At 39.7% G+C, this 278,467-nt stretch overlaps 1 protein-coding gene and 1 non-coding gene across 6 annotated transcripts; both read right to left on the reverse strand.

The window, feature by feature from the left end:
* Positions 1–25,114: 25,114 nt before the first annotated feature.
* On the reverse strand, positions 25,115–213,737 carry Tgfbr3 (transforming growth factor beta receptor 3). Of its 5 annotated transcripts, none has more exons than XM_026403096.2 (18): positions 213,443–213,737; positions 211,774–211,832; positions 191,825–192,001; positions 138,952–139,136; positions 100,525–100,662; positions 76,847–77,030; positions 72,237–72,405; positions 70,378–70,525; positions 65,073–65,262; positions 62,314–62,648; positions 61,775–61,927; positions 59,286–59,423; positions 58,955–59,113; positions 54,158–54,457; positions 51,652–51,769; positions 41,600–41,644; positions 38,933–39,040; positions 25,115–28,367 (listed from the first exon to the last, which is right to left on the reverse strand). In XM_026403096.2, the coding sequence occupies exons 3-18, from the start codon at positions 191,907–191,909 to the stop codon at positions 28,249–28,251; spliced, it is 2,574 nt and encodes an 857-aa protein (XP_026258881.1). In that variant the 5' UTR covers positions 191,910–192,001; positions 211,774–211,832; positions 213,443–213,737; the 3' UTR covers positions 25,115–28,248. The 5 variants fall into 5 exon arrangements, with proteins under 5 accessions (XP_026258881.1, XP_026258882.1, XP_026258883.1 ...); XM_026403097.2 differs by lacking the exon at positions 213,443–213,737 and adding an exon at positions 213,212–213,303; XM_026403098.2 differs by lacking the exon at positions 211,774–211,832.
* Positions 157,732–157,804, reverse strand: Trnae-cuc (transfer RNA glutamic acid (anticodon CUC)). The gene has a single exon. It is a non-coding gene; the product is annotated as a tRNA-Glu (tRNA).
* Positions 213,738–278,467: the final 64,730 nt, after the last annotated feature.

Below are 278,467 nucleotides of genomic sequence, written 5' to 3' on the forward strand. Positions count from 1 at the left end.
ATCACTGCTTGTGACTCTGATCCCTTTGAGTTGGGAACTGAATTTGTTTTTTAGACCTACTATTTCTTGCAGTATTTGACAGATAATAATGGTTTGAAGTAAGTGAATGAATGGATCAATGATAGATGAATGGATGCTTCAAATAGGCTTTCTCTGGGGTGAGGGTGGGAATCAGCCATAGATTAGGATTACAAAACCTCAAACTCAAAGAGAAAAGAAGAGTCCCTGCTATGAAAGGGTTTCTGTCGTCCCGTCCTCACCCAAACCTGTGTAAAACAGAGCCAAGACACTGGAGCAAAGAAGTTTGTCCAGAGCATTGCTATTGATTTCACTGACAGAAATGGAAGAAAAGATGTCACAGTAGCTATTGTGGAGTACTGAGCCAGAAAAGGGCAGAAGGGGGTGAGTGTGCCTAAAAATCATTACTACTAGTCTAAAGTTCAAAAGCTATGAAAACTTCCCAAAGAGCATTTAATACCAACTACAAGAAGCACTTGACTAATGCTTGCATCTTAGGTACTTCTGGAAGCTCTGTATATGTTTTAACTCATTTTACCTTCACAACATTCTTATGAGTTAGGTACTGATTCATATTTTATAGATGGAGAAACTGAAGCTCAGAAAACTTAGACCTAAGACCATTCAGCTAGAAGTGACAATGGCAGGATCTGAATCCAGGCAGTCTGAATCTAACACCCATGCTCTTAAACACACCAAAGCAAAAGTCCTGGTATTGAACTCAGGGTCCTTTAACCCTGAGCTACATCCTCAGACCTTTTCATTTTTCATTTTAAGACAGGGCCCTGCTAAGTTGTTGAGGATCTCATTAAATTGCTGGGGCCGACCTCAAACTTGAGATCCTCCTGCCTCAGCCTCCCATGTCACTGGTATTATAGACACATACCACCACACCTAGCATTTTATCTATTTTCTGATCTTGCCAACTCACCACCTACTCTAAGTTGATAAAAAGAAATTCACCCTTTTGGATGGAACAGCAATATTCCTGCCTTGGCAAGATTCCTGGCTGTATTCTGTCTCATATCCCGTGGACCACAAAAATCATACGAGGAAGAAAGTTGTGGGAGAGGAGTCCAGGGGCAGAGAGAGTGCTTATAATCTCTCCTTATCAAAATGCTGAGAAAGAATCAGTACAGAGGAAATCAGTATAGAGGCACAGTCAACTGTGCCTGGTACAGAGACTTAGTGGTCTACACTCAGATGCTGGGCCTTGGTTTACAGACCCAGGACGAAGGGGACAGTATGTGTCAGGAATCAAGTCAGAGCCAGTGACTCACCCCACGCGAGACCCAGAGGTTCAGGAATACATCACAAGATGCTGAGACATGTCTCAAACACTTGCCAGCGGAGCCCATCTGGAACATGAGTTCTGAGCATGAAAGAGCAAGAGACAGGGGAGGAGCCCAAAATGTGTGGGTCAGTGAGAGCTGACTCAGAGATCACTTCCAAGGCCAACCTGGGACGACTGGCCTTGTCTCTGACCAGTCCCATGGTGCTGCGAGAGGCCATGAGGGCGGCAGGGCTGAACCCAACACCAGTTTCCCAGGCAGGGAGGAGAGAGCTCCAGCTCGCCCAGCCTCTCCCAAGCCCTCCCTTAGGGTCTTACTCACGTCAGGGCTGTAATTCTCAGGACAGCCCGCCCCTCAGTGTGAGAGGCAGGAAAATGGGACCATCACTTATGTCCCCTTGTTGCAGTTCCTCTGAATCCTTTCAAAGGAGAGGAGCTTGTAATCTAGGCCACAAAATTGCTCCCACTTGACTGAAGCAGAATTTTCATGTTTGTAACTATTGAATTTGTGATGTGGAATTTTTGTGTTCCGTGTCTGTCTTTCCCACCAGGCAGAAAAATTCCATGGGGAAGGGGACCCCTTGTCTTGTTTACTGGTGTCTGTGAGGCTCCCTGGTATACAGTTGGTTCTCCATACCTATGTTAGGTGACAAACTGTGCATGAACTCTGTGTTCCAGCCCTTAATTAGGGATTAGCATGAACAAACCTTCTGCGTGCCCTTCTTTACGGACACCAGTCTGCAGATGCTCTGGTCCTCACCCCACTCCACCAGGGCCTTGTTTTGCCTTTGCAGAGCCAGCAATTAAAACCCCCAGCCTCAGACCCCCAAATAGCTCAGGTGTCAGGGGCTGAGTGAGCGTGGAGGTGGGGGTTGGGCTGCAAGGGCAGGATCTCCAGAATCATTTGGGGACTGAATTACTGAGATGAAGAATTTGAGAAGTTGGGGAATTCAGTCAGTTTTTGAGAGGAAATGTCAGTAACTCGGGGAAAAACAACTGGGATGCAGGGCCGAGCTCCTTGGCTGTGGGGAACTGTACTGGCTCCCAGTCAAACTGGCTGCCTTCCAAATTTTTTATTTCTGGTGTTTGGTGGTTAAATTAAAAAAAAAAAAAACTTATAAACTTAACTCCAGTTAGAAAAAAAAATACAACTATTTCAAATATTGATCCTGGATAATCCTTTCAAACCTGGCAGGGAGACCACCATGAGTTAAAGAAAGGGGAGGCCCAGCAGGTGGCAACTAGGGGAGGGCTGGGCCCCCAGCAGCTCTGGGGCTGTGTGATTTTCAAGAGCCCCTTCCCTCTCTGGGTTTTAAGGACCAAGGAACAACAGGCATGCAGGCTCAAGCAGTGATTCTCCACCCTTTCTCATAAACTGACATTTACCTTTGACATTTGGTGACTCTTCCTCTCTTGGCAGAAATAACACACGAATATTTATTTTTTTAAAAAAAGTGGAAATGAATTAAAAATAATTTTATCAGATCAACGAAATAGAGAAGCAAAAACATACAAATGGCTGGTCACTAGGGAAAACAAATGTCCGATAAACATTTGTAAAGATGTTCACCCCCAATAGTTGTCAAAGAAATGCAATTGAAACAATGACAACCATTTGGTATCTTTCAGATTAAAAAGCATGGGAAGAAAGAATGTCGTTTGTCAATTTTAACTATTGGAAAACTGAAATACTTAATAGAACTAGGATTGTAATCCAGTGAGAGTTGACAACATTCTTATCTAAAAAGCACTTAAGCTGGTGTGGTGGCAACACACTTGTAATCCCAGCCACTGGCTGAGGCAGGAGGATCTCAAGTTCAAGGGTAGCCTCAATGATTTTAGTGAGGCCTGTCTCAAAATAAAAAATTAAGTAAAGCATTTAGCAACACACATTGAGATACAGATATATTTCTTCCCTAATAATGAGCTACAAAATATAATGTAAAAGATCCCATGCACAGTAGGAACAACAGAACTAAGGATTCCTGAGAATTTATTTAACAAGAAATGAGTGAATTCTATGAAGAAAACATGTTATTGTGTGCTAGAGCTTGAACCCAGGGCCTTGTGCATGCTAAGCATGCTCTGTGTCACTAAACTACACCCACAGCCTCCCAAACATTCTTTATTCAGAGACAGTGAAAACATAAAAATGTTCAGATGAATTGAAATTTTAAATGTAAAATATGAAATCGTGAAAGTCCTAGAAGAAAAAATAAGTCATTGTATATAAGTCTGAGGTAAGGAAGATTTTCTGTGGATGTTCTCAAAGGCAGAAAGCATTAGCGAAAAGCTGGATAAATATGACTATATAAAATAATATTGCTAAACACCATAAATCAAAACTAAAAGGAAAAATAAAATAATAAAAATAAATAGTAAAAGAAATGTTAAAACATTGTTGGAGTTTTTGTTAGAAAACATTCATTAACAACTATTATAAGAAGTATTTTGGGGGGAAATATAAGATATAGCTTAAGTTCTTATTTCTAAGAAGCAGATAACCATGGGTTTTCATTAAGTTCCTCAAAAATATCAAGTCAAGTTTCTGGTCCCTAAATGAGACAAACACCAGGTAGGCAATCCTTAAAGACTACTACCTATGCTAGGCAAGCACTCTAACACTGAGATATATCCCCAGCCCATTTTATTTTTTATTATTTTTTTAATATTTATTTTTTAATTATAGGTAGACACAATATCTTTATCTAACTTAAACCCTACCTATAAGCCCAGCCCCCAAACCCCGAGGGACAAAAAACAAAGACATATAGTTCAACAAAGAAATTATTGAAAAGGAATTTATTTTTTTTTTCTCACATTCTTCACATTCAAAGGAGTACAATTGTTTGGTTTTATTTTATTGTTGGTACTGGGGATTGAACCCAGAGGTGCTTTACCACTGAGCCACATCCCCTGCCCTTTTTATTTTTTATTTTAAGACAGGGTCTTGCTAGGTTGCTTAAGGCCTTGCTAAGTTGCTGAGGCTGGCCTCAAACTTGTGACCCTCCTGCCTCAGCCTCCCAAGTCACTGGGATTAATGGCATGGGCCGCCATGCTCAGCTCATAGGAGTACAATTTGTAACTCCTACAGGATTTTGCATATATGCTCCTCTCTACCTATTCCTCCCACTCCATTAAGAATTTAGACTTACCAGGCATCCAGTACTAGGGATGCTGAGGCAGGAGTATTTCAAGTTTGGGGCCAGCTTTAGCAACTTAGAAAGACCTTGTCTCAAAGTAGGAGATGTTAAAAGGGACTGAGGGTGTAGCTTAGTGGTAGAGCACTTGCCTAGCATGTACAAGGCCCTGGGTTCTTTCCCCAGGTAGGTCCTCCCTCCGAAAGAAAGAAAGAAAGAAAAAAAGAAAGAAAGAAAGAAAGAAAGAAAGAAAGAAAGAAAGAAAGAAAGAAAGAAAGAAAGAAAATAAAAAGAACTTAGACCCATCTTAACTTTTCTTTTCCAATTTCTCCCATACCCTTCTCTCCCAACAACCCTCAAGCCCACTTTCAGTGCTTTCCCTTGTCTTTTCCAACTCCTCAATCTCCAACTCTGAAGCTCATGATATCAGATGATATACTAACAGCCCTCCTTGTCACAGCCTGGTCTCTACCCCTAATTCCTTGTAGATACCCTCCCCACCTCTCATTATTCCTGTGGTAGACCCTGGCTTTCTCACCTCCTCAGTCTTTTAACGTTGCCATGCTCTGGGGCTCAGTTTCTCTGACCCCTCCTTTATCTATACTTACTCCCCAGGCGACTCATCCCATCATGTGGCTGGTCCATACGTCCACAGGATAATAACACATGTATCACTCTTGCCTGGACCTCTCTGTTCGTCTCCAGATTCACACACAGCTGCCTATTCACATCTCTGTCTGGATGTCTAACAGACATCTCCCTCTTAATAGCAGAACACTTCATTTTCCCTGCCTTCCTTACAGTTCTCCCCTTCTTAGTAATGTACCTTCATTCTTCCTCTTGCTCAGCCCTAAAGCCTTAGAGGCATCCCAACTCTTCATTCTCTCACTTCAGCACATCTTGTCATTCCAGAATTTATCCACTTTCACCACTTCCCCCGTCCTCCAAACCTCAGTCTCATGGTGCCTGAATTTGTGCCAGAACCTCTGAGGTAGATACTCAGCATTTCTCTCCCCAGTGCATTAAACATCACTTTGGTAAGCAAAGTATCTTCTGGGCCATCTCAAAGAACAGAACTGTTGTGTTTTCCAGTCTCCCATCCTGTAGCCACTCCTACATGTCTACTGCTCTGAGCCTTTTGGTCCTTTCTTATACTATTGACCACAGCACTTTCCACTTTTACTTCATTAAATTTGGGCTATCACTTTCTCTGAGAAGCACATTAACGCTAGTCCCCAGGGATCTTGCCAAGGTGTTAAATGTTGCATCATAGGAGAATGCTCCCAAATCAATAAATTCTCTCTGTGATGAGACTCTAAGGTCACTCATGATTCTGCCTCCTATATTCGCACTCTATGTATTCCCTCCCCTTGAGTGTGACTGAGACATGTTCCAAAATACATGCGGTTATGTGTCTGTAGTTATGCTACATTAAGATTGGAACATCAGTCTTTAAGGAGACTCTGTCTTGATGGCTTTGAAGAAGGAAGCTGCCATGGTATGAACTTCGCTAAGAAAAGGCATATCTAACATAGTGCTGAGATGGCCTCTAGAAGTCAGCCAACAAAAAAGTGAGGCTCATTTTGATAGTCTGTGAGGAACTGAATCCTACCAACAACCAGGTAAGGTTGGAAGCGGCTCCTTCCCCACTTGAGCTTTCAGATAAGATCAGCCTGGGCTGACACCTTCATTGAATCCTTGCAGATGACCTAGTGAAGTTGTGCTGGAACTCCTGGCCCACAGGAACTGTGAGACAATACATGGGCATAATTTGAAGCCACTAAATTTATGATAGTAGTATTATTGCTCAGCAATAGATAATGAATACAATTTCTTTTAGCAAACCTTATGTTCTGCCACACCCTTGACATAGCACTCTTCAGATCCAGTCTCTTGCACCTTCTCCCAGACTCCCTCAGAACACATTGGCCAGGTTCTATGGTTCCTTCCTCCTCCTCATAAGCTCAGCTGGACAGTAATGTTACTTGACCCTAGTTATTGGTTTTGACAACTGCTACACTTTGCCAGAGGCTATGAGTACTTCTACTACTACGAGTGATGAGGTCTTCACAGCCGTCCTGCCAGTGAGTGATTCGATTCAAAATCCCACTACAGAGCTTGCTTCCAGCAACCACTTCCAATACCAACTGTCTTAGCTCAGGGACCCTGAGATACAGGTCTCAAGACTCTGAGATTTGTGTGTTTCTAATTTAATTTCATTGTGATCTAATAGAATGCAAGGTATTCTCTTTATTTATTTTTTTTTTTTTGTATTTGCTAAGAGTTGCTTTGTGGCCTATGATATGGTCTATTTTAGAGAAGGATCCATGTGCTTCTGAGAAGAAAGTGTACTCAGTCATTGATGGATGAAGTATTCTATATATGTCTGTTAAGTCTAAATAATTAATTTAACTTTTTAGTTCTATATCTACTTTATTTAGTTTTGGGGGTATCCATCCAACGATGAGAGAGGTGGGTTAAAGTCACCCTGTATTATTATATTGTTGTCTACTTGATTCCTGAAATTGAGAAGTGGGTTTTTTTGTTTGTTTGTTTTTATGTACATGGATTTTCTCTTGTTTGGGACATACATATTTACAATTGTTATGTCTTATTGATGTATAATTCCCTTAAGCAGTATGAAATGTCCTTCTTTGTCCCCTATGATTAACTTTGGCTTGAAACAAACTCTATCTGATATGAGATAGAAATCTCTGCTTGTTTACAAGATCCATGTGTATGATATGTTTTTACCCACCCTTTTACCTCCAGTCTCTGAAAACAACACACTTTTAGGTCTTGTTTTTAATCCAATCTGCCAGTCTATGTCTTTTTAAAAACATTTTTAAAATAATTTTTTAGTTGTAGATGGGTACAATACTTTTATTTTATTTGTTTTTATTTTTATATGGTGCCAGGGATCAAACCCAGTGCCTTACACATGCTAAGCAAGCACTGTACCACTGAGCCACAACCCCAGCCCCAGTCTATGTCTTTTGATTGATGAGTTTAGGCTATTTACATTTAATATTATTGGTGAGAAGTGATTCTTCTTCATTCCCTATCATTTTGATTTATTTCTGTTTTTTTTTTATTTAGTTTCTCCTTTGATTGACTATTCTTCTAGTGTAGTTCCTCCCTTTCCTGGTTTTCACTTTTATTTTTAATTTCTTCTTTATAAAATATTTATTGAGTATGTTTTGTAGAGCAGACTTTTTAATTGTGAATTCTTTTAACTTTTGTTTATCAAGGAAGGTTTTTATTTCATCATAAGTTCTGAAGCTTAATTTGCTAGATATAGTGTTGGTGGCTGGCATCCATTTTCTTTCAGAGCTTGATATATATTATTTTAAGACCTCCTACCTTTGAGTCTCAGCTGAGATCCAAATTAGTTTCCCTCTAAATGCAACCTGTCATTTTCCACTGGCAATCTTTAAAAATTCTATTCTTATTCTGTATGTTAGGCATTTTCATAATAATGTGCTTTGGTGTGGGTCTGTTGTAGTTTTTTTCTATTTGGGATCCTTTAAGTGTCCTGTATTTGATTTTTCATTTCATTCCTTAGGCTTGAGAAATTTTCTGATATTATTCATTGAAAAGATTATTCATTCCTTTGGTTTGTATTTCCAAACCTTTATTTATCTCAATAAATCTTAAATTGTATTTTTTCATGTTATCTCATATTTCTTGGAAATTCTGTTCATGGTCTCTTAACATCTTTTTTCCATGGCTAACTTATTTTCAATTTTATATATTTTGTCTTCATCACCTAAAACTCTGTTTTTCTGTTGTGGACTAGTCTGTTGGTGATGCTTTCCACTGAAGTTTTAATTTGGTTTATTGATTCCTTCATTTCAAGGATTTCTGATTGAGTTTTTTCCAGAATCTCTCTCTTTATTGAAGTAATCTTTTACTTCCTGTGTTTTCTCTCTAATTTTACTTCTTACATCATCCTTTACCTCACAGATTAGTTTAACTATGTACATTATAAAGTATCTTGGTTCGTTTGGTGTGATTTGTTCCCTTGCTTTTTTGTTGTTTGTGTGTCTGGCCATCTAACAATATAGATCTAAGGCTGTAGAGTTTCTACCCTGTAGATTTATAGTGTCCCTAAAGGTTTCCAGTATCTCACCATTTAGGGATAAACAAATAATAACAGCAATCAATGTAAATAATATACAGCATTAAACCAAATAGTTCCTGCTATGATGTCTACAATGTTGTCACAATCAAAAGAAATGATATGATAAGTTACTGCCTAAAATAAAAAGTTTGCAAAGGAGTTTACAATTTCAAATGGTGAACAGGGAGAGGACAGAAGTGATGTCAGATGTAAAAATTATGAAGAAGGAGGAGAGAAAATAGAAGTAAAAAATTAAAGTGTGAAAGAGAGAACAATAGAGATTGTTAGCAGAAAAAAAGAAAGAGAATTGAGAGAAACATAAGTGAGAGAAAAAATATATAGTAAAAAATTTAAAACTTAAAAATAACAATAAAAATAAAAGAAAGCAAAGCAAAACTGAAATATACTAACCAAACAACCTAGTCCTCAAAAATCTGATACATGAAAAATAGCTGGTTTTATAAATGCTAGAGATGAGAAAAAAATATGAATATGTATAAATGTCCATGAACCATTAAAGTCACAATTAAGCAGAGAAAAGAATAAAAAAATATTTCAATGACAAGTTAAAGATTATTTGTGTTGGAGTTCAAGAGATTCTCAGCTTCACTTCTCAGCAGTTTTAGGTGGGATTGTCTGGAGTATGATGCTTGCTTCATCCTCAGGGTGGGGTTGTTAGAGTGATAGAGATAATCCCATAGGTAGAATTCTTGGAGTCAGAGTTTATTCTTAGATGGGCTCCAGGTTCTTCACTGAATGCCAGCTGGTCTGGAGATTTTAAATCAGTGCATCTCCAGGGCCCAGCAATTGCTAGTCCTGGAAGACTGCACCCTATGGATCTCCCCTGGGTTCCACTCCTGTGGTGGAGGAGCCAATTTTACTTTACTATGTCACCTGCGGACTGCAAGTTTCCTGGTCTCAGGTTCAGTCTCCAAACTCAATCTCTCCCACCCACCTCTTTCAAATTTCTGGCCAGGTGCTTCTCTCCCAGCTGGTCCTACAAGTAGCTGGATTGAAGGGGAAGCTGGATTGAAGGGAGATGGAGAGCCAGGTGGGTTTCCATGACTAGTTGTCCCTGTATGAATCTCTCTCCACATTTGGTTTTCTCCTGGTCATTTAGGCACACTCTGTGTCGTTCCATGTGGGTTTGCCAGGCCTGTATTTTGGGGTGAACTCAGATTGGCTCCTTTAGCTGCCAGCCCTCATGCTGTGGCTGCAAAATTTTTCCTTCCTGTGTCCTCGGAACTCCTAGGAGAGATGTGGTTTCTTCCCTGTACAAGGATATTGTGCAGTGCATCTTTCAGTTTAGTCAGGCAGTGTCTTTGATCTCCAAACTTTCTGTACCCAGACATGCCTCAGTCCTCCTAAAAATGCGAGTTCCTTTAATTCCCTTATCCCTCCACTGTCCTTGTAGGACTGTTCAGGCTGACTCCAGCCGCACTAGCAGCTGTGGTGCTGGGGATTTCTTCTGTATTTTGTTATATCCAACCTCCTGAGTCCCTGATCTGCTTTGAGTGTTCACTATTAAATTCCAGTAAATTCCCCCCACCACCACCCATTTTTATTTTATTCACCCACCTTGCTGAGAAGCTGCCAGTCTGCCTTCTTGGTTTCGCACCACAGAGCAACCAACAAAGTGTCCTTATCTATTCCACCATCTTAAAAGGACCCCCTCAGCATCTTCTCTTGAAAAACTAGGAATGAGTGTGATAGTTCAAATAGAATTCTTCATTTCCTCTGCCAAATCTCAGCACCCACATTCCTACTGCCTCAGTTCCCATTACTACCAAAAATTGTACTGTTAGTTTTCTAGCTGTTTAGGCCAAATACCTAGTACTGTCCTTGATTTTGCTTTTTATTTATTTATTTTCTGCTGCTCACACCTCACACCCAATCCATCCGTATGTACTGTCAAATTTTCCTTTCAAATGTGTCCAGAATCTGACTCTTTCTTACTAACTCTGCTGCTACCTGGCCTAAACCACCATTGTCTCATATCAGTACTATTTATTCCATGAACCACTTCGTCGGTCTTCTTACTTTAGTTTCTTATCCACATATCCAGAGTATTGTTTTAAAATATAAAATCACGTCCTTCTTCAGTTCAACACTTTCCATCAGCTTCCTATCTAATTCAGAGTAAAATCCAGAGTCCTTGCGATGGCCTGCAAGACTACCTGACCTGGTGTTCCCCAACCTTTTACTCTCTTCTCTTACTCTTATATCTCACCTCTTCTTTATTTCTCTCTAACCATTGTGGCCTTCTTGGTCCTCAGCATCCCCAAAATGTTGCTCCCACTCCCGGCCTTTGCATTCCTTGTTTCCTTGTATGTATTTACATGGCTCCCCTCACCCTCTACTTTCTTTTGGTCTCTGCTCCAGTGTATTCTGTTCAGGTGCCCCCTTCTTATACACAAAAGGAAAGTCTCATCAGCCCCACTTAAAATGAACATCACCCACCCCATATTCTCTAAGAGCCTTGTCCTGCTCTATTTTTCTGTATATTCAAACGTCCTATGGAGGCAGATCTGCCGTTCACAGATGTGTCCCCAGAATCTGCAATACACCTGGAACACAGTGAGTGCTCAATAAGTATTTGTTACAAGAATAAATAAATGGACAAACAAATTTTCTTCCAGGTTCTTAGAAAGTTTTCTTTGAAAAGCCAGGGAGCAGGTAATAGCAGAAACTAGAATACCAGCTGCCTCCTTTTTTTCAGCCTAGGGATTTCCCATTCTACATTTGTTACTGTCTTATCATCTCATTCAAAATACAATTCTAAAACCTCATGGCTTCTACCCAGACCAACAGGGTTTATGACATGGTACAGGCAAACCCCTGCTTCCTTATTCATTTCCCAAACACACAGTCACATCCCCACCCACACTTAGCCTTGGCAAGCAAATTCCTCACAGAACACATTAAGCCAACCAAATATATAAAAATCTATATTTACAAAAAGGTTAGGAAGTGTTTATTCATTTCACAAAAGGATCCTCTGCTTTGGAAAAAGAGTCACCACAGGAATCCTTTCAATTACTAGTTCACCAAATCAATTTAAAATAGAACTTGGATTCAAGCATTTTCTCCCTGCGGAGAAAAGAAAGAACACTATAGTCAATGGATACCCTCATGTTCTAGTCACTGGCCTATACCATTGGCTATTATTTTATTTAATCCTGATACTATATGATTTAGTGAGTTACACCAGGATCTACCTAGTTATTACAAAAACTCCCAACAGTTTGTTTGCATCTTCTGAGTTTCTTTGAACTTCACAAATCATCCTATTCTTTCCAAGAGAAAATATAAAAAAATATATGGCTCACTGGCCCATTCAGTTTTGGGGAAAATAAATTTTACACACCTCGAAAGCACCCAAGCAGGCAACTTCCATTTCTTGTCATTGTGGATTAAGTAGTAACAGACTTGCCTTCCTGTTGTAAACAACTCTTAAATTGGAAAAAAAAATATGTAAAATAATTGTTTTCAGACTTGAGACAGGAGTGATTACTGAAAGAAGGAAAACAAATGAGATAAATTCTTCAACTTCCCTGGCTTTACCCTCTGTGGTACAGGGAGGGCTTGCTCAAAGGATGGCCTTCCCCCTGAGCTGAGAAGTTACAGCTTAGAGTCCACGGGTACTGAGGTGGCTAGAATTTGTGGGCAAGACACTGGAAGAAACTTGGCAGAGAAATAACTAGATGTCTGCTTAGAGTTCACCATGAGTCTTGGGAGGTGGGGGGGGCACTGTGCTACATTCCTTTTTTTTGTATTTTGATTCAGGGTCTCACTCTATGTTACTTAGGGTCTTGCTAATTTGCTCAGACTGGCCTTTTAACTTGCAATCCTCCTGTCTCAGCCTCTAAAGTCACTGGGGTTACAAGTGTGAGTCTTAAAGTGAAAAATAAGCTGTGATTTTGTAAGGCAAGACTCCATGAGTCTGGGCGAAGAGTAGCTATCAGGGAAAGAACGGTTATTAGAGTGGTGTAAGCTAGACAACTAATGAAACTCACACAGTTAGGAGACATTTAAGTTCTGACCATTCAGATAGAGAGCTCACTGAACGCTCTAGAAGGCCATATCTTAGAAGAGGGCTAAGCTTGCCTTAAAGTCAAGGTTATTCTAACCAAGTCTACTTTAACAAGTCTCAAGAACAACTCTTGGCTCTTCAAAGACCCAAGTTGATCCATAAGTTAACTGCCTGGTAGATTGAAACTCGATACTCTATTAAAGAGACAACAGCATTGAGAATTCAACAATGTAGGTTTACAATGTTCAGCAACCAATCGAAGATCTCTAGATATCCAAAGAAGGAGGAAAATATGACTCATTAGTGGTGAAATATCAATCAATAAAAACCAATGCTCCCAATATTTTTCTTATTGAAGTGGTACAATATTTGCTTTTAGGAATGAGAACTTCAGTTCCATAGGAAGAGAAGTGATATTCTGGTTATTTTGTTTAAAAACCAGAAAAGAATATGATATTTCATTGTTGTTGTTGTGACTAGGGATTGAACCACTGAGTTACATCCCCAGTACTTTTTTATTTTTTATTTTGAAATAAGTCATCATCAAGTTGCTGGAGGCCTCGTTAAGTTGCTGAGGCTAACCTTGAATTTGTGATCCTCTGCCTCTGCTCCAAAGTTGCTGGGATTACAGACATGAGCTTTATTTTCCATTTTGATTTCAGGGAACATGATAGCAAATGCTCACTGTAAAAGAATGTGAAAATTCCTAAGAAAAGAATGAAAGGGTTCATTAGTCACAGGACACACATGACATGCCTACTATGTGCCAGTCATTGTTTTAAGCACTGTGGCTAGAAATGGTGAGCAAGACTAACTCTGTTTCTTTAGAACTTACATTTTGGATAGGGAGAGACTAACCATAAACAAACTAAAATTAGTAAGAAAAAAAAATTAGTGAGTGTTACACAAAAAAATAAGTGCTATATAAAAGAATTGACCTGAATGATGTGCTCAAGGGAAACTGGGTGCTTGCTGTAGACTGAGTGATCAGGGAAGACCTTTCTTATGAAATACTTAAGCTGAGATCTGAATATAGCAGCATGGGGACCAGGTGAACAGCATTCTCAGGTAGAGGGACTGTAAATGCAATACCTTAAACAGCAGAGATGTCACAGAACATCCTGGCTGGAGGAGAGCAGGGCTCGGGAGAGTTGTACCAGCAGAAATTAGAGAGGAGGCACCATGCCTGACTTATGTTTTTATTCAAAACTTAAAAAAAATTAGTTAAAGACAGAAATGAACAAACAATTAAGGCCTTGAAAAAGAATCCTGAATTTATTCCAAGTGTGATAGAAAACTCACATAGAGTTTTAAACAAGAGATTGACAAGATCTAGCATACTGTAAAGAGGGCACAGTAGCAGCCAAGTGGGGATAGATTGCAGGGGGACCAAGAGGACACAGGGAGTCTGTTAGACGTGTTGGACTGTGTTACCGATGGCTTAGACCAGGATGGTGGTAGTACAGATGGTGGGAGGCTGGGCGTCAAATCAACAGAACTTGATGATGGATTGGTTAAGGGATGAAGGAAAATAACAGTTTTGTATCTTGAGCCAGAGGGTAGAAGATGGTGCTGCCAGAGCCCAGAAATTGGTAAAATCATGTACATCTGGGTATTGCCCAGATTGTGTGCAAAAGGTCGCCTATCAGCAGAGCTGTGAAGGACCGCGGAAAGAGGTGGTGAGAAGGTATCACAGATGAAGAGAGAACAGAGCAGGCAGAGGCCAGGAGCCAGGGACCAAATGGCAATTGAAGACTCTGCTCTGTGGGTGGTTGGGTCTCTCTCCTAACTGTTGCTTCAGTTTTTCTCCATTGTGGTTCAGTTCAGACCCACGGGCATGAAATGACTTGAAACCAAATCCTTCGTTTCCGATTACATGCTTTGCTTAACTGCTTCCTACACTGTGACTGGTTCCCTGTAGTCACTAAGGAATTCCTATCACATTATTAGTATTGTGAGAAATATACTCAAGGAAAAAAAATCAATCAAAATTGGGACATTTTCACCTTTTTCTTTGCTGGTATAACAATTAAATTATCCTCTTTTTTAATTTTTTTTTTAGTTGTAAGCAGACACAATATCTTTATTTATTTATTTTTATGTGGTGCTGAGGATCAAACCTGGTACCTCACCCATGCAAGGCAAGTACTCTACCACTGAGCCACAACCCCAGCCAAATGATCCTCTCTTAATTGCTTGCTTTAATGGAATGTCAAATAATGGTGGGTTTTCTTGGAGTGAAGGTTAGATGAGTACTCCTCCAGATGCTTCTCTTTTTAAGGTTAATTTGTGGGTTAATAAGTTTTTTATTTTCACCTCTTGTTTCCACTTAGGAAAAAGATTTGCAAATTAGACACCTCAATGGAAAGTGTCTTCTGGAGATGTTGTACTTACCTAAAAACTGTAGTGTTCCAGAAGTTTATGTTTCGATGAAGATTCTGGAAGCTCTGGTTTCTACTTTTGACGTTGGTTGTTACTGTCTGCATTGGATTTAAATAGAAACAAGGCCTTGCTAAACCTCCCCTCCACCAAAGAGAATCCGTGTGATTTTCCCCCTTTAAAATTAAGCAGTATTTCAGCGTTCTTGTCAAGTACACTGTGTTCATTGCAGGAACTATGTCATAGGCAGTTTATGAGCTGGGACGAGTAACAGAACAGCAAAACCTGCTCCACCCAAATCACTTATAAAGCCTTTCAGCTTTGAGTCTTTAGTCAAGTGAAAGGAACCAAGTTGGGTTTTAAAACTGAGAAATAAATCCTTATTCTCTTTGCCCATTCCCTCTTTACTTACACAGGTGATGTGCTATAATCTATAAAAAAAAAAATGATCAGTTCTGAGGCTTCTGAGCAGAAAGATTGAGAATATGTTAATAAATATTTAAACATTTTAATAAAAAACAAAGAGGAAAGTGGCTGAGATGTAAGTGTATATGTGTGTGCATGTGTGAGCACATGGTTTCAGAACAACTCTGTCCTAGTGTTCGAGGACTGGCTCCACAGTGCTGTGACACCCAAGAAAGTAAGGCAGATAGATCTAGGATTGCCCAGAGTGCAACTTACTGGGGACTTACCAACAGAAGTGTGGTTCTGGGCAGCAGAAAGACCAGTTGGATCCCTGAAATTTTGGTCAGAAAGAGGGCTGTATCTATGGGTTAGAACAAAAATGACCACCATCCTCGCTGGAATGTATCTGGTTCAGCTTAAGAAAATATTGAAGAGTGAGGGCATCCCTGGAGTCAGGGACTGATTGTAAAGCCCCATGTAACGCTCTAATGGTTTTATGTATTTATGGTTTGCTGAGAAACTATTCAGGAAAAACCAGTGGGAGGGGCTGGGGATGTGCTCAAGCGGTAGCGCGCTCGCCTGGCATGCGTGCGGCCCGGGTTCCATCCTCAGCACCACATACAAAAAAAGATGTTGTGTCCGCCAAAAACTAACAAATAAATATTAAAAATTCTCTCCCTCTCTCTCTCTCAAAAACAAAAACAAAACAAACAAAAAAACCAGTGGGAGTTATCAGGGGCAGTTGTGGTGGTTAGAACTTGAGATAGTTGAAGTCATGTCAAGCTGTATCCATACACTCCACCCCTTATAACCAGCACTTACAATCTCACATGCTCCCCTCTACTAGGATTCTAAGTCTGCCAGAGATACTAGCATTGTGTGGGTGACGTGCTACAAGGTCATTTGTCCAGCTGGTAAGCAGAGTCCACAGCAATAGTAGAGGCACATGCATGAAAACAGGCAAGGAACGTTTATGCAAATGTTAATAATCACTTTTCCTACCAGTATTTAAGACTTCTCCAAGGACTTTAATCCAACTCGCCAAGGTGTGTTTGCCCCTATCTGATGCTTTAATAAATGATTCTATCAACTTTACTGCCTGAGAGCTATATGGCAGAATGTTATGATATATCATGTGCTTGGGCCCAATCTTGGATAGCATGTCCTGTGAATTGGTTGCTTTAATCACTGTCAATTAGGTGTGGGTACCCATACATTATACGTAACTTCTCAAGAATTTTGATAAGAGTGACAGTTTGGTAGGTTCTCTTGCTAGGGAAAGATCAAATAAGGCCAGTAACATATTTATGCAGGTTAAAGCATATGTATATTTCTTTACTATTTGGCGAAGGGCCAATATATAATTAATCTTCCAGTCCCCAACATATCTGTCCCTGGGCATGGGTCAAGAAATAGGGTTATAAATTGGAGGACGCCTAATATTGAGTTGTGACCACCACCAAGTCACTATATTTTGGGGTCAATCCTGTCCCTTAACTGTCCTAATTTATCATGCTTACTTTACTATTTGTTTTCTTCTGTGGCTCTGGAGATTAAACCTAGGGCCTTGTACATGCTAGGAAAGAACTGAGCTGTATTCCAGTCCTTTTTTATTTTGAGACAAGGTCTTGCTCAGTTGCCCAGGTTGGCCTTGAATTTGTGATCCTCCTGCTTCCACCCCTCCAGTAGCTAGGATTACAGGCACGAACCACCATACCCAGCTATGCCCACTCTTTCTATGAACCTACACGTCTCCTTCCTAGGTCTGGGCTAGGGCCTATATCTTAGTCAAAGCATCCACCTTCATATTTGCAGGATTGGAGGTCTTAATGTGAGCAGGTACATGAAATAGTTAATTGTGCCCTGCTTTGTGTAGCTGTTCCCACACTTCATGGCTCTTCAGAGAGGCCTTCCTGGTATAGGCCATTTTTCTACCCTTCATTGTGCCATTCATAACATAGAGCCCTGGTACACTGGCCACTTGTTAGTACAAATAAGCAGTGGCTGTGGTTTATGAGTTGTTACCTGTTAAGGTTTTGATTTAGAATGTCCCCCAGAGTCTCATGTATACAGAGGTGGGGCTTTGTCTACGGCCATACCACCCTGAACGCGCCCGATCTCGTCTGATCTCGGAAGCTAAGCAGGGTCGGGCCTGGTTAGTACTTGGATGGGAGAGGTGGGGCTTTTAGGCAATGATTTGATCATGGGGCTCTGACCTCAGCAGACCTCATCTGACCTCATTGATAACTGAACGATCTACTGGGAGGTGGAAACTAGTTGGAGAAAGTAGGTTACTGGGGACGTGCCTGGAAGAGTTAATACTTGTCTATGGTCCTTTTTCATCTCTACCTCTGCTTTCCTGCCATGAGCTGAGAAGCTTTCCTCTACTGTACCCTTCCTCCATGTTGTTTCTGCCTTGGAGCCAGATGCCTATGGACTAAAACCTCTGAATCTGTGAGTCAAATGTAATTTTTCCTCCTCTAAGTCGTTTTCTCAGGTATTTGTCACAGTGATGCAAATATGACTAACACATTACCCCCATACTGTCTGGATTTTCTTCTGTTTCAAACTGAAGAGTATTAGTGGCAGGTGGTATCACAGTGGCATTTAGACACTTAGGCTCCTTCTGCTGGATCCATTTGCACACCAAGTATTTTGAGATATGGCATCCATCTTCTCCGGTACTTGTGAGGCTTGGTGAGAGGCTCCACCTGTGCTAGGGTATTGTACACTACTAGAAACTTCTGCTGTAAAGGGTGTGTCTCATTTTAGCTCCCTTCCCCATCTGTGACAAAAAAAAACCCTTCAAGTACATTTTGTCCTATTGTTCTTGACAGAGAGCCCAACACATGGTCACCTGCACTACAAGTGACATCAGACTGCACTGGCACACTTTGTAGGTGGTGATTGGATCAAGGGATGCTTTATCTTTGAGCAAATCCCAGCCTTTTCTTTTCTTTTCTTTCTTTCTTTTTTTTTGAGACAAGTTGCTGAGGCTGGCCTTGAACTTGTGATTGCCTGCCTCAGCCTTCTGAGTAACTGAAATTACAAGTGTGCACCCTGATTAAGAAGGCACACTAATTAATAAGGCCTGGCTATGGCTCCCTTCTAATCAATTCACATACTGGGCATAGGTACTGAGCTAGATGAGGAGTAAAAGTCACATATTTCCAAGACCCTGCACAAAAGCCTATATATCTTCACCATATGGGGGATGTGGAAGTTTTGCACTTTATCTGGCACCGTGCCTGGAATCAAATGGGTTTCATGTGATCAAATCACCTGTTGAAATTTTTCAGACAGATCAAGGCCTTGGATCTTATGGGGCTAACAGCCCATCCCTTTGTGCATAGGTAAACACACATTATCGAACTACCAAGTTCTATAATAGTATGATCTTTACCAGTTAGCATGATATCTTCAATATAATGGAACTAGATAGCATCACTGGGGAATGTCCATTGCCTTTTTACTTAAGTGAAGGTGAATTGGTTTTGCAAGCCTAGTTTTAAAGGAACATTGAAGAAAGCATTAGCTAAGTCCACAAGTCTTGCAAGAGCCAAGAAAGAATGTGATTATTTTCAGCGTCTGAGCAACGTTAGCATCGCAGAATAGATAGGAGGTATCACCTTACCCACTAGAGTCAGTGGTCATTCTCTAGGTTCCATATGGAGGGGTGGAATGTATGGATACAGCTTGACATGACTGCAACCATCTCAAGTTCTAACCACCACAATTGCCCCGATAACCCCCACTGGTTTTTCCTGAATAGTTTCCCAGCAAATATAAGTACATAAAACCATTAGAGTGTTACATGGGGCTTTACAATCAGTCCCTGGTTCCAGGGACGCACCTGACTCTTCAATATTATCTTAAGCTACCAGGTACCTTTCATCCAGGATGAAGTCATTTTGTGCTTACCAATAGATACAGCCCTCTTTCTGACCAAAATTGCAGGGATCCAACTGGTCTTTCTACCACCAGGACCATGCTTCTGTCAGTAAATCACCCAGTAAGCTGCACTCTGTTCAGTCCTGGATCTGTCTGCCTTTCTTTCTTGGGTGTCACAGCACTTTGGAGCCAGTCATCTTATACTAGGACAGAGTTGTTTTGGAACACACACTCATATCAAGTAGTGTTGTCTCAGTCATGTGGTTCCTCCTTTAATTTTTTTCTCTTTAATGAATTCTCAGTAGTGATAAATGGAGAAAGTCATTAAAAATCAATTCATGCTGTGACCTTCTGAGGAAGGGAAGGTGATGTCATATGACCTTTATTTTAAGTCTGAAATCAAATCTACGTAAAGTAGTTTTCACTTCCTCTAAAAAGGAAGGAAATTTACAAAGACATCAAATATGCTAAACTCAAACTTTGGATTATTAATGACATCTGTAAAAATTAATCCATCCATTTGTTCATTTTCAAACATGTCACATTGGAAAGAGCAGTTCTATATGTTTGACTTGCTGTGAAAAAAAAAGATGCTTATATTTTCTTTGAAAAGGCACTTCGTAATATTTCTTCATTTTACAGAATTATTACAGCATTCACAATAGCAGGAATGAAGGAATGCTTTACAAATGAGTTTTGCACATGCATTTATGGGGAAGGAGGAAGAGGAGAGGAGCAGTGCCAAATTATCAAGAATGGCTTATTGAACCAGGAGAAGTCTCGAATGGACCTGATATGAATCTGCTTTTTATTTACCTGACAACCTTTTCTCTAATTTTTGGAATAAAAGAAAAATAAATCAGATTTTTTTTTTTAATAATGAAAATCAGACAACACCAAACTCTTACGTAAGTCTTGGAATTATAGCCTTTTATGGGTCCTGGAATCATTTAAGAATTGAATGAAAACTATGACTTATTGTCATATGATAAAGTCCCAATAAGTTAGATCTATTTCTAGTTGTTCTACTTGTCTGTTTGACTAATCTATTTAACTATTCAAATGCTAATACCATGGTGTTTTATTACTTGATTTTACACTAAAATTCTAATATCTCTTAAGGCCAGACCACCCTCGCCATTCTTTTTAAAAATTCAAGGGTGGGTGGATGAACTTTTCAATAAGTCCTTCCAGTAGAACTGAATAATCATCTGGAAGAAAACAACACAACAAATCTTATCACACATTAAAGTATGGATTAAAGATCTAAATTTTTAAGATCAAATTAAAAGATATTTTAGAATGTATCTAGAGTTAGAGAACCCTAAGCAAGAGAGGAAAACTAGAGGTCAAAAGGAAAAGATAGACATATTCTACTACAAAAAAAAATAAATTTTTTTTTTGTTTTGCAATATCCATTATAAACAGAATGAAAAGAAAATGATATACTAGGAAAATATTTGTCCTACAGACATGTGACACAAAATTTCACCAGTGTAGAAATTATTTTATTTTATTTTATTTTTAAAGAAAGACTCTTTTTTTTAATATTTATTTTTTAGTTATCGGCGGACACAACATCTTTGTTGGTATGTGGTGCTGAGGATCGAACCCGGGCCGCACGCATGCCAGGCGAGCGCGCTACCGCTTGAGTCACATCCCCAGCCCAAAATTATTAAGAAAAACGCTTGTTCTTTAGAAAAATGGACAAAGGAAATGGAAATGCACAGAATGACCTGGGAAAGATCCATGATTATATAATAAGGATTTAAAATTCAATGTCAATGCAGATAATACCAATTCAAATAATGAGACAATCCTTCAACCACCAGATTGCCAAAACTGAAGGCATGTTAATGCTAGTAACACCAAGAGATGATTTTATTAATTCATCCTAAGAACTTTGTGTGAACATCTCATTTAATATTCACAACAATGCTAAGAAGTAGATTTTTTAAAAAAAATAAAACTAAGGAAATAGCTCAACAACAAATGGTAGAGCCAAGATTTAAACCAACACAATCTGATGCTTGGAGTCCAAGCTGTTTCAACATGCCGAGGAGATGGGCCTGGAGCAGCATGAATTGTGCAGACCTTCAGAGAAAGCAATATGGCCTTAAATATTAACGCCATCCCAGAAATAAAAAAGCCATCAGGATCTTGGCATTATCTATTCTTTGGCTACTTGGTAGAATTTACCTATAAAACTGTCTGGGATATAAAATTATATATATATATATATATATATATATATATATATATATATATATATATATTTTATATATAAATTTTTTTTTCCCCTAGAGACAGGGTCCTGCCAAGTTATCCAGGGTGCTCCAAACTCAGCAACTCATAATCCTAATGGTCTCAGCCTCCTGAGTACCTGGCATTACAAGCCTGCACCATTTAGTTTTAAATGTTGTGTTGTTTTGTTGTGAGTACATTTGAATTTTTAATAATTAAAATTTTATTTCCAATTTCAGTTGCTTCTTAAATTAGTTTTGGCAAATTATATCCCCTCTCCCACCCAGAATGTATCTGTGCCATTTACCAAGTTTTTGTCTCCCAGTTCCCAATCCACTCTCCCCTCCCCTCCCTTCCCCTCCCACCCTTCCTTTTCCCTTCCCCTCCCCTCCCCTCCCCCCCTCCTTGTCTTGCCTTTCCTATTTCTTCATTTTCAAGTGTTTAGCACCAACGGAAACACCGCACTCCTTCCAGGCCTACCAATCCAGATTTGTTAGAGTCTTTATTTCTAACTTTCCCTTGGAGTAGAGTGTTGGACTTAGGCATCTTTGCCAGTGCAGGCATTAGTCTAGCCTTCTATAAATGGTTATGAAGTTTCCACTGTTCTGGGCTTGCTGACTTTTTATTTTTGGCTTTGATTCTGATCCTTCCAACCCAACAGTTGCTCTTTCTCTGCCTGTTGATGCTGGAATGAGGACTCAGCAAACCACACTCAATTTAGTTTTGATAATCCCAACCCTAGGGATGCGATTTATTAACCTCGGTGTTCTCTCTTTACCTTTTCACCCCAAGGACACCTGCTTCACTGAGTCTGATTCAGTTCAGACTCTGAGTGACTACCCACATTGTCTGAGTTTTCTAGTTTATGCAAATGAAGTTGTTTATGGAATTTCTTATTTCTTAAAATCTCTGCAGTGTATGTTGTATCTTTTTTTTTCCACTCCTAATACATGTATTTATTTCAACTTAGTTTTTGTCGATCTCTAGTAGTCTTGCTATGTTGGGTACTCTTTTATTTCCAAACTTTTCCCCCAACACCAGCAATTTACAGCTATAGATTTCTCATAAATTAGTGATTTAGCTGCATGTTTGAGTATATATTTTTTTATTATTCTTCAAGCCTGTATACCTTCTGTTATGAGTTCTTCTGTGTTTCATATTTAAAAATTGTCCTTTTCATATCAATTTCTCAACTATTTGAATTGTGTTAAATCAGTATTAAGTTCTTTGATATTTGCTGAGAATTCCATTATGGTTCTAGCTGTGGTCAATTTTTATAAAGATTTCATATTTACAAAATATTCACATTTAGAGGCGCAGGATGTTATGTGTGCCCATTAGATCAAGCTTAATTACATTGTTTAAATCTTCCATATTCATAGCTTTTTGATTTATTAATTCCTAAGCATGATATATTAAAATCACCTATGATGATGAAATTGTCAGTTTCTTTGATGTTTTTGCTTTAAAGCACTAGACTGCAAAGGACATACACACACATATATGCATGCATATGGATATATAATAGATGTATATTAACAGCAACAGAGTATGTTGGCAGAAATCTAAAATTAACGCTTCTAAATGTCTCTTACTAGTGATTAGGCCATATTCATTACAGGAAATAGTATGTAGCCATCAAAAAGCATGGATTGTTCTGCATTTACTAATCTACAGGGAGTTTTGTGCTAAGTGAAAAAGGCAAGTTATAGAGCATGTGTACTGTGATCCTATTTTTTAGTAAACCAAACAGAAATCCCTTTATCTACAAATGTTTCAATATGTTTGAGTTTGAATAATAACTTTTAACACCAGTTTCCTCAGGGAAATGATTGAAGGGTTTGGGAAGGATAGCAGTAAAAAACATCTTTGTTCTCCTTCACCTCCTACAATAATAGTATCTTACTTAAGCAATTTAGGATAGGCCTAGGAAAAGAGATGTGATCAGCACTCATTTTAGGGGAACCAACAGGAAGATGCGGGCATGTGGAAAAAGACAAGTCACAAATGTTATGATCCCGTCTTTGTTATTAGAGTGGGATGTGCCTATTGATATGAACATAAGGAAATGTTTAGGAACATACACTTAATCAATATTTCTGTAATTAAGTAGAAGGCTTATTGAGGTTTTTTCACTGCTGCAAATACATGAATTGCTTACATTCATTTTACACATACATATTATGAGAAGTAGCCCCATGCATGCTACCTCTCCCATACAGTTCTGGACAATTCATAGACCTGCTAAAGCCCACTGGTTATCACCTGAGTCTCTTCTCCTCTAGAAACATGGAGACTTTAACAGAAATAGTAGCTCACCTGTCAGTTTCTCCCTCCTATTCTCCTAAAGGAGCTGGCTGCAGGGGACAATCTTAGTACTGAAAATTTGCAGGACTCACACCTGTGACGACTCCAACCTCACTTAATCAAAATGTGGCTTAAGTTTTTTATGCTGTTCCCACTCTGTGGGCAATGAGCTGTGGGGGGCGGGGGGCATGAGGGCTGGGCTAGTGGCCTTGCTTCCAAACCATCTAAGACACTAACTCTGAAGAGGGGAGGAGAAGATAGGGACATGGCAGTTTAGTCTGTAAAAACATATTCAACGTTAAAACATAATCCTTGATAGTGAAAGAAAACTGTTTGGGTAGTATAAATTTGTCTGGTGGGAGCACGCCAAACAGAACTGAGCTCCAGAGAGATGAGAGGGGTAGCTGGAAGGCAAGCAGATGACTCTCATCTGAACCATGCTTAGGAGTTTGAACTTTATCCCGAAGGCAAACCAGGGGAATTACTTAAAGGGTCCAAGTTGGGAAGTAACATGATTTGAGTGTTTTCAGGATTCGTTTGGCTGTGTGGTGGAGAAAGAACTGGAGAGAAGCAAGAGGGGGAGTTGGCATACTTGTTTGGAGGCTGTTGTGGCTAAATCAGCTCAGGAGGTAATGGCTCTTGGGCAGTTGGTAAAAGCAGGATTAAGTGGGAATAAGGCAATGGTTTGGAGAAAGGTATTCTAGAGGTAAGATGACTCTTAGACTTAGGAATCTGGGGATGGGGAAGGCAAAGAGGCTCCAGTTAGATTCCTAGATTTCTGTCTGGGGCAACTGGGAGAGGGTGTCTCCAAATTGAGACCAGAATGGTGGAATAGCATTGGAGTATTCAGGGGGATGAAAATGGAAGAGCCTAAATACACATTATTTCTCTTTCTTTGACTTTAGGCAATTGACAGAAGGCCCAGAGTGCTCTGCTTTGTCCACCCTCCCCTCTGCTCTCAGAGGTCTCTTTGCCTTTCTCCACCATCTTCCCCATCAATGTAGCAGACGATACAGGTAAGAGAAAGTCACAGAGAGAAAGCGGTGCATTCAGTCTGAGGGTGGAATTTAATGATGACCAAATCAGACACGTGTTAATAATTGATATATATCTTTTTTATTATGCACAGATAAAGGACTTAAAACTGTGGTTATCAAAACTATACATCTAAGCATGTTCACAAAATCGCTGACACACTGACAGAAAAAAAAGACAACAGGGGTGTTCAAACTGGCCACAGGGATTTTCGGGGTACTCTTTTTACCCTCATAGTTGATGAAAAACAGCAACAAAATCAGGCTCATTCAGGAAAAACCAGAAGAGAGAAGTATTGTATTTGGAAATTGATAATAGTCCTTTTTAGAAAAACATCTGTCAGTTTCATGAACAACCCCTAGATAAAACAAACAGGAAAAAAAAAGTCGCATACAGGACTCACCCAACAAAATGTGCTCTGTTAACACAACCAGCAGTACAGTCATCATTCAAACCATGAGGTAGTTACAGTACAAAAAGACTGGCACGCGTGTGCGCGCCCCACACACACTCAGTCATGCCCGCTGAGAACACACGCAGGAAATGGATTTACAATCTTATTACCACACAAGGGAAAGACCATTTTGTGTTTAGAAAATGCTATAGAAACAGCTTAGACAGAGAGATCTCTGACTTCAAAATTAATTTACAGAATTAACAGCTGGTGAACACCACATGGTGAGAAGCTATAGGATGTTACACAGACTTGGAGTTCAGAGCCTTTCAACAATAGCTTCAGCATCCACAAACAAAACAAAATGGCCTTTGCAAATTACGGGCGTAGCCTGCAGAAATAACACATGACTTGGCAGATAGAATTGAGTTCAACTGGAATATAAAAACAGTTTTAAAGAAACTTGCAGAACATGTTATAAAAGTAGAACTTGTACTTTGTATTAAAACTGTGAAGATGAAGCAATCAGAAATGCTGTAATAAGAAGCTGGGGAGAAAACACACTATTTTTTAATGTTCATTGTTTAGAAACATTTCAGAAATACCTAAGGACATTCACTCTCTGAAATGGGATCAGGTTTCATTTTTAGCACGGGATTTCTTGATCTTTAAATAATACTTCTGACAATGAGACCCAAACAAATAAAGGTGATTTTTTTTCCTTCTTTTCTCTCTAACTCTCTTTTTAAAATCTTTTGGTGTGCATCTATAAATTTGTAAATTAATTAAAATTATTTATAAAATCATTGGCAACATAGTATCTCTCTCAAAAATATACATTTAAATATATTACAGAAGTTTTTTTTTAACCCTGTCCATCTAAGAAATGAATTTTTTAATACCTCCTCATAGCTAATTTTGTTTTTAATAAGATGGAAAGGGTTTCTTTAAAAAGCAAAGAACTGATCGAAAGAATTCACAGTAACTGAAATTAAACATTTCATAGGGAGTAACTTAAATTTATCTAAAACACTTAAATATATCTTTATACACTTTTTTGTAGTAAAATATAGCTATAAGTGACTTAAAGACTCTAGTCTTCTTTGAAGACATCTTTAAATTTTTTTATACATAGAATATGCTAAAACAATACATTCTGCTGAAGGTTAGGCAAAGCGCATTATTTTCAAACACAGGTAGCGTAATTCAGGTCCTCCACTCTGATACCCTTATGTTAAAAAGAATAAACTAAAGGAAAACATTTCTCTAGTCTTGTGTTGTCTTCAATGCATACATGGAAATCTGAAAAAAGTTCAACTTATCAATGTAGGTAGCCTGGAAATCTCAGTGCTAAAGTAATCTGATTTGATTAAAATTATCTTGATTGAATGTCTACACCTATCCAATCAATCACTAGTACTCAATGACTGGATGATAGTGATTTCCATCTCCTCTTACTTGTATTACATGTAGATACTCCCTAAAGATTTGAGTTTCATCAGCATTTATTATTCCACTTGCAGAGGACCAGGCACAACTGCTTTATTTTTAAGGGCAGTAAGATTTGCTTATAAATATTTGGGGGTGGATCTATTTGTTTTATTTATGGAATCCTAACTCATTTGGGGGAAATTCTGGAAAAAGAAAACTATTTAACTTGCATTGAAGCTGTCTTCAGAAGAAAATGATCTGGCGTGGGAATCCTCTTCTGGCGTTCTTTTTAGCATAAAGGTATCGCTGAGCTTTATTTAGCTGCAAAGTGGCATCATATTATTCCATTTCATGACATTCACTTCAAATCCTTTTGTAGTTTGGGATATATTTAAGGCAAGAGAACTAAAGTAATCCAAATGAGTGCCTTTCACCCTATTGCAGCTCTGTCTTGGCAGAATTGGTGAGGCTCTTCAGATTACCTATAGGACTCCAACAGGATCTGCCAGGCATTTGTGTCTCATGGGGGCTTGGATTTTACAAAATGGCTTATTAGAAAGGTTGATATGTTTTGAGTAGAAATTCTCATTCTACCAAATATGACTTAAGAGTAAATTCCAACTCTGGAATCATAGAACATTTTCATAGGGGAATGAATTTTTCTCTTCTTCAACTGAGAAAATGACTGTGCCAGATGACATATTATACACTTCTACTTACATACATAGATCAACTTGCAAATTTCTCCTCAACTTTACAACTGACTCTTGCCCCAATTTAGACATTAATTTATCAGGGAAAAAAATGTAGGAGATGGACACAGATCAATAGTTCTTCCAGATTTTGGCTATCTTCAATTTCTATATGCCTATATGAAATATGAAGTTTGCATTAAGACATTTTTGTAGTTGGTGTAAGTGTGGGGAGACACAGGAAGCTGACAAGGCAGTCAGCACTGGTTTTGGCCCAAGACACAAGAAAGGAATGTTGCCTTGACATGTGGCAGGATGCAGTCCCCAAGGGCAGTCAACACCCAGCTAACCACACATCGGACCCCACAGGGCATGGCAGGTCAGAAGTGTGCATCCAAAGATGCCCATTAGACATGGAGGAGCGCTTAGAAAGCCTTAAAGCATTTCTTTTGTTTTATGTCTTGGTTCAGATATAAAAGAATCTTTGGCCACATCTCCTCATTGAATCTGCTGTCTAGCTGTTATCCTTTTACCACCGCCTTGAGTCTGGGTAAAAACTCAGGGTTCCAAATTATGGATGTTCTCACCTGGACAAAGCAGCATTTAAAAAACTGGCATGTGTTTCACATTGAAAACCCCCCAGCCTGTGAGGGGCTGGTGGAGAAGGCCACCATCTTAGCTTTTGCACATGAATTCTAGTGTGTTACAGAAGTCCAGGGGTCACGCTTACATTGGCCATGGTGAGGGGTGAATACAACAGGTGATCTTTACACTGAAATTCACTCTCCCTTTACAATGGAACCAAATTCAAGCCTTCTGAGTCTGGACGCACACCATCAGCTGTCGCGGGCCCAGCTGGGTCTGGCTAGGCTGTGCTGCTGCTGGAGCATGGTGTGCTCTGAGTGCTACCGATGCTGTGGGCTGCACTGCTGTTTTCAGAGGCTGGTGGGGAGGTGGGGACTTGCTGTCTTCCTGCTGTCTCCCCTGTAGTTAGTAAAGAATTAAAGCAAAAGAAGGTGCATGTTACATGTGTGGAAAAGAATCTTTCCCCCAGCTTTGCCATTTATCTATTCTTTTTCTCAGCCACAGGCAGAAGCAAGTAGCCCAGGTCCTGGATGGCTGGAAGACCTTACCTCGTAAGGTTTTTCTGCTTGTTGCTTTGCTTTGAAAGTCTCACGCACAGTGAAAAGAGGAGGGTTTTCCTGTTGGCTAATAGGCAATCTTAGTGGCTAAGACCTCTGACAGTTGATGACAAATGCTCTGGATTTCAGAGCCTACAGCCTTTGAATAAAAACCACACACATCTGGACTGTGTAGGACAAGTGACCAGTACCTACCTGAACTTAGGAAATGCTGTACCTTCTCTTATAAGATATTATACTTTGGAGGCTGAGACCTTTAAATTATAATAAGGAAAACTTGGCAGTTTGGGAGCCTTTTTATTTTTGGTGCTAGGGATTGAACCCAGGGGCTTGTACATGCAAAAACACATGCTCTTCCAATGGCTACACCTTAACTCCTGGAGGCCTTATTTTCTGAAAGCTCTTGTTTAAAACTGGGCTGGTGAAGTCTAGATTGTGCCCTAGCAACAGCAGAGAGTCTTGTGTGCCAAGCATACGACCTACCTAGGAAGTGAGAAGGGGAGGGAGGCTGCTATGGGAAAAACTTTTTGGGGAAGGGGCTTAGCTATTTGCACATAAAGACTGCAGTGGTTGCCAGCAAACACCCTCCTTCCAGGCTGAGGTTTGCTGCTGAGTGCAACGTGAGTATCTCCTAACACATTAAGCATCCCACTTTTCATTACACACTCCGCTGCATTTCAGCTAAACCCATTCTTTGTGCCAAATGTGCAGGGCTGTGGAGAGGGAGGAAACCTCGGGTCACACACATGGTTTGCATTTAACAGTGCAAAAGACCCTAGAATTAGTCTTCTCTTCAGCAAAACTGGCCTCAGTGCAACCCTCAAAAAATGGCTTTAGGTAGGGAAAATTGATCAGGGCTCTCCAAAGAAATGCACTGCATTTTCTTTAAAAACTCAGAGCACAAACTCCATAAACTTCTTGTAAGCATTCTCCCCCCTCCAATGTAGGAAGCCCCAGAGGGCCAGGTTTGTTTAGGAATGAGCCTGCTCTTTCCTGTCATGCTGAAATACACATCTATCAGCTGGAGATAAGCAACCCTCCCTTCTGCTTCATTAAAACAAAACACCCGAGCAAATGCTCTGCCCTCCAAATACAGGAACTCGAGCCCGTAACTTCCATTCCCTTTCGGGGGGGCCCCTCAAAAGCATCTGCCAAAAGAGCAGCTCTGCAAAATGTAGAACCAGCTTGTGCCCCTGGGTCTGGTTACAGTTCTTGCTGTCACCCGTTTTATGAACTAAGCTCCACACACGTTTGCATCGGCCTCAGAGCATTTATGTGCTTGCTGTATGGCTGGCCCTGTGTTTCCTCTAATTATCTTTTCTTCTGGGATTGGTGAGATGGAGGGAGAAGGGGGTCAATATTCCCAAGAAGCAGGGAAACTATATTTACTCTTCTTTTTTTGGAAAACTATATTTTAGACCTTCACCAGCATTGCCCCTTACCCTTCATGTGTAGTTGTAATTAAGGGTGGGAAATCTGCTTCAATGGCAGTAACTTTCTGCCAAAGATTTACTTTCCCCAGAGTGGGAGCTTATTTCTAGAAGAGGATCAAATCTCAATCTCAATCTCAATCAATCAATATCTCTCTCTCTCTCTCTCTCTCTCTCTCTCTCTCTCTCTCTCTCTCTCCCTCTCTCCCTCTCTCTCTCTCTCTCTGTGCTAGGGATTGAACCCAGGGCTTTATGTATGCTTGCCAAGTCCTCTACCACTGAGTTACACTCAAGCCCTGATATACACATCACACACCACACACACAGACACACAGACACCACACACACACACACACTCCAGAGAACTAAACAACTCTTGATAAATTTCAAGAATTCAGCCCCCTTTCTGGGTACAGTGGTGCATGCCTATAATCCCAGTGGCTTGGGAGGCTGAGGCAGGAGGATCAAGACTTCAAAACCAGCCTCAGCAACTTAACGAGACCATGTCTCTAAATAAAATATATATAATTTTTTTTAAGGGCTGGGATGTGGCTCAATGGTTATGAACCCCTGGATTAAATCTCTGGTACCAAAAAAGAAAAAGAAAGAAAGGAAAAAAAAATAGAATTCAGTTCCTTTATAATGTCCATGTTGATACACACTCAGCTGGATACTCATGTTATCAATTAGAAGGAATAATGTGGCTACACATGAGCCACATTTAAAAAATCTCTTTCCCATTTAAATAAAGAATACACCAGAAAAGCAGGAGGAAAGCCAGCCCCCTCCCTTTGGGCCCTCCAGGCTTCATTTACTCTGCCTCACAGAGGTTAAAACCGGATGGCCTTGCCTCCTCTGGCCACAGTGGACAAGTGCGTCTCTTCCAGAACATGACACGTGCTTGATTATTCAGATTCAGGAAAAGTGCCAGTACCATGCCCTGCCCAGGAAGTCCGAATATTTGCTTTCCGGTGTCTATTTGCCAAATATAATTTGTTGCCATGTCAGTTTATTTTAATCAGTGCCCATTAAAAAGAAATCTTTCAACTTTTAGAGTTTCAGAAACTCTTGGCCTTGGAAACACTGTTCAAAGTAAAACTCCAAACAACAAAACAAAGAAGCTCCTACCCTTGAGATTGCGGGGTCTTTCACCCAGGAGGACGAGTCATGTTAACGTAATGTTCTGTGGACTTTGATCCAGTAAGGTGTTACGGAGAATGTGTCTGAGCATCTGCTTGGAAATGTTTAAAACTCCTTCTATAGACAAACTATCCCTTCTACCTCTGGCTGTTTCCACAGGCAAAAGATTTCTCAAAATAACCAAATTAAAAAATTTATTTTTACCTTTTGGCAAAATTAAGAAAAAGATTTTTCATTGTCAGGTGGAAAAATTCATCATGGGGAAGAATGTTAAATGTGCCAAGAAAGTTCTTCTTGGATTCCACTTAGAATTCTGCTTAGAAAACCAACAGTTTCCTGGGAAATCTGTGATGGGTCCTTTAGTTTTCTGCTCTCTGTCACAGTGACACTGGCTTTTTGGAATACCCACTTTCTCCAAAATATCCCTTAGGTGTCAAATATAATCAGGGTACTTCTGGAGGAGATGCGTAGGGATGACCCTGTTGCTAAGCAACACATGGAAGAAGTTTGAAGAAGGCTCCTTGCTCATACTATCAAACTTGACCATCAGAGACAATGTGTTCAGAGTTTGTGTGTTGTTCCTAAAATTTAAAACCACATTGAGAGAAGAGAGATTGGAGGAGGAGGGAGAGTGAGTAGGGGAAAGAGGCATGTGGTGCCTGGAATACTCTGGAGGAGGAGGGTGTGCTGAAGGAGAGAATCTCATATCGGTCTGTGGATGAGCCTAAACAGTGCCAGAAAAGTTTAAAGAAACAGAAAAAAAAAATTTCTCAAGGGAAAATCTGTTTTGTTTCGTTTCAAGAGTACCTAGAATTTAACACAGGGGCACTCAACCATTGAGCCACATCCCCAGCCCTATTTTGTATTTTATTTAGAAACAGGGTCTCACTGAGTTGCTTAGTGTCTTGCTTTTGCTGAGGCTGGCTTTGAACTCACGATTCTCCGGCCTCACCCTCCTGAGCCACTGGGATTACAGGCGTGCCCCTGTTTTATTTCTTTAGCTTAGCCCAGTGTTGTCTAGATCTGATTTTGTGCAACCTCTTGACAACCTACTTTACAACTGGATTCTTATCTCTCAGCCTTTCACCACGCAGGTCCTAGGGAAGAAGTTCTCTCTGAGAGATGTGAATAACGTGGAAAGGCTATATGGGGAAACAGTAGTGGAAGAGTTTAAAAGAAAGATGAGAGGAATCTAGATTATTTAGCCCAAAGCAGACTGAGTGCAAATACTGCCCTTTAGGATGATTGCAAAGAGAAGGCTGTTCTTTATTTCCTTGGAGGGCAAAACATGAGGAAATGAGTTTAAATGGCAGACACAGGATACAAGTCAGAGAGAACTTGCTGGTTATGAGGATTGGTTGGTTACAGGGAGAATTTATGGAATCTTATTCTTGGGAGATAGTTAAGCAAAGGATTGAAAACCATATGCCTAGGTGATTTAGATTTAATATTCCTTGATTCTGTAAAGAACAATACTTTCCTCTAGGCCTATGTGCTGACTGTAATTTTGTAGCAATCAGTGTCAGTTTCTTGATATCCCAACTAATTCTCAGGCCAACTCCTGCAAGGAGAGGGAACTAAGCTACCTTTAGTTTAGAGGTCTTGAATCACTTTTTATCATTTCCAAAAATTGTTTCCGCATTGTCCAGGCTAAAAGAACTTTCTTTTGCATGCAAAATATCCAGGAAGGGTAGGTTAGATGTTGTTATAAGAGAAATAAATATAATTTTCCAAGGTGGGAATTAAAACCTTTCAAAATATCCTGCTTACTACTTCCTTCCTATATTCCTGCAGTGTGGCCAACCTGTTTGCACCTGCACTTTGGTTTTCTGTATCTTACTTTAACTTGATTAAGAGGATGCACTCAAAGTCTGACAACAAGAATGAGAGAAGGGGGAGAGAGAGGAAAAAGGAAAGAGAAAACTGGGTAGAGGAGGAAGGCCATCTTTATAACCTCTAGGTGTGACTATCATCATAAATGAGCTTGAAGCTCTAGATTGTTCAACTGCTAGTCCTGTTACCTGAGCCTGGTATATTTACCATATTCCCCTTTAGTATATGAAGAAGATCCCTACTTCACGAGTTCTTAGGGATGAGATGCTTAAACAATAAATGCATATGAAAAACTTTTTGAACCCCAAAGTCCTATAAAAATGTAAGATACTTGAGCCTGCTCAGACGTGTAAGCAGGGAAAAAAAAATCCAAGAGTGGAAGGAACACTGTGGTTCACAGAGCAAAAGAAATGTGGAAGTTTTGAATCAGGCATGCCCATCCCAATCCCTCAGACTTGGATTCAACAATCCTCCAGTGGATGCACCATGTGTTGTTCTTAAATCAGAAGTCTGAAGAAACCCATAGTTCAGAGAGTCAGTAAGACCTTTGAGTTAGGGGCATCTTTGGAGGCCCCAGTGTTTTTAGAGGTCCAAGGTTTCACCCAGGTCCTGAGCCTTGCTCTGATGAAAAGAGAAGGAACAGGAGGTTAGGCTGAGGTGAAGGGTGAGTGTCAAAAGAGGATATCCCAGGTACCAGCTGGACAGATGGGAACCCTCTGTGACTGTACAGAAGGCAGGACCCACTCTTCTTTTCCCCGGAATCTTCCATCCTTCTTTTATACAGTTAAACATAGAGAGTTAAGATACAAGTCTTAAGCTTTCCTGGTGTCTCTGTCCCTGTGTCTTTTGTCAAGGAGCAAAGCCCCCGCCAAACCTTCTGACCATTCAAATCCTTCCCCCTTCTTCTCAAGCTCCCCTCAGTTACTGTGAGAGTTTTGGAAAAAACTCAATTCTTAAAAACAACACTACTTCCTGTTCTGATGAGACTAGTCTTGCCAGTTCTCCATCTTTCTGACAAAATTCCCTAAGTTGTTGCTTTCCTAATGGTTGACATTTGTGTTCATATTTGGGTTTCTACCTGAATCACTGTTTATTGCCAGTCTGTCTGGTTATTCTCTTGCTTCTAAAATATGTAAGCTCCATAAGAGCAAGGCTCTGTAGCATTCACTGTTGTGCTGCCAGTGGCTAGAACAAACAGTGTTCAAACTGAAGGGCAGCTCAAAAAAGATTCACTGAGTGAAAGAATGAATAAATGAGTGAACAAACAAAACTTAGCGTATACTAAAAGGAGGCAAAAAGAATGATCAAAATACATGTGAATCCACCTGCTTTCTCCTACTGCTTTCACTCTGGTGGCATTTTTCATAGCTGGACACAAAGCCTGGCTATCCGATAGTAGGAGTGCTCTTCAAGTCTGTTATGTGCTGATTGACTGACTTGTGGTGAGAAAGCAATATCAAATACATCATTATTAAAAATTTTTAGAAATGTGAATCATAAGTTTATTCTCTGCTATGCAAGAGAAAGATGAAAGTATTATAACTACATGTCCTTTGAATATGTAACAATAGAACAGAAAGACTCCAAATCCAGAAAGTAGGTTCCAGGCCTGACTGCTATAACTATGTAACTCTGCATAGTTGCATCAGTTTGCTGGCTCTGTTCTTCCCTATGTGAAAAGGAGATTTTGAAGCAGATAGTAATTTCCTAAGAACCCCTCTAGAGCAGCTGATTTTTTAAACACCAAGGCAAGATTTAGTGTAGAGACTGTGTTCTGTATGCACACACAGACTGGCGTTCCCTCTGTAAATTTCACCAGAATGACAGTGAATAAATTTTCAAAAGGCATAACCCCATTAAAAACAAAGATAACAGGAGTGAAGACAACAGCAATAAAGTATTGGAGGCTGCTGAAAAAAATAGGAGAATAACTGACTTAAGAGAGCGGAAACCTAAGCCAACAGTGGGAAGGCTAAGGAACAACCAATCTGTGTCACAGAGTCCTCAGAAACTCGGGAAATGGCATCAGGAACAAGAGAGGGGGAATATAGGGCTAAAGGGGGATAGATGAGCTTCTGTGTAAGAAGCAGTAAGATTTTTCTATATCTCCAGATTCCACCAGGCTGGGACCCTGCCCTTCCTCACCAGGAGGAAGACTGGAAGTTTACTCTTTCAAGAGAGTGAAACTAAGAGTTCCAGGAATGTCAGCACCAGTACAGTGCAAGAACTGCACTCAGAAAGTGCTGGGTGAACATGCTTTGGGCTCTCTCGGGCACTGGCTGGCCTGACAGGAGCTAAAAGCAAGTGGCCTTGCTTCTTCCAGCACCAGTGAACAAGACTGTCTGTCTCCTCCAGAGCATAACTTAATTATCTACACTCAGGAAAAGGGCTGGTACCATACCCTATCCAGGAAGTCTGAATATTTGCTTTCCAGTGTCTATTTGCCAAATATCATTTGTTGCCATGTCAGGTTTTTGTTTTGTTTTGTTTTTGCTTTTGTTTTTGTTTTATGGTCCTAGAGATTTAATCCAGGGACACTTTACCATTGAGCTACCTTCCTAGCCCTTCCATTTTTTTTTTTTTTTTTGAGAAGGGGCTTGCTAAGTTGCCTAGGGCCTTGCTAAATTGCTGGGGCTGACCTCGAACTTGAAATCAATCTCCCTTAGCCTCCAGAGTTGCTGGGATTACAGGGCCACCGTGCCCAGCTCCATGTCAGTTTATTTTAATCAGTGCTCATTAAAAGATCTCCCAACGTACACCTTCTGGGTGGGAAACAAGACCTGTTTTATGGAAAACTTAATAAGTAATGACCCTGAGAGGATCACCAGGAGGTGATGTCAGGGGCTCAATAAAACAAACCTGCCAGATAATTCTAAAGAAGTTCACAGTTAATACCTCCTGCCTGCAAACTAGAACTTCCCCCATTCTGAAACAATTCCAGATTAATATTCTCAGATAGACTTTAAAAAAGAAAAAAAAATCCATAGGAAAAATTATTGGAAAAAAAAATCAGTGTATTAACAACTCAATAAATGACTGAAAGATAAAGATGAGGAAATCTCCCAGAAATAAAGAAAGGAAAAAGATGGAAAAACCAAAGAGAAAGGAAAATTCAAAGACCAGTGAAGAGGTTCCACTTTCAAATAAAATGGTTTCTAAAATAAGAGAATATATAAAACAGGAGTGAGGAAAAGAAGGAATTCTAATTAAGATCTTAGTATCAGCATTGAAGGACAGGGCTCAATCGGTGCTCAGTATCATGTATGAAAATATACCCTAAATCAAGGGATTCTACTATAGCATTTCTTTCAGAGAGAAAAATTAGGCCACAAACAAGGGAATCAAGAATCTGAATGACCTTGAACTTGCCAATAGCAATTCTCAGAGCTAGAGGACTATGAATGCTTTCAAAATTCAGAAGATTTACTGAAAAATAAAATGAATCAGTACAACACCTGATATGTCTGAAAGCATTAGAGGAGACTGAGATAACTGACAGAGTCGGCAGATGAATTCATGATAAATATATAGAAAACTAAACCAGAACTGGCAGGGAGACTTAACCCTAGAGGGAAATAAAAGCCTTTTTCATGCTTCTATGACACTGGGATTTCTTATGAACAGTCTGCAAAATGAACCAGAGGCTACAGCTTTGAATAAAAAGTGATCTTGAGGCTATATTGTAAGTGATGCCAACAGATTTTAAGCCCAAATGACAATGTCTATATACCCTTTACCTTCTGAATTGGCATAATTTTGCTGGAAAGCATCACAGGAAGCATTTCCGTTTTTCCTTTAATCTATTTACAAATCTATTTCTGTATGAGAAATACTTTCAAATCCTCTGGTTTTAGGGACAGGGTATTAGTAACAATAACCATCCAAGTTCAAGGAGCAACATAGGCTATCTCATTGCTACACTTTGCTTTTTACCAGGTTTGTGCATCTGGCTGTGGACAAGAGTCTAGGATCATGGGTGGGTGGGGGGGTGGGTTTCAGTGGGTCATGTTCTCATAGTGAGCACCATTTAATTGCCCTGTATTCTGCCTGGATCTGGCCTCCTGATCCACGATTAGATGTGAGGGTTTGAGGGTGAGCTATGACCAAGACTAGTTGGTGGTTGAGCAGGCACATGGAAAGCATCTGTGGGTGACTAGGCTGTATAAAATCCTCAGGGCTACACAGTCTTCTTGGAGTACTTTCAAGTGCATTCCCAAGAGACAACACAGACTGCCAACAGCCCAAGAACCTCTCAGCCACGCAGGAGGTTGGAAAAAGTTATGAAGAACTTTGTTTGAGATCTGAACATGTCAGTATTCCTGTGACAAAAATGATTTACTCTAAAATACTACTCAGTTAAAAGTCGTCCCTTCTGGTCCTTTTATAAACTGTTCATGAGAATGAATATCCCTAAATTGATTCATTGATGTTTATATAATACTTAGAATCATTACATTTAAGAGCCTTATTTTTTCTTTCTCTCACATGAAATATACTTCACTCAAAGGTTGCTAATGAAGACCAATAATTTGAGGACTCAGAGCCCTATTATTGTTTTTGCTGAGAGGTTGGCTTTGGGTTGGGTGAATTTCCCATGTGAAGCACAAAAAGGTTTGTTCCTTCCTTTCTAAAACATTTAGTCAGGGGGTGTAGTATTTGAAGCAAAAATTTGAATGAAAAAGAGTTTGAAATTTTAAGTCACAGGATGTCTGTGTCAAGAGAGTAAAAATGTAGTGTCTCAAAATGTCCTTTAGTAGTGCTTTGTGTTCCTTTAAATTGGTCATCCTTTTAGCTGGGCTGGTTGAATGGCCCAAGGTGAGGCAAAAGATCAGAACATTCAGTGGTCAACAGAGAATAAAGTTCTAAACACAGAGGCTGAGACTGCCTCTTGCCTCAAAATGATCCATCTAGCACTGTTGACACAGGTTCACAGTGTAAACAAGTACCCAAGAGCAAATAAGACCAGCTCCCTAGGCATGTCTCAAAATGCATGCCATTCCTTCCCATATTTGCAGGGAAACTAGGAAAGAAGCAAGAGAGCAGTCCAGGGCTCCTTCCCCACTGAAATAGAGATCCCCTTGCTAAGCTTGCATTCTGTTCTGGCATCAGAAAGGGTTTCTAGTTCAGGCCAATAGCTTTCATGCCTGGGACTTGGTTGGGAGCACACTGGAGTTTGAGGGGCTTGGGAAGCTAAGCTTAAAAACGAAGTGCTTTGTTTCATTATTTCTTTTTGATTCATGAAAAAAATTTTGAAAATGTAGCCTTTTATAGAAAGACATGAGAATTTTATGTTTATCAAAGAAGATAAACACAGCATACACACACAAAAAAAAAAGGTTGAAAAATTCTGGGTTAAGTCGTTGATTAGGTACTCCAGTGGACAGTGTTCAACACCTTGGCAGATGTGGTAGTAAACTCCTGGCTTCCTTTTTAACTCCCTGCACATTTATATGTCTATTCTGAAGTCTTTATCTTTGGAGGAACTGCTTATATTTCCAGTTTGTCTACATTAACTTCCTTTAAACTCTAAAGATAAAATAGCTTTATTAGAAGCCAAACTTCAGCAATGTCATGATTGTTATGAGCAGAAATAGTTTAAACATTCCTTTTCTATAACTGTAAAAACAAATTATATATATATTTGGGGAGGGTGGTACTGGAGATTTAACTCAGGGACACTTTACCACTGAGCCAAAATCCCAGTCCCCTGATCCTTTTTTAAAATTTTGAGACAGGCTCTCACTAAATTGCTGAGATTAGCCTTGAACTTATAATCCTCCTGCCTTAGCCTCATGATTTGCTGGGATTATAGGCATGGGCCAGTGCATCCAAGAGTAAATTATATTTTTATAAAATCCAATCTAGGTCAAATCCATAAACGTGAGAAGAGCGGAAATGAACCTTCTCTCACTTTCATTCATTCGTCCATCCAACAAAACACTGAGTGTCTACTGTGTGGCAGGCACAGGCTGTGTACCAACTGAGAGTCCATAGTCACACTAACCTGTGTGGGAATAGATGTACCACAAGGCCCCTGTCAGGAGTGCTCCGATCACAAATGCTGCAAACGCAATGCCCATCACGGTTAGGGTGTCCAGACCATGGAAAATTTCTATAAAAGAGGGAAACCAATACACAGGCCCTAAGTTAGTCTACATCATACATTGAATTTTATATTTGTTTTACAAGCACCATCATAAAGGTTGAGCACTGACTAATAAAATTTGAGAATGTAATAAGGATTCCAATAAAATATACTGTATTTTGTTACTTGCAACTTTTGGTCAATGGAAAATGAAATTATAAAGCTTCCAAATATTATCAGTTTGCAATTTATTTTGAACAACAATCTAATTTTAAAAATAAAATTTGTAAATTTTGTAAAATGTTAAGTCTGTGGTCTCATCATCCCCCTGAGGACTATTTGATGGAGAGTGTCTTGAAAATTCACAGGTTAAGATGCTTTGGAAAATAAGGTGAACTTTCATCATCAAAATCTGACTCAGGTTGGGGTTATAGCTCAGTGGTAGAGTGCTTGCCTTCCATGTGTGAGGCACTGGGTTTGATCCTCAGCACTACATAAAAATAAATAAATAAAATATTGTGTCCATCTATAACTAAAAAATATATTTAAAAAAAATCTGACTCATTGCTTATTATTCATCGAACACCTCCAATAGTGAGACACACTACACAGAAAATACATACTTAGATTGTTTTATAGTACTTTCATGAATATTTAAAAGTTTGAATGAAAAAAGGAAGAAAGAGGGTGAGAAGAAAGTACAGAACAAGAGTAAACTATGGCTGCGGATTATAACATTTCACCCACCTTATATTAAATCCTCAATCTTAAGAACTACGTATCATGTCATTTAAAGGAGCCTACTCTTTAACACATCTCCAGCCGTGATCTTTCTACAAGGGGAACATAAATACTTCTCTGTAGGGAGTGATGTCAGCTTCACAGTCAGCAAAACATAAATAGAACCAATTGTTCCTCCATTTGGCAAAGAATTTTATATTTGAAATTAATTCCAGGCCACAGAAATAGGATATTTCCTTTCTCTTAAGAAAACTATCCTCTTTGAGTCACTTATAAAAAGTTAAAATCAGTGTCCAAAGGAGAGAAGGTTTTGATAGACTAAAATTTTAAAGACCTCTTTTTTTTTAGTATAAATTAAAGATATAAGGTCTCTCCCCTCAATACTATCTCTACTTTTCACTCTAGTCAGAAGCAACTGATCTCTATATAAATTAAGTCTCTTTGCTTTTCAACTCACTTCATTGTTGAAGATTCAGTAGTAGTCAAATGTGACTCTCGAGCCCCAGCACTGAGAGAGCTCAGGGAAAGTTATGTCATGGTAGAGAACAGTCTGGAAGGATCCACACTCCCAAGTCTGGGCACTGCTCTTCTAGCATGTGCCCCTACGTGTGTTCATTTAAATTCTGAAAAATGAAGATAGCTTTGCCTACACAGAATGAATATGAGGGTTCCCTAGCAAGGACAAGAACTGGGAAGAGACCTACGGAGGTTCCTGTGAACGGAGCCATTTACCTATTTAGCTGAATCTAGTCCTTAGAACAGATATTAAAAGACAATTTGCCTTTTTATGCCTATGGAAGCAAAAATGAAATATAATTACAAGTTTTTAATGAAAACACCTACAAATTCCATGAAAATCAAACTAGGTAAGTATGAGAGATCGTGTCCAAATGGCTCACTCTTTCTTTCTTTCTTTTTTTTTTTTTAATATCTTCATTTTATTTATTTTTACGTGGTGCTGAGGATTGAACCCAGGGCCACATACATTTGAGGCGAGCACTCTATCACTGAGCCACAACCCCAGCACCTCCCCCAAATAGCTCACTCTTTGTAAGTCATGATATTGTTCCATAATCTTGGGGAACAGTTTATGACTTTGTACAAAGCACTCTCCTGACTGTCACATGTATGTTTTAGGGTCAGCCTTGGAGACTAATACTGGGAATCTTCACATACAGATTCTTCTTACAAGGCTGTATCATCTAGAACTCTCTGTGGGTTTCTGGGAAGCTGATTGCCTCAGTGCCAACGATAATCTTGGGTAACTTGCTAAAATATTTCTTGTTAATGTTTTCTTCCATACAAAATGTTGAAATTGGCTGACATAAATTTCAGCTCATCATTCCGTAGTAACTGCTCTATTATTTTCTTAAAGTTCTTTCTGGCCCCCTCTACCCCACCTCTTTGACTAGAGACAGTCTTGAACATGTAGCAACTAGTTCCCTGAGCAGGTAAACATTGTTGACCAACACTTAAAGCTAAGTACTCGCACAGCTGTACGTCAATGCTTTCAAATCATAACAGATATACGCATGCAAATCATTAGCTTATCTCTCTAAAGCTAAGTTACTGCCTTCTTGTTCAGGCCACACATGTTAAATAGGTCAACAAATTAATATTTTAATTAATATTTCTGCAAAGGCAGAAAGGATAGAAGAAAGAAGATGATGAAATAAGGACAGAGGAAAGGAAAAAATTATGGGGGAAAAAAAAGAGGAAAGGGGAAAGGAGGATGAGAACATAAATCTCCTTATCAAACTCCAAGTTTGGCAAATGTTCACTAACCAACTCATTCTTACAAAAGCCCAAGAGGCTTATTTCGAAATAGTTTGCAGAAAGACTTACGTGGAGGAACTGGATTTTGTTGTTCCTTAATGCTTGGAACTTTTTCTGAAACAAAAGCATAAGTCAAGTCACAATGGATTCCATGAAGAAGCCAGGATTTGAGCAGAGGGTTTTCAAAATCTCAGCAGAAACTGACACTTTTCCTATTAATACTTGGTGAACACTCTGTCAATGACCCTCTTCAGATATCAAAACTGTAACATGGGTGACACAGAAATTTTAAGCATTGTATTCTGCTAAGGGTCCATTATACAGGCACTCCAATTTGAAGAAAATTCAAAAGGCAAACACCTAAACTTAGGGAATTTAAATCTAATGGTATATGTGTCTTTGATTTACTTACAAAAAGATTCAATATATTTAAATATTGTGCTTATCCAAGTGTATTTACATTTTATCCCGTGTTTAAAATGTTCTTTTAATTTAATAATTTACACATTTTTGCATCTTTATTCTTCTTCCTTTAATGCTATTGTTTCTTTGAGTATATGTTCTGGTACTGGAGATTGAACCCTGGGTCTCATGCAAGCACCCTATCTCTGAGCTACACCCCCAGTCCTTTTGCATTTTATTTTGAGTCAGGGTCTCACTAAGTTGCCAGGCTGGCCTCAAACATGCAACCCTCTTGCCTCAGCCTCCCAAGTCACTGGTATCAAAGGTGTGTGCCATGTTGACTATAATACTACTGTCTTATGATTCATCACTCATCTGCATTGCCAAAGAAGTCTCTTTGTCTACCAAGACCTTCTGCAGCCACCAATACTACCTCCTTTACATTAGCCCCCAGAGTGAATTTTCCAGAGCCCAGAGATGATCATGTTATTGTCCTGATTAAGTTCTTTGATGACTCCTCTTTGATCATAGGAAAAAAAATTCAAGCTGTTTTTCCCTTAATGGGGGTCCTTCACCCATGCTGCCTTCTCACATTCAGTTATATAAGTTCCCCAAATTTCCCATGCTGCTCCATGTCATCGCACTTTGCAAGTCATCTCCTGAAATGCCTCCTCTCCTAGACCTGCTTGGTTGGAAATTTTGCTGGGAGGCCTTCCCTGACTCTCTCTAGTTCCACCCTGGCCCCCCAGCAGGGCTGGTCTCTTCCACATTGCTCATTTCATCCCTCTTCTTGGGCCACATCACACTCTAATTTGCTGGGGGGACAGAGATTCCTGCCATTTTTTCCTGCCCTGAAGACAAGGTCTAGTTCTTACTCATCTCTATTTCCTCATAGAGTTGGTCTTTCAGGACTGTTTCGCAAAAGTCGATTAAAATGTTGATGTACTTTTTGGAGATGGAGGAAACAAGGAATAAGACTCTTAAAATGTTTGTGTGCTTCATTATTTCTATAATGCTTCATGTTCATGAAGTGCTACAGAGCCAAGATCTCATTTGAGGTTCACCCCAGTGCCGTGAGGGAGGCAGAAAAAGAATTTTTTTCACTATTTTACAAATAAGCAGCCTGAGATTCTGATATCCTGTGATTAGCCCAAGGTCACAGCTGGAAAGCATCAGGGCAGGGGTTGAAACACAATTCCAGACTCCTGCCTCACAGGCTAAATGACTGGTGAGTGTCACTCTGTCCTTAGCTGGAGAACAGGGATTAAGTAAATGCTCAATCACAGACTCTCTGCCCTCCACAGAACAGCATGGACCAAGGGCCAGGATACCACAGCCTCTGAGCTAAGAATGAATTTCACATTTTGAAATGATTTCTTAAAATCAAAAGAAGATGACTATTTCATGACACAAGTTGTATGAAATTCTAATTTACTCCATAAATGAAGTTTCATGTGATCACAGCCATCCTTATTTATATAATATCTCTGATTTCTTTCATGGTATAGCAGTAAAACTGAGGAGTTGAGACACGGACTATATGTGTTCCCAACTAAAAAAATTCTCTACCTGGCCCTTTCTCGAAAAAGGGTGCTGGGCCCTGGCATGGACTCCACCCTTTTTTTTAGAGTTTAAAAGTGATTCATAGTGGGGTAGGGAGGGGGAGCATGGGAGGAACAGACGAACTCTAGATAGGGCAGAGGGGTGGGGAGGGAGGGAGGGGGCAGGGGGTTAGCAAGGATGGTGGAATGTGATGGACATCATTGTCCAAAGTACATGTATGAAGACACAAATTGGTGTCAACATACTTTATATATAACCAGAGATATGAAAAATTGTGCTGTATATGTGTAATAAGAATTATAATGCATTCTGCTATCATTTATTTTTTTAAAAAAATCAATTAAAATAAATAAATTGACTAAGTAAGCCATAAAAATAAATAAATAAAAGTGATAACACGTTGCCAGTGTTGGCACATTCCTATAATCCCAGCTATTGAGGAGGCTGAGGCAGAAGGATCCAAAGTTGGAGGGTTAGTAATTGAGTGAGCTACCACTGGATACAGCTCTGAGGTAGAGCATTTGCCTAGTGTGCATGATGCCCAGGGTTCCATCCCCAGCACTACCAAAAAAAACAAAGTGGTACGTAGTGCCTTTTCCATCTCTATTTCCATCCAAAAAAGAAGGAACACACACCTTGTGTCTGAATCCCCCTAGAAGCAAAAAGAACTTGGGAAAAGTTGACCAAAATTAGCAGTATATGAGTTGATATTTATGAAAATAAAAGTTGACAAGTTGAAAGGAAACAGAATTGTAAATTCTCACTATCAATCATGTCAACTAGGCTGATCAACATGTGTCCTCAATGGTCCAGCTCGAGGGAAACCACCAGATGAATCAGAGCCACTATAATTGACTGGTGCCCCAGGAGCTGTGCATCATGGTGGCTCTGGGATGAGGAGATGGGCTAAAGTTACACTTCAATAAATTACTAAGAAAATGTAAATGTGTGTTTTTGTTCCTTTTGGGGGTGGGCAGTACTGGGGATCAAACCCAGAGCCTTACACGTGCCACGCAAGTACTCTACCACTGAACTACATCCCAGCCCTGACCATGTGTTTTCAAGGAAAACTAATTCAGTATGCAGAGCACATTCAATACCCTAACTGCAAAATGAGCTCTCTTGGGAGTTTGGTCCCATCAGCCTTATTGGCAGCAATAACAAATGTGACACCTTACATTTGTACATTTGTATAGTATTTTCCAAAAGACAAAAAGTCTTCATTTATATGACTCATTTTAAACCCTCAAGAACCCTATGAAGTAGGGGTATCTAACCACAAAATTCACCCACTTTCAAGAAGTAGTGGTTTGATTCACTGAACTAAGTCCAAAGGCATTTAAAGGTCTCAATAGTGTGCATCATACGAGAAGTATATGCACTTCTGGGAAGAGTTCCATCCAGTCAACTGCCTGTGGTTAAACTTTGTCACTCAGAATCCCCAAGTGATTTAAAAATAATGATTCTCCACTGAGGAGACCTCACATGTAAAAATTTAGGTTTTACAGCAAGGCCTGTGTGATGGATGACATTGTTCTAAAATTCTTAATGGACTTATGTTATGATCTAATCCTCTCCCCCCACCCCAAATAGGGCCTTCTCAGAGAGCTAAACAGGAACAGTTGTTGCTCGTTTCTCCTGGGTGAAATTCCTTCATGACTGCGCATAAACAATAACAAGCACAGGCTGCAGAGCTAAGGTTGAAGAAATTTATCCTCTAACTTTTTTTTTTGTTCCCAAATCCCTCATAACCCCTGAGTCTAACTAAAATAGTTTCATCTCCACCAGAACCCTATAATTGAGCTGGCATGCTGAAAGGAAAAGAGGGGATGTAACAATATTTACTTTGGGTTTAGGGATAAGATTGTAAGAAAGGAATCCTAGATATTGCTGTAAAGAGACTTTTAACAATGCATTTCTTGCAGAATGGATAAACTATAATCAACATTCTGAATTAAATCTTTTCATATACTCCGAGCAAATTTTGGTCTACCTCTAGAACCAAGATTTCCCTCCTCAGATTGTTAGGCATGGCTTTCATAAATGGGATATTTCTGGGGTTATGCATGAGTAACTGACCACAGCTTTGGGCCTTCAGTTTTCAATTCAGTTCTCCTAAACACAGTAGGCCTGTGCAGGCCCACAGAGAAACAAGGCGTCAAACTGGTACCCACATCTATTGGTATTTGGCAATGAGGGAAGGAGGGTGTTATAGTTTGGATGTGGGATGTTTGCCAAAGGCTCCTGCACTGAAGTCGTGGTTCCCAATGCAATAATGTTCAGAGGTGGAACTTTTGGGAAGTGATTAGATCACCAGGGTTTTGATCTTATCAATGAATTAATCCACTGATGAATTCACAATCAAAATGAAATATAGTCCTGGAGATATAACTCAATGGTAGAGTGCTTGCCTAGCATGCTCAAGGACCAGGATTCAATCCTCAGCATCACAAAAAATTTAAGTAAGTAAATTTCATAATTGAGTAGAATATTGGAGGTGGTGGGAACTTTAGGACATAGGACCTAGTTGAAATGAGTGTGTCCTTGGGGGCATGTCCTTAGCGACTGCATCTTGTCCCCGGGCCCTTTCCTCTCTCTTGCTCTCTGCCTCTCAGCTACCATGAGTTAAGCAGCTTTGCTCTACCACGCCCTTCCACCGCCATGTCTGACTCACTTCAGGTCCAGAAACAATGAAGTCATCTAACTATGGACTAAAATCCTGAAATCATGAGCCCAAATAAATATTTCCTGCTTTATGTTGTTTTTCTCAAGTATTTTGTCACAGCAACAGAAAGTTGACTAATACTTGGGGTGGGAAGAGGGAAATCTCCTGGAGATTCAGAAGGCTTTATGCAGGCTCCACTGGAGACAGGTTTTACTAATCTTACTTCACTGTTTCTGAAACTCTTCTCTGGGTTCTTTCAATACTGATGGCCTGTTCACTTATCTTCATTCTATCACTGGACAATGGTTGTTACCTAGGGGTAATTTTCGTAAACTTGGAAAAGTATCAAGACACATTGGGGGTATCAAGATAGTTGTGGGGGTGGCTGATATTGGCATTTTAGTGGTAGAGACCAGGGATGCTGCTAAACATCCTACAATGTGCAGGACAGCTCCTCTACAACAAAGAGTCATCTAGCCAAATAGGTTGATATTATTGAGGTTGAGAAACCTGCACTAGAGTATAAAGGCCTTAAAGATGGGATAATGGGCATGGTGGCACTACTGTAATCCCAGTGATCTGGGAGGCTGAGACAGGAGAATCATAAATTCAAGTCCAGCCTGGGTAATTTAGCAAGACCTTATCTTAAAAAACAACAACAACAACAACAAAAAAAAAACTGGGGATATAGCTCAGTGGTAGAGTATCCCTGGTTTCAACCCCCAGTATGAAAAATAATGACAGAATCATCTGTCAACTCTTATACCTAACATTAAGAGGGACTCATTTTTTTGGAAGAAATGTCCATAAATGCCATGTAGATCCTATTATTGGGTACTTTCCTCAGCAACCCAGTCTTCACACTGCCTTCGGGGTATAGCCTTCCTAAATGATCTAATCATGGGTTTCCTGCCAGAGACCTCTTGATCATTCTTAACCTTTAAAGGTGCATACTAGATTGTTTATGGATGAAATTAAGTGTCTGGGTTAACTTCCAAACAATCCACTGGGCAACAGGAAGTGATAAAACAAGATTCACCATGAACAGGTAGTTGAAACCAGACTGTGGGTTCATTCTATTTATATATATTTGAAATTTTCCAAAATAAAGGCAAAGCAAATGGAATCATAAAAATCTCTATAATACCCCTCCCTATTGGATAGAGGCGGAACGTCTTATTCTGCCAGCGAAGCATTTCTACCATCTTTCTACTGTTTTCCCCTCATCTGTATCTTAGCTTGAGGACAAAAGTTGGCTGGTTCTTTAGAGTATTTTTGTTCTGGAAAAATCAAATGTGTTCCAAAAAGTAATGCCTCCTGTGGATTAACTTCCATTTGACATTCACAACTTTTCCTTCCACAACACACACCACACCACCTGCCAAGAAAAAAAAAAAAAACCCACCCAACTTTGGCTAAGAGGAGAGAGAGGAAATTAACATTTACTGACTATCTATGATATGCAGGTGCTTTTATTTTCTGAAGCTGTGTGGTGAAATATGAAGGAAATTCAGTACTTCAAACATTTAACATGCTGAGAATTAAGTACTGCATATAAATCATGACAAATTTGGGAATGATATTTATTGCTCTTTTCTGTCCATATGACCATTTCTCTCGGTGTGTACTCTGTCACAGTTTTTTAAAAAAAATCATCACTGGCATGGTGTAACCATGTGTAAGACCAACTATTCTCGAGTGCTGTAAAGAGTAGTCACAGCATCCAAAGCAAACATGCCTATACTTCAACATGTTTCTGAAAAATATGGTAGGATGGCCTTACCTCAACTATTTTAATTGTTTTGCCATAAATCATAATATGCATAAACTATTCAAGTTTTCTGGAGTTTTTTGTTTGTTTATAATCCAAAGTCATAGAACTTTTCCTGAACTTTACTACACTATTAAGCAGACTCCACATTTCCTTAGCCCTTTAGAGGAACAGACTTTTTTTTTCTCCCCCCTAAAATTCATCATCTTCCTTCCAGTTCATATTCTTTAGGGTATTTAGGTGGTACTGCAAATACCTATGTGATATGGAATGAAGAGGGGGAAGGCAGAAGAGAAAAGGAGTATGAAGAGAGAGCTACCTGTGTTGTTGGTAATTTTTATTAATAACTAGCACCATGTTTCACCTGAGAGAAGGCAGAGTTTGAGAGCACAGGTTATAGGATCAAAAAGCCTGGATTTAATTCCAGATCTGCTTTTATAGATTGCATGACTGTTGGTAAGTTATTTAATCTCTCTCTAAATGCAGGTGCAATGAGGATTAAATATAACCCACAACATTATAAAAAGTAAATGCTCAATAAATGTTGGATCCTCACCACCACCAGGACCACAATCCATTGTTAAAAGTTTAAGTAGATAAAGAATGATAACCATTGGGCTGCGGATGTGGCTCAAGTGGTAGCGCACTCGCCTGGCATGCGTGTGGCCCGGGTTCCATTCTCAGCACCACATACAAACAAAGATGTTGTGTCTGCCGAAAACTAAAAAATAAATATTAAAAAATTCTCTCTCTCTCTTAAAAAAAAAAAAAGAAAAAAGAATGATAACCAAGTGATGGTTCCCATAAGGACTTAAAGATCAAAGGTAGCAGAGATGTGCTCAGGGAGACTCCACTAAAAACAGTGACTGGAGGGTGAACTCAGAATTACTTAGGAAGTCTTGACAGCCTGCTCTCCTGTGTACAAGAGGAAAAAACATGGGCTTGAGGGATACTCATGCTATTGACAATGGTAATCACCACTCTCTCTGCCTGGTGCTCTGCCTCTATCTGCTGACCCTGAAAACCCAACACTCAAAAAATAAGATAAATCAAATGCCAGGGAGAGCTGGAGCTTCCTTCACAGGGCACCTATGTAATAAAAGGACAGTGGAACATCCCTTGGTTGGGAAATTTTTATCCAAAAAGTTAATACCAGCAAATGATTTGCCTGCTCCCAGGAAGAACATTCATGATGCTATTATTATTATTTCAATGAACCTATGGTATTGGGCCAATGATCACAAACCCTTTTCAAAGGACTATTCTAATTCACTGTGAGACAGAAGAAAACATGCTGACTCCAGAGGTCTGCAATAGGTGAAGAGTTTAGAGACAAAGAAAATATACATAAAAGGGGGAGGAGTCATTCTAAGAGTTGAAAACTGTCAGAAATCCCACCCATTCAGTGCAGTCAGCGAATTTGCATATAGCCTCTGGGAAGCTGGCCTACTGTTTAACCTCATGAATTTAACAAATCTAAGCAATAACATGCTTCTCTACTAAAATCTAGTCTCAATTAGCAAATCTCATGAAATTGCTTTGATATTTGGTAAAACTTTCCTCTTGAACTTTTATGTAACAAAATACACTGAACTCTCAGTATAATTACACTAAGTTTAAAGAAAAGTAATTACCTAATTTACAAGAAAAATTACTTAGAAAAATACCACCAGACTTTTTGAAAAAATGAATGAATTGCTGGAAGTTATACTGCTGCAATATTAATGTGTAATTATTGTCTGGCATGGGAAAAAGCAAGCTGCTGCCTTCAATTACCCACAGAATTACCTCTCTCAAAATAGGTGGGAGCAACAGATGGAGTTCGAGGAGCTGCTGCTATTGTTAAACCACTTTCACAGGACAAAACAGAGCCAACTGTGGACTAATTGTTTCTTTGCAACATAACTAATTTATTCTTATTTCTTTCCCCTGAACCCAATAAAAAGGAACTCAGATTTGAGCATCCCATTTAAAGAAAGATGTCTGTTGTAACTTTCAAATGGTTGAAAACCAACCAACAAAATAAAAATTAAAAAATAAAAAATAAAAAAAACCAACAACAAAAACAATGTGGAGGACCCACTCCACATCTAACAGGTACATTTCAATCTGACTTCAGGATGGCTGGGAAATGAATTAAAAATTATTTTGCTCCATCCAGCAGCATACTTGAGTGTTGCAGCTGGAAGTCTGGAAGCCACCTGATCCAAACCCCTCCTCTCCAGATGGAGAAAATGAAACTCGAAGAGGTGAGGAGAGTTCTCTGGAGTCTCCCAACCAGTTGGTGGGGGAAAGTCAAGAGTGGTGGCCCAGGTTCCTGGCCCTGCGCCAATACTCTCCTCCTATACTCGCCTTCCTTTCTGACATGGGCATGGCCCTAGGAAGAGGGAAGCTGCCACAGACAGATATGACAATTGGAATGGCACAGCTATCCACAGAAGGGTCATTCAGCCAAATAAGAAACTGGCCAGCACCCACATGCCTCTGTTCTGGTAGGTCCCGCCTGCTCCAGAGCCACTCCAGCTGCCTACTTCTGCCAAATATCAGGCCAGCAGTGCTCAGATCAGAAGTGCCCCCTTCCAGTGGCCCCAAACCCAGCCATCAGGTCTCCCTGCTAATGCCCAGCAGCTGGAGCCAGCCTGCTCACTGACTTCTGACAAGGCCCTTGGTATCTGGCTTCTCTCTGTCCTTCAATGGGGTGGGAGGTAACCTGCAGCTCCAGCCCTGAAATATCTCACCCTGGAGGTTTGGAATCCACTTTCATTCTCCAGCCTCCTCTCAGTTTGACACCCTGACACAGCAATGCTTCTGGAGAGTGACAAGTTGTTTCTAGACAGAGACAACTATAACTGACCAGATATCCCATGTGACATTTAGTTCCACTCCTCAGATGTTGACAGCTGCCTGATGTGCTCACGCTTGTTTGTGCCCCCTGGAGCTGCAATGTAGTCCCTGTCAGATGCTCCCTTCACAATCCACAGGGCCTCATCTCCATTCCTGACATCCTCTTAGGGCCCAGCTCTGCTTCTCTGCTGGTCCAGCTGGCCTGATTTACATCAAGTCTGGCTCTGCCCTGCCTGTCCTCCCATTTACTGGTGCCACCCCCTCAAGGCATATCTTTTTCTCTAGAAGATGCGGCTTGCTGAAGGTTCCTGATGTGTAAGAAGAGGGACTCTTAGATTTGGGCAACAAATTTGATTGTATAAAGTTATAAAAACTGAATTATAAAATGCATTTGGGGTGGTGGTTCTCCATCGTCTTCCTACTGTGATCCTCAATATGAACAAGGTTAGCAGACGCAACGCTCTCTCAAAGGCATCTGCAATTTTGCCAAAGTATCACATTAGCTTGTAGCCAGCACCACCACTAGCCATGGATCATGGAGAGATGGGCTATAGACTGGGTGCTAGTCCCTGAACACCAGAGGTAACTTTAAGCCTTTGTTCCATACCACAAGGAAGCAAGAGTGATCTAATGAGATCTAACAAGAAGAGTGATCTAATTTTTGAAAGAAGACATACTTTGTAAATGTATTACAACTTAATCACAATGGCAGTAGGAGAACTCGCTGAGGAAAAGACTCTTTGGAAAAGAATCCCTTTCTAAAGTTACTAATAGGTCCTTAACTTATCTCTTGAATAAAACTGAACTTCATAGTACTGAATAGTTTTAGGAGTATCCTTTGGGCCCCTATTCTCTGACTGAGCCCCTAATACGTACCTTTAGGTTCTGCTTGGTGGACCACTGCCAGGGGCTTGGTGAATGTCTTCTTATTCTGCATCATGGCCCAAATCATGGAGGCATCCAGGGAGGTGCAGGCTTCATCAGGAGGTACGCACTACAGGCAGGAAGAGCAAAGCAGTCAGAGGTCACTCGAAAGTGCCTTTGCCAGCCCAGCCTGCACAGTTGTTCTGTAGCCCCTTATCAGACAGCTCACAGCTGTTTACCATGGAAAAACAGGAGATTTGTGTGTTTTTCAAGAACCCTAAATAATCAGGGAGATATTAAGGCAGGCCCACTATATTTTCAGCTGCCCTGGAAGATGCAAACATCACTAGATGGCTTATAAATATTATCATCCCCACCCCTTCTTCCTGAAAAACAACCCAAAGTTTTAGAGTTAGTTTGAAAAATAGGGGAACTGTATGATGAATGCTGGCCCTTCACCCAGTTGGCTTCATAGAGATGGCTTGTGATAACATTTGTGATAAATGATTGTGATTTGTGATTGTGGGAAACTTCATATATTGCCTCATGTGGTTGACAGATTTTACATTTGTTATCTAAAAAGATAATAGTATTATTAAGTTTGTTTGATTTTTTTCAAAATGCTGATATAGGCACTGCAAAATCAAACTTTTCAGGGTCATCTGCTTTTTGAAAAGAGGAGATTACAGGGCATTGAATCCAGGACCTTGTACATGCTTTACCACTGAGCTAAGCCTCCAAGCCCAGGATCATCTGCTTTTAATATTCTAAAATGCAGGTTCTAAGAAGAGGCACCCAGGTATGTGGACCATGAGATCAGCCACTTGTAGCTATTTTAAGGACTCAAATGGGAAGATAGTGGTAACAGCTCATCTTAAACCTCTGCTGCATCACAGCTACTGTCTCACCTGTTCTTCTAACCAGAGGGAAGCCAGGTACTATTATCCCAGCTTACAGATGAGGACATAAAGGATCTGAGGGGCTGAGAGACTTGCTTAAAGTCCCTTGAGTGCAGCAGGCCTTTCTTCTCTTTTCCCATGCCCTTTCCACTATTCCCTACCTTGAAAGTAAACAGTGACTTGAAATTCAGGATCCTATCCCATCATGTGATCAGAACTTGGGACTCAGAACTCTCCATGGAGAGTTCTGGAAGGAAATATTAGAATTAATTTTCATAGATTGACACACCACAAAGCTGTTCCAGAAAGAAGTAACAGCCAAAGTCACCAACAAAGATCCCTAAAAACTGCCATCCTCCTCTCCTAAATACCCAACTCCTAAAAGTTATCCTTCTGCCTCCAGGAAGTGACTGGGTCCCACAGCTAAGCACTGAGCTCCCCATGGCTCTCTACACCAACCACTAAGCCCCAATCTTGATGGCCACTGGAAAGTAAATACCCACCAGCCTAAAGTATCCATGCTTCCCAAAGCAAAGAAATTGATATTAAGTCACCTTATATGTGTCCCTAATGATTATCATCAGATTTTCTGTTTTCACATATAGACATTTCATATATAGACATCATATATAGAATTTTCATAAATTCTTAAAGAAACGAATTCCCAGAGAAATATAGTAGTGCAAGGGATTCAGATCAATGGCAATCTATTTGATAATGATAATTTTACCTCTTCTAAACCTATTTCCTATGGCCTATATATTAAGTGAGAGAATTCCATATATGCATTACTAATGATACAGCTTGATTCTTAACCATGGAGATATCAATTGATATGTGAGTACAAAGGATGAGAAGCTAATTTACACTGTGTGGTATCTATGGAATAAGTACACATTGGAAATTATACTTCATCACAGCAGGATGTAGAAAGGAAACTACAAGAGAAGACACCTTTCACGCACAAGGCTGACCTAACGAGGCATCATCATAAACCTAGTAGAGCGCTGCATGAGCCATTCCAGTGAGGCCAAAGGGCTCTAATTTCTGTTATGGCAACAGAATGTAGTGGTTCAATACAGGGAGCAATATGAGGCAAACATGATGAACTGATGTGAAACTGAGAAAGAGTAAAATAGTTGTTAGTTTCCCTTAGAAATCTTCCTGAAACCAGTCAACCTTCTAACTCACACAGAGAAGGTCAAAAAAGCAATTGCAATCCAAGTCTCAACGGGACTTGGAAAAATTAATCCTCATGCTGAACTTGTCCTTTCGGCTCCCTGTACTTCTGGCACTGCACACTGCACACAATCTGACCAGCAGAGATAAAGCCAGATCTCTCCCTCAGTGGAAAATAGTCCTGATTTATCACTTGTAAGGTAATACTAAGTAGCACACATGGAAGGAAAGAAAGAAAAAAATCATACTGTCAGGATTTATTCTCTAAGACTCCATAAAACTCACAGCTCCCTGCTCACCCTGACTTTATTACTTCAATTGGGCAATTCCAAAACCAAAAGCCTCAACCTGCGATAACTGGGGATTAAACTTGCCCAGTAGGTCACTGCATCACCTAAAAATGTCAAAGTAGCGGTCTAGATGGATGAAAGCCCACTAACCTTAGGCAACTTCTGGGGGTCCTTCTCTTTCTTGGTACATAACGTCAGTTCACACTGTAGGAAGAGCAGTGAGGTATTGAACATGGGCTTAAAGACAAAACTGAACCGCTTCTTATCCATCTCAGCTTGTGGGATAGGAAAGTGCACTCTCTTGGGGCTGTAGAATTTCACAGACTCATCTTTAGGACAGATGTTCTCAATGATGGTATAATCAGACATTCTGTCAGGGTTCGAATATGGAGAGATAAAGCATGTTTGGATGGCAAATCCCAGTTCGTGGTCAGCCTTAGTGACCGATACCTATAAAAGATCAGAAAAATCAATTCAGAAACAAGTTAGCATCTTGCTTTTACTTGAGGGCACAAGAATAGCATGCTGACCTAGCCCTTCAGATGAGACATTACTTTATTTTCATAACATATGCATAGACTTCTAACTACAAAAGTAACATATGCTCATTGAAGAAAAGTATTTTCCACTTAAATTTGATATGGATGATGACAGTGATTTAGTTCAAATGCCAGCCTGGAAGTTTCAAATGCAAGATGAATAAGTCTCTTCAACGCCCCCTTAAGTCCTCCGAGTGATAAAAATAAAAGCACACCATGCGCTGAAGTGAATTGTCCAAAATAAGTAAAACACCTACAGCAAAGCCATAATAATAGTGTTTTGCTTACAGAACAAGCTCTTTTTAAAAACTTGCTCAAAAGGTAGAACACAGAGGCAGAATCCCTAACTTTGCAGGGAAGACTGAGTTTCTAAACCATAAATCAGGGGGCTGGGGATATAGCTCAGTCAGTAGAGTGCTTGCCTCACATGCACAAGGCCCTGGGTTCAATCCCCAGTATATCACCAAAAAGGAAAAAAAAAAAAAAACTAAACCACAAGTCAGATCAAACCTAAAACATTATAACAGATTCATCTGAGCTCCTGCTTAGTCTGTGAGCAGGCAGAGCTGAGCTCTGATGCTGGATGTCAGGGACAGTGCAATCTGGTGGCCATCATGGACCTGGCAAAGTGTCCCAGCTGCTCACAGGACCAAACCAGCCTTGCCAAGTACTCTCCCTTCACTCTTTAAGCCCAGGGGTATTTTAAGGGAAATCTAATCTGGAAACATTTCCAATTCATTTACACTTCCTTCTTACAAAACATTTGTATGGGCCATGTCCAAATCTTGTTAAGGTTCTTTTCTTTAGAAACAGGAAGTAGTGTTTAGCGAAGTGTAAACAGAATTCAAACATCAACTATCCTGAACTCAGCTAAAATCCCTAGAACAGACTGAATTCTCCATTTGGTGACACATGGATCATGGCGTGGACTGCCCTCCCCCTTCCATGCCTCATTCCTTAACTAAATTTAGGATCAAAATAAACTTAAACACTTTTAAATAAAGTTAGTCCTCACCCCCAGGCCAGTAGCCCCAGAATCCTTTCAAAAGACATGAAGATATAAACAAACTTTCCATTCTGAGATACCCAGGGGAAACCCCTGACATTGCATGGAGCTCTGAATCCACAGCACTATTGTGAAAGATGCCTGCATGGTTAACCATGAGGCACTCAACAAATAGATGATGAGGAGCAGGAGGATGCTAATGAATATGATTATGATACCGCAGCTTATGGTGACACTTGGTGATATTTCAACTTCCTTATCTTTGCAACAAGATATTCTATAGAACAAGATATTCTACTTTGGAAAGATGGTAAATTACATATATCCTACTAGTAACGTGTCCTTTAAGATGAACTCAGAACTCACAATGCAAAAATGTGTAGCAAAGGAACATCACATCTTTTCTTTCTCTCAAAGAAAGTATGTAATGGCAGAATATCTAGGGGATCCCATTATTATTTTTTTTTCTTGGAAGGGAAAAAACATTATCAGTAAGTCTTTTACTCTAAGATTGACCAGAAATGAGAATACAGGCTGTGAAATGAGACATGTCCAAGAAAATCACATGCTCTTCTGTTCTCAAATATACCAAGATTTAAAGTTTCCTTACCTACAAGGACACATACAAGATATAGTTATTGTGAGAATTAGTAAAGTTATATGCAAACAACACAGCTCCCAGAGAGTTAATAAATACCATCCATCTTTAGCAGTATAATTCTAGATTTAAATTTTGGGTGTTATAAACAGTTGTTGTTTTAATTCTCCAAGACAAAAGAACCAAATGAAAAACTGCCATTATATTACCAACAATTATCCAGAGACGACAAAGGAAGAGGTGGCAAAACTGATAATGTCTTACTTAGGTTAAAGTTAGGACCTGTGGTTAGAGAAAACAGAGGATTCTAGGAAGGGAAAAGAAGGATGGCTAGGAGAAAAAACTGGGAAATTGTTCTTTAGGTCAAATCAATGATTTATTAAGTCTTACTTAACCTAAGTAAAAAATTTTCCTACCAGCAGTGGAGTCCAAATTGGAAACAAAGACAAGGCATGCCTGGTTGCTATCCTAATTTACCTAAACATTTACAGATTCTCTCTCCTATTTTAGGTATTTTAAATCAACTAAGAAAAAATAGTTTATAAAATTTCCCCATCCCCCAAATTTGCAATGTGTTTTATATTTAAAATGGTAGCAAAAAAGGTATAGTTCACTTTTTACCAAATTTAAGTTTGAAATGTATAGATGATATTTGAAAAGAATAGAAAAACAAGACTGAGGGGAAAAAAAACCTTACCAATAATATATTTCAAGTAAGCCAGCATTGCAGAGGAAAAATCCCAAAATATCCAGGGCAAGATACACAAAGAAGATTAGCCACTGATCAGCATAAACCAACAATGCCATAAATTAGTAAAGCCAGGCACACATTTGGAAAAGAACAAACTGCAGTTGAGCAGCACCCCTAAAATCCACAGCACAACAGGGAGTCATTGACCAACTGCATATGTGGATTGTGTAGCCAGAGGATGACGGCAATCTTGGATTAGGGAAAATCTATGATTAGGAACAGCACGTAGAAAGCAGTGAATTTTCCCCAGTCGTGAAAGAAGTATACCCTAGAAAGAGAAGCACTCTCCAAACAGGGAGTTAAAGAGGAGAGGCAGAATCCATATGATCAAGAAAAACAACATCCAGAGCCAGAGGGCTCCGTCCCAGAGCCAGTGCAGATGTGAGAGTTGTTAGTCTTTCCAAAACAGAAATATGTGCACTGAAGTCACTTTTAACATATGGAAGTATCCTATTTCGACCCCTTAAGCTTCTCACTCCTCCCTTCTCACTCACAGTGAAGTAGAACACCAGCTTGCAGCTTAGCACCAAAGCCAGTTTGTCAGATGCCAACTTCCCTGTAAGACCAGGTTGTGCCCAGGGTACAGGAATAGAGGACAGTCTGGTGCCATGCGATTTGTCTTTAGAATCCAATCTGTGAACCCGGATGTTTGCATTGATGAGACTTCATATTTTCTTCTCTTTCAAATGGCACTTTGAGGATAAATGACAGCAGTGTCTAGAGGACATGCAGCCACATGGCCTGACAGAGAACTCTGAATCTGAATTCTACTGGTTACTAGTTGTGTGAACTTGGACAAGTTTGTTCCTCAACTCTTTCATCCATGAGATGCAACCATTATTAGTCCCTTCTCACAAGATTGCTCCGAAGAGTTAATTACTATAATACAACAGTATTTGGCACATCATAAATCAGCAATAAATGTTAGCTGTCACTTTTTCATTATTACTTTCATTATTACTATCTAATATTTTATAGTCCAGATTTGTGCTATACAAGATCATCACTGTTTTATATAGTAAACATTTTTAATAAATTTAAACAAATACTTAGATAATGACTTAGAAAAAAATTATCTTCTTTTCTTTCTGTATTTTTTATTTTTGTTGTTGGTGGTGAAGGTACTGAACCTAAGATGTCACACATGCTAAGCAAGTGTTCTAACACTGGGCCACATCCCCACCTCCAAAAAAACAATTTTCATGAGATATGATAGCACTGAGCATTTTGCTTAAAAGTGAATGTAAGGGGCTGGAGTTGTGGTTCAATGATAGAGCACTTGTCTGTCATGCGTAAGGCCCTGGGTTTGATACCCTGCACTAAAATGAAAGGTGAGTGTAATTTAAAAGATAATATGTGAGGTTGTTTGAAATATTACATGGTTAACTCTGACATGGCAACTACTAAACTACGGCTCCAAATATACTAAGATTAAGATCAAAGCAAACATAAGGTTTTATTAGTAGAATTCATGCCCTGCCCATTTTTTAAAAAACATTCACCTATTAGATTTTCTCTTCTTCCACGCATATATGATTATGCCAATATAAACCCCACTATTGTGTATAACTAGAATGCACTGAAAGAAACATTATAAAGAAAAAAAAAAAAAAGCCAGGCCTAGTGGGTCATGCCTGTAATCCCAGTGACTTATGAGGTAGAGAAAGAAGAACTGCAAGTTCAAAGCCAGTCCCAGTGATTTAGCAAGGCCCTAAAGCAACTTAGCAAGACCCTACTCAAAATTAAAAAAAATAGAAAGGCTTAGGGATGTGGCTCAGGGCTCAAGTGCCCCTGGGCTCAACCCCTGGTACATTAAAATAATAATAATAATAGATATTAAAAAGTTGCTCTCTCTCCTTTCACATAATATATGAGATTTTGAGATATCTCACTTTGTTCAGAAAGTACCCTGGAAGTGTTTTCTCAGCCAAGCCTTTACCCAGAGCTACAGGCTGTGAGGAGGCACAGGAAGAGGCCCATATAGGGTGCTAATATCCCATGAATGGCAATTCAGCACTAAGCTGAAAGCTTGAGGATAATATTTCGGTCTCACCTCAACAAAAATGTGCCCATTCTCTGCCACAGAGAAGACCCCCTGGGAGGGCACCAGAAACAGGTCAGTGTTGTATAGCTCCATGTTGAAAGTGATGTTTCCATTGGGCTGGTCCTGAAAACTAGTGGGATTCCCCAGCTGCCGCAGGCTGCAATTAAACTAGAAAAAAAAAAAAAAAGAGATAAGGATAAATCAAAATCACATGAAGGATGAAGCCCCTCCTAGTTATATGAGCTTTGTGACATACAATCTTATTGTCTAACAATCCCCAAAGAAAATCAACCAAATGGACAACATTCTCCACAAATTAAATACTACAACCAACACATACTGAGATTTCAGGTCGGCTCAACAGAGAAGCATCTCCTTCATCCATATCACCAGGAAATCCATTATCACCTGATTCCAAATCTTCATCGCCATCTGACCAACCACTACTATCCCCAGGGGATGGAACCTGTATCACAACCTAAAAAAGCAAAGAAAGCACAGCCATTGTTTTAAAAAAACCACCAAACCAGTGCATCAGGTTCTGTGAACACCATGTGGCAATTCAGATGCAAATTGAAAACTTGACTTTAATATATAAAAAAAATCTCCAAACTTTTAAGGATTTCACCTTTGATAAATAATAAGAAGAAGCCCAATGCAGGTCCAAGTTAAGACCTGCACTAACTAACTTGTGAAAAATACAGATTCATTTTACAACTACATGGAATAAATAACAATTATTTCAAATAGTGGGAAGACCCTAGACACTGAATCTGAGTTAAAAGGGCTGTCAACAGGCCTGTCTTATTGTAAGGAAAGCTTCTCCTTACAGGTCTTTATATTTGATCTCTAAGAAATGCTAAAAGCTGAATATAATCAGGAGCTTTAGTTATTATTACCCTTCAAACTTTGTGGAAAGCCTAGATTGAGATAGAAACAAAGGACCTAATGTTTACACTGGAGACAGTCTCCTCCTCTTTTCTTTATACTACTCTTTTGCTCATTTCTCCCCTAGTATCTTTCTGTATGGTATCTGGGTACAGAAAAAAATATGTTCTAGTCCAAGTCAATCTATCTTAACATTGGTTGAAATTATTGTTCCTAGGTTAGTTCTTAATAAGATTAAAAAAAATTTACCCAAGGACCATGGCTCCACACACACACACAAAAATTCTGAAATTGATACAAAACAAAAACATATAGTAACATTACTATAAATAGTTATAACTGGAACAGTTAAAATATACACTGAAGGGAAGAGAATGAGGGAAAATTGACTCTTTTTTTGCCAGGTTCTCAAAAGAAAGTATTGAGGCAACTGAAATAAATGTCCAGGATGTTGCTTACCCAGAACATCATCACAAAGAAAATAAAAATAATGATATGCCTTTCTTTCCTGAAGGAAAAGACACCTTTTTGCCTTAACAGGCAGATCATCACACACTTTTATTGATGCTAACTTGGAAACCAGTTTTAAAATGCCCAAGTCAAGTCTAGCAGTAATGTATGCCAGCCAGTATCTAAGGAGAAAGTGGATAATTCCAAGAAAACTAGTGTCATAATTAGTAGGAAAATCAAAGGTTAATAAATTAGTTATTTGGGTAACAAAGGGAGATTAGCTAGGTCAACCTGTTATGAAGATATGAAGATTTAGTGGATGAAAGAATTCAGTTCTGACTCTGCCATTAACTAGTCCCTTGAACCTAAACAAGTTTTTTTTTTTTTTTAACTCCCAGGAGTTTAATTTCCTCACCTGTGAAATAAGGAAATTGAATGAGATCATCTGAGGATTCTTTCCAGTTGCAAGATCCTAGGTTCTCTAAGGAACAATAAACTTGGGCCCACAGGAGAGCCACTCCCCATATGAACCACAATGACCACAGCATGTGATCTCTAGCCTCCTCCTGGTTGGGTCAAATTTATCTGTTGACAAGCAGTGGCAAGAACCAGCAGCCACAGTCACCCCATCCCATGTCAACACTGGAGTAGGTGGTTGGAGCCCACAGACACACTGCATCAGAGGTAGACAAGGGGACTTCTGAGCCTCATTTTTAACATGAAAAGTACAATCCAAACTCTAAAATCAGCACTTTGAAGTTTTTTGGGGATTTCATCTACAAATTCTTTTACTATTCACTGCCTAGTCTCCATCTCCAAGAGAACAGGTTTAATCTGAAAAGATTTAGATAGTCACAAGAAAGATTTTTTTTCTGGGAAGTGAAATTTAGCTATTGCAATGGATTATCAATGGGGGCTATCAGTGGAATCCTTCTCCAGGTACTTTCAAAGGAAATTTTCTTCAATTTAGGGGGATTTTTTAGAGGTGGAGAGAGAAAGATTTAGTAATTACTTAAAGGTGCTTTTCAGATTTTAAATTCTCTCTCTGATCGTTATTTATGAGACAGAGTGAAGACCTCTCACTCTGGACAAGACTCAAATGAGACCAGAGAGACCATACACCTGGTTAGAGCTGTTTACACATAGCCCAAAGCCTTGGGTTTTGTCCCAGGCCATTTGGACCTGCAGCTTGGCCATAGAGAGAAGTCACAATCACTTGCCAATGAACCCTCCATCAGGAGATGGAAGGAAGGAGTGGATGAGATCATCACAATACCAGATGAGGAAACAGGGTCTTCCAACTCCCAAAGACTCACCAACAGAGCAAATGAAACAGAGATCAGGGTCAAAGTGCATCCCATTTTGTTGAGAACTAATATATGGCTTTACTCAGGTCCCCCCTAATTTCCATAGAAACATTAAGATGAATTTTAAAGTAATGCCCAAAAGTGCTTTCACAAAGGACAAAGCTTTGTTCTGGAGAACACTCACAGAGTTATAGTAAACCACACCATCAGGGGCTGACCGCCGGTGCCAAGTACCACAGCCATTCAGCGGAGACTCCAAAATGAAGTGGGTATCATTCATCTTGGCCTTGCAGGAAGAATCCCGAAGGGTGAGCTCCATCCCTGAGTAGCCGTTGGCCTGAAACAACAACCAACAAAGGCATAATGGGGGGCTCACAGGTAGTGCTGCCACACACAGTTCACACATGCTGCCTGGTCTCCCCACTTACCTCTTCCCAGCTGACCACCTGTCAACAGCCCAAGGACTGTGATTGGCCTTGGAAATTCAATAGCAAAATATTGACACATAAGGATCTGGAGCTCCACTGTCCCCACCCAACCCCTCACTGAGAACAATAGAAACCAGGTAAGAATCGAAGACAAGAGAAAGTGGGTCCATCCAACAGAGAAAATAGCATCAAGTTTCCAGAATTCAAAAGCAAGAAAGCTAGAAGGAAATAATGAACACAGACTAGGGTAAAATGGGGAAGGAGGTTGGCCTCTCCTTTAAGAGACTGTACTAACCTGGAAAGAATCTTTTTCTACAGCCACGGTCATCTTTTCATTGTCACATCTGACTGACAGGGCAACACCCATGCTCCCCTGCACCTCTTCTGGCTCTCTGGGACCAGGAAACAGTTGTATGCTGGGGATGACAGAGTCCCTTGGATGGGGGATTCTATCTTCTCCCCCTTCCTTCCGGCCTCTCCTGGAGATATCAGGGAAAGGAAAGGGGAGACCTCCATTTCGGCCTCCCCCACCCCGGAAGGGTGGTTTATCTGGGGCAGGCAAGGAGCCAGGGTCCAGGAGAATCCGTAGCTCAGGAGGAATGGTATGGACTTCCTCGTCTCTCATCTCCTCTGTGGTGACAGAAGAAGGCAAAACATCATTGGTGTGTGATGCTAGGCCACAACCATCATCATTAGAAGCAGAACTGGAGGAATTAGCACAGAATTGGCAGGTGTAAATGCACATTTAACAAGCAATGTATAAAAGTGATTAGGAGTCTATAAGCCTGAATTCTAGTCTTGGTATCTAATTAGCTGAGTGGTTTTATGCAAATGGCTTGCTTCTCTGTGTCTCAGTTCTCAATTTTTAAAATTAAGGGGTTGGGTCATATTCATGGTCCTCAATGTTGGCTGCATATTAAAATCTCTCTTAGAGATTTCAAAAAACAAAATCCTCACTGCCCAGGTTGTACCCCAAGCCAATTAAAACTCAAGACTCTGGGGTAGGAAATAATTTTTTTTTCTACTTTTTAAATAATTGGTGCACTATAATTATACTTAATGATGGAATTTATTGTTACATATTCATACATGCACATAATATAACAATATAATTTGGCCAGTATCACTTCCCAGCACTTTCCATCTCCCACCCCTTAGTCCTTTTCCTCTACTGACTCCCCTTTAATTTTCATGAGATTCCAGCCTCCACCTTTCTTTTCCTTTTTCCTCTCCAGCTTCTACATATGAGAGAAAACATACAAGCTTTGACCTTCTGAGTTTGAATTATAATTGTTAAACATAATGGTCTTTAGTTCCATCCATTTTCCTGCCAATGACATAATTTCATTTCTCTATGTGGCTGAATAAAATTCCACTGTGTATATATCCATTCATCTGTTGATGGACACCTAGGCTGGTTCCATAGTTTGGCTATTGTGAATTGTGATGCTCTAAACATGGGTATGCATGAATCACTGTAGTATGATGACTTTAATTCTTTAGGATAGATAAATACCAAGGAGTGGTATAGCTGGGTCGTATGGTAGTTCCATATCTAGTCTTTTGAGGAGCCTCCATATGATTTCCTTAGTGGTTATACTAATTAACAATCCCGCCAATAATGTAAAACTGTTCTTTTTTCTCTATATCCTTTCCAGGGCACAATTATTAATATGTTTTAGGCTCCCTAAGATTGAGAACCATTATGGTAGATGACTTCTAAGTTCCTACAAGTTATAAAAGTCTGACTAGAGTAAGTTATGTAGGGCAATATATTCTACACAAATGCCATTAAAATACTTTCCCTGGATCTAGAAATCTTTTGAATAGTTCCTCAAAAGATTTCTTGACATGATATTAATATTTATTTGTTTATTTGTTTATTTATGTCGACGCTAGGGTCTCAAACACATTAGGCAAGTGTGCTACCACTGAGTTATACCTCCACTCCCAATACTGGCATTTAAAAATTATTTTACTGCCTCCTTTTTGACTGCTACACTCTAGAAGGTATTTGGGTACCCTGACTTTAAAATCATAATTCCCAAAGGGTAAAGAAAGAGCTGCTTAGATACAGTTATTTCTTTGAAGGAAGAGGTATTTCCATGCAAGTAATGCTCAGCATTCTGTCATATTTTCAAAATAATTTAAAAGAAAAGTAAAAAGTTTCCCCAGTCTTTCTACAATTACGATCTAAAGCCAACCCATGGGTGCTTAAGGTCAAACCCATGTCACCGGAAGTTGAATGTGACCAAGACTGGTTGGCATCAACTCTGCTTCAATACAATCCTTTTGAAAAGCATGCTACAGCTGAATAGGTCCAACGGCAGTCATAGCTTTGGAGGGTTTTTGACTTGTATGTTAATATAATATCTCCATAACAACTGTAAGGTCCATGCTATAATCTCCCTTCATTACTGAAAAGGAATCTGAGACTCAGAGGTGAAGCAACTTGTCCCCGCAAAAAAGCAGATCTGGGACTTGATCCCACATTTGTAACCTCTGTTCTAGTGGCACTGCACTCAGTAGTGGTACTACACAATGAGAAAGAGGTCTGGGGATTACAAGAGTTGGGGTTTGAGTCATTCTAACTGTAAGCCTCTGGAAACTCAAGAACTTGTGGAGCCTCTGCTTTCTACTCCATCATATTGAGGTGGCAACTCCTGCACAAGAAAGCCCAAGCAGGAGTCCTCATAACCTTTCTTTTACAAGATACAGCCAAGACTACAGGCCACAGACTTGTCTGCAGCCCTAACCCCTTTGAATTCTCAGCCTCAGATTTCCCCAAGAGAAGAACACAGGCTCTAATTTATTCCCAACAAAAGCCACCGACATGCAGTAAACTCTAGGTTAAGAAAATCTGTGTTATAGTTTCACCAAATAATTTTTTTGCAATTCTACATAATTTTAAGTCTTACAGAAGAAAGTAGTCAAAGGAACTGTTTAAATGTGCGAAAGAAAAACAACACCATTCAAGCAGAAGTGAGAGTTCCTCACTGGAAAGCTTCAATTGGATAACATTTTTAAAACAACAACAACAAAAAACATTCTTACCATTGTTTTCAAGCCTAAGATGAAATCTATTAGCCACAGGAGCCAGTGTGTATGATGTTACTGGACTATAGCCATTGTCCAAAGCCCACTTCAACAGGTTCTCTTGGGTGGAAGGAATGTCATCTCTTATTGATTTGGTCATTGTCATAGATCTTTCACCTTCTTTACCAAAGCCAATACTATTGGGAGCCTAGAGATAATAGCAAATTTTCAATCATGAGTCTAAAATGAAACAGTGCTTTAAATAATAATAATTAAATAAATAGATTCTGGGTTGTATTTGAGGGATTATTTATTCTTTTGATCTCTATTTTCCTTGGGCTAAGAACATTGATATAACCTTTAATAGCAGATAAAGAGAGACATGTATTCATACTATGTGATCACATTATTTTAGATGGTTTATATCAATAAAAATAACCCAACAGCTAAGTAGCTACATACTAAATATACATAATCTGTTACCATAAAACTAATTTAATGTTTATATTATCATCATCATCATTATAATTAATGGGGATGAAACCCAGAAACTTGAGCACACTAGGCATGAGCGACATCCCCAACCTAATGATCACATTAGGCTGGGTTGGGAGAGGTGCTGGATATTGAACTCAGGCTCACTTTACCATTGAACTACATTATCAGCCATTTTTATTTTTTTATTTTGAGACAGGGACTCACTGAGTTACTGAGGCTGGCCTCAAACTTGCAATCCTTCTGACTCAGTCTCCAGAGACACTGGAATTACAGATGTATGCCACCATGCCTAGCTCCAATGTTTACATTATTAAAACACAATCCCAAAAGTATATGCCAAACTTTCCTTTTTTATTTTTATTTAAAAGTATGTATAAAGTATACTTGCACATTATGTTGCCCACAAATGTCTGTGCTTCTACTTATTGTATCCCCAATTTTAAACGAAAGATGACACAATCTGCCAATTCAGTGTGGACTTGATCCTAACTTTATAAACAATTAAATTCCACATGGCGAAACAACCAATGTTCATATTTCATCTATTGTTTATGATTAATTTAGCAATTCTGTAATTGTATGCATTTGCCAATTCTCTTAACTATGTTTACATTTTATATCCTAAAATACTAATTAAGGTCATCACTCCTCTAAAAAACAATATTTTATACAGTAAGACAAGGAGGTCATAAAATTTGCTTTCACTGGGCAATCAGTAAAAAAACTAAAATAACAGATATAAACGTACTCTGAGTAACCAGGTCATAGAAGGTAAATGTCAATGTCACCTGCTGACTCTTACAGCAGTGACCTTGTCAGAGGGAAGGAAGCTGAGTGCTTGGGGAGGGACCCCAGTGGGAAGGCACATTTTGAACAACTGCTCCAACCAGGCTGCAAAGTCCTTCCAGCCTGCAGATTATGCCATTTTCATGCTGAATAAAAATCACTTTAATTTCCATGCCCAATGATTTTCTCCTGCATATATGGAGCATTTTTCCTAAATTCCTCATTTGCTTCCCATTCTGTTTGCCCCGAACATGACTAAATATTAATCCTTTCCCACTGTAAAACCATAAAAGATTCACAGGCTCTAAGTTCTCTTGGCCTCTTTGGTTGTGGGAGTTTGGCTGAAGACACATAGATTTCAATTAAAGCTTAAAGCATCTCACCCGGTATATTTCTCTATTAACCAAAGTGCTTATCCAAGGGAAATCAGCCAAACTGACCAGTCACAACCACTGCTCACAGAGGAACCAGGTGGAGTTTTAACCAAGTTCTGCAGCCCCCATTCCTAAACTCAGTTTCATAGATTTAGAATGGTTTAGCTCTTGCCCTAATTAAGAGAAAACTCCTTATGGGGAAAACAAGGTTAAAAAGAAAGAGAGAAAGGAGAAGTTGGAGGAAGAGAAAGAGGAAAGAAAAGGAAAAGGAAAGAAATAAATAAAGAAAAAAAAATTAAAATGAAGTAAAGAAGGATTCGATTTGTTCTTAGAACTTTTTACTCGTTTAGTCAACAGTGGTTTCTTAGGCTCAGCTCCTTCCAGCCTTTCAAAGTAGCAGGTTGTTTTGATTGGCGGGAATCACAACCTTGGCCTAAACAATACTGGTTGGCCTCATCTGCCCTAGTCTTTCATGTCACTGGACAGCTGAGGAAATATTGTATTTCCCGAATACTCTCATCATAGCTGCCACCTGTCCTTTTGAACCAATACGGAGTAATCTGTTTACACCTTTCAACATTAAATCTGGAAGCTGTCAGTATACCTCATATCAATTATGGCTCGGAATTTAAAAGGGTCTATCAACACATTTGTGAAGCAGCAAGGCTTGGGACAATGACAGGCAAGATGATTCTCAGCACTGGGTAAATTCCTCACCCTGTATTTCTGGGAATCCCTAGGCTTTTTCCAACCTTAGTGGAGCTACTCCCCAATAGGAGTGTTTAAGGGGGTCTCCAAATACCACCACCATCTTTCCCAACCACATCTTCATGAAAAATGATGAGCTAGGAAGAGTCTAAAGTTCCTGCCCCATCCCTGTCACATTAGCATCAGAACAGAAGGTGTAGGGAGGAGTGGGCCAGAGGATGCAGTGCATATTCTCACTGAGGTTTAAAAAATATCTTTTCTAAGAATAAGTTGGTCATCACCAACCCGGAAGTCCTGAGACCACATGAAACAGTATAAGAGAAAAATTCTAATAAGATTCCTCCATCCATTCTTACATCCTGGGGGTTTCTCCTGCTCTAGAAGTGATTATGTATTGTCTATAGGGGACCATTGTCCATAAGGGACTTGAGGAAAGAGCCAGATCTGGACCTGGCAAGCGGACACTTTCAGGGTTCCCATTCTCTCTCAGCAAAACCCTTTGCATCTCTTTTGACCATTTTGCCATTTGGAGAGTGCATTTGGCCCATACCCCGACCTCCAACAAACAGGCATAAGCCACACCCATGGGGCTCTTCAAGTTTACCCCACAATTACAATTCCTTACAATTCTTTTGGTGAACATTTTTCTTTGTTTTCCCTTGTTTAGAGAAGTACCCTGATTGTTCCTATAGACACGCTCTTAAATAAATTTTTTACTGAAGGAAGATGAACACCTCCCCACATACCCTTTATGCCAGACACTGTGCTAGGAGCCTTAAATGTATTCTCTAATTTTCCTCCAGGATATAAGGGGAGAGAAGCTGCTATTCCCTTGTTAGAAAAGGAGAACCTGAGATTTGCAGATTAAGTAGCACATGTAGCTGAGAGCTCTCGACGTGCATGCAGCATGCCCAGTCTTTAGAGAAAATATCCTGTAGGTGGGTCCTTCACAAATACTTGCCGTTTGGATGAGTGAGTGAGTGAGTGAGTGAGTGAGTGAGTGAGTGAGTGAAAAAACAAATGAATAAACTCAGCTAAACCGCACCATAACTGTCAAGGTGAGTGCTATTATATCCAATTTGCAGGTGAACAGACTCGATGCTCATTTAGGCTGCCCAACATCTACTGGGAGTAATGACAATTAGAGATGGGATTTCAATCCAGTCCTGTCCAGCCCTGAGCCAGGAATCTTTCCACTCTACCATGCTGTCTCAACAGGAAATAATAAAAACAGGGTCTCTATGAGCATGCCTCCCTTTCTAAGCAGGAATCTAAACCTTTGTATTAGCAGGTACCTTTCACCTACAGCAGTCAGAATTCACATCTGAAGTTAGGGGAGTTAGGAAATCACAAAGCATGAAACTGACTGGGAGAATAGAAAAGAACATCATGAAACATTACCTAATTGTTTAGTAATGTTGTCATGCATTGTCCAAAATTGGCCTGCAATAGGAGTACAGCCAAGGAGAGGAATATAAACAGATCTTGCTTGGGATGAGCGATCTCATTTCTAGACTTTCTGATTCATATGAGAGATGGGGACATTCAAAGTGAACTCCAGAACTGCCAGGGACCAGGCACACAAACTCAGGGAGAGAAAGAGCTATTGAAGGGTCAGGCCTGAAAGAATATTTACACAAGAACTCCAGCAGGGAATTAAAATGTACCGTATGTTTTTTGCCTTTCAAAGCATGATTCCCTTTCCTGTTTTTGTTATTCTGAAATTAAAAACATTTGGCTCATGTGCCAGGCAGCAAAAGTAACAGACACCCCAGGTCACCAACACCCCTCATGCCATGCCAGAGAAGGGCAATCAAAATATCTGCAACTTCAGAAAATCACAGCCGGGCTTTGCACTGGACGCCAAATTAATTTATCACTGTTACACACGATGGGTCATTACTCTGAAGCTTTAAGAAAAAAGTTTTAAAACCCACAGGAACCAAGAACAATTACTTAAAAATTAAGATGTGTGTGTGCTCTTGGCTTTGCACGCTGCCTCCAGTGAGTGCGGTTACATGGTGTTGCCTAGGGAACCGCTGGCTTTGTCCACAGCTGAAGACACAGAAGGTGCCACAAGTGACTAACACCAAAACCAAAGACAGCCCTCTCCCAAAATATGGAAAACAAAACCCACTCCAAAGGATACAATACAGGTACAGAAAGAGAAATGGGTCTACTTTTTTAAAAAGACAATGCATAAAAATTGGAGCCTACAAAAGAGGTGCTAAAAAAGTCAAAAATGGGGAGAAGGATTTTTCTTTAATTTTCAGTATGAATCAGTCCCATATTCTGCCAAATAGTTATTCCCCTAATGATATCTGAGATGAGATTTATTTCACCAGACTTCAACATTCAACTTTTTAGGAAACTAGCTGCTATTTCACCTTATGCCAACCAGCTAAGCCTCTTAGGTTTATGTATGACCTTCATAAAATAAAATGCATAAGAAATAGGCATACTTGCAGGTCCCTAAGAGCTAGAAGCAAGCAAAACGTTGTGCCAAAACCACACAATTAACCCCAAAACATCTATAATGTGATTTGGGGTCAGCCTAATTTCCCATATCTTACCTAAGTACTTAATCCCAAAGTAAAAGCTGATATTCGGGATCATAATACTGACACACTATGAGTGAGAAGCATTCTAGTACCTTTCAGGAATTTCACAAATGAGGCAAGTGAAGTTCAGAAAAGCTAAGGGACTTGTCCAAGGTCAGTTTATAAACGGAACACCCAGGACTCAAACCCAGATCTGTCTTGCCCTGAGAGGCCCATTTTAATCACCACCACTGATCACCCTTATCAGAAGAAGCCAAGAAGCAGCCTATTTTGTAAAGTAAAAAATAACTGAGAGAACTTAGAGAGTCCAACGAGTCAGAACCTTTAAAAAAATAACATGCATAGGCACATTTTAAATTACTGCCATTCATCAAGACAAATGTGCAACCAACTTACAATCACTTTCAGGTTTCCCTTAACATCAAAAGATTTGATCACCCAGTTGACAGACTTTTTGCACTTCAAGATCAAGATGAGATTTTTGACCACCTCAGGATCCTCTCGAGAAGGTCTTATGTCAATTATTATATCCACCTGGAAAGCACTGTGAATGGAAAACAAAGGCAAAGTTAGGACCGAAATGCCAGAAAGTTGCAACTATCTCCTCTCTTCCAAGTCTTCATGTTTCTAGTGTCTGGCCAGTTGATTAAAAAGCTGGAGCTGATCCCAGGCAAATGACATGTGCAAAACAGATTGTTATTGCACACATAACAAAATGGTTTTACATAACAATAGAAACACAAAGCCTGCTGAAAACTAGTCACTCAAATTTTCTCTTCTTTGCGGAGCAAAAAAGAGGCGGTTACTTAATGCAGCCACTGTTTGAAATGGACTTGAACGAACCAGAGAAGTTTACTTTTGAAGAAGAACTGTTGCTTCTTCAACCTTGAACACCTTCAATGTGTCACTTTCCAACTAGGCTATATGCTCAAAGTCCTTCAAAACCAGAAGTGGGTGGCAGTTCAGTGACGGGGACAGCTGGTGGCAGGGAGGAGGAAGTCATGGTGGTAAAGAAAAAAAAAAAGAAATAGGAAACTTAAGAATAAAATAAGAGGTAAAAGACTGGAGAATTTCTTGCCTTATATAAGTTTTGCTCAAGCCATTAAGAATTGGTAAGAATCAGATCTGCATTTATTTTCCCAAACTTCTGGACATAGTTATTAAAAACAAAACAAAACAAAACACATGGTCAACCAAGGGATTGCTAGAACACTGATGAATGCAACGCAAACTTTTAAGAATTCAGTATAAAAGAAAAAATTACTAAACAATAACACCTCTATCATTCTGAATTTAAGTGGAGAGTCCTTGTCTTGGTTTTATATACTTGTAACGCATAAAGGGCTTAAAGGGCATGGTATACTCAAATGTAGCCTTGGGCTTAATATCTAAGCAAATTTGCCAGAGTGCTTCTGTATCCTTTTTAATTTTCCACCAAATTCTTCATGTGGAACAGAATGGGATATTACCAAAATTGATCTGTAATTTATTCACTTTTGCAATCAAAACTTGATTATAATTTTAACTTTGAAATCCCACTACAAGTATCTTTAAATTTTTGAGTCATGAACCCAAAAGAAATACAGGCTAGAGTGGGAGAAGGAACTATTTTTGTTTCCTTTTTCTTTCTTTTACAAACTCCTCTAATGATTCTCAATAGGGAGGGTCAAATTTCTGGTCCAGGGGTAGGAAGGAGTTGTGGGGAGGTGGGCGAGAACACAGGAGAGAGGCAAGCTATATCTAATAGATTCTGGGCAAATCATCATGAAAGCCCCTCCCAAAATATACATGTACGGAGCTTTAAGGAAACAGCTCTCAGTGCAGACACTATGAACAGAACTTTATTAAAAACAGAATTTTACCAAAATGATAATTATGTTAATAAGACACATTTTGGTAATTTTCTCAACAGAGATAACCTCAGTCAATGGGGATCATGATAGAGGAAGAGTGATTGTGTCTTATAATTAATGCTCAGAAATTTAGAACAGGCTTCAGGAACTTATCTGGAATATATGGCACCTGAAGACAGATGTAGAATATAAATTGACACCACTGTGTCCTTACTCCCTCTTTAAAACTGCTGGGACCCACACCTGAAGCACAGATGGATCCCTCCCTCCTGCATTGGGAGGCCTGCACCGCTCTCTACCTCAAGTAAGGAAAGACCTTTACTCTCACCTCTCCATAGTTCAGAACACACACACACACACACACACACACACACACACACACACACACACACATTTGCTCACCTGTAAGGGTTAGAGTTGGGGGTGATTAACTCAATGATGTGCACTTCTTTATCCTGGGGCTGGCTGGACATCACACAACCTTCTGCAGCTTTGGGCTGAAGGTACTCAGCAAGGTAATTGAGTGAGAGAAAATTCTTCCCTATATTGCATGTGGGAGGGAACACTTGATCTGAAAGTAAAGAATTACAAGGTGATCTGTCAAACCACTGAGCCACCTGTAACCAGAATCAAAGGAAAAAGGTGATGGTGAGACTGAGCCAGTGCATGACACCAGGAACCACAAGACAAAAAGAAGGATCTTAGCCTGTGACCTTCTCAACCACTGCTCTGGAATGCCTATCACTAAGGTCACCAGTGTCCTCCCACTGACCAACCCTAGTGGCCTCTTTTTGTCTAAATCCTTTCCTTTCTTTTCCTAGTACCTTTCCTCTGGTCTGCGTTTGAGTTCCTTTCACTGGAATGGTCTTCAAACTGTGGTGTGTGTCAGAATCCAGCTTTAGCTCCCATCCCTGGGAATCTCATTCAGAGCATCAAGGTGGTGCCCTGGGACCTTTCTATTTTGAAAAGCTCCGTAGCCCATCCTGATGTACACAAGGCTAAGACCCTCAGCTCCTTCCTCAATCCCCTTTTTGTCTCCTATTTTCCTAGATGAGCTTGGCCACTCCAATGGCTTTCACTTGGACCTAGACTGTCACCCTTTTTTCAAACTGCAGACTTGTACTGCCATTTGTCTACAGAGCATTTCCCACTAAAAATCTAATAGGTATTTCATAGTCAGCATACTCAATATGGAATCCTTTATCTACCCTAAGGCCATTTATGCTCCTCCTTGGATATTTGTAATTTCAATTAATAGAAGAACCAGTCATCTCATGAATTCTCTGGTCCACACATGCAGCATTAATCACTTCCTCCTGTTTATTCCCCACAGACCTTTCTACCCTGAAGGCTTAACTTCTAGGAGTTCTGGGGAAACAGGGAGGACAGACTTTCACCTTTCTCATAATCTTGACCCAGACAACTCATGTTTATATGGCACCTTACAGTTTCAAAATGCTTTTCCAAACATCACTGTGTTGAGTGCTGCCCACCACCTTCACTCGAGGAGGAGTGTCAAGGGTCTGAAGACACTCCCTCCATGGCACACACCATTTTCACAGCACTGGGCTTGATGGGATTTTCATCTCGTGGTTTAAATGTTTAAACAGAACTTGAAAGAAACTGCTGGCAGTCTGACAGCTGGGACCAATGTCAAGGAAGTTCTAGGTGTAGCAAGATTTTCAGAAGGGGTAATTAATCAGAGACCTGGCACTTTAATCAAACAGATTTCTGCCTTTTTCATTTTAAGGATGGGATGCCAGGGTTCACATCCACATGAAAGTCTCACCTGAGAGTAAGGAATCATCCCAGGAAGTTCCGAGTTTGGGTTGACATTACTCCCCTCCCCAACTTGTACAACCTCCCTTGTGCTGAAGTCTGAAGTGCACACTGTGACATCATAGCTCCAACCAATATGGCATCCCCAGCACCAGCTCCAGAATAGAGGGGACAGAGCAGTTCACAAGGACTGCTTGTAAGCTCATTGCAAAAGAGCACTGACTCTGCACTCTGCATTGTTTTCTAAAAAACACCCGCAGAGAGAAAAGACCAAGGCTTCACAACTTGGGCTGCTAGAGCTGCCTTCCTCCACATCTGCTGAGGGCTTTGCCAGATGTGCAGATGAGGTATGCACACCCTGCAGCTGCAGCCCTGTGATATCTCCCCCAGATCACAGGATGGAAAATGATATTAGCAGCCTGGCTGAAATTTAATCGAGAATCAGAAGGTAGGTGTATGGGCCAGAGAACTCAAGAGACTAGGACCCTCTTGGGATTGTGGCCTGCATTTCCAGTTCACAGGTGCAACTGGCTTATAGCTGCCATGTAATAGGCACATGGCATAGGTTTCCTGAGTTCATAAACAATGATGTGAGATTTGAAACAAATAACAAAAACTTCACCCATGTTGGGAAGCCACTAGGAAAGGTTTAATTGTTCCAAAGTTGCAGTTAATAAGGGCTCCGGTCCAGATGCCATTGTCACTAATTTGAATAAGCTGATCACTTTTGATCACATGTCTGGGTTCTTCCCCCTAAATGACTTTCTGCATACCTGGCATCAAAATTCACACCAAGTGCCAAGTAGAAAGAAAATCACAAAGGGGAATCCCAAGTGGGAACCAAGCAAATTTATGGGGGTCAGGGGGATGAAACATCACATGGTTTATTTGTATTTTAAGAAAAGTTTAACAGATGACTTTGAGACTCAGAAGGGCATATTCTGAGAACAGGAATAAGCCTGGGAGGTAAAGTGAACGCTCTATTTTCCTGCTGTGGAAACTGAGGCTCTGGTGGTAAATTTGTGTTGCTTGAGGCCTAGTTATTAAGACCCGTTGGGATAGAAGTGCTACTGCTCAAGGCTGGGGTTGTGGCTCAGTGCTAGAGCACTTGCCTAGCATGTGTGAGGCACTGGATTCAATTCTCAGCACCACATACAAATAAATAAAATGAAGACCCATTGACAACTAAACAATATTTTTAAAAAATATATTAAAAAAAAGTAGTGACATTCCTCAATTCTTCTACTCTGTGTAGACAGGTGAAAACAGTCCTCAGATGTGAGGAGCACCAAAATCACCTGGAGCTCATGAAAACACCAACTGCTAGTACAACTCTAGTGTTCCTGATTCAGTTGGCCCTGGGAGGCCTAACAAATGGGATCTCTAACAAGTTTCCAGGCAATGGGATCACACTTTGAGAACTGCCAGGTTTGAGCAAGAGGAAGCTCAAGACCTGGGGTCCCTGGAAATGAGGAGGGTACAGGCTAGGTAAGGAGGTTGGCTCAGCAGAGTCCAACCCAGGATGATACTAGACAACATTTCCAATGAGCCACCAACTTAATTAAGAAACCTTGCTCTCCTTAGCTGTTCCTCTACATGGTTAGTGACTTAGACCCCAGCTGATGACTGAAGCCAAATTCCAGAGGCTTCAAATCAGTTACTGGACTGGACACCAGGTCTTTTAAGTTAATTTCCCCTACCTAGTGTGTACCTTAATCACTTAAGTGACTTAACCCCTCGCCCACAGTGCAGGTGACTGCCATGATTAGAAACTCATGTATTGTCAGAGGGATGAGGCCTCACAGCTAAATGTTACAAATTTTTCTTAGTCTGACAAATTCCAAGGGGTAATCAACATTCTTTCTGCTTCAGAAATGCAGAGCATTGGCCACAGCTTAGAAATTTTATGAAAAGAGATTTTTCATTTTGTCTCAATGGGGTTTGACCTCTATGATTACTTACCTGGCTGTCATGGGAGCCAAGTGACAAATTTAAACCCTTTGAACCCAACTCTTCTCTAAAACACTTCCTCTCATCCCAACTATACAAGCCTGCATCCACCAGCTCACTTTGATTTTCAGATTATGCTTGTGTGGCTAAGATTTAAAGCAGGCAACAAGCATTAGACTTAAGTCAGGAAACCTAGGTTGAGATTTGGCTTTGCCACTTGCTAGTGATGTGGATTTGAGAAAGTTCACATAACTTTCCACTAAGGTCTCTGTAAAATGGTGGGAATAATTTTACTCTGGGATTACTCTGGGGTTAAGCAGGGTATATGGAAAGTCCCTAGTGTGACCTCTGCATGTAGCACACACTCCAACATCAGTATCTGCCTTTCTTGCACCTGTCTCAAAACACTTTAAACCAGCCTAGATCCAAAAAAGAGTTAGGAACAAGCATTCAATAACCCTTCCTCTCCTGCCATGCTATTGATGGAGGTATGACAGACGCTATAGAATTCAACACAAAGCACTGGATGCTGAGGACCTGAAACATAATGTTCACATATCCCCTGATTTTAACAAGGACTCATTCACAAGAGTTATTTCCTAGTAACTTAAGGCATTCCCAATGTGCTCAACTAAAAATAATGATGAAATGGTGTTGTTTTTTTTTTTTCAAAATAATAATAGGCTTTCAAAATTGAGTCATCAGATATTTATATCCCTCTGCAATGTGAGGAAATTTAAATGGGCAATTTCTTATCAAGGCCATATACTTCCTTTCTCCAATGCCTTGTCCTTGCAACAGGCATTAGTGTTAAAAATGTACTTAACACTTTTCCTCTGCTATTGTCCAAAATTTAACTGATATCTCAATACCATAAGCTGATATTGGCTCCAAACAGTTGCAGAATAACAGGGAAGAGGAAGTCCTAGCAACTAACCCATCCTGCCAGCTCCTTCACTGCATCCATTACCACCATCTTCCCCTCCCCCCACACCCCCCACTTCTCCCCTTCCACTCACTTCTTTTCTGGCTCCTGTGGAGACACGTTATCTAAATCCTACACAACAATCTCCCCTTCTCTCAAACACTACTCTTGGTTTCTCACTTGGTCATTACCAGGCCAGTTTCCACAGAGGAAAGGAAGAAGGGGAGGGGGAGAGAGCAGACCCTGCCAGCTCCAACATTCAGAATCCTATGATTCCTGGCTCGAGCCACCTGGCCTCAGAAAAGAAAACAACAGACTATCATAAATCAGTCATTAACTGAAGCCACTTAAAATTTACCTTCCCCCACTTTAATATAAATGTTTCTCGCTATCTTGAGTTCGGTGAATGAAGTCACTGCTCCGTACTCCTTTCGGGCCCAATTTAACAGCTCCTCGTTTCCATGGGGAAAGTTCCTTTCTTCTGTTTCTGCTGTCAAGGAGAAGTTTCCTGGTGAAAACTGGACCACGGAGCCCTCAGACACCTAGAGGAAATAGAATTGCTTGTTTAACATGGCAGGTCACCTAGAGCTGAATGAGTAAAGAAAGCACTTATATGAGACCACCGATGGGTATTTGTCAATACCAGATTCCTTCCCCCCCCCCTCTTTCTTTTCCGGCAGTTGATTCAAGAAATAATCCCATGCCTAGTTCTCCCAGATAATGGCAAAAGTACTCACCCACGGTATCCCTTTGAACATTGAAAGAACTTTGTGATGAGAGACTACGTTGTGCCATGTGAGTAATCATAAGAATTATCCTGGTTATTTTCCTTATATCCATATTGAGGATATACTGTCCAAGTACAGTTGGCCCTCCATTTACATGGGATTCATATCGCTGGATTTAACGAACTACATATTTAAAATATTTTGGGAAAAATTGTACATGTACTAAATATGTACAGAATTTTCCTTGTCATTATTCCCTAAACAACCCAGTATAATAAATATTTACACACTATTTATACATTATTGAATAATACAAGTAATCTAGAAATGATTTAAAATATACAGGAGAATATGCATAGATTATATACAAATACTAATGTCATTTTATATAAGGGACCCAAGCATCTATGGAATTTGGTCTCCTGGAGATAGAGGTGATCTTGGAGTCAATTCCCCATGGGTACCAAGAGTCAACTGATTGTAATGTGTCTCAAGTCAAGTGGAAAGTGTTGGTGGCCTTATGAGCTTATAATGGGTTTCAGTATCAGGGAAAGTGATCCCAAGGTTTGCTGGCAACTGAACATGACTTTCTGTGGAACAGTTGTGACATCTGTGGACAGAGTCACCACAACAGGCACCACAGTGAGAGCCCTTTTGGTTTATATTCTCTTAAATTCTGAGATTAGAAGAATGGCCAAAGGTGGTCAATCTTCCACTACATTCCTCTATTTCATCACAGTGAAATGAATGTGTACAACAGTTTATTTTGTAAGACCCCCAAATTCCAACAGATAATGAAGTCAAGAGGCTGTTAAGCCAATCCTAATAAAACTTGCAGGATGATTTATGCAAGTCCCACATTACTGTTGGATGTATTTAGATCATCACTGATATAGAATATCATGGTGCAGAAATAATTAACACATTCCAAGGAGGAAAATCATCTTGTTGCTGTGCTATAATCAAAGCATAGTTGCTGGTAAAAATACGCATGTCATTTACTAGCATTTAAAAAATAACTTATCAATGTTAAGGTGAAAACTCAAAATGTGGACAGAAAGGTTTTCAAGTCATAGAATAGAATTATAAATGTCTTACATGAAAGATACTAGGAAACTTCTCTTTAACAAAAATTGGGACTGAGATTGTGGCTCAGTGATAGAGCACTTGCCTAGCATTTGTGAGGCACTGGGTTCAACACTCAGCACCACATATAAATAAATAAAATAAAGGTATTTTTTTAAAAAAAAGATGAAGCTTATCTTAAAAAAAAAAAAACTAAGCAGTTTCTGAAGGGGTTATAAATAGACCAAAAAGAAAGTTGAGTGCATGATTGTGCAAATGGCTCTATCATTTACAACAGCATTACAACACTAACATACACACAACAAAATAGTACAGACCCAACTAGTGTGCTAGACATTAATATTTTCTACTCAATCATATATATATATGTATATATATACATATATATATAAAATTAAATAAAATTTTAAAAAATACACACACACACACGTGTGTGTGTGTGTGTGTGTGTGTGTGTGTATTTTAATGCTGGCAAACAATTCCATGAGTTAGTTACTAATGCTGTGACCTCTACCTTGCCTACAAACTGGATTCATTTGAAGAACCTTTTTAAAATTTATTTTTAATAGGTATATTATAATTATACATAAAAGTGGAATTCACTGTGATACATTCATATGTGCACGTAACATAGATTGATCGATTTCATCCCACAGTTCTTCCCTCTCCCATTTCCCCCTTTCCCTTCCTCTATTCCCTCGCTGTCCCTTCACCTGGAAAACTTCTAAATATTCTGATGCCCAGGCCATATCCAGGTGGGTGAGAATCTTTGGGTGGGGACCAAGCATCAATATTTTTTTAAAGCATTCTGGGTGATTCCCATGTCACACAGTCACCAGTGGTGTGGAAGGCACTGGGAGAGCACAGGCTCAGTGTGGCTTCTTAGCCAAGAAGTCCTGCTCTACACTTGGGCAACTCATACCAGCTGTTATCACCAAACACCTTCTGGATCCCTATCTTGAATCCCCAAATGACAGCCCCTTCTATGATCAAAATCAGGCTATTTCATACTTACTGAGGGCTTCACAGTTTGCACTGACTTGGAAATAAACTGTTTCACAATAGTGACCATTAACTGCCTACCAACTATGCATTATGCACCCTAAAGTGCTATCAAGTATGGTAATGACAATTTCTAACTGTCCTGATGCCAGTTCAGAGCAAAACCAGCAGGGAACATTTAGCTTTGACCTTGGCTTGATGTCATACACACATGAAAAAGCCTGTGAGCCTTCTTCCCGCCTAACACTAAACCTGCCCACCTACGGGTAACTCCTCTGACACATGACACATAGCTGCTCATCAGCACTGAACCTCAGGCCATCTTTATCTTGTTGTCTTATTTTGCTCCACATGTAAAATCTTCTATTCACTAAAAAGCATTTGATAAAAGCATTTACAAAATTAAAACAAACAAACAACAACAACAAAAAAAAAACACAAAACATTGTTATCAAGCCTGGGGGGTGGGATGGAAGACAGTTGGGAAACCAAGTACAGAGGCCTTTGTCCCACTGCCAACAGTCTGGCTTTTGTAGGCAAGAATTCCTAAATGTTCTGCTGCTTGTGTCCTCATTCACATTACAGCCATTAAATATGACCCTGTGTTTTAAATATGTTTCACAAGGAAAACATTTTTTTCCAGAGTGAAAGAAGTGACATATCACACTACTACATGCCAGAAGCCAGAAAGCAGCAGTGTAAATAAGAGAAGAAATCAGATGCAACTTCAGAATGGAGGGACAACTGCTGATGCATGGTCAGCCCTGCCCGAGCACTTCTCCTCCCAAGCCAGCAGCCATAAGGTTCACAGACTCAGGGCTAAAGAATTTGGAAACAAAATTACCGCCACTCCTCAGGCACATTCCAATAAGAAGAAACCAAAGCTGCCAAGAGCAGTGAGGTGTCCCTGACTATAGGTCAGTGGAAATTTCCTGCTTCTGCAATGGTTTAGTCAGCACTGTCTCCTGACTGCCAGCTCTCCAGGGTCCAGAAAGGCCTCCCCCACGCCCACAGAGTTGCAGCCGGTGTTGTTCAGGTGTTTCTCCCCCTTGATCTTCAGGACCTGTGAGGTAGGCTACCAGGACTTCCGCAGTACAGAGGAAGGAACCTCCAAGAGGCTAATGGTCTACCTCAGGCCAGAGAGTCAACACCACCAGGAGAGGACCAGAATGTGAGACTTTTGATGCACAGTGAGCTTCAGTTTGAACCCTTTCTAAAAGAACTCACTAGCTTCCAAAGTGGATTTCTGCTCTTTCTTTCTAGCCGTTAAGATTCACCTTCTATCCACTAGTCTGAGCCACACTCATGAAACTAAGGAATTCCTTCCTCTTTCTTCTATGAGACAAGCCTTCCAATATCAGAAGATCTTTATCACATGTTGATTCTTCAGGGCAACATTCTCAGCTTCAACTCCTCCCCAGACACCCTGGTTGTCAGATCTTCACCAGTATAGTCTCCAAAATATGCTGGGACAAGATTAAGGGTCTCCAGGTATGGTTTGACAAATGGTGGTTAATTTTAGACACCAACTTGACTATACCATGGGGTGCCCAGATATTTGGTATCAAACGTTAATTTTAGTGTTTGAGGGTATTTGGGGATAACATTTTAATTAGTAGACTGGATAAAGCAGATTTCCTTCAAGAATGAGTGTGATTATCCAATTAGTTAAAAGCCAAAATAGAAAAAAAGGCTGACCATCTTGGAACAAGAGAGAATTCTCCCACCTGACAGCCTTCCTACTGAACCATTATCTCTTTTGGATTCTGGAGACTTCTCCTGGGATCCAGACTGAAACTGGAACAACAGCTCTGCAGATTGAGGGTTTGCCACCTCCATACGAACAAGTGCTAGAGAATAAGGAAAACTGAGAAAGAAGAGAAGGGTTTTATACTTTTAACCACTGCAATGGTTAAAAAAGAGAAAGTCAATGAGAAGTTAAAGACCTGAAGGAAATGAAAGAGCAAGCCACACAGGCACCAGGGAAGGAGCTTTCCCAGGGGAGATGCAGTGAGTGCAAGGTCTGGCATGGCAAAGGACCAGCAAAGAGGCCAGCATGGATGGAGCACAGGAGCGAGGGGAGACTGGAGGGAGAAAAGGTCCCAGAGACCAGAAGGCCCTACAGGACCCTGGAGACCACTGCAAGAACTTCAGTGTTAGTCTGGGCGAGATGGACCACCACTGAGGGTTTATTAAAACATCTACTAAATGTTTTATCAGCTATGTTGTCTAGACTGAGGGTGAGGAGGAGCAGTAGACCACCCAACTCCTGGAATACTCCAGGTGACTTCGTGCTGCTATAACAAACCTGAGGCTGGAGAATTTATAAACACCAGGCATTTATTTCTCTGAGTTCTGAAGACTGGGAAGTTCAAGGTGAAGTCGCTGGCCTTTTCAGTATCTAATGAGAGCTGTGGCTGTCCCCTGCTTCCAAGATGCAGCCTTGTTGCCATGTCCTCACATGGTTGAAGATGGAGGAGCAAAAGGACTGAACACTGTGACGAAGCCTCTCTCATAAGAACCTTTTCACGGGGGAGGCATCCTCACGATCTCATCACCTCCTAAAGGTCCTCCTCTTAAGGATACTGCATTGGAGAGTAGATTTCACCATGAATTTTTAGGAGACATGTATATTCAAGCCACAGCCCCAGGCAAGAAATAGTGGCAGGTCACACTGGGGAGGTAGTAGTAAAGATAATGATACCTAAACCTATGTGTCTTTGTTTTGTCCTTCTCTAATACCAGTAATTGTTTCAATATAAATGCAAACTCTCCTGATTATCTTTTAGACTTGTATTTCAAGTCTGTAACGCCATGTAAAAACTCTTTATTCTGTTAGCTGTAAACAATGGGATTTCCTATGCACACACTCTGTGTGTTTTCACTGAAGTTCCTGAGAAGTCCATGCCTCACAGGTACTCTCCACACCCCTGTGAGGTCGCCCAGGTTGTCTGTCCAACTATCAAGTGACCCTACAGAACTGACTTCATTTTTCTAAGGTTATTGTGCGAGAATCTGCCAAGAACCTTCTGAAAAAAGGTTCGTAGTTCTTCGACTCTCCAGTCAGCACCTCAGACCCTGCTGTGATCTTCATGGCATGGCCCCCGTATTGGTTTAAAGTTTGTGGAACAAAACAGAATGTAAAGAGAATAGCAAACCCCATTAAGAAATAAAGGGAAAATAACTTTCTAATATGAAAAGGGTTTGCAATCATTATTGTAAGGGAAATAACTACATGGGTATATAAGACAAAAATATGTTGTTCTTTATACTCTTGCCACTCTCAATAGTTCACCTTTGATTCCAGTTTACAGTGGGTGGTCTACCCATATCAACCAGTTCTCTAGCCCACTGAACACCTGCCAGTGTCATGTAATTAAATTTAATTCTAATACTATCTACCTTGAGAGAGTGTCACATCCCTCAGATCAAGGGCTCCGTCCCACAAGACTGGCCCCACATCAGAATGCCAACTGCAAGTTCAGATGAAGTGTACTTGTGACTGACCAGCATTAATATGAGGTTCCCACAACTGCCTCCTCATATTCATTTATTTACTAAAAATGGCTCAGAGAATTCAGGAAAACACTTTGTTTACATTCACCTGTTGATTAAAAAGGAACCATCTCTGGACAGTCTGATGGAAGCCATGCATGAGGCAAGGTTTGGAGGAGAGGCTTCTAGGCCCTCATAGGACACCACCCTCCCAGCACCTCCATAGGTTGACTAACCTAGGGATGCTCAAGCCCCACCCTGTAGTTCAGGCATGTTTTTATGGCTTCTTCAAGTGGGCAGGATTGAATTAAATCATTGCTCACTGGTGGCTAAGTCAATCTCCAGCTCCATTTCCTTCTCTAGAGGTGGGTGAGGAGCTGAAAGTTTCAAGCTTTAATTGGTTGGCTCACCTGGTAACCAGCCCTATCCAGGCCATCCAAGAGCCCCCCCCCCCCTGCTGCTCATCTCATGAGCATAGAAAAAGTCATTTATCACCTTGGAGATGCCAAGGGTCTTAGGAGCTATGTGCCAGGAAATGGGAGCAGAACTAAATATATATCTTATTGTGTCACAATGAGTGAGTGTGGAATTGCTTGAAAAAAAAAATAAAAGGTTAAGAACAAGGATTTTATATTTGGATAAATGGCAGAAACTTCCCAAGGCTATTTATTCCATTTCCCATCCTCCACCTTAGTCCTGGGTCCTTGCCATGATACTAACCCATTTCTGGCCCTTCTGTGTCAACCAAACTGTTACAGTAACCAATACAGTACCCTCTTTCCCTCCTCCACACTGTCAACTGAGGGATCTTTCTAAAAAGGAAACACTTAATGATTCAGAAAAGCTGATAAGCATCTTAATGCGGCCCATGGCCAGAGGGGGTCTTGCCCATCCCCCATTTCAAGCCACTTTCCTGTGTACCCAAGACTCACCATGTGGAACCAATCATACTTGCAGAACACATCATGTGACCACATGCTGTTGGGTCTCTTAACATCCTGCTCCCCCGGCCTGGGCCAGACACCATCCTGCCTTGCTCACCTGCTGAGCTGCTCCTACTCCCCACCACAGGGGCCCCACCCTTTCTGTGAAGCCTCCCAGGACCCTTGGGCTCCTCAGATGCAGCTGTCCATATGCCTTGTACATGCCCCCAGCCTATCCCCTCTCTCCTGTGAATGGCTTCAGTTTATCAGCAAACCTGCTGCCTTCACTTGACAAAAAACACCACCCTGAGGGCCAAGGAAACACTTTGTCATTCTGAATCTCTTGTGGTGGTGCAGGACAAGGCACAGAGCAGAGACCCAATAATTGCTTGTCGAATGAAAGTTCAATGTTGTTACATACAGGAAAGGATATGCCATAATTTCTTCATTCCTGTTACCCAAACTCCTTGTTTCCCTCACTGCACAGGACCTGAGTTTTGGGTCAGGCTTTAAAGCTAATGATTTGATTTTTCACCTCGTAATTCTAGCTAATAACCAATTATTAAAGCATATTTAGGAGTTCCATGTCTCCCCCCACAGTACACTGAACTTTCCTCCTGCTTGCTAATTAAAACTCAATCCTCTGACATTCCTTGACATGACAAATGTCTTCCTGTGGGAATGAACAGAGCATAGAGCTCCAAGGATCCTGGTTCTTAGCAAGGGTCTGTGGAAGGGGCGACCAGGAAGCACCTTACGATGTAACAAATCCTGAGTTGCAGAGACACACCTGAGCTCCCTCCTCACTTGAATATTCTTCCCTACTTGAACCACACATGACATTTGTATTTTAAATTCTGGTTATGCTACCAGACTTTTTTAAAGAGCAGAACATTATTCTATCTGCCAGTGCTGGGAGTTTTATTAGAAGAACTTACGGCTAGGCAATGAGAGCCAAGTTTATTATTTTTTCTGGATCAGATTCAATAACCTCATCCAAAAGTTTGTGAAAAAAGCAAAAGAGGCAACCAGCCCTTTTGTTTCCACACCTGTGTTTTAGCTTTAACTCTTAAAGTCCTAAGCAGATCCGTAGAAGCCTCAGGGTTGATCTCGCAAGGGAAGTGCACAAATTCTCGCTCATGGGCACTGCCTTTTCCTGGAACTAAGCTGCTGCTTCTTCTTAGCACTTATCTCAGCACATCAACTGACTCAGGCCTGGTGGTTGTATGACGGTCTCTCCTGGTCCTCTCCCAAGTTGGTTTGTTCTTCATTAGGAAGGACAAGAGGAACATAGCTGTGGAAAGTGCCACACCACAAGGCCTCATCTAATTTAAGCCCACCCTCCTGCCTCCTTGATCCCACCCCCAAAATGAATGCTCCCTGATGAACAGTTCTGATGAAAATTCAGGCCACATGAGATCACAGGTAGCAGTTCTCATCTTCATTTTAACCTTATCTCCTTCAAGTCTATTCAAACATTACCTTCTTGACAGGGACTATCTTAAGTTAGAATGTAGGCTGGGGATGTGGCTCAGTGGTAGAGCACTTGCCTAGTATGTGCGAGGCCCTGGGTTCGATCCCCACACTGCAAAACATAAACAAATTGCAATGCAATCACCCAGCCCTCACTCTAGAAAATCTGGTTTCCCTAAGCCATCTTTACATTTTATTTTTGTCACTTCTATCACACCTTCTACGATACCACATAATATACTAATTTATTATGTTTGTGCCCATCTTCTCTCACTAAAACACAAGCTCCTTCAGAGGCTGGCATCAAAGTCTGCTTTGGGCATGGGTATAACCCAAGCATTTGAAATAGTGATGAGCAGAAAAAAGACACTCAATAAGCACTTGTTTAAAGAATGAATCTTGAAGACTGATTAACTGGCAGGGCCTGCCTAAAGTTCTATGCTGAGAAAGATTCTGAGGTCATTACTCGGGACTAGTGACTAGTGCAGAAATGAGAACAGATGTCATGAGCAGTCATCTGTCTGCCAAGGGCTTCAGTAAGACCACCTCTGCCCACAGCTCTGCTGTCCAATACAGTAGCCACTGGCCACATGTCACCAATAAGCACCTGAACATTGCTAGTTAAATTAACCTATGTCACAAATGTTAAAATACATACCAGAATCTGAAGATTTAATTACAAGAAAAAGTCAAATACCTTGTTAATTTTCATTAACTGATTTCATGTTTAAATGATATTATTTTGGATATATTAATTAAAATTTTCATTTTTTTCCTCCTTCTCTCAGATGGGGGTTCTCACTTTGTCCCCTAGGCTGGTCTTGAACACCTGGGCCTCAGCCTTCTGAGTTAGCTGGGACCATAGACAGGTGCCACTCTTCTGAGTTCTTTTGCTTTTTTAAATACACTAGTAGGAGGCTTGCATTACATGTGTGGTCACATTATATCGCTATTGGACAGCACTGCTCTAGGTCCTCCTCTACTAACCACTATAGGTCCTCCTCTGCTACACCCTTAAGGAAGGACATGTTTATGAACTGAGGATGACCATCTGCTTCTTCGTTTGGTCTCAGAAATAAATCAGTGTCAAGAAGACATCTCAAGCCTGCTGCTTCCCAAAGCATGACTTTCAGACTAGTTTATCATAGGCAGAAATAAGTTAAAATGCAGCTTCCAAGGTGGTGAGGACCTACAATCCAGGAAACCACATTATAATCCTCTTCCCACCGTGATTCCAATCTTATTCAAGGAACAATGCTCCAGGTCATACACACAAATATTATTTAAACTCCAAAAAATCTCTATAAAGCTTGAATGAGATTGCTTGAAGAACAAGCAAAAACCTCCTCCCTTACCCTGATGGAAAAAAAAAGCAAAGAGAGAGAAGGAAAAGCCAAGTTATGGATGGAGTCATCTTCTTACACATTAAAAAAGAAGTGGGTCTTGTGAAATAAGAGAAGCCACAGCTCCCCGTGTTAAAGACAAGCCTGTCGGGATCTCAGAGGAAAAGCCATTCCGGGAATCAATCAATCCCTCTCCCTCTCTCCCTCTTGCCCTCACCCTCCCACTCCCACCCCCACCCCCACCCCGTCACTATACCTCAGCTGTGGTCCACTTGGAGCTTGAGTTATCGGTTGGGTGAGTGCCTGCTATTCATGTTACAGGCCCTTGGAGCAGCTCTGCCTCACACACCCAACTTCACACATTTCCATGATTTTAGTAATGGTGGAAGTTCAACACTTGCACAATGAAGGATTGGCTATTCTCCCTCTTCTATCCTGCCCCACACCCAACTTTTACTATTCCTCTTCAGTTTTCCTGACTCCTGCATACACAAATCTCTTTTTAGAATTGCCTGCTTAGGAAAATAGAGCAAAACAATGAAAACAGATAAAGCAAAGAAAAACATTGATATTTCAGAAATACCTGCCATGCCAAGAATTTGCTAGCTCAATTCCAGGGGAGGAAAGACATACTGTTAAGGAGAATAGGCACTTCTCAAGAATCCAGGTTTATATTTAAGTAGGATCAATAGATTGGCCCTAGAACTGGTAATGGCCCCCACACAGAAAGGCATTAAGGAGATTATCCTTTGATGTATTTTGTGCACATAAAGTCCAGCAAAGATAAACTTACTGCAACAATATTGAAATATTTACCTCCCTAATGAGGATTGACCCCTACATTCTGAAAGAAGAAAAGCTCACGTTCTCCCTTCCCAACTCCTGGGAGGACTGTATTTGCCTATTTCCTCCCAATTCCTGAGATGTGAAATGTGATCTGAAACATGTTTTCTATTAACATATATCATGACTCAATGTTTTTTTTTAAAAAAGGTTTGTTTGAAATAATAACTTCCATGCCCCTGAACATACATTTATAATTTGCAAAGCTACATATTCATGAGCCATAAGATTATAATATCTGCCAATCATGCATTCAAGAAACACAAACCCATGCAACCATTTTTAAATTATTGGTGTTTTTATTTTGTATCTCAAGCCAGATTACTTTCTTCCAACAAAATGACTTAAAACATACTATTAATTTTTTCTTGAAACATTTATGATGATTATTCTGTTTTTAATTTTTCTTTTGCTAAAATGTAAAAAGCTAAGGGTTGAAACTACTCCATGTTCTTAACACTCTACGTGTTGACACATGTCCCTGAGGAAAGCTCTGAGATGCTGCCCTCTGAATATGAGCTTGCACAAACCTGAATGCGAGCCAGAGCAAAAGCAATACTCTAATCTCCCATGGAAACATTACAAGAATGACAATGTATGTAAGTTACACACACAAAGAAAAGAAAAAGATCTCACTCCCATCTGACAAATGAACTCAGTCCCCCATAGATTACCAAATTTAATGAAGCTTGAGCTGCACTATAATAGCTTTCCAAAGTAGAGTCCCAGTCTACAGAGGATCCTCCTCAGCCTTACAGTATAACCTCCCCAGACTCCTACATCTACCCTTTCATCTAAGAGGAGTTTGACCCAAATATCACAGTGCATTTGCCATTGAAAGCATATTTTTCATATTTATTTTTTTAATTGTAGTTGGACACAATACCTTTATTTTATTTATTTATTTATTTATTTATTTATTTATTTATTTATTTATGGTGCTGAGGACGGAACCCAGGGCCTGGCATGTGCTAGGCAAGTGCTCTACCGCCGAGCCACAATCCCAGCCCCTAAAGCATATTTTTGAAGGAATGTTAGAAAGTTACTGCTACTTGCCGTGTTCCTCAATTAATTTCTTTCCCTTCCAAGTGTGCTTCTGGGTAACACAGGGAGGTGTCTTTTTTTTTTTTTTTTTTTAAGGTTACATCCAATCTGAAAAGCCAGGTTCAAGTGCACAAACTAAATTTTACAAATCTCAAATAGGATCTTAGAATGTTCGGAGTTTTTCTTCACTGATGCTGATAACTTAAGTTCCATTTTACAATGAAATCGAGGCTCAAAAACACTAAAGGATCTACCCAAGGTACAGAGGTAATAGGCAGCAGGGTTGACAACAGAACCAAAGACCTTGTTGCTCACTGGAGCTCTCTCTACTTCACCACTATGGAGCAGTCACTACCAAACGCAGTAATCAGTGTAGGGCGGATAGGAGTCTCCCTCAGTCCTATACTAATAGAATGCAAGGAGGTTACCATCCTAAAGCCTCAGCCTCAGTCTGAACACTTACTTAGTACACATCACAGAGATTCCAAATCTTTTCATTTGACAATTGAAGAAATTAGGGTTCTGAGCAATTAGGTAAAGTGCAAGCATACTCAGTTTTAGCAAGCAGTGAGTGCTGATTCAAGCTGTTAGACTCTAGAGACAATGCTCTTTCCACCTGGGAAGTGGAATGTGTCTGGATAGGTCATCTCTGGTGAGGGAACCAGCTCATAAGTCAGCAAAGAGCTGCATAGTAAGTCTAGCTTTCTACCAGGACAGAGTAGGCAAATACAAATGGATTTAGATGAAAGCAAAAAGGAAAGGCAGGAAGGTAAACTAGAGGGTCACCACCTTCTCTGCCTTTTGCAATCCGTTAGGTTGCTTCCTTCTCTGAGCTGGTTTCCCCAGCAGCCTTAGGAGCTGAGTTGGATGATAAAGTGGGCGAAAGGGGATGGAAGGAACAGACAGAAATAGGACTGCCTGTTACAGAAATAAATTATTTTGCTGGAAAGCAAGTTATAGTAAATAACAACAACAGATTGTCCAAGAATCTTACAATGGTTAAATTAAGATGATAATGGATACAGCACAACAAAAATATCCAGCTGTATAAACATAAGATATAAATATGTCTGTGATGGTCAGTTTCTCAACTTCACGAGGCTACAGATCTGTTATACAGTCAAACCTCATCTACATGTTGCTATGAAGGTATTTTGTAGATGTGACTAAAGTTCATAATTAGATGACTCAGGAAGGGAGACTGTCCTGGATTATCCAATGGGCCTGATTCTATCAGTGGAAAGCCTTTAGGAATACAGTAAAGGCTTCCCAGAGGAAAAAGAAATTCCAGCTGTGGACAGCAGCTTCAGCTCATGAGTATCAGCTGCTCTTTCTGCAGGGCTTTCTGATTTGCCTTGCTTGTCCCCACAATGGTATAAGCCAAATCCTTGCAATACATCTCTTCATATGCATCCTCTACTTTTTTTTTCTCTATATAAACACTGACTGATAACAGTGTGTGTGAATGGCTGATAAAAGCCCCAGGAAAAATGAGGCTGCATATTCTAGCCACTGAGCAACCATAGACCCAAGAACAGTTTGAGGGGAAAAAAGCATCTAAAGGACATTTCCTTAGGGGGAAGGAACAGGGATGAGGCCTCCAGCCTAAAACAACTGCTTGGAACCCTCTTAGCTCTCCCTAAAATTAGCTCTTAAGCAAAGAAAGGCAGGGAGGGTCCCCTTGGCAGTTTATGCCGCGCCCCCCCCCCTTTCCAGATTCTATTTAAAAGTCTCTGAAGAAGAAGACTACAGTGGTCTCCCATGCCAAAGCTAAGAAGTTTGAACTGAACATAACTAGAATTATGGTGAAATAATGTCCAAAGGGCTAAGGACAGATGCAATACTAAGCAAGGCAACCTGGTGGAGCTGACACACAGTCCAACAAGAGCCCAGAGGGAGAATGTTATTGGGGAAAGGGGTCAAAGAAACAGTTCCAAAACCCTCATCCCAATGAAACCCTGGTATGACCTAGATCCCAATACTGAAGCAAGTCATTCACAACATACTTTGCTGAAATAGCACCTTTGTGCAACTAACCTCATGCCTCAATATGTCTCTAAGGGTTCAATTCTGAAGCCCTCTTCTTGGGATAGTCATCAGTGGCTCCATGCCAGAGACCAGAGTTACAGATAACATCATGGTTATGCCCTCAAGTCAGTCAAGCAATGTGACTATCCCCAGGGAGCTCACCATTTACCATTCTGAAAACTAGCATTATAATTATTAATATTTATTGAGCATTTACTATGTGCCAATATTCTAAGTACTTTACATGAGTTATAACCACAACTTTCTAGCCTGTATGCACAGGCTGACTTTTTTTTGGTCTCAGTTTCCCTATCTTAAGAAGATAATAGTACCTACTTCACAGACTTGTTATGAAGATTAAATAATGTATGTATTTAAATGTGTGCCTAGCATATTGCACTATGAAGTTTGTTAAATATACACATCCATGCATGTGTGTCCTCACAATAGGCCATGAGGGTTGTCTGACAGATCTTGAGGTTGATAGGCCATGCTTTCCTGCCCAAACTTCTAGAAAAGGATATAAGAACCCTGTTTTCAAGGGTTGGGTCAGCGTTAGCTTTAAGCAGTAACTCTAAACATTGCCCTAAAACTGTATCACCCAGAAGCTAGAATCTTAAGAATAGGTTCTCCGTGACAAAGGAAGGACTGGAGACCATTATAGGGTGTTGCCAGAGAAGGCAGATGGATAAGCCTCTGGCTTCCAGGTATACCCTGGGTCCTACCATCACCCTGTCACTCATCACCCAAATGGGATAAGCCAGAGGCAGAACCAATGTTGACTCCCTGGAATAGTGCATTAAGAACCCACTTTTGCAACAAAGACCCCAGAGCATCTAGGATAGGGTGTTAGGAATCAAGGGCAAAAGTGTATCTTGGAATATACATCCTACCCCCACAGACAGAAATAATAAAGGATGCTGAGGCTCCTTCCTCCCTGCAGAAATCAAAGTAGCTTCCAAACCAGAGAGTTAGAAGACAAGGATGTGAAGTACAAGAATTAGGTTGCCTCAAACAAACCCAATAACCTGGGCTCAGGAAAGGGCTGGGCCATCATGCAGTCACTTTCTGAAATGGGAAGTGTGAGCCACCTGTGTGATGAACACTTAACCAAAGGCTTTGCAATTCACAAGAAGAGCTAGGCATGGTCAAGAGCTTTCACACCATCCTCCCAGAAACTTCTGGAAGACAGACTTTCCCCCCACCCCTCATTACACAAAAATAAAACATTCTACAACCTCTCTTAACAAAATACTCACTTGTTCTACCAAATGGCTCTCTGAGGTTGTCCACCATGGTACCCCATGGCACCAGAGATTAACATTTGATAAATTTCCCAATGCTTGGAAGGACAGAAGCATCAGATTACCAGATTCGCTTTAGACAACGAAGCCTTAAAGAACACCATGGGAGTCTGCACAAAGAAACACCAACCTTCCCTCCTGAGTGAAAGCAAGTTTATTTAACCTCAATTTGTTGAATAAGAGCAAAGCCTTCACAAGGCTGGGGCCGTGCCCGCGCAGACATGACACAACATGTCAAGTCAGAGCCAGGAAAAGTCTACGCTTGCAGGAGCCCTCCTAGACGGATGTCTTGCTCAGGAAAAAGACAAGACACTGGGCAAACCTCACAAGAGCCCCAGGCCACTCACTCCCTGGCAACATTCACCAACCTGAACCCAGCGAGTGAGGATAATTCATAGGGAGTCTTTAGAAAATGCTTCTGGATCAGGTTTACCAGATGGAATTGGACTCTCTCCAGGATTCTTATTGCCACAGTCACATTTAGGAAGAGCTTTCTCGCCACAAAGGGCCCAGAAGCTCATTCCTAGTAAATATGGTAGTTGACTGACCCTAGTTCGTGAGAGGATCAAGCCCCCATATAATTAAGGCTCTTAAGGACAAGCCACAAAACCAACAGATAAGCAGGCTCTGGAAGAGAATGCATGGTCCACAACCACTTGGAATATCCCACAGGACACAATGAGTCATTCCACTAGAGACATTTCAAAGAAGAACCACCAATCTTGAAACGTTTAGTTGTTTTATCTGCCTTCGAGAGAGAATTTATTTGAAGAAAGACCTCACTGGAAAACCCAACATGGTATATTCTGACCCCAATGTACAGGGGTGACACTTCTGACTGAGCAGGAAGCTGGGTTTGTGTGCAGTGCACTGACCCATCTGCCATATACTGCTCCCAGACTCAACCCAGCAGAGGAAGCTGCCTTTACAAGAAGGTTCTCGTTTTACTCAATTTTCAGGATCCAACCATGGTATGTATTATACTAAACTGGCAACTCCCCATTTCCTAACCAGCTCTCCCATATAATGGGAAGCTCCCTGAGGGCAGGCAACTTGCCCCACTTCTCCCTAGACTCTCCATAGTTGGCTCACTTTCCAGAATTGTGCAATCATCAAAAACTGGGTGTTGGATGAATGAACAAGTACATACATAAACCATTATGCGAGGTATGCTAATTTTGTGGGTTTTTTCTAAACATGAGGGAAAAGGGCTGCCAAAAAAGGAAAGGAGGAAATTAGAAAAGAAAAAAAAATTATTTCCAGATTTTTAAAGGTAATGCAATAGAATACAGAATATATATTTATTTCTAAGTTTCCTCCTCCACAAGCAAACTTGACTATTGGAGTTATTCTTAGGGCATTTTTGGACACTGAAACCCTCAGTTACACATTTCTTGGCCTCATGAAAAGGTAATGGCTGGACATGCGCTGTGGTACAGGCTGTACAAGTCCCTTCCTAGCACAGCACTGAGCTCACATCTGGGGCTGTTTAACAACTGATTGGAAATTTAGCCTTCTGATTTCCAGTTAAATACTAGGCACAGGAAAACAAATAGCACTTGTTTTTCACTGAGCCTTGTCAGTCATCCAAACTGCTGTACAGACCAGAGAGCTGCCTGTGGTTTGGTGGCAGAGACCCAAAATATTTGGACTTTTTTTTTTTTCACTCCAGTTTAAGTAAAAGGAATAAACTAGATTTTGGCAAGCCCAGCTTCTTAACCCACCTCTCCCCCATTCTTGGAAATGCAAAACTGGTTTTCAAATATTAAGCATGTTCCTGGTATTAATTTACATTTTTCATTAGGATTAAGTTTTGATTTGTTTTTAATCTGAAGCCAATAGCATAAAGTTTGGTTTCTCTCATTTATTTCAACTTCCCCGCCTTGATATTTACTTGGATTTGCTGAAGAGGCAATGTTCATATTGCTGTTTTCTGTTTCCAATTAAATTGGGCTATAATATCTAGCATTTGTATGATCAAAGAATCAGAGTTTAAAAGCTGCAAGGAACTTTAGAAATCAGATAAGGTAACACCCTTCTCTTAGAGATATGGGAACTGCAGTTTCTTAGGTCCACTTATGTATAACTAGTCAGTGGTAGAGCCACCGCCTCCTGACACCCAGGAGGGTTTTATACAGAATATATTTAGAAAAACTTGAGTTACCTCTGAGTTGCCAGATAAAATATAGGACATCCAGTTAAATTTGAATTTCAGATAAACAATGAAATTTTTTTTAGTATAAGTGTGCCACAAATATGACATGGGTATACTAAGAAAATTATCTGGTGTTTATCGGAAATTCCACTTATACTGATATCCTGTATTTTTATTTGCCAACTCTGGTAACCTCACCATGGAGACCAACGTCCATTCTCTCCCACCCTCCATCCCCCACTCAAACTTACACACAGTCACATACACATTTTCTCTGGTTTTAATGATAAATGGTTGGGAAAAAGAGATCACAGCACAGTAATCCCAAGAGAGAATGAGGTTGGGAGAAGCTGCTTATTTCCCGAGACTATCCTAATCTTAGATATCTATTTTTTCCTTATGAGCATTCAAAGCAGCTAACTCTGACATAAATAGGTTGGACATGGCCTTTGGACCATTACGTTATTAGAAGCCAAGGGTCTCATCTTAAAATTTCTGTTTATCCAAAGTTTTAAGTCTGTAGACCTTGTGGGAGATAGCACTCGGGTTTGGAATGCAAATAAAGATTTTAAAAAAAGGTATATGGAATAAAGTAAAAAGATACATTTTAGAATCTAGTTCAGGGCTAGGAGTGTAGCTCAGCAATAAAGTGCATGCATAGTATGCATGAGGCCCTGGGTTCAATCCTCAGTACCAAATCATATCATCATCATCATCATCATCATCATCATCATCATCTAGCTCATTGATTTTGTACCATCAGGATTTTTGTTTGTTTGTTTCTATTTTTGTTTGCAGTGCTGAGGATCAAACCCAGGGTTTTGCACATGTTAGGCAATTGTTCTACTACCAAGCTAAATCCCAGCCCTTGCACCATCATTTTTTAAAGAGTGCCATAGGAGGGTTTTTCCCTAACAGCTTTATAGGATATAATTCACATACCATAGTATCTCTCTTTTCAACTGTATAAGCCAGTGTTTTTAGTGTATTCTTAAAGAGTGGTATACCTGTCACTATGCAATTCCTGAACATTTTTATGACTCTCAAATAGAAACTTCATACCATTATCAGTGGTCATTTGCTATTCTCCCCTCCCACATGCCTCTGACAATGATTCATTTTCTTTCTGTCTCTATGGATTTACCTGTCCTGGTTATTTCACATAAAAAAAAAAATCACACAACATGGAGTCTTTTGTGTCTGGCTTCTTTCACTTCTTAGCATGTTTTCAAGGTTCATCCATGTTGTGTTATTTATTGGAACTTTATTCTTTTTTTATATTTTAAGATGGGGGTGTCATTGTGTTGCCCAGGTTGGCCTTGAACTTGCCATCTTCCTGCCTCCTTGGCCTCCTGAATAGCTGAGATTACAGGTGTGTGCCACCATCCCTGATGATTCGTTCCTTTCTATGGCCAAATAATATCCCATTATGTGAATAAAGTATCATTTTTTTTAAAGAGAGAGAGAGAGAATTTTTTAATATTTATTTTTTAGTTTTCAGTGGACACAACATCTTTATTTTATTTTTATATGGTGCTGAGGCTCGAACCCAGCTCCCCGCACATGCCAGGCGAGCACGCTACCGCTTGAGCCACGTCCCCAGCCCTAAAATATCATTTTTAACATATGATGGACATTTGAGTTGTTTCCATTTTTTGGCTACCATGAATAATGATGCCTTGGACATTTATGGACAAGATTTTATGAACATGTGTTTTACATCAATTGTTTTCCAAAGAATTGTTTTGTATTCCTATCAGTGATATACGAGCCTTCCAATTTCTCTACAGCCTTGACAACACTTGTTATTATCTGCCTTTTTTGTCATGGCTATCCTGCTTAACATGAAGCTATCCTGGTAAGGCATCTCATTGTGGTTTTGATCAGCATTTCCCTAATGACTAATGACACTGAGCAGATTTTTCACGTGCTTTTGGTCATTTGCATCCTTTCATTGGAGAAATGTCCATTTAAGCTGGAGCATGTTTTTAAAGACAACATTGTGGATTTTCCCAATACTTTTTGGCAAAACAAGAACAACAACAAAAAAATGCTTTCAGGTTAAAAATTCAGACATCAATCACCCAGTTGAGTTACTGTACTTTTTCTTCAATTGTGAAAATACATTCACAAATAAAAGTAAGCTTCTATGACCTAAGAATATTTTAATTGATAGTTTCAATATGATAGATGGAAAGGGAAGGATTCCCTTAATTTCTGATTGCACTGAGGAACAGTTCTAATCTACTCAATATTCTTTGGACCATTCATACACCCTAAAAAAGGAAAACTAAGACTGTGACAATTCTATCATGTGTGTGCACGTATGTGACTCACGAAGATATACTACTCGAAACTCAGTCTGAAACACTCTCCATCCCACTCCCATTTCCTAGGCAACCAGAACAAATGGATAAAGCCACTACACTTGCAGAAAAATCTAAAGGTCCCAACTTCCCGCTGCCTTCCTCTTGCCTGTGCTGTGCGGTTGTAAGGAGGACTGGAATGAACTGACAGAAAAAAGACAGATGCCTTTATTAGACAATATTAAAGCATAATATTTTATATTTTAAAGTGAGTGGTTGAGACCTTCTGAGAAACACAAGCCCTCCTAACTAGTTATGAATATTTTCCCTTTTTTAATTTGGCATTTAACAGTGCAAATATGTCAATTTAAATAAAAAGTCATCCTAATAATGGACTAGGTGCTGTTCCTTGAATCCTACTTTAAAAAAAAGAAAAAATTGTTGAAGCATTGTAACTGAAAAGTAAACAGCCGTGAGCCAGTAACGCAAGTCCTTCAGCAACACACACGGGAGGAGACAGGGATGCGCACATCTGGAAATGGGGGGAGAAGTCTGGAGCTCTCTCTTCAGCAACTCTAAGCAGTTTGAGTAATCTTGGGAGGAGAGGGATGGGAATCACTAAGTCTCGACTTCCAAAGATTCCATGGGCTATCTAAAGTGTTCAAGAAACACTTAATGTAAGATAATTGATTATCTTATCTTGTAGTTTTAATTCTTAACTACAATAAGTGGACAAATGGACACTCTACTGGTCTTCTACCCAGCATGAGAAACGCATGAAGAAACCTTGAAATTCACTTCAGCCCACAGGGAAGAAGGGAAGAGACTGCCTAGGGAGAGCTGCCCAGCTTGTGAGAGAAACTTGCATCACTCATCTCTTGATCTGAGAATTGGAATGAACAACAGATGTTCCACCATCTCTTTCAGGTCATGAAGAAATGTGTGATGGGAGAAAAGCATTTTCCCTAGAGGAAGCCTGCTGGACAACAGAGCAGAGTTCAGGTGTCCTGGAATTTAAATCCTTGACTTCTCTGGCAGCTGCCTCCCCTGCCTGGGTAATTTTAGGTTCATCATTTTAAACTAAAATGTTAGATTCCCCATTTAGATTCATACTTAAATGGGATTAACTCCGAGGAGCATTGATGTTACATTGCTTACTAGATGGTCCCCATTTGTAAATCTTAAACTAATGGCCAAGCAGTTCTTCCAGAAAGTAAACAAAATTAAAGCAAATAAATAACTTGAAGTAAGATACTTTCCCTTAAAACCCTTGCAGTGGCAGATTGAAGAAGGAATGGAGAAAGTGATAAATACAACTAGGATATATGTGTCTCATGTTGTTCATCTGGACCTACAGCCCAGAGCAAAAGGAACTTCTTTAACTCTGGGGCCAGCCAGCCAGCCAAACTAGATATTTTATAATTACAAATGTAGATTCAACATGCTTCCTAAATGCTCTCTAATATAGCACCAGCAATGGCACCTAATGTCTATGAACTCATCAGTGGCAGGCACTTTGCTAGACATTTTATATGTAATCTCATTTAACCAAGAAAATACCTCTATGATGTAGGGACTATTATTATTACCAAATATGGTAATAATAATATGATTATGAAAAATCAGACTAACAGAAATTATTTTGTCCAAATTATTTGCTCAGGGTAAGCAAAGCCTCTGCTTAGAATCTCTCCATAACCTGCCATGTGATAACCACTAGCCTTACATAAAGCTGCTGAGCACCTGAAACATGGCTAAGCAACAGGAACTATATATTTTTTTATTTTTTAAAATTAATTTAATATCCATGAATAGCTGGTTCCTACAGTATTGGATAGAACAACTCTACAGCATGAAGATTAAATGTGCATATGAGTTTATCATCAGACCACTAAGTCTTATCACAAATAATCTTATTAAAGGAGATTGACAATGACTAAGTATGAAGAGAACCAGTTTTAGCATTCAGAGCTTATAGAATAGGTACTATCTGGGTTTGAGAGACAGTTCTGCAAGAAATGGGCCCTGTAATTTGAGCCACTATTTAGCTTCTAAGTCTTAGCTCCCCACTTACAAAAAGTGGTATACTTTTTTTTTACTATAAAAAAGGGGTAAATACACTAGGATCCTTGGGGTATTGTGAGAATTAAATGAGATAAACTATTGGAGCTCTTAGTACAATTCCTAAAAGGTACTAAGGACTAAATAAATGTACTCTCCCCACCCCTGGTACTGGAGACTGAACGCAAGGGTACTCCATCACTGAGCTACGTCCTCAGTCCTTTTTATTTTTTATTTTGAGACAGAGTCATGTTCAGTTCCTCAGGCTGGCCTCAAACTTGATATCCTTCTATCTTAGCCTCTTGAGTCCCAAGGATTACAGGTATGTGCTATCATGCCTGGCTATAAATTTATTAATAATAACTAAATTATTACTGTTTTGACCTTTTTAATAGAAGTATTAAGAGTTTCAATTCTCAGAAAAAGTTATAATATAAGTTCTTAGTAACTCCTACCTTATAAATGTATCTTTTGAGTTTTTCAATGTTTCATTTTGAAATTAATTCAAATTAATAGCCAGGTTTCAAGTATAGAAAAAAGGAATCTAGCATACTCTTTGACTAGATTCACCAGTTTTTAACACCTTGCCATGTTCTCTCTATATGTTTTTGTTTTTGTTTTTCCCTGAACTATTTGAGCCTTGGCTCCTTAGCACTTAAAAAGGACGTTCTCTTATGTAACAATAGTATCGTTATTAAATGCAAGAAATATAACATTAAAATAATACTTAATCTACAGGTCCACTCCTAATTTCATCTACTGTCCTTATAATATCCTTCAGGATCATATTGTCTCTTTAGTCTTATTTAACCTGAAATAGCTCCTCAGCCTTTCTTTCAATTTCATGATAAACATAAAGAGGACAAGCCTGTTATTGTATAGGAAGCCACTCAGTTTGGTTTTGTCCAGTGTCACCTCATGATTAGATTCAGCTTCTACACACTTTTGGCCAGAATCCTACCTAAGTGATGCTGGGTTCTTGCTCATTTTCAGACACACAATGTTCACCTGCCCCATGTTGGTGACATTAATTCTGATCACCTTATTGAAATATTTCTGGGTATCTCTACTGTTGTTCTTTTCTTCCATATTTAATAAGTAATCTGTTTAAAAGATATTTGGAGAATATACAAACATACTGTTCCTCAGACTCCCTCCACCTCCACTGGATTTGACATCTGTTGATGATTTGTGCCTGAACAACTTTTACTATGATGATTGCAAAACGATGATTTCCTAACTTCATCATTTCTTCCATATTTCTTAATTGGCAGTCTACTATAAAGAGGAATTTGCTCTTCTCTCCTTTTTTCCTAATTTATTTACCTACTTAATAACTACATTGACTATGGATTCTTAGTTTATTCTGTGGGAGTTTTTAAAAATATTCTTCAAATGCAGGTGACAAGAAATTACAGATTTGAATTAAGGTCATTAATTGGGCAAAGGAAAGGTCATTAATTAGGTCAGAGGTAAACTCTTAATTGAGGACTCCACTCACCTTAGATGGCTACAATCAGGAGAGGTGTAAACGCTTAAGGCCATACATTAGGACTACAGCAAGGAGCTCTCACAGTGGACAGCCTGAGTTATCACTCACACTGCAGTGTCGCTCATCATCAGACATGATATCATACCCCAAAAATTCCATCCAAACAACCCATCTATTTCTCCACAACTAGCAAACTTGAATGTTCTGGCAAACTCCAAAGGACATGATTTACAAATAGTAGGTAATATTTGGATCTTTCCACAGAACTAGGTTCCAGCTTTTTTTTTTAACAAAATACAAATGATTTCATTTTGGAGCTCACTGTGTCATTTCTCAACAAACAGTTTTTCATATCAGAAATTAGGCCTCTGTTATATACAAACAGAATGGGTTTGTGCATATTTATTTTGGACAGAGACCACACACCCGGTGGCTGTGTGCAGTATTTACAGTACTCCTGATGCCACAAGGGGATCTCTGAGATGAGACCAAAGCTCAGGCCACTCAGCCTATGATTCCAGGTCCTCCTCTGTCATGGAAACAAGACCACAGAGGACATGTAGGTGGTGCTTGCTTCTTGCAAATGCTTATCTATGCCATTCAACTACCTCCAAGTGTACAACTCCACTTTCAACACTCTCGGAACAATGGTATTATTTCGATGAAAAGAGGCCCTTTTTAAAAGATTTGCAAAGTTTGGGGTCATTATAACCTCATAATAAGGACCACTTTGGGAGGGTTTGAAACACTTACCAAGAAAAGTCTGGAGATCCCAGTGGCAAGTCTCTCTGTCTTCAAACGCCACACCAGGGGTTGTGGGGAGTTGAGCAGGAACACAATAGGCTTGTGGTGAATGTGCACTGAGGAGATAGGATTCAGGTGCAGAGTGACCTAGGCAGCAACAGAAAGAGGGGAGAGATGTTAGCACTAGCTTTCCAGGCAGATCAATCAGAGCAGCATCTGGATATCTTTCCACTACTCACCATTAAGAGAAGAAGCTATAAGCTAGTTCTCAATCTGTGAATAAGATGTTTCATGTTGAGCTAGATGATACTGCCAATATGGGGCCTTTTTGCTTCTCTACCTCCCCCCCATATTTTTAACCACAAAGTGGCTATTTCATATGCCTAATCTCAGCCAAACATGACTCAGTTCCCAAGAATAAAACACAAATAAACAAAACACTTTTTTGTTTTATTTTCAAAATTGACAATGGCAGAATAGAAGGTACCTTCCTTCAGGACTGGCTTATCCTTCAGGTCAAGTGGCTGAGAATTAAAGAACAGGATCCCCTCAGGGTGGATTATCCCTCTGGACCTTCAGAGAAAGGACTTTTTCCGGTCTCAGGTAAACTCCAAGCTCTATAAAGTTAAGTGAGTTCTGACAGAGAAAGTGCCAAGAGAGAAAGAAAGGGGCTGCCAAGGGAGCTGCCAGGGTTCTCACTCCCTCAGCTACTAGTGGGAAGGGGTTTTCCAAAGAAATGAGGCAGAAAACACACCAAATAAACACTGATTGTACAGAGTTCCCTGGGGGTCAGGGGGAACTATGAGCCTGGACAGGAAAACACTGTGGTCAGTTTTGAGGAAGGATCAAATGCTATTGTAAGTTTCCATTATCATCATTAGCATCATCAAAAGGCACCTGTCAGCAAAGCCAGAAAAAGTGGACTCAGTGTCTTCCCAGAATACTTGAGCCAAGGGCAGTCAACATGAACTCAGAAAAGCAAAATCATGCTTTTAATAACCTGTCCACAGGGGCTTTCTGTTCAGAGGGGTGAGGTGAAACAAAGAATCACATACTTAAACTGATGGTGAACTCACCAGAGAGTAATAAGGGAGAGAAAGGACAAAAAGGGCTTAGGCTGGGAAGGTACAGAACATCTGCAGAGGGCACATCAACCCTTTTTCTGATGATTTTCTTTGTCGTTTTCAGGCATACCATCCTTAAAGTTCACAGATATACATAAGTTTGGGGCAAAATGCACACTACAAAATAAATAAGTATATATCTCAAATGAACAAGAATTTTTTTTTAGAAAAGCTTATGAAATGAGATGTATGAAACAGATATTCATACTCAGGTCCAAAATTTTCCAGATGGTCCAAAGTGTCAAGGCCTGGCTCAGACAATCGGGGAAAGATTTCTAGGAGTCTCAGCTCTATGAGCTTTCCTGGAAATGGCTCCTTCTTCAATATGTGGCAGTGTCTGGCCAAGATGAATCTCTGATTCTGGAACACAGATCCCAGGCAAAGCCCCAAAAGCCATTTGGCAAAGAAGAATTCACACTACAATTGGGAAATTAAAAGAAAAATACCCAATACTTTTTGTAAAAGATCATTTGGCAAGAACAAAGAGACCTGAAAGCGTCCGCTCACCTAATGCCTCAACACCCTTGCTTTTCTATACCTCCTTCCATTTAGGCAAATGTGCTGCAGGAAAGACAGGGCACAACTAAAACAACCAGCAAAGACTGAGAGGATAACAGCTCCTGGGAATGTGGGGAGAACAGACCTGGAATATCTCAAAGAATTCCTGCCTAAATTGCCTGATTTCTCCTAGGCTGGAGAAAGGATGGAAGGGTCCTCTATATGGATCAATTATAGCTCAGGATAGATAGTAGTTAAAATCATAAGAACATCCTTCTGTAGTTCTTTACCATCAGATTGTCCAGTGATAGTGGTCTACGGACCAGAGCTAAGGCAGATTGCAGCAAAGAAGGGAGAAATGATACAACAAATGGTATCCAACAATTTCTAGCTTAGAAATTCAAACTCCTTAGTTTAAGGAGTTGACCCTCAAGCCTTTATCAAATTTACACATAAAAAGCCACATATTAAGGGCTGGGGTTGTGGCTCAGTGGTAGAGTACCCGCCTAACATATGTGAGGCACTGGGTTCAATCCCCAGCACCACATAAAAATAAATAAATAAATACAATAAAGGTACGGTGTCCATCTACAACTAAATAAATAAATAAGCTGAGGCAGGAGGATCATGAATTCCAAGCCAGCCTCAGCAAAAGCGAGGTGCTAAGCAACTCAGTGAGACCCTCTCTCTAAATAGAATACAGAAAAAATAGGGCTGGGGATGTGGCTAAGTGGTTGAGTGCCCTGAGTTCAACTCCTGGTATCAAAAAAAAAAAAAAAATCCACATATCAGCTGAATCTACAGGCTTCAAAAGCAATAAGGAACTGAACGTAGGGGTGATGTGAGCCATAAAGGCTAATAGGGCCAAAAGGGATGCATCCCAAATAAAGGAGTAAGGGCTAGTCTCTAGATCAGTGGCTTCTTTGCTAATCTTTGGGAGTCACAGAGCATTTGAGAACTGAATGTGAGTATGAACCTTCTCTTCTCCCCCTATACCCCCTCCCCACATCACACATCACACATCACATGACATTTTGCAGACAATGGTAAGGAAACACACCCATTGCAGGTACCATGAACTCCAGATTAATTGCCCATTAACTCTGGGTAAGGAACCCATTGTAGAATAGCAGGAAAATTCTAATGGCAGAAACAGAAACAAAATGGCTCCATCTAATTAAACTAGAAAGCACACTTCTGGTCTAAAGATGTCATCATTTCTGGGAAAGAAATCCATAGATGACGACTCAGAACTAAAAATCTATCAGTGTAGTTCCTGGGGCTTCAGTGGCCTCTTCAGACCCATGCTTGACCACATACCGGTCCATGCAGCCCTGTCCTTTTCTGCTTTCAATATGTTTCTTTCAAACTGTGCTGAATAGTCAGTCTTCCTGGAGGGGTGAGGAAGTGCAAGTAAATCTCTGTCTGTCACATCCCACATGTAGACACTGTGCCTTACACCTCACTGATCCCTCTCCTAAAAACAGGAAAGTCAATTGGTCTCATCAGTTCTGCCACATCTTCTCATTAGAGATATTCTGAGGTTATCCGTACACCTCAGCAAACATGCTAGGTGTAATTTTATAAGAAAATTCAAAACAAATCTTTTTTTTTTTCTTGGAAATGTGAATACAACTTAGTCCAAAGTCAAGGCCAACTCTAAGGAGCATAAATCCTCCAAGTGGAAAGACAGCCTTCCTATCTTCCAATTAGGATGCATGTCCTTGCTCACATTATCACCAGGAAAAAAACAAAACACAAGGACAACATTCTCTAGACCTTGGGTGGCGAAGACATCTCAGTTTTCCAAAGATTATCTTTGATAAGCAAAAACTAAATATATTGTCTTGGACTCTGTAAGCCACTTTATGAAAATGAATTATGTACTTACAGGCAAGAGAAAATGCTTAACTGTTTTTATGAAAAGATGCCATATGAAAATTGTTTTGCGTTTCCCAGAATTCATAGCACAGATGCAAGATATCCCTACCTTAGAGATTTCAAAAGATTTCTTATTAGTAAGACCCCACCACCACCACTCCTGGGGTTTGTTAAAACAAACAAAACCAAAGTGAGAAAAACAACTGATATGAGAGCCTAACAGTTGCCCAATTTTGCTAACGTGTCAGTGAGGTTTTATTTCAACATTTTTGATTCTTAGAACAGCCCCTGTAGACCCACGAGGCAATGAAGTCATCCAAAACACTACCACAGAGACTCCTAGTATCTAAAACCAGACCAAATAATGCTCTGAAATGGATGATTCAATGATCAGTTTACACTAAGACAGATAAGAAAAGAACTCCAACAGCGTGCCTATAACCGAGACCCATAAAATCACAGGCTGGTCTGTATATAGCCATCATCTGTCCCCTGCTCAGAGGTAAGGAGACATCCCTTGGCAACAATGCTGGCAGTAACTGAAAACCTCCTGAATCCTGGCCTCCCAGCACCCATATAGTACACAGACAGACAGTGAGGCGTGCATCTATTTCAAGAAACTAGAGTCCCAGAGTTAAACTCAAACTTCACCTATATTTGGACAATGTGATTTTTAGGAACTTAATGGTGACTCCAGATGGATCTGAAATGTTGCAACTGATTGCTGGGGGAGGGGGAGGAACAGTATTTAGCTCATTCTTGCTACCGTGTTTTAAAGGATATCCATTCTGAGGAACCATACCACTGACATTTCATTTGCCATTGCTTGCCTTTCACCTTTTGGGAATTGGTATAAAAAGATTCCTTTAAAATATTCTTGGAGGGATGGATTTGGAACATTTTAAAGTTTCCTTTTTTTTTTTTTTTTAAGTTTTGTATTTCCCTGAATTTCTAAAGGAACATTAATTAGTTGGTGCTGAATTCAAGAAATTGGGACCTCCTAGTGTCTCCACCCCCACCACGGGGAGTCACCTGATTATCCTCCCTGGTCTCCAGAAGCACTGGGTTCAAAGATGTCACACTGTTATGGCAAAAAAAGGCACCAAGCTGTTTCCCAGTGGTTTTGAATTGAAAGAGGAAAAGAGTCAGTCAAATCCCAAACTAATCCCCCTGCGCCCAAGGAGGACATGATTTTGGAGTCCCTGGAAACCTCTGAAAATTATCTAATAAAACCACAAAGTTCTGGGGGATTCTAAAATTCTGAAATTTGATGCAGAAATAAGTGTGCCTTCTTTCTTCCATATTTTGAATGCCCCAGAAAAATTCTGGGAACTAAATTTGGGTTGGGGGTTGAGGGGCAAGAACTCATATAAACAGAAGAATATTTATAAAACTTACAGGTCATGACCCTCTAACGGGGTCCCTGAGAGTATTGCAAGGGGATTCCAGGGACCCTGGACCTCCCTTCTCAGAGGAGCCATTGGCTTGGCCACTGCAGGAAGACAGGCAGGGCAGTGGAGACCCTGGAGGTAGGTATGTTTGGGTGTGGGAACACAGCTGGGGCCCTCGGCAGGCCTCAGCTGATAACCAAGTCTGAGGACACTGACAGTATTTATTCTTCAGTATTAAACACAAACTGTGTGAGCTTCATTCTATAAGTGCCACTAACACACTGTAGTCTTTCAGGCTTCGGGCCTGAAGTGCAGTACAATCATGTTCCCAGATGGACACCTGTGGTGGGCTCAAAAGGCATCTCCAGTGAAATCCTTCCTTGTCCCTCAGCTCCATGTGCCACTGTCACAATCTGTTTAGATGTTTGTCTCCCCTGTCACATTGTAATATCCTCAGAACATAATTCAAGGGCAGGAAGAGAGTCACATTCATTTCTGCAACCTTGGGACTAGCATAAGGCCAGACATCTAGTAAGTAATTAATAAGTTTTCTGGAAAAATGAATAAAAGAATGAGCAAAAGTTATGAATAAAATATGACTCAAATAATGGCTACAAAGTCATAATGCCCTGTTTTTCTGACCAAAAAAGGGGGTCATCTAATAAAGAAGACATTAACTTCACTATCAAGCACAACTTGAACTTTAAAACAGAGTCAAGAAAAGCAAACAGATTCCAGCTACCAAAATGAATCCTAGGGGCTGCCCGGACAGTATGTTGGAGAGGATTCCACAGCCACATCCAAGCCTTGTGGGAATAAATACAACAAACAACTATGGTCCTCTGCTATGCGTACAGGACAGAGCGGAGCAGCTCTTACAATGTGTATGAATGAAGATCTCTGAGGCCAAAAAAGAAAGCAGAAATTTGACCTTAACAGTTATGCAAATTAAAATATATAAAATGTGAAAAATAATCTTTGAAACATATTCTCCTTCTCAAGGGTAGATAATAAGGAAAATGTGTGAGTCAGAAGCAAGAACTACTTTACTGCTGGGAGAGAAGAAAGGAAAAAAGGAAAGGTAGGGGACAGGGTTATAAGCAAGTTGAGAGGTCAGTGAACAGAGTTAGCAAGGAGTCAACAAGTAAGAACAGCCATGGGTGTCTCCGGCTCATACTGTGGCTAAAGTGCTCTGAGGCAAACCTTCCTCCAACTTCACTGCAAAAGCTTCTATGAGGCCCACTCCTGTCATGAATGTGTGCTACAGAACTCAGAAAGGCACTGGTGGTATCTCAAATCCACGTGAATCAAGTGTGTCCGAGACATGTGGAGTATAGAATCATAAACCCAAGGAGGATGAAGGCCCCAAGAACATAACGCTCTGGTAGTCTCCAGAAAGGGCCTATTTGGATTTCTACAAACCACAGGATGAGCAGAGATGCAAACCAATCACTCACTCCTGAGTTGCAGGGGGTCCCAGCTGATGTGTGGATTAGACTAAATTACTCTCTAAAGAAACAATTCTGGCCAGGGTAGGAAAACCATGGGAATTCTGTGAAATTTAGTTTTCCTTTGAAAGGTAAAGCAAAAACAACTCCTGAAATTCACAGTCCCGGCCCCCTGAGGGTATTCTGGTCCAGTCAGGTTATGCTTTTAAGGAAATGTTTTTGGAGGAATTTCAGTTTCAATTACATGGCCTACCTTGGGAGAGGGAGAGAAAGTAACATGGAGTCAAAGATGGGGGAACATGTTATCAGTCGACGTGATGTTTGGGGAGCATTTTTTTCTGAAACTGTATTATCTTCTTTGATCAAATGTTCCACACTCTTTTAGAGGCATGGAATCATACGTGTTTTTAATTCAGGAAATAAACAATGTCAGAACAGCATAAAGCACAAGGGAGCAAATACAGTGTGCAATGTTCGTGTCAGTTTGGTACTTTGACCTGTTTTCCTCCACACAATCAGTTTTTGTTGAGCCCTGGGATGCCTTTTCAGGGTGAAGAACCTATCATCATGAATAGCAGAGGGAAGGTTGCCAAAAATTGCATTTGGAATTTGGCATGTTGTAGCTGATAAGTGTCTAAGGTGGGATCATTTCTTCTTAAAGTAGCATTCAAGTGTTTAAGTTTCAGACTTTCTTGAGGCAGCATTAAAAGCAGTTCAACACATTTGTTCTAACTGGAAAGGGGTGAGGCTACAATATAGAGTAGGACACCTGGCAGTGAAATTGCTAAGGTAACTCTGTAACCTTAAGATCCTTTAAGTACTTTTTAATATCCTACAAGAAAGGAGGAGAAAAAAGAGAAAAGAAAAAGCAAAAGACCCAAATGGTGAGAAGTCTGAACAATGATCCTGTGGACATTTATTCACAGGTAAATCAGAATTGAGGGTTATGGCAAGGACTAAGAATGGGTTTTACCTCAGAATGAAATAAGTGTAAATTCTAACACAGACCATTTGTAAATTCTAGGTAGAATGCTTACCTAGTATGTGTGAGGCACTGGGTTTGATTCTCAGCACCACATATAAATAAATAAATAAATAAATATTCATCAACAACTTTAAAAAAATTTTTTTAAAAATTTTGTTGTTGCCCATATTTGACTTTGGGAAATATTAGGTTCTGCTTTACCATGTGGAAAAACTGTATGCTAACTTTTATTTTTACACTTCAAATGAGCTTCTAATATCTGAATTCTACTCAGTGTGATGGACAGGAAAGTCATTCAAATACTTGCCTAAGCAGCTAAACACAAGGTGGAGCACCTGTATTTAAAGGATTCGAAAGTACTGTGAAGATTTGGGTTTCCCATGCAAATGGAAAAGGTTCAAGCTACTTTCTCATAATAGATCTCCAAAGAATTTTCTAATTCTGTCTATAATATAGAAGGTCCTAAAAGATATCAAGGTCATACTGCTTAAGCTCCACTTTGTAAATCAGTTAAATCTCAAATGCTTATTAACTCAGTATCTTCTAGTCTTCTACTGCTCATTTTCTGCAAAACTAACATAGTTTGCAATTCTGCCTCCAGCTCATACTTTGAAAATACCACTAATAAACAGCAATTAGAGACAAAATGAGAAAAGTAGAACTAGGGCTCAGGGGGTTGTGATGCAAAATATTTAAGCCTTGATTATAAAGTTCAACATGACGAAGTTACCAGCATCTTGCAGAAGTACCTGAAATTCTCTATGTGTGATGTTTGGGAAGAGAAAAAAAATTTTGACTAATAGTATGAAAAATCTCTCCATAAAAATGTGATGTAAATAAGTAAAATATGGCACTACCCATACAATAAATGATTATTTGGCCATAAAAAAGGAAAAAAAAGTCCTAATAGATGATATAACATGAATGGATCTTGAAAAAAAGGTCATGTGAAGTTAAAAAAAAAAAAAAAAAAAGCCAGACCCAGGTCACATGTTGTATGATTACATTTTTATTAAATGTCCAGAACCAGAAAATCCATGGAGACAAAAAGCAAATTGGAAGCTGCTGGGCTGGGGATGGGGGAATGGGAGAAAATAATGTCTTGTTACTCTTAATTGATATGGAGTGTTTTTTGTTTGTTTGTTTTTGAGGTGATGAAAATGTTCTAGAAATAGATAATGGTGATGGTTACACAACACTGTGAATATACAAATGTGACAGAATAGAACAATTTAAAATGGCTAAAATGGCTTTATTAGTCAGGGTTCTCCAGATCTTAATTATTAAGATCCCCAAGTCAACGATGGTGCAAAAATGAAACACATTCAGAAGAAACCATACATCAGTTTTTTATTTTTTTGAGGTGGGGATTCTCTATGTTGCCCAGGCTGGTTTCAAAGTGAACTCCAGTGATCCTCCTGCTTCAGCTTCCCAAATAGCTGGGACTATAGCCATGTACCACCACAACAGGCTCATGTTTGGAATTTTGCATGTTGATATTTTCCCAGGCTAGAAATATGTAGTACAATACTCTTTGCTGACACTGGGCAAGGGCAGGAGGTCACAGTTCCCAGTCAGGCATGAGATCATGGGGGAAAACAACCAGTACTCTGTGATGTGCTGTGTTGCTATGCTGCAATGTACAGTTGGTTAGAGGGATTAAATGCACTTTCAACTTAGAGTAATTTCAACTTGTGATGGGTTTATCAGGATAACACTTCATCATTTTACATAGAGAACCATCTGTATAAGAGGAAATTTATCATAGGAATTAGATCACAAAATATGGAACTAGGATGTCCCATGATATGCTGTCCACAAGTTGGAGAACCCAAGAGAGTCATCTCAGTCCAGGACCCAAAGCCTGAAAACCTAGGGAGCTGCTAGTACAAGTCCCAGGGTATGAAGGTCTGAGAACCTGTAGTTCTAACGTCCAAGGGCGGAAGACAAAAAAAGCTCCCCAAAAGACCATGAATTCCTTTCCCCTGCTTTTTCTTATCTCTGGGCATTCAATGGATTGGATGATGTCTACCAACCATGAAAGAAGATTTTCCTTATTAATTCACCAATTCAAATGCTAATCTCTACTGGAAACCCTCACAGACACACCCACAAATGATGTGTTCCAGCTACCTGGGTATCCCTTAACCCAGTCAAGTTGACACTTAAAATTAACTATCACAGTGGTAAATTTTCATGCAATCTATATTTTACCATAATAAAATGTGGTTTTAACTTTCACACAGGATAGACCAGATCAATTCTAGAGTTTAAAATCTCATTTGGAAAAGACTATAACTTTAAGAAATTCATTTTATCTTAAGGCTGAAAGTTCCTATCTATCCTTAGGACTTAAAAATCCACATTCTCCAAAACTAAGCCACACCCTAAGCTAACTTCAGTCAATAACTTGTGTTTCCTGCACATTTTTTTTTTGCATTTATTCAAACATCATTAGTTAAGTGCCTCTTATGTGCCACAAACCACATCAATTACCAGCAATGGAAAGGTAAGAGAAAAACGGCCTATCTTCCCCAATTTGTTCACAGTTCAGTGGGAAGAGAGATGCCTGAAGGGATGGATATAATACAACACCATGACTAAACTGTGTGGGTTACATGGAGAGAGAAGAGGATGTCAGGAGCAAAAGAGAAAATAAGCAGCTTGGGCTGGGACAGGTCTCCCAGACAGGACAAACTGGACCCAAACTTGTTAGGAAACAGGCAAAAATCTGTCACAGTGATAAATTTTCTTGTTTCTCACAACTTCTGAACTACTTGGATTGGTTGGATAGCCAATTATCAGAAATATTTTAGGAAAAATAAGATGTATTAGATGAGCACTCAGACTCCTTCTGACCCTAGAATCTAATGATTCCATGGCTTCATTATTGAAGAGTTTTCCTAAGATTTTCAGATTCTCGTTACCTACTTCTCATATAGTTTCTTCTTCTCTAAAGATGTTTCCTAAATTTGTTTTTGAAAGTAAATAATACTTGGGCTGGGCCCAGTAGTACATCTATAATCCCTGCAACTTGAGAGGCTAAGGCAAGAAGATCACAATTTTGAGACTAGCTTGGGCAATTTAGTGAGATTCTGTCTCAAAAATAAGAAATGAAGGGCTGGGAATGTAGCTTGTGGTAGAACCTTGCATGCCCAAGGGCCCCAATACAGGAGGGAAAAAAAAGCCCATATATTTCAACATTTCATAAAAATCTGGAAAACTGTCCTGGTAGGTTCAGGTCATGTCTGTCCATGTTTGGGAATATGTGAGCTGGGTAGTCTGTTGTCTTTTGCTTGTAAGTCCAGATTCTGAAATTAGAAGTAGCTTTGAACAAGCTGCTGTGTTTCATAAAATGTTAAATGAAATCTCTCCAAACCTTAAAAGAAATCACTCATATAAGATTGCTGAAGTTAAATAATTTATATTTGTTATAAATATAATTCTTTGTAAACTTCAAGTTATAAGGAAAATTTTACTGTTATCTCAAAGAAAGATAAGGAGTTTCATTTTCCAGACCACAGCAGATGAGCAATATTCTAAAATGCCCTTTTTTAGAACAGAGACAGAAATCTGATATAGTCAGTTACCTACACCATCTAGTCATCAGTTTCCACATCCTTAAGCAAACAAAGCTTCTAACCAGAGTTAACAAGTAGCAAAATTGTGTGATTTTTTTTGTTTCCTCTTCTATTAATTTTCCACACACCATGGACGGTTTCCAGTTGGCACCAAGAAATACAGTATGGATAACAGGAAAAATGAACATGGTAAGGCAGTGAACACCTAAATGTCAACTGAGGGAAGGGCTCTTAACACTGGCTTCATGCTTCTTGAAGAATGTCTTACCATCTGTCTTTTGATTAACATGTTTTCCCTCAGAATGGGATTCATGAAGTAAAACATGGCCATCAACGTAGCAAAAGAATGACAGTATGGACACTGTTCAACTCTAACTCCATTAGTTCCCTCAGTCATCTGACCTTGAGAAAAGTTGCTTGACCCCTTTGTGCTACAGTTTCTTCATCTAAAATACAGGATAGTAGTACCTACCTTTTTGAGTTATTATGTGCAACAAGAAAATTAATACAGTCCCATATTTTAAAATGATGTGTTAGCTGTAGACAGGTTCTCAACTTTCTCCTACAAAGATCCTTCTCAGACCCCTTTCCTTTTGGTGAAGTGTTCTGCATTCACTACCCTAAAACACACTCATATCCGAGTTGTGTATAAAGTGAACATAATGTTCTACTGTACTTTGGAAATTTTCAAAGTCAAACTGTATGCAAACTCAGGAAATGAGGTTTCTCAACTCTTTTTAGAAAGAGGTAGGTTTATGTATTAACATACTTAATTACAGCTTCATATTTTCACATACAATCAATTTTGTTCTTTTTACAGAAAAAAAAAATATCAGGCTCTCTAAGAAGGTTTCAAGGTATCAGTGCTCTTAGAAGGAAGCTCTTACCAGCAAATACCCTTGACCTGTGTCCTGTTGACCTTTCCCTTACAGTACCTATTATCTGCTTATATTAAGTTAAGTTTGTACAAATGGACTCTCTTAGAGGAAGTGCTAGAGTGTGGATGCTGAGTGTCCCCCTCAAAGGTCCATGTGTTAAAGGCTTGGTTCCCAGGGTGGCACTATTAAGAGGTACTGTGCACCCTGAGATGATGAGGCCCAGTGGAGAGTCCTTAGGTTATTGGGGTGTGACCTCAAGGGGGACTGTAGGGATCCTGGTCTCTCCCTGTTTGCTTCCTACCCAATGAGGTGAGTGGCTTTGCTCTGTTAGATGCTCTTGCCATGATAAGCAAGAGGCAATTGATCAAGGACTAGAACCTCCAAAACTGTGGGCCAAAATAAATCTTTTCTCTTTATCAGTTGATTATCTCAAGTATTTCATTCTAGTGACAGAAAGCTAACACTGGAGGGATTGGGACTTGTGTTTTTATCACCTTAGAGCCTGGTCCAATACTTGGAAACTCTATAGAAGTATATAAAAATATGGAATGAATAAATAAATAAACCAACAAACGCATTCTAAAGTAAAATTTATTCTCTCCCAAGTTCTACATTTTCTTCCAACTTGGCCATCAAGTCCTGTAATCCAATCCTTTAGGTCACTCTGTCTTCCTTTCTAAATTACAGGCAGTTTGACCAGGTGAGTAAGAACAGTGACTCAGAGCCAGACTCTGGGCTGGAATGTCAGCTCTCCTCTTACCAGCCTTAGGACCTTGATTAGGTTAAGACTCTATGAGCATCAGTTTCATTGGTTTTAACATGGGGATAATAATTGTACCTATCCCATCAGATGTCAAAGGATTAAATATGTCATTTGTGTAAAGCACTTAAAACAGTGAGTGGCACAGAGTAAATGTTCTTTAAGTGTTAGCTATTATTACCTCTGCCCTTTAAAACCACAGTTATTTCCTCTATTCCCTTGGTTCCTATAGAAAGGAACTCTTGTCTATATTGTTCTTCAAGCGGAAGATAGTTTTCCTTATAGATCTCCAAACACCAGACTGCTAGGCTTGGCCCACGACCTCTTCCTGAACCATCTTCTCTCTGGGCATACACAAGCCCTATTAGTTCCCCCTTCACTACCACTCTCTTTCTTCCCCACCTCACGACCCTATAAACTTCCTCCTTCATCCTCATAGCTCTTTCTTAGATGGTTATCATGACCAACACTCCATGGATCACTTAACTCTGGCTTCTGGCTTCAGCCAGACTTGGGAGGTTAGGGAGCTGTTTGTTTTTAAAGGCAACATATCCTGAATGAGATGCCCTGTTTCCACGTATTTGTTGACACAAACCTATGATTGTTGGGCTTGCTACGAGCTCAATGAAGACCTCCAGCAGATACAATATCAAAAAGGTCGAGACAGCTGCAAAGGTTTCTGTTTCCCTGGAGATGGGAGAGTCATGGAAGGCTAAGAATCACCACAGCAACCAGTCTACAAAAACAGTCCGTGGGCTTCAGCCCCATAACTCTGGTAAAGCAATTTGTACTCCGTGAAAAGGCTGGGGCACAGAAGTTGAAAGATGATCAAAGTAAACACTGCTCCTCAAGCACCATTTTGTTGTGCTGATTTCAAGGCATCAAGTCACAGCATCAAAGTTCTGTTACGAAAGATGCGCATCGAGTGCCAGGGATTTGCTAGGCTGCTCGGATGAGAAGGTCTAGAGAGAAATTCATAGCACATTTTCCAAAACACCCATTTCAAATTTGCACTAAGAACAGACCAGGGTAAAAATGAATGCCATTATATCAAGTTACCCTGCCCATGTAAGAACAGCTGTTGATCCCAACCCTGGATTTTAAAAAAGGAAGAAAAAAAAAAAACCTGGTGATTTTCCTGATAAAATATTAAAAAGACTTCATTTAATGCTGTACTTACATGGACTGATTCCTATAGTTTTGAGAAAAACTTCTATAACCCTTATTAAATAGTAAATGAGAAAATAACATATTCTAAGATCTTTGATTGGCTACCCCAAATCTATAATAGTTTAAAAAGCAAACAAGAAACTACATTATATTATTTCTGTATTACACACCAGTTATTCCAGCTACTTCTTACTGGGACAGGAAGATTTCAAGTTCAAGGCCAGCCTCAGCAACTTAATGAGATCTTCTCTCAAAACAAAACATATTTTTAAAAATGGCTGGGGGTGTAGCTAAGTGGTAAAGTGCTCCTGAATTTAATCACCAGTACCAAAAAGAAAAGACAAGTAACCCATTGCTGTGGCACATGTCTACCGGGGAAGCTGAGGCAGAAGGATTCTAATCAAGGCCAGCCTGGGCAACTTAGCAAGAATCTGTCTCAAAATAAAAAATAATCCAGGTGAAGTGGTGCACACCTGTAATCCCAGCAGCTCAGGAGGCTGAGGCAGGAGGATCTCGAGTTCAAAGCCAGACTCAGCAAAAGTGAGGCACTAATCAACTCAGTGAGACCCTGTCTCTAAATAAAATACAAAATAGAATTGGAGATGTGGGTCAGTGGTTAATTGTTCCTCAGTTCAATCTCTAAATACCCCCCAAAATAAAAAATAAAAAGGGCTGGGGATATAGCTAAGTGGTATAGCACCCCTGGGTTCAATCCTCAAGTCTGGGGGACATTTTTTAAAAATAAAGAAGTTCACAGTTACCTGGGAGCAAAAAGACAGATATAAACACATCTGTGGGGAACATACAAGGAGAAAGGGGGACATGTCAGCTGGGCCCTGAGAGCAAGAAGGGCTGATACAGGCAAAACTAAAGTTGGGGCAAGGAGGAGGGCAGGGAGAATTCTGAAAGAAATGTCAGAGCAGTGGAGGCAGCATACGGAGGTCTGAGGAACATTTAACTCAGATGGAGCTGAGAAAATACAAAAAAGAATAAAGAGAAATAAAGTTGAAAAGGTAAACTGGGGCCTTAAAGGGAGGCTTATCTAATGGGTGAAGGCAAAATAATACAGATACAATTCACTTTTCAAAGATGTGGACTATCATTTGCTTCCTGATAAATGATTGGCACATTAACTTCTAGAAAAGTGTCAATTACATTAATGTATTAATTCATTAAATGCCCTTCAAACACCTGACTTACTTGCCCAAAAGAACATACATCATTAACAGATCTAAAAAAAAAAAAAAAAATTAAAACCCATTTTATTTACCAATCCCATTCCAAGTCTTCTATAGGTTCCCTTTAGATTGTTGTTATTGGATTAACAAGGAATATCTCACAAGGTGAGAAAAATTAAACATTAGTCTTCAACCCCAAGTCTAGATTTGAGGATTTTATTCCTGGCTTTGCCTCTAGGTCACAGGCCTTCAATAAATACTTGTTGAGTTATAAGTATAATAAAAAAATAATCAATGAATCAATATAAACTGTGGAGCTTCACACATTTTTACAAGGAAGAACTCATGGGGTCTAGTGATTCTTGTCCTGGTTATAATATTCTATGAAAAAATCCATTAAGTTCCTACACATGGTTCTCTAGAGTGCAAGAAATGAATTGGACTAGACCTCTTACCTGACCCTCAAAAGCACAAACAGCTCACCTGTCTTTGCTGTTATAGTTTGGATGTGAAGTGTCCCCCAAAAGTTCATGTGTGAGACAATGAAAGAAGGTTTAGAGGCGCAATTATTAACCTTAACCTAATCAGCGCATTGATCCCTTGATGGGATTAACTTTAGTGTGAACTGGAAGCATGTAGGGTATGGCTGGAGGAGTTAAGTCATCCAGGGCATGCCTTTGGAGTATATATTTTGTGAATTGAGCTTAGTATGTCTGTCTGTCTGTGTGCCTGTCTATCTGTCTCTCTTTGTTTTGAGGGGGCCATGTCTGAAGCTGTTTTCCTCAGACACACTCTTCCACCATGGTGTGTTGCATTACCTTGAGCACTGAGGAATGGAGCCTGCTGTTCTATGGACTGAGACGTCTAAAACCATAAGCCCCCAAGTAAACTTTTCCTCCTTTAAAACTGTTGTTGTCAGGTCTTTTGGTCACAGCAGTGAAAAAGCTGACTAAAACATTCACCCTACAATGTCTTCCTAAGATGTTTTCATAAATCTTGGCAAGATAATTATCAGTATTTCCAATACATGACTAAGACAATTTAGGATCATCATCTCTCTTATATCTCACATTTTTAAAAAGAAAGCTGTTGGTAAGCAATTTTAGAATAAAAATAAGATTGTCTGATTTCCAGAAAATAATCATTCATTTTTGCCCTCTGATTAAAAGTTAATTCTCCTTGCCTGAAAAATAGAGGAAATTGGCTATAATGCATAAATACTGGTGCTTTCCAAGCTTGTCTTCCTCCTACTGTAAGATTCCTGGCATCATGCACTTAAAAGTTTTTCTGAAGTATCTTGCTGTAGGCTTCACTTTCACCATAAATGAAGAGACAGACCACATCTCCATGTGCACCAGTAATTTTTAAGCCTATGGTTCTTGGAGCAACTGATGGAGTTAGGAACAGTCGTCAAGACAGATCCCTAGAAACAGATGCCGTTGTCAAGAAAAAATAGAGTGATGTGTCTGAATCACCAATTTTATAAAGCCAGGTCACAAGAGAATAAAACCCCAAATGAAATGTGTATACAATAAAATCACTGATTCTTCATGATAAAGGAGATTTGCATACTCGACTAAAAGGAACAATTGACCAAAGTTTTATTTAATCTGCCAAAGTGAATTCAAGAGAACAAAAGAGAAGATCTTTCTTCTTTAAACAGTTAAAAATATCCCAAAATGAATTTATCTTATTTTTCAGACCAGTGTGAACATGTTGTACAGAGTTCCTTTTGTCCTTGTCCCCTGGCCACCCCCTCTTGGCAACCCATGGCAGTATGTGCCCTCTAGTCTTCTATGTTTGGCAGAGGCAAAAGAAATCATGAAATATTCAAAGCTAATCCTAAGGGTAAATAATGATTTGTAGTGTCTTTTAAAAGAGGTAGTGTTGACGATAGTCTTAAGTTCACTTATTTGGTTTTGCTAATTGCTTTTAGATATACTTTTTGATAAAAGAGCTATATGATTTATACTGAATTTCAGGAAAACTGGCAAAATCATTCTATTTTATACTGAAACATATAGCTCCCAGTATATCAAAATATGATTTCAGAAATAAGAGTAAATGCAAACAACATTATCACAGTGGCAGGTTTTTAAAACGCCATTTAGATGGCATAAATCATCTTCCGGGACAAGGGCAGCTCTTGGTTAACCCTTACATAAATCTTAACTCTGAGAACAAGTCTCAGCCATCACAACCCACTCGGTTGGTGACTGGGAATTCTTTCAGGGTAACAGGCAATGTGCTCCATGGCCACCATCAGGCACACATAGAGTTCCCTTATTTCCCTTGCTTCCTCCCTCTTGCAGTCTCCCCACCTCACCCCAACCCCCACCCCCCACCCCCACCCCCCACCTGTATGGCTGCTCCAGAAGCAAAGGAATACAGAAAAAAAAAATTAGAACCAGTTAGTGGGCCTGGTTACTGTAAGACAACTGACAAAAGTCTGAAAGAAGAGAATAAAACCCAAATGAAATGTGTATACAATAAAATCACTGATTCTTCATGATAAAGGAGATTTTAATGATGTTCTACTCCAGATGTTAAGGAAATTAAAGCCCAAAGAGATCATAACTTGCCCAAGTACCACAGCTGGCTACAGCATCACTGGGATTAGAACCCAAATGTTCATTCCCATCATCTAGATGATCCAGCTAGTGGACTCTTCGTGTCTCTCTTCATACAACCAATTGGAAATCAGGGCCTCACTAAGTCCTCAGAATTAAGCACCAGCTCTTAACCACTGGATGAGGATAAAGAAACATTAGAAACACCAAAAAACAACTTCTCCCAGTGCAGAGCACCCCACGATTTGAAGCCTAACTAATCCTATCTCCTGCCACACTGGCCTTCTCAGCTCCAAGGAACATCCAACCATAGGACGTTGACATTAGCAGATCTTTCATCTGGCTTCTTCTTCCCCCAGCTCTCTGCACCACGGCTTGATCCTTTTCATCACCTAGTCTCAGCTGAAGTGCCCCTCTGCAAAGAAGCCCTTCCTGTCTCTTGAATACCTGGGTACCCCATCTTCAAAGGCACCAGGAAAGGCTGAAATGGCCTTATTTGCCACAGAATCTCCAGTCTTAGAGCACACAGTAAACACATTTTTAGAATGGCTAAATGAACTAATCTAGGAAAGATAAACCAACATATAGGGCAAATCCATTACTGTGCTGATAAGTCCTTTCATTTACAATTTCATATATTGAAGAGGAAAGAAAAAAGGAGGACTTCCATCTAAGGCTTATCTCCTGGGCACTTTTTGTTTGTTTTTGTACTGAGGATTCAACACAGTGGCACTCTACCACAGGGTTACATTCCCAGCCCCGCCTTTTTTAATTTAAAATTTGAGACAGGATCTCAATAAATTGCCCAGGCTGGCTTCAAACTTGCCATCCTTCTCCTTAGCTTCCCAAGTTGCTGGGATTTCAGGCATGTGCCAATGTGTCTGGCTCTCCTGGGCACTTCTGATAAAAAAAAAAGTTTATTGATAATAAAACAAAAATAATCATCTTTCAGCCTACTCAAGATATGCAAGAATTCAAGTCAGAATATATTTCAAAGTTCACCTGATTCTGCCAGCAGGAGCCCTGCACTGCTGAAATTTTTGGGCATGTGAATGATACATTGTTTTATCAAAACGTTTTCCAAGATTCCTTTCCAAATTCAACTCCATGGTCTTTTTTTTCCCTAAAGGGCAAAAACACCAACCTGTTTCCAAGCTATTTAGTAATATTTTGGCACAGATAATCCAGTAAAGAGAGTTGTTTGTATAGAACAGAGCTATCATTAATAACAGGGCGCCCCAACCTGTCCCTCTTTCTAAGCTCTTCACCTATAGATGACAACCCAGCTATTCACATTTAATTCTTACCAGATGGCTGTTTTATTGCAGCTCAAAGACTTATCTCCAATATGATTAAGTCGACAAACAACCCTGGGAGCAATATTTAAGCCCATATTTAAGAAAGACTGAGATCATCTAAATGGAATAGAAGCAAGGGGGAAACCTGCTGTCCATTGCTTCTTTGCTAACTTTGGCAAATTCTCAAGGTTAGGGTTGTCAGGACTGCAAGTGACTGGCACTGTGCCTGACAAATAACAGGTGCTTAGCAAATAATGACTCAACGATTGAAGAAATGTCTATACCTTGAGAAAGTCCACCTTGCCCACAGCCACTCACACTGTCAATTCTATCTAAGGAAATATGCTATGAATTCCAGCATGGGCTCCATTAATTCCTTCCTAGCTCATGACCCTGGGTAGAACAGTTAGACTCTCTCAGTCTCAATTCGTTGTGGAACTAACAACATCTCCATGGCTAAGGTGTTAAGAAGACAGAATAAAATTCTGTGGATTTTTTTTTTTTTTTAATTCTCTGGAAAGAAGTTTATCAGTACGTGACTGTGGCTCTCTCTGTTCAGTGCAATGCCATTTCCTTCTGCATGGATTTTGAAACAGGATGACAAGTTGATGGCAGCTATACACAGGACCTTCAGATCACTTGGTTTCCTAATGAAGAACCAATAGTTTTCTGCCACTTGTCAACCTTCCCCTTAGCTTTGGGACTAAGTGCTCATTAAGATCAGCCCCTAAGCCAGGTGCAGAGGTACGCAGCTGGAATCCCAGCAAAGGGAAAAAGGATGGCAAGGTTGAGGCCAGCCTCAGCAACTTAGCAAGATTCTGCCTCAAGATTAAAAAATTAAAAGGGCTGCAGATGTAGCTCAGTGGTAAAGTGCCCTTGGGTTCAATCCATAGCACTGAAAAAAAGGTCAGACCCTAGAGACTAAACCTGGGCAGCATAAATCCAATCCTCTTTACCATGGCCAGCTGCATCTTCACTAGTTATTCCTGGTCAGGCATCACTAACCTGGTCAGGCCCAGGTCTTGCTCATAAACTTTCACTGCAATTTTGGGGAATCCCACAAAGAAGGGTCCTGAGAATATCACTTTCAATCCACATCTGCCTCCAACAGCACATCTGCTCTAAAGGGGACCCATGTTTCTGAACAGAAATTCCACCACCAGTGCTTGCTGCCTCCGCACCATAGAGCATAGAGCTCTCTGAGAACTAGGCACATAGGAAGGGCCAGAGCAATGAAATGCTTCATTCAGGCAGCTGGACTGTAGGTAAAGTGGAAGGTTCTTCCCAAATCTGTAGCTGGGAAGACATTTATCTTTAGAGATCTACCTAATTTGCCACTTTCAGTGTTAATGATGATATCAAGTGAACCACCTTTAAAGACCTGCAATAGTATAGTTAAACACCCATCCTCCCCACGTAAACCCCAACAGGCAAGGCCACCAGATATGGGCTATCACAGCTGCAAAGGTACTTGCTGTCTTCAACATATTTCATACTCCTCAACTTGCCTTTATTTTATTTACCGCTCTTCTCCTCTAGCCTTGGAAAAGTCTGCCTCCAAACCCCTGAGCCAAACCACATCCCTATTTCAAACCTCTCCAACTTCTCACCTCCAAAAAGTAGTGCCAGGTTAGCACACCTGGCTCCAATTACCCCAGAAACAAGCCTAGTTCCAGCCCTAGCCCCTTCCCACATGCTTGATTACTTAGCGCTTGTTTATCTCAGCCCAGCTGTAGTTGATTAAGTCTATTTGGTTAAGTTTCTGTCATGTGTGTTTAGGGCCATGATGTTTATAGGTCTCAGTCCTCTGCTCACAGGTGTTGTTCTTGTCCCTAGGATGTACAGCAGACCGAGGGCTGGGGGATGCTTCCTCTGTCACTCCTACAATGTTTTGTACTGGCACACAGTCCATGAAGTCTGACCTGCTGACTGTCCAACTGCCTGGTTCTAATTTACGGGGGGAGGGCCTTTTGCTTAGCAAACTGAAACGATTAGTTCCTCTAATCTTCTGTATTTCAATAAATAAAAGGGAGAGGGAGAAAGACTCATGTGTGTATTCTGTCCTGATGGAATAAAACAGAGCTCTTGGAAAAATCATTTTTTTTTAACTGTGCAAGGCAAAAAGATCTAAGCAATGAAATTCAAAAGCATTTTTCCATGGATTTAGAGGCCAGATTTGCCCCCCAGATCTGTAAATCCTACTTAATCCAGGGTTCCTTACTAATAAATCATCAGATAGCCTTAATTTACATTTCAACTATTAGCCACTGGAGGCTGAGGGTTTCTTAAAGGATATTGTCTTAAAGATTAGCAATTCCAGAAATACTTTCAATTTTAATATTTTATTGATATTTTTCACTAACAGCAAGTTATTTGTTTTTTACATTAGAGGCCTAGACTAACTGCAAAAATATACCCTCAATTCCCAAAGTAGACCCAAAAAACAATAGCATTGAGCTGGGGCTGGGGCTCAGTGGTAGAGCGCTTGCCTATCATGTGTGAGGCACTGGGTTTGATCCTCAGCATCATGTAACAAAAATGACTAAAGAAAAAATAAAGTTCTATTTATCTATGACAAAAAACAATATTTTAAAAACTAGCACTGAAAGAAACATTACAGTTCAATATTCCCAATTTACTTATATTGACCAGAAAAGAAACAAACTCACATGGTTCTATACACTTGATTACATTTAAACAAAAAAGATTGTGCTAGATGGAAAACCAAGTCCAGCTTAAGACTCAGAGTTAAGTGCTGTTTTCTACACCTTAAAACCCTGGTTTAAGAATAATTATGTCTGAGGCTAGGCACAGTGGTGCATGCCTATAATCCCGGTAGTTTGGGAGGCTGAGGTATGTGGATCATGAGTTCAAGGCCAGCCTCAGCAGGTTAGTAAGACCCTAAGCAACTCAGTGAGACCCTGTCTCTAATTAAAATATAAAAAAAAGGGCTGGGAATGTGGCTAAGTGATAAAGCATCCCTGGGTTCAATCCTGGTACCAAAAAAGAAAAAAAAAAAAAAAAGAAGAAGAAGAAGAAGAAAGAAAAAAAAATCATTATGCCTGAACCTCAGATATAATTTTCCAGGAAATACAATTAATGAGAAATTTCCAAATACAAACTTGCTAGATTTAACCTATTTTCTAAAGCTACACTGTTGCAACAACATATTCACTTGTTCACTCATGCATTTATTTCACAAATACTTGAAGGCTGGACACTGTTTTGATTGCTGAAGGTATCAGTGAACAAAACAAAACATGTATCCTTGTGGATATTTTAGGTGAAGACACAGAAAATAAACATGTCTAAATGTAAATGAATACCAGGTGGTGATATGAGTTATTATTTATTTATTTACTCATGCATCCATTCATTCACTTATTAAAGCACTGGGGATTAAACTCGGGGTAATTTACCACTCAACTATATCCTCAGCCCTTTTCATATTTTATTTTGAGACAGGGTCTCACTAAGTTGCGGGGCTGGCCTGGAGCTTGTAATCCTCCTGCCTCAGCTTCTTGAGCATCTGCGATTATAGGCATGTTCCACTGTGCCTGGTTATGAGTCATTTTCTAAAAGTAAAATAGGGTCCAGAGACTGCAGGTGGGGAGTTTATGGCTATTTGAAATGGGGTGGTCAGTGAAGGCTTCTCTGCAGCAGGACTGGGCCAAGGTGGGGAGCTGAGTGAAATGCCCCAGGCCAAACAAAGACCCTGTCGAGGGGGGAAGGCAGGATATCAGGGCCAATAACAAAGTACGGTGAATAATGATGAGATGCTGGGAGGGGCCTGAAAGACCACCTGGGGCCCTGGAAGGGACTGGAGAGCTTATTCTAAATGTATTGGGAAACAACTGCAGGAAGCCGAGCTGTGAATTTCATGAACGGACTTACATTTTTAAAGAACTGAGCTGTTGCTATGTACAGAATAGATCTTATTAGCTGATAATGATAGTAGCTGACATTTACGGAGTGCCGATTATATTTCACCCACTATTGTAACCACCTGTCACCTTATAATTATTTAACTATCCCGGCAACCCTATGAAGTAGATTCTATCCTTATTCCCACACAAGGAAAGAGAGGCATAGAGAATGTAACTGATTTATCCAAAGACACAGAACTGATAATCAATAGAACCAGGCTTCCAAGGTAGGCATTCTACGCAGACCCTGCACTATTAAAAGGCTGGGTTAGAGATCCATGGCTTCACGAGTTAAAATGCTGATGGTGGCTCAGACAAAAGGCAGTGGGCAAAGGTGGGCAGATTCAGAATATATTCTCACAATAGGACAAGTAGGATTGACTATCTAGGAAATCATAGGTAATGATAGGTAATGCCAGCATTTCTGGTTTCAGCAAACTGGGTGGCAGTCTCCTTTACAGAAATGGAGAGCACAAGGAGGGAATAAACTGGGGGCAGGAGGACAGCATGGAACTCAGGATAATCTCCTTAACTAATGTGAGGAAAAGAATGTATCACTTCCTATGGCTGCTATTAACAATTTGCAAAAATTTGGTGACTTAAAATGATAAAAATTTATTCTCCGACAGTTCCAGAGGCCAGTCATCCTACATCAGTAATGATGGGCCAAAATTGATGCGTCCACAAAGCCGTGCTCCCTCCAGAGGCTCCAGGGGAAGTTCTGCTCCTGGCCTCTCGAATTTCTCATGGCTGCTGGTATTCCTTCATCTGTGACCCCATTCCCCTAAGCCCTGACATCAAGACAGATTGTCTTCTCTTCATCAAATCTCCCTTTTAATAGGATATATGTGGTTGCCTTTAGAGGCCACTCACATAATCCAGGATAATCTCACATCTCGGTAATCTTAATCACATCTGCAAAGACCCTTCTGAATAAAATAACATTCACAGGTTTTGAGAGTTAGGATGTAGAAATATCTTTGAACCTTTCACAGAAATGAAAATAATAAAATCCACAGGTATGGATAAAGAGTTAAAGAATTTTTCCTCTTTTATATGAGAACTGGATTTTCTGTTAACTTTTAATTCTGTGACCCTGGTAACCTGATAAGACATGAGGTCAACCATAATACAAGGCAACTCACTTAGTTGGAGCTGGATTTTTGGTGGGGGACAAAAGGAAGAGGGATACTGGGGATTGAACTAAGGAGTGCTTTACCACTGAGCTGCATCCCCAGGCCTTTCTTATTTTGAGATATAGACTCACTAAGTTGCCTAGGGCCTCCCTAAATTGTCAAGAATGACCTCAAACTTTTGATCCTCCTACCTCAGCCTCACAAATTACTGGGATTACAGGTATGCATGCCTCTGCTTGGCTCGGGAATTTTTTTAATATCTGATATGAAGCAATATTAGGGGCGTCCTGAAAGCATTGGTTTGGTGGGTACCATGGAAACTGTTCCCATAGAACATAGTTACTTATTGGCTGCTTGGACCATGTGAGGCTTTTAAACTAGGGTAAGACACATATGCACACAGACACACAAATGTAGATCTCATCTCCCAGCATTTAAGCCAACTAGAGAGCTCCTGATGGTTGTAAGAACAATCTATAGATAGCCACAAGGTACCCCAAAAGAGAGGAATGCAGTGCCGCCCTGCTACCTACCAGATGCAGTCCCTACCTTATTCTTTTGAGTAGACTGAAGCCACCTGGGTCTCTTGGGTCTGAATGTTTATTTGAAGCCAACGAGACCCTCGGTATGTGCTTGTTACACACGTTACACATATCATTTCAGTTAATTATTTCCGTTTCTATTTCCATCATACCTTTTACCACAGTTACCAGCAGGGAAAAGGAACAGAGCATCTATTTCATCTGGTGGCCCTCCAGTGGCCTCACTCATAAGCAACAAATTGGCTAAAAGGGGGAAAAGGAAAAGGAAAACTAGAAAAAAAATTTTTTTTTTCGTAAACTCAAAAAAACTGAGTTGCCTGTTCCCTCAGGGAGGAAAAGTACATAGTGCCTACAGATGACTGTCATGCTGCTGCCCTGGGCCTTCCAGGGTCCCCAGCAGGATTAAATGCAAAAGCCTCAGCCCACATCTCTGCTGGAAAAGTGCAAGTGGGCTTGTTACTCAGAGCCAAGATAAAGGATGAATCTTTATGAGTACCGTAAGTATGAGTCATGAAAAATAGGAAACACATGTAGGACGTATACATAGTAATTGTACCAAGCCAGGAAAAGTGTTTAGGATGTATATAAGAACACACAGCAGAAAGGACTAAAAATTACCCTGGTACATTGCTCCAAAACACATCCCAAAAAATCAGAGCCAGGCAAAGGTCCATTATCATTCTATTCTCTAATAAACATAAGTCACTTTCGTATTTGGAAATAGTCTTTTTATTTTTTTTAATGCAAGTAGGAGGAGAACTGAATCAAGAAGAAGTAACTTGCAGAAGGCTTTGAAAGATTTTATGATTTGGGAAATTTGAACAGCTTCCAACTAAAACACTGGGAATTAGATCTTTAACAGCATTAAAAATGAACAAGATTCCTTCAGAAAAACATTTGTTCACAATGGTTCTATTACCATTTCATTTTGATTTTCACTATCTTAACAACCGGTAGCAATAAGGGGGAAAAAAAATCAGAATCTTCAAACCTTAGAAAAGCAGGAAACAAAAATAAACAGCAACACAAGCACCAACAACAGACCAAGGCCAGCACTAGAGGCCTCTCAGAGATGCTGGGATCAAGAGGAAGAAATCCCTGTGGGCAAGAGATACAGCCCCCTGGATAACTGCACCAGATGGAAATTCAGACAGTGTTCAGAATATAAGGGAGGGTGATCACCCCTTGAGATATGACAGATGACTAAGGCAAAGTGCATCAGTATTAGAAATAAGGCTCTTCAGTTGCCTTTAATTTTGGAAGCCCCCTAAATCTAAGACTTAGCAAGGAAAGCAAAGGAGACAACCTAAAAGCCATACGTCCTACACAAAAACATGCTTGTCCTATCAGAATTTGGGCTCCCTTGAACTTCTCCTTCACCTTTGGAAACTGCCAGGTCTCAAGGAGAACGCTGCTTGCATGTCTGTCTACTTGAGGTTGAAGTAGGAAAAGATGTGTATTGTTTCAAACTTCATTAAGTGTAAATTTACCTAAGACTCCAGGAAAGTCAGTGTCAGTGTGAGGCAGAAATCTCACTATAACTTACATATCACAGAAAAAAAAATCCAACTATAAGCCACTAAAAGATCCCAGGAGCATGGCTAGAGCTGAGAATATAATACCTCATTCTCTAGAGACCGTTCATTTCTCAGGCCTCATCTTTTTGCTCCTCTCCTAGAGGCCACACATCACTCAAGAGGTCACACTCGTGAGGGACTTACCTCTTAAGATGACATCAGTGCAGTTTCCAGTTAAATTGGCACAAAGGTATCCAGCACCTACCCTGCTACAAGCCCAGTAGGCACAGGGTACCTATAGCCACATTGCCAACCTGCCATAGCAAATTCAAAAAGAATCAGATGTGTATGTATGTAGTGGGCTACAGACAAAAGTTACACTATGGCAGGGATCCTGGATGCTAAATCTGGCTGTGCTCCTGACTCACAGAACAAGTAACATCCAATCAGGTCTATCTTCAAAAGAGGTCAAGTCTACCTGTAATTCACTCCTCCTCCTCCTCCAAGAGAAATAAATATTCTAGATTCAGTTAAAGGACTCTGATTCAAATGAAAACTGTAGGGTGTCTTGGAATATAGATAGTACCAGATAATTGTGCACAAAGAATCACTCTCAGGAATTCCAAGTATAACCATCTCAACAAAGTTTTAGTAAAATTCTACCAGATTTCTAGAAAATGGTGATAAAATTGTAAAAGCTCCCCCCCCCTTTTTTTTAATCAACCCCACTCTTACCAGTTTCAAGGGCTACCTAGTACCTGGGTCTTGATACTTCAGCCTTTCACACAAAACCAAGGAGCTCAGGGGAAAGGACTACTTCAAGTAGCCCAGGGTCAAGGCAAAGTGCCCCTGCGGGCTAGAAACAAAAGCTTAGGGCACACGAGTACAGTGGAGGCCAGAGAAGCAGGTCCTCCAACAAAGTCAGATTCCTGTGTCTTTAAAACCAGACCCTCATAAATGGTTTGCTTCTGCTGGACACCATGCTCTAAATAAACAGACTCTTCTGGCCGACACACAACTTCCTGTAGGGTTCTGGTGGGTAAAGCTTGAAAAGGCTGCCAAATCCAATGACCAGCAACTTCTGAGCTGACTTAGAAAACAAGCTACAAAGACTTGAGTCCAGAGTAAACAAAGGAAAGAGCCACATTAAACAAGGAACAAATTACTATACAGGCAGGGATATTTTAAGTACTCACTGAGCGAGAAAACAAAATTTTTAAATATCAGGTTATTAGGTATTTAATAATACACAGTAGAGTAAAATGCTCTCTTTCAATTGGAGGAATCAAAGTTAATTAATTCCAGCAATATTAAGAATTGGCTGAGAGTCACCTCCTACCTCATGAGGACACATCATTCTCAATGGCCCAACTTCAAACCCGGCTCAGATCAAATGAGCTACCCAAGGGAGCAGCACAGAGTCAAAAACCATTTATAGCTTTTTACCCAGCTAAGGGAAAGACTAACTAGTTTACTACCAGATGACTAAAACCCCTCAGAGTAAAAAAGAATGTTAAAGAGATTCAGAAATGGTCTGGAGAAAGACTGAAACAGAGATCTATAGAGTTTACAGTAAATCTTAAAGTGGATTAAAGGAGATTTAACAAAGAAAAAAATATATCAAAGCAGTCATAGAAAATGGAGGGGCCTGGGGACCAAACAGCAAGTTCACTGATATAATGCAAATCAAATAAACATTGCACCATGGAAAAGAAAAGTAGTTAAGAAACTTATAGTGATACTTGAAATAACATTCTTATACCACGCAAAAACCCAATTTACAAAATGCAAAAGACATCCATGGCCCAGTTCCAGCCCTTAAGAAGTTCCCTCTCCAGCTGGGTGCACAGAATTAACACGCATAATTCAGTAGCAAAGAATATGGGGGAAAATATAATTCTGTACTCTGGGGAGGAGCAGAGCGTGATTGGGGGAAGTGAAGAATTCAGAGCAACATTTTAAAAAGAGGAAGATGGAGAAGGGTAAAGGAATCAGAAAAAGGATGGCTGGAGAGGAAAGACTGATGCATGGGCTTCTAATGTGGCAAGGCATGAGAGAATTAAGACAAACGTTCAAGTGGAATTAAGAAGAAAGGCCTACAGGTGTGGTAGCACACACCTGTAATCCCAGAGACTTGGGAGGCTGAAGCAGGAGGATCCCAGCATCAACAACTTAGGGAGGCCCTAAGCAACTTAGCAAGACCCTGTCTCAAAGAAATAAAAATAAAAAGGGCTAGGGATATGGTTAAGTGCACCTATGTTCAATCCCTGGTACAAAAAAGAAGGAGAAGGAGAAGGAGAAGGAGAAGGAGAAGGAGAAGGAGAAGGAGAAGGAGAAGGAGAAGGAGAAGGAGAAGGAGAAGGAGAAGGAGAAGGAGAAGGAGAAGGAGAAGGAGAAGGAGAAGGAGAAGGAGAAGGAGAAGGAGAAGAAGAAGAAGAAGAAGAAGAAGAAGAAGAAGAAGAAGAAGAAGAAGAAGAAAGGCTTAGAAACAATGGATTCAGCAGACAGATCAGGAGTGTGATCCTAGCCAGTATTTTTTTTTAAATAACAGGGTCCTGCTATGTTGCCCAGGTTGGCTATAAACTCCCAGCTCAAACAATCCAAGTAGCTGGGACTATATGCATGCCATCATGCCCAAGCGTGAGGCCTGGGAATCTGCACTCTTAAGCATCTCCAAGGGATTCAGATACAGGGCCTTCACACATCACCCAAGCTTTGAGAAACACTGATCCACAGGAGTGAGTCCAAATCCTTACTTGTGCAGCCTTTTCAATCTCATCTTCCACTTTCAGGCCCCAGCCCAGCCCCCAACATTGTCCCATCCTCTATCCCAGAAGGTGGCAAGCTCTTTCTGCAAAGAGCCAAACAGTAAATATTAAACACTTCGTGGGTTTCTGTCACAGTATGCAACTCTGCTATTGCAGTAAGAAGGCAGCCACAGATAATAACAAATGAGTGTGGCTGCATCCTAATAAAACTATATTTACAAAAGCACATATCAAGACTGGTGAATGGATTAAAAAAAACCAACAACATGGTATAGCCACACGATGGAAGACTACAACATGGATTAATTTTAAATACATATGCTAAGTGAAAGAAGCCAGTCACAATTTACATACTGCATGATTCATTTATATAAATGTCCAGAATAGGCAAATCTGGAAATGGGAAAGTAGATTAGTGGTTGCTTTGGGCTGGGCAGAGAGCACAGAAAATGGGGGAGTCACTATGAAAGAATACAAGGTTTCTTTTTGGGGGGTGATAAAAATATTCTAAAATTAGATTATAGTACTTGTTGCATACCTCAATAAATATACTAAAAACTTGCACAGTTTAAACACGTGAACTTTATGGTATATAAATGGCATCTCAATGAAGCTACTTAAAACCAAAACAGGCAGCAGCCCTTTTTGGTTTGGTCCAAGGGCCACAGTTTGCCACCCCCTCTGTATACCAGCCACACCATGTATAGGGGAAATTTTTCCTCCACACTTAGTTTCTACTCTGCCCTCTGGGTATATTAAGGCCACTGTCCTTACATCCAGCAATATCTGCTTGCTTTCTAAGCCCTCAGTTAAATGCTCTGTCTTCTGGAAATCCTTCCCTCACCTGCAAATAGAATGACGACTCCCTTTGTTGAGTTTCTGCAAAATTTTAATACATTAGTCATATTATTTGTTATTTAACATTAAATGTGTTACCCTTTAATTCCATCGGGCACTAAAGAAATTTTTTAAAAATGAGTAGAATCTAGAGAGGATGTCCACCTGACAACACTGTGGGCTCTTGGTAACAAGTCACTGAAAGGGGCTGTGAGAGAGTACACAAGGGAGTCAAGGGAGTATTATTTAAAGAAGATTGATTCTATGAAATAATTCCCGAGCTAGATGGAAAGAATCAAGGCCTAAAGCTGAAGACAGCAGTCCCAAGAGAACAAGAGACTGCAGAGTTAGTGGAGAAAACAGAGACATTCAAAAGAGAAGGGAAGGGCTGGGAATGTGGCTCAAGCGGTAGCGCGCTCGCCTGGCATGCGTGCGGCCCGGGTTTGATCCTCAGCACCACATACCAACAAAGATGTTGTGTCCACAGAGAACTAGAAAATAAATATTAAAAATTCTCTCTCTCTCTCTCTCTCTCTCTCTCTCTCACTCTCTCTCTAAAAAAAAATTTAAAAAAATATCAAAAGAGAAGGGAAAATAGCAATAAAACTTGGTGATTGACCCGATATAGGATCTGAGGGGGATGGGTAAATGCAAGATGGTTCAAAAGTTCCAACACAGATGTCAGTGGTGACACTGAGGGCACAGGGAAGCTGGCCCTAAAAACCAACACTGGAATGAAGAGAACCAGTTTAGGCAAGTCCTTGGATTCCATTTTAGAGATTATGAAGAGCAACATGAGCTGGCATTGACCACTAAATGCACAGCAATGCCCCTCAATCATCAGTGAACCCTCTAAACAAGTGCTACTATCACCTGCGCTTCCCAGGTGAGGAAAGTGGGCTTAAAGAATTAAGCCAGTCACCCAGGACTGTACAGTTGGGAAGGAAAAGAGCTGAGATTAACCCTGTATCTGAAGCCTGTCCTCCACACCACACCTCAGGTACCCAGGAGCTCAAGGTAGGACTGGGAGACCCGACTGGCATTCCACTTGACAACCCACAGAGAGTTCTGAGGGTGATAGGCAAGAAGTGACAACCCAAATCCTAAGGACAGATAGGCCTCCTCAGGAAGACAGAGAAAAACAGAGAGCCAACAAAACAACTGCTTGGATTAAGAAACCCTGAGAAGAAGAAAGAAAAGCTGGGAAGGAAAAAGAAAAACAGGTGGAAAGGGAGATGGAGAAGCTGGCTAATGTACCATCCTGAAATTAACAAGTACCTGAAGAAAGAAAAAAATTGAAGAAGATAAGGAACGGGAAAAGAAAAGACAGTAGAAAGAGCTCTTCAGTAGGAATTGGGGTCCCTGGGTGGCAGTCCAGCTCCTATCTGACAGTGAGCAAGTTGCCATTTCACTCCCTGGACTGGTCCCCTCTGGAGGTGGGCGGGACTAGACTGGCCCCTCCCCAATCCAGCATCTCATGAACAGTCAATTGGCAACATCAGTGACACCCACAGGTAACCCCAGAAAGCAGAAGTCAGGCAGCAGATAGGGAAGTACACCCAGATGTTTATTTATTCAGGAAATTGAATAGGAAAGGAAAAGAGAAATAAGGAAGCACCCAGAGGCAATCAGAGGGGCCAAGTACACCCGCAGCTCTTCATCATATAGAAAGAAAAGCAAAATTATTAAACATACATCTAATTTACACAAAAAAATACTTAGAAAACACAGAGGAAGGATGGAAGATAATGTGATAACACTTCTGCAGAATTTAAGTCTTCAAATTAGATATATTTGCAGTAAGTTTCCCTATATTTTCAAACAAAATGTCAAGACAGCAGATACATAATGGGAAGGAGAAACACAAGTTGGATAACATGATGTTCTGCACTCACATAAATTGGCTATTTGCCCAATTGACATATCTGGGTCTTGGATTTATAGACCTGCTGTTTACTTCAGTGATTTTTTTAATCCTCTCCAAAAAAATTCTAAGAGAAAAAAAGTCACATTTTCAAATATGGAGGATGCTCTTATAGAAACAATCTCTTAAGATTTTCAGGAAATTTAAGAACATCAAGAGCAGTTACCATGACAACAGCAGTAAGGGTCAGGGTTGTAACTCTAACCTCCAAGAAGACAAAATACCACACTGCTGGACAAATTGTAAAAGGGGTCAGGGCAGTCTCTTCTCCATCTGAGGAAGGGGCAATAATAAGAGAGGTCTTTTCCCAATCTTCAGGTTCCAGCCATCAAAGAACATAACCGACATTACCGCAGGCTAAAATGGCAAAGTCCAAACAAGCTCAGTCCCACTGGTGGGGCAGGGGTATGTTTTCCCAGAGCAATTTTATAGCACCTAGACATTCCTATGATAAATAATAGGGTTAAGCTGTATACCAGCCAGAGTCCTGGTAGGCATATGGAAACTCCTTTACTTAGCTTGTCTCCTGATTGTTTGCTAACCACTGGTGTTTACGAGTATTCTTTGATTTCTGCTTTCATTTTTTTCCAGAGTTTCATTTAAAAAAAATTAATTTTATTTTTTCCAAAATTAAGTTTTTGGAGAGTCCTTATTTGAGAATTAGCTGTAGTTTCAGATTACACATCTTGCCCCAACATGTTAGAAATCATCCTTGACTGGTGTGGCCAGTTCTAACTTTGGCTTGCATTGTCCTCTGTTGCAAAATCCTTGCTTTGCTGCCCCACAACCCTGCTCCTGCTCCTCTATTCAGCCCTGGATGGGTGCCTCCAAGCTGCCCAGCAGGCTGTCATTCAAACTGCACTGAGCAACATGTGAAGGGGCAATTCTTTAAGAGGAACCTATTCCTTTAGGTTCTCTGTTCCTATGTGAGAGACAAAGTCAATTGCCTTTGAAGATGTGAAATAATTTCTATAGCCACATTCAAATGAGGGTGGGGAAGAAAGGAAGGAGAGAAGGAAAGAGAAAGGTGATAGAAGAGGAAAAAAAGAGAGTGTTTGAGGGAAATTTAATATATCTCTTGTAGGTCTCTGACAAAATGGTAAGTTTAGAGATAATCTTACCTGTCACATTGGGGCAAATTCCAGAACAACCTCGTTTTAAACAAACACCAAGCATTGTTTACATATAGAGGGTTCTTGTTTAAAAACTGAATTTCAACAATATACAGTGTCTGTGCATGCGGGGAGTTCACTTTGACACTTGCTTAGTATATACATTATCTAAGATAATACAAACATAAATAGCCCTTTTTTCCTACATATATACAGAACTAGCATTGGGAAGTCATTCCTGAATAATAGCAGAGGGGAAAATGCTCCAGATAGAGAAGGAATGTGGCAAGTTTGCTGATGTTCATTTGATGTTTTTGCTGTCATACATGTGCTTTCCAAAAAGTCAACTTTGAAATCTTCTATCAGTTCTTCAAATAGTAATGGGCAAGAACATACCCATTGCCCTCTCTCCAAGCATTGTAGTGTCTGTATTTTGATAACTCAAAGGAAAAACAGAAAGTTATCCATCTGTTTAAATTGTAGAAACATGAGGGAAGACTAGATATAGGTAGATAGGTAAGTATGTCGGTAGATAGGTAGGGAGGTAGAGATCTCCAAATCTACCAAAGTCCTCAGTGTAAACGAAAGGATATTAAATCAGATAGCAAAGCCCAAATACCAAAGTTTTTGAGTCTTTTTCATCTTTAGCAGGAGAAAGAAGAGTCTTGTTTGTTTGTTTGCTTTTGTGGAGTGGGGACTGAACCTAGGGCCTCCTGTGCATGCACTCTTTCTCATAGCTAAATCCCCAACCCAGGGAGAATCTCTTAATGTGCCCCTTCTCCCCTACACAGGTAAAGCAAGTTTGATCTTAAGAAGTACTGGATTATAAACAGAGGACAGGTGAGGCACTTTTGTGAAAGATGCTAAAAGCATTAGGAGATGATTAGTTGTGAAAACAGATAAAAGCTCCCCTGGCAGTGACATTTAGTGTGGGGATTAACAACCCCACGGAGCACAATGGCTCCTGAGCTCAGCCCTGCTTTTATAATTACTGACATTCGTATGATAATCCTAAACCATGAAAAAGAAAAAAAGAAACACTGCCACACACATATCAACCTTAATATCGTCCCTAAAACACCAAGGAAATAACAAAGGACCCCAACGATTGGAAAGCCTATGCACAAAACCCAAGCCCTCCCTGGGACACGTGCCGGCTCAGCCAACTGATAGAGCCCACAGGCCTGGTTAGCAGAGTTTGCAGGACAGAACAAGGTAAAAGATGAATGTACAAGAGAGGCCATCTCAAAAGTGTGGGAAAAGCTTGAACTGTAGTATCAGGACTGCTCAGAGGTAGCTCCACAACTCATCATCTGCTTGTCTAACCTCCCCAAACCCAAACGTCTTCAGGCTGCTAGGGACTGGCAGAGCTTGTACCCTTCACGCACAAGGCTGGCCCACAGCAGGCACCAACTGCTACCACTAGTTGCTGGTACTGTTATTTGTAGGATAAGGGAGCTATTAAGAGGAAAGCAGAACAGTTAGCATTTCAGATGTGTTTACTTCCTTCTCTTTCTCCTAACTGTGGGTTTTCTTGCCCCCAAAAGAATCAAGAAAGGGACAAGTTCATGCCACAGTCCTCAGAGAAGGTATAAAGTAAAAGCAATTTGGAGCCACATGTGTGATTAACCACACATCCCATTTGGCCATGTCTGCCAAGAAGCTTAGAGCCAAATTTCAAACTCAATCATAGCAACCATGTGAACCCACACAGCCAACAAGCCTCACTCTTCTTTTTTTTTTTTCTTTGATTCTCATTTTGTACTTCTGCTTACATTGTTGGTATGTCTCTTGTTGGAAGCCCATCCCAAATCCTCTTTTGGAATGAGACAGAGAAGCAAATATATAAAATTATGGAGTTACGTGCTTTCTGATGGGTGAAGTTATTAAATCTGGCCCTTTTCCTATGTCAAGAGAGTTTCCTGATCCTTACTCCACCCCTATAGCCAGGCACTGGAACACCCATTAATAGTCCCTCCATTAATGTCAGAACAAACACATAAATGCCAATGCCTGTATCTTTTAAATTCATGTGCAGTGGCTAACTATGGGCTTACCCTCAATAGCTCTTCATAAGAAGCAAGCAATTAGGTTGGAAGTAGAAAAGACTCGCATGACCACATAAAAGCAGATCACAAGTAAAAATTAGATGATAGAAAACAAAACTGTTGCCATTCCAGCAACTAAATGAAAGCATGCAATTGTAAACAAGCCTCTGATGGTGCACAGTTGTCATCAGGAACCAAGAAGCACCCAAGGCACTGAGGCACCGAGGCACCACACTCCACACTCTGGAGGCTCACAGAGGGGACTGGGTGCACTTTCTTCAGTTAAAGGGCCCAAGGAGCTGGTTTGTGCAGCAGTGAGAAATGACACAGGTCTTCACTTATTCTAAAAGACAAATCCAATCTCTCAGGGCTGTTTATCCTCTTCTGCCCTCCTCAGTCGCCAGAGAGTCTTTTTCCAGTTTCCTGTCACTGCCAGGGCTGTTGTTTCCAAAACCAATGATTACAAATGAGAGGTGTGGTCTCAGAAGAAAAATACAACTACAGGTCTCCCTGTCCTGAAAGAACCCAGCAGGAAGGCCAATAGGAAAGGAGGGGGGCCTTCTGACATTGCTGTAATAAGTGTGTTTCTGATACAAACCCTCTGCTGGCTAATACAATTGTTCATCCAGTTTTGTTTGAGCATAACTGCCTCCCCAAACCTTGTCAACCGGCTGTGTTTACTACTTCTAGTTCTAGGCTCTGTCACTTCCTCTACTCCGGAAAATAAGAAAGAAATTCTCAGCTGAAGGACCTTAAGGCACCTGGGAAGTACGAGTTTAGTAAAATGTTAGAGAAGGCATGATTTATCCTGGATCTTCATGATAATCCTGCACCACTCACAAACTCAGGGAAATGGGGTTGGTTTAGTAATTCCCTCACATTCAAAGATGACGCTGTGAAAAACAACTACTGCAGTCATCAGTCATACTCAAGTGAGGTCTGGAACCAACACGATAATTTTGCTACATTGCAAGCAACAGCACTTATTTCACCTTCAAAATTATTTGCCTTAAACAAAGGCTGCCCCTGGTCCTCCTACTATTGCTCCCAAACAAATCAGCTGTTAGTTTTTGCACAGCCGGTATTATAGCATATCTATAAAAAAGGTATCCATTGAGAATAGCAAAAAGAATTTCGTGAGTTTAGGTTGGAGGAGGAAGCAATTTGGGTATAAAAAAAGTGAAGTGAGCCAAGGCACATTTTATGGGCTAATTAGAACACGTTGGCAGGTTGAATGATTTTTTTTAAATAGCTTTATTGGGATAAAATTCACATACCATCAAATTCACTCTTTAAAATATAATTCAATGGTTTTTATTATATTTTCAGGTTGTGCAACCATCACCCCATTGAATGTTAAGACATTTTAACCACCCCCCAGCCTCCAAAAAACCATAATCATTAGTAAGTCAACCTCCATTTCCTCCTTTTCCCATCTATCCTAAACACGCATTCATTTAACTTTCTGACTCTATACATTTGTATATTCTGGAAATTTTACAAAAATGGAATTATATAATTCAGGGTTTGTTGTGTCTCTCTTCTTTCAGTTAGCATAATATTTTTAAGGTTCATCCGTGTTACAGCATATGTCAGTACTCCATTCCTTTCTATAAATATACATTTTATTTATCCATTCATCAAATGATGGACATTCGAGTTGTTTCCATCTTTTGAGTATCATGTATAATGCTAACATGAACATTCATGGGCAAGTTTCTGTGGGGACCTGTTTTCATTTCTACTGGATATATAACCTAGGAATAGAACTGCTAGGTTACATGGCTCAAAAGATTTTTTTCCAAAACTGCTTGCACAACTGTAGTAATTTCTCTCCATAGTAATGTCTGAAGGGAACAAGCAGTATTTAATACTTCTCCACCGGCATTCTGCCACCTCCCCCCCCCAACAAATTCATTCATTCTCTGCCGGATGTCGTCCTCTATATTCACTCTGTATACACAAAATACCTGGAAGGCTTTGAAATGACAGCACCTTGGAGCCTGATGGAAATTCCAAATATCAGTTATCCCAGCATCATGTTTTCAAACAGGGTTGAACTAATAACCATCTAATCCTTAAAAGTCCCCAAAGAAGGAAATAATGTAATTTCCCTTGGTTACTTCCTGGCAGAAATGTCTTCAAATAACTAGCCCCAAATCATACACATGCTCTACAAATATTGAAGGAGCACAAGATGCAGTTTTCAAACAAGTTTGGGATTATCCTACGTAGTAGTCCCTCTTTCTTTTCACACCGAATGTACTATGTCCCTTGATGCCACCTAATTTTACAGCCCTGCCATGTCCTAAAATGAATTCCATTTTGACCTAACATAGTAAGTAAAAGTGTGGGAGAACTCTGCTGTCCTTCCTTGAGGTATTTTTCTTTTTGCTCCAGTAGTCTTGCTGAATCTATTTTCATAGTCAACAACAGTACCGCACAATTTAACATCAAGAATTCTCGGCTGTTGCTGTTTCTGCAACAGCTTGGACTTTCTCCCTTCTCGGTTCCTCCGAGAGAGGCATATATAAAATGAGTAATTACTGCTGCTGAAGAACTGCTGGAGTCAGCAACGCCTGGTAGGAGCTGCATTTCCTCCTCTACCTTCCCCTCCCACCACAAACTCTCCCCCATAAGTTAAGAATTAAAGACACATTACTGGGATAAAGAAATCTGACCTGAAATATGTGTTGCAGCAACAATGGCAAGCAACCAAGAGTATTAACAATAATTTCCAATGGAGCTGGAAAGGCTAGGCGATCCATCTTTAAAATGAGCCAACTCTCTGCACACTTTCATGAGATTAGAATCAGTTTGCTTTTCCTTCAAGATACTTCATGCCTCTTCTGTCCCTACTCCCCCAAATGGACAGGGTGGTTGAAGCACATAGACAAGTGGTTCTGGAAATTTACTTTCTTAACCAAGAGAAAGCTCAAAGATAAATTCCATTCCACACTAGTTTTCCTATGCTTCATTGTGATCGGGATTTACTGTGGTTTCATTCTCCTTGGAGAGATAATTCCTGAGTGATAACATCTCTGACATAGAATCTAAAAAACAGAGAGAATAACAACAACATGTTGTCTTGGGGGAAGTCCATCCTCTTAAAAAAGTATGATGACCCTGCACCCATGATCTCAGCCATGAGTCACGAGAAAGTGGAGGCTGTTTCTCTCTGAAGGTGATGACCCTGAGCTAGTGAGCTATCTCTGAACCTGCTTATTCCCATGTAAAACGATAGAGCTTCATGAAGTAGCATATGAGTGCCTCAAACAGTGCTGAGAACAGAGCAAATACTGTTAGCACTGGGCTTGTACCTTCATCCTCACCCTCGCAACCCAGGCCGAGGCCTCTACCATCTTTGCAAAGCTGCGTGGATAAGTAATAAGAAACTTCCCTCAGGCCTTTTCACAGAAACACAAAGTGCTGATAGCTTTATTCCATAATGTTCCCATTTCCCTGACTCATTCTGGAAGAGGATCATAAGACAAAGCAAGGACAGAAGAAAGAGAGGCCACTGGTGAGAATGAGGAGACATATTAAAATTACAGAGAATGGCACCTTGCTTCCTCACAGTCATGCTTAGAAGATGAAAATTCATACAAACATGCTTCCTGATATGGAGGGCCAGGGAAGGAGGCAGCCAAGCAATCCCTAGAGAGAGAAAGCTTAAAGTTGACTAGGCCAGGGAGCAATCTGTTATTCTAAGCTCTGGGAGCCATCTGTTATTCTAAGTTCTATTCTCTCTCTTGTGTTCATACATGAGCATCCTTGTTGAAGAGAAGAAAAGGACTCTATGTTCAGAAAAGCATCTCTGCAGACTCAGTGGATGGGTGGCTGAAAGCCAACACCAGTACCTACCTCTCTCTGCGGCTGGCCTGGGCCCTGGTCTGTGGGGCGCAGGTTCAACACGTGCACTTCCTGTGGCAGCCCAGTTGTGCCTCTGCTGGCACAGCCTGACAGGACCGTGAAGCTCTCCATCAAGGCCTGGACAGGATGGGAGGCATTGACAGGAGACAGCTCACACTGTGTACCAGGCTCTGGACCTGCAGACAGAATCACAGACATGAGCCACTCAGAGCAATGAAGTCTACCTCAAAGTGGGTGTTTCTGGATGATCAAACCACTGCCAACCCTTTAGAGGAGTCTTTGCAAGTAAGTTGTCTCCAGAACTAAATGAGACTTTAAGCAATTTATTCCATTTATCTCTGACTTTCTTTCAAGAGAAGAAGAATTCAACACAAATCAAACAGAAGGTGTCCTTCATCCAGAGGAATACATTGATAACTAGTGAGTCTAAAAGGGAATTTAGAAAATCAAATATATATCAAAATCATCCAAAAGAAATTTAAGAGATTGGGATTTAAAAAGAACAGACTAGCCCTTTTTGTCATTTAGTCCTAGAAGCAACTTCATTTTGCAGGTTAATAAATTTGTATGTAACTGCAGAAACTCAGGAGGCTGAGTCAGGAGAATAGAAAGCTTGAGACCAATTGAGCAAGAGCTATCTCGAAATAAAAAATAAAAGTGACTGGGGATATCGCTCAAGGCTAGGGCACCCCTGGGTCCACTCTTCAGTACTGCAAGCAAAATAGAATAAAATAATAAATTTGCTTTCCTTTTCTCCTCTTTAGTCTGTCTTTGTCAGTTTGTTCCAGAACCTTCAGAGGACAGTGAGGAATTTCCCTTCATCCCTATAATGCTTCATGTTCACACACCTCTGTGAGCTTGCTGCTACTATCCCCATTGAATAACTGAGGAGCCTGGAACCTGAACACGCAGCTCCATTTCAAATAGAATCCATATAAAAAGACTTGCTTGCATTCCAATGAGCTCTTTCTGACTTTTAAATGATAAAAGTATTCTCTAGGATTGCAACCTCAATCTACAATGGAGTTCAGAACTAGCCACTCCTGTACCTCACGACTATGTCATAAGCAGACACTCCACCGGGTGGGCCAAATCTATTTCAGGACTCACAGAAATTATCTAGGTTGATAATAGCAATCTGGTCTGAAATGAAGTATGTGCCTTCTCAAATAATCACTGCCACTCCGTATCGCTGGACTGTGCCCAGCTGCTTTCTCAGAAAGCAGGAGGTAGGAAGATGTTGTGGCAGCAATGGCGGGAGGCACGTTTCTAGGTACACTCTGAAACACTAGGGAAAGTCTTCTGTTCCTACTCAATTCTGGGGACACACACTGGCCAGAGCTACTCACACTGGGAACCCCTCTGAAGTGAATTTGCAACAACCACAAGTTAAACACAAATACAAATGTTTTTAAGTTTCATTTTTTGTATGAGTGTACAAAACTCTTATTAGTCTGTCATTTGACCCAAAACACATCTGCAAAAAGGGCTACAATCTGCCTGACTGGTCTTCTTCCTTCTGATGCCACCACTGGCCACCAGGGTCCTCCTTAAAAAAAAAAAAAAAAAAAAAAATATGGACTCATTGCTGCAACAAAGCAAGAGTAAAAACTCAATAGGAAGCAAATCAGAGAGCAAGATCTAACCCAAAGAGGAAAACCCCCTTAATGAAGAAGGCAAGAATTCTTTGCCTCAGAGCCTATTTTCTCTCTGTTCTGCTGGAGTCCAGGAAGAGCAGAACCCCTCTTTCTGGGCTGAGCTCTATCCGTGGGTAATACAAGTCAGTTCAAGATCAGAAAAAAAAGAGAGAGAAAGCAATGCCCCAGAGCACACTCTGATTAAGTGTAAGACAGCATTTCTTTATAAGGACCTTCTGAGGTCAGTGTTTAAATATACTCAATGTTATGGTTTGGATCTTAAATGTCCCCCAAGGTCCATGTGCTAAAGCCTTGGTTGCCAGCTTGTGGAGCTAGAGGGAGGTGCTGGAACCTTTAGGATATAGAGCCTAGTGGAAGGAAGTTAGGTCATTGGGGACATGCCATTGAAGGGGATACCGGAACACTGGACCCTTCCTCCCTGTCTCTTTTTGCTTCCCAGCTGCTATGAGGTGAGCAGTATTCTTTGCCTCACACTTTTGCCAGAATCTTCTATGTAGCCACAGGCCACAGTGCTAGTGCCAAGACACCATGGACTGAAGCTGCTGAAATCACAAGCCAAAATAAGACTTTCCTTTTTTTTGAGTTGTTTATCTCTGGTATTTTGTTGCAGCAATGGACAGTTGACTGACACACTCAGCATAGAGTGCTCTTGATCATCTGGCATACTGGAGTTTTTGAGGTTTATTATTGAAGTCTTCCCTCCAAATTTGAAAAAGAAAAAAATAACACAACATGTGATTCCGCTATTCATATGCCAAAAAGACAACAACCTCAACAAAAATTTCAGGAATTATCCATCACTATCAGTAAGAGTATGTAAGAAAAGTTGTCTTCAACAGTTCAACACACAGTGTCAGACTGTTCTGGTAAAAACAATAAAGAAACTTCTCCCATTTAATAAGTTTTTACTATGTGCTGGGCAATGACAGATGCTATGTATCCTTCCAACACACCATAAAGAGGTAGTATTAGTCCAACTTAAAGAAAAAGAAGAAAAGTTCAGTGAATCACAGTTGCAGGGGTAAAGTATCCTGAGGCTATAACTTACTCTTAAATGCACCTAAAAAAATAAGACGGGTTGATAGATGAATAGATGCTTGATAAAGAATCTATTGCAAAACATTAATTCTGGAATCTGGATGTTCACAGTACAATGGTTTCAACATCTCTGTATGTTGAAATGTTTCACACAAAAATGTTGAGGGGGAAGGGATGCTTATTAAAAAATCAGGCCAAAAATGCCCCAGAAAACATACACTTCTGAGAAAGCAAACAGATCTAACTTTTCGATAATATCAAAAGTCTAAAAAAAAAAAAAAGTACATATCCTTTGACCCAACAGTTTCCCTCTGAGAACTTACCATAAAGAAATAACTGGATCCATGTGCAAAGAGTATAGAATGTACCAATGGCAGGGTGAATACAACTTAAGAGAGAAGATAAAATGAAAATAAACTCTGTATGTCAGATTTTGCCCTGCTTAAAAGGACTTAGTGATCTCTTCCTGCTCTCCAGGCAAAACCCAGAAATCTCACCAGGGTCCTTCCAGATCTGGCCTTGCCTCCTAGTTGGGCCTCATCTCTGGAACTTGCTCACTGTGTCTTAGCCATTTGGGTTGAGGCATAAACCTGTTCGTTGTCTCCCAATATCAATTATTCTCATTTTTCTCCAACTGTTAGTTAAGGCTAGAATAAGGCGACAGCCCCCCACTTTCAACTAGGTATTGCCATGTGACGAAATTTTGGCTGAGATACAGCCAGAGATGACACAGAGAACTTCCAGGAAGTTTCCTTGTGAAGGGAAAGAGATGGATTCTTCTGTCCTTCCTGATGACTGGAATATCGATGTGACAGTAGTGCTAGAGCAGCCATTTGGCCATCAGATTGAAGAAATATGCTGAGGAGGCCAAAGCACTAAGAAGGTGCCTGAGTACTTGATGAACATAGAACTCCTAGATCGACTGGCTCTGGACTGCTTTTTTATACATGAAACACATATGAACTCTTCTCTTATTCAAGTCCAAAGTCATCTGGAGTTTTCTGGAACTGGCAGCTTAATCCATCCTCATTAATATACTCTCCTTCTTTTACTTCGTCAAACCTACAACTTTCCCAGGAGCCTCCACATATACCAAATTTCCTCCATGAGCACTTCCCCTACCATTTCTGTTCCCTCCGGGGCCCTGGCAAGACAAACTCCTGCTCATTCTTCACATCTCCAAAGGAAGCTTCTACAGCCACACCAACCTGAAGATGCTTGATCTTGTCTAAGGAAGCTTCTCTTGCCTCTCACTAAGTTAGATACCCCTTTTTTTTTTCATACTTTCATAGTACTCTCTATTTCTCTTCAAAGCACTTCATGTAATTTGATGAACACAGCTATTTGCATAATTATTTGTTTAATGTCTACATTCTCCCAAAGACTGCAAATATCACAAAAGAATGGACCACCATTTGTTTTATTGTTGTACACCTTCCCCCAACACAGTATGCTACACACAGTGGACACGCCAACATTACTGAGTAGAGAAGAAAGAACCATGAGGTGATCCATGTCTAATGGATTTCACAGGAGCAGGAGACTATCCTAGAGGTCTTCCTTTTGTTCTTTAAAAGCCAAAGCTTCAATTGTACACCAAAGGGGGATGGAAATCAGTCACGAAATGAAGAAGTGTTTGAGGTTGCTAAGAATCAAGTCCTAAGTTGCTAAGAATCAATCAGTTGGGTTCCCCACCCTCAACTGTCACAGAAAGCAGGAAACACAAACTTGCCATCCTCTTTTATTGAACACTCTTCTACCCTGTTGAGGTAGCTGGAGGATCCCCTGTTTCCCTTATCCACACATCAGATGCCCAGCCTTAGCCTGCCACCTCCACAACCAGCCCAAACCTCCTTGTCCCTCTGCCTAGGCACAGCCGATCTTCAAGATCTCACCTGCCTTCCTCACCTGCTATTTTTGCCCTTGGGTTCACAGTGGGTCCTTGCAATCTGCCCACACAAAACTACATCAGGCTCCATTTAGAAAAGCTTTCTCTGGAAATAGAGTGATCAGCCCCACCGGCTCTACCACACATTTCTAAGGAAACAAGGTGGCCTGGTGCATCAGGGACTTCCTTGGCCCAAGGGCAGCACCTCCCAGGCACCAGAGCCCAGTCGCCAGGAGAACATGTTTCACAACCCTGCGTGAGTCAGCTACTCATATATGTGGTGCCCGGAGCACTCTGGAGCTGCTAAATAACAGGTCCACAGGACAGCCTCAGAGGCTGCAGGCTGGAACCCCACAATGTGCTCTTCCCTACGTAATCCAATCCATTCTGGTGTCATGAGACCGATAAGCAAGCACGAAAGCACGCTGGTGAAGATCCTAATCAACACAACAGAACTGTTTCACCACAGTAAAGAGCAACAGACCAAGTGAAGAAGAAACAAATCCCGGCTGAGAGCAACAGTATTTGCTAACACTCAGGCCTTTGCCTTTATTATTATATTATAGGCCAGGCACAGTGGCACACACCTGTAATTCTAGCAGCTTGGGAGGCTGAGACAGGAGGACAGCGAGTTCAAAAGCCAGCCTCAGCAAAAGGAAGGCACCATGCCACTCAGTGAGACCCTGTCTCTAAATAAAATACAAAATAGCGCTGGGAGTGTGGCTCAGTCAGTGGCCAAATGCCCCTGAGCTCAGTCTCCTCTACCTCCTAAAAGAAAGGCATATTATAGACACTTAATATTGGAAGCCTCATGGAAATTCTGAAAAGTGAGTAGAAAAACTATTATTATTTCTACTATAAGTAAACTGTTGCAAGCCACAGAGCTGGGTGCGTATTTCAGTAAAGTGCTTCCTGACACAAGGCACATACAGGCTCACGTTCAGAGACAGACCTCGCTGCTACCTCCCAATCTGGATATTTCTATTTATTCTGGGCATCTAGTATATGCCCTGCCCAGGATTCTTTGGGGGTTATTCCCAAGGAAATTGGGCTTTTCTATGGTCTTAGCCAAGTTTATCCTTCTTGGCTCCCTGGCTCCTGGGGAAATCTGACCTCCCCACAGTCCTCCTGGGGACTGTGTTCTGTCTGAACTGACCTCTTCCCTCCTGACCTGCAACCAGGCTCTGTCCTTCCTGCTTTTACACCCTCTCAGCCACCAGGATGGACACCTGATCCCATCCCCCCACAAGATGTGACTTCTGTTGACTGAAACCCTGGCTGACCTGGAGACAGTACAGACACCAGTGAACCCTGTGGAAGAAACCTACCAGGTAGCCCAGGCCAGAGACAGACACCCTGAGAAGGCCACTGCCAACCACACACCTGCACCAAGTTAGCTTCCCACCCATCAGCCTGCTCAGCAGCTAGGCTACTTGAGGCAACTAGGTCTGGTGGGACAGAGCCAGGGGTGCACTCTTGTTGTGGAGGAGTATCATGGGTACCTTCTGCACACATTGTTTCTAGTCCTTGAAACATTGTCGCAGTCTGGCTGGGCACAATTCACCAGCCACTTGTCAAGCACAAATGAACTTTATTTTTTGAATGCACTCGCAGCACCACACAAGCTCTTCAGGAATTCCCTCAGAGCCCAAGTGCCACCACCGGCTGCCCCGGCCAGCCTCTCAACTGCTCTTGGCTGGGTTGTGTGGGCGGAGCCAAAAGAGTCCCCCAATGAGCAGCTCCATGGTCTGAAAGGGTGGGGAAACAGCACAATGAGCATCACTGCAGAGGAGCCAATCAGCTGGAAGTTTGCTGGGGCGCTTTGGCTGTGGCTCTCAACAAAACATTACCATGAAGACAGTGTTAAAGCCCAGATTTTAGAGTGATGGGCACTAATGCTCAGAGAGGTTAAGATTTTACCAATGAACACACTGCACCAGTAAGTGACAGCAGGGAATTCAAACCTGGATGTATCACATTCTAGGTCCGGGTTCTTCTCATGACAGAGTACCACCTGGTTTTGACTTGAACTTTCCTGTCTTTCACCTTAGGGATGCTTGAACAGATTCACAGGCCAACCATAAACATTAATTCAGGTCTGATAAGATAAAATAAACTTCTCAGTTCACACTTGTAACCTTTAGTTGACTTAAAAGACCTCATAAACTCAATGAGGAAGCACAAGTTCCTTTCTCATTTTACCAAATGTCCTCTTTGTCTTTTTCACTAATGCTTGATTATCCGGACACATGGGAAACATTTCAAAGATCTGACTATAACAACAACATCTAAATTCCCAGTTCTACTTAAAGAAAAAAAAAATGAAAACGGACTCACCCTTTCATTATGTCCTTTAACTACAACACAGCATTCCAATCTGGGTTACAGAACCCCCACGTCCACGCTGGCTGCGGGCCAGCCCCAAGCCTTGATAGAATGCAGACAAAGCATTTGGGAACAGATGCATTTGCTGTACACACTTTAAATTTAATCTATCCCCAAAGAAATTCTTAATGTTACACCTCCTGTGACACAGAGTAAAATATTGAGGGGAGGGTATTGTTTAGAGGAAGGCATCGTAAGTAATCTTCACGTTTAATAAACGTGATCTGCAAGCATCCTCGATACTAATGCATACCAAGTTGACACAAACATCTGGTACCTATTCCACATAATTTCCAGCGCTCTGATTCCCCATATCACCCAGAGTACTAATGAGGAACGTGTGTTCAGCTGTAATAAAAGTGGTAAAGATGCAGAGGGAATTAAGGGGTAACATTATAGCCTGAGACCAAGACATCGCAGTGGGGAGATTTTATTCCACCAACACCATTGGCTCATAAGGGTTTCTGTTATCGTCCCACAGGGAATTCCGCAATGCTGTCAGCTGCAAAGAGGGACAAACTCCCACAGACTGTGGGACTGGGGCACTACAGGATTTATTCTGTCCCTAAGCTGAACATCCCTTCTACCCCCATGGGATGTCAGAATCTGTAAGAAAGGGCACCCAGGATGATTTCTCCGGCAATAGCACAGTCTGGCTTTAGGAGACAGGAATGTCACCAGGATATGATGCAAAAACAAAGCTCCAAGAGAAAAACACCTGGAAGGCCCTTCGCTTTGGAGCCTGATCTGTACACATGTGCTCATGTTTGTACCATCTCAAATTACAAGCCTTTGGATCTACAGCCCCTTGGGGATAGAGCTGCGGAATGTACCACCATTAAGCTCCTTCCCGCACGGCCCCCACCTGGGGTTTTCAACAATAAAACTTAACATGAGGCTGAATTTATCCCTGGTAGAAAAAGAAATGCTCTAAATCCTGCAATATGGATTTCTCAAGGAGCGGGGGGAAGCCCAGATTTTTCTACAGCTCAGCTCTTTAAGCATATCTTATCCTAGTTTCTTTCATCATCCAGGCAAATATCTAAATTCAAGCCTTCCTCTTGACAAACCAGCCCTCTTCCAAGAAATCAAATGCCCATTTGTTGGGCTAAAAGCCAGTGCATATTTGTATATGTTGTGTTGAAATTATGGTGCAGCCATGTTGAAGAATTTCCTGTGTTCAAATGATGTTTTTAAGTGTTCAAAAGGAAACAAAGGGCAGAGCTTCATTAAGAACCTAAATTCTCCAAGTGTTAGGAAGTACCAAGCTGTAAAGGGCACTGACCCTTCCACCTAAGCAGGATACCATTCTACCACCCAGAAGTGTCCACAGAGGGGGTCTGTGCAGCTCCGGGAGGAAGGGGTGTTGTTTTGTACTTTTTATGACCTGAGACAAGGCAGCAGAGGGGGCATATCACAGATTTCACCACTAGACACAGCAAGAGAAGCCTCTAAGGAGCTAGGAGTAGAGCTCAGTAGTAAAACATGTATTTATTAGCATGTGCAAGGCCCTGGTTTTCACACCAAAATACTTTTTTTAAAAAAGGAGCTCTTGCATTAGGTAAGCATGGGGTACTGGACCAGTAGATACAGGAGCCAGTTTCAGTCTGTATCTGCTGCTTACTGGTTGTTTGGCCTTGTTTTTATTGTTGTCATTGTGTTGTTTTTGTGGTGTTTAGGATGGAACCCAGGACCTCCTGAGTACTCTCCCACTGAACTACACCCCCAGCTCTGACCTTATTTTGTAATCTCACTACAATCCCTCCCTCTTACTCTATGACTGGCTCAATTTGTAGATCAAATGAGGCATTATACATAAAAAATGCTTTACAAATTTCAAGTACTATTAGAGACATTAAGTCCCCTGAGGGGAGGAGAAATAAATGAATGAAAACATTTTCTCAATTGAAGAATGTTTTCTCTGTGAGCTTTTAGAATGCTTAATAAAATATCCAAGATAAGATGTTCTTATACTACTCCCTAGCCATTACTCCCCAAAGAGTATATCTAAGAATTGTGCTGGGGAGATTCAAAATAAAACTAGGCACAGTATTACAGTATAGGAGTAAAAATTCCTGTTCTCTGAGTACATTCTGCCATTTTCTAAACAAGGTGAAAACAGTCCAGATTTGTGCCTGTAGGGAGTTCTGGCAATCCAGGAAGAGGATAATTTGGCACCACCTTGGCCAACCTTCTCTTGTTGGCTTTGATCTATCAAATGGTGTACCAGTTCCTGTTCTTCTAACAAGAGCTGAAGAAAGCTAAGACAGATGAGGACACTTGCTACAATATTCATTTATGGGAAAATTAAAAATTTATGAGGTGTTATTGGTCTCAGCCTAGACACTAAGGACAAATAGGAAGATGTGAAGGATGGAAAAAAATAGATTCTTTTTTTCTCCTATCCCACGTTTTGCAGATACAAAATAAGTGAAAGAAAGTCTGCTTCTTTATTAAGAGGAAAATGCTTTATTGATTTAGATTTGCAATATTAAACCTAACTTTATCACATAATAAAAATTATAACTTAATTCCTCATAATGCAGTATTTTATGGCAAAGTGAGACTTTAAGGGATATGAAGCAGCTCCTCTTTAACCCTGAGGGATGATATTACTAAATCTTTTTATCTCTCAGACCTTGACTTAAGATAATCACTAAACTAATTTCCTTTCCCGACCCCGTGGTTCTGGGGACTGAATGAGGGACTTCGCACAGGCCGAGCACAAGCTGTACCTCTGAGCTATTTCTCTTTTTACCTCTAGCAAACTGGTGTCTGACAAGTAAGAAAAGGACAGGAGAAACAGAGGTAAGAATATGCACAGAACCATGGAGGAATGGTACACACTGCAAGGGACTGGTGAGTATTCTGTTAGGACTGCTGTGTAGGGTCTGGGGTGGATGGTGAGCAGCAAGACAAGATGTAAGGGAGTGTGTTAGGAAAGACAGAGGGGGAAACCACACTGCCAGGGAGTTGAATCATAGCCAGTAACCACTAGTCCTGATTACAGATAAGAGAAAAGAGATTTAAAAAGGAAAATCTACAAACATTGGTTTGGCCACACAAAATATTTCTAATTATAGCCACGTGTACAAACTGAGCCATGAACTGAAACACATTTACTTTACGGATTTTATATATAATCAGGGCAGTCAACAATTGGTTTTCAAGGAATGAAGGAAATGCTTAGCATGAATGCCAAATTACCCAGCTTAATGTATATGTCAAACCACATTACAAGACTAAAGCATATTCCTTCCTCTTTAGACAAACTAGCTGGCTGCTCAGGTGCTTCTGCTACAAGGAAAAGTGAGAGCTAATGGTTTATAGGGAGCTTTGTGACCACCTGGGCACAAGTGCATTCTTGTTCCTTTCACAGAGAATCTAAAAGGCTCTGGAGAAGCAATGGAGCTGGAATTTCCAGAGTTTATGACAGCTGTGGGCCAATCAAGTGGTTCCATGGAATTACTCAGTGCAGACTGAGGAACAGAGGGCCTGAGAAAGACAGGAGGATTGTGCCTAGCTAAGCAGGCCCAGTCCAGCATCATATGTATATATCTAATTAAATTCAGAAACCCCCTCAAGCCTGTTACATTTATTGTACTTCTCCTTTATAAAAAAATTATCAGCTTTCACAAATCTGTTATTTCTTTTCTTTGGGCTGGAAACTCCATGACGGCAAGGACCTGGTTTCTTCTGCTCATCTTCCAACCCAGTGTTTGATATCATACATGGCATACAGGAAGTATTCATAAATGATTGTTGAGTGATTCATTCATCAGCCAAACAACCAAAGACCCAAACTGCTAATTCTCTATAGACTGTGGAAGAGTCTCCCAAGTTTAAATTTCAGCATTATAGCCTCTTCCAGTTATCCAAGAATTCCATTTCTCTTCATGTTTCTTCTCTACACAACAGCGATATCAAAACTATGATTCTTAGGATTTCTTTCTTTCTGTTATAATAATTATTGCCATATATCTAACTATAGGATATGTTCTGGAAAAAAAACACCTTTTAATCCATCTCAGCCTCCTTCTGCATTAGGAACACAGAATAGTAGAACTTAATGGAACCTTGGCTACTAGGTAGTTCAATGCCCTGTCACTCAGAGAGTTTAAGAGAACTCTACAAATCAGTTAGCAGAAAGGCCACTTCCAAATTCTTCCTAGTTTTTAGACAAGTTCTGACATGGCTTCTGGTCCTAGAGATGCAAAAATCAATGTACAAAGAGAGAATCCCCAGTTTTAGTGGATGCTTTTCCTAGAAAATTCCTGATCCAACCAAACTGTCATGTTATACATTCCTTTATTATTTATATAGTCAATTATTTCTAGAAACGAAATTGGGGGGACTTATAACAAAAAAAAATGGACCCATAAAACGTACTTCAGCTGCCAATTAATTAAAAGTCACTATGGCAAAAGAGAAATCTTATCAAGAACCTGGCTAAAGAAGACTATTTCACTTGAGTTATCAAACTCAGCTCTAAGCTTCCTAGCAGCCAAGATAAAGTGAAAACATGATGCTTACACAGAGCTCATAAAAAGGAAACAAGTCAGCTCTTTGGACAAGAAAATACTTTTCCTAGGTTTGAATTTAAGAGACCTATAATAATATAAGGATTGGTGACTCCAGAGGTCATTGTACATAAATTACTATCTTATTGTATAGTAAAAAATCTCCCTCAAAATTTAAAACTGGGATAAATGAGATACCTGTACCACAAAGCATCTACTGAGCATGCTCATGACAAAACCACACAGAGAAACAGACTATAAAACACACATCTGTATCTGACAAAGCAACCTTTCAAAACAGAAGTGTCATATGATGTTTCAAAGCGAAAGCTGTTTAAAGCTGTTTTTTTTTTTTAAGTTTGTCACATTGAGTCAAAGCAATTTCTGTTTTTCTAAAATTTGTGTGTGTTATTTTGCAGGGAAACTTCTCTTCAGTGTTTTTCCACTATGAATCAACTAGCTCCTATCCTTCCCTCTCAAGTGAACTTGCGGAAACCACTCTGCCAGAGGGAATTCACCTTCTCTCACATGGAGACAAGCTCTAATACTTTCAAATGGTCAATCTGAAAATGAAATGCTTTGCAAGCCAATTCCTTCAACAAAAAAGGTCTTTGTTTCAAGATTTTCACAGAAAAATATACTAATGCTACCTCTATTAGTTAAAGTAATAATTAATACCTTAGCTCAGTAATTCATATTATACTCCCTTCTTCCCACCTTCCCACCACACAATAAATGCCTCATTTATTCAATACTGACTTGTATTGAGATATTCCAAATAAGCAAATTTTCCAAACAACTAAGGCTTTATTCCCTTCCGGAAACTTTAGTCTTTTTTAAGGGAAATATATTTAAATTTTACTATATGCTTAATTACTTCCTCGATACCTTAAATATTTTGAGCATCCTGAGTATCACCTATTGTACTTTTTCTTGAATATTTTGAGTTCTCATTATAAAAACGAATTACAGTGATTAAAAATTGCTGTGAAGTTTCAGTTTTTATCTCCACCAAATGCTCCCAAATTTCTATACTTTATAGTTCTGCTGACACTTTCTATATTTCTAGGGATTTTTTTCTAATCCTGACTTAAAGCCTATGTCTACATCAAGCTCATCACTGATCTTCTTTTACACTGGTTCACATTCCACTTTAAGCCAGCCAGCTTTGGAGGAGGGGCAGAAGGTGGCTCCCCATTCTATTTACAGAGTAACCTATATGGGTTTTTGACATCTCTTTTCCTTGTAACTCGCTAAAGCATTTTGGCTTTCCTCATGATGCAAGAAACTGCTATAAACTGACACTTATAATAATAATAATAATATGAGACAATATTAGGAACCCTGTCCATACCAATCCAATTTGAACAGCAAGCCATCAAAGAAAGTGAAGTTTATGCACCAAGGGTAAACTACTGGAAACTTAGATCACACCCAAACTGCTTAAAGTTAGTTCAACTCTCCTATTGCTATTGCTTCTGAGACTTCAAGCATTTCAGAAATTCTAAGAGAAAAAAGCCAAATGCATACTTAGATCTGACAGAGTTCTCATGATTTTCCTACCCCATCATTTTATGGTGCCCTCTCCTCGTTTTTTTTTTTTTTGTTGTTGTTGTTGTTGTTCAGGATGAAAAGATAGCTAACATGCACATTCCAATAATGCAGATTCTTCTGCTGTCATTCCTCAGTGGAAATTGTATTCACTACTCCTTCCTGCCTTCACTCTCCAGTCAGTGCCAGTGGGCACCATCATGGAGAACATGCCCCCTCCAGGGTCCCTATCCAGGTCTGTACAAATCATCCATCATGTACCATGTAATCCAGGGCAAGCCACAGACTAAAAAGTTGCCAATTCACAAGGAAAATGCACAATGGGGCCACACAAAAAGCCCCTCTCTGGTATAACAATACCATTTCTAAAATCAAAAGCTTTCTAAAATTTAAAAAAAAAATCACAATACAGAATCTCCAAGCCTTCACATATTAGAAATAGGGGTGCAACTACACCCTTTGCAAACCAAGATTTTTTTTTAAAAAAGGGGGGGAATATACACAAATATTGAGGGTTGATAAACATATGTACAGGCTCAAGAAGGTCCACTTTTTAAAGCTCTTTTCTAAAATAAGAGCTTCTTTACCCCCAAAGATAAGTCAAAATTTATCCTAGATTTCAACCTTTCTTAAATGTAGTAAGTATAGGAAGTTGCATGGAAACAATGAATGGAAGTGCACTTTTATCAAACAACCACAGGAAACTTTCAGTAGTTTATAGCAAAACTACATATTTGAGCAGAGAAAAAAAAATAAACTATGCTCTTTCAACTCCTAACTTTTACTCTCTCTCTCATCCAAAACATACAAGAACATGCACAACTGACAACTATGAAACAAATCTCAATACTAAGAGAAAATTAATATCTCAAGCTTTCAAAAATACACTTTCCCAAATTACTTAACGAATGTCTTCAAATAGGCCTACACCTACTTCTATTATCGTATGGCCAAAATGAGTCATAATAAAACTTTGGAATATTAAAGACAATAAGTGAGGAAATTCCAGAAAATATAAAAACTATTTCAGGGAGCCCAAACAGAACTATATTTATTTTTCTATCTAAATGCATATGAATGAATAAACCAGCAAATAAAACAGGCACTCACAAAAGTAAACATATATCTGGCTGCAATTCTACAACAAAGTCTTCCAAGTTTAATTTTCTTAAACAAAGCTAACTTCCAGCACCCCCCAAACTACAAGAACCTCTACCATGAGCAATTTAAAAACAGGCATTGGTGCGGGGCAAAGGTATATCTCAGTGGTACAGCGGGTTCTTAGCATGCATAAGGCCCCAGGTTCAATCCCCAACCACACACACACACACACACACACACACACACACACCATTGTGGGGTTGGGGATATAGCTCAGTGGCAGAGCAGGTGCTTAGCATGTGCAAGACCCCAGTTTGATTTCCAGTGCCAAAAGGATAAATAACAGGTCTTTTTGAACACACAGCACCTAACACAGCAAATGGTACCTATGTTACACAAAGGAAAAGTTCACATTTAATTCTCTTTGACTTAAGTCTTAGTACAACTCAGTCTGGGCTATAACTCCAGTTCCACTAATGACATATAAGTTTCTACAAGGCCCAGTTTTCTCATCTTTAAAACAAGGATAGGCATTCAGGATGTGCCTCAGTGGTAGAGCACTTGCCTAGCATGTGTGAGGTCCTGGATTCAAACCCTGTCACCATAATAATGATGATGATAATAATAATACCTGTCCTAGCTAATACCCAGAGATGTTATTGAGGTCATGTACTTGAAAGATTTTAGCTAAATCAGGAAGTTCTATATAAATGTAAAGATATTTAAATATATAACTGATCAATAGAAAAGACTCCTATCTCCCCATCATCCCACCCACACCCTTCAAGAGAGAAGCCCACAACATACAAGGAGAATCATGGGAATAAAAAAAGGACAAACTTTTAGTTAGAAGGTCTGGACTCTAGTCTCAGCTCTGATGCTAACAAGCTGATTGATGGGGCCACCTCTCTTAGTTTCCTTTACCTGTGCTTCACCTGGGACTAATATTTCCTGCCTTGCCAAAATGAACTAAAGTAATAGATTATTACAAAAAAAATTTAGATAAACTTGAAAGTGAGATACCTATATAAGAAATTAATATACTAGATTTGCCCAATAAAAAAAATCTGGACTTTAATGGGTTGTGTTCTAAAACTGATGAACAAGGAAAAAACTGGCTGTGATCAGAGTAAGCACTGTGAGGAAGAAAGTCAACTAAGGTGGGAGTGGAGACGCCTCCCTGGTGTGCACTCACAAGAGCCAGCGTGGGTGTTCATTACCTAATGAAACAGGGCTTTAAAAGTTGGAATTTTGAAGACATACCTGTTCTAACTCCTCTGAGTCTACTTAAGCTTGTAAACTGAAATATCAGGTCAGATTTTCTCCATTCCTGGTTAAGACAGAAGCACACAAACTCCAAATTTTAAAAGTGGATGCCCAGCATTCCAGAATAAACAGCAGCTCATGGAGAAAGCAACAGAAGAAGGGTAAGAGGAGAAAATAGATCAACAAACTACAACAGATCGGTCACTTTGTAATTAAAGAGAAAAGAAAATAACCTATCTCCAAGTTCAACTCAAGGCTGAATTCCTATCAGAAAACTACCAGAAGCCAAAGACTACATCTGGATAATACTTTAAATCTGAGGCCGGTCTTTGAGAAAACATTTGACAAAGATTATCAAAACATGCATTTTTCTTCCTTTCTACTCATTTTTCTCAATTCTTTCCCCCAAACTCTTGCACTTCACTTACCACTCCCACTTTTTCAAAGGCAGTGGGCAATTACATAAGAAGCTGGACAGAAGAGACACTGCATATAACACATTTGTTTTAATATCTATTCTCTTTTAATTGGAGACTTCTCTTGTATAACTATGAATCAGAATGGCTCCTGAATCTTCCTAAAGTATCAAGTATTCACTTAAGTCAAGCATCTCTTCTGTTTCAGTTGGAGGCTCCCTTTCATCTTTGTGGGGCTGTATTTTTGATGTCACTACACACTGTGGTTCTCATTCACTGGGCTCATCTGAAACGTTAGACTTACTCAGTAAGTGCCAACATTCGATTGTAACTTTACCCAATAGGAGCAAAATGTTTTGAAAACAAAATCAAGCATGAAGAAACTTAACTGATACATATTCTTCTATATTCCTTTTAGATAATCGGGCTATAAAGTACTTACTTTCCCCCCCCTAAATTAATACAGGATTTTGACTACATTAAGATGATTATTTTCAATGACTCCCATATAATGGATATTCTGATTAAAGAAAACACCATGGGCTGGGGATGTGGCTCAAGCAGTAATGCACTCGCCTGGCATATGCACAGCGCTGGGTTCGATCCTCAGCACTAGCACCACATAAAAATAAAATAAAGATGTTGTGTCCACCGAAAACTGAAAAATAAATATCAAAAAAAAAAAACTCTCTCTTTAAAAAAAAAAAAGAAATAACATTTAAAAAAAAAGAAAAGAAAATACCATAATGTCTTCATATATGAGTTCATCTAGTCCCTATGTACCTTACCATTTATCATCTGCCCAATTACATATCTGACATAATTAAATTATTGGCCTACCTAAGAATTCACAAATTTAATATGTTGTCTTGAGTTATACATTTACTTTAAGAATAATATTTTTTTTTCTTTTTCTTGGTGCTAGGGATGGAACCCAGGTCCCTCACATGCAGGCAAGCACCCTACACTGAGCTACACTCCCTGCCTAAGGAACCAAAACTTTTATCTCTATGGCAGGCTTTGGCCTTACCTCCAGCCTGATCAAAAAAAGCAACATGAGACCTACCTACAGTGAGCATTAGAAGACATCCTTAGTCATCTAACAATATTTTTACAAAGCATCGGAAAGAACATATTGTTCAAAAGCCATGGAAACTGAGTTTTACAAGGTCTATATTTGACAATCTTTAGCGAAAAATTGTAGATATTAGCTCAGTATAATAAATTAAATGTAATATCCTCCTCATATCAAGGTCAGTGGCAAAAAAACACTCTGGCCTTGACAAAGACCTCAAGGATTCAGACAAATAAGTATTTAGAGAAGTGTTTGTGGCTTGTTTTCAAGTACTGCCTATCTTAAATCTCCCTTGGTTTTTAAGCTGGAAAGGATGCAAATGTCTGCATTACTACAGTCACCTTCCTCCCACTGCTTTTAAATGCTCTATAAAGCAGTCCCTGTGGACACCAATCTTAAACTGCCCCGGCCTTGCCAGGACAAATGTTGGCCCGTGTATTCCAGTAAGGCCATGAGTTTTCTGAAGGTCAAACAAAATATGGATTATTTCCAACCAGAAAGGAAGTTTGTGCTCTCTGGAATGAGGCCCCAAGCTCAGCCTTGACTTGGTGTGCCATGAGGCAAGTAAACCAAAAACTGGGAACAGCCTTCCTTTTTAATCAGTGCTTTCTGAAGGATGCTACTGATAACAAGGAAAAAATGTGAATGTACTTGATGTTCACATCTCCCCCTGTCTTGGCTTTTTTTTCTTTTTACAGATGCATACACAGCTGTTTAAAATAATACTGTCCCTAATAAAGCTTTATATTTAAACTATGGTATGTAAATCTGGATTCCAGCACTAATCACAAAAAAAAAAAGGCTTGACTCGGTTTTTCCTTTTATCTGTTTTACCAAATAAGTTTCCACAAATTCTTCCTGTAGCAATCACTTTCCTTGTGATCATGGTGCTTAAAAATAAATAAATAAATAAAAGGAAAGGAAAGATTCTAAGAAAGTGGGGGAAAGGGAGGAAAGGCAAAGCTTTTTGATATCTTCTTCTCATAAAGAGCCAAAAATTTAATTATTTCTAACCACTAAGGCATATGACTAGTGGCAATTTGCATGCCTATATTGCAAACGTGGAATTCTCTTTCTTCCTTTGTCATACTGAAGCAGAAAGAAATCTCAACTGTCTTTTTTTGCAGATGAGGCCTGGAGAAATTAAGGAACAGTTTAGCTAGGTGGTCAGCGGCTACCACAAAAGGGCCCACCTGGCCATCCAGCAAGGCCTCATGCTTCCACAGCTCCATCTATAGGCTCCTGACCTTCACTCCCCTTCTCTAACATGCTGGAATCTCACCCAGCTTTTGCAGCCCACCTCAGTGGTTCTCACAGTCTCCTCTGTGCCTCTCTCTTGGGTTACAGAGAACCTTGCCCTCTCTACATTCCTGCAGCAGGTTGCTTCTCCAACAGGAACATACCATGGCTGCAAAACTGAGCCCTGTCATGACTCCCCAGCATCTAAGGAAAAGTGTTTTCTTATGAATTCTCCATAGCACCTGGGCCTTGTACTTAACAAGGATTCAATACATATGTGCTAAATGGAATTTGAGTAATGAATACATTCATATTTTCAAGGTTCCGTAGTAAGTGAGCAACAGAAGCAAAAATCAAATCCACATTTCACAATGATCATAACAGCACAACTTATAGGATCTGCAAAGAAAATCCACAGGTGTGTTTGGGTTTATGTGTCTGGTGAGCTGCACCTTGTGCCTATGTGTACACATGTCCTCACAACAAGGAAAGAGCAGTGAGATTTCTCACTATTGACTAGGGTATGATTTTTTTTATTTAATTAATTAATTTATTTTTGGTACCAGGAATTTAACCCAGGGGACCTTAACGACTAAGCCACATCCCCAGCCCTTTTATATTTTTTGTTTGTTTTTGCAGGTGCTGGGGATCGAACCCAGGGCCTTGTGCATGAGAGGCAAGCACTCTACCAACTGAGCTATATCCCCAGCCTCTTATTCTTTGTTTTGAGACGGTGTCTCACTAGGTTGCTGAAGGTCTCGCTCAGTTGCTGATGCTGGCCTCAAACTGGCGATCCTCCTGCCTCAGCCTCCCAAGTCACTGTGATTAGAGGCATGCATCACTGGGCCCAGCTCTCAGTTGTGACTGTATATGTTCCCACAGCCCTAGTTGCTATTTTATATTTTTACTCTTTACCATTAAACATTTTTAAAACTGGATCATTTCCCCTTTACCCCCAGTCTTTCTTTTCTTTTTTCTTTCTTTCTTTCTTTCTTTCTTTCTTTCTTTCTTTCTTTCTTTTTTTTTAAGGAAGTTTTGGACAGCAGGAAAGCTGAGCTAAGGCACAAAGAAAAGCTGACTCTGCACATGCCTCATTGTTTTCTATTTTCATTCCAGCGCAGTTGTGGCTGGAAACCAGCGGTTTAGGATTCCCCATGGACCTGCCGTCCCTGGTCCCTGGGGTTTCAAAGTGTTATACTTTATACACTGCTCAGAGAGGTGTGATTCAATTCAATATGTTCCCTGGAGTTCTAAGGGAGGCTAATATATATTGTGTGTCTTTACAGAGGCAACCAAAATAAGTGTTTTGGGAAAAGGGGGGGAAATGGGATCAAGGGAGTATTCAGAGATGGAATTATACAAGCAAAAGTGGGACCGTCTGTGTGTGTTTTAGAGGTGGGAGGCTTAATGTAAACATTGACTAGATTTGTGCTTTTGACTTTAATACATTCTCTACATCACCACACACTTAAGCACACAACTGTTAAAAATGTTGATGTAATCATTTGAAGAACATCATTTACCCTATTATGGTTTGGGGTATTTTGTTGCTCTTGGGGTTTTCTCCCGCAATCTTTTTTGGGGAGGACTGGGGATTGAACCCAGGGGTTGCCTTACCACTGAGCTACATCCCCAGTCCTTTTTATTTTTTATTTTGAGTAAAGTATCACTGAATTGCTTAGGGCCTTGCTGAGTTTCTGAAGCTGACCTTGAACTTGCCATCCTCCTGCCTCAGTCTCCCAAGTCACTAGGATTACAGGCATGTGCCACTGAAACCAGCTCCTCCCAAATATTCTTAGCTCTCTTCTTCAAATACATCTGATGACTTATTTTTTTAATTTGAGACTTTTTTTTACTGCCAACAGGATTGTCCTGTGATCCATGAACACAAGTGTCTTACCATGGAGTAGAACTGATTCCAAAAGGCTGCTCATACCTCCTTCTGGGACCTACAACCACAGGGTCCAGAAAGAATTCTTAAACCCTGAACTCGTCCCAGTCCACTGTCCCTGGTAAAGTGCCACTTCTCAGAGAGCTAAGTCATCCCAAGGCCAAAATGACACTTTGACCCACATAGAAATTAAAACTCAAAGGAAGCTGAGACAATTCCTCTGCCGAGAGCCATTCTCCTGCTGGGAGAGGCCTCTGGGAGTGGGCAGCCTCCAAACACACAGTCAGTCATTCCTGATGGTGATTTATTGCTTAGCCCGACACTAAATCCACAGTTTATAATAGCAGGATGTTCCCTTCGGACAACAAGGTCTCTCAGAGCAGCCACTATCACGGCCTCCTGAAGACAAAGATCACATCTCTGTGCCTGATGACAGGGCTAGTGGCTTCACCAGCACCACCCTCCCCAGATCTGAGGATACTCACTTCTCATTTCTCTGCTCATGCTATGATTCCATTATTTCAAGTTCAGGGTGGCATGGCCATAGACCCATTATTTCAAAGATATTTACCTCCCATAATCTTTTTCCTTAAAGTACTTAATAGAATGGGTCAGCTTCAAAGCAATGGGGAAAAAAACAGTGAATTGATAAGAAGAAGATGTGGATTCTAATCTAAAGGTGGCTTCTTAGAAGCTGTGTCACTTATACAGCTCACAATCTTCCTGAGTCTTATTTTCAGATAAATAAAGAGTAGCACATTTTGCACAAGACGGTTATAAGATTTAAATGAGAGAATTCATAAGAAAGTACCTAGTACATATTAAGTGCTTACTAACCTTTTACCTACAGAGCAATTATAATGCTAAATTCATACTTTTCAGAGGGTGTGGTCATCAATAATAAAGACCAGAAGGAATGCTTTAAACTTTTTCCAATCTTCTCAGCCAGGTTTGAATAGAAATTGACCAGCCTCTCTGTAAAGATTTTATACTATAAATGTAATTATGCCATATTGTAATTGGCATAATTATAAATATACCAACTGTATTACACCATAACTTTACAACACAACTGTAAAGATATTAAGTATTACAGGCATAGGTGTTAATTGCCACAGTACTTATAATAGAGAAATACTGAAAAACCATCACTAATGGTACATCTGTACCATGAAAATATATATGCTACACTTAAAACAGTGCAAGTTGTACTGATGGAAAATCTTAATGACATGCAAGTATTCTAATTGCAGAAAATTATGTAAAGAATGGTAAGATTTCTTGACCCTCTAAAACTATGTATATGTGTGTATATAAAGTTATAGAAAAAAATTGAATAGATATCTAACTGTAAAATAGTTCCTACCTAAGGTGGGTTGATGCCAGAGAAGAGGGATTGGGAAGACAAAGAAAGGGGGCTCTTACTTTGTTCTCTGTCCCTCTGCAGCATGCAACTCTTTCACCATGCAAATGTTTTTGAGTATTACTTGTATAATTAAAAACTAAAACTAAAACGTAATTATCTGTACTTTATCATACAGATAATTAGAACCAAAGCAAATGCTGGTTGACTAGTTCCTTCTCTGGATGTCTTATTTCAAGACAGCATTATACTTGGTTCAAACAAACAGACCCAGAGCCCTCTAGGAAGCAGAGAACTCTGTTCTCAACTGAGTGACGACATCCTCTCATCAACTTGACACCTTTGGCCCAAATCCCTTGTTCTCTGTGGTCAGCGATTCTACAAACCTGGAGTATTGCCTGGATTTGATAGGATGCTGTTGTGAAAAAGACTGGCTTTGAATCCTGGCTCTGCCTGTACTTTCTGACACTTTGCCTCGGTTCTCTCATTTGTCAAATGGGGATATCTACATTCTGCAAGGTGTAGATAATGCAGGCAAATATATGACCCCTAGTACGTGCTCCATAAATGGCAACTGTTATCAGTACTATTGTCAATCAGGAAGTTCTCTGAGTTTCAAGATCATTCTCAGCTGTAAAATGAGGGCCTACCATTTGATTACTTTGAATGATTGGTTTTAATGTTCTACAAACATGTGCTATTGGTGAAAATGGACAAACACTTGATGAATAGTATGGCCAGAGACCAGACAATAAGAGCAAACTTAGCATTGCTAGGCAGGGCCTGGAGAATTGTGTGATTTCTGTGACTGTTACCATATCCTCAGGTAACAACAAAGACGGTAGAGAAGCCTTTCCTCCAGTCTAGAAAACTTCAGAATTTGGAGAAATGCACGACAGAGAGGCAGACATATTCCTATTATCCTACTGCCAAATAAATACATTTTCACTATCTCTTAATGCCAGCTGTAGGCCAGGAATAGCAAAGCATTAAAAAAAAACAGATGAATCCCTGTGACCTTCCCAAAGACAACCTTCATTATCCAGCCTTCTCAATCTTTTGGGACAGAAGATCAAGTCAAATCCCTTTGGAACCAATGAATAATAAGGTCTCTGCATGACTAAATTTATCTTCTGGGGCTCAATTGAAATCCCACCTTTATTAACCTTCCCAAATCCTCCCTACTAAAAGCCATCTCTCTCTGTGAACACCCATAGACTTTGTTTTTCCAGTCAATTTCTACTTTAATTAGTCACTTGCATGCCTATTTTAACTCACCTATAAGCTCCCTTATAAAGCCAAATAATGTCCAATTTGATCATCCACTCACAAGCATTTATTTAAGCACCTTGCTAGATGGTAAGTACCATAGAAGGTTCTAGGGATACAGAAATAATAACACATTCTCCATCTTCAAGGAGCTCATAATCTAATGGGAAAGATGGGAACATGTACACCCGAGGCCCATAGTGCTATCTGAGCAGGGAGAAGGAGCCTCCCTAATCTACCTCAAGGAAAAGAAAGATGAGAAGTATCAAAAACAGTTTCCTAGGGCAGGTCACATCTGAGGTGACTTTTCAGAATTAGTATAAATTACCCAAGCAAAAAGGACTGGAAAGGACAAATCAGTATTAAAATAAGTCTGTATCAACATAGGCACATTTACTTTGGAAAACTTAGGTGGCAGTTTCTTATAAATTTATGCATACACTGAATTATACAACCCAGAAATTACATTCCTAGGTATTTACTCAAGAAAGTAAGAACATATGTCCACCAAAAGACATGTTTGCAGAAGTTCACAACTACTTAACTCCCTAAGATTCAAAGGCAACAACTCAAATATTCAACATGTGAATACATAAACAAATTGAGATATGTCCACACAATGAAATATACTCAGCATTGAAAAGGAACAAACTACTGATACACGCAACAACCTGATTGTTGACTCCCCAAAACATTTAGCTATGCCAAAAGAAGCCAGACACAAAAGAGTACATGAAATTTCAAAAGGGATAAAATAATCTATAGTGACAAAAAGAAGATCCAGGGGCTGGGATTGTGGCTCAGTGGTAGAGTGCCTGCCTAGCATGCATGAGGCACTAGGTTTGATTCTCAGCACCACATACAAATAAATAAAATAAAGGTCCATCAACAACTAAAAAGTATTTAAAAAAAAAAAAAAGCAGATCCTAATGGCCTGGGACTAGGGATATTTGGGGTGAAGGAAAAGGAATAGATAGTAGAAAAAATGTTATATATCTTTTTTTTTTTTTTTCTGGTACTGGTGATTGAATCCAGGGGCACTCTACCACTGAGCCACAGCCACAGCCCTTTTTAATTTTTATTTTGAGACAAGGTCTTGCTAAGTTGTTTAGGGCCTCAACAAGTTGCTAAGGCTGACCTCAAATTTGTAATCCCCCTGCCTCAGCCTCCCAGGTCACTGAGATTACAGGCATGTGCCACTGTGCCCCACTCATTACAAGTCATTTGTCCTCAAAGACCAGAAAAACAATGAACAGAGTTATTAGTCTGTTCCTGTTACGCTCCACTCTAAATATTTTAAAAAGCAGAATTTAACAGGAAAAAAATGGTTTTACCTAAACAAAGGTCTGTCCTATTAAAAATAACAAAGACATTTATTAATTCAAGCAAAGATGACGTCTTACTGAGGGATGGCTTCTGTCCCTTCTTCTCCCCCACTTCCTGTACCATCCTGGGCTTCTAGCAAAGGTTTGCTTCTTGGGGTGGGCCCTCTGTAGGTGTGAGGTAAAACACCAAGCCTATGGCTGGCATGTGATGTGAAGCATCTTAGCGACAATCATAACAACAGAGCCAGTGGGGCACGTGTGGTCTGGCAGTTACATCATGAAATGGTACTGGTTGCTATTCTCAGCATGTGTCACTGACTTACTGACAAGACAGTTAAACATAAAAAGGAACCAGTATCAGTGGTAATTGGGATAGAATCCCTGGGTGAATAGGAATAAGAAAACTCCAACAGTAATCCCCAAACCACCTATTTCTCCACAGTTTCAATTTCCTTCTCCAAACGTTTTCAAAAAATGCGATTACCAAACTAAACTGATTCGAGTTGATTGCTGCTTCCTTTCCCTGGTGTGATGAGCAAGAAGAAACACAAAGGACTCCAAAGATCCTCCCCTTCTTAAGGTTTCTTTGTATGCATGCCATACGAGATAATTCATTCAGTTCCAGGTCATGATAGCACCGTCCCTGGCACACAGAAGGCACTTGAAAAATGTTTACAGAATGAGTACAGGACAGTAGGAGAAAGCATCTGAGTGTGGACAGCAGAACAAAGCCTTGACTCTCTTGGCATCCCTTTCTTAGCCAACCTATTCACAACAATAATAGTTCATGTCATCGAAAAGCTGAAAAGGAGCTGGTGTGGGTAAGGTTGCTGTCACTCACTGCTCACTGAATGAATAAATCTATTCAGTGTCTCTGACCCTCATCCAGAATGCAAGGTAGCTATGGCCAATGCAGGCACAACTCCCAACTGACTTGTTATTCACCTCATTGGCCAACTGGGAATAGATCCCCGAGATCATAACAGTTCAGCTGCAAAACATCCAGAGCAGCATCTTGGTCCACAGCTTCATCTGTCCCAGGGTACTGGCTTTACAGCTCACCCTGATCTCGGCTTTCCAAGCTTGACCCACACCAGGGCAGGTCGCTCACTAACAGTCCTCACCCCTCTGCCTTCCTCATGAAAACCCAAGGATCATGATGGCTACAGAATAAACCTGGAAACTTTTACTTCTTTCCCTAGTTACAATCAGCAGAAAGGACTAGATTCACCAGTATCAATATTCACATCCATGATGACATCTCAAATGTAACCAATCAACCCCACCCTCACCTCCATCAATATTTTGCCTTCATTAACTAGCCACAGGAAAAAGAGTTTGCCAAATGGCAAACTCACATTTCACACAGGCCTGTTAGCCAAGACAGGAAGGAAACGTCAAATCCGTGGCCCAGTGTATAAATGTTCAGCACTGAAGTGAATGGAAACCAACAGGACACTTGAGGTTATACTTTAACTTAAAGGCAAACTAAAGCTGAGTTAGTTCAGCTCAACAACAGGAGAGTTCATAAGGAATTATTCCAAGCAAATGGTGGAAGCCACCCCTTAAATACTGGCCTTAAGTACTAGATAGAGAAGCAAGTGAACTGAGCTTCACTCCCTTCCCCACAGTGATAGGTCCCCTCTGGATGGGTCAAGCTCCAAGGCACACTGTGAGATAGGGAATGAGGACTTCTAAGGGCAGAGGCAGACCTGAATTCTTCTGGGATGAAATTCTGGTTTAAGAAGACTCCCATTGCTGTAGTCAAAAACCAGTAGCACCCCTACCCCAAGTCTCTCTCCCCTTTTCTCCCTCAAGTCCTTTTGACATATAGTCAGAGCAGGACAAGAAGGTGCTTGAAGGCCTCCTGAATACAATGAATGTGTGCTTTAAACTTTATGGCTAAAGTTGGCTTATATGCAGGTGAAGGAGTTCTTCTTCCTCTGGTTCATGTTCCTGAGCATCTGTTCTGTTCACAAATCACCAATGCCAGCCTTCTGTACCTCCCCAATGCTTCCTCCTGTACCAGGACTCCTGGGCCACCACCCAAGCAGACTCACAGTAACTAGACATGATGTGGGGTAGGGAGCCCTGGAATGGCACTGCAAGATCCAGGCACTGGCTCTGGCTCTTGCAAAAGGCTATACCCAAGTGAGAGCAAAAGACAGAAATAACAAAAGGATGCGGCTATGAAATTGGGGAACCTAAGAATGTCAGTAGCGTCCAGAACATAGCAGAACCCTCAAAGGAAGTTCTGGGCTTCAAAGTGTGCTCCAAGATGTCCATGAATCACCACTTGCCATGGTAAGTTATAATTACCAAGGGTGCTTTGGGTACAAAAGACCATCATTGTGAAATAAAGAACTCATAGAGGACAAACTCCAAAGTTGGTTTAGTGCAAACAAAGATCCATTCTAAAGGTGGAGACCCAAAGATAGCTTTATAGTTCACATGAAGAGAGGACCTAAAATGTGATTTTGAAAAAGTTAGAACCTAGATACTGAACGCTGTGAGTTTAACTCAGCTAGAGGCCAGGCCTAGGCAATGCAAGACTGCATTCTGCAACCTGCTGGTCCCGGGCCATGGTCTTGGCCTCTGTCTTTCTCTGACATAACCAAGATAAGGCTCACCCTGGCATGCTTTGCCTGGTGAAGAATGCTACAAGGAATTGAGTACTGGTGTATGTCTCTAGGGTAGTATGCTTCCCGGCTACTTTTGTTTGGTATGTCTTTGTTTTGGTTTAGCCCTGGTAATCTGGCAAGTAGTCTATTTCCAGGGGGGGGAGGGGGGACTCTGTCTGTGGTGTGGATGCCCAGGCTTGAGGTCCTCCTTCATTTTCATAAACAGAACCTAGTTGCCACAGCAACTAGTGCTGTGTGCAGCTGCTAAATAGCAGAGGTCACCAAGAGCTTTCTTTAGGTTCTACAGTTTGTTCCTATGCATCTATGAACAGTGGTGCACAGGAGCTTTAGTAATACCAGCCAGTAATTCATATAGAAGCTGATCCTGAGGAGGAACTGCCAAACCAACTGCTACACACAAATGGGATTTCAGGTGGGGCCCAGACCCTACCTGACAGATGTTAGCCAAGGGCACAGGAAAAGTCAAGGGCATAAAGAGTGGCAACTCTCTCCCTATGCCTTCAACAGCCCCCAGAGCAGTGAGAGGGTGCAGGGCCAGTGCTCAGTGCAAAAGGAAGGATCTTGGAAAACTGAAAGTGGAGTTGGGCCAGTAACACTTCTGCATCACATGGGCCAATCAGATGCTTTCCCTGCTTCCCAGTGAGGTAGGACACTGTTTTCCCTACCTCCACAGCAGGAAGCATATCATACCTCAGCCAGCAAGAATTTTTGAGCTGGAGTCCCAAAGGTCTCTTCTAGTTAGAGACCATCGCTACTGTTTCCACCTTCCCAAGGCAGCTCTTTGGAAGGCCACAGATCTGCTACACATGTGATACAAACTGAATAGAGGCCAGGCATAGCCTGTGGAAACACACACACACACACACACACACACACACATGGCTGCCTGGGAGTGTCTGTTAGGGAAGATCTGATTCTGCAAAATGCAGCTTCTGCCTTCCAGACAGATGCTTTCCAGCAAAAACAACCATAAAAATGAGGCTGCTCTATAAGATGGGTCCCCTTCACTCTAGCAAAATCAAACCACTGGTTGGGGCCCCAGGAAGCTATAGAACTGAACTGAGTATAAACTTCATTTAACAGTCTTTCAGACCTGATCCCATGTTAACGACATGGAAGATATAAACATGCTTTGGCCCCAGCACCACTTTCAGAGACAAGTGATTATTTAAAACTTAAACAAAATTAAGGCTTACCATTCCCAGAAACATATGCTTCTGTCTTTATCATCAAGAGCCAATTAGAACACTACACGGAGAGGAAAATGGGATAGAAGTTCCCTAATTCAGTGTATCTCAAAGATTAGCTTGAAGACATGGGTCAAACATGTTTGGCAAACAGGACCTAAATGTTTTACATACAGGATTTTATGTTATTCCCACCACTGTATTTTATTACAGGGCAAAGGAAACCTCAACAGTTAAGAAGTTTGTCCTGAGGCAAACAGTTCAATAATTTAGACTTCAAAGACTCCATATTAACCTCTGTTTACACAAAGTAATATGTTTCCTTTGCCTGCTAAACATCAAAATACTTCGCAATTAATTACCGCTATTTTTAAAAGGACTCAAGTCCTGTTAAATATAATGGCCAATGTACTTTAAGCAGGGGGGGGAAATGTGCTCAAAAACTCTGCCAAGACAATTTTCAAGGGATTTGATTAACATAGACAGTTTAAAAATACTTTTCTTCCAAAATTATAATTTTTTCCTGTATTATTTTTGTTTCTCTTATGCCTATGAATGCTGTGAATCTAATAATCAAACAGTAGCTCTTTTGTCCCCTTAGAAATTCAACAAAGATTCCAAGCTTAGAAAATTCAGTTATTTACTTTTCTAACTAGTCAGTACTTAACTTCTTTTCTTCAGGACATTCCCAGTTCTAACCCTAGAATCTAACACCCATTGAGAAGTACACAGGGAAGTACAAGGGGCCATAAGTAAGAGCGTCACAAATAACAAGGTCACCTTTGATCTATGGACAAATAATTAATATTCCCTTGAATCTGTATAGGGATTTTTTTTTTCCCATTTGGTACCAGGAATTGAACCCAGGCGTGCTTAACCACTGAGCCATATCCCCAGCCCTTTTTATGTTTTCATTTTGAGACAGGGTCTTGCTGAATTGCTTAGGTCCTTGTTAACTTGCTGAAGCTGCCTTTGAACTTGGTGATCCTCCTGCCTCAGCCTTCAGAGCCACTGGGATTACAGGTGTACCCCACCACACACAGCTATGTAGGGATTTTTAAATTTTCAAAGTTCTTTCACCCATTTCCCATTGTAGTACCTTCAAAATATACACATTTGAGAGTAATATTACACTGATGGAGTGTCACATTGTGCCAGGCTCTCTGCTAAGCACTTTCCATACAGTAGTGGGTTATTCCTCACAACAACCTTGAGATATACTATTATTGTTTCTATTTTACAGATATAAAAATCTGTAGTAGAGTGATATTAAGTAATTCACTCAAAGTCATGAAGTTATTGAATCAAATGATTAGGCCAAGCCAGGCTGCAGGTAAGGGTGGAACCTAGACTGACAGACAGGTTGGCCTTCCGGGTTCCAAAATCAAAGGGTGCTTCTTCCAGAGAAAATGCTGAATCAAGATAACCCAAGCAATATGCCAATGAGCTCCAAACTAAATATGCATCCTCCCTCCATGAAAAGCTCAGCCACCGGCATATTAAAGAGAAATATAAACACCAGGATCCCTTGATTCTCAAAATTCTCAGCTTATTTCATTTTAATTTTATATTTTCTACAATGTTAAATAGTCTTTGCAAATTACTTAAGAAAAGTTTAATGCCTCCAAAGAAAGGAATTATTTGGACATTATATGTCAGAGATTTCACTACATTTTTCTTCTACACTATAATGTTTTAATGACATTTTACAATTCATGTTTCTGGCAACCTGATCATTAACACTGAAAGTAAAACTAAGTTCATGTAACATCATACATCACCAGGGGCTGCAGTTTGAAGCTACTATTCAGCTGGGCTGATTTAAAAACAATTTTGATAGCATAGTATGCTCCTGCCTCTGATAAGATTAGAAACTTTTCCTTTCTAAAAAATCTTCCCCTACCAAACATGAAAGGATTTTTTTTAATCTGAATTATTTCAAAGTTGCAAATAATAATAGATACTTCTCCTGAGATCTTATTTCCTCCCCTCTGAGGGGTTCCTCTTCTCTTTAGGCCCAAAGGCTATGATACACAGTGAAGGCAATGTTTGTTTTCTTTGCACTAAATTGAAAATAAATTCACATTTGAAAGTTCAGAGTCAATCTTTAATTGCATCACTTAAATAGTGCACTCTGCACCAAGTTCCTATGGCTGCTAGAGAAAAAGCAGAGCCCAAGATGAGCAGCTTTGTCTCCATTCTTACAGAGCTTCCATTCTAAGAAAGTGACAGACAACAAACAAATATGCTAAGTTGAGATTTTAAAGCTAAAGAAGCCCCACCTCCAGGAAGGACAAGTACAATAAGGCAGGAGTTTTGTGAAAGTGGAGTCCAGTGACCCAGGCACTGACAATCCTCTGTCTGGCTCACAGTCCCATCACAGGCTCAGTGGAACAAATCTCTATGCCAGTGTGTTCCCAACTGGTCAGGACAGCTCAAACTACAAATCTAAGCCTCCCTTCTCTTACCCACAGGGAGCAAAGTCCTTTGAGCTCTCTCAATTTTGACACAAACTACCTGGTTACTTTTAGACAACACCTGATTATTCCAAATCCATTTGCTCACTGTAACCATCCAGATGGGTGATTTGTTACCCAAATTCTATGGAGCTTTACAGGGTGGCTCTAGGGGGCTGAGAAGAAATGAACTGCAGCCTAATATAAAAAACAATTTCCCAAGAGTCAGAGATTTTTCAAATTCAAGCAAAGACTGGGGGCTCAGTCAACAGGATATTAGAAAGGTGATCTTGTGTATCAGGCTGAGTTGGGCCAGATAATCTCTAAAGATTCTTAAAATGCCATCATACCACTAGAACTCTACTGTGCCTTAGGAACACAAAACCTTCCCAGATATAACTTATCCTAAAATATTACTTGAGGATAATGTTGTTAATGAAATAAAAAATTCAGATGTCATGAAGAAATAAGCAACCTAAAATATGCCACCTGTTAACTAAGCAATAATTGCAACAGCACATAAATACTAATAACTGCAGCTTAGCAGTGCTTAGTAAGTGACAGGTAGGGCTTTTGAGCACAGTATCTCATCAAATATTCAAAGCAATACGGTGAAGTGGATACTAATAATGTTTCTACTTTACAAATGAGAATACTGATTACAAACATGTTTCACCACCTCTTGGTGGCAGAGTTGGGAATGCACCCAGATCTCTGGTCCTCAAGTCAGTGCTCCCCAGCATGGTGCTCTGGAAGCTGCCTTACGGGGTGGGGACTGACTAAAACAGAGAGGCTAAATGGCTTCTCCTAGCATCAACCTCCTTGATGGAGTCCTGCACTAAATCTTTATTTGGGTCAGAAAAAAAAGAGTCCACTAAGTTATCTTTTCTGTATTATTCTTAAACTTTTTGGTTTATGGATTCTTTTTTGCTTTAAATTTACTGAGGACTAAGTGGTCATGGTGGTGCTTGATGGTTTTCCTCTTAGATTGGGTTACATGAATATCCTAGAGTAATATCTCAAAATGTAAAAGAAATCTTAAAATTTAATGAATGAAACTCTTTTGATAAAAGATAATCATAAATTTCTACTTTAGATAGAATACATACTGAACTTCCTTGACTATAATTTACTAAATTGTGGAAGCTCTCGGAAAGTTAGTTCAGCTTCCAAATCTTAGGTCCAAGTAGTAGCTTAAACACTGTAAGATTCTGGCTCAAAATCAGTCACAACATTTTTCCTATGACAGTATAACAAACACACACTGCATTAGATATTTATATTTCTGCTAAATATCAGAGATGCCCAAATTGGTGATTATGACACAGCTTGTCCTTAACTGTGGCAGTTTCCATTACAAAATCCAATTTATGGAAATGCAGGATCCTGTTTAAAATTTGATTTAAACTGATATTTAATATGATAATAAACTATTGAATTCCCTCTCCCTTTTGTTTCTTCATTTGAAAAAAATGAGCCATCAAGTCTCCTTTTAGTCCACCCACTTAAAATACAAAAGAAAAATGTGAGCTCCAAAGTTTGGGATTCTCAATACATCCCAGCTGGAGTGTTGTTTTTTTTTTTAAATCTGTATTTACAAATATTAATGATATTTAAAGTTCTTAGCAGTTCATTTCTTTAAAAAGCCAAAGCACAAAATAACAAATTAACTTCAAAAAGCTTAAAAGTATACAGCACATATACAACTGCTTCAATTTAGACACTGGTAGTATATTAAGAACTTATGGACTGGGGTTATGATCCAGTGATAGCACGCTTGCCTGGCATGTGTGAGGCATTGGGTTTTGATTCTCAGCACCACATACAAATAAAGGTCCATTAACAACTAAAAAAAAAAAAAGAACCTATTAACAAATTTAAATTATTTACATAAAATTTATAAATATTCACATGAAATAGGTTTACATACATACACAATATTACGGCAGAAAATTGCTAGGAAATCATACTTTTTAATTTGTGATATACATAAACTGATGAAAATACTCAGAAATAATTTAAAATCTTTCCCATTATACTAAAATCCAAGAACTATTAAAACTTCTGATTTTTAAGGGAACTTCAAAAAAAATCACTTTAGGCACAAAAAGTCAGAACAAGGCCCTCAAATCCCTTCCTCACAAATATTACTGCATCATGTCCTCTTCATCTCTATCCTTGCAAATACCACACCTGGACAGTTGCTATATTGTTCCATAATGCCTGTGCTGGCAAGAGAGCACATTTTGAGTAACAGTGATTTCGATTCACAGAGTTTGGAGTTGAAAGAAAATTGGGGATCATATTGGCAAGCCCACTTATCTGCCAGTTGACTGACTAAAACAGAGAGGCTAAATGGCTTCTCCTAGCATCAAGCCTCCTTGATGGAGTCCTGCACTAAATCTTTATTTGGGTCAGAAAAAAAAGAGTCCTTCCACTAAGTTATCTTTTCTGTATTATTCTTAAACTTTTTGGTTTACGGATTCTTTTTTGCTTTAAATTTACTGAGGACTAAGTGGTCATGGTGGTGCTTGATGGAATCCCAGCTACTCATGGGGCTGAGGCAAGAAGATCACTTGAGCCCAGGGTTTCGAGACCAGCCTGAGCAACATAATGATAACTTATCTCAAAAAAAATTACTAGAGGCCCCAAAGAGATTTATTTATGAGTTACATACATCAATGTTTACCACTATAGAATTAAAGCTAATTTTTGAAATATTTATTACTTTAGCTAAGTGTGGTGGTGCACATTTGTAATCCCAGCGACTTGGGAGACTGAAGCAGGAGGATTACAAGTTTGTAACTTTGCAAGACCCTGTCTTAAAATTTAAAAAATAAACAAAAAGGGTCATGAATGTAGTTCAGTGGTAGAGCACCCCTGGGTTCAATCTCCAGTACCACACACAAAAAAATTATTAATTCACTAAAAATCAGCAACAAACTCATTACATGTTAATGTAAATAGTATTACTAGTGGAAAATCATTGTTTTCTGAAACAAAACATAGTATTACTAGTGGAATAGTAATACATAGTATTACATTGTTTTCTGAAATAAAACATAAGTTAGTGAGCAGAGCATCATTGTTCCACATTGTTCCACACATCTCTTTAATGTCTGCTTAATACAAAACAGCTGGATTTTCAGATCTACTTCTGCATTTAATTTGTTGTGATACTCTGTTCTGGTTGAAGGATATGAAGAAATTTGGCCTCACAGAGATACAGTTGTCCCAAGTATCCTCAGAAGATTGGTTCCAGGATCCCCTCAGATACTAAAACTTGTGGATGCTCAAATTCCTTATACAGAATGACAGAGTATTTGCACGGGACCTACACACATCTTTCTGGATACTTCAAAATTATTTATAGATTACTTATAATGAGGGCTGAGGATATAGCTCAGTGGTAAAAACACTTGCCTAGCATATGTGAGGCCTGGGTTCAATCCCCAGCACTACAAAAAAAAAAAAAAAAAAAAAAAGATTTGTTAGGTGACTTTGCCTAATACAATATAAGTGCTATGCAAATAGTTCTTTTTTGTTCAGGAAATAATACAAGAAAAAACATCTGTATGTGTTAATATAGACACAATTTTTTTCCAGTGTTTTTGAACTATAATTGGCTGAATCCTCGGATGTGGAATCTGTTGATACTGAGGACTGACAATTGGAGGTGCAAAGCTTAATAGTCGTCAATAGTCTTTTCATTTACTTGTGGCTATTTCCTCTTTGATATTATACCTCAATTAAACAAATGGCATTTCTTAAGGTTTGTTGCAATATGGTGTCTGAATTACACAATGAACTTTTAAACCCTGTTCCATTAAAATCCATTGCTTTCCCTCAACCACAGAGTAATTTCAAAGTGAAAAATAGTAACTTATTGGGCTGGGGATGTGGCTCAAGCGGTAGGGCGCTCGCCTGGCATGCGTGCGGCCCGGGTTTGATCCTCAGCACCACATACAAACAAAGATGTTGTGTCCGCCGAAAACTAAAAAATAAATATTAAAAAATTCTCTCTCTCTCTCTCTCTCTCTCTCTCTCTCTCTCTCTCTCTCTCTATCTCTTTAAAAAAAAATGTTAAAAAAAATAGTAACTTCATGGCAGAATATTCTGGCAGACACCATTCTAACCAAGCGAACAAGGTTAATATAACCAGTAAGTCCTAGCAAGGTAATGTACCCTTGATTTGATGCTCTGAAAAGGATACATCACCTCTGTGGTGTCCTTCCCAATAATGGATAACTTCATTGTAACCAAAAGAGAACATCAGACGAACCCAAACTGAGGAACATTCTCCAATATGCTTTAAAAGTGACAAGGTCACTGAAAGACCAAGGACCTGCCACAGATTGGATGAGACTAAGGAGATTGACAACTAAAGGCAGTGTGTGATCCTAGATTGGATCCTCAAACAGAAAAATAACATTAATGGGAAAATTCATGAAATCCAAATAAATTTCATACTTTTTTTGGGGGGTGGGGGGGTACTGGGGATTGAACCCAGGGGCACTCAACTACTGAGCCACATCCCCAGCCCTATTTTTTTTTTTTTATTTAAAGACAGGATCTTACCCATTTGCTTAGCACCTTGCTTTTGCTGAGGCTGGCTTTGAACTCACCATCCTCCTGCCTCAGTCTCCCAAGCTGCTAGGATTACAGGTGTGTATCACCCACATCCCACTATAAATTTCATAATTTAGTTAATAGTATTGTACCAACATTCATTTCTTAGTTTTGATTACTGTTCTATGGTTATATGTAAGATGGTATTATAAGGCAAAGCTGAGTGTGGATATAAAAGAACTCTGTGTTACTTATGCAACATTTCAGTAAATCTAAAATTTTCTAAAATAAAAAGCTTTTGGAAATCAACTGTTCTATCTTGTACCCTTGTTGACTCTTTTACCCATGCATGATTTTTATAATGCCATCATACATCTAGAAAATAATAGATTATTTACTGAATTATATAAATAAGCCTAATAAGACATTTCATTATATGGTATCTGTTTTTAAATCACATTTGTTAACAGTATCTCCCTTGACCTCATCTGAAAAGTATTCAACTACTGAGAAACTGTCATTCATGGTGATGGATAAAAGTTTTCCAAAATTTTAATTTTTGTTTGAAAAATAAGATTTTATCATTGGCAACAAATACTCTCAGTTGTTTTCCTTGAAGTAACAGGCCCATTTTATACTTTGTCAAAAAGTGCCGGCCAAATTCCAAAGTCTGGATAACCATCATTTGTCTGTCCGCTGTTCTTTTAAGTAAAATGGTGTTCCATGAAAAACAGATTAGTTCAGCTCATAATTCAAATAACTGCAGAAGCACTTTTCTTGAAGGCAACCATCATATTTTGAAATATAAAAGTAGTATATGCAGACTTCCCATTTCATCATACAAAATATTAAAAAGGCATACATTTCAGGGGTCTTACTCCTTCATCAAGAACACTAAAGAAACTGGTAGTCAGCTGTTTCACTGTAAGTGTGAGGCAATAAAGTGCCGCCCTGATTCCTGTAGAGGCACCAGCAATTTCATACAATTGCTTCTATCTATCAGCACAATGGTAACTCAGTGAAAAAGAGGCCATCTCAGTATTATAAAACTGGTTTTTTACCTCAGAGACGCCCCTGGAAAAGTCTCAAATCCATGACCACAATTTGAGAACTACTGGTTTAAAGAGTTAATCTGCAACTTCAATTGTCAAGACCAATCTTGACATTGCAGTAGAGAATTACTTTCCCTAAATGAAAGGGTAACAGTTTAACAGAGTCATTGTTCACCTTGATAAAGTTCTCAGATAGTACCAATAGTTGGAGGATAAAAATCTCTGCAAGATCCTTTAGTTATAAGTCCCAAATGAAGTTTTACTGTAGTAACTGTGCTCCAGCAAAACTGTGATGGGAAAAATCCAAGGACCCGACAAAAGGTTACAACAATTGAATAATCTTTGGGTTCTGAGACTGCCCCTGACTTCTTTTGACTTTTGGTTCAAACAAACAACAATGTTCATTTTACTGCAGTGAACAGATGCTATGACTCTCCCCTGCTCAGCACTTGTTTTGAGTCTCAGCTAAAGAACATATTCCTTACAGGACACACTGAGCTTTGAGTTCTGAAAACTTAAAACAAAGCCAGCCAGGCCAAAAGCTCACTTTTGCAACTGGCCTTGGTTGTCTGTGACTGAGATCCCTCTCCAGATGTCCAGAGGGAGTATTAGTTTTCATCATGATTAATAAGAGTGGTTTGAAGAGGATGGAATTATAACTATGAAATGGGTTCTAGAACTTAAGTGTATTGAAACAGGCATGGTGAAGCAATATTATATGTAATATGGGCACACTGTAGTTTTCAAAATAAACTACTGAGGGTTGGGTGTAGCTCAGTGGCAGAGCACATGGTTTGCATGTATGAGGCCCTGTGTTTGATCTCTAGCACGTACACATACACACACACACACACACACACACACACAGAGAGAGAGAGAGAGAGAGAGAGAGAGAGAGAGAGAGAGAGTTGAAAACTACAAAAGCACTATAGAAATAAATTAAAGCTAGAATAATTAAAGGGTATACCATGTTCATGAATAACAAAACAGACACAACAAGCTACAGATTCTGAGCACTTTTCATTCTCTAACTGGCAAACCCTAGGCCCTATCTTCATCTCAAATATGTTTCAATGCAAATGACCATGGTTATTTTAGAACAGCCTTGAGTTTTATCTTTTTCAATAAAAATCAGTTTTTAAATTTTTCAATTTAACTATTAGTTATAACATCGTTCATGGTATCTCACAGCTTAACAGGAATATACCAGTAGGTCTTGACATTATTTTCCCAGAGAAAAATCATAGCTATTTATCAGTTCAAGGACTTTGTTTCTAACTTTTAAAATATCTTTCATGATCCCTCACAGCACTGAGGGCTTTGATCTTATCAACTCCATAGAGCTGGCTGGGAATCATCTGCAGAAAGGGCTGAGTTCAAAGCTGCTGCTGCAGGCCTGTGGCTGAGGAGGAAGCAGGTTGTCCAGGGTTTCAGAAGAGCCCGCCTCATACAGAGTAAGCAGAGAGGCCACTGTGCACTCAGGAATAAATCCTTCCACCAGTACACACTCTCCTGGGGCATTCACATACGCTTGGTCCAATAGATTCCAAGTGGAGTAATAAACAGAAAGAATAGATTTTCTTGGGCCTTCCTTAAGTTTAGGAAGATCTGACAATATCACAAATGGCTCAGCACAGTCTTCTGAAACTCATTAGAATTCTTTTCTTCTGAATCATGTTAATAAAGTAAAATTTGGTCTGGGCTTTGTACATAACTACTTACTCATGCTGCCCAAGTCCAGAAGGACAGGAAAAGCTGCTGAGAGCTGTCAGTGGGAGACAGGGCCAGGCCCAGGAATTGGAAGATTTCTGGATAGATGTTTTCAAACAGAGCTATACACAGCTCCCTTATTTATACAACACATGATTGGCTCTTAGATAAGTCTGAAATACTCTTCTGTACTTTCTTTAACTGTCTACATTGCCTCAGAATCAACAGAAACTGGCACTTGACTCAAAAAGCCTCAAAACTCCCTCTTTAAGGAACAGGGACTTCTATAATTTTTCTACAACTTATCAGGCGAGCTAATTCTAAATATTGTTATTCTATAACATATGCCAAATGTAGCAAAATAATGTAAATCTGTTTTTCCCTTTTTCATGCAGTATGCCCTGAACTTCAGTTGACATGTGCATGATTTCAAATTGAGATTCTTTTAAACATCATTTTCCAATGCAGCAGCCATCGAAAAATTCACTTTTGCCATCCAGGCACAGTGGTGTGCAACTATAGTCCCAGCTATTTGAGAGGCTGAGGAAGAGGGTTGCCAGGTATTTGAGGCCAGCCTGGGCAACATAATAGGAACTCCTCTCCAAAAAACGTGTAAAAAATAAGAAAAACTTCACTTTTTAGTGCCCTGAGCCACTTAAATAGATTACCAGAGGAACCTGATTTTAAAGTGAGAGGGGCAGACAGCACTCCTTAGAAGCCTGCTCCTTGTGCCTTTGAACATTTAACACTTAAAATCAGAATTGTTTCACAATAAACTAGAGATCCCTTCCCTCTCTCTAAGAAGAGGTCCTTGGGAAGTATTTATTTAGTTAATGAATGTTAAGTGATTATGTTTCTCTCACAAAACAAAAACCACCCAAACCTCTTGAAGATGCCCTTTGGGCTCTCTAAGTCTGCAAAGGTCCACATGAGCTGCATTATCCAAGGGCCTGGAGCAGTCAACTGGCAATTTAGGGAAGAATATGGTCACATGCACTTCTCCTAAAAGAAAAGCAACTCCCCTCTTGGCCCAACTCCAAAAGGCAATTGAGCAGGCTAAGGTCCAGGCTAATCTCTGCACAGTCTCTCTGCCAACTTTCTCCTACAGGCATTAGATTTTTCAGCATGGGCTTTGCAAATAATCTAACACAATTAATTAATGCTTTTGAATTCACCCCGTATCATTAATGAAACATCGCCAGACAGCTTTTGATAGTGTATTTCTAGAGCTAATTAAGCTTGGCAAAAAACAGAGGACACAGATTCCCGGGCTACCTGCCAGGGCCAGGCTGAGACCTGGTCCCTGAAAGACAGCGGAGCTGTCCTTGCAAACAATCCTATAGTGACAAAGGTGGTGGACTGCTGGATTCAATCTCTCGGGGTCCTCTCTAATCTGAAAGACTCTCCTCCCAAATCATGTAATTCTCAAGCTCTTAAAGTTCAAACTATTCTTCTACCCTAAAGATTTTTTTTTCCTGATAAATAGAAATTCTGAATTTACTACCTAAAAGTTACTGGTATTACTTCTAGTCTACACTCCCAAAAAAGACTTGTTTAAGAAATATAAAAGATTTATAGTTTTAAATATATAGATCTTTAAACAAATCTCAATCTAGGATTCTGATCAAAGAGTCCTGCATAATCCAATATTTCTCATCCCATAATGTCAGTCATGTGGGAAATCTTTCTATTTTTTCCCTCTCTAATGCTACATGGGATCCCAGACTGTTCCACATGCATGGCCAACAAGATAAACACATTTTTGGGAAGCTTAAAAAAAAAGCTAGCAGGGAGCAAAAAAGAAAAAATGTTGTTGCATTCTTCTGGACTTTTCTGGTTCAATTTCAAATATAGAATGACCACCACCTGGGGCTTATGGTGAGTTCAAGGCAAAGTAAGGTGGTAGATGTCCCCTGCCCCCCCCATAACAGTGATGGGGCTGCAGTTGTGGCTCAGTGGTAGTGCAGCTGAATAACAATGACAAGGCCTGAGAAAGTAAATCAGGAAAACTTATACATTTATCAATGGGAAATAAATGAAGTTACTCGAAACACTACTTTTTAGGCACAGAAATTAAATCTTTTCATTGCCTTATCCCAATTTATAATAAATATGGTGTCAATGTACTTAATAGGCATCAGTAAAAATTTAGGTCCTTTTTTCTTTTCTAAAAGAAAATAATAATTTTTAAACTCTAGCCTGGAATCTGATTATAGGAATGGAGTAGGAAACAACATTAACTTTTAGTCCCACCCTCCCAGAGTTACCTCCACTCCTTTTATCCAGTTAGCCAACATCCTCCCTCATTAACTATAGTCCCTCAGCCTCAGTCTCCTGTATCAATGTCCCCCCGCTCACTGAGTCAACACAAGCCTCCTACCATGGTCTACCAAGTTACAAGGCAAGAATTGGGACTAGGGCAGATGAGGCATATGAAAGGAACAAATGGAGGCAGAGGGTTCCTGCTTTAACAACTGTGATGATTACATCAAGGTGCAGCCCCAGCTGGTTAAAGATGCATATGGTCTCTGCAGGTGTATACCCCATGGATAGCCAGGAGCTGAAGGTGTCTGTGGAACTCACTCCCTGGAACCAACTTCCTTTCCAGCACATGGCTTATTCTGACACAAATGAGTTTACCAAAAAGGTTTTCAAGGTAGCATTTCAAAATCGTGCTAAAACTGAGCTCTGTTTTATGACACTAAGCAATTGTCTAGGTGGCAGCAGGTTCTGTTACAATCTGTACACAGAAGAAACAGATGATCTATACAGTTAATGTGGTCCTCAGAGCAGCGGTATCAGCAGCATATGGATCTATTTAGAAAATGCACAATCTGTGACCTATCATGGGGATATAGTTCAGTTTGGTAGAGTGCTTGCCTCACATGCACAAGGCCCTGGGTTCAATCCCCAGCACCACACACACACACACACACACACACACACACATACACACACACTCACACACACAAATACACACCAAAAAAAGACCTGCTAAAACAGAATTTGCCTTTTAAATAAGGTCCCCAGGTGATTCTTATGTACATCAAAGTTTAGGAAGAACTAGTCTAACGTCTGTTTAAAACTTCCAATTCTATTAAGGTCTTCAGGGAATAGTCCGAGAAGGGCAATAGCAGGGTCAAATGGTGGTTCCATTCCCAGCTTTCCCAGGAATCTCCAAACTGCTTTCCAAATTGGCCGCACCAATTTGCAGTCCCACCAGCAATGTACAAGAGTACCCTTTTCTCCACATCCTCGCCAGCACTTGTTGTTGTTTGACTTCATAGTGGCTGCCAATCTTACTGGAGTGAGATGGTATCTTAGGGTGGTTTTGATTTGCATTTCTCTGACTGCTAGAGATGGTGAGCATTTTTTCATGTACTTGTTGATTGATTGTATATCCTCCTCTGAGAAGTGTCTGTTCAGGTCCTTGGCCCATTTGTTGATTGGGTTATTTGCTATCTTATTGTCTAATTTTTTGAGTTCTTTGTATACTCTGGATATTAGGGCTCTATCTGAAGTGTGAGGAGTAAAAATTTGTTCCCAGGATGTAGGCTCCCTATTTACCTCTCTTATTGTTTCTCTTGCTGAGAAAAAACTTTTTAGTTTAAGTAAGTCCCATTTGTTGATTCTTGTTATTAACTCTTGTGCTATGGGTGTCCTATTAAGGAATTTGGAGCCCGACCCCACAATATGTAAATCATAGCCAACTTTTTCTTCTATCAGGCAAAGAGTCTCTGATTTGATATCAAGCTCCTTGATCCATTTTGAGTTAACTTTTGTGCATGGCGAGAGAAAGGGATTCAGTTTCATTTTGTTGCATATGGATTTCCAGTTTTCCCAACACCATTTGTTGAAGATGCTATCCTTCCTCCATTGCATGCTTTTAGCCCCTTTATCAAATATAAGATAGTTGTAACTTTGTGGATTAGTCTCTGTGTCCTCTATTCTATACCATTGGTCCACCCGCCTGTTTTGGTACCAGTACCATGCTGTTTTGGTCACTATTGCTCTGTAGTATAGTTTGAAATCTGGTATCGCTATACCGCCTGATTCACACTTCCTGCTTAGAATTGCTTTTGCTATTCTGGGTCTTTTATTTTTCCATATGAATTTCATGATTGCTTTATCTATTTCTTCAAGAAATGCCTTTGGGATTTTGATTGGCATTGCATTAAACCTATAGAGAACTTTTGGTAATATCGCCATTTTGATAATGTTAGTTCGGCCTATCCATGAACAGGGTGTATTTTTCCATCTTCTAAGGTCTTCTTCTACTTCTCTCTTTAGGGTTCTATTCCCTGAAGACCTTAAAAGAGCATGCTACAGGGATGCTGCCACATCGATGTTCATAGCAGCACAATTCACAATAGCTAGACTGTGGAACCAACCCAGATGCCCTTCAATAGATGAATGGATAAAAAAAAATGTGGCATCTATACACAATGGAGTACTATGCAGCAATAAAAAATGACAAAATCATAGAATTTGCAGGGAAATGGATGGCACTAGAGCAGATTATGCTTAGTGAAGCTAGTCAATCCCTAAAAAACAAATACCAAATGTCTTCTTTGATATAATGAGAGCAACTATGAACAGAGCAGGGAGGAAGAGCAGGAAGAAAAGATTAACATTAAACAGAGACATGAGATGGGAGGGAAAGGGAGAGAAAAGGGAAATTGCATGGAAATGAAGGGAGACCCTCATTGCTATACAATATTACATATAAGAGGTTGTGAGGGGAATGGGAAAATTAATAAGGAGAGAAATGAATTACAATAGATGGGGTAGAGAGAGAAGATGGGAGGGGAGGGGAGGGGGGATAGTAGGGTATAGGAAAAGTAGCAGAATACAACAATTACTAATTGGGCATTATGTAAAATTGTGGATGTGTAACCGACGTGATTCTGCAATCTGCATTTGGGGTAAAATTGGGAGTTCATAACCCACTTCAATCTAATGTATGAAATATGATATGTCATGAGCTTTGTAATGTTGTGAACAACCAATAAAAAAAAATAATAAAAAAAAAAAGAAAAAAAAAAACTTCCAATTCTAAAAAGCAAAACTTCCTATTCAACAAGCAAGATGAGTATGCCCTGCCTCAGGCAATACCAATATGAATATCCATATTTAAAAGTGATTATTTTTTACAGAAAAAGAACTGCTATAAGTATTGAGCTCCTTGTGCATACTTCATAAGTAGTCTAACTTATAAAAATGGGTTTACACACAACTATTTACTATATAAAATTGGATGTGACCGAATATCTCTGAAGCACCACCTTAAAACACTACAAGAAGCACTTTTGCAAGAGGTGGTAAGACTTTTGAGGAATGAAAATAACGAGACTTGGCAAGCAGGAAGGAAAGTAAACTGGGAAGAGAGGTTCAGAGTTTTAAGACAATGATTTTTTAAGGATAGTCACTCACTGTGAATAGATTTTCTTTAAATGGTTGGTGGAGGTTGTTTTGTGTTTTAAGATACAGCTTTTAATGGTGTGTAGAAGTATCTTTATTATTAGGTTATTCGACAGTATTCCACACATGTGAGAAATAAATCATTATAAGTTGAAAAAAATCACAGAATTGTCATTCTTAATTTCATAAGTATATCACTTCCAAAGATCCTTCCTGAGCTTATTGCTTGAGCTTCAAGGTAACTCCCACCTTAGGACCTCTGTGCTAATGCGCTTTCCTGGTTTTAAGTGATCCTGATCCCTCTCATCTCTTGCCTTAATTATTAAAGCAGCCACCCAAAGTATCCTCAAATCCATCCTTGCTCAAAAGTCTACTCTCAACACAGCAACCAGAATGATCCTATTAAAACATCCTTCTGATCATATCATTCTCTGCTCAAATCCTCAGATGGCTCCATCTCACTTAGAGAAAAAAAAAATGTATGATCGCTAACAAGGTCCTAATCTATACACAACCTCACACATACCAATGAACCCTCATCCCCCCTTTCCCCACCCTCTAGTTACTCCACATACTCCAGCTACTTCCACTCCAGCAGCCACCTGGCCTACTTGCTATTGCTTGAGCTTCAAGGTAACTCTCACTTTAGGACCTCTGTGCTAATGTGCTTTCCTGAGATATCCATTTAGCTCACTTCCTTCAAACCTTGCTTCAAACATCATCTCAGTGAGGCCTCCCTTATTAAGTGTACACACAATGTGTGAGCTTTTGTGTGTGTGCTTTTGTGCACATGCTAGGGATTCAACCCAGGACCCTGCGCATGCTAAACATGCACTCTACCAGTAATATAACCCCAATTTATTTATTTTTTTTTAATTAATGGGTTGGGTTTTTTCCCCCTGTCCTGGAGAGTAAATCTAGGGCCTCTTGCATGCTAGGTAAGTGCCCTACCACTGAGCTACACCCTCAGCCCCTAACTGGACTTTAAGTCATGCATCCCCACTAATGATCCCTAATGATCCATTAATCCTAATGACCACTAATGATCCACTGCTAAAATATGCATAGTTGTTTTGGTCTATCTCTCTCCACTAGAGCCCTGCTTCTTGAGGACAAGGTTTTTGTCTATTTTTTTTTCCCTTCTATATCCCCAATCCCTGAAATTGTGTCTCAAATTCAACAGGTGATCAATAAATTCCTGCTTAATCAACCAATAAGCACTTTCAAAACTTTAACCATATTGAGGGAAAATTCTCATTCTTTGCACTACCTTTGAAATCCCTTCTCCCTCTTCGTGCCTCAGAAGCCAGAAAAGCACCTGAAACTCAGTAGGTTACTCAGTTTATTGGCAAGTCTATCTAAAGCACAGCAGTTCTTTAAAAGTTTAAGGAAAATGCAAAACAATAAATGGTGACATGTCGTTAAAACCTTTAGCAACAAAACTGCACAGCTGTCACACACAGACACACCCACTGGGAAGCTCTCCACAGGAGAGCACAGAGGAGCCCAGCGGTGTCCTGGTGGAAAGAACATATGCAGGGGCTGACTCCAAAAGCTGTGGCTCTACTCTCCTGAGCATCCTTCTGGATGTGGCAGGAAGGAAGAAAAATCTTACTTCTGATGGCTCCTTTAAACTAGGACAAAGCTATCCAGGCATGTGAGGACAACGAGAAGCAACACAAAGAACTGGAAGCCGTTTTATTGAAACTTTTTCCTTTTGCCATATATGGTCCCTCTCATTGCCAACAGAGAGAATAACTTCAAAATTGTTTTAAAATCAACATTTTCCTTTGAGGATAGTAAGATTTTCCACACACCACTCCTCCTCCTCCAACACCAATTTTTTTTTTTTTAATATTTCAGGATAGGGCAGTAGAAGAGCTGGGCTTCAGAGCACCTGCTGCCTATTTCTCAGAAGGAAACTCCTAAGAGCAAGTGCATTTTTAAATCCTCTAGAATTCTGCCAAGTTTCCAGCACCCTCTCAGAAAATAAAAATAGGACTAGATTGGACTTCGGATCAATTTTTTTTTTAAGATCACTCTGGTAATGACATTTTAAAGAAAATGAAAGTCAGTGGTTCACATGGATATGGTGCAGGGTGGTCCAGTCATTTGAGAGGGGCAAGTACTTCAGTGCATAGTAGATGCCACAGGAAGGAGCCATGGGCAGAGCCAGTTCTAGGGAAAGGGCTCACATTGGGACACTTCCCAAGACACTCTCTTCTCCTACATCATTTCCAAAACCAGCATGCTCCAAACTCTATCAGTGATTCATGGTGCCCCCCAGAGTATCAGGAATTAGTCACCAAAGCAAACAAACTGAGCAAATCTAACTTCCTATGTGCACAACTGTGTCAAAGTATAAACTTTTAGCAGTTAAACAGTTATGCAGGCACATATGGATAGCTCTGTCCTGATGACAGTATAGCTGGTATACTAAAATAATCCAAATAATTCAGAAACTCATAGATCAGGGTAGCAACGACATAGCCTAGGATAAGAATGAAAAGGGAGGAGAAACTTGGATCCTGTTGCCTTTGTGACATCAAATCTATGACTATACTAACCATGTTTCCATATGTACATTCAGCTACCCAACTAGCTATTAGTAAACTCTCGTTGCAAGTGAAAACAAGAAAAAGGCCTTTTTATAGTCAATATATTTCACCCACTCATACACAGACCTTTGCATGGATAAGGGATCTTTGAGAAATAAACTCATCTTTCTTGACTACTACTAACTGTCCAAACTGTGTGTGTATGTCTGTGTACGTGCGTATGCATGCTCATGCATTTTTATATGTACTGTTTCTATGCAAAGACCTATAGGAAATGGGGAGAAGGAAAATTTCACCATGCTTGAGTATGCATGGTATATCCAAAGAGAACACGAGAGTGCCCTAAATGCATGACACTTCATCCACTCTGGTCTCTTTAAAATAAATTGGCACCCTGGTAATAATTGGCATCACATTTGACAAAAAGGCTTTCCCTGTGTATCCAGGAGAAAAATTAAACACAAAAATAAAGACTTTATAATAAAAATAATCACAGATCAAATCAACTAACTGTGTCCAGAGACCTAGGGGCTGGAGGAGAAGGCTTTTTTTTTCTTTTCCAGTAACGGGGAGTGAACCCAGGGGTGCTCTACCACTGAGATATGCTCAGAACCCCATCATCCTTCATCCTTTACATTCCCTGGTGGTAGCTGTCAGTCAGCACTCTCTCCCTCCTACCTTTAAGAATTACAACCTTGGATCATTCAGTTGTCAGAGAGGAGAAACCCCAAAGTTCATGGGCCACTGTCTCGAGTTCAAGAGAAAGAGTGCAGGATGAATGAATGAAGAGAAAGAAAGGGGTATACCTACACCATGGAATGCTATTCAACCATTAAAAAGAAAGAAAATCACACTGGTCATAGAGTCACCTATATACATACAGTAATCATAGTGTCTATTCTATTCTGCTGCCCTTCCTATACAGATTGATTCTGTAATCTGTACAATCAGAAAAATGAGAAATTATACCCCAATGATTCAAATGTATGAATTCCCAAGATCATTATGATGTCATGTGTAGCTAATAAAAAAAAAGAAAAGAAAAAGAAAGAAAGAAAATCTGTCATTTGCTACAACATGGACAAAAGTAGAAGATTTTATGTTAAGTGAAATAAGCCAGGCACAGAAAGACAAACATTGCCTAATCTCACTCATATGTGGAAATTTAAAAGGTCAAACTCACTAAAATGATGGTTACTTGAGGCTGGGATTGGGTAGGATTGAGGAGAATATAAAATTTCAGTTAGGAAGAACAAGTTCAAAAGCTGAATAGTACATCATGGTGACTAAAGTTACCAACAATGTATTTTATACCTGAAAATTGCTACGAGAATAGATTTTAAGTGTTTACCATAAAAAATGACATACAAGGTAAGGCATAAGTTAAACAGCTTGATTCAGCCATTCCACAATGCAAACATATATGTTATACATATAACAAAACATCATGTTGTACACCATAAAAATACAAAATTTTTACTTGTTAATTAAAAAAGTAAATTTAAAAATTAATTATATTTTTTAAAAGAATACCAGTCCCTTTTGGGCAGCATAACAGGAAAAGCATGAACACTGGAGTCTGCCTCTCTGCTTATTTCTTTATTTGGTCCTCATTACACATTATATTTAATTCCTTAAACTTCAGTCTCCTCATTTCTGAAATAAGTATCATAATAATATTAGCCATGGGGGCAGCAGTAATAATAGCCAAAATTGGAAAATAATAAATACTGATCTCACAGGGTTTCTGGTGGGATTAAATGAACTAATACCTGCCACATGCCCAGGAGAGTGCCTGGCTGCACTGTTTCAAGAGGTGCTGGGGGTGAGGTGCTAAGGGGTGAGGTGTTGGGGGTGAGGTGCTAAGGGGTGAGGTGCTGGGGGTGGGGTGCTAAGGGGAGAGGTGCTGGGGGTGGGGTGCTAAGGGGTGCTTGGCAGCAGAAAAAGCTAAAGAATCTATTGGAGCAGTTTTTCTGCAGAAGTGTGAGTTCTGGTTTAACCGAGAGTTGAATCATCTTTCTAAATCACTCACTTGCTCTTCCTCATTACTTGTCATTCTGGAAATGAAGAAAGTAATACCTGCCTACTCCAGAGACTGCTGGGAGGATCAAATGAAATACTAGATATAAAAGCGTTTTGAAAATTATAAATACAATATGATATTATTATTAGTTTACACACTCCCCAAGGCTGCCAGCTGTCCTATTTCGGACCAAGCATTAACCAGCAGGTATCTCCACTTGCTGTCCCATGGATACAAAGACTTTAGAGCTTTCTTAGCAGGAAAACAACTCAGACTAAAAATGTCTCAATTTTCCTGTGGACTCTACCTGAGATTCCAGGAATATCCAACAGAAAAGAAAAGAAATGTTTGCTCCACAGAAATGGGTATGCAGGTTGTGAGCAAGCTTCCAAAAGGGTGCATCTGGGCACCAAATCGAGACAGTGAAATGAGGGAACCAGGTGTCCATCTTAACCCCTGGCAGGGATGCCAGCAGCGTTTCTGCAGAGCTCACCTCGGCAGACCTCTTCCAATCTGGCACAGGGGTCCATGGAATGCTGCCAAGTCCAGCCCTTCCAACCAAACTGACTTCCTTGAATTCTCCATGCATGCCTCTTTTTCTCATTATTAAAACTCCTGGAAACACAGCCCTACCCAACACTGCCAAGCCTCAGAGGCAGCAGCTAATATTTTTTAAAGATGTGTAGGAATAGTTTTTAAAGTAAAAAAATGTAGTGAGTATTCAGCCTCAGTAGCAAGCATTTATTTTTCAAACTTCCCACTTTTCTTATATAAGATAGATCACAGGACTCAAGATAAGGTGCCAATAAGTAACCTCGGGCCATTTCTACTCGGGAGGCATTATGGTCCTACATAGCACATGTTCACCAACAGCAGGGCCCACCCGGCCCTCAACACTATACCATAACCACAGAACAAGGGAGGGAGGAAAGGATGAATTGTGTAGAAGCAACCGCTAACCCTGGGCTGTGGCTTGCTGCCCCCTGCCTTCTTCACCCTCCACCACAGCAGAGAAGGAAAAGGAAGGCTTTCCAGGAACAGCCAGCCAAACTCACTGGGCTGGAGCAAGCAGGTTCCTACTCCTCTAACTTGGGCTCATTTTTCATGCACCATTGGGCTTGCCCCCTCCCAGCAGATCTATGGGGGGCCTTTTACCTCTTTCACCCCCTCTGCTACCAAGAACTCTATGCCTTCCCTCTGATGTAGAGCTTCAAGACCATTTCCATGAAGTGGGATTACTTAAGGGTCCTTCTGCTCAGATAGCTCTTTCCATCTCTTCTGAGGCAAAAGGGGTTTCATCTAATTCCAGGATGTCTCATTGGTGGCTATTCACCTAGAACTTAATCGGACAAGCTGAGAGATTTGCTCATTCCACATGAGGGTCTTCCTAGAGAAGATGCTAATAGAGCGGCCTTCAGCTGGACTGAGAGCCAACTGTCTGGATTCAAGTTCCAGCTCAAACTTATTAGTCACAGGACATTGTACAAATTGTTAACCAAATTGAGTCTCGGCTTCCTTGTTTGAAAATGGAGATGATGGTAACCATAATAATACCCACCTCATAGAATTGTCTTATTAAAACAAAATTAACTAGCAAGCCCTTGATAAACATCAGTCTGTGTCCCGGGACTGTTGTGTCTGAAGCTGATGAGGATAAGTTCTTCAGGCTCACTGTTGGAGGCCCAGTTTGAATTCTCTGATGCATGCCTTGGACCTCAGAGGATGGAGAAAATCCAAACCTCAGAATGAAATTCACAAGCCTTGCTCTGATAGTAAGGTCCTCCACAATCTACTCCCATCCTTCTTTCCAAGTAGACTCCTGTTGTATGTCTACACCATTGAAAGGTCATCCATCCATTAAAAAAAAAAAAAAAGAAAAGTCAAGCACTAAACATCAAGTACATGGCAGGCATGGTTCTCCATCTGGTCAGCCCAGAGTCTTTCTCGTCCTGGACAGTCTATCCTGAGGACAGAGCTGAAGACTAGAGCTTCCACAAAGCCCTTGCTTCTCAAGTCCACAAGGGCTTCCTCTTCTGACCCCTCTGAGGTCTTCTGGGTTTTACTTGGCATTTGTCCTACATTGATTATTTTTTATATAGTCAAATTTTACAAACAAGCAACTCAGGGATAAATTTACATTTCTTTGTGTATCCCTAAAAGTCTAGTACTGTGTTTGTTTGCATTTAGCAAGGACTCGGTGTTAAGTGATTTTTTTTTTTTTCTGGGTATTGAATTCAGGGCCTTGTGCTTACAAGGTAAGCACTCTACCAACTAAGCTATATCCCCAGCCCGATAAGTGATTTCTTAATGTTTCAAGAGGACATAGACGGCTCAAGCAAACCCATTATCATTCTTTCAAAACAAACACCCTTCAGATCAATACTTTCCTATAGTATAGAAGTTTAAAGGCTCAGCCAGGCATAGTGGTGAACGCCTGTAATCCCAGCAGCTTGGAGGCTGAGGGAGGAGAATCACAAGTTCAAAGCCAGCCTCAGCAACTTACTAAGACCCTATCTCAAAATAAAAAAGAGCTAAGGAGGGCAGGGGGTATAGCTCAGTGGTAGAGTGCTTACCTAGCATGCATAAGGTACTGGGTTCGATTCTCAGCACCACATATAACTAAGTAAAATAAAAGTCCATTGACAACTAAAAAAAAAAGAAGAAGAAGAAGAAGAAGAAAAAGAGAAAAATTGTAAATAAATATATATATGGCTAAGGATGTGAGCACCCCTGGATTTAATTCTCAGTATCTGAGAAAATAAAAGTTTTAATGGCTCAATTTCCAGACTTAGACTTATTAGGTTTATGGTTAACTCTGTCACTTACTAGCTGTGTGACCTTGAGGATGTTACTTAACCCCTATGTACTTCAGTGTCCTCATCTATAAACAAGATAACCAAACTACCTACACTTCTTAGGGTATTATAAGGATGAAATTAGATAAAGCACTTTGAATGAGGCTTGGCACACAGTAAATACTCTTTAAATATTTATTATGATTATTACTATCTTCTTGAAGTACAACTCATGCATAATGCCCCCAAAAGTATAGTATGCAGCACCCACATAGAAAGCTACTAGGTATAGGCATATAAAAAACATTTTCCCCTACTTCTTCATTCATTTGGCCTATTAGGTTATACCACAATAACAACCAACAAACTCTACCTTAAAGACTTCCCTATCTCTGTGCTATTTATCAGTTACCTTGTGCTGTCAAAAAAAAAAAAATCTACAATGTCACTGTCCCTTTCACTTCTGCAAAGCTTTAAGCATGCATGCAACTCAAAAAAAAATTTATATATATATATCTCCCCCCACCATGGCTTGAAAGAAGAAGGAAGGTGTTAAGCAAAACTGATGTGCTACTAAAAACATCAAGGCTATACAGGGCCATCAACCTCACCACATTCCCAAGAAAGACCTTCTTCAGTGTGTTTGTTAGTCTAACCCAGGCATTGATGAAAGTAGAAAGCCCTGCTCAGAGCCACCAAAGGTGGTTTTGTACCTTGTCATCATAGCATGATGTTTCTCTTTCTCTCTCTCTTCCTCTTACTCTCCTCTCTTGCTACTACTTTTCAATGTGATTTTAATTAAGATCCATTTTAATGTACAGGCCAAAAGGCAAATAACTCTTCAATAATGAGACAAAACGAAACTGCTGACAGAAAATAACAGAAGAATGGGCAGTTCAAATTCACACACTGGCATTCAAAAGGAAACCCAAAACCAAGCAACTTTCTTTCAAAGGATGTGCAATGATATTCTGCTTTCCATCCTCATAAACTAATTTCTCCCAACTGACTCCCACTCAGCCTTCCTACATACCACCCCTGGTCTGAGGCAATGGGGATCCCTCAGGGTGGAATGGTTCCTTCAGTACAACACCCAGGTTAAGAGCACAGATGTAAAACCCTCCACTTCCCAGCTTTGTCACACTGAAAGTTATCTAACCTCTCCATATCTCAATTCATCACCTATAAAGTGGCAAAAGTAATTATTTCCAACTCAGAGTTGTGATTATCTAAGCTCATTAAATAAAAAATATCCTTATTCATTTTTATACTCTATAATTGTTCAGCCCAGTGGCTGCCTGTAGTGTATATTCAATAAGTGGTAATTATTACCCCCTCCATCTGTACCCGCAAGTCAACAGCCAAAACCAAGGGACTAATCATTTTTCAAGTCAATGCTTTTCTTGTTGAGACCTGCCAGTTTCCAAAACTGATCCAACAAATTAGTTTTTGTGGCCATTAGGGAAAAGACACAGAGCAAATTACAACAAATGGAGTAAATCAAGCTTCCAAATTTATTAAGCAACCCTGACACGGAACACTAAGATGTTGGTGTGGGGGATTGATAACTTTTACTTAAGGAACAACATTCCAAACTATCATTTGCTTATTCTCAGCTCCAACCTAATACTCTGATGTTCTCCAAAAAATACATGCTTTTCTCTATATTTTTTTGAAAAAAAATATTTATGCTTTTTGTAGCTCTAAGATTGAAACCGAGGGTCTCACACCTGCTAGGCAAGTCAGTGAGCAATATCCCCAGCCTCTTCCTCTACTTTTCAAAAAGTTACATGTTAAAATATCTGAAATACACAAAATTAGCCAGGCAAATCTGTAATCCCAGTGGCTCAGGAGGCTGAGACAAGAGGAACTCAAGTTCAAAGCCAGCCTCTGCAAAATAGCAAGACCCTAAGCAACTCAGTGAAACCCTGTCTAAAAATAAAAAATAAAAAGGGCTGGGGATGTGGCTCAGTGGTAAAATGCCTCTGGGTTAAATCCCCAGAACCAAACTATCTATCCATCTATCTATCTATATGAAATAGACAAAATTAAATACCTTCCAAGCATCCCATCCCAAAAGCATCTCTATCCAGAAGGCATATTTACTTTGTAATAGGGAAAATAATAAAAAGTGTCTTTCTTGACATTTTTATTTAGAGACAGCAATGTAAGTATAATCTATCCATGTTAAAAAAAATAAAGTGTGCTAATCATTAGCATATTTTTCTCTACTTGCCTAAACAAGGTTAAGAAGTATCTGTATTAGTGACATTGGAATGCCTAGTCTAGGCAAACATGTTAGATATCTGTATTGTGGTCAAACATTTTATTTACTCAAAGAACCTAACTATTCAAGTTTTACATGAACATCAGCATGGTGCAAATTCTTCTAAACTGAAGAGATTGAAGAAAAAAAATATATCCAAAAGAATATAATGACTATTCAATTCATATGACACAACTCACCTGCAGTGACTAAACAGGAGCTCATCAGGGTAAACATGGCGATCATATAATGGGATGTCATTTTTATTTCTCCAACAGTGCACATCCAGTCACTGCAGCCTATAGTTCTTCAGGTCACAGACAATCTTTGAAAATCAGAAATGGCCTTAAAACCCCTCTTTGCAATGTTCAAATTGCCTGTAAAAAAATAAATAATTTTCAATAAGAGAACATAGTACAGAAAATTCTTTTCATAAACAAACACACATTAAAGTTAAATTGGCCAGGCACAGTGCACACGCCTATAATCCCAAGGGCTCAGGAGGCTGAGGCAGGAGGATCGAGAGTTCAAAGCCAGCCTCAGCAAAAGCAAGGTGCTAAGCAACCCAGTGAGACCCTGTCTCTAGATAAAACATAAAATAGGGCTGGGGATGTGGCTCAGGGGTGAACTGCCCATGAGGTCAATCCTAGTACCAAAAAAAAAAAAAAAAAAAAAGTTAAATCAAGAATTTCTGAAAGGTGTCAAAGAAAAAAATCTGTCTTAAAAAAATGATAGACTAGTACTGAAGCAAACTAGGATAGAAGTGGTGATAACCAAATTAAGATTTTTATAGCAAATACTTTAGCAATTGACATGATTATATTTTAACACTTTTAAATCTTTGGGTTTAAGATTGTTTTTACCCACAATCTCTCTATGTTGCCCAGGCTGGTCTCAAACTCCCGAGCTCATGCAATTCTTCCACCTCAACCTCCTGAGTAGCTAGGACTACTGGCATATATCTCCACAACCAGATAAATCACGACAATAGAAGAAAATCGAAATGCACCTGTAACACCACCAGTTACATTGTGGTACAATAAACAATGACATGAAACATGCTTTCTCTAGTGCCAGGACACACACAAAAAATAGCTCTGATTAGAGACTCATTCTAATGTTATAATGACAGGGTTATCACAGGCATCAAATTAAATTACACTGAGAATCAATCTGAAAAAACAAAGAACCATAAAAAAGGCAAAGCTCTTATTCCATCTGTGTGCTGACATTCTAGCAGATGCCTCCCCTGCCTTTCAGCCCCATCTGGACTAGATGATCCAGAAGATCCTTTCTAACCTTTTCCTATCCAGAGTCTAATCAGAGTCTGCTGGTAGTTTGCGCAACCTGAATATTCCTCCCATGGCTGCTTTACCTCATAAAGACACTTCAAAGTATGATTTCCAGCCTTATATCCCTGAGCTGGTACAACTCCCGGAAGTTGTTCAATTCAACAAATATGTATTGAGCACCTACTATGGACTAAACATGGTTTCTTCTCATCAGCAATAAAAGTTATCCAACAACTGGATAAAAGTTCAAATAATCTGCTTGATCTAAACCCTGGGCAAGGCAGGATGAGGTTTTCCAGAAATCTCTGATACAAAGAAGGGTTGCAACCTTGTCATCCTCACCCAGGAGATGCTATCCACAGAATGAGTTTCTATTTAAATGGTCTTTGTTCATCAAATGTTAACAGAAAGAAATTTAAAATGGCTCTTCAAGGCTGAAAGTGTAGGTCAATGGCAAAGCACTTGTCTGGCATGAGTGAGGTCCCAGGTTTGATCCTCAGCACCACAAAAAAATGAATAAATAAAATGGGTCTTCACGGTTGTAACACTAAATGCCTGTGTGAAAAAGGAAAATTGGGTGTTAGGGGACACAGATAAGAGGGAGCAGGTTCTGGGTTTTGTAATGATACAAAATATGTGAATATTATCTATCTGGAAACAGTAACAATAAAATTGTAACTTCAAAAAGAATTTCTTAGATATGCCTTAAAAATAAGTTATTATATATGGTTCAATCTTGGTATATGGTGGAAATTAAAAGCCTAGTATAGAAAAAGAAAAGCCTAGTATGAATAAAATATGGGTTACGGTGGCAGTTAAAAATCTGCCCAATTGTGAATCCACCCTGCCACCTACCAATGAGTGATGAGGGATGTCAGGCAGATTACTTTACATGAATGAACCTATCATGTAGTAGGATATGGTAAGTGAGGATTCAGTAAGTACAAATGATGCTTTGAAAAGTGCCTAACACATAAAAAAAAAACAATCAGTAAATATTAGCTAATATTCTCATTAGGTAGTTTATTCTCTTTAAGGCAGTTAAACTGATAAAATGGAAAGATCATGGTACGGTCATTTATGTAAGTCTTAGCTGCTGACAAACCAGTTCAATCAATCATTTGTTTACTGAAAAATAAATGCAACAGACCAAAAGAGGAGATAAGTAAAGAGCCATATCACTAAGAGAATAAAGTTGCCAGTGAAGTTCAGGTACAAGTCATTGGTGACACAATGGTCTTGTCTCAGTGCCAACTAAATTATACGGCTCATTTGGAAGCCATAAAATAGACCCTTGAAGCCCAACATTTCTGTCACTGTATTTCCACCTCAGACAAAAAAGGAAATCTTCTGTTAACAATTTGACAACAATAGGGAAATCTATACTTTCCCTTCAAGAAATCAGATTTCCTGAGTGGATTGATAAGGAGAAAACTCTCTGAAAGAATATGCTATTTCAGAAAATGCTAAGGGCCATTTTTATAAAGCAAAACCCTCCAAGGAGATCCCAGAAGAAGATGGCTTCCCAGAGGACTTTTATGGGGCACATAAACCATAAGCAACACAAGTCTAGAGGGAATATTTAATGAGCATGTGTCACCCCTGCCCACAGCCACAGAGGGTCTGTGGGGCTGAGGCCCATTAATCCAGGGGCTTAAACCAGTTTTGCACAAATCTGTGGAAAGAAAGGCAAATGGTTCTATTAAAAATATAGACTGCAAATTGCTGACAAGAATATTGGGCAATTATTAAAATGCAGCAATTACAGATATAATAAAGCCAAGCTAAACAATTTGATGCCCAAAGGCAAACCACAGCAAGTTTACACCGGATCCTAAAACATCTCCGAGGAAGTCCCAGACAAGTTGAAACTACACACTGCTGTTTCTAACAAAGAGAGAGCTTTCCTTCTTTTAGCATAAAAGTCCCTTCATAATGTAACTTGTTCAAAAAGAAAATAAACTGCAGGGGGTTTTCGGTCTAATCTTCAAAGACAGGATCCTAAGACAGAGGAGGGAGAATGGAAAAGGAAGCATGAGGTTCCCATTCAGCCTGACTTCAGTGTGGGCCAACACCTGCACACACCAGTACCTTGACCCACAAACCAGGGATCTGTTCCCCTAGTTAGAAGAATGCGGGTGACTCTGGGCCTCCAATAAGTGGTGGCTTTGCAATAAACCCAGGGAACATGAGCTCCTCTTTTCTGTGAGGTTCTGTCACATTAACTTCACAAAGACCAAAGACTTCAGGCCCTGGTTTTTTGATTTCACTGAATCTCTTTGGACTTTATGAACTCCATGCTGCCTTTCAAAAAAAATAGATAGGTCCTCTGAGATCCTGAAAGAACGACTGGGGGTAGAATAATCACTTTGCCCACATTTCAAAGCAATGTGTTCCATTCAAGGGGTATGAGAACATGGAGTATTCATAAACTAAGAGAATAAAATTCTGAAAAAGAACCTCATGAATTAAAAAAGAACGTGCTACTAATTTTGCTAATTTCAAGAGTTTGTCTTTGTTCATTTCTGAGGCCATTAAACTGAGCATGCTGTCCCACATTCCCTGGTGATCCAACAAAGCACTCAAGTGAAGACTGGGATTCGATGAAAAACCCTAACCTTAACACCATCCTGGGTTTAAACCAATGTTCAAAAGGAATTGGTTGGGAACAAGATTGCCTGGCTGAGTTTTTACTGTTGTTGTTGTTTAGTTTTAGAGCAAATCTTGGTCTACCTTAGAGAAAAAAAACTGGAAAAATGGGTGTCTAGCAGTAGGCTAATGATCAGGAAAAAAAGAAAAATACTAACTATCCTTTTGATGGCTAACATATTTACCTATATGAGATTATTCAGTCAACACTACATCATAATTAATTTGTAACTGATCAATTACACAGTTAAAAAATTTAACATGCTAAAGATATATGAATGGCTTTTCAAACTGAAAGAGATCCATAGGATTTCACTGATGAAGATGAGCCCCAAATTCCAAGACTTACACTTGCCCAAAATAACAGGACAGAGGCAAGGCTCGGTCTCTGTCCATGACTACCGCTCTACCTCCCAATTTCAGCTCTGTTGTCACAAACTAGAAACCATGTTGTCCTCTCAACATTCAATCTCTGAAAACAAAACAACGTTTTTTCCAAAAGAGGGGGAAGTCTGCCATGGCTACTATCAGACACTGATATGCACTCTGCGCAAATGATTACTGATCACAACGGTGACTCAACTGCAAGACCATGGTGGCAGTTATAATAATAAACCATCCTTGGTACTGCTGAACTCAAAGCTCTTTAAAAATGCAAAGGTCAAGATGAAGCACGAACCTGTGACTGTCACATTCTAACACTAACACTGTTTTACCTGAAATCAGCAGGAGAAATCAGAGATTGAACAAATTTGAAAATCTCAAGGACACAGACATAGTGAGTAGAATTTTAAAAATTACCATTGCCTAAATTCAAATAGTAAGAAAAACCTGAGCTACTGGTAGCCTGAACATGGAATGGTTTCAGAAAGATCTTTACAATGTTTACAATCCACCATTTAATCGGGGGAAAAAATGTTTTCTTTTTTTTTTTTAGAAACACACAGTTAAGTCTGCATGTGATTTTAAGAAAAGCTCGTAGAGAAACTGTTCTGATGGCTATTCAACCTGCTATTTAGGGGATTCAGAAAGAGGCAGCATGAATGGCATCAATATCTAGCTTGGCAGCCTATAAAAAGGGGTGTACAGGATGTTAGAATAGATATGGTTGTTTGATGACATTTGGATGCCCTTTAGGACCTGTACACAGAAAGCAAAGCCACCTAACTGTCACAGCAGTGACTCTCAGGTTTCTCTATCACACAAGGGAACTGGACAGTTTCCAATCTCCATTGTAGACAGATTTGGCACAGAGAAGGAAAAAATCCTGGATTTGGTTGAGAAATCTTTGGAATCATATCTAAGCACAATCGGTATTCAACAAATATTTATCACTACTATGTGCCAGACACTGTTCAAGATGCCAAGGGTTTAGTAATGAAAAAAGGAGCCCACGCTCCTGCCCTCCTGGCGCTTACATTCTGGCAAAAGTAATATCATTCATTACTTTAGGCAAGCCATTTACTTTTCTGAGCGTCATTGCTTCTAACAATACATCTTTATTTATTGCTTATGTTGTGCCAGGTAACGGGGATATAATGGCCAAGCAAAGAGACATGTTCTTTCATTAATGGGCTTTCAGTCTGGTGGAAAAAAAGACAAATAATCACAAATATGTAACTACACAATTCTATATGCGCTAGAGGAAGAGTATCCACATCCTAAGGGTAAACAGAGGTTTAAAAGGTCAAGCAAGGCAAGACCCTTCAGGGAGAAGAGGTTTTACAGGTCCTGATTCTGCAGCAAGCCCACAGGAAGAGAAGAGATTCAAAGGGAAGATAAGAAGAGATTCAAAGGGGATGATCAGATTGGAGTTGATGTTGTTTTCTGGTCCTGGGGATTGAAGCCAGAGTCTCACACTAGCTAGGCAAGCACTCTGACACTGAGCAACATCCCTATTTATTTATCTGACATAAGGCCTCACTAAATTGCCAAGGCTGCCTCAAACTTTTGATACTCCTGCCTCTGCCTCTTGAGTAGCTGGGATTACAGGTGTGCACCACCACTTTTTATTTTTCTGGTACTGGGGATTGAACCTGAGCCACATCCCCAACCCTTATTATTTTTTGAGACAGAGTCCCACTAAATTGCCCAGGCTGGCCTCAAACTTGTGATCCTCCTGCTGTGGCCTCCTGAGTTACTGGGATGAAAGGCATATATCACCTGGCTCAGATTGAGTTTTTAACTATTTCCCTGAATGCTGTATGGAAATTCTTACAGCAGGTCAGACAAGAAAGAATGGTGGTTGAAATCAGAATGGAACCTGAGTTTGTTCCTTTGTAAGGAGTAATAAACTAAACTTAACGAGGTCACAAGGTTGCTATAAGAATCAAATGAGACAGTGCATACACAGCAGAAAAACTATCATTACTTATCATTAACAGGCTGTCTTAACCAAAGACATTTATTATCCTGAGGCCTAGGAGTAATGAAAGTCCCAGCGTGCTGTGGCTGTCAGCAGGAGGAAGTGAAAAGAGGAAGATTACTCCTAAACTGCTGTACTAGTGGGCAGGAATTTCATGTGAAGACTTGTGGGGAGGGAGGCAGAGGGAGGCAGGAGCCACAGAGGGTAGGAGGGAAGCAGAGCCGCTGGGCTCACTCTCTCCGGCTTGCACTGGCCACCTTCAAAGAAAAGGTAGACTGCCCCTCCAGGGCACAGCCCAGCCTCACCACCCGCTGTCTAGAATTCTTCCAGCAACCCAAGTGGATTCTAAAAGGCCCAGGCACAACAGACCTCATTCGCAAGTAAAATATATCAACACAGGGGAAGGAAGGCATAGATACATTTCACAAGTTGGTGAAAGACCACATTTTATTCAAATTCACAAGTGGATTTTTCACCACCTTGCAATACTCTAAAAAAAAAACACCTTTTCACATTTATAATTTTTGCATCCAAAGATTTCTGTTACTTAACATTTCTGAGGGTGTGTCCTTTTAAGCTAGAATTAATACAGAACTATATTTGGGAGTTCAAAACCTGGCATACCAGTCTCTACCTCTCACTCTCCTGTAACATGATAACAACACTTCGATTATAATATATGAGATAGAATGTGGACATGGTACTTAAAAATATTACTTACATTCTGTCCCACAGTCTTTTTTGCACACCGCCCCCTACCCCTGCTTGGCGTTGAGGATTGAACACAGGTCCTCAAGCTTGCCAGGAAAGCTTTCTACCACTGAGCTACCCCAGCCCCCAGTCCCACTGTCCATTTTAAATCAATAACAGTCACTGTTGTTTTAATGTTAAAAAACAGCCCCAAAACTTCCAAAAATAATAATAAGTCAATTATCAGTAGTGAGATCATACAAATTGTAGTTTATAGAAAGCTTCATATTCATTTTGAGATGAGACTTTATTATCTAGAATTTCAAAAATTCTCCCCATCACCAAAAAAATGATTCCAAATTCAATATAAGATCGAAGTCCTAATGATAGTCATGATATTGCAAAACTGCTTCCAAATGATGGGGAAGGCACGGTCTCAATATTTCTGGTATAAGTTATAGGGACCTGGCTACGTATCCTTCCTCCATTCTACTTTATGGTTCCCATATTAGCAGCAGAGGTTTAGCCAGGGGGCGGTGGAACTCAGCCTAGCACTTCCACCAAACCAACCCACCTACTTAGAATGAGGAACAAGCTGTCATCAAGAGGATTTATATCATGAAGCTGCAATTATTCCAGCAAAACTCAGCACACTTAACATTCCCAAGACGACAGTCATGATCCCCCAGGCCCTAGCAAGCACTGGACATTGACAAAAAGCTTCAGGTAGATCTCAGTGGTAGAGCACATCCCTAGCATATGCAAGAAACTGGGTTACATTCCAGCACCACAAAAATAAATAATAAAATATCATGCATACATTACAATAAAAGTAGTATGGATGAATGATAAATTGTTACAACATGTCTTGATAGCAAATGATAAATCAACAGATAATGGTTGGACCTTAAGGCACCCTCAAAGCAATAGTGGGCAGGAGTTCTACCATCAATGTATTTTATGAATTCAGACATTCTAGGACTTACTAGCTTCATCTCTATTATTAAAATATTAAACAATTTTTATTCTACATCTTACATATAATTGTCATTATATGGACTCATGACCAATCCTGAATCCTCTCTAGAAAACAAGACTTCAAAAATATCTGTGGAGAGGTTGGGGCTGTGGCTCAGTGGTAGAGAACTTGCCTGATACATGTGAGGCTGTGGATTCAATCCCCAGCACCATCACACACACACACACACACACACACACACACAAAATAAATAAATAAATAAACTTTGAAATGCATAATCATATCATGGCTAGCAGCAATAACTTTAAGTTAGAAACTATTATTCAACAATCACATTCAACTTGATAACATACAAGTAAATAATATACCAATACTGCATTAGTGTGTTTAATCTATAACTTATTTGAACCAAAAGAATATTTAAATGTGGCATATTCCCAACAATGAAAATTATAAATCAAACGCAAAACTTAAATTTTGTCCAGATCTGCTCATTTTATCCAAACCTACCATTTCTATGCTCTTCTTCAAAGTCCAGGAACCCTACTCATTCCCGTCTTCTCATTCCAAAGCCACTTCTAATTAATCCCATCTCACCCTGAACACTGCCTCCTCAACATTTTGTGTATAATTTGTGCCATGTTAACTTCTACTCAGAGCCAACTCAGTATGTTACAGATAAACAAAATCCACTAGATTAGCAAACCAAGGATCAGAAAGACTCCATGACTGACTGGCCCACTGATGCACAGCTAGTTAGTGGTAAAGCCAAGGCTGTGGCTAAAGGAAGATATCAGGGCCACAGAGAAATTCTTCCCCTCTGTAATTATTCTGTGCTTATTCAAGTGTTTGTTCCTCATTCCCCTTCTTATTAGAGGCTCACACCCTACTTTCTTCTCTGACCCCACAGAATATCTGTTGACTACTGAGCCCCTAGGATATCATTCCATTCTCTCAAGCACCCTGTTTGCTCTTGCCTCCATTTAATTTTTTTAATTTTTATTTTTGGTGCCAGGGATTAAACCCAGGGACACTTAACCACTGAGCCACATTCCCAGCCCTTTCTTTTTCATTTTATTATTATTTAGAGACAGGGTCTCACTAAGTTGCTTAGAGCCTCACTAAGTTGTTGCAGCTGGCCTCAAACTTGCAATCCTCCTGCCTCAGCCTCCCTAGTTGCTGGGGTTATAAGCATGTGTCACCCACACCCAGGTATTCCATTTGAGAATGAAAAAAGTAAGGCTTCAAGATGCTAAGAAAGCCTGAGATCACCAACCATTAAGTCCTCGCACCAAGATTTGAGTCCAGGTCTAATTACATAGCCCATCCTCTTACCCACTACAAATTGGGGTTCCTCCCAAAACAGCTGGCTTCCAAAAAAGAAAAACGGCAGGGTCAGTGCCTAATCAAGAAACCACTGTGGTTACCAACCAGGCTCCAAATAGGCAGTCACTCTGGTAATAGGCAGTCTGATGAGATGTGACACAGAGACAACTTATTTTGCTTTGAAATCAGGCTTGCAAAAGCTTGACCAGCAATTATATTTACTTCATTCATTCAGTCATTCAACAAGCATTTATGAGCAAATGATAAACCAACAGATAAGGGATGGAACTTCAAGCATCTACCTCATGTTGGGCCTTGTTTAAGGAGCTGGACACAAAGCAATGAACTAAACACATCTGTTTTCAAAGAGTTTTACCTTCTGATGGAGGCAGACAGACAACAAATATATGTGACAAACTGTGGTAAGACCTAGAAAGAAAAATAAAGCAGGGTAAAGAGAGACAGTAATGAAAGGAGGGATGCTATTTTAGCAGGAGGCCAGGGGTGGCCTCCCAGATGAGGTGGCATGTAAGCACAGAGGTGAGAGCAAAGCTGTGATAACATCTGAGGGAAATGCATCCCAGGAAGTGGAAATAGCAATGGCAAAGGTCCTTGGTGCGTTCTATAGTGCTGTTGAAGCGTGCAGCCCCTACAGCCCACCAGGGTTCAAATCTCTGCTCTACTTCTTCCAAACAATGTAATTATGGGCAACTTACTTAAACCTCCAAGCCTGATCTGTAAAGCAGGCATAATGTGTCTGTCTCCCTCACAGAGTTGTTAGGAAGATTAAGTAAATTAATACCATTTAAAGCACTTAATACCCAGTATGTTGTTAGGGTTCAGGAAATGATAGCTATGATTATTGTGAACTAGTCATCGATAACTCAGCTCCATTCAGAACAATTCATTTTCAATTGGAGGTTTTGAATCCCAGGGTTAAATTACACTGCTTGGCTCTGTCCCTGGCCAACAACTTCCTCCTAAGCCTTAGACTTCCTTGGCTGGGCTTCCTGTCCTGAGGAGAAGAGTCCTGTATGGAACCATACTGATGTTATCTCACTAAGAAGGAGAGGCACTTTACTCTAGCCTTACTATCACACTAATATAAATTATGCTCTTCACTCCACACCCCCTGCCCTCCAGAATCCAACACCTCTTCAGGACAGAATTTCTCGCCCCTTAGGTGTAAGTTATTGGTTTCATAGGACTGGTCCCACCCATCTTCACTCCTCGTTGGCATCACTTGACAGAAGCAAGCAGCAACTTCAACTACAATCCTCCGTCTTCAGAAGGGTTCAAACTGCACTTCAAAATTAAGATGTTAATTTTTTTTTTTTTTTTACATCCTTTCTCCAATGTTCTTTTTACCTAAAACAAACATTTGTTTTCAAAGAAAACAGAACAGAAAAGCAAAACTCAAAAAAAAGCATCTGGCCTGGCAGTCTCAAGACTGTTCCTTGGAGCACAGAACCACCTCTAGAAGATACCAGAAGCCATCAAGGGCATGGGATCAGAGCTAAAGGAAGATATCAGGGCCACAGGGGAAATTCTTCCCCTCTGCCCAGTACCCTCTCCTCCAGCTCTGTCCCTTACTGCTCTGTTAATTTTTCATCTTTGTATCTGGATGGGTTAGAGGGCAAACCACAGGCAGAGAGAAACCACAGCAAGTCCATGCCTGTTAGAGGTAAAATGGGAATCTTCCCAAACCACTTGTAAGGCTGGAGAGAGCCCAGGGTTGCTCCTTCAAGTCAGACAATTAAAAAGAGATCCATGTTCTACTCCAACAAGTCTTAAATGAGGCTTTAAAAAATCAGATCCTCCTTCTTCCGGACAGGCCTGATGTGTTCCCTTTTGAATGCCCCGAGCATATGTTTAACTGGAGTATAATGAATCTATAAAATCTTACTTTTTCTCCCTAATTTATTCATTCCACGAATATTTAAGGAAGGGCCTTCTCTACACCAGGACTGTTCTTGACATGGGAATTGGATAAGGAACAAACATAAAAATCCTTGCCCTCATGTAACTTCCATTCTAGACAGGGAGACAGATTACAAACAAGATACAGAACTGTGTGTTAGGTAGAAATAAGTGCTAAGAAAACATACAAAGCACAGACATGCATGTGAGTCTTGCGTTTGTTTCCTTGTTGTGAGCCAGGACCTAAAAGAAGTGAATGCTATAGATATTTAGGAAGAAAACATTCAAAGTGAGAAAAAACAGGACACGTGAAGGCCCTGACACAAAGTGTGCAAGGAAACTCAGGAAACAGAAAGTAGTGCAGCTAGTACAGAGTGAGCAAGCAGCAGCAAGAAACCTGGGAATGGTCAGCTACCACAGAGGACTTCACAGATCACTGTAGGGATTCTGGCTTTTAAAGTGTGAAAAAGACAGGAGCAGTTGAGAGTGATAAGCAAGGCATGATGGGATCTGGCTTAGGTTTTATCAGAGTCACTCTGGCTATTGGGTGGAAACTAGATTACAAAGGGGTTAGGGAGAAAACTGCTCACTCACTGTGTGATCTTGGAAAGACCACCTATCCTCTATGGTTGTTCTCATCTTTAAAGGGCCTTAAAGAAGAGTATTCTAAGCCCTGCTCTAATCTCAAATTCTGATTCTGATTTGATTGCCTTCGTCTTGTCTATGATTATATTTATATCAACTATAATCCTGACCTTTCCTCAAAGCTTTAACTGCAGTGACACTGAGTCAAAGAATTTAATTTGAAAACACATATCATACATCAGGCCCATACTAGACACTCAGGATACAAAGACGGTAACACTCTGTTATGGTTTGGATCTTGAATGTCTCCCAAAGGCCTATATACTAAAGGAACAGTCCCGATGGTGGCAATATTGGGAGAGAGTAGAATCCTTAAGAGGTAGGGTCTAGTGGGAGGTCTTCAGGTCTTTGGAAGGGGATTATGGGATCCTATTCTCTTCCTCTTTTTTGCTTCCCAGACATGAGGTAAGTGGTTTTGCTCTGCCACACAGTCCCACCATGATGTGCTACTTCAATACAGGCCCAACACAACACGGTCAATAGATCATGGAGTCAAATCTCTAAAATTGTGATCTAAAATAAACCTTTTCTCCTTATCTTTTGTTATACTGATATATAACAGCATAACCGAAGGTCATTAAGGAAGTCCCCAATCTGAGACTGTGGACCACAGAGTAGTATTTGGGTTTGGGGATTAGTTTTAATGGAAAGACCTACAGAATAACCAGGTGTCACTGCAGAATAACAGGCTGCTGAAAATATAGGTATGAAATGAAGAAACTGGAAGTTCCTGACATAGACATGGCCAATGAAGCACGGAAATGAGCAACTAAAGGTAGATTGAGAAATGAAAAGAAAAGAAAGGGGAAATGCCGCTAATGATTTGTCTCCACCAAAACTCATGTTGAATTCTAATATCCATATTGAGGTACTAAGAGGATAGGAACTTGATCCAACCATGGTATTTGGATGCGGAGGGTGGAAGGTAATTAAGGTTAAACTGGACCATAAGGATGGGGCCCTAATCCAATGGGACTGTGGCTTTATAAGGGGAGGAAGAGAGACCAGAGCTAGAATGCTCTGTCTACCCCTGCACCTACCTAGAAATTCTGCAACAGGTCCCCCACCAGCAAGAAGTACCTCACCAAATGCACTCAATCTTGAACTTCCAGCCTTTAGAACTGTAAACTGAATAAACCTTATTCTGGATAAGTAAGCCAGTCTTGGCTTTTTTGTTACAGCAACAGAAAATGGACTAATACAAATGCCAACATGTGGGGATCCATCATGGAAAAGGAAGACTGCAGAGAGATCAGGAACATTCAAGGGAAAACCAGAAGTAACGTTGAGGAAACCAAGAGAATCAAATGTGGGGAAAAGAGGAGAGTAAAGCAAAAAAAACGCATGAGGGAAAGAACAATGAAGATGCTGACTGAAAGCAGGCTCAGAATTTTGCACTTTGCACCTTTTCTGGCTTGTCATGGTGTGGTGGGCGTGGGAGCCTGCCTGCCGCAGGCTGAGAAGTAAATGGAAGGTGAGAAGAAAAGAACCAAGAGCTAACACACCACCAGCTCTGGCAAGACTAGTTGTTATCAGAGATTCTGTACCATCAGGAAAGTCTTATTCAACACTCTGTGGAGGTGTAAGGTGTGAGAAACAGGAACCAAGAGCTGCTACTGGGGGATGATCTTCTGGTGATGGAAAGGATGTTTCTTAGTTACCCACCCAGGTCTCATAGGACCACTAATCCTGAAACTAGCAGCAGGCATTCAGAAAGGCTAGTTGCTTCTAATAAGTATCGAGGACAACATATCCACCCACGTATTGTCCAACTATTAGACCTCTTCTCACACTCACATCCTTGCCTTTTCTCCCTTAGCAGAATACTGCTGAGCAGTAAGGACTGCATTTCAGCTGAAAGGAAGGTAAGTGTAACAAAAGTCCATAGCACCAACGACCACGTGTGATACTGTGGATCTATGGATCCATAAATTGCATCAATCAGATAGAAAAGGGCTTCACCAAAAATCCAAGCTGGGACCCAGAACACTGGGCCCAGAGCAGTTAGTGTCAGCAGAAGTTGCCTAACTGCCCTTCGATGTGCTCTCTGAGAAAAAGAAAAGAGCCAAAAGAGGAACAAGTCTTTAATCCTAAAATTATTCTGAATTTCCAATACAGAACACTTGAGAAACATCTGAATTCAACAGAAAAACTAGCAGATTCTTTAAAATGTGCATCTACAATTCTTTCTCCTAGACCCTCTGCAAAAAAAAGCAACCTAACTCCCAAATGATCATTTTTCTTGGCTTAACTTCACTATTTTTTGTGATACATAATTGGAAACAGACTGATTTTTCCTGGCTTTTAGAGAATAAGATCCTTCGGGGTTATAAGAATTGCCAGTTATAGAACCTCAACTTTAGCAAAAATGTCTTTTGCAAAGCTCTTATCTATGTACCTACTTGAAATCTATATTAATTCCAAAGAAAACATTTAAATCCCTTATTATTATGCAAAAGTGAACTTTCTCCTAATAAATCGGAGACCTCCCTCCCTCTCCTCACCTCTCTACCCATTTAAGCTAAGTGAAATCCTGCTTTGAGTTCACTTATTTCCCATTCAGACATTACCAAAAGCCCCACCCAACATGGTATCTACATGGGACACTTTCTAGAGGTATTTTCAATAATCTAGTAGAACTGGTTCTAAAGAAACCCTCTTCACTTAGCCCATAATAAATTTAATGTCTTGAGCATCTTAGAGAGTGAATATATCAAGCAATGAAATAAAGATGCCAACGGTCTGAAAAAGGCATAAATATAGGAAAATGTGAAATGTAAGAAGTTGGTCATCCTTACCTTGGCTCTTGTCAAAAACATCATGTCCTGCAACTGTGGTAGATAATGTCATGGGTTAAAAACAAAAAGACAGGTGTATCCTCACAAAACAAATCGTTCTTCATGATTCATATAGTATATTATGAATACATGACAAGTAACAATTTCTTGAAGGTCACAAAACTCATAAAACTAATAGGAATACTTGTTCAAAAAGCCTTTGGCAAAAAGAGAGACCAGCAATAATAAACATGTTCATTTAGAAGATCAGAAACTTCTCCCACACACATAGGGAAGACCTTACACTGCAATGATGAAAAATGTTTGTAATGAGTCAATGGTGCTTTCCCTCCAAGTTGCATTTAATTTGCCAGCCAACTGCACAAAGTCTAATATAACAAAATGAAAGATTTATACTTCGTAGACACTCAAGAGTTTTGTGTTTGAGCAGGTTTTGTTTTACAGAAAAAAAAAAAGCATAAAAATGAGATAACATAACAACACTGAGGATCATGCCAAAAAACTTAGGATACTACCACATGAACATGGAGCTTTGTAATTAGAATCTAAGTATCTCACCTCAAATAACCTTCCAGTATAAGGGGTAAAAAAAGCCACTTTCTGCTCTAAAAATTATCATACACTTAGATAATTATGAAATGAAATTTGCAAATAGCCACCAGTGCATTTTTGCTTCCAAGGACCAATATCATACTGTCAAAATACATAAATCACTAAAAATGCTAATAGAATGATACTCTCCAAAGGGACTCTTTTCACACACCAAATGGAATTAAGTATTCATCAAGTTTCCATTAATAAAATAGTGAAAAAGAAATCCAAGGGGATGTGGCTCAAGCGGTGGCGCACTCGCCTGGCATGCGTGTGGCCTGGGTTTGATCCTCAGCACCACATACAAACAAAGATGTTGTGTCCGCCGAAAACTAAAAAATAAATATTAAAATTCTCTCTTTAAAAAAAAAAGAAAAAGAAAAAGAAATCCAAAGTTCTGTTGGGCCCTCCACTCTGCCTATCGGTAGTGTTGGCCTTCCTGTCTGAAATTGCAGACCATCTCCCAAGGTAATCTGATCAACAGGGAAGCTCAAGGACTAGTGTCTGTGAAGATTGTTTTCTAAAGATCATTTTTTTCAGGAACTAATCAACTTAAATGTGTTTTTACAAATGGTCTATCTGCAATTTTACACCAAAACCTGACCTTCAGCATATACAAGATAAGCAAATTAGGTACTTGGAAAGACAGAAAAGCAAGTGCTTCATCCTCCTGACACAGCTCCTAACTTGAAAGGCCCTTCTCACTAAGAGTCCAGTGTTCAAGAGGTAGGGAGAGCACATGCTTCTGCATTATCTTTTTTTTATTTATTTATTTGGGGTACTGGGGTATCCTTTTTATTAAAGTAAATATAGGGCTAACATTTCAGACTTAATTCTAAATTATTATCCTGGCAACACTTTAACATTAAATTTGAAAATGAACTTTGTTCCACTCAACATATCACTCAGAGTGCTCTTTCCAGATTAGGAGATTTCAACATAAAGGAATCACCACAAACAATACTAGATATTAACTTATCCCTACCTATACGGTTATTATCATCTGAAAGATATGTCAGGATGGACTGATATGTCTGGAGCTCCTGTTCCAGGCCTTCCATTTAAAATATGGTCTCTATCATATTTAGGTAACTGTCAACCTATTAAGTCTCCATCTCTAGCCTAGAAAGCTAAAGAATAAAAAATGTTGGATAAGGTCCAAACAAGAGTTGCCTCAGGCAGAATTTATATCAATGTTGTTTTAAACACAAAATATTGCACACATCTTGGCTGAGAGAGCAAGAGATCAATTACTAGTCCCTAAGATGGAGAGGGAGAATGGTTGGAAATCTGTGCTAAATCTTAAGAAAGGACTTTGCAAGAAGAGAAAATAAAGCTCAATGTCAGTTAACAAGCAAATGTGCTATTTCAAAAAAAATAGAAAACAAGAAATCTAGAAATGAACAGAGCCCAGGAAATGGACCCGGATCCTTTTTGTAAAGCCTTTCCAAGTGGTGTTAATTTATTTCATCTTGACTAGAAACTGAACAAATTAGCAACAGCTTGTGTTTTATGAAATGCTACAAAGTAACAGTGCTCTCATTCCAAGTGTTACTCTGAAGATGTGGAACCCCAGAAATTACTGCCATTCATCTTAGTACATTTAATTTTCTTCCAATGTCGTAAACGCCCTTACTAAATCCGTTAAAGGCTCACTATTATTTGTTAAAGGCTAGCTTTTCATATGACCCTAGATTCACTCATACATTCCAAATTGCCCACATTCCTAATGGCAATACGAGATTGCTTTTTAAGTTAAAGATCCTTAAAAACACTTATCCAACTCATTACAAAATTTTCTAACATTTTTTAAATTTAAAAAAATTAAAAACATTTGAAAATATAAGGAAAATCTACCATTAAACTGACCAAAATTACAATATTACTACTGTTAAAATAATTATTAGAGCAAAAAAGAAGACTGTCCTCTTTTAACTAATAAACTTGGTAATTATAAATTTTCATCCATTAGAAATGAAAAGACAGGGGGCTGGAGATGTGGCTCAGCGGTGGCGCGCTCGCCTGGCATGCGTGCGGCCCGGGTTCGATCCCCAGCACCACATACCAACAGGGATGTTGTGTCCGCCGAGAACTGAAAAATAAATATTAAAAAAAATTCTCTCTCTCTCTCTCTCTCTCCCCTCTCTCCCCTCTCTCACTCTCTCTTTAAAAAAAAAAAAAAAAAAAAGAAATGAAAAGACAGAAACATACATATCATAATGAATTATCAAGAACTGGTAATTCAAAGTGACTACAGAACAGAATCGTCCAGGAAAAATATTACAGCTATGTTACAACTTACCCAGCCATTCTGTGAATTCTAATTATTCTGTCTTCTATGCTTAAAATATAAAGTCAGAACCTTTCACAGATTTATGATCCCAGGAAGTTGGTCATCCCTTACATACTAAAAGAAGTCAGTAATGACCTGCAAAGGACATTTTTTAGTTCCCTGGGCTCTCAGGCAAGCAGTCACCTGACTTTTACAAGCTACAACCAAGTTTCATACAAAAAGGAAAGATTAATTCCTTGGAGTCTTAAAAAGAATGGGACAATAGCTTCCTTCCAGCAAACCAATTTTGTCAATCTTTAAAGGTTTTGGGTGACAAAGCCCTAGGCATCCTTAAGGCATCTTAGCCCCCTGCTAAGATGAATAAGTATAGTTAATTTGCTGAACTCTAAAACCAGAAACCATAAGCCAATTAGTGAGTAGGAGGTTGATAAACATTTGTGGAGAAAGTAAACTAGATGGGTGCATGGAAGACTAATGAGATCCCAAATAAATGCTACCCTGTAGTAAGTACAATGGTAGAAATTTTGAAAGAAGGGGCTAAATTTGAAAGTCACTTAAAAATAGGATCCACATGACCCTAACTTTATGAAGTAAAGTTAAATCAAAACTGTGTGATACACAAGAAATAAGAAAGGAAAATGGCCTATAAAATGGCAAAGAGAGAAAACTTAAATTGTCAGTTTGACTAACTTGGGGTGGGAGAGGATACTGGGGATAGAACCCAGGGATGCTTTACCCCTGCGCTACATCCCCAGTCCCCTACACCCACCTGGCTTTTTTTTTTAAACAGTGTCTCACTAAGTTGCCAGGGTAGCATCAAACTTGCAACCCCCTGCCTCAGCCTCCTGAGTTGCTGGGATTACAGACATGTGCCATCAAACCTACCTTCCAAGCATGTTAACTCTTAAATATTGTTTACACATGTATTTATAGGTATAGCCACCCATAGATACATCATAGATACCTATGCTGACATTGAATATGATAAATTGAACATCCCTAATCCAAAATAAAATATGCTCCAAAATTCAAAATTTTTTCAGAACTATTATGACATCACATTTGGAAAATTATTCGTCTGACCTTATGTGATGAGTCAAAGTCAAAAAAAAAAAATATTAAAGGGCTGGGGATGTGGCTCAAGCGGTAGTGCGCTCGCCTGGCATGCGTGTGGCCCGGGTTCGATTCTCAGCACCACATACAAAGATGTTGTGTCCGCCAATAACTAAAAAATAAATATTTAAAAAAATACTAAAAATGCTATATAAAATTACCTTTTGGCTATAAAGTCTATATGAAACAAATTTTGTGTTTAGATTTGGATCATTTTCTCAGGTCATCTCATCATACATGTGCAAATATTTCAAAATCTGAAGAAATCCAAAACACTTCCAGTCACAAGCATTTCAGATAAAGCATATTCAACCTATACTAAAATATATGCCTCTGAAGAATGCACAGTAATAGAATTGTTGTAACTTAGGGTGAACAATCTTCTATTGTCTTGCTCTTGAAAGATGTTAATGAAACATAATAATAACAGAACTGTGAGTGCACTAGTCTGAGAACAATTCATTACAACCGGTTTTATATAAGAAGTTAAATAGCCAGGCAAAGATGATGGTGCACACCTGTAATCCCAGCAGCTTGGGAGGCTGAAGAAGGAGGTTGGTGAGTTCAAAGCCAGCCTCAGCAATTTAGCGAGACCCTAAGCAACTCAGAAAGACCCTGTCTCTAAATAAAATATAAAAATGGTCTTGGTATATGGCTCAGTGGTTAAGCCCCTCTAGGTTCAATCACCAGTACAAAAGAGAGGGTGGGTATATTGAGAGAGAACGTTAAATAAGGAGAGTTACAAGAGGATTCGGGATGGATTTCCCTGGATTACCAGTTTTTTCAATAACATGAAATACTATTCAAACTACACAAAATTATTCTACATGCATACCTCCTAAAGAAAACAAATTGAAAAAAAAATAAGAAGAACATGGATGTGTGTATTTAATATCTATCCAGCCACCCTCGGGTTTTTGACACATCCAATATACAGGCCCTGTCCTCAAAAATCATTGTTATTTTAATGGGTTGAAATTAAATACAGTTCTTTTATTGCAAATGCAAAAAGCAACTTGGTTATTTTGATAGAAGAAGGCACAACATTTTTCTCTTCTAAAATGTATGTTTAACACCTTCCAAACTGGTTTGTATGATTTATAGACATTAATAGTATTTTGTGCTCCCCCTATTGGTTAATATTAAAAATAACAATGAATTCCCCAGGGATTGCCTTTGAAGTTCTGGTGTTCAAAAGTTAAGTTGGTGATTTTATATTTAAAAACATGAGCCGAATCAACAGTTGTTAAGCAAAGCTGCCATATAATGGTCAGATTCCATCACAACAGGAAAAATTAACGCTGACAAATGGCAAAGACAAAGTAAAGGGCAAAAAATATGCTGAAGCTTTGAAACACTAAACAATGTAGAAGTAAAGCCAAAAAGCAGAGAAGACCAAGAAACAGAGCAACATCCTTTAACTGACACAATGGCATGAAATCAATTCCATTTTAATAGCCCTTAAGGGGGTAAGAATTATTTCCCTACCTCCTGTGCCAGCCTCAAGCTGTTTCCTAAGGAAGCCAAGTAACGGTGATCAACAATGTCTGGAAAATTAATAAAAGAAATTAAGAATAAAGATCCATATTAACACAAGTCAGTTCTATTTATAACTATTTGGAACCAGTTTCAGAGGAACTGAAATTTTATATATACATACATATATTTTTTTTCACCTAAATTAATCACAGATATGTTATCTAAGTTTCAAAAGATGTGTTGAACTCAGAAGGGAAGCTGGGTGATGAGTGAAGGTCATCTATTCATCACACACAAATCTGACTGCTCTCTGCCCAGCTGATCAAGCTAGTTGAGGAGTTAGAACTAATGGAAAGTTGGGCATGATCTTGGGCAAGTAACTTACCCTCTACAGTCTTATCTGTAAAATGGGTCTATTAATAGTGTTTTTACAATAGAGTTGATGTGATGCTTAAGTGCCACCAGGTCAGTACAAACACAAAATTTCTGGTACATAGGAAGGGCTCAATAAACGTCAGTTATTACTACCGAAAAGATACAGGTGAATTCACACTGAAGTAACTGCAGTATGAAATACCCTTTCAGGAAGATGACAAGATCTTGATCTGTTTTGTGACGACTTCTATCCTCCCAAACCTATCACTTCATCTAGTGAAGATGGAACTCAGAAAACGCCTGGTTCCGCATCTCAATCTGTCCCTCCTATAGTCCCCCTACCCTCACCGCTGTGTCACGCCAATGCTGGGACAAGCACTGCTAACACCTGGCAACGCTTCCCTGGAGCCAGGCACTGCTCTAGCACCTTGCACAAAAAAACTCGTTCAATCATCACAGCAACATTTAGGGGACCAGTACTGTTATTCCCATTTCACAGCTAAGGAAAAGGGACGATTATACTGTCGTAGCTTTCTGTATGAACCCCAAATCTATAGGGTTCTATTCTGCCAAGGTAGGGCCTGCTTGACATGCCGGTTCCCCTACACTATGTGATTCCGGAAAGTGCCCTAATAAGAACAAGTCGGATTCTTCTAGCAATAGCCCAAGATTTCCAAGTTTGTCGGAACCAAGTTAACACACTTAAGAGAGCCTTCAAAATAAATCGCGATGAGCGGCCAAGTTAATGCGGGTGAGTACTCCGCTGGGGCTGCAGCAGCAGCGCACGGCACAACCCGAGGAGCACCCTCGGGGTGCGGCCGGCTAGGAGCGCCGGGTCGCGTGGGTGCGTGAGTCCTGGAGACGCGGCCTCTGCCACAGCAATTGAATGCAAACCCACAACAAACCTTTCCCACTGACGCTGTCACGCGCAGGGAGGGAAGTGGCCTGCGCACCCCACAGAGGTCAGAAGGAACCACAAAAAGGAAGAGTGAAAGCGGGCTTGGAGAATCCCTCCCCAGCAGTGCGCATCGCCCCGAACGCTGGCCACCGGTGACGGCCGCTTCCCACGCACCTCAGGTCCTGGCTCCTCCGAGTATAAACACCGTCAGACCAAGGCCGCCCTCCCAAGTCCAGGGGTTCTGCCGTCCGAGGCGACCCCAGCAGCTAAGCACCAACAGCCCGCGCTCCAGGGACTCGCAACGCGCAGCCTGCAGAGCCCGCGGCCCGGCGGGTGACCAGCAAGCTGCACAGCCAGGGAGTCCCGGCTGGCACTGCAGAGCTGAGCGGACCAGCCGGCACGTACCTCCAAGGCGGTGTGTCAAGAGGAGATCCACCCGCGGCAAATTGGAGGAAAGCAGAGCAAAGTTTCCCCGCCCAGCTCTCGGCGGCTGCGAGCTCCGGCAGCTGCTGCGCCGCGGCGCAACTACGCCATCCCGACCCGCCGGGGACTTTCACCTCCTGCAGGGAGCTCCGAGAATCACGCAGGGAAAGTGGCCGGCACGAGAGCCACCGACTTCCCTCCCTCACTCTCTGAGAAGAGGAAAGTGCCGCTTGGCGTCCCCGAAACCCTCGATTACCCCCATCGGGCCGACCCAGCGCATTCGCTCTCGCTCACACACACACGCGGGCGGGGTCGGGCAGGACGCCACAGCAATCAGCGCGCGGGGGGAAGGGCGCTTCTCCGCTGCGTCCCCACCGGGGGCTCTGGGCCGCCCAGAAACTCCTCCTCCCGCCTCCCGCCTCCTCTCTCCTCCCCTTAGCCTCCCCGGCTGATGGATGAGCCCCAAGAGCAGCTCAAGCCTGCGTCTCCCTTCGGGCGGAGAAGCCAAGGAAGAGAAGGAGCTCCGGGTGCGGCCGGGCTCAGAGCGCCCAGGTTGGGACAGTGGGTAGGAAGAAGAGCGGGCAACGCGCTACGAACTACAGGACTCGCTCCCTCAAACTAGATCCTGCAGACTTTCCAGCTCTGGAGGAGCTGAGTTTTTATTTGGCTCATCTGTCTCGATATAAAAATTCTAAAACCGCAGATAAACTCATCACACCCTCTGCCCACGCCCCAGTACAGCACCCCCGCCCCCGCACACATAAATTCTGCCCTATTTGTTTTTTCCCCAACCTCTAATCCTGCTTGTTATCTCAAGGTACATTCTGACTGTGAACGCTAGCAGTCTTTTCTCTTCCTTGCTGACAGTTGAGGCTGCACTACCCTGCCCTTTCCCCAGCTAGCTAAATAAATTAATTACATATAATGGAACGAGATCCGCATTTCTGGAGTCACCCTAAGGTCGGCCGGCATGGTGAACAACAGGTGGGCGGTGCGACGTCCAGCATGCAGGTGCCTGTGAACTGCAACCTGCAGGACTTGAAAGGGTAATGAAAACACTGCTTTGATCCTCTGTTTACACCCCGTATTTGTATTAAAAGGTATACAATATAACAGGACACTCTTGTACAAATAGGCAGGTGAATGACCATGAACTGAATGGCGTTTCATAAACATGACTTCCAATCCTGGCTCTGCCATTGGATTAAGTAGTTAAGGGGTAGAGCACTTACCTAAGCATGAGCAAGGCCCTGTGTTCAATCTCTAGTTTGTTTGGTTGTGGGGTTTTTGTTTGGTTGATTGGTTTGGATTTGTTTGCTTTTGTTGATGTTGTTATTGTTGTTTGGGTTTTTTTGTTGGTTGGTTGGTAATGAGTATTGAACTCAAGGGCACTCCACCACTGAGCCACATCCCCAGCTTTATTTTGTATTTTATTTAGAGACAGGGTCTCACTGAGTTGCTTAGCACTTCGCTTTTGCTGAGTCTGGCTTTAAATTTGCAGTCCTCCTCTGTCAGTCTCCAGAGCCACTGGGATTATAGGCCTGTGCCACTGCTACTGGCTGAGTCCCTAATAACACACACACACACACACACACACACACACACACACACAGAGAGAGAGAGAGAGAGAGAGAGAGAGAGAGAAGTCAAGTCCTAGATAATTTAGGAGTGTCTTTAAAGACTGATAAAGTGACTGCTCTTTGTGGAACCACATTCACACTATCCATGATCAGCTTTTGAAGAAATAACTCTATACCAGGCAGGATACAAAATATTGTATACATATGGACTCAGCGCTATAAACCCTATTATAAAGGGAAGTCATAACTTACCCAAAGTATATGCTATTAAGTGGGAGGACCAGGATTCAAACCCACTTTTGCCTACCTTGGAACTCAAGCCTTCAATAACCTGGTTATACTACCTGTCATCAAAGGTTTGCATATTGGCAAAATTAAATGGCTTTTTTAAAATTCAGGAGTAGTTTTAGTAGATGACATGGGAAAGCACAAGAAATTTATATTAGTGTGTACAAAACTAATTTGGTTTTCAAAGGCTGAGGTTTGAACTTGGAACCTCTGGTATTCTAAGCATGAGTTTCACCACTGAACCACACCCCCAGCCCATCATTAAACTGATAATATTGTTAGTAGAAATCCTAGCTGAGCACAGTGGAGCATGTCTGTAATCCCAGCAACTTGGAAGCCTGAGGTAAAGAAGATCATAAGTTCCAGGCCAGCCTGGGCAACTCACTGAAGCCCTGTCTCAAAATAAAATTTTAAAAAGGGGCTGAGAATGTACCTCGGTGGTAGAGCACCCCTGGGGTTCAATCTCCCCAGGGTTTTTGTTTTTTACTGCAAAAAACAAAAACAAACAAACAAAAAATATTAGCAGACAGAACAACCAATATTATTAGCAGACAGAAATCCAGGTATCTGAAGCATAGAGTTTAAAATAAACTTAAATTTTTGTTTATCTGGAAAAGCTCCTCAAAAATCCCCGTCTTCCCCCCGCCTCCCTTTTTTTTAGACAGGGTATGGTTTTGTTGTCCCCACAATCCTCAAACTGGCAATCCTCCTGCCTCGCTCCGCCTTGGGAGTAGTTGGACCTACAGGCTCGTATCACCATTCATAACATTAGCTAATTACTAAAGGGGTGGATCCTTTTCTTTCATTGTTCTTAAAATGTGGGACTCTTTTTGAGTTATAATATTTGTTCATATACCAGCTTCCTTTTAGTCCAAGATGGTATCTTGATCATTTGTTCTGATCAATTCGAAAAGAATTATAAACAGAGGGCTAAAATAAAGATGTGCTTTATCTTACTTGCATAAAAAATGTTTGCAGAAAATCTCTGTGATTTACGTAGGCTGTGTCTATCACAAGGAACCCCCCCTCCTCCCTGCCAGGTATGGACCTGCTCCATGACTCATAGAGGCATGTCCCCAGATTCTGTTGATTAGCAGACAACTAAACAAATTCCTACTAAACTATCACTAATGTCGTATATTGGATCTACCCTGGTACATTTCCAAAAAAAAAAAAAAAAAAGTCTCAATTTTCTGAAAAGACCATATCATTAGAAAATCATTTGGTTGAATTTCTTTTTAAGTAAGTCCTAATATAGTACTTAGCACAAGCTTCATAAATTACAAATTTTTACTCATTAAATCCGGAATCAATTCTACTATCCTCATTTTTACAGATTAGAAAATGACGCACAGAGAAGTTAGGTAATTTGCCCAAAGTCACACGACAGCAAGCAGCAGAGCCAGGAAGCAGAGCCAGGTGATGGCCTGGCTCCAGAGTCTCTATTCTGAACTTCTACTTTGTGCACAGGTGAAAGGTAGCCACCTTCCACTCCTGCGGAAAGTCTATCAAGTCTTTAATTCTCAGTTGGTTTTCAAAAGATAAAAAAAGCAAAAGTTTGTTTGGAGAAATATTACCCCACCACCAACACATAAAAGTAGATTTCTTTTGGCTAGTAAAGAACACTAACATAAAGTTTGTCTAATACAGCCAACATCTTGGAAGCAATTGCACAACTACTCTTAAGAATGTGTGACAGAACGAGAACCAAATGTTCCAAAATTGTTGTGACAGAATACTGGTCTACAAACTACAGCATGTGCTCTCATTTTTTGCTCAATCTAGTAATACAGACAGATTTATTACTTTTTTTCTAAACTTCTAAAGATTCCAATTCATACTTGCAGGTGTTTTATATGTCATCATAATCTAAGGTTATAATTTAAAGCCACATTTTCTATATCTGTGCCTGAATGAGAATTTAGTTTTCACAGATAAAATTTGCAGCTGGCAAATTTCAAATTAATGAGAAAAAAATACTCGCAAATGAACCTGTATGCAGAGCAGAGTCCCAAACAGTCACCTGATTCAGACCTCAGAGAAATTGGAAATAAAAATTCAAAGTAAATTCCCTTAGTGTAATCATGCTTTCCCACAAACTTGCCATTTCCTGTGACCCGGCAGGAGCCTCCAATAGAGGATTCTACCATACACCTTCAATTTCCTCCTCAGCAGGATTCTGATGGAGCAGGAAAGCTCACACTATTTCAAAGTGACAGCAAAACCCACCCAGAGATTCATGGTTTTAGCTCCTGGGTGATACAGCAGAGCCTCCCTCCTCTCCCTGCAGGTGCTGGGATTCCAGAGAGAGGTTCAGCCCCTACACCCCTCTTCACAGCTGCCCTGAAGAGAACTAGCCCTTTTATTTTGTTTTCTGTATTTGGTTATTGTTTCTCCTGGTGGTGGTGGGGTTTTTGTTTGTTTGTTTGTTGTTGATTTGTTTATTAGGTTTGAGCCTGCAGAAGAGGAAAAAGAAAGTGTTATGGATTATGAAATGTTATTTTTACATTTAGTGAGACAAAAAAAAAAAAACAGGGCTACACCTCTTAGCCCCATAACTCAAGCATGCCAGAGCAGAGTTTTCTGAAATTGAACTGAAGTTTCACTGATCAGCTGAGGGTCTCCCCCACCTCTCTGTCCTGGGGTTGTATCGAAGCTCATGAAGGCTTGCATGGAGCAGAGATGAGTGAGGGCTATCTCACCCTCGGGAGCCATCCTCTTGTCAATGCTTGCTTCATAATGAACATGTGTCATTTTCACCAGAAATCATAAGATTATTATTCCTTTCTATTTATTCTCTTTTCTTTTATAAAGATACAATGAAAATAAGCAAACATCTTAGGATCACTGGATGTTTAGCAGCTAATCCAGGTACTAATCATTTGATTAACAACTGAGCCTTGATTTTCAGTAAGGACTCCCTTAAGGGGAGACCATGAGGACCTCACAATCCTATTTACATTAGTCTCCATAAGAAATCCAAGCTTGGATTTGTTAACTGCTGTAACCTCTCCCATCACAATTTCAAGCCTTCCTCTCTAATCACTAATCCCTATCTTTCCAACTCATCGCCTCCTTTAGAATCTTAGTTCTAGTAACCAAATGACCCTACCAGAATTTCCAGCCTATTGGCCTTACATGTTTCACCATCTACAACCATGACTGAGTCAATTTAAACGTGTGACAGTAATCCTCAATGGGCCCTTAGTGCTGCTCTGCAGACCTACTGTTTGCCCTGTCAGCTCACTCTGCCACCCTCCAAGAGACTTGATTTGCTTCTCTTCCTCTGTCTTCAAATCTTCAATACCTTCTTCCTCTCCTTGAATTCAGCATGACTTTGCTTCTTATTTTACTGAGAATATTGAAGCCCTCATAAGAAAACATCTTCCTCTTCCCACCACCACAATCTACCAGCTTATCTATCATCACTCTACTTTCTCTGTCATCCCAGACGAACTGGCCTTCTCCTTCAGTGAGCTGGATTCCATTCCTCCAACTACTCAAGGACTTTCATCCTGTAGTAATCTCCCTTTCCAGCCTGCATCCTCTGATTTCTCTCTTCCCTGGATTATTTCCAACAACTTACAAGCATACTATAATATTTCTCATTTTAAAAAATTCTTGCTTGACCCACATCCTCATCAACCCCCCACTTCTAAACTCCATTTATAGTAATACTTCTCAAAAGAGATGATGATCTCTTCCTCAACCAGATACAATCAGGTTACATTTCTCAAGGTCAGCTTACGGCCAGAGCAGTGGCTTTCTTCTTACTTCATTGCTCAATAGTTCATGACCCAGGAGATTGCTCCTCCTCTCTGAGACACCATGTTGGCTCTGAGGAGGAGCACTGATGGTTCACCTCCAACTTCATTGGCTTTTCCCTCCAGGTCACCTGCCCTGGGCCTTCCTTCTCCTCCCAGGATGTAAATGTTGACTTTTCCTTGGACCTCTTCCCTTCTGAGACTCTTTCTAAAAGTGTTATCATCCAGACCCATCTCTTTAAATGTACTACACTGATGATTTTCAAAAGTTTGTCTCTAGCCTGGACCTTGCCCCTGAATTCTGAACTCGGGTATTTAGTTGCCTTCTCAACATCTCCATTTGATTTATTCAATGGGAAAATCCAAGGTAACAGTGCAAAATCTGAATTCCTGATTCCCATACATGCATCCCCTCTCTTACTCTCATAAATAGTCCTGTTATAATCCCAGCAACTCAGGAGACTGAGGCAGGAAGATTTCAAGTTCAAGGCCAGACTGGCCAATTTATCCCCATCCTGTCTCAAAATAAAAATTAAGCCAGGCACTGTGGCACATGCCTGTAATACCAACATCTTGGGAGGCTGAGGCAAGAGGATTGCAAGTTCAAAGCCAGCCTCAGCAACAGCAATGCCCTAAGCAACTCAGTGAGACTCTGTCTCTAAATAAAATACAAAACAGGACTGGGGATGTGGTATGGTGGTTGAGTACCCCTGAGTTCAATCCTCAGTACCCAAAAATTAAAAATTAAAAATAAAACAGGATTGAGGATGTAGTTAAGTGGAAGAGTGCCTTTGGATTCAGTACTTACAAAATAGATAAATAAATAGCCCTACTCCTCACTATGGTTCAGGTCAAAGCCACATGGGTCATCATTGATTCATCTCTGTCTAATACCCCATAGAAAATCTACCAGTCCATCCTGTGTGCTCTATCTTAAAACGATAATTTTTTTTGCCATTTCCATAACTGCCACCCAGTCAAAATACTATCATCTCTTACCCAAACATTTCTGATAGTTCTATTCTCTGTTTCCAGTCCTGATCCTTACTTCCCAATATACATACATACACACACACACACACACATACACACACATCAATTTTCTATGCACAGGTCACATTAGCAAAGAAAACCTGGTCCCTTCTTAGAATAGGTTTCACATTAGACCATAAACACCACAAGGGCAGAGGAGACTACGAAATCAGTACTGTATTCCTGGTTTATAGCTTAACTTCTAGTTAAGAGGATTAAAACTCTGAATTGGCCCCTGGGATGATCATAAGATGACCTTAACAAATGTGGTCCAGTTGAATCTGGTCAAGGAGGAAACGGTGTGTAAATGTCAGGACCTAACAAGTATCCCATAAATATCAAATGAGTGGATGGCTTTATTCCAAAGATAGATAGCCACAGTTCAGAGACCAGGAAATTAGTAAACTTTTGCAATAACCATTGAGAGAGATGAAGTTCCAGAGGCTCAACAAAGACTGGACCAATGGCTTCAACAGTTAAACAGGCCAGGACTTGGGAGGCAGCAGAACACATCTGACCTGAAGGAACTGGGACCAACTGGTCCAGACAGGAAGCAAGTGTGCAGTATAAATAGCATGAATGAAGGTTGGCCTGGAAGTCAGAAGTTCTAATTTGAGGAAGGGGCTTCCTGACCACAGTAAATGAAACCTGTTAACACAGAGTAGGCAAACCAAGCCCCTATCCTGGAGCAAATAAGCCTCCTAATTAAAGTTAGCTGAGGAGAGAAAGAGCCACGCACCCCTCCAAGTGGGAATATTGTGTAGTGCCTTTCCATTCACTGTTACTTTGGTCTTACAATACTGTACTGAATTGGTAGAGGCAAAATTCGTATCCATACTACTATTATTGTTGCTGAAAAAATCTTATATATTCACATCTTAAAGTATTAACATTAATCTAAAATATTCAAATATTAACATCTTAAAATATTGATAGCACTGGGCTGGGTAGTAGATCAATGATAGATCACTTGCCTAGCATGTGTGAGGCCCTAGGTTTGATCCTCAGCATCACATAAAACTAAATAAACAAAATAAAGGCATTGTGTTCATCGACAACTAAAAATATATTTTTTTTAAATATTGACAGCACTGATACTAGAGAAGAAGAAGAAAATAGATTGTAAAGAGTCCTTAGCTACTCCTCAAATGAAAGAAAGGAAGGAAGTACTCACTAACTCAACACAGTCCCCTCCCTTCCACTTACCTCTTGCCTTTGAGAGAGGACAGAATAACTTCTTCTCTGCCTTGGGTCACCTACCTCGCACAGTCCTGTTAGCACCACCCCATGTTTTCTCTATTGTTTTATTTAAAAAATCAGCAAACTAAGCTTCAGGCTCTTTGTTTAAAGAAAAACAAACAAACAACAACAACAAAAAGCTCTTCAGGGTTTGATGCCTTTGTATAGTGGTATTAGGGATAGAACCCAAAACTTTACACATGCTAGACAAGCACTCTGCCACTGAGCTACATGCCCAGCCCCTATAAGCATTCTCTATAATTTTTTATTCTTTCCTCTTTCTTCTCTTTTCTCTTCACCAGATTTTCTCTTAGTTCAGGCTGCTATAACAGATATACCATAGCCTGGGTGGCTAAAACAGCAAACATTTATTTCTCACAGTTCTGAAGCCTGGGAAGTTCAAGAAGAAGATGCCAGGTTTGTTGGAGCCCTGCTTCCTGGTTTATAGAGGGCTATTTTCTCACGTGGTGAGAGGGCTAACAGAAATCTCTGGGTTCGCTTTTTATAGAGGTACTGATTTCATTCATGAGGGCTCTAACTTCATGACCTAAGGGACATCCCAAAGCCCAACTCCTAAAACCATATTATGGTTTATATATGAGGTATCCCCCAAAAGCTCATGTGTGAGACAATGCAAGCATTTTCAGAGGTGAAATGATTAGATTATGGGGTGTGGCCTAATCAATGGGTTGATCTATTGATATGGATTAACTGGACGGTAAGAGTAGGCAGGCAGGGTATGGCTGGAGGAAATAAGTCACTGTGGTGTACTATTATGTCCCTAGTGAGCAGAGCTCTTTCTTTCTTTCTCTTTTTTTTTTTAAACAGTTTATTTTATTTTTTCTTAGTTCTCGGCGGACACAACATCTTTGTTTGTATTTTGTATGTGGTGCTGCTGAGGATCGAACCTGGGCCACACGCATGCTAGGCGAGCGCGCTACCGCTTGAGCCACATCCCCAGCCCGAGCAGAGCTCTTTCTCTGATTCTTGGGTGTTATCTCCTGAGTTGCTTTCCTTTATTATGCTATTCCACCATGATGTTCTGCCTCACCTTGGGCCCAGAACTATAGAGTCAGTCAGCTTTGCACTAAACCTCTGAAACTGTGAGACAAAATAAACTTTTCCTCCTATACATTGTTCTTGTCAGATCTTTTGGTCACAGGAACAAAGAAGCTAAGTAAAATATACCATCATATCAGAGCTTAGGATTTCAACATATAAATTTGGGGGTTGAGAGAACACAAACATTTAGTCCATGATATCCTGCTTTTCTTTAAATGGAGTTTGGTTAATTTTAAATGCATAAGCAGAGCACATATATTTGTAGAGTTTTTGTACACTTGTAAAAATGAACATGTATATTTATTACCATTGAAATATATATCTAGAATCATTGAGATGGTAAATTTTATACTATTTGTATTTTAACATAATAAAAAATTGAAAAAAAAATAAAGAGAAGTCCTACTTTTACTCATTTTTACTCAGTGATACACGTGACAAAATAATGGTACAACAATCAGGATATTGATGTTGATACAACCCATCAAACTAATCTGTATTATCTTTTTTCCCCCTGATAGTCTAGAAGGGCCCATGACACGAGTTCATTGTAGTCATGCTCACTCACTTGGGTGAAGCTTCTAGAACACGTGGTCCAGCAACATTCATCTAATATTCTTTGTTTCCCGTGTGTGTGTGTGTGTGTGTGTGTGTGTGTCTATTTATTTATATACAACATTATTGCATTTGTATATTAATGTGTCCACCACCAGATATGTTAATTGTTCAAGATATTGAACGATGCCATCAGACCAACAATCCCTCGTGTTCCCTATTTTATAACTACACTTGCCGCCCTTCTGTGCTTGCTCCTGTTCCTAATCCTAGGAAACCCTAATTTGCTTACTATTTCTACAATTCTTTCACTTGAAAATGTTATATAAAGAAGACCATACACTATGCACCCTCTTGGCACTGGCTTTTTTCTTTCAGCATCATTCCTTGGATATTTTCCCAAGATAGTGTGTTTATCAATAAATTGTTACTCCTTTATATTGCTGAGTAGTGTTCTGTGTTACAGATCATCTGTGGTTGGTTTGGCGACTCATCTGTTGAGGGACATCCATGTCAATTCCAGTTCATCTTTTGGTTATTTTGAATAACACCACTATGGAAAAAAAAATATATATATATATATTAATAAATTTTATAGGGATTTTTCTTCATACGAATTAGTTCCCAATCTTCTGTTTTCCTGAATATTTTCAAAACTTCTCTGGATATTCTGTCAACTTTTCTCTAGGCCTGATATTTTTCAAAATACAAAGTGTAGTTGTAAGAAAACATCACTGAGAATGCTGAGTTAACTTTGCACTTGACCTGGGATGGGCTTAGATTTCATTTTGTTCAATAGGAATTGCTTTCAACTTTGTTCCCCCAAGGAACTAGGTGAATGTAATTTCAATTTTTTTTTTCTTTTTTAAACAAAAAGTTTCCCAAACAGGTTCCGTAGATATTTGACTTTTGTTAAGTAACTTCAAGTTCTACTGAGCTGGAATCTTGAATGTTACTTGAGTTCACTTATATGCTTTCTAAGTTGCTTTTCATACATACACATATACACACACACATTTGTGTGTGTAACATGCTGGGGATTGAACCCAGGAACTCAGCCATGATAAGAAAGCATTTGCTACAACTAAGCCAACCCCACAGCCTTTTTTAAAAAAATAAAATGAGGTTGAGGATGCAGATCTATCTATCTCCATAAGAGACAGATAGATAAATATATAGATGGAAATCTGTCTATCTAAGAGACATATCTAGATGGATTTATTTGTTTTGTTTGTTTATTTCTAACCACTTATGATCTTATGAGCCTTTCCTCAGAGGAGAATATACTGATCTTCATAATAGACCTAGGCAGTTCCACTGCACTTGTGGGTACTATAGCCTGACCAGGCATTGTACAACACTTGATTAGTATGTGACAGAAGATCAGCATCAGCATATTTGGGGAAAGTCCACTTGACTGGGAAAATACATATATTGGTTGGGAAGGCTGAAGTTCTCAAAAACATAGTTTGTTAAAAGGTTTTGTTGCTGTTATGAAAGCTCATGTAAGAACACATGAGGTGTCATGTCTCAAGGACTTTGCTGTGGCACAGTTGTGGTGACAACACATTTCCTTGACAGCGTGTTAGTTTATTAAGCTCAACTCAACCTCATAATTACACAATTGTGATGAGATTAACTGAGTGGATGATCCAGATGTCCCAGGGGTCAACTGAGGGGCACTCTGTCCAATCATACTTTTACTCTTCCATTATTTTTAGGCTAGTCTGGTGAAAATGTGCCAAGCAGCCATACAGAGCATTACACATGTTTTGTTCCAAGACTTGTGTATAGCTGTTGTATAGACCGAAACACGCACAATTTACCAACCATGGGCGCAAAGTAGAAGCTTGATCTTAAAGGAAAAAGAGTCTTGTTTATTTAAAAGGAGAAAATATCTTGTATTTCTCAAAATTCAGAAAAATTCTCAGAGTATAATAATTATGTATGTGTCACCATCCAGAACTGATCATTGTTAAAGACAAACTTTTCTATGAGAAATAAAACATCACAGATAAAAAGTATCCATCCAGGCATGGTAGCACACATCTGTAATCCCAGAGATTCTAAAGGCTGAGACAGGAGGATTGCAAGTTTGAGGCCAACCTTGGTAATTTAGTGAAAGCAAAACTTAAAAGAAATGTAAGGGGAGGAGTAGGGAGATGTTGGTCAAAGGATGCAGGTTTCAGTTAGGAGGAATAGTATTTGAGGTCTACTGCATGATGATTACATTAGTGATTATTATTATATATTTAAGAATTATTTTATGATAAGAACTGTTCTCATCACACAAAAATAAGTATGTGATGTGATTGGTTTGTTTTAATTATTCTATGATATGTACATATAACAAAATATCAATTGTACCTCATAAAATATGCAATTAATATTTGCCAATTAAATTTTTAAAAAATTATAAAGCAGTTTCTGAAAAGACAATATTTAAGCTGATGCTTTAAAATATTTTTTTTCCATTTGGGGCATTTAGGGGAATAAGCTATTTTAATTTTTCTTAATGTAAGCAAAATATGCTTCTAAGATAGCAAAACAAATATCTCAGTGTTCAACCCATTGTTGGATGAATAAGTAAAAGGAGTCATTTCAAATAATTTCAGAGCTAGCTCTATTAGTGAGAAAATCATGCACTAAAAAAAATGAGTTTAAAAATATACAATCGGGCTGGGGATGTGGCTCAAGCGGTAGCGCGCTAGCCTGGCATGCGTGCGGCCCGGGTTCGATCCTCAGCACAGCACCACATACCAACAAAGATGTTGTGTCCGCCGAGAACTAAAAAAAAATAAACATTAAAAAATTCTCTCTCTCTCTCTCTCTCTCTCTCTCTCTCTCTCTCTCTCTCTCTCTCCTCTCAAAATATAAAATTAAATTAAATTAAAAAAAAATAAAAATATACAATCAATACTTTCTACAAATAAGACTATCTCTTTAAGAACTTAGATTAATGGTTCCACTTTCCAGTTTCAAAATCAAATATTTGTGATGCTAATGTCTTACTTAACCCAGGCAGCTTTTCCCAGGGACTTACCACCCAAGACCTAGAGACAAGGTTTCTCTGCCATCCTTCTGATGGTGTAGCAGATGTTACTTGAGCAAAGAAAAGATTCTGCTGGGCAAGGTAGTGCATGCCAGTAATCCCAGCATGAGAGGCTAAAGCAGGAGGATCGAAAGTTCAAGGACAATCTCAGCCATTTAGTGAAGGAGGCTCTAAGCAACTTAGTGAGACCTTGATTCAAAGTAAAAAAATAAAAAGGGCTGGAGATGTGGCTCAGTGGTAAAGTGCCTCTGGGTTCAATCCCTAGTACTGAAAAAAAAAAAAAAACAACCTGAAATATACTCCTAAAGATCCCTTTATTCATATTAAGTTTAGTTATTTAAATTGTTAGCTTTTAGATGGGCCAATTCCAAACTAGCAAATTACCACCATTTGCTAGTATGTAACATTACCACCATTTGCTACTGTAACATTTAACGTTTCTACTAATGAGGATTCAAAATATGCACACTGTAATTTTCCTGATGTAATTGCTATCTCTCCTCGACAATCCTGCCTACTGAGATTGAACTCAGGGGCACTTTACCACTGAACTACACTCAAGCCCCCCCCCCTTTTTTTTAAATTTGCGACTGGGTATTGCTAAGTTGCCAAAGCTGGCCTTGAACTTCCGATCCTCCTGCCTCAGCCTCCTGAGTGGCTAGTATTATAGGTGCTATTAGCTGGAGGGTGGGGGGGGTTGCTAAAATGAAACTGAATAGTATCACATGTAAGAACTCCATGCCTTGATCATTTCCTTCTGCCAGGATGAGAAGCAGCATGGACTCCCTTGAAAGATCTATTCAGAGGTCCACCATTAATGCTCTGTTTGGAAGAGTTGGGGAGACAACCAGCACTGAGTCATCCTACAGCTTTTCACTCTTTCAAAATGACAAAAAAATAAAACTGCTACTACCCCACTCTCCATATACTCCCCAGTGGTGACCATGGTGAAAAACCACACTCAGAAGAAATGAAAGAAATTTACCGTCTTCAGGAAAGTACCTGACAAAGTGATCACTCCTCTTATGATGCAAGCCAACATTCTCAAACTGGTGTGCCAAGGACTGGAACCTTGGTCAAATGGGATTGAGAAAAACATATGAATATTTTAACACAAATATGAATTAACACATAAACATCAATACCAACATATTACCTATTAACCATTAGGTTCGATCTTCAGCACCACACAAAAACAAATAAACATAATAAAGATATTGTGTCCATCTACAATTAAAAAATATTAAAAAAATAAAAAGAATCCTAGTTTAATTCTTTTTTTGGGTCTCACTATGTTGCCCGGACTGGTCTCTAACTTGTAAGATCAAATGATCCTCCCAAGTAACTGGGGCTAGAGATGTGCACCATGCTAAGCTCCTACTTAACTCTTTTTTTTTTAATTGCTTTTATTTTTTAAATACATAAATATTTACTTTATAAAACATGTCATTATAGTGTATTTTTTTATTTTATTTTATTTATTTTTTTATTGTTGGTTGTTCAAAACATTACATTGTTCTTGATATATCATATTTCACACTTTGATTCAAGTGGGTTATGAACTCCCATTTTTACCCCGTATACAGATTGCAGAATCACATCAGTTACACTTCCATTGATTTACATATTGCCATACTAGTGTCTGTTGTATTCTGCTGCCTTTCCTATCCTCTACTATACCCTCTCCCCTCCCCTCACCTCCCCTCTTCTCTCTCTACCCCCTCTACTGTAATTCATTTCTCCCCCTTGTATTATTTTTCCCTTTCCCCTCACTTCCTCTTGTATGTAATTTTGTATAACCCTGAGGGTCTCCTTCCATTTCCATGCAATTTCCCTTCTCTCTCCCTTTCCCTCCCACCTCTCATCCCTGTTTAATGTTAATCTTCTTCTCATGTTCTTCATCCCTACTCTGTTCTTAGTTACTCTCCTTATATCAAAGAAGACATTTGGCATTTGTTTTTTAGGGATTGGCTGGCTTCACTTAGCATAATCTGCTCTAATTCCATCCATTTACCTCCAAATTCTATGATTTTGTCATTTTTTTAATGCAGAGTAATACTCCATTGTGTATAAATGCCACAATTTTTTTTATCCATTCATCTATTGAAGGGCATCTAGGTTGGTTCCACAGTCTTGCTATTGTGAATTGTGCTGCTATGAACATCGATGTAGCAGTGTCCCTGTAGCATGCTCTTTTTAGGTCTTTAGGGAATAGACCGAGAAGGGGAATAGCTGGGTCAAATGGTGGTTCCATTCCCAGCTTTCCAAGAAATCTCCATACTACTTTCCTAATTGGCTGCACCAATTTGCAGTCCCACCAACAATGGACAAGTGTACCCTTTTCCCCACATCCTCGCCAGCACTTGTTGTAAGTCTTTTTAATATTTTCCATACTTTCTGACCCTGGAACACTTTTTAAAATGTAATACCAATAGAACTATTTCCTATAGAACATGGTTTGAGAAATTCCAATGGAAGACAACAAACATGATTTATTATTTGATCTGAACAACCTATTTCATTAGAACATTTCATTAACAAATATTTTCTCTACTGGCGATCAACACATACTAAAACGGAATTCCAGAATTCTGCCTCTGGCTCACTAGTTTAGGAAAACAATTCTGGAGTAAAATTCAGGTCCTGTGCTATGCTCCCTCAATGTGTCCCTTCACTCCCAGAAAGAATCCTAGATTTACCCTTAAAAACTGATAAGATAGTGGCGCAAGTAGCTGAGACAGGAGGATTGCAAGTTCAAAGCTCAGCCTTAGAAAGGCCTTGAGCAACTTTGTGATACCCTGTCTCAAAAAAAAAAAAAAAAAACAGCCAGGATGTGGCTCAATGGTTAAGCAAGGCTGGATTCGATCCTGAAATCCCAGTCCTACCCCAGTAGTGTTGAATATGTTCATATTGTTATACAACATATCTCCAGAATTTTTTCATCTTGCAAGACTATAAATAACTCTATACCTATTGTACAACTTCACATTTACCCGCTCCATCTAGTCCCTGGCAATGGCCATTTTATTTTCTGTTTTTGTAAATTTGACTTCTTTAGATACCTTGTATAAATTGAATAATAAGTATTTGTTTTTTGTGACTGGTTTATTTCATTTAGCATAATGTCCTCAGGTCCCTTCATGCTGTACTATGTTACAAGATTTTCTTCTTTTTATAAAATGAATAATATTCTATCTTATGCGTATACCATATTTTGTTTATTCTTTCATCCACTGATGGGTATTTGGGTTTGTTCCACCTCTTGGCTGTTGTGAATAGTGCTGCAGTGAACATTGTGCAAATATCCCTTCAGGATCCTGCTTTTGTCTGGGTTTGGTGGTACATAACTATAATGGCAGCTACTTGGGAAACAGAGAAAGAAGGATCAAGAGTTCAAAGCCAGGGCTGGGGTTGTAGCTCAGTGATAGAGTGCTTGTCAGGCACTGAGTTCCATCCTCAGCACCACAGAAAAATAAATAAAAATAAAACAGAGGTATTGTGTACATCTACAACCAAAAAAAAAAAAAAGTTCAAAACCATCCCTGGGCCAGATGGCACGGCACCACTTAAAAAAAAAAAATGAAAAAATAAAAACAAAATTAAATTACACTGGACTTGGTGCACATGCCTATAATCCCAGCAACTTGGGAGGCTGAGGCAGGAGTGCAGGAAAATCATAAGTTCAAGGCCTACCAAGATCCTGTCTCAAAAAATAAAAAGGGCTGGGTATGTGGGTCAGTGATTTAGCTTCCCTGGGTTCAATCCCTGGTATCCAAAAAAAAAAATTTAAAAAGATCCTGTTTCAATTCTTTTGGATATATGCCTAGAAGTGGGGTTGCTGGGTCAAATGGTAATCCTATTTTTAATTTTTGAGGAAAAACTATAGTTTTCATAGTAACTAGAACATGAATATCCCTGTCGACAGTGCCCAAGAGCTCCAATTCCTCCACATCCTTGCCAATATTTGTATTTCCTGTGTGTTTTGATAGTTATACATAGTTATTATTAGGTGTATTTTTATTGGTTCTTACTTTCCCAAAAATATATAACCACTCTTCATTAACCCAAATATTTGATCACCTAGAACACATACTAGGTAGCCTCCAAAGAAAAGTCATAGCTTCCCCAGTAGAGAAGGAAAGCACAGTAAGAACCAGTATCTACAAATGTGCCATTAAGAGAAACTATAACCAAAAGTCAGAGTGAAAGCTTGTTTGGAGGTTCTAGCAGGGGAGTGCGGCTGCTCCATTACCCTTGACTGAAGAAAGATTCCCCTCCTCTACCAGAGGAGGTTGCCCTCTTCGACTGCACAGCTGCTGGATGGATGCACATGGGACAGTGAGGGAGGAAGTGGACACCCCCAAGCCAACCAGGTCAGCTATAAATTGGCCCTTGCAGTCATTGGGGTGACAAGTTTCACAGCCAGATCACCCTCATATCCAACCAATATCTGCAACTATGTAATTAAGGGAAAGTACAACCCAAAATCAGATTGAAACAAGGGAATCTTTGTAATTGCTTAACCACTCATGGGATGAAGATTACAAGGATTTAATGTCTGTTTTTACTCAGCTATTTGTTTAAATAATAGCATTGTACATTTGCATAGTATTTATTATAAATTATATTGTATTTGTATATTATAAGTACTATGTTATAATGTTTAAAGATATATGCTCAACTGTTCTCAAAATTTTATAGAAATAAATATCTTGGAATGAATAGTATATGTTACTGATAAGGAATTTCTAGGGGATTTTCCTATCAATATTGGTAAAATCTATAAATCTATAATAATTTTAGTGTTTTCAAACTTCCAAAGTACTAATGTGTGCCAGGTTTTATTTAATCGTCCCTACCTCCTTGTGAGTCAACATTATTTCTTAAAAAATCAAGGTACAAACAACCTTCCTGAGGACATATATTTAATAAGTAGTTAGCTAAAATCAAAGCTAGATGGTTTCAGTCCAGATCCCTACCTCTTTTCACTCCTCCACTAGAGAACATATTTCTGTTTAAATAAGTGTTTTCAAAATATTTTTTCAGGGTCTCTAAACACACAGAACACATTTTTTTTTTCCCAATAAGGGCTCAATTAATTACATGCTGGACTTGGTCCTGTGTGAGAAGTTCAAACAAACAACAGTGCCAATACCACACCTGGGTGTGAAGAATCAACATGAAAACAAGGCATTGTCACCTCCCAGATGTTGGGGGTCAGGAGAACAGGCCCACACAAGAGATCCTGCTTTTGAGAAGAGAAGGTTGTGTGGATGGGGCCAGGGCCAGCTCTTCCCCACTTCTTCCTGTTGGCATGCAGAGCATCTCATCATGGTACTGATGTCCTCTAAGGCTTCCAGGAGTTGTGCATTTTTTAAAAACAGCAGCAATCTGCTAACAGTCTACTACCACCTCACTTTTTGTTGTTGTTGTTGTTGTTTGTTTGCTTTTTTAATGCCAGCCTGGGCTCTTCCTCTCATAAGAGAAGAATTTAAAATTCAGATAACGAATTATTGATGGCAAATTCTGACTTATTAAGAAATAACATCTCCATGTGAATTAGAAATTCTTATACCTGGTTCCCGCCAGATGCAGTGGTGCATACCTGTAATCCCAGCTGCTTAGGAGGCTAAGGCTGAAGGATCACAAGTTCAAAGCCAGCCTCAGCAACTTGATAAGGCCCTAAGTAACTTAGCAAGACCCTGTCTCTAAATAAATAAACAAACAAATAAATAAATAAAGGGCTAGGTATCTAGCTCAGTGGTTAAGTGCCCCTGTGTTCAATCCCTGGTGCCAAAAAGAAAAAAAGAAATTCTTATACTGATTCTCAAAGTAAGTATAAGCAATATATATAGGCTTTTCAATATAAGATCAAAACTGATAAATGAATGAATTATTATAAACTGAAAATTATATATAGCTGGCAAATTTAAAGAATCTATCTAATTAAAACTATAGTAGCCAGGTATGTGGCACACACCTGTAATCCCAGCTGCTCAGGAGGCTGAGGCAGGAAGAGCGCAAGTTCAAAGCCAGCTTCAGCAACTTAGCAAGGCCCTAACACAACTTAGCAAGACCTTGTCTCCAAATAAAATATAAAAAGGGCTGGGGATGTAGTTCAGTGGTTAAATGCCTCTGGGTTCAATACTCAGTACCAAAAAATAAAATAAAACAAACCTATAGTAAAGCCCTGCTATTTCAGGAACATATTTTGGAAGTTCCTAGAGTGCAAGTGGTTGAAAGCATGAGCTTCGACGTTAGAAAGACCTTGCTTACGTTTTGGTTCCACTACTTATCTGCTGTGTATCTTTCCAATTTCCCAGGCCTGAGCATATTACAGAGCCTCTCTAAGATTCCTCACCTGTAAAAGGGGACCAATAGCACCTCCTTTTTGGGAATCTCCATTAGAATTAAATGTGTTTGTATACCTTTGGTGCAAAGAATGTGTCAATAGGTTGTAGCTGTTAATAGTGCAGAGCCTTGGGATCATTTCTCTTGGCATCAATTCCTATGAAATAACCCTATTAATATGGGAAATGTAGGTGATTCAGTTACTCTATACTTACATTCTGGCATAATGCTTTAGTCAGCTTTTTTGCTGCTGTGACTAAGACCTGACAAGAACAATTTTAGAGGAGGAAAAGTTATTCAGGGGCTCACAGTTTCAGAGGTCTCAGTCCATAGACAGCTGGCTCTGTTCCTTGGGGCTTCAAGTGAGTCGGAACACCAAGGCAAAAGAGTGGTGGAGGGCTGCAGCTCACATGATTATCAGAAAGGAGAGAGACTCCACTAGCCAGATACAAAATATAAACCCAAAAGGCATGCCCCCAGGGACCCACCTCCTTCCTCCAGCCACACCCTACCTGCCTTCAATCACCACTCAGTTAATCCCATCAGGGGATTAATTCACTGGGTGGGTTAAGAGTCTCATAACCCAATCATTTCTTCTCTAAACCTTCTTGCATTGTCTCACACATGACACCTTATATCCAAACCGTAATAACCCGGAATTACATCTTTGAATAATATTGGACATCAACTGATTTTTTTTTTGACACCTTGTCTAAGATACAGGAAAATGTTAGTTATTTAAGCTTTCAAAATTTAGAATTCCAAACCAATAAAAATGGACTGACTTTCCTTTCTTTTCTTCTGGGACAGGGGATTGAACCCAGGGACTCTTAAACACTGAACCACATGCCCAGCCTTTTTTTTTTTGAAACAGGATCTCACTAAGTTGCATAGGGCCTTGCTAAATTTCTGAGGCTAGCTTTGAACTTGTGATCCTCTTGCCTCAGTGTCCCTAGACACTACATGAGCCACCATGCCCAGCCCAATAAAAACTTTCTACTTATCCAAAAGAGATTCCAATTTTTTTTTTCTATATCTCAGAACTGTTGACCAGTTACTTTTGCTTACACCAAACTGAACATTCTTACTTTTAGATGAAAAGCAATATCAAAGCTTTTTTGGTTGTAAGTGATAAAAATCCAACTTAAATTGGCTTAAGCAGAAGGGAATGTATTAGCTCCAGTCCCAGGGAACTTTAAGAGTTGACCTAGTTTCAGATGGAGCTAATGTGTTGGCATCATTTGCAGATAGTTTCTTCCATGAAGTCTGATGTTAAAACTAAGGTCAGGCTTATGCAGTTCTTCAACTTGAGGGCCCAAAGAAAAAGAACTCCTTCCTCTTCTTTCCTAGTATTGAAGCAAATCTTAAAGAAGAGTCTTATTAGTTCAGAGCAGGTGGGGCACTGTAGTCATCTCACTAGAACCACATGCCCAGGAGAAAGGTGAATTCCCAGAAGAACATCAAGATCTGATTCCTGACAAAAGGGGGTTGGTAGAATAAGCAGGTAAAAACCAGAGATGCCCACAGCAGGTAGTTTGGGCTGGATTGCCTGCAAACAAGGCTTCAGCATGGCCATGATGACATCTATTAAAATATGCATCTATTTCATGAAACCACATAAAAATGTTTCAAAAATGAATTAGGGTGGGCCATTCTTGACTCATGTTTATTCTCCACGCTAACTAAGCTGCACATGTGGTGAACATCTGCAAAAAAGTAAAGTTATCCTCATATGTTCTGCATCCTAAGCTGTACAGTGGAGTATGTGCATAATTCTATGAAGAAAAAAAAAAAAGGAAAAATTATCCTTCCATATTGAAAAAGGAAGCCAGACCACTAACAAATAATAGTCATTTACAATTACATGAAAAGTAACAAAGGAAGAAATTTTCTCCATATTAGAAAAGTAAGTAAGGCAATTAATAAATAACAGTCCAAGAAGTCTTCATAAAACTTTTGCCAATTTCAAAATAAGAGCAAAAGAGTTGACATTATGGGCTGGAGATGTGGCTCAGCGGTAGCGCGCTCGCCTGGCATGCGTGCGGCCCGGGTTCGATCCTCAGCACCACATACCAACAAAGATGTTGTGTCCGCCGAGAACTAAAAAATAAATATTAAAATTTCTCTCTCTCTGTCTCTCCTCTCTCACTCTCTCTTTTAAAAAAAAAAAAAAAAAAAAAAAAAAAAAGAGTTGACATTATAACAAATTTTCATAACACTAAAAAGAAAAACTAGAAAGAAGGTGTATTATTTGCTTTAGCAAATGACTATTGCTGACTAAGTCAATTATTTTAAACAAAACAGTCATATCTGCAGGGGAAAATAAATTATTTTTAATATTAAAAATTACAAAAAGGAAAATTCTGTCTCTTTTGTTTAGTCCCAATGACTCAAAATGATTTCATTCTTCTTCTTTTTGGCATATGAGTGCAGAGAATACTGATACCTCTCAAATTAGAAGATTCTTGCTGAGACCTCACTGTGCTCTGCAAACATGATCTCTCTTTTCAGCTTGGTTATATTCCAACTCCAGGAGTGAGGGCAATGTTATGATCAGGGAGGGGAAAGAAAGAAAATATTTACATAAGTTCCATGATACAACAATTCTAAATCCAAAAAGAAATTCATGACACAAAGGATATATATTTACATTGCTATGGATCTTCCCTGCTTTTCTCTTTTGCTGTGATATTATTATCATTATTATTATTATATCCTTTGAACTTAGCATGTGGGGGTACATAATCCAAATAGGACATAGTTAAAGAACATGGAGAAGTTACAAAAAAACGAAGTCATCCTTTGCAATGAAAACACACATAAAAATATCACAAGCCAGTTGAAGATATCTTCCAAAAATGACACACCCCAAATATGTAATGTTTTTGCTAATAACACTAGAGTGTTTTCTTAAATCATTAGACTATTGTATAAAAATCTCATCTGGAAGGCCTCAAATTTTAAACATTAGTTAATTAATTAATATGTACTAGACTGAAAGTGAAAAATTGCAGTGATGGGAACTTTTGCAAGTAGTGATGTGAACATCTTTTGGTATTTCTCTAGAGCCCATAGGAAGAACACACTTTATATGTCCTATTAGATATGGTAATTAAGTAGAATAACTTTATGAGAGTCTAATTTTTTCTTTAATATTCTCAAGATACTTACTAAGTTCTATTGTGAGAATTTCAGTATATTACCTCTATCATCCCCACTTAACTAAATAGAGTATAAATATAACATCACAGTCTGTTAGTGATAGATGATGGCAGACTGGGCAATTGATTCAGTATGGCTAAGGTATTTATTCTGTTCTAGATAATTCAATGTCAGATCTGTGCTTGAATGATCAAGTTTTTTTCCCTAAACATTTTTTTTCTTTTCACTTCTAATGTCCTGAAGAGCATGCCTATTGTGTCCCCTACTTCACCGAGTGGAGAGCCACTCACACACCAGTTGAGAGCCACTCACACACCAGGTGTACAGAGAGTACTCCTGAAAGAAAGGGTAAAATCCCCAAAAGTTACAAAAAAGAGAAGATACTGTTGCCAGCATTTCACTGCTGCAAATCTGCTCCAGCACTGCCCCCCCCACACCCTTTTTGCTAATATTCCTGACACAGTAGAGAACTAGTCTTCAGTGTAAATCCATAAGTCCTCTTCTACCCTTCTCAAGTTACTATAGCAAATCTTCAGTGAAGGTTCCTTCCTTAGGTCCCTTTGAGTCAGATCAGAGTGTGAGGTCCTGGGTTCGATCCCCGGTACCATAAAAGAAAAAAATAAAATGAAGAAATGAAGAGAAAGAGAAGGGAAAAGTGGAGGGGATGGGAAGGAAGTGGAGGAGAACTAGAACTTGAGATTGTGGACTGCTAGATCCCAGATTTCTAATCCATTTCTTCAATAAGTGTCAACAGAAAGAAGCAGTGAGAAGGTCGAAGCAAAAGACTGATGCTAACACTGGAATAACATCCCTCACAATGTAAACTCTTCCCAAGAACATCCTAACTTAAATCTTGATTATTATCTATATTTTGAATCGAAAAAGCAATTTAAGTTTTAACAGACGTACCGTCTTCATTTGTCTGTAGCTTAGCGCAGGAGAAATTTGAAGACCAGGATCTGAACTTGTGTCGGGTCATCTATTGTCTATACACCATCAGAAAAGTCTCCTCATGCATGAATTAGGCATGATTATACTTGACTCTCTATATATGACAAGTACCTGGCACATAGTAGGTAAGTACCTACTAATAAATGATTGTCCCCACTCTCTAGTTCAGAACAGATCATTTAACAAGATTCTGCCTTTGTATTAAATGCATTCTTAAAATCCTAAACCACTACTCAATTAAATTTAAAATAAGTGATGAATAATATCAAAGCATGGTAGGTAAAACATTAAATTCTATTACTAGTCTATTACTTTATTTTATTTATTTATTTTTATGTGGTGCTGAGGATCGAACCCGGGCCACGCACATGCTAGGCAAGTGCTCTACCGCTGAGCCACAACCTCAACCCTGGACTTCTTTTATAAAATACAAATAAACCCATAATTTTCTAAGAAGATGTATAAAAACTGAATCACGGAGAAAGAGATCACTTACATGATAGACTTTAAATGATCTAACAAGATGAACTATCACACTTTCTTAAACTCAGAGAAATAACGCTTATTCCATAGGTGTTTCTTAACTCAACCAATGATGAAGGTCTCAAGATTCATTTTATGGCCTGTAATTTTTTTTTCTTTGATCGTGGAGACAGAACCCAGGGCCTTGGATATGCTAAAAACATACTACACCTCTGAATTACACCCCTAGTCTCAGGAGTTATTCTTAGAGTAAGAAAAGATGTAGGTAAAGGTTAAGTATTTTACCTCCACCAGTCAACAGAGAAGCTTGCTGAGGCTAAGATTTTGATCTCTTTAGTTTACTTCTGTATTCTCAACACCCTGAACAGTGTGGAAGACACTTAATTAGTGTCTTAATTAGTGACTTAAAGGATGATGAGGCCAGGCACGGTATTACACAGCTGTAATCCCAGCAGCTTGGGAGGCTGATGCAGGAAGATTATGAGTTCAAAGCCAGCCTCAGCAAAAACAAGGTGCCAAACAACTCAGTGAGACCCTGTCTCTAAATAGAATACAAAATAGGGCTGGGGATGTGGCTCAGTGGTCGAGTGCCCCTGAGTTCAATCCTTGATACCCCCACTAAAAAGAATGATGGGGCTTGGGCTGTAGCTTAGTGGCAGAGCACTTACCTAGGGTGTATGAGGCACTGGACTTGATCCTCAACACCACATAAAGATAAACAATAAAATAAAAGCATGCTGTCCATCTATAACTAGAAGAAGAAGAAGAAAAGAAGAAGAAGAAGAAGAAGAAGAAGAAGAAGAAGAAGAAGAAGAAGAAGAAGAAGAAGAAGAAGAAGAAGAAGAAGAAGAAGAAGAATTATTGGGGGCTAGAGATACAGCTTGGCAATAGTGTGCTGGCCTAGCGTGGTCAAGGCCCTGGGTTCAATCCTCAACACCATAAAAGAAAGAGAGAAAGGGAGGGAGGGAAACAAGGAGAAAGAAAGAAAGAAAGAAAGAAAGAAAGAAAGAAAGAAAGAAAGAAAGAAAGAAAAGAAAAAAATGAGGAAAATGATTCTTTATTCCATTTCAGATCTCTTGATGTTGTCAAGTTGTTAACTCTCCATGTCTAGGCATTCTCTTCAATTCCTAAATGTCAGTTAGGTCAAAGGGTCTACATTTCCATAAAATATGAAAACACAGATAAGATCTGTTCGAATACTATATTTTTTATTTAAGAACTTATTTTCGTACAGCTTACAGTACAATTTTAACAACAATAAAAAAGAAACAAGTTTCTGAGGCTTGGGTTTACATGGTTATAACAAATTAAAATAAACTTTTAATTTAAAAAATTACCTATTTCTATCAAGTGTTTTGACCTTTATTTTTTTGCTGAAATACCCTCTGCTTGGGCATTGCTTTAAAACTACCTTAATTATCCCTTGTTGGAGATTGTTAACCTAAGAATTCTATTTTGTTTGAGATACACCCTGCTTATAAATTCATCTAGAATGGATGACATCTTGTTTTCCTGTTCATGCTACTACTAATAAGTAGCCAAATATTTATGTTCCAAACACTTTAAATAGATATCAAATAAGAGATCTGTGAAATTGGAATGAAGCTTTGGAAAAAAATATGAATAACAAAGACAATTATGGTACTAGATTAGCTGTTAGAAACTTGTGTTTTCTCATGCTTTTTTATTTTTAAAAATTCTCAGATTACTAAAAGAACTTCTTGTTTTAAGTTTCAACGGCTGACTCAAAATATCAATTGAGGCACAAAAGTAAGCACTTTGATTTATTTATGTTTCTACATCCATAAATACTAGAAAGTATAACATGCATGAACAGAATTTCTTCAGAAGAAAGAAATATGTTCACAATGGAATGTCTCTGATGTTTACGTTAAAATCCATGTAGATACTAATCTCTCACAGGGTATCAACATTTTCTTTCTTGGTGGGACAGAGAAATCTTCTGATTTAATAATTGGTTTGTTCATTAACCAACATTGCACAGGGTGTGGTGGTGCATGCCTGCAATCCCAGTGACTCAGGAGGCTGAGGCAGGAGGATCAAAGTTTCAAGGCCAGCCTTAACAAATGGTAAAGCCCCAAGCAACTTAGTGAGACCCTGTCTCCAAACAAAAAGTAAAAAGGGCTGGAGATGTGGCTCAGTGGTTAAGTGCCCCTGAGTTCAATCCCTGGTACCAAAAAGTAAAAAAAAAGAAGAAGAAGAGGAGGAGGAGGAAGAGGAGGAGGAAGAGGAGGAGGAAAATAAAAAAATTATCATTGGACTATATTTAGTGCTCCCTCCTTGCCACGCACTGGAGATTTAACCCAGGGCCTTACACATGCTGAGCAAGTGCTCCATCACTGAGCCACAAGCACAGTCCACATTGCATTATATTTTAGAAAACAATAAAGTCCGATATTTTTTACAAGGTAAAAACCGCTGACTTTGTTTATATAAAAGATGGTAGAATCAAGCATGAACGAATCACAGAAAATAAATTTGGGTGATCATTATACAAAATATTAAAAACATACTCTGTCTACATTAATAAAACTTTCAAAGGGTTTGCAACCAATTCTGTCAAAGCCTTAGAAGTTCCTCTTTTGGCACTTAAAAGAGCAGAACATAAAACATTTTGTGATTTTTTTTTCCTTTCTGGATAATTAAACACAAGTCATGAGAAAATAAATGTACAGATGTACACCATATTGTCATCACTCTAAGGACCAGAGTCATGTATAGGAGACAATCTTTGGAAGAAACATTTGAACTACATTTGAGGCATGTTACTGACTTCCCCTAACTTTTGGTAACTTTATCAAACGTAACCCTTATGTCTTCCTTTTTATTTAAAGTGATTACGTTTAGCTCTTATTTTCTTTCTTCTTTCAGGAAAGCCAAACATTTTCAAATAACCAATGCACATTATTAAGGTGTGTGTGTATAGTGCCTCTTTGTGATTTACAGAAGAATATTGTGTTTTGTTTTCTTCGGGGGCAGACATCAGCCTTCACGAAGCTTTCTCTTCATTTGTAAACCATAGTCAGAGAAAAACTTCCTGCTGGTTGCTAGCTCAGAGGTGGCACCCATTTCTCCCTGGGCCTGCAACAATTTCTCTCCTTTTACTTGGGAGCAAGTATTAATGTTCATAAGTGGAAACTGATAGAATGCAGTCCCCTTCCTGTGCTCAAGGAACAAACATTCTCTAGGCAGGGATGAATCAGATTCAATATTACTAATAGCTTTCGGAATCCTAAAGAGCCGCTCAGAAGGACCCATGCTGAGAATTCTAAGAATTCATCTGGCAACTCAATAATTAGTGGCAATATATATCCATTCATTTCATCTATTCAGCCAAAATACAATTGAGACCCTCTAACGGGCCAAGCACAGCTGGCTGCTAGGGATGCCATCATGAATGAGATACCTGACCTCATGAAAACTAAAATCTGATAGGAGAGATACACATTAATCAAATAACCCAACGTGTGTGTGTGTGTGTGTGTGTGTGTGTGTGTGTGTGAGTGTGTGTAATTACAGCTCTAAAAAGTACGAGGCAGAAAAAGTTTACAATGCTTAAGGCTGAAAATAGCAGGAGTTGATATAATGGGGAGAGAAAGAATTCAGGACAGTAACCCTGATGTGGGGGGGCGGGGAACCAAAGAAGTGAGCAGTGGGAAGAGGGCTAGTGCAGCAGGAGAAACTGAATGATTGTCAGTGCAGCTAGATCTCAAGCAACACTTGATAGATTTCTTTGCAAGGAGCACTGAGAAGGCACCGAAAAGCAAGTGTATTTGCAATCTCAAACTCTTACTCCAACAGCACAGCTCTTGGGAAGGTCTGGGGTCAGGTGGAGGGGATGCAGGCAATCTGGCCAGGTGCGGGTATCTGTTGCAGTCACAGTGGGCTGGTGCTAGGCTAATGATGGAGATAAGAGATGACCTCAATGGTCAATGATAATAGCCATCACCTTGGAGAAGGCAGAAACTTCAAAACAGCTCTTAACAAAATCCTGGGAAGTTGGTACGGTAGATTTCCTCTGGTGATACTGTAAAGCCATCCACCAGTCACTGGTGTTTCTTCTATTTCTCTTCTGACTCCAGAGAAGGGTGTGTGGGCTCAGATTCTATGGGAGGCACACCAGGGGGCGAGGAAAAGAAGTTGATAAGTGAGTTTTCTGGCAAGGGCCAATTGGTGAGAATCTTTCTCTAGGCTGGTTTTTCTCTCTCCCAGGCAAGCTGTGAAGTGTCACAGATGGTCAGACTTTAGGGTCTTAAGTCCTCTTCATGGTCCTTTTCTACTCAGCCTGCCTGGCTCTCATGGGGAGGTTCTTGCGTTTGTTCTCTCACACTTTTACCACCACTGTATCTTAAACTGCTCTTGGGAAAGTGCTGTAAACAAATCCTCTGATAAACAAATCCTCTCTAAGATGTAAAGAAAAAGGTTATGAATGACTTCTCCCAAGGAATATTTAGGGTTTAATATCTAAAAAAATGAGTCTCTACGTATGGAAGGTCTGACATTAGTTAACAGAGAGAAAAAGCATCTGGGGAGGCAGAATAGAATTGTTTTGCTCTGGGATTACCCGGCCTTCCCTTTGGGTCTTGCTCTTCCTACAATTTGTGTCTCTTAAAACTTGTTGGCAGAAGAGGTGAGAAAGTTTTAAAAATTTTTTAAAGGACCAGTTTTCTACAGCTGGACTCAGTGTAGGTTAGGGACTGAGAGTGGGGAATATAGTTTAGTGGTAGAACACTGGCCAAGCCCAGCAAGGCCCTGGGATTGATTCCCCCTCCCCCTCAACCCAGCAGAGAAAAAAAAAGAAAAAAGGAAATAATGTATATCACTGTGGCTTTATGCTCTCTAAGAGACTGCATCAGAAGGGAGTGCATCATTTTCTGTGGTTTAAATGTAATCTGTGTGCTGATAACACCCAGTTCATATCTCTCCTCCCAAACCCCCCTCTAACAGATTCCTCCATCCAGATATGATCCACTGTCTCTGCTTAAACATCTCACAAGCATTTCAAACTTAACATGCTGGAACTGGAACTCTTGATTTTTTTCCCACCCCAGCAGAAACCAGACTTCTCTAACTCAGTAAAGGATCCCACCAAACAACAGGAACTTGGGGAATGAGGTCAACCTGAACTTCCCACTTTCTGTATTACCTTCCCCCTATGACTGCCATAACAAATTATCACAAACTTAGTGTCTTCAACAACAGAAATTTATCATCATCATCATCATCATCCTGGAGGCTGAAAGTCTGAACATGCACATCATCAGCAGGACTATACTCCCTCTAGAGGCCGCAGGGGAGAATCTTTCTTGACTCTTCCAGCTTTTGGTGGCTCCAGGCATTCCCTGTGGCTGAATCATACTAATTTCTTCCTCCATCTTCACATTAACTTCTCCATTTTTTTTTCCAGGTGCTGAGGATTGAACCCTGGGCCTTGTACATGATAGGCAAACATGATACACTGATGGGTCCTCTTAACTTTTTAAAATAATATTTTGCTACTATGATGGGTTTTTAAAAAAATATTTATTTTTTAATTGTAGGTGGACACAATACCTTTATTTTATTTTTATGTGGTGCTGAGGATCAAACCCAGTGCCTCACGCAAGCTAGGCAAGGGCTATACCTCTGAGCCACAACCCCAGCCCCTATGATGGGGTTTTTAAAATACTTTTATTTTATTTGTTTATTTTTATGTGGGGCTGAGTATCAAACTCAGTGCCTCACATGTACTTGGCAAGCACTATAGCACTGAGCTACAACCCCCTCTTAAGTTTTAACTGCGTCTGTCCTCGTGTGTCTCTTATAAAGACATGTGTCAATGGATTTAGAACCCCCTTGGATAAAAATCCAGGGTAATTTAATTTGGAAATTCTTAATTATATCTGCAAAGACCTTTTCCCAAATGAGCTCACATTCACAGGCTCTAGGGATTAAAATATCATTATACCTGTTGAGGGCCACCATTCAACCCACCACACATTCCACTGTACCTCACAACCAGTTCATCTATAAGTAATGGAGAACTTACCTTCAGATTGTATCTCTCAAGTCCATCTATCCTCACTGTTATGAAGGTGCTATGCCTCATTGCTCCTTTGCTATGACCCTAATTCAAAGGACCTCTGTCTCTCTTGAGAATTTCTGCCATGACCTCCTACCAGCAATGATCTCCCTACTTCAGCTTGCAATTTGTTCTTTATGCAGCAGCAAAAAGTGGCTTTTAAAAATATATACATCAAACCATATCCTTCTTTCTCCTTAAATACATCAAATTCACTCAGAACTCTCCTTGCACTGAGGGGAGTTCTCATCCAGCCCCCCTCACTCCCCAGCCCTTTCCCAGGCTCTGGTGCTCAAAATTTTCTAGTCATGTGGGCCTCCTACCAATTGTTCAGAGAGGCTGTCCTGGCTGCCTATGCAAGAAGGCATTCTCTGTTATTCTTCCTCAAAGAATCCTGTCCTTGAACTTCCATGGCATTTCTCAATTTGTAATTGATTTAGCATTTTACCAACATCTCCCAATATTACATGGAATCCCCTTGATGATAGAAACCAAATCCTTTTCATTTATTTATTTATTTTTAGTTGTAGATGGACACATACCTTTATTTTATTTGTTTATTTATATGTGGTGCTGAGGATTGAACCCAGGGTCTCGCACGTGCCACCGAGCCTCATCTCCAGCTCCTCTTTTTTTTTTTTAATATTTATTGTTTAGTTGTAGTTGGGCACAATATCTTTATTTTATTTATTTATTTTTATGTGGTGCTGAGGATCACACATGCTAGGTGAGCACTCTACCACTGAGCCACAACCCCAGTCCCACCAAATCCTTTTTGTTCAGTGCTGTATTTCTAGTGCCCAGCTAAGCACTGCACGTAGCAGCAGTTCAACAAACATCTGTTTAAGAAAATGAGTGAATTATTTAATTCATAGTTCCCGTTGCTCATCGAATGAAAGACAAATCTTGCCTGATACTCTAAACCCAGACTACCACCCATTTACCACTTCTCCTTAATGTGAAGCTTGACTCCTACAAATTCTGCCACCTTGTCTTCCTCTGCTCTTTGAGCTATGCATTTTCTCCTTCTGGAATGTTCATTCCCTCCTTTGGATTATCACCCTTTAGTTGTTCTTCTGCATCCAATTCAAATCCTCCTCCAGGAAGCGCTCTGTCACCATGCCTACGTTATCTCCCACCTCTCTGCTCTCTCTAAGCTTCTGGTACTGATTCTCACCTCTCTCTCCACCTGGACTAACTGCCAGAAATGTAATCCTCTGTTTCACACTTCTTTGAACCCATCATTATAAGAACTGAGACAATGTAATGCCTTGGAAACCTGCCACTAGCTATTTTCAAGTCTCAGTTCTGCCCACAACTAACCATGTGTCCTCAAGCATTTATTTCACCTCTCAAGTTCATGTTCTTCATGTGTGAAATAAACGAGTTTGGTCATATTTTGTTTGAAGGCTCCTCTTGCTCTCAAAGGCCAAACTTTAATGATCAATTAGACTATCCACTTCAGAAAGGAGTGTAAAGATTAAGTTAGTTATTTTTTCATTATTTAGAGAATAATTTGTTAGTTTCTATAATCAAACCCACATAGATAAGACCTTACATATTTAATGGAGTACATTATGCCTATACAAATGGGGAAAAATAATATTTCTAGACCTGTATGGCTGTTAATTTTTGTATAATGCCAACTCAACACAGTAAACTGGGATGCTTTTTCCAATTAAGCTAGTTATTATACAATGAACTTAGAAAAGTGTTTGATACTTAGAAAATACTCAATAATGGGATAGGGGCATAGCTAAGTGGTAGCATGTTATGTGCTAAGTCCTGGGTTCAACACCTAGCATCAAAAAAAAGCAAGGAAGAAAATAGTATCCAATAAATGGTTTGCTGCTTACTTCATTTTCTTTTCCTAGCAAGAAAACTGACATTCAGCAATATGATTAATGTAACCCAATTTCAATAGCTAGCAAGGTCTTCCACCTTAAAAAAAAAAAAAAGTTTTCCCCCACCTTTGTGACAATAACAATCACTTTGCATGCAGAAATTTTAGTTGCTAAACCCTTACCATAATCTTTGTCACACTTCATCTTGGTATCAACTCCATGAAGCATAATACTTATAATGAGAAAAGGGAAACTCAAAGGGATCAAATCACTTGCTGAAGGTCACAGAGCCAGCAAGTAGCTTAACCTAGGACCACATCCAAGAACTTAGTCTCTGAAGCTTAAATTCCTTCTCATATCACACAGTACTACAGGGGAGTACAATTAATGATGGAATTTCATTGAATCACATTTCTGCTAGTAGAATCTGTGCTAAAAGGGCAACAATCAGTTGCTTATAGTAAACTTTGAAAAGCCAACAGCAATTTTTAATGGACTTGATAGTTTTTCCATGCAGGTAATTTTTCTACTATTACACTTTTGCTTCCTTACAGATCCATCCAGGGCTCAGTGTGTGTGCAGTTCCCATTAATGCTAATGTGAATTGCATACCCTACTTCTTCACAGAAAACACACCCAAAAGCACTCAACCATTTAAGAGGCAGAAACTTCCAGGTATATGCTGTCACATGAGCAGGCACCCTGCTTCTCCCTGCAACATAAATGCTCCATAACTTAAGCTATTTTTCTCCCCAGACATATTTGGAAGTTGGAGGTGACCCAGAAAGAGATGCATTTCAGGTTCCGTCCCAAATCAAAAGGTTGGGAAACTTTTTTTGTTTGTTCACATTTTTAAAGCTAAAAAAGACTTGTATTTTCAGACTATTTTATCAGGTCAAGCTTAGAAGTAACATCAAGTTTCCTAAAAGGTCACTTTCCTCTCTTGGAGTGGAATTGTGAAAAGAGCCCTGCCCAGCAGGCCAGGGACATTGGTTTCCAGCTCCAGCCCTGCTGGGCCAGTCTTATAACTTTGGAGCCTGTTTAAAAAGTAAACAGATAAAAATACCTGTTTTCCCTCTTCACAGGGGCATTGTGAGATACTATTTGTGAATGTATTTACTATCAACTACTTTTCATATGTAAGAGATTAGTATTAACTGCTCCCAAAACGTGAGAAACCTCCATGAAGTATGTGTACATATTCTGCCACCTAGTGGTCATAAGTAGACATCATTTTTAGCATTTAAGCTTATGATATTAAGGTAAAATTAACAAATGAACCTTTTCAATATTTTTAGAAAATTCAAGCCAATTCCCTTTATTTAGCCAATTTTCATCAATCTTTGCTGAATCTATGAATGCTACATCTTTAATGTGAGGAAATAGTATAAGGAATACAATTACATAGATGTAATTTACTTAAACTAAAATTTATCACTTGCCTAATACCGTATTTTTTTCAAGCAGATCTGTTTTTCCTAGCATATACTCATTTAATATTGATGTAATTATTGGGTATTACTCTGCCAGAGACACAACAGAGAACTAAAGTTCCTGCTCTCGACTGAGCTTACATTGAAGAGGGGAAGAGAGAAAATAAAGTGATAAATGTAAAATGTTAGTTGATGAATTCAAATCAAAAAGAACAAAGTACAGTGGCAGGGGTGGTATTGACAGTGACCAGAAAAATTGTGTGTGCTCCACTTCAGATGGGATTGCTGGGGAAGGCCTTTTCACAGGAAATCTGAAGAAGCACAGCATAGTGGTGAAAAAAATCCATAAACCCACCAATTCAGGAGGCTGAGACAGGAAGGTTGCATGTTCAAACCCGGCCTCAGCAACTTAGTGAGCCCCTGCCTCGATATAAAAAATGAAAAGGGCTGGGTATGATTTTTTTGAGGGGAGGGGATCCAAATTCCTCTACCAAAGGGAGTCTTTCAGGCAGAGGGAACAGAAGGTACAAAAGTCTGCTGGTGGGAAGGGCTTACTGTGACCAAACAACAGCAAGGAGACCAGTGGAGCAAAGTAAGAGGGAGGTGAGTGACAAGGTCAGGGAGGTGATGAGGCCACCAGATCAACACAGGCCACAGAAGCAAGACTTGGCTTTGGGACCTCCAGTGAGATGGGAAGCCACTGGAGAATTCTGGGGAGTGGAGTGACCTAATAATTCTGAGTAACTCTCTTGACAAAATGAAATACCAAATAACCTGACAGATGAGTTTAATAGGATGCCTGGGGAGAAATGGTTCCCATAAGAACACAAATGGTTCAAAACATTTATAAAAACAGCTCAAAAGGGAACTTGCAAAGAGGCTTATAAAAGAAGAATGCATAGTATCTTTACATGGAAGCAAGTTAAATTAGGTGAACCAAAGCTATTTTTACTCCGGATTATCTCAACACACACACATAAATGCACACATGTGTACACACACACACACACACACAGCTTTTATAGCAATGGTACATAAATTCTCAAGACCCTCTTCAATGAAGAAATAAATATTTCCAAGACAGACACTATTGGCAGGTAACCTGAAATGTAGGTTGGGGATACAAGACAGGGCTCCTAAAGTCACTTGTAGATAGGAGACAAAACGCACACACATAAAAAGCTCAGTGGTAGACCACCTGGCTAGTATGTGCAAGGCCCTGGGTTCAAGCTCAGCACTGCAAAAAATAAACAGATGAATAAAGAAAGCGAGAGAGAACACAAGATGGTGTATAAATGCCTAGGGAGAGCTGGAGATAAGGCTTAAGCATTTAGGAGAGAAAGCTATGGTAACACACCAGCTGCAGAGGATGCCAGGTCAAAAAGAAACAGAGGCAAGGGAAACAGGGTAGGGACCTAGGAAGAGTGACCTTGGCCTAAGCCTCAAACCCCAAAAAGACAGGATATTAAGAGGCCATGCCTGGATTGTAGACTCATTGAATTTTAGAAGGGAAGGAAAATTAAATATGACTGAATCCAACAGTCTCGTTTTACAAAAACCCAGATCTGTCAAGATCCCACTTGTTGGTGACAGAGCTGGGCCCAGAACAAATGCTCTTACATTTCCAGTCCATTGCTTTTGCATACCCCGCCAGAAAAAAATGACAGCAAACCTATGGAATTCTAAAGTTACAAACCAGGCTAGGCAGAGAGCCTCCTGGGGCCATGGAGAGCCTAGACAGTGTGCTGGTTTGCAGAACGCAGGCCTAGGAACTAAGTCTTCAGCAAGATGGAGTGCAGTTTCCTTCCTGGGATATCTTCTGACCGCAGGGAAGAGGAAAGACAAGATAGAATTAGATAGTAGCAGCCCTGTTCCAATGGAAATGAAGAAAAGATGTATCCAGAATATATGATAAAGAGCTTGAGATGCTCTATGAACTGCAGGCCACCTTGGATGGTTTGACCAAAATACTGGTGGAAAATGGAAAAGCTGTTAACAACTACCAAGGGAATTTGTGAACCAGAAAATTACCATTGTGGGGAGCAGAGTGAATGTCCCCCTGTGTTTCACAAGGCCTACAGCTTATTTTATGAGGCTGTCTGACATGTACAGGCAGGAGCCTCTCCAGAAGCACGCACCATGGGTACAGAGCTGGCACACATGGCAGACTGTAACCTCCCCTGAGCTACCTTTCAATGTGCCTGCACCAGCCCTACATGGAGATCGTACTGCTCCCCACAACTTGGCATATGACCTTGGCCTCCTGGCTCCAGACTACTGGCTACTTCCCTATCCCTCAAGTGGACAGTCTTATGGACAGGACCTAATGTCATATCCTAGGATCAAACTCTTCACCCACCAGCCTTTGTAGAGTCCTCCTGGATCATATTACAGCCCCCCTGTGGCCTCCCCAGGTATGCTTACTACTGCTATAACAGTACCCCACCTGCATATTATTTATGAGCACTTCTAGGTGAAAGAAATGAATTTCTGAACAGAATGACTGAGGGGTCTGGCTTTTGTAAATTAAGCATACTTTACATATCACTTACTTTTGTATAGAAGATCCCTCATTTCATATTTTCTCTTTATGCCTATCTGTATTTAAATTTTAATAAGAACATATTCTATAATTATAACTAATGTTTAAAATCCTATAGAGTTAACTGAGTAAAGTTCAGAATCATGGAAATAAAAACTACCTACAAGAAAATTGCCAATGATTATATTCTAAGAATGTGAGAAGTCAGTGAAAAGTTCTCTGATCTTACCTGGTATGGTGGCACACACCTGTAATCCCAGTGACACAGGAGGCTGAGACAGGATGATCAGTCTCAGCAACTTAGAGAGTCCCTAAGCCACTTAGTGAGACTCTGTCTCAAATAAATAAATGAATAAATAAATAAATAAATAAATAAATAAATAAATAAATAAAAGAGCTAGGGATATGGCTCAGTGATAAAGTACTCCTGGGATCAATCTCCAGTATCAAAAAAAAAAGAAGAAGAAGAAGAAGAAGAGGAAGAAGAAGAAGAAGAAGAAGAAGAAGAAGAAGGAGAAGGAGAAGGAGAAGGAGAAGGAGAAGGAGAAGAAGAAGAAGAAAAGAAAAAAAAAGTTCTTTGATCCCAGACCCTTTGCATTCCACAGAACTGTGTATATTGTGGTATTGAATAAATGTTTTCATCGGCTGGCGCTCTCTCTCTCTCTCTCTCTCTCTCTCTCTCTCTCTCTCTCTCTCACACACACACACACACACACACAAAGACAAAGAGAAGTTACTAGAATGCAAGACAATAACTGGCCTTTAGTTTGAAGCATTAGTAAAACGGACCCAATGCTGGTCAAGGTTGGGAAATCTTGACCCTGTAAACCTGAGTAAGACACACATTGAGACCAAACTGAGAACTGCAGACTCTTAGAGATGGGGAGGAGCACAGGAAGAGTCCTCTAGCAAGGAAAAATGGGAGTGGAGAATGGGAAAGTTTCTCTTCATCTTTCCTAATGTTGGCACAATAATAGTCTTTGTTGTTGCTTTGTTTTGTTTTGGAGTGGTGTAAACTGATATGCTTTGAACTTGTAGTTTTACTCTAAAAAAATTACATGTTTTTGTCAGCTATGACCTACATGAATAATGCTGGTTAATAATGGAACTCTTTGGAGATAAGGAGATGCTACCTTTTTTATATCTAATCGTCACATGTACCTAATCACTTGTTAAAATGAAATTGATAATGTGAATTTCAAGTGAATCTTAAGATTACTGGAGGGAACACAGAGGAGGAATTCCCCTCTTTTTCTAAAGAACAAGAGAGAAGTAGCCTCCCCTGTTCAAGAAAGGCAGGAGGGGCAGGGGAGCAGAGACAAATCTTACCTCTCCCAAGAATGGAAAAGAAAAAACAAGGCCAATTAAGTCTGTCTTCCTCTCTTTTCTTTTCACTTCATTCTTCCACTGCCTCATTCATTGACAAAATGAACTCATGCCATGAAAACATTACTTACTGTAGGAGATACTCATGAATGCAATGGTGGAGGGAGACATATGTGACAAATATAAAATGCAAAGAAGAGGGCTTAGGAAAGCACAAAATGTTTAATGCATTAGCTGTTTAGTATAAATGTTATAAATGTAGGACCTTTCTGCTTTTTGTGGGTTGGTCTCTTCTTGGCTCCTGATGCTTGGAAATGCTCAGGGAATTAATGTTTGAGTGTTTGAATAAATAGGAAGTAAACTGGAAAAGTAGGTGACAAACAAGAACTTTTTATGGCAATGTTGTTCAATTTATCTGATTTTTGGCTTTAAGAATGCCCTGTGCAGTGGGGCATGATGGTAGATGTCTGTAATCCCACCATTTGGGGAGGCTGAGGATGGAAGATGGCAAGTTCAAGGCCAGCCTGGACAATTTAGGGAAATCTTGTCTCAAAAAGTAAAAAGGGCTGGGGATTTATTGCAGTGGTACAGAATCACTAAGTTCAATGCCCAGTACTGGAAAAAAAAATAAAGCAAAAACGTTTTAAATTATGGACTTTTTTTGACAAGAGGTTAAGAAATAGTATATAGATTGGGGGTGCAACTTATTGGTAGTAAATGTGCTTAGCAAGCCCAAGACCCAGAGTTCAATCTTGTGCATGCGTGTGCCAAGACTAACTAAATAAATATACAGATGACTGTCAATCCCTGGGTAATTTCAGGACAGTGACTGGCACCTGAAAGACAAAGACAGGATGAGAGGGTGGGACTTTCAGCGCCACCCCCTAGCTTCTGGCGAGGAGAAAGGAACTAAAGGTTTAAGTTGATCCTCAGTAGCCAATGCTTTAGTCTGTCAGACTTATGTAATGAGCTTCCATAAAATCCCTAAAGGACAGTGTTCAGAGAGATTCCAAATAGCTGAACATGTGGAGGTTCATAGAGAGTAGATTGCCAGGAGAGGGCATGGAAAGTCCATGCTTTTACCCAGTTCCTCACTCTATGCATCTCTTCTTCTGTATACTCTTTAGAATAAAGAAGTAAACATTATTAGTCAGGCACAGTGGTGCACACCTATAATCCCAGTGACTTGGGAGGCTGAGGCAGAAAGATCGAAAGTTTGAGGCCAGCCTCAGCAACTTAGTGAGACATTGTCTCAAAATTTAAAAAATATAAATAAAAAGATCTGGGGATATAACTCTGTGGTAAAGTGCCCCTGGGTTCAATACCTAGTACCAAAAGAATAAAATATAGAATAAACAAGTAAAGATTTAAAAGCAAAGATCAACAGTGTATGAGGAACAAAGAAAGTCCAAGAGTTATCCATGAGGGGCTGGGGTTGTGGCTCAGCATTAGAGCGCTTGCCTAGCAAGTGCAAGGCCCTGAGTTCGATCTTCAGCATCGCATAAAAATAAATAAATAAAACAAAGGTATTTTTAAAAAGGTTCATAAAATTTAAAAAAAGAGTTATCCGTGAAAATAACATAATAATGTCTATTGAGTATTGTTATCATCTGCTGGGAGGTTAATTTTATATGCCCAAAAGATGTTCAAGTCTTTACTCCCTTATCTGTGAATGTAGTCTTATTTGGAAATAAGATCTTTTCGGACATAATTGAGATATAAATTAATAAATCAAGATGAGTGAACTCATACTGGAGCAGAAGGGGGAGTTTAATCCAATACGACTAGTGTCCTCACCTGGCAAGATGGTGCACACCTGTCATCCCACCGACTTGGGAAGCTGAGGCAGGAAAATCTCAAGTTCAAAGTCAGCCTTCTCGATTTAGTGAGGCCCTAAGCACTTAGTGAAACCCTATCTCAAAATAAAAAATAAAGAAGGGCTAAGGATGCAGCTCAATGGTAAAATGCCTGGAGTTCAATCTTAGAACCAAAAAAAAAAAAAGGTCAACCAAAGATGAGCTAGGGTTTTGGCTGAGTGGAATAGCATGCTTAGCATACTGAAGGCTCTGGGTTCAACCAAAACACCAAAAAAAAAAAAAAAAAAAAAAGAAAAGAAAAGAAAAAAAGAAAGTTTTAAGGCTCTACCAGAGAAAAGGAAAACATCACCTTTATAATATAAGCTCAAAACCCAAACTTGCTCTCTTTTTGTATGTGGTATTGAGAATTGAACCCTGGGTCTCACACAAACAGGGCACGGGCTCTATCACTGAGCTCTATCTCCAGTCCTAGACTTATCCTTTTCAAGGTCTGGTTTAACCACTCATGATGTACTTCATAAGGTCTACCATCTAAGAAAGCAGTATTGCTCTATCTTTCATTTTTGAAATGACATTTTATACTTTTCCACTTTAGGCAAATTATAGACCATGATTAGTCAAGTATCAATTATGGTAAATCATTAGTTTAAATTAAAGCACTCTTTTGATTTTGGTACATATAAAACACTCATTGTACATTTAAAAGGACTACATTTGACAAAAAAATTCTGAATTAATGTGAAGGTAGACAGCCAAATTACTAGAACTAAGTCATCACATGAGTCATTCATTAACTTTCACAAATAACAGGAAGGAAAAACTTAGACTGAGAATCTTTTATTCACAAAACCATGGCAACATCTTAATCTTTCAAGTGAGATTGTAGTATAATAATAATAAAAAAACACACACACACATTTTTTGTCAGAGATTCCTTGCACTGTGGCTCCTAAAACCCTTGGAACTTCCTGATGAGACTGTCTTTGTATGCTAATGAGATGACTCAACTTGGGGACTCTTAAATAGCTCCATTGGGGACTGGTGGATGGAAGCACCAATCAAGTAATTGGAAGGTTAGAACTTTCAGCTGCACCCCACCCAACACATACACACACACCTCCAAGACATTGAATTCAATTGTCAATGTCCAATGATTTAATCAACCATGACTACAACATGAACCTTGATAAGAAAAACAAACGAATCCTAAGCCATGGGATTCCCAGATCTTCCAGGTTGGTGTCCAGGTTGAGCAGTAAGAAGGGGTATGCACCCAGAAAGGACATAAAATTTCAGTGCCACCCAACATCACTCAGTGCTCAGTGATGTTCAGTGCTTTCCTTTGGCTTTTTCTGAGCTGTGCCCTCTATAATAAACAGATAAATGTTAAGTAATTTGTTTTTCCCAAACTATGGGAGTTCCTGAATTTGTAGTTGGCCTTGCACCCTATTTGTGGGTTGCATCTGGATGGGAGTAGTGTTATGGGTCTGAGTCTTTAACTTATGGGGTCTGCACAAACTCTTACTAATCAGTGTCAGAACAGAACTGAGTTATTGGACATTCAATTGGTGAAAATTGGTGTAAGAAACCTACGTATTTGGTGTCAGTGGTATAGTGTATGCTTAGCATGTGGAATAACCTGGGTTTGAACCCCAGCACCAGGAAGGAAAAAAAAAAAGAATGTTTTAATAAGAATATACCCTATGACCACAATAACTATTCATTATTTTGTGGTACCTTCCTATAAATGTTACTGTTGGAGAATTGTTCAAAATAAATAAATGAATGATAAACCTAAGGTTCTTATTGAAAAATTGAGATCACCAACATGGTATAAAAATAAAAGTAAATTAGAGCATTGATTGGGATTGTCATATCTGTTACTCTTTTGGCTATTAGCAACCGAAACATTTATTTTTGGTGCTTGATAATTATAAACTTCAAGGCAAATGTAAGTTCCTCTAGTAATCTACACAATAGCCCACTGAGAAGGCTGATCCTGCTGCTGTTTTACAGTTGTGAAAAGAAGCTTAGAGTCATAGAAGTTCTTCAACTCCTCTTGGGCCCAGGTTGCAATTGATCATTGATACAGCTGCATCATATTCCCCAAAGCTCAAAACTGATTCTAGAATAATTTGAGGGATGATTTCAAGCATCTGATTTCTTGTTCTAATTGAAAAATTTATTCCTATCCCTTGCAATAAGCTGCTCATCTGTTTTTTGTTTTTTGTTGTTGTTGTTTGCTTGCTTGTGATAAAGGCATTCCTGCACCCGCTCTCTGACAGGGTCACAGCATGGGGGATGCTGTAGAATCTGGAAACCGGAACCATCTGGAATGTTAAGTGTTTTGTTTGTGATACTCATAATATGGATAATAGAGTATATGTCAATCAATAATAAAAGTATATGTTGCTTGAGATTGCAGGAAAATTCACAGAATGAGACTTGGGATACAATTAAGACATGCCACAAGATGTGTTTCAATATCTCTCAGGATACAAAAAACAGTGTTATTCCTCAAGAAACATATGAAACAAAGATTGCAAATCAAGGTTCCTGAGAAAAGCTTGACAATTTACACTAGCCCCCCTCAACCCCATCCTAAAACCACAACCTGTACAACAGCCTAGTTACAGAAAAACAATTGCTGTGCCAACAGTACAAGGACCATCGTATGTAGCTTATGGTATTCCCCTCAAGGACAAGAGGCTAATAAAAGTACATTCCCCCCACCAACAAACCCTCCTTTGCCTTACACAGAAATTTATGATGAAAATGGAAAACACATAGTTAATATAAATGACAAATGGGTTGAGGTGTAAAGCCTGCCCTTTAGTTAAAGATAACAAAGACATAAGAATTGGCATGCTTTGACCAAGGATCAGGAAGTACTTTAAGAAAGCAGCTGAATAGATCATAAGAAAAAAGGAATTTACCTTGGAAATTAAAAATAAAATAATGTAAAATTAACATAGATATATTTTAGAGGCACTTCAGAGTAGTAGGCTTTTAAGTAATAGACTTTCACTATTTTAAGTGTGTTTTATTGGAATTTTAGCTTACAAGTAAGAAAGCTTACCAATAATCATAAGTATGCTTTAAAGTTAAAGGTTAATGAAATAATTACAGATATGCTTTAAAGTTAGAAGTGAATAATAGGTCAGGAGACATGTAAACTAGTTGCATCACCTAGACCTAATGATTGAGGTGGAAACATAAAAGCTTAATCATAATTGACTAAGGTTACAGAAAAACATTTTGAACAATGTATCTTAGGTAATCAATGTATGTCAGAAAAGATTGTAACTCTTGAAAATTATGTAAATCAAAGAAGTTTTGGGCTTTGAAGTTATCCAGTAACTACCTGAAAAAACACCTGTAAAAAATGTATAAAAATAAAGGTCCCTCTAGGATACTCAAGATTTCTTCTGGAGGCTGCTAGTAATTTGCAACCTGTGGTCCTGACTCTTCTTTCGCCAACGCCACTCCTCCTTCAGGACCCCAGGAACCCCACTCTCCCCCACCCCCACCCCCGCCCCGCCGGGGCTGGACCTCGGCATGCTTGTTTTACTTATTTTGCAGTTTTGAGGATTGAATCCAGGGTATGGGGCATACAAGATAAGCACTCTACCCTTCGACTAACCTGAGCTGACTCAAGCCTGGAGATATAGTCCAATGGTAGAGTGCTTGCCTGGGTTTGATCCCCAGTGTCACAAAGAAAAAAGGTAACTTGGAGTGGAGTCCCTAGATAGCTTCTAGGGAGCTGTTATACAGAAAGTAGAAACACTTGACTGTAAACCCAGCTACTCTGGAGGTTGAGGCAGGAGGATGGCAAGTTCAAGGCCAGCCTGGGTAACTTCGCAAGAACTTGTCTCAAAAAAATAAAAGGGGCTGGGGATGTACCTCAGTGGAAGAGCACCCCTGGGTTCAATCTTCAGGCCTGCCCCCTCCCCCTCCCCATCCCCAAGAAAAGGAAAATGAAAAAGTAAAGAGGAAACACTTGGTTAGAGGGCTGGAAATCTCAGCCACCTACTCCTATCCACAACTTCCAGGAAGGAGAGGTGTGCTGAAGATTGAACTGTATAAAAATTCTTGAACGAGGAGACCCAGAGAACTTTCATGTTAATAAACATATCGAAGTGTTGGGAGAGTCCTTCCTAGAGAGGGCATGGAACTCACTCTCCCCAAACCCTGTGCTAGGCATGTCTTCCATGTGGCTATAACTGAATTGAATCCTTTAAAAAAAAACTTTTAAAGGTAAGTAAAACGATTTTCTTTGAGTTCTTTGGTGAATTATTGACCCTGAAGAGAAAGGCAAAGAAATCCCATTAGCTGGCATCCAAAGTGAGAACAGTCTTGTATGTTTGAGCCCTTAACCTATCGTGCTGTGCTAACATCACAGAGTGTCAGACTGAATGAAATTAAATTATTGTATATCAAGTTGATGTCAGAGCGCCAGAGAATCGGTTATTGATGTTAGAACACAGTACATTATCTAATCTGACTTGGAAAGTTCTGCAAAGTAAGTACAAGATGATAATAATGATGTAAACAAAAGTTAATTTTTTTAAAAATGACAAAATGACATAATTTGAACTTTCCATCATCTGTGTAAAAACCAAAATAATCCAATCCCATATGACAAGAAATAATCCAGTGAATTTGTGTTTGGGTAAGTAGGAATCAAACCCAGGGCCTCAAGCATGCTACGCAAGTGCTGTACTGTCACGAGCCATCCATGGGCTGTGTGTGTGAGCTATGAGCATTGCAGCAATATGAGGGGACATTGCACAATGATTGGGCTGTGCGATGCAAGGGCACCTCTCCTCTCGCTCTGCCTGTAATCCCACACAGCACCTGAGATTCTATCGAAAGTCCTTTGCTGTCTTTTTCCTATAAGTAAAGGAGTTCTGGGTGCACTCTTGCCTTCCAGTATGGAAGAGCACCCTAGAGGTCACACAAGCAGTCCATCCCGTCCTTGATAAGAAGATAACTTCTGTGTCCTGTGCTTTTCCGCCATTTTCTTAGCTTAATATTGCAGCCACCTCTTTTGAACCCAGTTCATCTCATCAGCGCTGATCACTGGAGAGACTCTACCATTGATCTACACCCCCAGCCCAGTATCTACTTTAATTTTTATTATTTATTTATTTTTGGTACTGGGGATTGAACCTAGGGGTGCTCAATCATTGAGTCACATCCCCAGCCCTTTTTTATTTGTTGAGATAGGGTCTTGCTAAGTTGCTTAGGACCTTGCTAAATTTCTGAGGCTGGCTTTGAATTTGCAATCCTGCCTTAGTGTCCCAAGCCTCAGGGATTACAGGCGTGACCACCACATCCAGCCCAGTATCTGCTTTTAGAAAGCTCATGTTGTGGAAAAGAACATTTTGAAAATTGATATGTGAAAATATTTCCATTGTTTGGCGATTTTGTTCTCCAAAATGATATGAGTTCAAAATGAGATGAGTATGATATGAGTTTCAGCAGGGACGGAATCTTACAAATTCTCTCAAGCTGATTAACTCGACTATTAAGATCTGTGGTAGTACTATGTAAAATTTATGGCTTCTCTCATAGATGTAACATGGGCCATGTTTACTGCCTCATTCCCCCCCCCTCAATTTTTTTTAATCTTTATTAGAGGTGATTATATTAAGATAATTCATTATTTAACTATGACTCTTCTATGCTTTAAGCTCTATATGAGTAGCATAAATTTAATTCTATTTAATACTATTTCCAAAACAAATTTGCTAAAGACAATTATACATTTATATTCACTGATAAACATTATACATTTTATTTTCAAAACTATTTAAAAATTCATTTTTTAAAAGAATGAAACGATAAGAGCCTGGGTTCAAGGGCCTGGGTTCAGTCCCCAGCACAGCAGTGTGAGGGGTTCGGGAAGCTTCCAGTAAAAGTATTGATGTTTCATTCAAGGAAGAGATCAAATTTTTAAGCAGAATAATGGGAGAGAAACAAAACTAGGACTACAAATCACATCTCTCCTTTAGGTTATTGTGTGTGTGTGTGTGTGTGTGTGTGTGTGTGGTGTGTTATTTGACTCAAAATTTTTTTTCCCCCTTCAGCTTTGCCAACTCAAAGTCCCTGTTTCTTAAAAATTAAAATTAATTAAGGAGTCTGGGTACAGTAGTGCAAGCATATAATTCCAGTGACTCAGAAGTCTGAGGCAGGAGTATGGCAAGTTTGAGGCCAGCCTCAGCAACTTAAAGAGGCTCTGTCTCAAAATTAAAAAAAAAAAAAAATTTAAGGCTGGGGTTACAGCTTAGTGGTAGAGCACCCCTGGGTTGAATGCCTCATACCAGGAAAAAGAAAAAAAAAGAAAAAGAAAGGCAACTTAATTGAAGTGCAAATTCCTGACACTGGCCTATTTTTTTTCCCTCAAAATCACATTTATAATCTTACTGAGCATTTTGTAATCCCCAAATTCATTTATTCTTTCTTTATTTTTTGATACTGGAATTGAACCAAGAGGGTGCTTTACTACTAAGTTACATTTTCTAATTCCCCCCCCTTTTTTATTTTGAGACAGGATCTCAATAAGTTGCCCAGGTTGAATTCAAACTTGCCATCTTCCCACATCAGCCTTCCAAGTCACTAGAATTACAGGTGTATGCCACCACACCTGGCTCGAATTTACTTATTCTAAATATGACAAAGTTAGTCTTCCTAGGTTATGTACTTGTGATAATGTATATATGAACAGGTTATGCCAACTCCTGTTTCAATTGTCTTTTTTCCCTATTATATGGTCATAAGTATAATCTCCTCATTCTGTGACAAAGAACAATCTAAATACATATTAATTCACTTATCACATGTTTACTGAATGCCTTCTCTGCCACCATTTTAGCTACTTGAGCTCCATAAAGAACAAAACTGCAGAGTAGTGCAGTGATGGTAATCAGAGACTTGGGAGGCTGAGACAGGAAGATTCGAGACCAGCCTTAGCAGTTTAGCAAGAGCCTCAGCAACTTAGTGAGATCTTGTCTCAAAATAAAAATTTAAAAATGTGTAGCTCAATGGTTAAGCTCAATGGTTATGCACCGCTAGGTTCAATCCCTAGTACCAAAAACAAACAAACAAAAACTTCCAGGCACAACACTACATGCCTATAATCCCAAGGACTCAGGAGGCTGAGGCAGAAGAGTTCACAAGTTCAAGTACAACCTGAGCAACTTAGTGAGACCCTGTCTCAAAATATGAAAAGGGGTAAAGATGTAGGTTAGTGGTAGAGCACCCCTGAGTTCCAATACAACCTAAAAGAAGGAAATTGATCAAAATCTGGCCATTATGGTACTTATAATCTAATAGGATAAGGAGATAGTAGATAACTACATATATATAGTATGTGGGTAAGAAAAATAATAAGGCAGGAATGGAAATGGGAATAGAAGGCCAAACTGAGAAGTTGACAGTTGAATCAAGACCTGGAGAAAATGAATGAGCCATTCAACTCCCTGGGGCAAAATCCTTGCAAGCAGAGGTACCAGGTGGAACAAAGGCTCTGAGGCAGAAGGTTGGCTGATGTTCTGTAATCAGCAAGGAGGTGAGTCAGGCTGCAGTGGAGGGGCATGGGAAAGCATAGCAGGTTGTAAGGTCAAATAACAGGTGTGGGAGGTGTGGAGGCATTGATGGAGTAAGGCTTGAAAACCATTGAAAGGAATTAGGCATTTACTACGAGGAAAATGGATGGCATTGAAAGGTTCTGAGGAGTGAAGTGATACAAATTTTTCTAGGTATTACCAAGATTGTTTTGCTGCTATGTTAAGGGGAGACTGGAAGGTCAAAGATGCAGAAGCATTGAGATCAGTTAGAAATCTGTTGCAATAAATCAGGTGAAAAAATTATGTCTTCTTAACATATTTTTTGCAGTCAGTTTTTACTTAGGACTTTTTTTTCACTCTCGTCTAATCTCTTCTCTACCCTACTCTCCCATCTTCAGCCTATTTTGAACTGGTTAATCAACTCCCTATTCAAAATCTCCACTCAGATATCTTATAGGCACCTTGAATTTATTATGGTCAAAACTGATCTGCTAACCAGGCGTAGTGGTGCACACCTGTAATCCCATCAGCTGGGGAGGCTGAGGCAGGAAAATTTCGAGTTCAAAGCCAACCTCAGCAACAGCAATGCCCTAAGCAACTCAGTGAGACCCTGTCTCTAAATAAAATACAAAATAGGACTGGGGATGTGCCTCTGTGGTTGAGTGCCCCTGGGTTCTATCCCCAGTACCCAAAATATAAAAAACAAAAACATTTGTTTTTGTTTTTTATATTTTGGGTACTGGGGATAGAACTGCCCTTACCAGGAAGTGGTGCCATTCTCCAAATGTTAAAGCCAGGAACCTAAATCATCTTTTCATTCAATCTAACAGCTGGGGAGTTTAACTTCCAAAGAAACACATTCTCTATATTCTTCATTTTGTGGCCATTTCAATTTTAAAAAACAAATAAAGAAAACCCTTCAAATCTCGCCTTGCCTTTATCCTGTACTCACCTTCCCTCTTAATTAAAATCTGATTTGCTACACTCCTTAAAACCCAAGCAGCATCAAACAGCCCTATACTTAAAGGTTTTAAGGTTTTTGTTTTTATCTTCCATTGAATCTAGGGCCTCGCCTGCTAGGCAAGCACTTTACCACTGAGCTTTATTCCTAGCCTGTTTTATTTTTGAGTCAGGGACTTGCTAAATCACCCAGACAGGCTTTGAACTTGGGATCCTCTTACCTTAGCCTCCCAAATAGCTGGGAATATAGGCATGCCACCAGCCTGGCAAAGGTTTTTTTTTGTTTTTGTTTTTGTTTTTGTTTTTTTTGTTTTTAAGAGAGAAACAGAGACAGAGAGAATTTTTAATATTTATTTTTTTTAGTTTTCGGTGGACACAACATCTTCATTTTATTTTTAAGTGGTGCTGAGGATCGAACCCAGCGCCCTGCGCATGCCAGGCGACCATGTTACCTCTTGAGCCATATCCCCAGCCCTGTGGCAAAGGTTTTTGATACATTGTATTCAAGGAGATTACTATCTAATGGGGAAACAGACATTAAATATGTTGCTGGCCATACAATTGTGATAAATACTGTTATTAAGATTCTTTGTTTTTGCAGAACTGGAGATTAAACCCAGGAGCACTCTACCGTTGAGCTACATCCCCAGGCCTTTATATATATATATATATATATATTTTCATATTTTTATTGGGGCATTATACTTGTACATAATGGTGGGATTTGTTGTTACATATTTGGATATGGACACAATCTAACAATACTTTTTTATATTTTATTTTGTGACATGGTCTTACTAAATTGCCAAGGCTGGCCTTGAACTCAAGATCCCCCTGCCTCAGCCTCCCAAGCCTGAGACTAAAAGTGTGTGCCAAGCATCTGGCTAAAACTAGGTTTTCATGACAAGGTAAGTCTAGTGAAAACCTCCTTGAAGAAATGAATTTGAACTGAGACCTGAGAAATCGTGTGAGGAAAAGAAGCAGCAGAGAAAAGCGAATTGTAGAAGCCTAGAGAGGAGGTGGCTAGACACTGGGAAGAGTTGAAAGATAGGGGCACTGCTGGAGGTATGGTTGGACATAAAAGTAGATAAATCATGTTGACAGCTTGTGTGTTTTGTTCACTGGTTAGTTGTTATTGGCTTTTGTTTTGTTTTTTGGTACTGGGGATTGAACTGAGGGTTACTTTACCACAGAGTTACACCCCCAGACCTTTCAATGTTTTTATTTTGAGATAGGGTCTCCCTAAGTTACTGAGCCTGGCGGCAAATTTGCAACCATCCTGCTTCAGCCTCCTGAGTAGGGCTGCACCACCCCACCCATTAAATGGAATTTTTTTCTTTCAGTTCTGGGATTAAACCCAGGGCCTCATGCTTGCCAGGCAAAAGTTCTACCACTGAGCAACACCCTCTATCCCATGTAGCTCTTAAGTTTGTCTCTTTATCCTAAAAATAAAAGAATGTAACTTAAAGGCTTTACGTGTAAGGTGATAGGATTTAGCTTTTGAAAAGATCACTTGGACTTCTCCCTGCTATTGGTTCTCAGGAAAAGAGCCAAAAGTTGAGAGCTGGGGCAAAATTTGTACTGTCATTCCTGGCTTTGATTTCCTTTAACCTCCCTTCATCCATTCATGGTATGAGGTTATGCCCTAGGTCTGTACCCACTTATCTTTTCCCTGAGTAATAATATTTTAACCAAAAAATCCAACAGTGTTTTTGTTTTGTTTTACCAGATGTTTTTGCCCTCCCTTTTTCCCACCCATTTAGAAAAGAGTTTTAAGAATTCAAAAATAAGCTGGGTGTGGTGGCACACACCTGTAATCCCAGAAGTTCAGAGGCTGAGACAGGAAGATCACAAGGTCAAAGCTAGCTTCAGCAACAGCAAAGCCCTAAGCAACAAAAAAGGACTGGGGATGTGGCTCAGTGGTGGAGAGCCTCTGAATTTAAAAAAAAAAAAGAAAGAAAAAGAAAGAAAGAAAGAAAGAAGGGAGGGAGGGAGGGAGGGGAAAGAAAGAAAGAAAGAAAGAAAGAAAGAAAGAAAGAAAGAAAGAAAGAAAGAAAGAAAGAAAGAAAGAAAGAAAGAAAGAAAGAAAAGAAGAAAAGAAGAAGAAAGGAAGGAAGGAAGGAAGGAAGGAAGGAAGGAAGGAAGGAAGGAAGGAAGGAAGAAAAGAATTTGGAAATAGCCAGGCATGGTCAGGCCTGTAGTCTTAGCTATTCAGGAGGTAGAGATAGGAGGATGGCAAGTTCATGGCCAGCTTGAGCAACTCAGTGAGGCCATGTCTCAAGTATAAAATATAAAAAGATCTAGGGATATAGGCTCAGTGGTAGAGCATCCCTGGTTTCGATCCTCAGTACTAAAAGAAAGAAAGAAATGAAAGAAACAGTGTTTGCATTTGGGTCCAAACGGCAGCTACCGTGCTAAGTGTTACTATGATATAATGTTAATGTCAGTACTTTTTAAGTATTTTAAAGTATCTTTGCACAGCTGTTGTAAAACAAACTTTCTGCCATTCTAAACCTAAAGAGATCATTTTGTCTGTAGCCTCAACTGCTACCTAGTATTTATTATGCACTACGTGCAACAGACATCCGTGCAGGGGGCAGAAAAAAATGAAAACGACAGAACCTCCACAACCCGAAATTCATGAACCTCCCAAATTTAACAGGGTAAGGCTAAAGGAAAGAATGGAAAAAAAAAAAAAAGTGGTTTTCCTAGAGCACTCTGCAGGGTATGAGGATGACACCAAACCACCCAGCCTACCCTCTAGCTAGGCCTCACTTGCTCAGCTGAGGACTCGCCAACTCTGCTTCCAGGCTAGGCGTGGTCACGTGATGGGCTCGGGCCAATCAGCAGGCGGTCCACCGGGGCCTCCTATAAAGGCGCCAGTCGCAGCCAGCTAGCGGCCGCCATTAGGACGAGAGCTGGCGGCGACCGACGGTGGAGGACGAGGAACAGTTGCCCTGCACTGCTTCATCTTGTGCAAACTGAAAGGCACAATCAGATAAGGTCTTTTTCATAAGAGGTAATACACCTTCTACCGGTGACCCCTCCCTGGGACGCCCCTGAAGCGTGAACTTGGGTGGGAACAACCGTTTTTTTTTCTCCGCTTCCCCTCCCCCATTAACATTGGGCTAGAGGCCGGGCAGTTGGGGAGGCCATCCCAGTGCGTCCCTGCAGCCTAGGTGAGCTGCAAGTTGCTTTTCTTTGGCCTAACTGCAAGCTACTGGCCTAAGTGGAATGTTTTCCTCCCTCATCTTTTGCTTCCCAAATGCATGACTTTTCTGCAAAGGAGAGTCTGGAAAGTAGGAGGTTGGGGCAGAGATCCAGCGTGCAACCGCCTCCTTCCATCTTGGAAAAAAAAAAACAAACACTCATGACCTTTGCAGTTAATCTCTTAAATCTTGGATTGGTAGAGGGGGAGGGCAGAGGAAAGTATAGAGCTTAATTTTAGCTGGCATCTTTGTTGTGTTTGTTCTGTGTGTGGACATTTGGAACAGGGATATACTGATCCTTGATTCATTTGTTCATTCAACTAACTTTATTAAACTCTTGAAACATGCTAAATTTTCTGTTGGGTGTTGTCAAATTGGAGGTCGACTTGACCTCAAGACACTAGCCTGAGCTAAGAATTGATAGAGGTATGTACAGAGTGCTTTGAGACCTGTGTGAAGAACTGGGACTGGTGGAAAGGAATGAGGAGATAACTAAGTTGGGTCTTGAGAGACAGAAGTTAGGCTAAAGGATAATGAGGGAAGCTCTGATAGAGAAATGTTTCAAAGATACAAATATATACCAAGAACAGGGCAGGATAGGCCAGAAATACAGCTCAGTGATAGAATACTTACCTCAAACACATTAAGCCTTGGGTTTAATCCCCAACAATACACACACAAAAAAAAAAAAAAAAGAAAAAAAGAAAAATGTTGGGACAGTGAAGAACTGCAGATTTTTAAGTGACTGGAACAGTGTTAGATTGGTGGAGTAGCAAGAGATTAGTTCTGTGATATGGGCAAGGGAACACATAAAAGGTTTTCTACATCATGAAGGATACTGAATTGAAGAGTTTTGTCTTAAGCAAGTTGCTAAACAAAAATCAGAACATCACTTTCGAATTACTTCTTGTGGGAAGTGACAAGTGATTGAACAAAAGCCTTGGTTTGGGGGATGGAGAATAGGAACACATTAAATATCCAAAATATATATATATATTTGTACAGTTATTGATACCTTGGAGTGCTTTAGTTGTCATAACAGAAGTTTGAAAATGGAGGAAAAAAAGGGAAAAGAATCCTGGGGGTCATTAATGGGTTAGCAGTAGATGTGACTGTAAAGATTAATTTTCTCTGGAAGCCCACTCTGACCTTCCTTTTTATAACCTTAGCATCCTGTTCTTACCTCCATCATAGCACTAACTGTTTATTGCATTATAACTGCCTGTTATAAGTCTCTGTAAAGAGACTGTAACCTTGATTTCTAGCACAGGGCTTTGGCACCATTGTGGGTGCTTTATAAATATTTTTAAAATGAACAAACAATTTGAAAATGGTATCCTGGAAACCAGAAGAAAGTTTTAGAGAGTCATAATAATAGTCTAGTGATAGATACTGCAAAAGGTCAAGAAAGATAAGATTCAGAAAGGAAATCCATTGGACTCAATATGGTAAGTGATGAACTAGTATAAAGGGAGTTTTAGAGGAGTGCTGTGGGGACACTGTGAAAAGTAAAGACGATGTAGTTTGAGGGGGATGCTCTGCTATGAGATTCAGAAGAGAAGATTGAGGCTACAAGGACATAACAAGATTAGGGAAGAATTTATTTTAGGGAAGAATCAGGATTGGTTAGGGTCCTGATTACTCAAAGACAGTGATATCCTGCAAACTCCAGTCATTGCTTTTCTCATTGGTACTAGTCATTGAACCCACTGCTTCACATTTGCTAGGCAGCTGCTCTACCACTGAGCTATATCAAACCTTTTTAATTTTTTTGAGACAGGGTCTTGTTAAATTGCCCAGGCTGGCCATGAATTTAGTCGTCCTCTTATGTACCACCTCACCCAGTCAATTTTCCTATACTTAAGGGAAGAATTTTTAAGGAGATTTGAGAAAGTTTATACAGAGGGAAACTAGTATAGACATGTTGATGATAAGGATCAGGGACCTTCAGAAGGGGATGTTATCTTAGACTCTGAGGACTCAGAATTCTTCAAACTGAATGAAAGGGGTAAAGGGACGATCTAATGAGGAGAGTTCATGATTGTGAAGAGTATACATTTTGTACTAATTACCTCTGTTTGACCTTAAATGAAGGCTGATCTAAGTTTTTGTTTCTTTGCCTTTTACAATACTGGAGACTAAACCCAAAGGCACTTTACCACTAGGCTGCATCCCCAGTCTGCTCAGTAATCCAGACTGATTTCAAATTTATGATCCTTCTGCCTCAGGCTCTTTAGTAGATGGGATTAAGCCTGACCTGATTTCAAAGAAATTTCTCCCTTGAATTGGAGACTGCCCCACCCTGTGCCAGGGATTGAAGGCAGAGTCTGTCACTGGAGACTTGGCTTGTTTGAGGATGCAGGATTTGGAGTCAGAATCAGAGGTCATTTATGGCCAGGTGTGTTGGTGCAGACCTGTAATCCCAGTGTCTCTGGAGGTTGGCATGGGAGGATCAGAAATTTAGACCCTGTCTCAAAATTTTGAAAAAGGATGGGTTCTATGATTAGTACCACATAGGGCAGATTAATTGCTTTTGACCTTTCAGAGTCCTAGAGCTTATCTGAGTTCCAGAATCCAAGTTCTTTAGATCTAGGCTTCCCTTACACATGTAAGATCTTTGAAATTTTACCAAAAGTGCTATCCAGCAGAAAAACATACCCTGCTATTTAGTGAAATAGAGATTATTTTTAAAGCAAGAAGTTCAGCTATACTTACCTAAAATTGAGCCTTCCAGGCTTAAGATATGGTGTGATTTTGTTGTTTAATATGCTCAATTCCTTGAGACTTCGGTATACATATAGTTCAACATAATTTTGCAGGGCAGGGTGTACTGGGGATTCAACCCAGGGATATTTTATCGATGAGCTACATCCCTGCCCCTTTTTAATTGTTTATTTTGAGACAGAGTCTCACTAAATCACTAAGGCTAACTTTCCAATGGTTCAGGAAGCTGAAGCAGGACGACTGAAAATTCAAGGTCAGACTCAGCATTTTAGTGAGGCCCGAAGCAACTTAGTGAGGCTATATCTCAAAATAAAAAGTAAAAAGGGCTGGGGATGTGGCTCAGTGTTAAGCACCATTAGGTTCAATCCCTAGCACCAAAACAAACAAAAACAAAAAAACTGACTGTGATAGTGGGTCCCTGAGTCCCCACTGCTTGGGAAGCTGAGGCAGGACTATTTGAAATCAAAAGTTCACATCCAATCTGGACAATGTAGTAAGGTTCTATCTCTTTATATAAATTTTTAAAAATATAATTTGTGTTTTTGATACTGGAGATTGAACTCAGGGGCGCTTTACTCTGAGTTACATCCCCAGCCCTTTTCAATTTTATTTTTTTGAGACAGGGTCTTGCTAAATTGTATGTTTCTTATAACATTGTAGAAACATTTTTTAAGATTATGTATGCATTTTAGAGAATATTTGGTCTGTACAATTTGTCAGAAATGACTGAAATATTCATAGTTTCTTTAAAGACTCTTAAAAGTTTAAAATTTTTAATTTTGTGCATTGTATGTAGAAATACAAACTTAAATAACCTCTAGAGAACAATTAAACATTCTGGCAAAATTTTAAAGCATTGGCCCAGAAATTGTTAATAGGATTATATTCACTAAGTGTTTGTATATATGCAGTGATGTATTTACAAAGATATTTACTGCAACATTGTGTATAATAGTAAAGGATTGAAAATAATGGTGTCAGGCACCGTGGTCTATGCCTGTAATTCCAGCAACTCCTGAGGCTGAAGCTGGAAGTTAAAAGTTCAAGGCCAGCCTCAGCTACTTATTGAGGCCCTAAGCAACTTAGTGAGAATCTATCTCAATAAAAAACAAAGCAGGTCAGAGGTGTAGCACAGAGGAAGAGTGCCCCTGGGTTTAATCTCCAGTACCAAAAAAAGAAAATAATGGTTATGGCCATGTCTGAATCTGAATGATGATATGCTATGCAGCCAAATAAAAAGAAATGGATAGTAATATATGTGTTACCGTGGGATATTTTCTAAGATGAATTCAGAGCAAAAAAACAGAACATTTCTTAAAGGGTTCATAAGAAATACATGATAGGACATTTGGTTGGCTGAGGGCAAGGATGGAAAAGTATAAAACTTCTGTATACTATTTTCTTTCAGATTTTTATACCGATGAATGTTATAAAAATCAAATAAACTTGGGGCTCGGGCATGGCTCAGTGGCAGAGTGATTACCTACCACACGTGAGGCACTCCTTTCGATCCTTAGTGCCGCATAACAAATAAAATAAAGGCATTCTATCTAGAACTACAAGAAAAAATTTTTTTTAGCTTAAAAAAAATCAAACTTTTTGTATTGTTTTGGCTTTTTGAAAAGACATCCTTAAATAATGTATTGTCTTTAAAATTTTCTCCAGAATTCACAAGGTTATTTTATAATAAGTTATTGAGTAGGCAAAAGGGATATAATTTTTGAGGTGGCTTGTTCATGGAATCGTAAAGTGATTTGACAAGGTGATGCTACACTATCATGTAATTATATTCAACAATGTAAACCAAAACTTTGTATAATTATTTATGGTACATTGTCTTTGGGAAATTGTAACTGGTGGTTACTACATAACATTCAGTTTTTATGAACATTAGGTTTCATCTGCCTATGACATCTTTCTTTTTAGAAATATATCCATGGGTTGGAGGTGAAGTTCGGTGCTGGAGTGCCTGCTTAGCATGTGCAAAGCCCTGGGTTCAACCCTGAGTACTGCAAAACAAAATAAAACGTGCGGCACTAAGGATCAATACGAGTGCCTCATGTGTGCTAGGCAAGTGCTCTACCACTGAGCTACAACTCCAACCCATGGATTTGACTTTAAAACAAGTAAAAACTGCTGGGCATGGTGACATGCCTATTATCCCAGCAGCTCAGGAAACTGAAGTGGGAGCATTGCAAGTTCAAAGCCAGCCTCAGCAACCTGGTGAGGTCCTGAGCAGCTTATCAATACCCTGTCTCAAATAACAAATAAAAAGGGCTAGGGATTTGGCTCAGTGGTTAAGCACTCTTGGGCTTAATCCTTAATACTTAAATAAATAAATAAATAAGAAAAAAATCTATTTAAAAAAAAAAGTAAAAACTGGTTGCAAAATTTTATGTAAGTAATGAAGCATATGGTAGGAAAGGCTATGTGTTTATGTGTAAATACACTAACTTTTAAAGGAGTTTGTTTACAACAAAATTAAACGGAAGGAATTCCCATCTACTTTCCACTTCCAAACACATTATCAACATTCTGAACAAGAGTGGTACATTTGTTAAAAATCAATGAAGCTACATTAAACACATCATTATCTCACAAATTCCATAGTTTATATTAGGCTTCACTTGTGATGGTGTACATTCTTATGAATTTGAAAAATTTATCCTTTACAGTATCATACAGAATAGCTTCACTGTGCAAAATATACTCTGATCTGCCTATTGATTCCTTCTTTCTGAAACTCCTAGCAGCTACTGATCTTTCTACTGTCTTTGTAGTTTTTTACTTTTTCCAGAATGTCATGTAGTTTGTAGCCTGTTAATGTTGACTTATTTAGTATGAGTTAGTTTCTTACATGTCTTTTCATGGCTTGATAGTTCATTCTTTTTTTTAGCACTGAATAATATTCCATTGCATGCATGTACTTGCTTACCCATTCTCTCACTGAAGGTCATCTTGGTTGCTTCTAGAGTTTGATAATCATAAATAAAGCTGCTGTAAACATCCATGTGTGTGTAGATTTTATGTGGGAAGGTATTTAAGGGAAAAAATTAAGGTACTGAGTAGAGCATGTCTGTACGCAGAGATAACAGAAATTAATTCCATATAATTAAATGTAAAAAAGGAAAACATAAAACAATGTATATTATATAATCTCATATTTTAAAATATTTAATCGATAAAGATCATACACACACACACACACACACGTGCACGCTGTGCAATGTGATTTTTTTTTTTTTTTTTTTTTGGTTCTAAGGATTGAACCCAGGGATACTCTACCAGAGTATATTCTGTTGATCACTTTGGGTAGTGTGGACATTTTAACAATATTAGTTCATCCCATTCATAGACATAGGATGTCTTTTTATTTATTTGTGTCTTCAGTTTTTTTCATCAGTATTTTATAGATTTCAGCATATAGACCTTTCACCTCATTGGTTTATTCCTAAGTATTTTACTTTTTCAGTGCTAAAGATCAAACCAATACCTCACACATGCTAGGCAAATGCTATATCTGAGCTACACCCCACAGCCGTAATTTTTAAATCGTTTGTTGAACTACTTTTGCATGTTGATTTTTTTTTTGTATCCTGTACCTTTTATTAGTTCTAATAGTTTTTTGGTAGTCTCTTTAGAGTTTATACACACACATACACACATGTGTGTGATGCATACCTGTAATCCCAGTGATTTGGAAGGCTGAGGCAGGATTGCAAATTTGAGGCCAACCTCAGCAATTTAGTGAGACGCTGTCTCAAAATTTAAAAAAGTAATAATTATTATTTTTAAAAAAGGCTGGGGGCTGAGGTTGTGGCTCAGCAGTAGAGCGCTTGCCTAGCCCGTGCGAGGTCCTGGGTTCAATCCTCAGCACCACATAAAAATGAATAAATAAAACAAATTATGTCCAACTACAATTAAATAAATTTGAAAAAAAGGTCTGGGGATGTGGATCAATGGCTAAGCACCCCTGGGTTTAATCCTAAGTATTCCAAATAAGTAAATAAATAACATATTAGAGCATATCCTCTGCAGAGATAATTTAATATCTTTTTATTAATTTGGATGCATTTTATTATTAATATTTATCTAATTAGTCTAGGACTTCTGTTACTACATTGAGTGAAAGTGTCAGTGTATTTTATAATCTTAAAGTAGAGGGAAGCCTTTAAGAAACAATAAAAATAAACACAATAGCGATAAAGGAACAATTAATGAAATTCTAGAAAAAAATAAAGAAGACCCTTATGGTCTAAAAGAGGTGATATATTTACAAGATGCAAGAAAATAGAACTGCCCATAATTGGAACTTAAGAGAGCTGGGCTTTGTGGTGCACACCTGTAGTCCTTGCTGCTTGGGAGGCTGAGGTAGAAAGATTGCTTGAGCCCAGGAATTGAAGGCCAGCCTGGGAAACAAAGTGAGACATCCCATCTCCACACACTCACACACACAAAAGAAACTTAAAGGGAATTAGTTTTTGTTTTGCCTGGTTTTTGCAGTGCTGGAGTCAGATTCAGGGCTTTGTGCATGCTAAGCAGATGCTCTACCACTGAGCTACATCCCCAGTCCAAGCAAGTTAATTTTCAAAGGTATTCTATTACAACCTAAGAAGTTATATCCTCTGCAAATGGGTGTGGTAGGGTTGAGGGCTTAAGGAGTGGAAAAGGCAGTTTATAATTGACAGCCTTATTTATTTTTGCAGGCAATTTCCTTAACACCAGGGAGAATGTAACTTAGAAATAAAGCATTCTTGATTTCTTTTCCTACTTGTCCCTACAATAAGTGGAGCCTAAATATATAATGCACATAAAATTAATCTGAATATTTTAATTCAGCATATATAGGCTCTGTCCTGGGCATTAAATAGATCAATATATAAATAAGGTTTTTGCTTACCACAGAGCTTATGTTTTGAGGCATTAGGGGAGAGAGTAAGAACACAAACAGTAAACAAGTAGGCAAAAGTAAACATGGTATGGGTTGGTTTTTATCCAAAATGCTTGGTACCAGAAGTTTAAGATATCAGATTTTGGAGTATTTGCATATACATAATGACATACCTTGGGGATGGGACCTAGGTCTACACATGAAATTCATTTGTGTTTCACATGTAATTCATCCACATGAAGATAATTTTATAAAATATTTTTAGTGAATCTGTTTTTGTTTTTCTTTTTTTTCTCCCCCCCGCCCCCAGTATTTGGTATTGAACCCAGGGACACTTTACCAATGAGCTATATCCCCTTCCCTTTTTATTTTCAGTTTGAGACAGGGTCTCTAAGTTGCTTAGAGCTTCACTAAATTGCAGAGGATGACTTTGAACTTGGGATCATCCTACTTCAACCTCCTGAGTTGCTGGGATTACAGGTGTACACTACCATGCCAGCTGTATCTGCATTTTAATTGCAATCTTTCACCATGAAGTTGTCACTTGTGGAATTTTTCATTTATCACATCATGTTGGTGTTCAAAAGACATCAGATTTTGAAGCAGTTTGGATTTCGGGCTTTTGAATTAGTGAAGCTCAATCTATAGTGGTGAAAGCAGAGTACAGTAATAGAGAATTGATGGATTGGACGTGGGGAAGATACCTGTTTCAAATGTGATTCTAAATAGGTCTGGCAGAAAAGGGATACAGGGAGGCTGTGGCTGTGGCTCAGTGATAGAGAACTTTCCTAGCACATGTGAGGCTCTGGGTTCGATTCTTAGCACTGCATATAAGAAACTGCCAAAAAGTTTTCTTTTTTTTTTTTTCAGTGCTAGGGATTGAATCTGGGATCTTGTGCATGCATGGCAAGCACTCTACCAACTGAACTATATCCCTAGCCTCTCAGCACTGCATAGAAATAAATGAATAAAATAAAAGTCCATCAACATCTTAAAAAATATTTTTTTTTTTTAAAAAAAAAGAGGAATTCAGGAAGACTGCAAAAGTCCAGAGGATGGAGCATTTCAAAGAACTGAATAAAGGAGTATGGCTGGGAGCCTGGCATGGTGGTGTATGCCTTTAATCTCAGGGATTATGGAGGGTGAGGCAAGAGCATTGCAAATTCAAGGTCAGCCTGGGAAACTTGAGCAATTTCTTCTCAAATATAAAAAGAGTTCAGGATGAAGCTCAGTGGTAGAGAACTCTTGCTTAGCATATGCTAGGTCCTTTGCTCAATCTGCAGCTCTGATTTTTTTTTTTTTTAAAGATACTTCTGGAGCAAAGTGATTGAGTCAGGAGAGTGAAAGAAGAGGTTAAAGAAACAGTGGACCAGACTCTGGAGGGCTCAGACTAGTTTAGAGGCTATGGCATTAGTTCTTATGAGAGATGATGATTACTAGGTCTAGGGTTGTATTGGTGAAAGTAGTCAAAATTTGAGATTTATTCTGGAGGACAAGCTAAAGGATTTGCTAATAGATTGGGGTGGGTCAGGGGAGGCTAGGGGAAAGAAGGAAGTAAGAAAGATAGCTAGGTTTTTGATTTAAGCAATTTGTTAAATGATAGTGCCGTTATTTGGTAAAAGGAAAGGTTTGGGGAAGAGGAAATTGAGGGATGGAAGAGGCTAAAATCAAGACCAATTGATGATCTCTTCTGTTGTCTCTTGCCTGGACTAGTTCTGAATCCCCTTACTGGCCTTCCTGTTCGACTTCTGTTTTCTTTAGCCTTGTCTTTGCCTGCATTTAGAAAATAAAATTTAAATTCTTGTCATTATTAAGAGCCCTATATAACCTGGTCACCATTTTTTGTTTGCTTGTTTATTTTTCATTTCATTCCCATTTTCTGTCCTCTGATGACCTCCATTCTTTCTTTTTAATTAATTATTTATTTTAGTTGTTGAAGGATCTTTATTTTTTATTTATATATGGTGCTGAGAATCAAACCCAGTGCCTCATGACATTGAAGGCAAGTGCTCTACCACTGAGCCACAACCCCAGCCCCTGACCTCCATTCTTGATTTAAGAATATCAAGCCACTTCCCATCTTGTAGGTCAGATGTCATCTCAGAGGCTTTCCCTGATTGTACCCACAACTCATGATGCCTTGCTTTCTTCGTAGTAGTTAATACTTGCTAAAATTACTGTATTTTTTTTCCCTATTTAGTCATCCTCCTTTAGAACATACACCCTATTAAGGCAGGGACTTTTTCTGTCTTGCTTACCACAGTATCATGATTTGAACAGGGTTTTTATGCATGATCTGACGATGTTTCTTTTTTTTCTTCATCTCTTTTTTTTTCTTCATCTATTTCTTAACCATCATTTTGTGCATGATAACATAGGTAATGTGACTGATTTCTCCAATTTAAGAAATTTTTATTACTTTTGTCTCAACGTATATAAAATATTTTTGTCACCTCTTTTTTTCTTTGTAGATATACATGACAATAGAGTGTATTTTGACATACATACATCAGGTATAATGTATTCTAATTAGGATCCCATTCTTGCAGTTGTACATGATGCGAAGTTTCACTGGTCATGTATTCATATAAGACCATAGGAAAGTTATATCCGATTCATTCTACTGTCTTTGTTTTCCCCATCCTCCCACCCTTCCCTTTATTCCTCTTTGTCTAATCCAGTGAACTTCTGTTCATCCCTCCCCACCCCCCTTATTGTGTTTTAACATCTGCATATCACAGACAACATTTGGCCTTTGGTTTTTGGGGATTGGCTTGTTTCACTTAGCATGATAGTCTTCAGATCTAGCCATTTACCAGCAAATGTCATAATTCCATTATTCTTTATGGTTGAGTAATATACTTCATTGTGTATATATGCCACATTTACTTTATCCATTCATCTGTTGAAGAGCACCTAGGTTGGTTGCATAGCTCAGCTGTTGTGAATTGCCATAATCATTGATATGGCTGTGTCCCTGTGGTATGCTGATTTTAAGTCCTTTGGGTGTACACACACACACACACCTAGGAGTGGGATAACTAGGTAAAATGGTGGTTCCATTCCCAGTTTTCTGAGGAATCTTCATACTGCTTTTCAGAGTGGTTGCACCAATTTGCAGTCCTACCAGCAATGTGTGTAAATACCTTTTTCCCCACAGCCTCACCAACATTTATTGTTACTTGATAATTGCTGTTCTGACTGGAGTGAGATGGAATCTAAGTGTGGTTTTAATTTGCATTTCTCTAATTGCTAGAGATGTTGCACATTTTTTCATATATTTGTTTTTCATTTGTATTTCTTCAAATTTCTTCTTTTTTCCCATTTATTTTTTATTAAATTATTTATTCTAATTTGTTATACATGATGGCAGAATGTAATTCATTTCATATTACACATATAGAGCACAATATTTCAAGTCACTGATTGTACACAAAGTCTTTTCACACCATTCATGTTTTCATACATTTACTAGGGTATTGATGTCTAATTCATTCCACCATCATTCCTCCCCTTTTGCCCCCTTCTTTCCCCTCACTCCCCTTTGCCCTATCTATTAAAGTTCCTCCATTCTTCCCATGCCATGCTCCCCCAACATTGCCAATATGAGTCAGCATACTCATATCAAAGAAAACATTCGGCCTTTGGTTTTTTGAGATTGGCTTGCTTCACTTAGCATTATATTCTCCAACTTCATCCATTTACCTGAAAATTCCATGATTTTATTCTCTTTTAATGCTGAGTAATGTTCTATTGTGTGTGTGTGTACACACACACACACACACACACACACACACATATATATACACCACACACACACACACACACACACACACACACATATATATATACCAAAATTATTTCCCTATCCAATCATCTACTGAAGGGGCATCGAGGTTGGTTCCATAATTTAGCTATTGTAAATTGTGCTGCTATAAACATTGATATGCTGCCCCTTTGCCTGTCTATTGGTTGGATTATTTGTTTTGTTTTGGTGTTCTTTGAGTTTTTATATATCGTACAGATTAATGCTCTATCTGAGGTGCAGGTGGCAAAGATTTTCTACCATTCTGTAGGTACTGTCTTCACACTCTTGATTTTTTCCTCGACTGTGAAGAATCTTTTTAGTTTGGTACTATCCCATTTTATTGATTCTTGATTTTACTTCTTGTGCTTTAGGAGTCTTGTAGAGGAAGTCTGTTCGTAAGCTGACATGATGTAAAGTTAGGTCTACATTTTCTTCTATTAGGTGTAAGTTCTCTGGTCTAATGCCTAGGTCTTTGATCCACTTTGAGTTTTATTCAGGGTGATAGATAGGGGTTCAGTTTCTTTCTGCTACATATGGATTTCCAGTTTTCCCAGCCCCATTTATTGAAGAGGCTCTCTTTCCTCCAAAGTATATTTATGGCACCTTTGTCTAGTATGAGATAACTGTATTTATGTAGAGATAACTGTATTTATGAAGAGTCTTCTCTTCTGTACCATTGGTCTTCATGTCTGTTTTGGTGCCAATACCAAGCTGTTTTTGTTACTGTAGCTCTGTAGTATAGTTTAATGTCTGGTATTATGATGCCTTTCACTTTTCTCAGTAAAGGTTGCTTTGGCTATTCTAGGCCTCTTATTTTTCCAAATGAATTTCATTACTGTTTTCTATTTCTATGAAGAATGTCATTGGAATTTTAATTGCATTAAATCTGTATAGCACTTTTGGTAGTGTGGCCATTTTGACAATATTAGTTCCACCTATCCAAGAACATGGGGGATCTTTCCATTTTCTAAGACCTTCTTCAGTTTATATCTTTAGTGTTCTGTAGTTTTCATTGTAGAGGTCTTTCACCTCTTTTGTTAGATTGATTGCCAAGTATTTTTTTTTTTTTTGAGGCTATTGTGACTGGGATAGTTTTCCTCATTTCTCTTTCAGCTGATGATGATCAGTGTATAGAAACACAATTGATTTATGAGTGTTAATTTTATATCCTGCTACTTTGCTGAATTCATTTATGAGTTCTAGAGGTTTTCTGGTGAAGTTTTTTTGGATCTTCTAACTGTAGAATTATGTTATCAGCAGATAGGGATAATTTGAGCTCTTCTTTTTCTATTCATATCCCTTTAATTTCTTTTTCTTAGTTGCTCCATCTAGAGTTTCTGTTTTTGTTGTCTTTATTGAGGTTACAATTTAGTAGTCTTTTCTTCTATTATAATTAAGCAGGATTGCTACGTATGGTAATTTTTATGTGAATAATAGATCCCATATTCATTTGGTATCAATCAATGTAAATTAATTAGAAAAAAATGTCATTGTTTTCTCCTCAGATTAATGATGGCACTCAAGTATGAAATTTCTTTTAAAGGATTGTGCCTCCAAATATTTTTGGTGAGGTCTGCTGTTGTCTGCATTCATCATTTTATGCACTGCCGCATACAAAGAACTAGTGTTAGACTGGGTTGGGTGGCGCACACCTGTAAGTAATCTCAGTGATTCAGGAGGCTGAGGCAGGAGGATCACAAGTTCACAAGTTCAAAGCCAGCCTTACCAACTTAACAAGAATGTGTCTCAAAAAAAAAAAAAAAACACCATAAAAAGGGCTGGGGATATGGGCCAGTAGTTACGCATCCCTGGGTTCAATCTCAGTACAAAAAAAGGTAATATGTATTTTGAAATAGCACAAAAATATTTTAAAATCCATAATTTAAAAACAAACTTGTAACTAGCTTAATGTCTCCAGATATAGAGGGTCTAAAAATATTATTAACACTTCAATATTTGACCTCTTGCCAGGAAAAAAAATTCTCAGTCTTTTGTAAAAGGGAGAAATTTTTTTCCATACATTTTTACTCTGTAAAAATACTTATACTGGGCTGGGGATGTGGCTCAAGCGGTAGAGCACTCGCCTGGCATGCGTGCGGCCCAGGTTCGATCCTCAGCACCATATACAGACAAAGATGTTGTATCCACCGATAACTAGAAAATAAATATTAAAAATTCTCTCTCTTTCTCTCTCTCTCTCTCTAAGAAAAAAAGAGACTACATCTTTAAAAAAATACTTATACTGTTATAATTATGAATTTATTTGTAATTTTACATAAAATACTTATTTTCTATTTTTATTTACCAAAAAATATTTGTGCATAAAATGTGAAATATTAAAAAGAAAAATAAAACTATTATATAATTTTAAAAACAAAATAATATACTAAAATGGTGTAATGTAAGTTGCTACTATGAAAAATGAGATGGGGTTCCTCAAAATGTTAGAAATACAGTGTTGCAGGTATAGCTCAGTCATAGAGTGTTTGCCTGGCATGCTTGGGGCCGTGGGTAAGAGCACACAGCCAAACACAAAGGTTAAAAAAAAATTAGAAAAACAATTGCCATGTGATCTAGCAATTTCAATTTTGCACTTTTGAGTATATATCCAGGAAAATGAAAGGCAAGGTAGTGAAACATTTGTATATCCATGTTCATAGCAGCATTGTACACAATGCCAAAAGTTAGTGTGACATTGATTCATGAATGGATAAGCAAAATTAGATCTATATACGCATAGTGTAATATTATTCAGCCTTAAAAAGAAGAAAATTCTGACACATACTACAACATGGATGAATCTCTTACAGAAAAGTCAAATACTGTATCCCCCCCCCCCCCCAAACTCATAGAAACAGGAGAATGGTGATGTTACCAGGGTCTGGGGAGAGGCAAGAATGAGAGGTTGTTGTATAATTGGTTAGAATTTCATTTTTGCAAAATGAAAAAATTCTTGAGATTGGTTCCACCAAAATGTGAATATATTTGAACTCTACACTTAAAATGGTTACAAGGGAATTTTTGTAATGGATTTTATCATAAAGAAAGAAAGAAAGCTCCACAAGTGATTAATATGCAACAAGATTCAGAACTCAATGTTGATTTAATGTAAACAGATAACTGGCAGAATTTTAAAGCTGTTTTCTAAAAAGAGACCATTTGATAACCATACTTTTTATTTTACATATTTACTAGAGATATTGTGTGTACATTGTTAGGACCTTTGCTCTTTTATCCATAAAGTAATAATGCTATCCAGGAATACTATATTAGATACTATC

Source organism: Urocitellus parryii, chromosome 11 (genome assembly GCF_045843805.1).
Source record: "Urocitellus parryii isolate mUroPar1 chromosome 11, mUroPar1.hap1, whole genome shotgun sequence".
Classification (NCBI taxonomy): Eukaryota; Metazoa; Chordata; class Mammalia; order Rodentia; family Sciuridae; genus Urocitellus; species Urocitellus parryii.

Excerpts from the sequence above, each read along its gene's own strand:
- Tgfbr3 (XM_026403098.2), bottom strand. The coding sequence starts at position 191,909 with ATGTGCACTGTTGGAGAAATAAAAATGACATCCCATTATATGATCGCC. Across the intron at positions 41,645-51,651 it reads CCACCAAGCAGAACCTAAAG|AAAAAGTTCCAAGCATTAAG; the intron begins GTACGTATTAGG and ends CTTTTGTTTCAG. Across the intron at positions 39,041-41,599 it reads ACAAAATCCAGTTCCTCCAC|AAATTTTCCATGGTCTGGAC; the intron begins GTAAGTCTTTCT and ends CCTCTTTTATAG.